The 215,651-nt window shown below is 50.4% G+C and overlaps 13 protein-coding genes and 1 long non-coding RNA gene across 81 annotated transcripts in view; 7 read left to right on the forward strand and 7 right to left on the reverse strand.

Annotated features, from left to right (window-relative positions):
• Kash5 (KASH domain containing 5) overlaps nucleotides 1-9,559 on the reverse strand; it is a 22,460-nt gene extending 12,901 nt beyond the window's left edge. For 3 of the 13 annotated variants that reach the window (NM_001432240.1, NM_001432239.1, NM_001432246.1), the window contains exons 1-4: nucleotides 9,306-9,553; nucleotides 5,410-5,550; nucleotides 877-981; nucleotides 354-540 (exon numbers count right to left, since the gene is read on the reverse strand). In NM_001432240.1, coding sequence (NP_001419169.1) covers nucleotides 354-540; nucleotides 877-981; nucleotides 5,410-5,550; nucleotides 9,306-9,327 — 455 coding nt within the window. In that variant the 5' untranslated portion in view covers nucleotides 9,328-9,553. Of the gene's footprint in view, nucleotides 1-353; nucleotides 541-876; nucleotides 1,501-3,404; nucleotides 3,660-5,409; nucleotides 5,551-9,105; nucleotides 9,172-9,305 lie in introns of those variants that run through there. The other 10 variants (NM_001432242.1, NM_001432241.1, NM_001432247.1 and 7 more) reach the window with 7 other exon arrangements.
• A 2,634-nt stretch (nucleotides 9,560-12,193) lies between these two features.
• On the reverse strand, nucleotides 12,194-20,523 carry Dkkl1 (dickkopf like acrosomal protein 1). Of its 2 annotated transcripts, XM_087582009.1 has the most exons (6): nucleotides 20,409-20,523; nucleotides 17,091-18,365; nucleotides 16,742-16,911; nucleotides 15,693-15,833; nucleotides 15,478-15,567; nucleotides 12,194-12,579 (listed from the first exon to the last, which is right to left on the reverse strand). In XM_087582009.1, the coding sequence occupies exons 3-6, from the start codon at nucleotides 16,892-16,894 to the stop codon at nucleotides 12,271-12,273; spliced, it is 693 nt and encodes a 230-aa protein (XP_087438135.1). In that variant the 5' UTR covers nucleotides 16,895-16,911; nucleotides 17,091-18,365; nucleotides 20,409-20,523; the 3' UTR covers nucleotides 12,194-12,270. The 2 variants fall into 2 exon arrangements, with proteins under 2 accessions (XP_087438135.1, NP_001102615.1); NM_001109145.1 differs by lacking the exon at nucleotides 20,409-20,523 and having other exon boundaries at nucleotides 12,195-12,579; nucleotides 17,091-17,444.
• Nucleotides 20,524-20,580: 57 nt separating this feature from the next.
• Tead2 (TEA domain transcription factor 2) lies at nucleotides 20,581-37,376 on the forward strand. Of its 6 annotated transcripts, none has more exons than NM_001437844.1 (12): nucleotides 20,581-20,621; nucleotides 22,055-22,292; nucleotides 22,890-22,954; nucleotides 24,048-24,110; nucleotides 25,421-25,528; nucleotides 25,627-25,685; nucleotides 28,482-28,546; nucleotides 30,242-30,384; nucleotides 33,113-33,286; nucleotides 35,079-35,240; nucleotides 35,899-36,051; nucleotides 36,576-37,376. In NM_001437844.1, the coding sequence occupies exons 2-12, from the start codon at nucleotides 22,061-22,063 to the stop codon at nucleotides 36,687-36,689; spliced, it is 1,338 nt and encodes a 445-aa protein (NP_001424773.1). In that variant the 5' UTR covers nucleotides 20,581-20,621; nucleotides 22,055-22,060; the 3' UTR covers nucleotides 36,690-37,376. The 6 variants fall into 6 exon arrangements, with proteins under 6 accessions (NP_001424773.1, NP_001424774.1, XP_087412180.1 ...); NM_001437845.1 differs by having other exon boundaries at nucleotides 35,903-36,051; XM_087556054.1 differs by having other exon boundaries at nucleotides 20,597-20,695.
• On the reverse strand, nucleotides 37,363-43,089 carry Cd37 (CD37 molecule). 4 transcript variants are annotated; one of them, XM_087646925.1, is made up of 9 exons: nucleotides 42,699-43,089; nucleotides 42,400-42,474; nucleotides 42,239-42,311; nucleotides 40,903-41,027; nucleotides 40,747-40,821; nucleotides 39,750-39,854; nucleotides 39,117-39,353; nucleotides 38,376-38,459; nucleotides 37,363-37,702 (listed from the first exon to the last, which is right to left on the reverse strand). In XM_087646925.1, the coding sequence occupies exons 1-9, from the start codon at nucleotides 42,759-42,761 to the stop codon at nucleotides 37,625-37,627; spliced, it is 915 nt and encodes a 304-aa protein (XP_087503051.1). In that variant the 5' UTR covers nucleotides 42,762-43,089; the 3' UTR covers nucleotides 37,363-37,624. The 4 variants fall into 4 exon arrangements, with proteins under 4 accessions (XP_087503051.1, XP_087503111.1, NP_058820.1 ...); XM_087647046.1 differs by lacking the exon at nucleotides 37,363-37,702 and adding an exon at nucleotides 37,835-38,209 and having other exon boundaries at nucleotides 42,699-43,037; XM_087646985.1 differs by lacking the exon at nucleotides 42,699-43,089 and having other exon boundaries at nucleotides 42,243-42,311; nucleotides 42,400-42,550.
• Nucleotides 39,994-68,489, forward strand: Slc6a16 (solute carrier family 6, member 16). Of its 3 annotated transcripts, none has more exons than XM_087655038.1 (13): nucleotides 39,994-40,732; nucleotides 54,890-54,990; nucleotides 56,339-56,856; nucleotides 57,224-57,381; nucleotides 57,561-57,687; nucleotides 57,842-58,017; nucleotides 58,201-58,314; nucleotides 58,453-58,694; nucleotides 63,738-63,921; nucleotides 64,159-64,360; nucleotides 64,487-64,646; nucleotides 67,604-67,766; nucleotides 67,929-68,489. In XM_087655038.1, the coding sequence occupies exons 1-13, from the start codon at nucleotides 40,550-40,552 to the stop codon at nucleotides 68,151-68,153; spliced, it is 2,553 nt and encodes an 850-aa protein (XP_087511164.1). In that variant the 5' UTR covers nucleotides 39,994-40,549; the 3' UTR covers nucleotides 68,154-68,489. The 3 variants fall into 3 exon arrangements, with proteins under 3 accessions (XP_087511164.1, XP_087511168.1, NP_001414541.1); XM_087655042.1 differs by lacking the exon at nucleotides 39,994-40,732 and adding an exon at nucleotides 40,811-41,088; NM_001427612.1 differs by lacking the exon at nucleotides 39,994-40,732 and adding an exon at nucleotides 44,344-44,542 and having other exon boundaries at nucleotides 67,929-68,487.
• A 2,915-nt stretch (nucleotides 68,490-71,404) lies between these two features.
• Nucleotides 71,405-84,068, forward strand: Slc6a21 (solute carrier family 6 member 21). 27 transcript variants are annotated; one of them, XM_087582028.1, is made up of 14 exons: nucleotides 71,405-71,606; nucleotides 72,228-72,728; nucleotides 74,946-75,233; nucleotides 75,353-75,510; nucleotides 75,593-75,719; nucleotides 75,817-75,995; nucleotides 77,663-77,773; nucleotides 77,919-78,030; nucleotides 78,133-78,160; nucleotides 81,566-81,752; nucleotides 82,033-82,234; nucleotides 82,352-82,511; nucleotides 82,819-82,984; nucleotides 83,195-84,068. In XM_087582028.1, the coding sequence occupies exons 3-14, from the start codon at nucleotides 74,981-74,983 to the stop codon at nucleotides 83,639-83,641; spliced, it is 2,130 nt and encodes a 709-aa protein (XP_087438154.1). In that variant the 5' UTR covers nucleotides 71,405-71,606; nucleotides 72,228-72,728; nucleotides 74,946-74,980; the 3' UTR covers nucleotides 83,642-84,068. The 27 variants fall into 27 exon arrangements, 22 of the variants coding, with proteins under 22 accessions (XP_087438154.1, NP_001430689.1, NP_001430700.1 ...); NM_001443760.1 differs by lacking the exon at nucleotides 71,405-71,606 and having other exon boundaries at nucleotides 72,455-72,642; NM_001443771.1 differs by lacking the exon at nucleotides 71,405-71,606 and having other exon boundaries at nucleotides 72,455-72,642; nucleotides 83,360-84,068.
• A 16,134-nt stretch (nucleotides 84,069-100,202) lies between these two features.
• Nucleotides 100,203-130,040, reverse strand: Trpm4 (transient receptor potential cation channel, subfamily M, member 4). Of its 14 annotated transcripts, none has more exons than XR_015650107.1 (26): nucleotides 129,912-130,040; nucleotides 129,608-129,678; nucleotides 124,170-124,344; nucleotides 123,720-123,900; nucleotides 123,427-123,590; nucleotides 123,023-123,206; nucleotides 118,989-119,050; nucleotides 118,669-118,860; nucleotides 118,457-118,556; nucleotides 116,453-116,565; nucleotides 115,480-115,821; nucleotides 115,192-115,320; nucleotides 114,364-114,493; nucleotides 114,141-114,286; nucleotides 112,260-112,372; nucleotides 111,873-111,950; nucleotides 107,408-107,830; nucleotides 106,238-106,370; nucleotides 105,747-105,872; nucleotides 105,448-105,625; nucleotides 102,342-102,538; nucleotides 102,020-102,152; nucleotides 101,866-101,938; nucleotides 101,670-101,775; nucleotides 101,019-101,202; nucleotides 100,413-100,737 (listed from the first exon to the last, which is right to left on the reverse strand). XR_015650107.1 is itself a non-coding variant. In NM_001136229.1 (25 exons), exons 1-25 carry the CDS (start codon nucleotides 129,933-129,935, stop codon nucleotides 100,733-100,735), a joined length of 3,627 nt encoding a protein of 1,208 aa, NP_001129701.1. In that variant the 5' UTR covers nucleotides 129,936-129,981; the 3' UTR covers nucleotides 100,203-100,732. The 14 variants fall into 14 exon arrangements, 3 of the variants coding, with proteins under 3 accessions (NP_001129701.1, XP_087462980.1, XP_087462957.1); XR_015649822.1 differs by having other exon boundaries at nucleotides 105,747-105,921; XR_015650232.1 differs by having other exon boundaries at nucleotides 105,747-105,921; nucleotides 111,873-112,069.
• Nucleotides 130,041-131,494: 1,454 nt separating this feature from the next.
• Hrc (histidine rich calcium binding protein) lies at nucleotides 131,495-135,217 on the forward strand. Its single transcript, NM_181369.3, is given in 6 exon segments — nucleotides 131,495-133,647; nucleotides 133,727-133,797; nucleotides 134,168-134,236; nucleotides 134,434-134,488; nucleotides 134,894-134,930; nucleotides 135,120-135,217. Coding segments are annotated over 6 exon segments (2,262 nt in total). The 5' UTR covers nucleotides 131,495-131,654; the 3' UTR covers nucleotides 135,157-135,217.
• A 122-nt stretch (nucleotides 135,218-135,339) lies between these two features.
• Ppfia3 (PPFI scaffold protein A3) lies at nucleotides 135,340-164,274 on the reverse strand. 3 transcript variants are annotated; one of them, XM_087595343.1, is made up of 30 exons: nucleotides 163,883-164,274; nucleotides 158,538-158,792; nucleotides 157,500-157,601; nucleotides 157,036-157,200; nucleotides 156,260-156,334; nucleotides 156,019-156,093; nucleotides 154,903-155,124; nucleotides 153,666-153,812; nucleotides 153,435-153,569; nucleotides 153,262-153,345; nucleotides 152,265-152,396; nucleotides 151,984-152,046; nucleotides 151,815-151,891; nucleotides 150,433-150,577; nucleotides 148,533-148,720; nucleotides 146,232-146,451; nucleotides 144,327-144,490; nucleotides 144,108-144,235; nucleotides 143,393-143,486; nucleotides 143,106-143,187; nucleotides 142,432-142,632; nucleotides 139,904-139,966; nucleotides 139,716-139,742; nucleotides 138,532-138,707; nucleotides 137,920-138,017; nucleotides 137,317-137,492; nucleotides 137,167-137,235; nucleotides 136,810-136,981; nucleotides 136,404-136,475; nucleotides 135,340-136,239 (listed from the first exon to the last, which is right to left on the reverse strand). In XM_087595343.1, exons 2-29 carry the CDS (start codon nucleotides 158,775-158,777, stop codon nucleotides 136,417-136,419), a joined length of 3,579 nt encoding a protein of 1,192 aa, XP_087451469.1. In that variant the 5' UTR covers nucleotides 158,778-158,792; nucleotides 163,883-164,274; the 3' UTR covers nucleotides 135,340-136,239; nucleotides 136,404-136,416. The 3 variants fall into 3 exon arrangements, with proteins under 3 accessions (XP_087451469.1, NP_001257914.1, XP_087451487.1); NM_001270985.2 differs by having other exon boundaries at nucleotides 163,887-164,022; XM_087595361.1 differs by lacking the exon at nucleotides 139,716-139,742 and having other exon boundaries at nucleotides 163,887-164,274.
• On the forward strand, nucleotides 163,385-165,170 carry LOC120097162 (uncharacterized). Its single transcript, XR_015651421.1, has 2 exons — nucleotides 163,385-163,502; nucleotides 164,240-165,170. It is a non-coding gene; the product is annotated as an uncharacterized LOC120097162 (long non-coding RNA).
• Lin7b (lin-7 cell polarity scaffold B) lies at nucleotides 165,112-167,822 on the reverse strand. Of its 2 annotated transcripts, none has more exons than XR_015638081.1 (6): nucleotides 167,734-167,822; nucleotides 167,339-167,457; nucleotides 167,126-167,197; nucleotides 166,336-166,545; nucleotides 165,520-165,709; nucleotides 165,112-165,216 (listed from the first exon to the last, which is right to left on the reverse strand). XR_015638081.1 is itself a non-coding variant. In NM_021758.2 (6 exons), exons 1-6 carry the CDS (start codon nucleotides 167,768-167,770, stop codon nucleotides 165,195-165,197), a joined length of 624 nt encoding a protein of 207 aa, NP_068526.1. In that variant the 5' UTR covers nucleotides 167,771-167,822; the 3' UTR covers nucleotides 165,112-165,194. The 2 variants fall into 2 exon arrangements, 1 of the variants encoding a protein (NP_068526.1); NM_021758.2 differs by having other exon boundaries at nucleotides 165,520-165,683.
• A 6,439-nt stretch (nucleotides 167,823-174,261) lies between these two features.
• Nucleotides 174,262-194,590, reverse strand: Snrnp70 (small nuclear ribonucleoprotein U1 subunit 70). Of its 2 annotated transcripts, XM_087569328.1 has the most exons (11): nucleotides 194,301-194,345; nucleotides 193,996-194,076; nucleotides 193,573-193,729; nucleotides 191,203-191,265; nucleotides 190,975-191,029; nucleotides 186,016-186,080; nucleotides 185,831-185,893; nucleotides 181,614-181,695; nucleotides 178,524-178,625; nucleotides 175,172-175,259; nucleotides 174,271-175,093 (listed from the first exon to the last, which is right to left on the reverse strand). In XM_087569328.1, exons 3-11 carry the CDS (start codon nucleotides 193,717-193,719, stop codon nucleotides 174,403-174,405), a joined length of 1,356 nt encoding a protein of 451 aa, XP_087425454.1. In that variant the 5' UTR covers nucleotides 193,720-193,729; nucleotides 193,996-194,076; nucleotides 194,301-194,345; the 3' UTR covers nucleotides 174,271-174,402. The 2 variants fall into 2 exon arrangements, with proteins under 2 accessions (NP_001386570.1, XP_087425454.1); NM_001399641.1 differs by lacking the exons at nucleotides 193,996-194,076; nucleotides 194,301-194,345 and adding an exon at nucleotides 194,407-194,590 and having other exon boundaries at nucleotides 174,262-175,093.
• Nucleotides 194,591-204,287: 9,697 nt separating this feature from the next.
• Nucleotides 204,288-209,780, forward strand: Kcna7 (potassium voltage-gated channel subfamily A member 7). Its single transcript, NM_001108914.1, has 2 exons — nucleotides 204,288-205,359; nucleotides 207,261-209,780. Exons 1-2 carry the CDS (start codon nucleotides 204,706-204,708, stop codon nucleotides 208,074-208,076), a joined length of 1,470 nt encoding a protein of 489 aa, NP_001102384.1. The 5' UTR covers nucleotides 204,288-204,705; the 3' UTR covers nucleotides 208,077-209,780.
• A 1,960-nt stretch (nucleotides 209,781-211,740) lies between these two features.
• Nucleotides 211,741-214,607, forward strand: Ntf4 (neurotrophin 4). 2 transcript variants are annotated; one of them, XM_087639089.1, is made up of 3 exons: nucleotides 211,741-212,377; nucleotides 212,766-212,886; nucleotides 213,476-214,370. In XM_087639089.1, the coding sequence occupies exon 3, from the start codon at nucleotides 213,488-213,490 to the stop codon at nucleotides 214,115-214,117; it is 630 nt and encodes a 209-aa protein (XP_087495215.1). In that variant the 5' UTR covers nucleotides 211,741-212,377; nucleotides 212,766-212,886; nucleotides 213,476-213,487; the 3' UTR covers nucleotides 214,118-214,370. The 2 variants fall into 2 exon arrangements, with proteins under 2 accessions (XP_087495215.1, NP_037316.3); NM_013184.4 differs by having other exon boundaries at nucleotides 211,776-211,848; nucleotides 213,476-214,607.
• Nucleotides 214,608-215,651: the final 1,044 nt, after the last annotated feature.

Raw genomic sequence — 215,651 nt, forward strand, 5'->3', positions numbered from 1 at the left:
TCAAAGGCAAGAGACTCAGGTCCCCTGCAGCCACCACAGCCATGAGCTGTGCCTGCAGGGGTGTGGGGTGGTGGAGGAAGGGAGGGCTGTAGGGTAAGAGAGGCTCTATGGGTAGGGGTGAGGCCAGATGGCCGGGCCTGGGCTATGAAGGGTAGCCCTTGCTATGGTCAGCCCTGCTACTTCTATCCGAACCCTTGCACCATTACCCCAGGCATCTGGTCCTCATCTTTTCACGTGTCTCTCCTTAGTCCCACCAACCACACGGGCTTCCTGGGCCTAACTATGTGGACTGCAGAGCAGACTTGAAGAAAGACTTCCTAGGTGGGAGGCTGGTGCTGCAGGGACCCACTCACCCCTGCAGCTGACAGGCAGCAATCCAGTCCCGCATGACCACCAGAAAGGTGTCCAATTCCACAGTGGCTCCAGCACCCTCCCCATAAGGGTCCAAGCTTCGGGCCAGTGTTTGGAGGCGTACATCCTGAGGTCCCTGTCCCGTCACAGCCTCCAGGTAGGCCAGGAGGTGGGCCACAGTCACAGTGCCTGAGACAGAGCATGGTGGAGAGGACTGGACAAGGGCCAGTGGGACAGGCCATGGCTTAAGAAGAGTGCCTGTCACCAGAGGGTTGATGACAGCCTGTCCTACAGCATGCACAGACACCCGGGGCAAGTCTGCCCCTCAGTCTAGTTTTCCAGTCCATCTCAGAGTAGAACAAAGAGGAGCAGCCAGGGAAGCACCCAGTGCTGTACCAGACCAGAGGCTAGCAGTATACCATGCTAGCCCTCCCGCTCATCCCCTTACCCATGATATATCCTGTTCCTGTAGGACCCCTGAGGAGGGCCCGAGCCCAGCCCTCCCTGTGGATTCCCAGCCCCCACCTGTCTTGTGAGGGTCACAGGCTTCAAATGTGGAGTTAAGGATTTGTTCCTCTAGGCTGAGCAGTGGTCCTGAATTTGCTTCCTCAGGCTGCTCCCAGAGGTACACTGTAGAGAAAAGAGGACACACCAGAGCTTGCTCCCAGACACCAGAGCTAGGCTCTGCCAGGTTTGGAGAAATTATTGAGAGCTCTGTGGTGGGGACTGGTAAAGGACAGCAGGAGGCTTCCAGTAAGGTGGCAACATGATGGTTTTTGTCACTGCTTTCAAGCGGGTCCCATCTCTCTGGCCAGGGAGTGCCCCCTGCTGTCTGCCTAAGGCTTTTCAGCCAATGGCCTCTGGAGCCATTAATGAACTCTGAGATGACCCTCACCCCTCCCTTCCCCAGCCTCCCAGGTTATGGGCAGGGGGAACAGGCTTGAGGAAAGCAGGGAGAAGCCAGGATGAAGGTGGCCGGGGAGCCAGGAACAATCCAATAAGGCGTGGGCAGCCTACATCGATCCCACCGCTGCAGCCCTTCTTCCAGTTGCCTCAGGGACCAAGTCTCTCCTCTCCACATCCTCAGCATGGCGTCATCAGAGCTGGAGGAGCTCAGGGCCAACACCAAGATAAAGAGGAGGGATGGGGCTGCATAAGCAAGGGGTGGCAGGGGACCGGTTAGGAGCTGAGCCTCCTGCCAGACTCCCCTGAGTCAGCAGCTCCGCAGCATGTCTGTGGCAAACCTCTTATTTGAGAGGTCTGAGTCTGTGCCAGTAAAATCCCCCCAAGAGGACGGAGAGGGGTGTTCCACCTGCATATGTAAAGATGTGAGTGCATGAGTGTGTGTGGAGGGTGTGAGTGTGGGGTGTGTGTGTGTAGTGTGTATGTGCAATATGTGTATGCATGTGTGTTTCTGTATGTGCAATATGTGTATATGTAAATGTGGCGTGTGTGTGTGGTGTGTGTGTATGTGTGTGTATGTGGTGTGTGTATGTGTGTGGTGTGTGTGTGGTGTGTATGTGTGTGGTGTGTGTGTGTGTGGTGTGTGTGTGTATGTGTGTATGTGTGTGGTGTGTGTGGTGTGTATGTGTGTGTATGTGGTGTGTGTATGTGTGTGGTGTGTGTGTGTGTGGTGTGTGTATGTGTGTGTATGTGTGGTGTGTGTGTGTGTGTGTGTGGTGTGTGTGTATGTGTGTATGTGTGTGGTGTGTGTGTGGTGTGTGTGTATGTGTGTGTATGTGGTGTGTGTGTGTGGTGTGTGTATGTGTGTGTATGTGTGGTGTGTGTGTATGTGTGGTGTGTGTATGTGTGTGGTGTGTGTGTGTGTGTGTGGTGTGTGGTGTGTGTGTGTATGTGTGGTGTGTGTGTGTGTGGTGTGTGGTGTGTGTGTATGTATGTGTGTGGTGTGTGTGTGTGGTGTGTGTGTATGTGGTGTGTGTATGTGTGTGGTGTGTGTGTGTGGTGTGTGTATGTGTGTGTATGTGTGGTGTGTGTATGTGTGGTGTGTGTATGTGTGTGGTGTGTGTGTGTGTGTGGTGTGTGTGTGTGTGGTGTGTGTGTGTATGTGTGTGGTGTGTGTGTGTGGTGTATGTGTGTGTATGTGTGTGGTGTGTGTGGTGTGTGTGTGTGTGTGTTTGTGTGTGGCCTGTGTGTCGGTGGGGCAGCTATCACCTGGCTCAGATCGACTGTGTGTCTGCCTATGTTGCTGTCTTCCAGGGTCTGTTGGCCTGCAGCCATATTTACATCGCATGTGTACAGCAGGCACTCAGGAAACAGAGCCTCTCCAAGCTGGAGTGGCTTCCATGCCTCTCATAGCCTGGTCTGCTTAGGTGTCACTGCACATGGCTGCAGGGTTAGAGCCTGCACTGGGACTAGAGTGAGACATGTGTCCTGTCCCCCCACCCCCTTCCAGCAAGCTCAGGACTCAGCTCTGAGCCTTAGCAGTATCCTCTAGGAAAGCTCCCTCCCTCCGGGGGAGAGAGGGATGGGTGTGGGTGGGCCTCTGCGCAGCATGTAAACTATAGGCATCGAACCACAGTTGCTGCTCTTCCTACAAATGAGGAGTCTCAGGCAGCAGAAGGGGCCAGTCACCTTCTAGCACAGAGTCCCCTTTCTCACCCTGACACTTCCAGGATGCTGTACCCCAGTTTAACTTGGACCCTTTCTGGCTCCCATGGGAGGGGATTAGGGCAGGTTAGCTAGGGAGGTAGACTTCAGTTGGTCTACTGCTCTCCATCCTCCCATGTTACAGAGCAGGACTCTATGCTGTGGCCCAGTAAGGCCACTAGTTCACAGTCCCTTCCCAAGGTCCTGAAGGAAGACACTATTCCTTTCCTCCCTTCCTCTCTCTCCCCCCTCCCTCCCTCCCTCCCTCCTTCCCCCTCTTTCCTTCCCCTCCTCCTCCTTTTTCTTCCTCCTTCCTCCCTTCTTCTCCTCCGATTCTTCCTCCTCCTCTTCTTCTTTGTAGTTTTCAAGACAGGGCTGTGTAGCCCCAGCTATTCTGTAACTCACCCTGTAGCCCAGGCTGGCCTTGAATTTAGAGATCCACCTACCTCTGCCTCTTAGTGCTGGGATTAGAAGCGTGCATGACCACCACACTCTCTACTTTTCTTTCTGGACTGTTGTTCCCGTTATCCCCAACTTCTCTCACATGTCCAGCCTCTGTCCTGTGTCCTTCAGTCCTTCTCCCCCGCCTCTATCTTAATCTTGTTACTGTGTTCCAAGTGCCTTCTCTCTTTTTTGCCATCCCTGTCTTTCAGCCTTGGTTTTCCCCTGTGGTGTGCTCTTCCTTTTCAGTCTGCAGTCTCAGAAGCTGACCTGGCCATGGTAATACTTCCTGGTGGCTGCTCGCCCTCTGCTGGTGCAGGCGAGGTTTAGATGCCAGTCATCTCCCAAGCCACCCAGCCTTATGGGCATGCTGGTGTCTCTGCCTGTAAAACCCTATTTGCAGAGGTTACTCCTGCGGTTGGGATGCAGATCTTAGCCTTGAGCAAAGCTGCAGGCCCACCTGTGGACACCCAGGAGCCTGGAAGACAGGGTGCTCCTGCATTAACTCTATATAGATAGAGGCTGGAGTTTCCTACCCAATCAGACTGGCCCTCTGTGTTAAGCAAATTCTCAGGAGATGGAGACAGAGAAACCAAGACCATAAAGGAAGGAGAGAGATGCTTGGGGAATGGAGTTGTTGAGATAGGGCAGAGACATAGGCAAGGAAGAAAACAGGAATGAGGGACATAGAGCTAGAGGCTGGGCCATAAGAATCAGTGAGCCAGCACCCTCCTCTGAATACTGATGTGTGCTGGCTCTCACACCCACTTGTCTGCTTCTGCCCACAGCAAAGCAGCCATTGCTCTGGGGTAGCAGTGGCAGTATGCAGAGGCTGACAGTATGGGCTTCTCCTGCACTTAAGCAGGCCAAGCCGGAACAGAGAGCTCTGTTAGTGTAAAGCACAACTAGTTCTCAAAGATGTCTATAAACACAGCAATAACTCAGCATGTTTTTATGAGGCTTAACACAGAAAACAGTTTACATATGTACAGAATCAGTAAAATGGTATACCATTTACATCACCTGCCTGGTATGGTCTCGAACTTTCCTATTGTCTCAGACCCTTCAGTTCCTATAGGTGTGACCCTTTGCCAGATATTCTCAGCCCCAACCACCCCCATCCCCTCTCCTCGCTCTAGTTTCTCTGTGTAGCCCTGGCTGTCCTAGAATTCGCTCTATAGATGAGGCTAGCTTCAAACCCCGAGATCTGCCTACTTCTGCCTCCTGAGTGCTGGGATTAAAGGTATGAACCACCACTGCCCAGCCAGTTTTTCTCTTCTAAAAAATTAAAAGTTACATATGTGATCTGAGCATGGTGGAACATGCATGTAATCTCAGCACTGGAAAGGCTGAGCTAGGATCAGTGAGAGTTCAAAGCCAGATCCCGTCTCAAAACATAAAACTAGCAGATGGGAACCCAATTCAGTAGTGATTGGTTGCCCAGCATACATAAAACCCTGGATTCCATCTCCTGCATTGCGTGTGCATGTGTACACGTACACACACACACACACACACACACACACACACACACACACACACACACACACAGAATGGAGCAGCGTCTGTGGAGCCATGCTCTGGGGAAAGTCTTAGACTAAGCAGGTGACAGACCTCAGTGTTGGGAAGGGAAGTGCAGGGGTTGGGGATTTAGCTCAGTGGTAGAGCACTTGCCTAGCAAGCGCAAGGCCCTGGGTTCGGTCCCCAGCTCCGGAAAAAAAAAAAAAAAAAAGAAAAGAAAAGAAAAGGAAGGGAAGTGCAGCAGGAGGGAGAGAGCCGACAGGGCATCTGTTTTACCCAAAGTAAGAGGTATGAAGTGTGGGTGTTACAGTGTGGGGAGCCTTCCCCAACAGCCCTCCAGAGAGATGCGGCAGACATGTGGCAGGCAGGCACACAGTTGACACTTATCCCAACATCCTTTGCTTCTGCCCACCTGCCTGGCCACCCAAGCATCTCTCTGCTCCCAGCCTAACCCACAGCTCCCTCTTCCTCCTCCTGGCCAACACCTACTTTGTGCAGTAGGACCACTAGCCTGGCCCTCTGGCAGGTCCATGGGCCACTCCTGATGTTCCTCTACTGCTGCTGTCGAAGCTCTCAGCTTCTCTCCACTGCGAAGAGGGTTGGGAAAGGGACAGGATGCCCAGATAGCTCCTAGAAGGACAAGCAGAGTGATGGCTTCCTCAGACTGGCCACACTCTCGTCTGACTAAACTGCTCCATCTCTGCCCCAGGCCCTCAGGGTTCTCAGAACCTGTTTGCCATCCCATCCCAACTCCAACCAGTTTTTATGGCTTTGAGGTGTGGGATGGCAACCTGAGGACTGAAGAGCAGGCAACAAGATCAAAGAGGGAGGCAAGAGGGTGGGGTCAACCGCTGCCCCTAGGGCTCCTGGCCACCTCTCTTTCCCCTAACTTATCAAGTCACCATTCCTGTCCTAGAGACCTTGTACTCTTCTGGGCTTCTTCACAGTCCCACCTCAGGTCCACCTTGTTCTCTGTGGCCCATGACCCAGCATCCTGCTAGATTCCAGTCCATTCTGATAGGCTGCAGATTTGACCTGTGTGGCTGTGGCTTCCTTGGGTCAGAGCCTGCTTGGGTGTAGCAGCAGAGGCAATGTGTGGCTGGGCCAGCAGTTTTCTCTCCCTAAATCACACTGTGTCTTCTAGCAATTCTAACCTGCATGCTATTTTGTAAAGTGGTTTGCTGCTCCTACTATGGTTTCTGCTTACGACTCTTCTTGCCTTCCTGCCTCCTGTTGTCTAGAAACATTTCACTCTACCTGGAGCTGATTGCGAATGAACAGGCTTCCATAGTGCCTGGAGGCAGACCGTGGGATCCTGTTTGGACTTCGGGCCTTTGAAGGCTCTCCCATACTTCGTCACTTTTATCACCGAACCACCTTCAATCTTCCACTGATAGATTCCAGGCAAGCGCTCTACTACCAAACCCTGGCCCAGCACTTACTAATGATGAATTCCACACTTGTATTCTACCGTTAAGCTACACCCTAGCCCTCTTTGTACTCGGAAACAAAGCCACCCTAAGATGCCCAGGCTGGGCTTGACTTTGTGATCTCTTTGCCTTGGCAAGAATGTGTAGCACCGTCACTAGGCCTGCTTCCTGTCTTTTTAAAAATGTGTTTTGTGTTTGTTTATGTCTGGTGTCTTTGGTAGCCAGAAGAGGGCATCAGCTCCCCTGGAACTGGAGTTAGAGAAGGTTGTAAGCTGCCATGTGCCATCTAAGAATCGAAACTGGGCCATTTGCAAGAGTAGTAACCGTTTCAGTAGCTTCTTTTTCTTTTCTTTTCCAAACAGGGTCTCTCTGTATATCTCTGACTGGCCTGGGCCATGAATACCAGCCAGGCCTTGAACTCAGAGATCCATCAGCTTCAGAGTGCTGGGATTAAAGGCATCAAGCAGACAAACAGCAAGTTCTCTTAACCACTGATCCTTCTCTCTAGGTTCACTGCCTCTTTTTGTTGTTTTCCCCTCCACCAGCCATCTCCATGTCCCTTACCCTCCGTGGCCATAAGAATTCAGCATCATTCACAGGCTTGCTGCTCCCCGCCTTTTTAAAGATTATAGGAGAGTACACTGTTGCTGTCTTCAGACACACCAAAACAGGGCACCAGATCCCATTACAGATGGTTGTGAGCCACCATGTGGTTGCTGGGATTTGAACTCAGGACCCCTGGAAGAACAGTCAGTGCTCTTAACCACTGAGCCATCCCTCCAGCCCCTCCTAGATCTAGGACTTGACTTTCACAGGCCTCTATGATCACAAGGACTCCCTCCTCTGCACCCTGACAGTGCTGTCCTGCCTCTATTACAGCCTGGCCAGTCAAAATAAGTCACCTTCAAGAGAAAAGGAGGCACTATCAGTAATTCCTTTAGATGTTTGGCAACAGAGCCCCTAACACTCAGAGGGCACCGGGGGCCAAGGGTAGAGAGGGTTTGGGTTTCCTCCTGTTTGCCACCCCTTTGATTCGGCTGGAACCCCCTGCTCCTCCCCTGCTCAAGCCAAGAAACCTCCTTTGCTCTTCTGCCCACAAGGAGGAAACTCCGGGCTAACATGTTCTCACCTCTCCTCTCCATTTTCTAGCCACCCACCCATAAGTGCCCGCCCAGGGGCTCAGCCTTTGACCATGTAAGGACAGAATCCCAGCTCCTAGCTGGCAGGCTATCACTCCTCACCTAAGCTTTATAAAACTCCCTTGCTAAGCTTAGCTGGGATGTGGGACTTCACTGACCTCCACGTGTGAGACGGTGGAGGTGGATGCCTCCTAATGAACCTGCCCTTATCTATTTTTAATCTGGTCTAATCCAGTCTGTATCTGTGTCACTGAGGGGAGAGAAAAAGGTTATCACCCTTTCCTCAGGGAATGCAACCAACACTCTGCTTTGCCTGGATTCCAGCAGCTGCATGTGTTCTGGAGACATTATTTGACTTTTGGAGACAGGGACTTAATAAATATATATTATGTAGCTGTAGCTTTGTGGGCTGTGTAAACTAGGCCAGTCTTCAGCTAGTGGTGATCCTCCTGCTGCCGATCCCAGAGGCCAAAGGGAAGGGAGAGGTTTTCAGAGACTCAGGAAGAAGGCGGGAGGAAAGGAACAAGGGGAAAATTCTTAAGGAACAAGGGAGATCAGGTTGCTGGTGAGTGTCTTGAGGGATTTTAGACCTGGACGAAGTCGAGAGTGATCCCTGGACTAGAATTCAAGGGCTGCATTTCTGGGGTGTCACTGGATTTCAGGGTCCCCAGTGGAACTTGTACGGGAACTCAGGACAAATTTCTAGAATATCAGATAGTTCTTGTGCAGGTCTTTAAGGGAGACTCTGATGAGCTAAGATCCTAGCTGCTGGCGTGGTAGGCTAAGGCTGCAGGATCCAAGTTTCTGAGTAGAGTCTGGGCAATTTAATGAAGCTCTAGAAGAGTCCCTAGAGAGGTGGCTTAGTGGTTAAGAGGACTAACAGTTTACTCTTCCAGATAGATATGGGTTAGATCCTCACTACACACATGGCAGCTCCTAATCATTTGTAATTTTAGATCAAAGGGATACTGTACCCTCTTCTGGTCTGCACAGGCATACACCTGGCACACATACACGCATGCTGGCAAAATACTCATAAAAAAAAATAAAAACCCCAATACAAAAGCCAGGCGGTGGTGGTGGACATTTTTAATCCCAGCACTTGGGAGGAAGAAGCAGGCAGGCTAGCCTGGTCTACAGAGCTAGTTCTAGGACAATCAAGCTACACAAAAGAAACCCTATCTCAAAACAAAACACCTGCTCTGCTCACAAAAACAAAACAGCTTAAGTATTAGGTTTCAAAAGCTCTGGAAGATTGTAGTTGGGAATATCTGGGAGAGCTGTGATCCTAAAACTGAGGCATGAGGATCCTAAGGTCGTTGAAAACAAGCAACAGAAAGCAACAGGAAGTTTCAAGATTCTGACAGGATTTCCGAAGTTGCCACTAGGATTTTCCAGAGGGAACCTTTAATTCCTGTACTCGGGAGGTAGGGGCAGGCGGATCTCTGAGTTTAAGGCCAGGGCTACACAGAGAAACCCTGCCTCAAAACAAAACTTCCCAGAGGGTTACTTCATGAACATCGGAGATTTCGTCAGAACTTGGGTCCTTTTTAAAGGAGCTGGCAGGAGATGTTACCGGGTAACCTGCCATCAAAGTCGCCACAGGCAGGGCGTACCTGGAGTCGGGACTCTCGGGACTCAGTTGAGGGCCACCCTCGACGAACGGCGGTTGCGACTGGCACAGAAGAAGCGTGTTCACACGCGCCTTTCCCGCCAGAAATGCAAATGAGCCAGCCTCCTCCAAGTCCCGCCCTCTCAGGCTCTTGAATTCACGCAAGCGCACTCCGGGTTGATGGGAGCCTGCGGTTCCCCTTACCTTGAACCCCGAGCTCGCGCATGCGTAGAACTTCCCGGGACGACCGCTTAGATCAGAGAAATGAGCGCATGCGCACTAGTGGTGGTGGAATAGCGGTGATGGTGCGATATTATCGACAGTTTTCTTCTGTGGTACTAAATCCTTCCCTTCTGCTTCGCAAAATAGGGCCGAGCAGGGGAGAGTTCAACCGAAGGACACCCTGTTCACCCCTTGTCAGTCTTTGAACCGAGTCCTTTCAATCTTCTTTTGGGTCTGGCTCGCCTGCCACCGTCACAATGGGGCGCACCCTCACTTCCGCTCCATTGTTCCCCGCCCCCGCTCTGTGGCATTAATACATACCCAAACTGTTTCCCAAACAATTTATTTTACTTTCCTATTTATTGCCTAGTTATGTAGCCCAGGCTGGCCTCGGACTTGAAGCAATCACCCTGCCTTAGCCCATCACGCTGGGCTATTCAAACGTTTTCATTTACGAGGAAGGAGGGACAGGTTTTTTTGTTTTTTTTGTTTGTTTGTTTGTTTGTTTGTTTTTTGTTTTTTTTGTTTTTTTGTTTTTGTTTTTTTTTTTCTTTTTTGCTTTTTAACGTCAGTAGAGAGGGAGCTCTGTCTCCCAAGGATATTTGGAACAGAAGACTCCAATCTCTCATCCACTTGTCACTCCAGAAAACCGATCCTTTTGTTGCACTTTCCTCTTTGTCTGTGGGTCTGCTTTCCCTCGTAAAGATCCAACAACTAAAGTCTGAGTGCTGGTCCCAGGCTTCATCCCCGTATGCTGTCTGCAGAATGGGTACTAAAAGCATGGCCAGCTGCTTAGCATTTTTGTTTGTTTGTTTGTTTGTTTAGTGGTGTTCGGTGAGCACTCAGGAGGCAGGGCCAGGAAGATGGAGGAACATGAGACTAGCTAGCCTGGTCTATACAGTCCTAGACCGGCCAGCATTACAAAGTGAGTAAAGACATTTGTTACCCATCCCGGAATCCCCAGGACCCATAGGATGGAAGGAGGGCTCCTGAATTCCACATGCATACCCTATCATTTGTTCGCTTTCTTCCCCTTGCTGTTTAAAAACACATACATGTAATAAGGACCTGGACATGTAGCTCAGGGTACAGGGTTTCACCAAGGTGCCCTCATTCAACCCCTATGACCTCATGAATTGGGCATGGTGGTGTACCAATACTCAGGAGGTAGAGGCAAAAAGGGCAAGGTCTTTCTCACCTTACTGACCATGAGACCCCATCCGTGTGCTGCTTAGTTTGACCAAAGCCAGAGTCACCTGAAAACCTTAACTGAAAAAATGCTGTCATATTGCCCTGTAGGCAAATCTGTGGGGGATATTTTCTTGGTTGATGAGTGATGTGGGAGGAGGGCCCAGCCCACTGTGGGCAAGACCACCCTTGGGAAGGTGCTTCTGGGTTGTATGGGAAAAAGGAAACTGGGCTTCAGTTCCTGCTTCCAACACCTACCTTGGCTTTTCTTGGTGATGGACTGTGATCTATCGCAAGATGAAATAAACCCGATACTCCCCAAGTTGTTTTGATTGTAGTGCTCACCATGGCAGTAGAAAGCAAACTAGGACACCTGGTCTAGATGAAAGAACTGCCAAACGCTTTCAGGACAGTTGTGGTGCATTCTGGTTCCTGTTGGCTTTTTCCCTCTAGATCACTGAGAGCAATGGATGGTTTCAAGAACACCTGGGATGGATTTCCAGAATCCACATTGTAGGCCTGTGTCTGCTCCACCACAGGCCAGGTCGCTTGGGACTGGTGCTGGGCTGAAGGGAAGCTGCTCTGGGGTGGGAAAGTGAGTTCTGAGATGTGAGAGCTCATTCTGGGGTCCCATCATGGGGATGATTATCCTTAGGTTGGCAGAGGCAGTCTTGGTGGTGGGTGTGGCTGGGAGCACAGAGAGGTCTTCTACTGGATATTGGGCTCTGTAGGCCAAGGCCTTCTTAATGGCTCCCCACAGCGTACCTTGATGAAAAGTCAGTCCATGGTTCTAAACAGTTTATTGCCATGGCAGAAAGCAGGTGCATAAAACTGTAGCCCACTTCTTAGGGTGAGCCTGAGGTTAAATACCTTTCGCAGGGAGGAGTGTCTGGGAAAGGAAGCTTATTGGCTAAGCCCTACAGCTTCTAGGTACCTCATTAGCATGGAGAACTGTTTTGAGGCTAGGTGACCATAGGACATGATTCTTTTGTGTGAGAAGCGTGACACTTGTTCCAGGCCAAGAATCTGGCAGGGAGCTGGGAGTCGCCTAAGCCTCAGGTGTGTGCCCACCGAGTCTCCGAGTCTCCGGGTCTCCACCTGCTCTACCTGACCAGACTTCATGGCTGGTGTTCCCCCCCCCCCCCCCCCCCCCCCCCCCCCCGGGGCTCGGGACCGAACCCAGGACCTTTCGATTCCTAGGTAAGCGCTCTACCACTGAGCCAAATCCCCAACCCCTGGTGTGGTTTTACATACACCACATGGCCGCTCACAAGGTCTGTAATTCCTCTCCCAGCAGATCTGATGCTCTCTTCTGGTCTCCAGGCACAAATATGGTGTGCAGAAATACATGCAGACAAAATTTTCATACATATAAATTTAAAACATTAATTTTTCAATATTTGCTCTTCCTTTTGTGAGGTCTTGGGTAATTTTGTAAAAAATCTAAAAAATTATATTTTGGTGACTGGGGTGGCTCAGCAGACTACTTTAAAAACTTGGGACTTGGGATGGCAGACAGGCTGGACCAAAGGCTTCAGTACCAGGTGTTTCATGGTGCTACAGGAGACCCAGTTCTCAATGAGATGTGAGCAAGAGCTGGCCATTGGCAGAGCTGAGTGTATTGTGGGATGGAGTAGTTATCCCTGGCCTGTTTGGGAAGAGATACCAAAAGGAGATTGTGCTAGATGTAAGAAAAAACTTTATTTCCATATGGTGTTGGGGTAGGGTGTAGGACATGCAGGGATACACGGTCCCCACCTTATAGCTGCTGGGATGGCCTGAAGATGTAGAGAAAGTGTGTCTTTCGGATGGGCACCTTGGCGTGTTGGGGCACATGGACCCCTTCCTCAAGGTTGTCCTCATGGGCGCCTCCTCGGAGCCCATCCCGGATGGCCTGCATGCGGTGCCGCTTTTCTGTGAGCCAGCGGTTTCCGTCCTGGACATCTGGCTGGGTCCTCCGTCTTGGCATCTTCATAATCCAGAAAGCCACCCGCCGGGGCTCTGGGTGCAAACTGTCGGTGGCCTTCTGCACGGGCACCAGGGCCTCTTTCGCCTCCACTTTGGGCACCTGGAAATGAGGCACAGGGAGGTCCTCAGATGCCACACAGCACATCCAGGATGTTTAGGCCATCCTCAGATGCCACACAGCACATCCAGGATGTTTAGGACATTCCATCTACATCTTGGCTCACTTAGTGCTTTTGGGTTAAAAATCCCCTTTTGGGTAGACAGTTCTGTTTTCTGTCTGGCCTGATGCATTCTTCGGTAATAAATTTATTATCTATTTAAGATTTTTTTATGTGCATTGGTGTTTTGCCTGCATGTAAGTTAATGTGAGGGTACCAGATCCCTGGAACTGGAGTTACAGACAGGTGCCATTTAGGTGCTGGGAACTGAACCTGGATCCTTTGGAAGAGCAGCCAGTGCTCTTAACTACTGAGCCATCTCTCCCGCACCCAGATTTGATTGTTTTTAAACTTCCGCCAATGCCTTAAAGATGATTTCATCATATGTTTCCCTGTGCGCGTCTGCGTGTTGGGTATGTGAGCCATTTGCATGCATTGGTGTCTGCAGAGGAACACCCCTGGCAAGTATCTCCCTGGCTCCAGTAATTCCAGTCTCGGGAAATCTGGTGCCCTCTTCTGGCCATTGTGTGCATCTGCACTCATGTGCTAACACATGTTTTAAAAATTAGAAAAAAAATTTTTTTTTAAAAGAAACCATTCACTGGGCAGTGGTGGTGCTTGCCTTTACTCCCAGCACTATGGAGCAGAGGCAGGAGGATCTCTGTGAGTTTGAGGCCAGCCAGAGTTAAACAGAAAAACCGCTATACTGGCTGGTTTTGTGTGTCAATTTGATACAAGCTGGAGTTACCACAGAGAAAGGAGCATCTCTTGAGGAAATGCCTCCATGAGATCCAGTTGTAAGCCATTTTCTCAATTAGTGATCAAGGGTGGGAGGGCCCCTTGTGGGTGGTACTATCCCTGGACTGGTGGTCTTGGGTTCTATAAGAAAGCAAGCTAAGCCAGAGGAAGCAAGCCAGTAACATCCCTCCATGGCCTCTGCATCAGCTCCTGCTTCCTGACCTGCTTGAGTTCCTGTCCTGACTTCCTTTGGTGATGAACAACAATGCGAAAGTGTAAGCTGAATAAACCCTTTCCTCCCCAACTTGCTTCTTGGTCATGAGGTTTTATGCAGGAATAGAAACCCTGACTAAGACATCTTGAAAAATAAAAACAAATGATAAATGTGTGTTGGTCCACATTTGGGATCCCTGCATTTGGGTGGTGGCACAGAAGTCTTGAGTCGCCCTAAGTCAAAAACCTTAAGTTATGCCAGGTATTGTGGCTCAGGCCTTTAAAGTCGGCACTCAGGAAGCAGAGGCAGGCAGATCTCAGAGTCGAAGGCCAGCATGGACTACAAAGCGAGCTCCAGGATAGCCAGGGCTACGTAGATAGATCCTGTCTCAAACCAAAGCAAACCAAAACACCCAAACCAAAGTAAGGCAAAACAAAAAACCTGATGTGTCACCAGGCTGCCTGGTGCCTATTCCATTAAATTCCTGGCTGCCTATGCCAAATTCCTGTTTTGAAATTACCCTGACCTCAGTTGGGCCTGATGGTTCAGGCCTGTTTTCCCAACTACCTGTGGGTTGAGGCGGGGCATTGAAGTTCAAAGCCAGTCTAAGCTACAGAGTGAGACCCTATCTCAAAAAGGGGTCTGCCAGTAAAGTACTTGTGCCCAACTATGAGAACTTGAGTCTGGTCACCAGCATTCAGGTAGTGGCCAGGAGATGTAGCACATGCTTGTAATGGCTACACTGGGGAGGCAGGGACTGGAGGATTCTGGGGGCTTGCTGGCCAGCCAGATTAACTGAAGATAAGCTTCAGATACAGTTTGAAACCCTGGCTCAAAAAATAAGCTAGAGGCCTGTAGACCTTCAATCTCAACACACAGGAGGCAGAGTCAGGGAGTTGGGGATCTCTGTGAGTCCAAGGTCAGCTAGGACTATATAGTAAGGTCCTGTTCTCAGAAAAAATAATGAATGGAGAGTTAATAAATAGGAGGATTTAGGAAGACAATACCTACTTGGCCATTCCTATGTGTACATGGGTTGTCACAGAAATCCCAAACAAAAACCAAACCCCCACTGAGATGGGACCCATACTTCTGAGATTGGTGGAGTTTTTGAATGCTAAGGTTTACAAAGCCATTAAGAGACCCAAAACTTTCTTGAATGACCAAAACACTTTCTGAAGTTTACAAGTAGACTGCTTATATTTGTTTTGACACAGGGTCCTCATAAGTCCTAGCTGGCCTGGCACTCGCTTTGTAGATCAGGTTGGTCTTGAACTCACAGAGATACTCTTGCCTTTTTTTTTTCTTTTTTCTTTTCTTTTTTTCGGAGCTGGGGACTGAACCCAGGGCCTTGCACTTGCTAGGCAAGCGCTCTACCACTGAACTAAACCCCCAACCCCTACTCTTGCCTTTTGCATAAAATCGTGGCAACCCTCAGCTTTTCAAGTACCCGTTGACCCATCCCTTTTGACACATCACACTGAGCCCCAGAATTTCAAGGATATACCATGTATGGAGTGTGAACTGGCTAATTCTAAATGCCAACTTGCCACAGCTTAGAATCACCTGAGAAGAAAGTCCGAATGTGGTATTAACTAGATCAAGATTGTTATGATGTAGGATGACCCAGCACATTGTGGGCAGAACCATCTAAGACAGGACAAAACAAGCAAATATGTTTTTTTTCTCTGTTTGCTCTTGAGAGTAGAAATGATGCCATGAGTTTCCCTAAGTGATGGGCTATAAACCTTTCCTTCCCTAAACGTTTTCGGCTAAAGTATTTTATTACAGAAGCAGAGAGGAAACTGGAACAGTATGGCACAGTGGACTTCCTCAGCTATAGAAAAATGCTGATTTCTTAACACCTGGGGGCAAGGGAGGTCCTTACCTTCCAGTCACCTTCTGGGTTCACTTCTGGCTCAATGGAAGCCACCACCTTCTCGGAGATGAGCACCTCCCCTGTCTGGTTGTCAGTCATCTGTGAGGGTTGCACAAGAGAGTCAGAACAAGCCCGCTTTCCTCCCTCACCTTCCCCTCTCCTATCGGGTAAAACAGCTTGATAGGTGGTGGGGAGAACTCAGGAAGGACTGCTCTGCGGATTACCTTGTCTATCTGTAGGTGGCTGGAGAGGGTATGGTTTCCCATTCTGTGCTCCTGGTTCTGTTCCTGATGGAAGTTCCTAGGAAGGTCTCGGAAGTCCATGGGGGAGGAGAAGAAGTTGTCCAGGTCTTGTAGCAGGTCATTCTAGGACCAGAGGGAAATGGTGTGCACACCTGCTGTCCTTCCACCATGATGCTGTCCATGCCAGTCCCATCCTTCTCCTTCAGTCCTCTGGTCCCCAGAGCCTCTAGTCACCAAATCCCCAGCTGTCTTTCTGTCCCAGTGCCTTTCTGTTCCTGCTCATCACCTGTCCTGGTTACCACCTCCCCTCCCCTTCCCTCTACCTCTCATCCCACACATACTAGGTAAGCCCTGAACCCCTTAACCATATCCTCAGCCTCCTGGTTTGGTGGCTTTACCTCTGAGCCACCCCAGCCACTATAACCCCAGCCCCTCTTTTTGATTTACTTTGCCTGGGTCTCACTATGTAGCTCTGCCTGACCTGGAACTCCATATGCAGAGCAAACTGGCCTCAAATTCAGACATTGCCCTGACTCTGCTCTCCCAAGTGCATGGGTTGCCAGACCTGCCTCTTGTTACATTTTGAAACAGGGTTTGAGGAAAGTTGCCTAGGCTGGCGTTGAACTTGTTTTTTTCTCCTGTTGGGATTTCATGTGAGCCTTGGCCACATCCAGGACCTTCTAGCTAGGGTGCCTGCCGGGCTTTCAGCCACAGACCCAGTTTCCCTTCCTATTTTGTGTTGTCATGTTCCCTGTCGGTCTGTTCAATCCACCACCTTATACTCCCAAATTCTCATGTATTCCTGGCTGGCCTCGAACTTCCTGTGTAGGGGAAGATGGCTTTGGACTCCTGTTCCTCCGTCCTCTACCTCCTGAGTGCCGGTTTAATTGTTGCAGGGCGTCAAGCTCAGGGCTTTGTACACGCTAGACTACCACTCTCCCATCTGAGACACATCTCCAGCTCTCTCTTTTCTGTTTGCTCCCTTTCTTACGTGTCTTCTGCCTGGTCCATCTCTCTGCCCCATCACTCACTTTTAGGAACAGTCGACTAAAGCTTTGAAGAAGACTCTGAAGGCCCAGAAATCCGGAGGAGTTCTGCTGAGAGTCGGCATCATGGATCGGTACAGCAGAGGCGCACACAAAGGCCAAGGGGAGCAGCAGCAACAGGACTCCCAGTCGACCCATTGCAGTTGTGTGGGAGGCTGTGACAAGGACAGTTTCAGATTCCACAATCACCTCTTGGCGGCCTCTTCCCAGGCTCCGCCCTCGATAAGGGTCCCGCCCCGCCCACCTGCCCCTCATCCCTAGGATTCTGTAGGCATTCTCTCCATTTTAGACTTCTCCTGTCCAGGTTTGGCCTCACTCAGATCCGGTTCCTCACCTTTGCCTACATTCGCGCCTTCTCCTGGACTGCAGCTCGGCCACCCGGCTCCGGACACCGCCGGATACGGGCAGTTAAAATCCAGTTCTGGTCTCGAGCCTGGGCAAATTACTGGAGCGTTCGTTCGTTGGGTGCCACCTCTCCGCGAGACTGGCCACGCCCCATTGTCTCACCACGCCCACCACCCACTGTCACCTAGAATCCTTACTACTCCACCATAATCCTCACTACTCCACCATCATGTTTCTGGCAAATCCACATCTGTATTGTTCATTAACCACGCCTCTTAAGCTAGACCTCCTCATGGAAGGCCACGCCCACATCTGGTGACCTTACTCACAAACCAGGCATTTATTTTACCTCATGCCTGAGAGTCACTCTTCTTTTTGGCAACAATGTCTTTTTTTTGGGGGGGGGGGGAGCTGAGGACCGAACCCAGGGCCTTGTGCTTGCTAGGCAAGCGCTCTACCACTGAGCTAAATCCCCAACCCCTCAACAATGTCTTTTAACACAGATTTTCCTCATTGGCCATGATCATCAAAGGGACACGCCCTCTTTCTTCCTGACCACACCTCCACCTGACCAATCTGAATTCTCCCTGATTTCTCTGGAACACAGAAGCTTGCCCCTTATGCCACAGCCACCTGTCTCCTTGCCTTTGCCCAGAGTTGATGACCTCATGGATAAACCTTCCCTTCATATCATGCCTCTACAACACCTCCATTTTTCACTTACTACTTCCCTTAAGTCAGACCACTAGGTCCTCTCTTGATCATGCTCCTATTCTATAACCTCGCTCCCACTTGATGATCTTAACCTCCAGCCTCTATTACCTAGACTTATCATTGGCCTCAGCCCCGGAACCTTCAGTCCTGCCTACTGTTCTCTGATTCCAACTCTCCCAAGGGAGTCAACCATCAATCACAGATGGCCACGCCCTTTAAACTAGAGCAATGCTCCACCCAGGTCACGCCTCTATTCCAGAACTACTCCGACCCCTGTTCACTCCATATCTGGGTCTAAGATCATTCATTTAATTTTATTTATTCAGGGTGCTTGCGCACAGGAGTGTCATGGCGCAGATGTGGAGGTCAGTGGTAACTTTCAAGAGCTGGTTCTCGCCGGCCACCGTGTGGGTCCTCAGGATCGAACTCAAGCTTGGCTGCCAGTGCCTTGAGCACTCCGCTATGTTGTTTACCCTCATTTATTGACTCTCCGAGCATTACTGTAGATGTTTCTCATTTTCCGGCTGATTTCATTTAAAAAGCCCAGTTACTTCCAAAAAAAAAAAAAAAAAAAAAAACCTAATTACAATCCTGTGATGTATTTTCCAAGAAATCCCAAATCCAAGCTTCCCCTTCTTTCAGACTCACTCACAGAGCCACTCTTGAACACAGCAGGTGCTTCTTTTTCCTCTTTTTCTCAGGTTTGTTTAAATTAGAAATAGGGTCTTAAGCATCATAGACTGGCCTTGAACTATGCACAGGAATATGACCTGTGTGTGTGTGTGTGCGTGCGTGTGCGCGCGCGCCCACATGCACGCACAGCAAGCAGGAGGTCAGATGGCAACTTTTAGGAGTCTGTTCTCCTTTCCACCGTGTGGGATCTGGACATTGAATTCAAGTTGTCAGGGTTGGCAGCAAGTACTTTTCTCTGAGCCATTTGTCCAGTCCATAGCTCTGTTTTCCTGCTTCCTTTCCTTCCTTTTTTGTTTTCTTTTTCTTGTTTTCTTTTTTTGAGATAAGATTACTCTGTGTAGCCCGGGCTGTCCTGGAACTCACTCTGTAGACGAGGCTGGCCTTGAACTCAGTGATCTGTCTGCCTCTGCTTCCTGAGCACTGAGATTAAAGGCCTGTGCGTGCCCCCGGCTGATTGTTTGGGGGCTTTTGTGTGTTTTCTCATAGAACGTTTGTATTTCAGTGTGCTGGTTAACTTTTTTTTTTTTTTTTTTGGTTATTGTTGTTTTTCTTGTTGTTAACGTGACACAGGCCAGAGTCATCTGGGAAGAGGGAAGCTCAATTTAGAAAATGTCCCTATCAGATTGGCCTCCAGGGCCTTGTGACCTAGGCAGCAAGAAACCTACTGGGCTGGACTCTCTGTGTTTCTGAAGGTCCATTGAAATGGCACCCATCCCGATAGAGACAGAGCCTGGGTGCCTGAGGGCAGAGTCTTGATTAATGATTGATGTCAGAGGACCCAGCTCCAGGTGGGTGGTTTCACCCCTGGGCCAGTGTTCTAGGTGTTGTAAGGCTGAACAAGCCCTGTGGAGCTAGCTTGTGAGCAGCACTTCTCCAAGGCCTTTCTCTGCTTCAGATCCCTCCTCCAGGTTCTTTGAGTTTCTGCTCTGACTTCCTTTCATGATGGATTACAATGGGAATCTTAAATTAACTCTTCCCTCCCCAAATGCTGTTGGTCATGGCGTTTATCACAGTAATGGAAAACAAACTGGAACACCCAGGTTAGCTTCAACTCTACAAGAGCTGGGAATATAAATTAGTGGTGTCACTCTTACTCAGACCTTCAGTTTTAAGAGAACAAGACCCAGGACCCTAACTCTCTGCCCTCATTCACCCAGGCCCTGTCTGTACTCCGAGACTGGTACCACTAGTGCCTAAGCATTGTGGAGTCTGCACTTCCGTGGATCTTCAGAAAAGTTGGGGGTCCAGCCTACAGGCTTCATTCTGGCCAGGTCTCAAGGAAGCTGTGTTCTCATCAGAAGCAAACCAACACCTGACTCATCAAACAGAAACTGGTTGGACTAGAGACAGCTCTGAGCTGGAACTCCTGCCTAGCTCTGGTGAGGTCCTGAGTTCTGACCTTCATTTTTACACACACACACACACACACACACACACACACACACACACACACACACACACACACGGCTGGAGAGAGGGCTCAGGGATTTAGTGTACTGGCTGCTCTTCTGGAAGATTTGGGTTTGATTTACAGCACCCACATGGTTGACCACAACCATCTGTAACCCCAGTTCCAGGGAATCCAGTGCCCAGTGCCCTCTTCTGGCCTCTGTAGGTATTAGACACACATGCAGACAAAACATACAGAAAAATTTAAACGTCTAAAAACAGTAAAATAAAAACATAAAATTGGTAAAGATTATGTTGTTCCTGTCAATTCCACATCCTCAGCAAACACACAGGGTGACCCAGGTCACGCCCCCTCCTCCATCTAGGAGTCTACTCCCCTCACCTTGTCCCTCAGACCCAGGCTCCAGATCCCAATATTCTTTTTTCAGACCCAGAGTTACAGACCCCAGCCTCCTCTGCCAAAGTCATGAATACAGGCCCCCATAACCACCTTCTCTCCTAGGGACTCCAGCATCCGCACCTAGTCCTTAGATGGACTCATCTCTCCCAAAGCAAGCACCTCGTCCCGAGTGTCCCCGTGAGATTCCGAGCCTACCGCCGGGCCCGCCCCCCCGGTCCCTCCCACTTTTCCCAAACAAAGCTCCCGGCAACTTTCTCCGGGTCTCGCCCCGCCCGCCCGCGGCTCCCCTGCCCAGGCCGGGAGGTAGGAAGGCGCCGGCGGGAATCGGGATCCTGCTTGGGGTTTGTGAGTTGGGGTGGGAAGTTCCGCGCGATGAGGTGAGGCGCGTGTTCCTGAGATCGCGTGGGAAATGCACTCCGTCCTTTTTCTGCCCCGGGGCCCGAGTTTGCGCCGGGGAGGTAACCGAAGTGTGGAGCTGGAACTTTCTCCGGAGTTAGGGGCCTGGGGATGGTCTGCGGCTGGGGGGAGCGCGCGGAGTGGCGGGGGGCTGCGGACGCAGGACGTGGGAGCGAAGGGGCAGCCGCGGATCTTCTGTTAGTTCGAGCGCGCCTCCTGGGCCATCCTTCCTGCAAGTGTCCGCCCTGTGGGCATGTGGCCCCCTCACGGAGCAGGGCAAGCGCAGGAGTGGCGGAGGAAGAGCCATGGGGCCCCTCGGACCTTCGTGCATTGGTCTTCCGAGGATTGGGGACTGGGGCAGGAGATTAGAGATGTCCATCTGTCTTGCCGGGCTCGTCTGACTCTTTGTCTGGCCACATGGGGGTGGGCTGGGTTGGGATTTCGGCCTACGGGGGTCCCGAACGTCGCCGCCACACTGCACTGAGCTTGGGATCTTTGTTCGCCTAACCTCTACCAGCTCAAGAGTCCAAAGTTGGAGGGATGGGACTCAGAACTTTGGGGTCCTGGGAAAGTTCTGGATCACATAAAACCTCCAGGGAGGAGGTATCGGACTGTATGGGGGGAAAGTTTTCCCTGTTCTTGGCCTCCGGAAAGTCGATGGGAACTTGGGTTTGGAGCCCAGCCCAGGGGGAGGGGCGGGGCCGGTGAGGCTGCTCTCGCACGCTTGCCCCGCCCACAGCAGGGGTTGTGGGGAACTGGGGGAGGGGATGCTTGGGCTCTTTGTTCTGTCCTCCAGATGGCTGGGCGACTGAGTCCCAAGGCCTGAAGTTTGATGGGCGCCCCAGCCCCGCCTCCACCTGGTTCTGTGGTTACTTTCTGGTTTCGGCCCTGACTATGCCCCCTTTTGCTGTGTCGATCTGGGCTTCTGTCCCTGGATCTCTCTGTCCCTTTCTCTCTGGATGTTGGTTTTGGACTTAGCCTCTGCTTTTCCAGCAGCTGCAGCTCTTCTCTTAGCACCTGTTCTTTCTTAGTGGGACAGGAGGGTCTCACTCCTGGCAATTAACCAGACTCTGATCTTCCATAAAATCGGTGATCCAAACACAGCCTCAGGAACTGTGGTCAGGTGACTTCAACCCCGTGCAGTCCCAGTGTTAGTTCCTTAGGGGAAGAACAGCCTCCCAAGATCCCAGGCTTAGATTCCTCTTCTCCCTCAGACCCAGGTGGTCAGGTCCCAGCCTCCTTCAACCTCGAGGTCCAGGCCTAGCTTCCTCTCTCAGTCAGGGCTCCTGCCCTGTTCCTGCAATGCCATATGATGTAGCTGCTGATTTTTGTCTCTGCAGGCCCAGATGGGGGATCCCCGGACTGGGGCCCCCCTGGATGATGGCGGGGGCTGGACAGGTAGTGAGGAAGGCAGCGAGGAGGGCACTGGAGGCAGTGAAGGTGTTGGAGGTGATGGGAGCCCCGATGCAGAAGGTGTGTGGAGCCCTGACATCGAGCAGAGTTTTCAGGAGGCCCTGGCAATCTACCCTCCCTGTGGCCGTCGCAAGATCATCTTGTCAGATGAGGGCAAGATGTATGGTGAGTCCCCTGGAGGGCTGTCCTGACCCCAGTGAGAAAAGTCACACTAACCAATCTGTTCAGTCTAGCCAACCCCTTACGAGTTCAATGCCTTCCTCAGCTATGTACTGACCTCTACGATAGCCTGACCTATGTGAGACCTTGTCCCAAAATTATAAAAATAAGGCAGGGTACGTTGGCGGCAGAGGCAGGTGGGTGGATCTCTGTGAATTCGAGGCCAGCCTGGTCTACATGGAGGGAGTTTAGCCAGGGCTATGTAGAGAGACCCTGTCTCAAAAAGCCGAAAATAAACAAAAGCAAAGGAATAAATATGAAAATAAATAAAATAGAAAACAAAGAAAAAAGATTGTATTCTTCCTATGACTTAGGCTCTAGCATTTTTCCCTACCCAGATGAGGGAAACTGAGGCACAGGAAGACTAAGTGGTTTGTCAGTGGCCACATAGTTAGTATGTGGCTAAGCTGGTGACCCTGTGGCCGAGGAGTCCCCCAGCGTGGCTTGGCTGTAGTTTGACCGGGATCATTGGCTTGCTGACGTGTCTTCTCTGGCAGGAAGTTCTGCTGAGAGTCTTACTCTTTTCCATTTTGACTCCTCCAGGCCGGAACGAACTCATCGCCCGTTACATCAAGCTGAGGACAGGGAAGACCAGAACTCGAAAGCAGGTCTGAAGACTGACGCTTTGGGGGCTTTGGTCTGGGGCTGGGCATTTCCTGAGGGCCATTTTCATGTGGGCTGATTTAGGTTCAAGGCAGAAGAGATTAATGTGGTTAAAAACAAGATTGTATGGGGTTGGGGATTTAGCTCAGTGGTAGAGCACTTGCCTAGGAAGCGCAAGGCCCTGGGTTCGGTCCTCAGCTCCGGAAAAAAAAAAAAAAAAAAAAAAAAACAAGATTGTGTGTGAGTGTGGGAGGTGCATGTGTGTGCACCGGCATGTGCAGGTCAGTGGAAAACCTCCGGCTTCATCTCAGCAGCTGCCCACTTCTTTGAGACTGCCTCTCTCGCTGGCCTGGGACTTGCGGATTTGACTAGACTGGGTAGTCGGCAACTGTCAGTCTGCACTGGTCTGTATCCCTGGTGCTGGGATTTAGTTCACGTGAACTGAACGAAAGTCCTCGTGCGGGGAGGGCACGATTTACTGACTGGACCATCTTTCTGCCCTCGGTTCATGTGGTTTTAAGTCGTGGGCATGCTGGGTATTTCTGTAAATTGTTTATATTTTGTGCCTGTGAAATGGCTTAGTGGGTAAAGGGCTTGTGCTAAGCCTGATAACCTTAGCTCAATTTCTGTGACCCGCATGGTGGGAAAACCAGCTCCCACAACTTTTCCTCTGACCTCTGCATGTGCACCAGGATGCGCTTAAACCCACAAATATAAAATATATCACACACAAAAATATTAAGTACTTTTTAAAAAGTGTGTGTGTGGCGTCCACGCACGTCCTTGTGCCATAGTATATGTGTAGAAATCAGAAGAGGACATTCAAGAGTTGTAGGTCTCAGGGGATGGAACTTTGGACATGAGGGTTGGTGCCCAGTGCTTTTACTGCTGAGCCGTCTTGTCAGTCCTGATATTTCTGCAGGAGGTTTATTACAAAGAAGGGCCTGGGTCTGGAGGACCGGCCGTAGGCTGTGCTCACACTCCCTTAGAAGCCTTTGTCTCAGACCGTATTGCTTGTGGAAGAGCGTCATGCGCAGTTGCAGGGAGCAAGGGAGGCTAGTGGACTAGGATGCCCAGACCCGCTTCTTGCCCCTCCAGGTCTCTAGTCACATCCAGGTTTTGGCTCGAAGGAAATCGAGAGAAATTCAGTCCAAGCTGAAGGTAAGGGTAAAGGCAGATGGGCAGGTATCGAGCGGGGGTTGGGGTGGAGGAGTGGGGATGCTTAGAGGGAAGGATGGGGTACAAGAGGGACAGAGACCCAGAAGAGAGACGGACTCAGAGAGATGGGGGCGCAGAGAGAGAGAGAGAGAGAGAGAGAGAGAGAGAGATTGATTCAGAGATAGAGAAGGGGACAGCCACCCAGAGAGAAAGACACATTCATGAGGTAGGGCCAGAATGAGACCCAGAGTCAGTGAAACCGACAGACAGACAGACAGACAGACAGACAGACAGACACACACACACACACACACACACACACAAAAGAAGGAAATGGGAGGACAGAGATCTAGAGAGAGAGAGAGGTCAGTGGGGGTCAGAGGCCCTGAGGGGAGCAGCCTGCTCATCAAGCAGAGGGTTGTGTGGCTACTTGAGCAGACAGGTTGCTTCTCTGTCTGCTACCGTCCTTCCCTCCCTGTGTCCCTGCTGGTCTCATCTCCTCCCTATCCCCTATTCCATCCTCTCCTCCCTTGGCCATAGCTTTCCTGGGCATGAGTGAGTAGTGTGCTCTCTTTGCTCCACCAGGAGTCCCCTGTGCCCTCAAGTCCTACCCTTAGTGCTGGCCCTCTGTGGCTGTCTTTCCTTTTAGCCTTAGGGATGAAGATTTCCTGTTCCTCTACCTGGAAATTGCCCCTTCCTTTTTTGTAGGCCCGAAACCCTTAGGTTCTGATCTTTTCTGTCCTTTCTCAGTCTGTCCTGTGTTCTGTCTGGAGTAAAATCACCCCCTTCCTGTTCCCAGGGGGCTCTGGAAAGTCTCACTTCCTGTAGCCTGGACATCGGGAAACACTGTGTCCAGCCCTTTCTTGACTTAGAAAACCGTTAGTATCTTACTGTGGACATGCAAACTGTGGACATGCAAACCTCTCCCTCTGAAGCCGAGGTTCGATCTGCTCCAAGGGCAGCCCCCATTCTCTCGCTGCCTCTCGCTGCCTCAGAGCAGTCGTCTGGAGCTGAGGGAGAGGAAGTACAGACTGCAGTTCCTAATTGTTTCTGTCTTCCCTCGGCCCCTTCCCCGACCCTGGGTCAGACTCTGAGTGTGGTCAGTCCCCTTGCCCATCTTCCCACGCCTGCACCTCACACACTGCCCTTCCAGAGGAGGCCAGCAGAGGCAGAGGTTTGGGTAGGGAGCCGACCCCTCCCTGACCCTGGGAACCAGCTCCCTTATCTCCATCTGTTATGCTAAACCTGGCATTATCCCCCCTGCCTATCTTAATCAGAACTTCCCACTAACCTGGACCTCAACCTTTCCCCAGGACCAAGTCTCCAAGGACAAGGCCTTCCAGACGATGGCCACCATGTCTTCGGCACAGCTCATCTCTGCACCTTCTCTCCAGGCCAAGCTGGGTCCTTCTGGCCCTCAGGTGACCTGGGTTTGGGGGCTGTGGAGATCTGGGATGGAAAGATGGGGTCATAATGACCAACAGGGGATGTCTGACCCTCATCCCTGTTTCTTCTCTAGGCCACCGAGCTTTTCCAGTTCTGGTCAGGGAGCTCTGGGCCAACATGGAATGTTCCAGAGTGAGTACTTTGTGTCCCTGGACTTCCCCCCCTTCCCTCCCACCTGCATTCATCTTGGACATAGATTCTGGAACCACACCATGTAGCTTTGAAGTCTAGGACTACTGCACTTTGCTGTTTAGGGTCTTCGTGGGCGTGGCCCCTTCTATGCTTAGGGCCCCCTTTACCTCATCTCTGAAAAGGTGTGCCAGGTACGTGGGAATAATGGCTCCTAAGTTTGAACATCAGTCCCAGAGACTCATGGGAAGATAGATATAAGGCCCAGAGGCTATTAGAAGGGCACGTGGGTCCAAAGCATCATGGGAAGGCCATTGTTTGGCCAAGAACTCTTGGGAGGGATGAATGGGCCCTCAAAGGATCACTTGGGAGGGATGTAGGGGACTCAGGGAATCATGGGAAGGCGGTTGCAGAACTAGAGGCTCCTTCAAGAGACAAAGGAAGCCATCTGGTTTTGTGGGAAGACAGCCATGGACATAGATGATTCTAGAAGGGACAAGAAGGGCTCAGAATATAAGGGGATGAAGTTTTAAGGTTCTTTGGAGAGAGAGGGGGGACTCTTCTAAGTATTTTGAGAAGGGAGGTTTAAGGCCCCTAGGTTCAGGGAAGATGAAGGACTCCCAAGAGGCTTATGGAAAGACAATAATAGACCTAGAGGCTTCTTGGAAGAGTGAGTGGGTCTCAGAGGGTCATGGGAGGGCAGATGTAGATCAAGACACTCTTGGGAGGGGCTACAGATGCCCTTACATGCCTGTAAAGGTTCATTTCCAGACCCCTAGGCTCTCTGTGGCTTCAGAGTGGAGAAGGGGTTACTTCATAGTTGGGAGGGGAAAATGAGTCTCAGGGATAATTGGAATGGCCTCAGCTTTGAGACCTGTGGCCACTGAGGGTAACCAGATGTGTCATAGAAAAAGGGACCCTGGTCAGGCCTAGCCAGGCGGTGTGAGGGCAACGTGGGAGTGTGTATTGTGAGAGAAGGAGAAGCTAGGCTGTGGGATCTACTCATCAGAGACTCAGGAAAGATCAGAGTAAGTCCCTAGGGACCGAGGGGACTGCAGGTGTGCACTGGCGAGCCCACAGGCAAATGGGGGGAGACCAGTGCTGATTAAGCCGTCACTTCAGAAGTACAAAATGGTAGTGGGTGCGTGTAGTGAGGAACCGCTGTGGGTTTAATGGCAAGGGAGAAAGCTTTGGGGTTTTCTCTGAGATTGGTTGTGATTAGCCAGGCAAAGGGTGGGGCTGGGGCTGGGAATATTCTAGGCTGATAAACAACATGTGTAATGCTCATGGGCAGGAAGCTGAGGTGAGGCGAACTTCTGCTGTGACTGGAGGGACACCAGATATTTACTGATACCTACTAAGTGTCTGGTGTGCGCTCTTGTTAAGGAACAAAGTAAAAGGCTGCAATCTTCCTGACCTGTGTATTTATAAAGTGTGTGTGTGAGTGTGTGTGTGTATGTGTAGTGTGCTAGTCAAGTCTCTCAGCTCTAAAGTCCAGACTAGATCCTCCTGCCTCAGCCCCTAACATCACAGACATTCTGTGATGGTGAGTATATGACACTGTACCCCCTAAGAACTCTGTTTTAGAAGGTCAGGTGGGCCTGTCTGGGGAGCTGACATTGGAGTGATGGCCAGCTGACCATGGCATTGTGGGAAATTCACTGAAGTACAAATTTGAGAGCTGAGGAGGGGAGGCCCCAGTACTCCAATTGGAAGGTCCCCGGGGTTTGTCTTCCTGCTGTCTGTCTGTGATCCTTCACCTCTGGCCTCTTAGTCTCCTGACCATTGTCTCCAGAGCCGACCTAGGCCTCTGGAGTGTGAATCTATGATTATTGTGAGTAGCCAGTTAAATTAGAATTGATTAAGTTTACAACTGAGCTTGGTGGAACACACCTTTAGTCCCTCCTCTTGGGAGGCTGAAGAGGGCGGGTCATTGTGAGTTCTAGGCTACATTGTGAGGCCCTGTTTAAAAAACAAAAGAATTAAATTTCCATAAAAAGTTCTAGGGTTGGGGATTTAGCTCAGTGGTAGAGCGCTTGCCTAGGAAGCGCAAGGCCGTGGGTTTGGTCCCCAGCTCCGAAAAAAAGAACCCCCCAAAAAAAAGTTCTTTCCTCAGGCCCATCTGCCCAACTCTTGCTAAGTGACAATGGCGGATGGCTTCTTTAGGCCAGTACCAAGGTGGAACGTATTATCACATTGAGCAGGTGTAGTGGCTAGTTCCTGTCCTTCTAGCACCCTAGAGGCCGATGCTGGAGGATCTTGATTCCAGCCTGGGCTACACAGCAAGATTCTGCAGCAAATGCAGGAACTGGTGGTGCAGCTCAGAGGTAGAGCTCCGTCTCTCAGCAGTGTGTGGGGTGGAGGGGACCTGGGGTGTGGCTTAGTGGTAGAGCCCCTGCCTAGAATCCTCCAGTGAGGGGCTGGGGGTATGGCCCAGTGATAGAGCCCCCGCCTAGAATCCTCCAATGAGGGGCTGGGGGTGTGGCCCAGTGGGAGATGTGAGTGTTGCTGTGGAGCCCGCGCTTAGCATACTTGAAGCACTAGGTTTGATTCTAGTGTTGTCAAAACAACAAAAATCCTTGTCCTCAGGGTAGAGTCTAACTGGGGTTGGAGACTAGGCTTCATGTCACCCTAGCTGTGTGGCTTTGGGCTGAGGTCGGCATCAAGAGGAGCCATCATTGCAGCCACCTCATCGCCATGCATGGAATGTTCTGGTGGGGGAGCCTGGTCACAGGTCAGTCCTGGCTGGCTCAGCCAGCCTCACTCCACTGTACTCATAGGGTTCCCTTTGCCCTGCAGCGTGAAGCCCTTCTCACAAGCACCGTTCTCCATGTCACTGACGCCCCCAGCCACTGACCTACCAGGTGAGAGCTCTGATCCCCCAATCCCCGCCGTTTTCTCCCCTCTCACTCTGTTCCTGACGCCAGCAGGAGGAATTCCTTCACCTTTTTGCCAGTTGGGCACAACCAAGTGGTCAAAAGCCAAATCAAAAGTCGTTGAAGCAAAAAGAGGAGGAAAGAAAGGTGAAGAGAGGAAAGGTGGCTTCAGGCCTGGCTGGATCCAGCAGCTCAGTGTCAACACTATTTCCATCTATCTGTTTTCCTCCATGTCCGCTTCCTGTCCGTGTAGACTCTGCCCGCACCGCGGAGGTCTACCCAGTGGACTGTGGAATCCCTACATGGACCGGTGAAACGATCCTAACGCCCTCGCGCTAATTGCTTACTTTTCTGTTGCTGTGACTAACACCATGGCGAAGGCCAAGTGTAGAGGAGTTTATTTGGGGTTCCAGAGGCTTACATTCTATCCGTGATAGCTGGGTGGAGGCATGGTGGCCGGAGCAGGAAGCTGAAGGTGCACATCGTTTTTTTTGTTTGTTTGTTTGTTAAGATTTATTTATTTATTATATATAAGTACACTGTAGCTGTCTTCAGACACACCAGAAGAGGGCATCGGATCCCATTACAGATGGTTGTGAGCCACCATGTGGTTGCTGGGATTTGAACTTGGGACCACTGGAAGAGCAGCCAGTGCTCTTAACCACTGAGTCATCTCTGCAGCCACTCCCCCTGCCACCCCCACTCCCCCTTTTAGAGCTTCTCTGTGTAACCCTGGCTGTCTTGAAATTTGCTCTGTAGACCCGGCTGGGCTAGAACTCAGAGATTCTCACTTGCCTCTGCATCCTGGGATTAAAGCCCAGGCTGAGGGCTCACATCTTGAACCATAGACTTGAAGCTGGGAGTACAAACTGGGCGTAGTGTAGTGGCATATTTCCTCTGGCAAGGCCGTACCGCCTAGAGCTACTCAGACAGCACTGTGAGAGACGGCTCACGCAAGCCATCACCCTCAGTTATTATAATTCATCAATTGTAAATAAAGTCTGGCTGCAAATAGCAGAAAATCCAAAATCATACAGAGAAGTAAGGGCTTTAAAGATTCCAGTTGATGCAAGGTCTAGAGATGGGCTTGCCTGCTTAGTCGTCTCAAACCCTGTGTCTCTTGAATTCCTTTCCGGTAGATTCCTTCTAGCACACTGGCAAGTACTGCCTTACGGCCTGTATGGGGGCCTGGAGGAAGTGTTTAGGTTTTTGTCTTTTTCTTTTGGAAATTTATTTATTTTATATGGATGAGTGATTTGCTTGTATATATGTAAGTGTGCTGTGTGTGCCCGGTGCCTCCGGAGGCCAGAGAGTGCATTAGATCCCCTGGAACTGGAGTTACAGACTGTTGTGAATCAAGGTCTTCTCAAGAAGACCCGGTGCTCGTAACAGCTAAACCAACCATCTCTCAGGGCCCTCCCACACCTTATTTTTCTTTTTTGAGACAGTCTCATATATCCCAGGTTGGCCCATGCTTTGTACTTGAGTGTGACCTTGAATTCATGCGCCTCCCTCCACTTCCCAAGTGTTCTAGGATGGTGTGCCTCTGTGCCGAGTAGATATGCTATTAGGGATGAGCCGCCTTTCCATCCCTCGCCCTTAAGCTCAAAGAGAAGTGGCTGAGAGAAAACAGTGTCAGCCTAGCCCATCATTTTGAGTAGTTTTTCTTTCTTCTCTTTCAAGGGTACGAGCCGCCCCCAGCCCTCTCACCCCTACCCCCACCCGCCCCATCTCCCCCAGCCTGGCAGGCTCGGGCCCTGGGCACTGCGCGCCTGCAGCTGGTAGAGTTCTCAGCGTTTGTGGAGCCGCCAGATGCAGTTGACTCGGTGAGTGAAACCTGGGGCAGATGCTGGATGATGGTGGAGTGCAAAGAGGGAAGGGAGAGTTCAGAGCTGCTGCGTCCCCACTGGCAGCCGCGAGGGGGCAGCAGCGAGGCCCTCACAGGTCGGTTCTCACAGGAAGCCCGCCCCCAGCAGCCCCCAGCAGTCAACTTGAGTTGTGACTACCTGGTTTTTTGAGATGGTCCGTCACTGAACTTGAGTTTATCCAGTAGTCCAGTAAGGCTTTGGGATACAGCTGTCTCATTCTCAATAACATTGAAATTACAGGTTCATGTTGCCGGTTCATCTAACATCAAAGTCCAGCAGGCTTTGCAGTAACACACAAGGGACCTGGGAAAGACCCGAAGTTCTACTTTTTTCTGTTTTATTAAGATATTGTTATGCGGGTCTAGCCTTGAGTGATTTTTCAGCCTTGTGAGGGCTGGGATAACAAGCCCCATAGTGCCCAGCTTTTCTTTCTTTCTTTTTTTTTTTTTTTGAAATATTTATTTACTTTATGTATGTGAGTACACTGTAGCTGTCCTCAGACACACCAGAAGAGGGCATCAGATCTCATTACAGATGGTTGTGAGCCACCATGTGGTTGCTGGGATTTGAACTCAAGACCTCTGGAAGAGCAGTCATTGCTCTTAACTGCTGAGCCAGCCCTCCAGTCCTGGTGCCCAAGTTTCCATGTGAGTTTTCAGCAGATATTCCAAGCAGATGTTTGGCCTTTCCATTTTGTGGCTCTACCATTTTGTAGGATTATAGGATCTTCTGGGTTCTCTGCGTCTGACCAGGAGATGGGGAAGCGAGAGGGTAGGGTTGTCTACGTGCCCCAGTGTTATGGGCTTGACTTGAATGAGGCAACTCATAGGTCTGTCCACATCCCAGCGGTTAGGTCTTAGTCTTGTGCTCACAGCTAACTTCAGAGGCCTGGGAAATGTAGATCTCTGCATGTGGTGTCTCCGAAGCTGAACTAATGCCATTGTTCCGGTTGTCAAGGTCACTAAAACGGTGATCCCGTAGAGACTCACTCTGGCAGTCTGGGGCAGTCTGGAATCCCAGCACCCTGGAGGCTGAAGCAGTGTTGGTTTTAGTTCAGAAGTCGGTCTGAGGGCTGGAATTTAGCTCAGCTGAGAGTACAAGCATGCGTGAAGCTCTGGGGTCCAGCCTCTGGGTTGCAGATACTGGGCGTGGTGGTGTAGGTGCACAATCTCAACACCCTGGGGGTGGAGGCAGGAGGATCAGAAGTTCATGGTTATCCTCTTTAACACTGGGAGTTTTGAGTCCAAGCAGGAATATACAAGATGCTATCTCGACAACACAAACCAGGCATGATGGAGCCCACCTTTAATCTCAGCACTTGGGAGGCAGAGGCAGGAGGATCTCGGGAGTTTGAGGACAGCCTGGTCCACAGAGAAAGAGAGAGTTCTGGGGCAGCCAGAGGGTACATAGAGAGACCCTGTCTCAAAAACAACAATAAAACAAACCAATTTGCGCTATAATAGTAAATTCAAAGCCAGCTACAGAAAGTTCCCCTGTCTCAGAAACCAGGAAGATCCGTGGCGGTATGTGTCTTTAATTAGTCCCAACACTAGGGAGGCCGAGGCAGGTGATCTGCAGAGTGTGACCCTGGTGTACAACAGCAAATGAGCAAACAGGACAGCAACAATAAAAACAAACCAGAAAGAAAAACAAACCTCTACCAAAAACTCCCCCAACAGAACCCCCAAAACCCCAACAAACTTACCTAAAACAAAACTAAAAGCCAAAAATGAGAAGACCAAGCTACACTCAAACAAAACGCCCACAACAAAGATGAAGAAGGGCCCTCCCAACTTACCTGGAGCGGAAGCCGAAGTCCTCTCCGCTGCTCACAAACTGCGCTGTCTGAATGCCGTTCCCACTGTGTCTTTTGCCCCTCCTGCCTCAGAGTTTCTGCTGGCCTTCCCCACAGTCTGCGAAATTCCTTCTTTCCCTGAGTCTGGCTGTGAGTGACTCTGACTTGTATAGGCTTACCAAGCCGCCAGCTAGAAAATACCATGTGCCACTGTTTTATTTTATTTTTTTAAGTGTGTGTCTGTCTGTCTGTGTGACAGCATCAGATCCCCTGGAGCTGGAGTTACAGGTGGTTGTGAACCACCTGGTGCACGTGCGTGTACCACCATTCCTGGTTCAGGGACTATCACTTTTGAGGCTTTTTCTATACTTGCAAGGATTTTTTTTCATGATATAAATTATTTCTGACATTTCTGTTATCTGTAATTTATTTTATGCTTCCCTGCTTTGTGGTAGACTGAATTCTGCAAGTTCAGGGAGGTTTTAGTGGTCTTTTAGCCCCAGGACTAAGATCAGTATCAGCACACAGCCAGCTTGTCTAGTTCTTGTATATACAGAAGATGACCTCCCTGGATAGCTAGTGAAGTTTTCCTGAAAGGGCTTGTGTGAGTTGGGCTTTGTGGGTCACATAGGAGTTTGCACTGTAAATTCTAGGCTTAGAAATGAAATTTTCAAGGACATTAATGACAAAATATGGTGGGGGCTGGTCAGGTTGCAGAGAGAAGGGCAGGCCCTGGATTCTGAGTACTGGGTCATCTCTAGAGCCATGTAAGAGATGAAAACAATGTTGGATAAGCTAGACCAGAAATTTGATGAGGATGAGAGCTGATCTTGTTGGATGTGGCTCAAGGCGTGGCCTTGTGCCAGCCCTTACCCTGTCCTGTCTCGGCAGTTCCAGAGGCATCTGTTTGTCCACATCAGTCAGCAGTGCCCCAGCCCTGGAGCCCCACCCCTGGAGAGTGTGGACGTGCGGCAGATCTACGACAAATTCCCTGAGAAAAAGGGCGGTCTCCGGGAGCTGTATGACCGGGGGCCACCACATGCCTTTTTCCTGGTCAAGTTCTGGGTGAGTGCTCCTGAGTAAATGACCAGGCCTGAGGAGGCTCTCGGGTCTGCCCGAGATACACTTGAAAACCAACAACTGTGTGGGAGAGTGTAGGTGGCCTGTCATAGCTTGCTAGGGCCTGCTCTATGACGGAGTTGAATGCAGATCTTGGGGACATGGAGGACCGTCTGTAACCACTTGTGGCTAGAGCATCTTTAGTTTTTCTCAGGGCCACCTGGTTTGGTGTCTAGTTGTGTGACTGTCACTGAAGATGTCAGGGTGGTGGAAGGGTGTGGGCCTCCAGAGGAAGTCCACATGGGATGTCAATCAGTTTGGTCTCCCCGGGTGTCTGGTTGAAAGCTTCCTGAGCCTTTATCGGGGTGCATGCCTGACTTCCCAATGCTCAGGAGTCTGAGGCAGGAGAATTCCAAGGTCAGGGACAGCTCTCCCTACTTAGGGTGATGTCAACTCAAACAAAACAAAATAAAGGGACTGGAGAGATGGTTCAGTGGTTAAGAGCTGCTCTTCCATAGGACCCAGGTTCAATTCCCAGGAGCATATGGTACCCCACAAGTGTCTTACTCTAGTCCCGAGGAACTCTCTGGCCTCTGAGAATACTTCACTCATATAGTGCAGAGACAGACAGACATGCAGGCAGAACACGCATGCATATAAAATAAAGATAAACAAATCTTGACAAAAGACCAAAACGACAAAATCCCCAAGCTTTCTGGGTGGAGGCATGAGATGGCTCTGAAACGGCTGTTACAGGCTGTTGAAGGCAGCACTTGAGGCCTTCCTACCTGTCCTGGAACTAGCTCTGTAGGCCCGGCTGGTCTCGAACTCGAGATTTGCCTTCCTCTGCCTCCAGGGACTGAGATAAAGGCTGAGCACTAACACACGAGGCCGTCCATTGTGAGACCGGTTTCCCTCTCACAAGGTACTCGAGGCTGGTCTCTTCTTGCTTCAGCCTCCCGACTGCTGGGGTTCCAGCGGTGAGCCACAGCCCTAGGTGTAGGGATTTACCCTGCATCGAAATGCTTATAGCTGGGGTGGTAGATAGAGTCCTGGCCAAAGAGCTGCAGCTGAAGCCGGGACAGAGGACAGGCAGTCTCCACTCTCAAGGCCACAGGCTTTGAGAGGCCTGTCCTGCCCGTCTGGGTGACAAGTACAGGTATATTCCTGATTGACAGACCAAGTGCTCTAGGGAAGAGGCTGGCCTTGCTGCTAGTGGGCGGTCACCACTCGCTTACACAGGCAGTCGGGGGAGGGTTGAGGGAGGATATGAAACCATAACCAGTTGCTAGGGGTAGCATGATTATTAGTAACTAGGCCCTTTGCAGGGCTAACATTCATCCGCGCCCCCCCCCCCCATTTTAGTCTTAAAACTCTCAACCCCATCTCCCCTCCCCCTTTTTTTCTTCTCATTTTGTGACACAGGCTTCTACTGTATGTAGAAGCTGGTCACAAACTCACAACCTCCTGCCTCGGCCTCTTAAGTACCGGCATTAAAAGTTTGCACTGTTATGTCTGGCTAGAGCTGAACTCTAGAGATGTAGTGGCTTCAGCCGAAACAGTTGGGTTCTATGGCTCCTAGAGAATGAGGGTCAGGGCTATTTTAGGGACCTTGTCTCTAGTCCTCATGGAACGGTAGGTAAGTCGTCTACAGAGCACAGTTTGTGCTGACACGAGGACTTTGGAAGCTGAGACAGGGTGTGGGCATGGGCAAGTGTATGCAGCTCAGGAGCCAGGCTCTAGGTCGGCATTCGCTGTGTTTCCGCCAGCTCACCTGTGCCCCTCCATCTCCTCTCAGGCGGACCTGAACTGGGGCCCAAGTGCCGAGGAGGCAGGGAACAGCGGAGGTGCTGGTGGCTTCTACGGAGTGAGCAGCCAGTACGAGAGCCGAGAGCTCATGACACTGACCTGCTCCTCCAAGGTCTGCTCCTTTGGCAAGCAAGTGGTGGAGAAGGTGGAGGTGAGGCCCAGGGGCAGGGGGTACTGCATGCATCAAGAGGAAGCAGTCACAAGCACGAGGGTGTGTGTGAGGCAGGGCCATCCCAGCCTCTCTGGCACTAGGAATATAGTATATGCACTAGGAATTAAGACTTCAAAGGCTGAGGCTAGAGTTCATATTGTGGAGTGCTTGCCCTGCACCATGGAAACCAAGCACCAAAAGTTTCAAGTCGATCCTCAGTTACATAAGAAGTTCCAGGCTGGCTTGGGCTACATGAGACCCTGTCTCAAACCAAACATAAAGAAACAACTAAGTCACGAGTAGGGCTTATTTCAAGGTATGGAGATTGAATCTGCAAGTTGGAAAAGGCTCTGGTATGGTGGGAGTTGTAGAATTAGGAAGTAGAGATGTTTACTTGAGGGTCTGTGAGGTCTTGAAGCTCAGTGTGGAGATGCTATTGAGGGTGTATGGAGGTCACCGGGATTTTCAGACCATGACAGAGGAGAAGGAGGGTGCCTTGTTTGCAGGTTCAGAGGCCCAGGGACTCTGGTCCTTAAAGTCGAGGTGGTTGGGGCACTGTGGCTGAGGGAGTTGACCGTGGCCTCTCAGAGGCTAAGGGTGAAGCTTCGGTCCTATGGTGGCCGAGGTCTCTCTCAGCCACTGTGTTTCCCACTCCCAGACAGAGCGGGCCCAGCTGGAGGGCGGGCGCTTTGTGTACCGCCTGCTGCGCTCTCCCATGTGTGAGTACCTGGTCAACTTCCTGCACAAGCTCCGTCAGCTGCCTGAGCGCTACATGATGAACAGCGTCCTGGAGAACTTCACCATCCTCCAGGTGATACGCTGGGGCAGGCAGACCCCTCAGCTCCTGGGGGCTCCGCCGCCCTCACTCAGCCTGGCGTGCAGGCCGTGGGGACTCTAAAGATGAGAGCCCTGCTTCCAGGCCATGGTGGGAGTGGGGGTGGGACAACAGTACTCAGCCATCCTGTGTGGGGAGCTCATCTTCCCTAGGGAGGCTGAGCTACCTCAGCTTCTGAGCATCTGGCTTACCTGAGAAGTCCAGAGCAGAAGGGGAGTTCCTTTTATTTGGGGGTTGAGCTAATACATTTTGCTGATCCTCTGCCTATGGCGTGGTGGGAACCCCGTTTTTTCGGGAATGTGATATGATGAGTAGGCCCCCTTCCTGCCATCTCTCAGCTTTAGGTGACCTCTTTGCCCAAAGAGCCTGACCTGCAGGGCATCCTTCCCTTTTCACTTGGGGTACCTTTCTTGATAACTGTGGTGGGCCGGGCAGTCCCATGTCCTGTACCCCCTCCCCTGCCCTCATCCCTGCCCTACAGTGTAAGCCTGTTCTGGCAGGTTGTGACAAATAGGGACACTCAGGAACTGCTGCTGTGTACTGCCTACGTCTTTGAAGTCTCCACCAGTGAACGCGGAGCCCAGCACCACATCTACCGCCTGGTCAGGGACTGATGGGGCCCCATTGCTGCTGTTTATCCGAACACCCCCTTCCTAGGAAGGGCCCTTCTGCTCTCCCTGTAAGAGAGATGTGGAGAGGGGCCCATGATTTTTAAAAAGGCCTCATCTCAGAAGCAATGGGGGCTGGCTTCTATTAGAAAGGCACCCGAAGCTTGGCAGCGAAGGGAGCTGGGTTTGAGTTTAGATCCCCAACACGAGGACCTCACAGAGAACCTTTGACAGGACACACCACTCCTGAGCATCAGGGATTGAGGATAGGAGTGCATGCGCACAGGTACGCGGCCTCTCCACTCTACAGGGGCCCCTCCTTGCTCTTCTGGAAAGGGGAGCTCAGCTATGTGGGGCCTCTTACTCATTGCCTTATACCCTTCCTGTTTTCCAGTGGTCTCATGTCTGCCCCTCCCCCACACCCTTTCTCTGGGATCTGTAATGTTACAAACCGAAGATAATGGTTTCCCAGCTTGAGGTAGAGTGAAGTGGGACCTGAAAAATTGTTTTAATATAAGGAGATATTTATACACAGTGTTAGGGATGTAATCTTATCTCAGCTAGGCAGTGGGGTGGGACTTCTTAATCTCCCCCCACCCCATTCAAGTGAGCCGTGGACCACCCTGCCACCTTCCCTTCCCCAAGAGTGATGGTTTATGTTTGAAGGAGAATAAAACTATTTTTACCAAAAAAGAAGGGGATTTATTTGAGGTGTCATGTGGGAGGTGGCAGACAGATGGTGTGGGGAGGAGGGAGCAGGGAAGGAAGCTGGGCTCGAAAGTCCCTGGCCCTGTGGGGGAAGTGAAGGCTGTCTTAGGGCAGACATCTGGGTCCCCAGAGAATGAGGCCTGAGGCACAGGGCTCCAAGCCTGTAACCAACCAGGAAGGAAACAGTTCCTGACTGCATGGAGGTGCGTGGGTGCCAACCGGTGGGTTGGGGCCTAGCGGTACCGGGCCAGCCGGTCATAGACGTGATCCAGATTTCTACACAGGAATATCGAGAGTGTCATGAAGCCGAGCTGGGGAAAAAGGAGATGGTTCAGGGTTGGAGAAGGGGTGGTACTCAAAGGGGGAGGCAAAGAACGGGTACGCATAAGAGCTGGGATTGGCAGCGTTGAGAACAGAAAGCTCAAGCAGCAGTCTGCAAAAGCTCAAGGCAAGCCTAGGGTCCTTTATTCTGGAGGCTCGGCAGCCTCCGGATGTGCCTCGACCTCCTCAGTTCCCGCACTTTCGGTCTCAGGTGGTTCCTCCTCTGAATCCCACAAGGGCCAGGGGCCCAGTGCCATGGGTAGCTTGCCTTGTGGAGCCTTGTCCCCCCATGTGGGGCAGGCACCCGCCATGCCCCAGCTGCCCCACGGGATGCTACTGCGTCCGCTGCAGCTGCTTAGCCCGCCCCAGCGCCCGCCGCTGCCTTCAGCGTTCAGCCCTGGCGTAGGGTTCGAACCCTCGGCTCCCGGCAGCGGCAGCGCAGGCTCTCCGCCCATAGCTCGGCGCTGTAGCTGCAGACACAGCGCCATCCCGCTCACCTGCAGGAGAGGGGAGGAGGCAGCACTGCGCGTACAGCCAATCAGAGTTTACAGAAGCCAGGCCTCCGCCCCATCCCCTGCTATTGCTGTGATAAATAACAACGCCTCCACTAAGTAGGCGCGTTTCCTCGGCAATGGGAAAACATCTACAATAGGGCTAAGTCACCTCAAGAAGACCGACTCCCAGACAAATTCCCACTATGGAGATGATATTGTTGTGCAGCCACTTCTGGAGGCTCCGCGCGCAGCCCTGGGGATGCAGAAGACGTGTAAAGGCCGCGTTGCGTCTGGAACTCATCCTCAAGCCAGGGGGCCCCTCCGATCCCTTCTTAGGTACCCAGTGCTTAGATAACCATCCACTTCTTATCCAAGCTTTGCCTTGGGCGGGGGTTCCAAGTTCCGCCCTTATTTAGACCACGCCTCTCACCTTCAGGGGGCTCCTCCCCTTTCGTAACTACCTTTCTAATAGCCCAATCCAGCTAAAGTTCTGCCGGCATATTACATCCCTGAGCAGGTCAGACTACTTATAAGGGAATGCCCTTTCTGTCTCGGTCTTTTCTTGTGGCCTCACCCTCCTGACGCTACGCCACGCGTAGACCTGGACAGCATCTGAGGTCCCCTGAACCCTCTCCGGCCCCGCCCACCTTTTGCTCTGGACTCCTGAAGCCTGTGCGGGCCACACTAACTTCCAGGGATCCCGCCCTTCCTGTCTTTTTTTCTACCCTTCGTCTCACCTCCTGAGACCACGCCTCTGATTATAGCGGCACCCTCCAAACCCTGCTTATTTACTCTCTTAGGATCCCGACCTTTAAAAGTCCCTCCCAACCGACGGCCGACTTCTCCTGTGCCCTGCCCTGCCCTGCCCCAAGCCCACAGATCCAGAGGTACCCGCTACCGCTAGTCCCACCTCACGGTATATATGGGCTTTTGCGGGGAGTGCACATATGTCAGCAGTCTGCCTCAGCTTCGCCCGCGGCCCCAGCCGGCTTAGCTGGGAGAGAAAGAGCTTATCAAAGCCGGAGGAGTCATTGGTCGCGGTGGAATTGTAGCAGGAGCAGGGCACAAAGAGCTCTTCGGACCCGTTTGCTTTCAGCATCTGGGCCTTGTTCCAGTCCCGCGGAGATTGCCAACCGCAGCAGCGCAGCTGATGGGGAGGGGGACAGAGTCAGGAACCCGGTGTCACAGGTGCAGGTGTGCAGCCAGGTCTGGGAGCAGGGTAGCGATGATGGGTGTGTAAGTGGCAATGGGCTGGGAGGTATGGTGGGGCTGAGGGACGAAGCAACATGGCTTAGGGTGAACCTGAGATTTTGGGCGGTGTGATTGTCTCAGGATAGGTGTCTAGGGCGGGGAGTCCCTAACACAGAAATTTTGGGACTGGGGACTTCGTCACATGAGGGCAGAAAATGCTGCCATTTGGGGGTGCTCAAGCAGTTTGGCAGGCATGGGGACAAGGGAATAGTTGACCTGCAGCCCAGCCCACACGCAGGCAAAGCCTCTTTTAAAAGCCTCTTTTAGAAGCTGAGATGTCAAGCTCACACACCTGAAACTGCGCATAGTCCCAGCTCTCCTCAGCAGCTGTCTCATCCGGATTCGTGCGGTAGCTCTGGATGGTCCGTAACACCAATTCCTGCACCCTTCGCTCCAGCTGAGAGGATGTAGATGAGGCTGGTCCCAGTCACACCCCCCCCCCCATGGCCTTCACCCCAGGAGCCTAACTTTGCCATTCAGGTTTCTTTCTGAGTGACTCTCTTCCTCACAATCTCAAAAGTGTTTCTAAGGGTCTTTAGGTCTCCATTGCATCTTCTTTTTAAAAATTATTATTTAAAAATAAATTTAAAATTAATTTTCTGTAGCTTACATTGGTCCAGCACTCCTGATCTTCCCGTTTCTATCTTGGATGCTGGGATTACAAGTACCAAGTGGGGATTGAACCAACAAACACTTGGCCAGCTGAATGAATGCTACTAAGTGGAAGTTAGTTTGTGTCTGACTCTGCCCTCCCCTCTCTCTCCAGGGTCTCTCTATATAAGCTCAGCTGTCCTGGGATTTATTGTATAGACCAAGCTGGCCTCACAGAGATCTGCCTGGCTCTTCGGTCAGAGTACTGGAATTAAGGGGGTGTACCATCACACATGGTCTCTTCTTTTATTTATTTATTTATTTATTTATTTTTTTCGGAGCTGGGGACCGAACCCAGGGCCTTGCGCTTGCTAGGCAAGCTCTCTACCACTGAGCTAAATCCCCAACCCCTTCTTTTTTTTTAATAGATGTGGCTTCCTTGGTCTCTAACGCTCACATGATTCTCTACCTCAGTCTGTGAGTAGGGAGGAGCTACAAGCAATGCCACACCAGCTTTCCTTTCAATCTCCACATGCCTCTGGACCTCTGTGTCCATCCAAATGTCTTTCTCTGTCTCTGCGTGTTGGTCTATGGCCCAGCTTCCTGGCTGACAGCAGTGCCCGCCTGCCTTTCTCTCTCTCTCTGCCCAAGACCCTTGACCTCCAAGCCTGGGGTAATAAAAACGTAAGTAAACTCACCCGGACTCGCTGAGTGGAAATGAGGATCCCCAAGGTAATCTGTGTGGCAAACAGGAGCAGCAGCATTCCGAAATACTGAGGGCAGAGTAGATAGGGGACTCAGCCTCTCAGGCCTTCCAGGGGCTGGCCCAGAATGGGGTAGGGAATGCCACTCACCAGGCCCAGAAGACAGCGCAGCTCCTTTAGAGCCCCCACACAGCCCAGGAGAGCCAGGGCCATGGTGAGGACACCCGAGACCGACAGGACCTTGGACCAGGTCTGCAGTGGCACGAAGGACAAGCCTGAGGTGGTGAAAGTCAGTGAGAGTGGCCTGGGGAGCAGCAGCTCCACTCGGCCACCCAGGTAGGGCCCTAGCTCTTGGATCCATGTGTCTCTTATTCTGAATCCACCTGGGTGGGCCACTGTTTCTGCTCCACACTGAGTTGTGTTTCTCCCCTCTGAGAGTCTCCTCCTGTTTCTGGTTCCCAAACTTGTGTTGTGACATTGAATCTTCCTCTCTCTCTCTCTTTCTCTCTCCTCTCTCTCTCTCTTTCGTTCTTTCTCTGATAGATGGTTTCTCTGGGTAACAGCCTTGGCCTTCCTGGAACTCTTTTTGTAGTCCAGGCTGGCCTAGAGCTCACAGAGATCTTCCCGCCTCTGCCTCCAGAGTGTTGGGACTAAAGGCATGTGCCACCAAGGAAGTAAAAGATCAATTTCCTAGATTTTTCATTTTTTTTTTTTCTGAGACAGAATCTCAGGTAACTCAGGCTGGCCTTGAACTCACTTTGTAGGCAGGGGTGCCTGGAACTTCTGATCTTCCCACCTACACCTCCCCTGTGCTGGGATGATGGGTTTGAGCCACCACAGATACCCTAGAATTGTTCTGAGGTTCGCACGAAAACGCTGTTCAACCCAGCGGTCAATGTGGTAAGTTTGAGTTGCTATGGTTTTGAGGCTCCCTCCTTAAGTGGTTTTCTTGTTATTATTGCTTTATTTCTTCTGCCCTTCCCCCTTCCTGGCTGTGCAACAAACACCCTGCAAGAGACTTCCCTTCTCTGAACCTCAACAAGGGAGAGTCTCTGAGCTCCAATCCAAAAATGAGACACAGGAAGTATTTGAGAAATATCTGTTATTTCTGTTATTACTCTTTGTAACCACGACCTTATTTTGCTGTGCTTGTCTTGGCGTCAGGACCTCAAGAGCCTGGTCTCCAACCCACTGTATAGTCTAGGATGGCCTTGAATTCCTGCTCTTCCACCTCCCGAGTGCTGGGGCGATAGGCAGGCACCACTGCATCTAGTTTACATTTCCTATTTGCCAGCAAAGACACAGTGTACTAGAGGCCTGGTGGCAGTGACCAGTGCAGGTGCCAGAACTTGAGCCCTATCTGGGTAGATGGTAACTATTGTGGGCTTCCTCCAGGCAAGGGAGATACCAGGAGATGCCTTGGGGTGGGGTTCTGGGTTTAAGTCCATCCCAGCAAGACCCTCCCCTACTGCCCAGCCCCCCTCACCCACAAAGGACACGAAGCTGGTCTTGTCAATGAGGATCCAGGTGCCAAAGCAGAAAATCAGGCCTCCTAGTACCTAGGGGAAGAGAAGAGGATGAGGCTAGGGCAGAGCCAAGGCCACCATGGCCCTGGGACCCCGGTTGGGTGGGCGTGAGGAGACTCACAAAGAAGAAGAGGTTGAAAACGAAGAGGAAGTACTTGATGAGGCTGAGGCAACTCTCTTGGGCGGACATCTTCGCCTAGATGGGGAGCGAGCAGCTTGAGGAACCCAGACAGAAGAGGTGTTGGCCACAGGGGGGAAGGGGGATAATGGACAGAGAAAGACTGAGACTGAGAGGCACAAAGGAAGAGGGCAGAGAAAGAGGAAGTTCCGGGGGTGGAGCTCCACCCAGCCCTGCTCATTTAGGGACTGCCAGCTAGGGCCCTATCTTCTTCAAGACTTCCACAGGGTGCACAGCAGTACCTGAGGGTCCTTAGAATATGCGGGGACCAGGGACACAATGGGGGGTTCCTTGTGGGTGTCCATGGCTCAGGCAGGACGCACAGGGGCTTCTGATGGACTTCCACTCACTTGGGTCCTGGGACCTCAGGGCCCTGTCTGTCTGCAGAGGCCAACCTCACAGACACTCTGACCTCACTGGCTACTGGCTCCGCCCCTTGCATCTTGTGGGCTTCTGCTTAGCACCCATTGCCCTTGAACTGGCATGCTCTCTCTGTCTCTCTGGGTCTCTTTCTCTGGGTCTCTCTCTCTCTCTCTCTCTCTCTCTCTCTCTCTCTCTCTCTCTCTCCCCCTCTCTTCTAGACCAGGTGCTCCGATGTGCTTGGGGGGTCAGGGTTGGACCCCTGGGGAAGTGAAAGTGCTACAGGGAGGTGCGACAGTCCCAGGGGTGAGGAGGGCAGCTAGGCAGTGCCAGAACGTCCGGTGAAGGAAGTGAACCTCAGATGACACATCCTGCCTCTGGAGAAACCTGAGGAGGCCTCAGAAGAGCCAGGCATTGGTAGTGGGGGTCGCTTGAATACACCTAGCATCTCTAAAGTTTCCTATGATGTTTCCAGAAGTTCCTGATACTTGTCAAGTATCCAGTTCCTCACAGATTAATAGTGTTTGCGGAAGTTCCCATACCTAGCTACCTGGGCTACCAAAGCCCAGCTCTCTGAGTTGGTAGCGGCTTCTGAGACGTGTTTCATCTGTTTTCTTTCTGTATGTGTATGTATATGTTCGTGCCTTTGGAGGCCAGAGGACACATCGGAAGCTGTGTAGTTTTAATTCTTAATGATGTGTGTGTGTGTGCCATATTGTGCTTGGGTCCACCATCGGTCTGGGCTTCAGTCTCAACCTGTAAGGTGGTCGACGAGCTCTTAGAACTGAAATCTTATTCGGGAGATGTTACTCCTTGGTTGGCATCTTCTCCTCTTCCCTTTATTTGGGGTTTGTTGTTCCAATAAGCTGACAGATAGGTTGAGACACTTAGCTTATCTTCCCTTCCTCCTTGTGGGATCTGGGATGGAACACCGTTTGGTGGCACATCTGGGCGTCTCATTTTCAATCCCTAATCGGCCTTTGTGGGGTGTATGTTTATTTTGCTCCTGAAAAGGGGGGGGGGACTTTGAGAAAATATCAATGGTTTGAAATCCACACGGAATAAATGTGAAGATCAAGTCTTTCCACCATTTCTGCCTGTGGAATTAAGGAAACAAAGCACTGGGTATTAGGCTCCACACAGAGGAAAAGGCACAGGGGCACACAGCGCAGTCAGAAGCTGTGAGCATGGGGCACGTGGGAAGCGCCACAGCAAACTCCTCAGCATTGGTAGAGGAGGCAAGCATGGCGGAAACGGCAAGGAAAGGCCGCGTGGGCTCACGATGTGGGAACTGCCTTTAAGGAGGCCGGAGGGCCTGGAGAGGTTGCTAGGCTTCTAAGCGGAGGCCTCCCGGACTTTTTCACCTAAACAGCCGCTGGAGAGCTTAGCAGGGGTCTCGAGGCCCGGTCGGTGAGACGGGGCAGCCATTGTGCTCTCCACAGGCGGCAAGGAGGGAGGGAGGGGGGAGTCACGAGGTCAGGGGTCACCGTGCTCCCTCTCCGTCAGAACCCGGAAAACTGCCTCCTGGCTCCTCTGCTGTGCCGGCCTGAGGCAAGGAGAGTCAACCTCCCACAGCCCTTGAGGGCTGCTCTTTTGTGAAGGCGCATAAGCGGCGGGAACCCGGCCCAGGTTCATTTCCAGCCCGGTAGGGACAGCCATTTCCTGTTTGGAGGAGTCAGGACACCAGCTTGCCCTCCTTTCTGAGGCCATAGTTCCAGGGACGGAGGTAAAGTGAGTGGAGGGGGGGTGTTTCTGAGGAGGCTCCCAGGGACCCATGACAGCGACCAGGCCAGCCTTGCCAGAGCTCAGCCCTGGAGTTAGGGCTGAAGCTCAGTAGGGGAGCACTTGTCCAGCAGGGCCAAGGCCCAAGAGCTGAACAGAGAAACGAATAAATAAATAAAATGAGGAATCAAATCTGATGCTTAGTTCTGCAACTGAAAGTTCAGGTTGACCGGATTTTCCAGAAAACGTGTTTTCAGTTCTGCTTGTTTTTAAAGATCTTCGAGAAAGGCAAATCGATCTCCTTTTCACACAACTTCCCTAATTATTAAATTGTGACTGTTATCTGATGGACTTCAGTCATGGACAACACTATGAATTTTGGGATTTTTGACTTTTTTGTATTTGGAGATATGTTTCATTTTTGATGTGGGCAAGATGTCTAGTCACAGTGAAATTTTGTGTGCCAGAGGTAAACCTCTACTTTCTCAATATGTCTAACTTTTAAAAATTACTGTGTATATTGATTGGCTGGTCCCGTGTGTGAGTCTGTGGCACACGTGCCCTGCCTGCATGTGTGGGGCTCAGGAGACAACCTGTTCTCTCATTTCTTCACGTGAAATACAAGGATTGATCTTGGATCGTCAGGATTGGCTGCAAGTGCATCTACCCACTGAGCCATCTTGTTGGCCACAACTTGATTAGCTTTAGAGACAGGGTCTCAACTAACCCAGGCTGGCCTCAAACCCGTTGTGTGGTCAAGGATAATGAAGGACTTTATTCAAGTCCTCTCATCTCTACTTCCCAAGTGCTGCGATTTCTGGCACAGGCCATCATCATACCTCCTCTAATGCAATCCTGGGGATGAAACCTAGGGCCCTGTGCATGCAGGGGACGCACTCTACCAAAGGAGCTACATTCCCCAGCCCTCAGCTTAGTCAATTCCCACATGCATTAAAAAAAAAACTTTTTCTTGGGATGGAGAGATGTATCAATGGTTAAGTAGCACTTGACTGCTCTTTCAGAGGTCCTGAGTTCAATTCCCAGCAGCCACATGGTGGTTCACAACCATCTGTAATGGGATCTGATGCCCTCTTCTGGTATGCATGAAGAGAGTGACTGTGAACTCACATAAAATACATGAATAAGTAAAACTAAAAAAAAAAAAAAGCTTTTCCTCTATTCACATCCACTCTTATCCCCAAAGAAAAAGTAAAGCCAAATTAAGAAGTAATGGTAGATAAATTTTTTAAAATTTATTCTTCTCTCATATAATTCATTCCGACCACAGTTTCTCCTCCTTCTCCTCCCTCCACTCCTCGAAGTTTTCCCCACCTCTCCTTGCCCCCAGCTGCATCCCCCATCCCCGCCCCATCCAGATTTGCCTTCAGAAAATAGCAGGCCTCCCAGGGACATCAACCAAACATGGTACAAGATAAAATAAGACCAGGCACTAAACCTTGAGCCTGGGCAAAGAAACAGGAAATGGGTCCCAAGAATGAGATGACAGAGTCAGAGACATCCCACTCTCACTGTCAGGAGTTCCCCCAAAACACCAAGCCAACAACCATAATATATATGCAGAGGACCTGACACAGACTGCTTCAGGGCCCCCATGAGCCCTGCTTAGTTGGTTCTGTGGGTGGTGCCCTCCTGGTGTCCTCAACCCCACAATTTCCCTCTCTTCTTCCACAGGGTTTCCTGAGCTCCAAGGGAGGGATGCTATGCAGACTACCAGCTTGGGCTCTCTCTGCTAAATGTTCAGCTGTGGGTCTCTGCACCCACTCCCATCAGCTGCTGGAGAAATCCTTTCTGATGACAACTGAGGGGTTGGGGATTCAGCTCAGTGGTAGAGCGCTTGCTAGCAAGTACAAGGCCCTGGGTTCGGTCCTCAGCTCTGAGCAAAACAAAACAAAACAAAAACAAAAACAACGTATCTGATGACAACAGAGCTAGGCATTGGCCTATGAGCATAGATAGCAGAACATCACTAGGTATCTTTTTTGTTATTGTTGGTTTGGTCTTGTTTGGTTTTGGTTTTTGGCCAGTCTGGTTTCATGCTAGGTCTTTGGGCTATCCAGCCTCTAGTTCCTGGTCATCAAGGCTGTGTCAGGCATGGGCTCCCTGTTGCAGCCTCAAATTAGACCAGTCATTAGTTAGCCACTTCTACAAGTTCTGCACCATTGCCCCAGCACATGGTTTAGGTATCAAGGTGACTGTGTCCTCATTAAGTAAATATGGCAGATTTCCTTCTGTTTCTATTTTGTGGAATAGTTTGAGGAGTATTGGCATTAGCTCTTTTTGAAAGTCTGGCAAATTCTGCAGTAAAACCATCTGCCCTGGGATATTTTTGGTTGGGAGACTTTTCTTTTTTTTTTCTTTTCTTTTCTTTTCTTTCTTTTTTTTTTTTTTTTTTTTCAGAGCTGGGGACCGAACCCAGGGCCTTGCACTTGCTAGGCAAGCGCTTTACCTCTACCACTGAGCTAAATCCCCAACCCTGGTTGGGAGACTTTTAATGACTGCTTCTATTTCCTTAAGGGTTATAGGACTGTTTAGATAGTTTACCTGACTTCCTTTAACGTTGGTATGTGGATCTGTTCAGAAAATTATCCATTTCCTTTTGATTATCCAATTTGGTGGTGTACAGGTTTTTAAAGTCCTTAGGATTCTCTGGATTTCCTCAGTGTCTGTTGTTATGTCTCTATGATTTTATTAATTTGGTTACTTTCTGCCTTTCAGCTAGTTTGGATAAGGATTGGTTATCTTGTTGATTTTCTCAAAGAACCAGCTCTTGGTTTCATTGTTTCTATTCTCTCTCTCTCTCTCTCTCTCTCTCTCTCTTTTAATTATTTCAGCCCTGAGTTTGATTATTTATTTCCTGTCATCTACTCCTTTTGTGTGCTTCCTTCTTTTTGTTCTAGAGTTTTCAGGTGTGCTGTTAAATTGCTACTATAAAAGCGTTTTTTTTTTAAAAAAAAAAAAGATTTATTTTATGTATGTGACTACACTGTCACTGTTTTCAGACACACCAGAAGAGGGCATCAGATCCCATTGCAGATGGTTGTGAGCCATCATGTGGTTGCAGGGATTTGAACTCAGGACCTCTGGAAGAGCAATCAGTGCTCTTAACCTCTGAGTCATCTCTCCAGCTCCAATCTGTGTCTTTTTATTGGGAATTGAATTCATTGATATTGAGAAATATCAATGACCAATGATTGTTAATTCCTTTTTTCATGTTGGTATTGGTGAGGTAGTAGTGTGTGTGTGTGTGTGTGTGTGTGTGTGTGTGTGTGTTTCTTTTTTGTTTTAGAGGTGTGAGGTCATTTCTTGTGTTTTTGTGGGTGTAGTTAACCTTTGGTTAGAGTTTTCCTTCTAGAACCTTCTGTAGGGCTGGATTTGTAGATAGATATTTTTTAAAGTTAACTTTGTTATGGAATGTCTTGTTTTCTCCATCTATGGTGACTGAGAGTTTTGTTGGGTATAGTAGTCTGGGCTGGCATCTGTGGTCTGCTGGACATCTCTCCTGGCCCTTCTGTCTTATGGAGTCTCCTCGGAGAAGTCGGTATAATTCTGACATGTCTGCCTATATATGTTACCTGCTCTTTTTCCTTTGCAGCTTTTAATATTCTCTCTTTGTTTTGTATGTTTAGTGTTTGATTATGATGTGCCAAGGGGACTTTCCTTTCTGATACTTTTGTAACCATGTGGGCTTGTTCCAAGCCCTCCACAGTTCCTGAATAATGACACAGAGACTTATGTGTGTAGGATGCCTATGGCCTTAGCTTAGGCTTGCTCCCCAACTGGCCCTTAACTTATGTCAGCCTGTTTATATTATTCTATGTCTGCCACATGGCTGGTTAGTAATCTCTCTCCAGTTTCATAAGTCCAACTTCCTCTGAGTCTGAGTGCCAATCCTTTCCATGCCTGACTCTTTCTCAGAGTCCCTCAACCTGCCAGATATCCCACCTTCTAGTCTACCTTCTGCTATAGGCCATAAAGCTTCTTATTTTGACCAGTCAGAAGGTGCCATAGGCAGGCAAGGAACAAAAGAGACACATCTTCACACAGTGTACAAAAATACCATTCCAACACAATCTGTATGGTGTTCTGCATGCTTCTTGAATCTTTATAGATATTGCTTTCCTTAGGAAAAATTTCCTCTATGATTTTGTTGAAAATATCTTCTGGGCCTTTGGGTTGGGATGATTTTTCTTCCCCTTCCCCGTTTTGGTTTTTTCATAGTGCCCCAGATTTCCTGGATGTTCTGTATAGTGAGAACTCTGGAATTTTGGTTCCTTTTAAAAAACCCAGAAATGTTATAAGAATACATTTTCATTTTAATTCCAGGTGTGAAGGTGCAGGGCTGCTTTGCCTCAGCCGACGATGATTTGCCTCAAGCTCTAGCAGAGCTATGTTTGCCAGCCGCAGACACAGCTTCTGTGATTGGTGGTGGAATTCTGGGAACTTTTCAGAGGGTTCATAACTGCCACGGTCCAGAGAGGTGGGGTGGGGTGGGTTGTGGATTGTGATTAGCTGTGCTCAAGAAACAAGAAAGAAATTAGCTTCACAGACCTCCATCTCTCTCTCCCCTACTCCCTTCTTTCTCTCCTACCCAGTGATAGGGGGCGAAACTGAGGGGATAAAGGATGGAAAAAGAAAGCCAAAAGAGAAGCTACAGTTCTGTGTCAGGGATTTTTTTAGATTTGCCATTTTCTTTGGCGAATGTATCCATTTCTCCTATTGTCAATACCCAAGGCTCTCGCTTCCATGTCGTAAATTCTGTTGGTGATGCTGGTCTGTCATTCCTGTTCTCTTCCCCAGATCTCTCACTTCCAGAGCTCCCTCAGTCTGTGCTTTCTGTATTGCTTTTATTTCCATGCTCATGTCTTGAACAGTTTTGTTTCCTTCAACCCTCTTATTTATCTTGGCTTGCTTGTTTTCATTTTTATTCATTTCCTCCATTTTTTGTTTGTCTTTTCCACGATTTTTTTTTTCCCAAGACAGGGTTTCTCTGCGTAGGCCTGGTTGTGCTGGAACTATCTCTGTAGACCAGGCTAGCCTTGAACTCAGAGATCTGCCTGCCTCTGCCTCCCATGTGCTGGGCTCAAAGGTGTGCGCCACTATACCGCCTGGCTTTCTTCAATTTCTTTTTTTTTTTCTTTCTTTTTTTTTTTTTTTTTTTTTTTCGGAGCTGGGGACCGAACCCAGGGCCTTGTGCTTGCTAGGCAAGCGCTCTACCACTGAGCTAAATCTCCAACCCCTTTCTTCAATTTCTTTTTTTTTTTTTTTTTTTTGGTTCTTTTTTTCGGAGCTGGGGACCGAACCCAGGGCCTTGTGCTTCCTAGGTAAGCGCTCTACCACTGAGCTAAATCCCCAGCCCCTTCAATTTCTTTAAGGGACATATTAATTTCCTTTTTAAAGACGTCTATATTCAGGGCTTGCCATAGTAGCATAGCTGGGCTCTGGGGATAGCCTTGCTACCGCTGATTGTGTTGTTATGCTGGTATCCAGGCATCTGGGTTTGGAGTGCTTGGAGGTCTAGGTACTGATTTCTGAGTTTATTTCGTCGCATGGGTGTTTTGTTCTTAGTTTTTGTTTTGTCTGGTCTTCTGGCTGGTGTGGCTTGTGGTTGATCAGGGAGTCACTTCCCAAGTTGGGGACTTGAACACAGTGATGAGGAGGGAGGAAGAATTGAGGATAGGGTGGGGGTGACACTGAGGAAGTGGGGGGAGGTTCTAGGGTGGGTGGCTTGTCTGAAGTTCTGATTGTTTGTTTGTTTGGTTTGGTTTTATTGTTTTTGGAGTCGGAGTTTCTCTGTGTACCATTCCTGGCTGTCCTGGAGCTGCTCTGTGGACCAGGCAGGACTTTTTGTTATATTTCAGCTATTTTAATGGATTCTTATAGCCTTCTCCTCCCCCTCCCCCTCTCCTTCTTCAGGACCCCACCCCCACACCTCCCTTGCATTGGGCTCTGGCATTTATCTCCTCTTCAGAGTCCCCAGAATTCCAAATGTCAAATTCCTGCAGCTGGCACAGACCACCCCTCCTAGAGCACGAGACAACCATAGCTAATGGCTGTGGACAGCTGAAGCAGCCCCATATCCCACACCTGGGATTAAAACACATTCACATAACTGGGCTTTTAAAGAAAGCAAAACTCTCACTGCAGGCCTTGAACTCAGAGACCTGCCTGCCTCTGCTTCCTGAGTGCTGGATTAAAAGCCTGTGCCACAATGCCAGGCCTATGGTGGATATTTTTAAAAAGAAATGTATGATGTTTATTTTTGTGTTGATAATCCCAGACTCAACTACTTTTTATGGTTTTAGTGGTTTTTGCTCATTTTTAAGCATATTTGTGTGTGTGTGTGTGTGTGTGTGTGTGTGTGTGTGTGTGTGTGTGTGTGTGTGTTTCTGGAGGCCAGGAGAGGGTGTGTGATCCTCTGGAACTGGAGTTACAGGCATAATGAGCCAGTCACTGTGGGCGCTGGGCACTGAGCTCAGGCCCTCTGCAAGAGCAGTAAGGAGACAATCTCCCCAGACCTTTTCCTATTTTTATTATTGAGGATGGGTCTCACTTTGGAGCTCACACTGGGCTGGAACTCACATCAACCCTCTCCTTCAGCTTCCTATGTGCTGGAATTCCAGCACTGACCCACTGTGCACAGCACCGTGCCCTTTCAGTCTTTTGACACCATTTTCTGTTTTCTTATGGATATTTATACCAACTATTTTATCTCATTTAAAAAGTATTTTATCTCTAATATTTTAAATTGTAAAAATATTTAAATTGTAAAAATAGAATATGTGCTCATAAGAACAGAACAGTTTTAAATGAATGCTTTAAACCACCCATCTCTGTACCTTAACCCATATTCTGTTACTGTAACAAAATATCCGAAGCCCTGGACTAAGTAAAGAAAAGAGGTTTACTGAGCCAATAGTATTGAGGCTCTAACAGCATGATGTCAACATCTCACTGCTCTGGTGAGGCTCATTTGGTCATGCCCCAGCAATCTGGACGGCATCATGATGGGGGCAGGAGGAAGAGGTCACGTGGTAGAACAAATCCAGAAGAACTCAGCAGTCAAGCTCACTCGTAGGGAGATGCTCACAGCTGTGGTGGGCAGATACATGTGGACAACACACAGGAAGTGCAGGCAGCACAGTCAGTTCAAAGTGATCCTTGGCTACAGAACTAGTTAGAGATTAGCCTGGTCCACGTGACGCCAGGATTAATTTTTTTCTGAAGGTAATGATTTCAGAGATCTAAAATCTGTCATTGCATATCTGGGAGTCAAGCCTGGGCCTTGGACTTGCAGGGGATGATTTCCTGTCCTGATCTACATCTCCAGCCCTGACCTAATTACTTTTTTGTTTTTGTTATTTTGTCTCCCCCTTCCCCCCCCCCCCCCCCGGAGCTGAGGACCAAACCCAGGGCCTTGCGCTTGCTAGTCAAGCACTTTACCACCGAGCTAAATCCCCAACCCCACTTTTTTGTTTTTAAAGATTCATTTATTTATTTTATGTACACTGTAGCTGTCTTCAGACATACCAGAAGAGGGCATCGGATTACAGATGGTTGTGAGCCACCATGTGGTTGCTGGGAATTGACTTCAGGGCCTCTGGAAGAGCAGTCAGTGCTCTTAACCTCTGAGCCATCTCTCCAGCCCCTTGACCTAATCACTTTGCACCAGCTGTCACCTCATAAAGGTTCTTCTACTTCTTAGAGTCTCCTCATTGGGGTCCAAGCTTCGGGGACAATCTGTAGTGCCAGGGAAGAGTTATACCCCCCAAAACAGACAGCACCCAATCTGATGTAAATCTCAGCAGGATCTTCTTTCTATTCAAACTAGCTGGGAGGTGCGGGTGGGGCAGCGCACTGCCATCACGCTGAAAGGTTCTAGTGGTGGGGGAGCCCAAATGTCTATGGGGCAAGGCTTTATAGTAAGTAGGAAGCAGGGAGTATGTGTGCAAGCATCTAATTGGAAAGCTACTGTGGCCTTTAACATAAATGGCTGGTGCTAGGAGTCCTATCATAAACCTAATTTCTGCTGCCCTCTGCATTGGTGGTCATTAGGCGGGGGTGGGCTTGTAACCGGGGGTTGCAGATTTGTTGAGGGTGTAACCTGGAGATGCTGCTCTTGTTGGGGAGTGGCCTAGAGACTGGAGTTAGGCTCAGATTTTGTTGGGGGGCAACTTGGCAACTGATGTTAGGTACCAGCCTGTTAGTTTACCTGAGTTCAAACTTAGATGAGGTTCTCTAAAATGGAGTCTGAACTTAAAAAAGATTTGGCCTCTCAAATCCACATTCAGACAGTAGTAGTGCAGGGTAACTCTAACCCAGCCAAGAAATAGAACATCATTAGTCAGGTGGCTCAGTCCTGTAGTCCCAGGCCTCAGGCGGCTGAGGCAATAGGCTTGCTACACGTGAGCAAGCTTTAGGGCAGCTTGCCACATGGTGAGCTCTGGGCAGGCCTGAGCTACAATGGGAAACCGGGTCTTAAAAAACCAAGTAAGACAGCTACAAAGAGAACATCATCAGGATTCTAGAGCACCCTCTTAGGGTACAGTCAGTGTTCCTCCCTTTCCTGAGATGACCTGCGTCTGCCTGAGATGAACACATCATGGCTTCTCTTTGTACTTTCCTATGTGTGCAGAGACTACTCAATGACATGACACGGTTTAACTTTGCTTCTTTTTAAACTTATGTACATACACTTGGTCTATCTGGAATGTTTCCCTCATGAGTGTCTGCGAGTATGCGTGACTCTGTGTTCAGGCTTATGTACGGGGAGGCCCAGGCTGATAGCAGGTGTCTTCTATCTTGTTCCACTTTATTTTTTTTTAGACAGGATTGTTCAACTAAACTTGAAACTCGTGGATTCAACTAGACTGGCTGCCCAGCGGACATCTCCTCACTGCTTCCCCTCCAGGTCTCTCTGTCTCTCCTCCCTGTTCTAGGATCATAGATTCCTACCATTCTGCCTAGCTCTTTCCTCTGGTGTTTTGTTTGTTTTTGCATGAGTTCTGGGATCTGAACTCAGGTTCCTATTGCGCTTGCACTAGGAGATTCCTCAGCTCTCAGGGCTGTGTTGTGTTGCTCCAAATCATGAAATTACTTTATATTGACAACACTATGGGATTGTTTTGGTTTGGGGTTTTGGGGTATTTTGTTGTTGTTGTTTGTTTGTTTGAAACAGGGTTTTGCTGTGTAGCCCTAGCTGTTCCGAAGACCTTTTTTTTTTTTCATTAAAAAAAAATGTGTTTCAAGCTGGGAAGTGGTGGTGCACGCCTTTAACTCTAGCACTTGGGACACAGAGGCAGGTGGAGCTCTGAGTTTGAGGCCAGCCTGGTCTACAGAGTGAGTTTATCCTACAGAGGGCTATGACGAATAAACAGTGTCTTGAAAAATAAAATGAAATTTGCATGATTTCACCTTAAAGTTGTGATTTGGATAGATAATACTTCTTTCTGTTCTTGCCTTCATCACTATGACACTTATAATTTTTAACATACATACATCATATATATATATATTATATATATATATATCACATACTACAGCAAAATATGGAGGTCAGGGGACGATTCATAGGAGTCAGTTCTTCCTCCCATCCTGTGAACCCCAGGGGTTGAACTCGGGTCGTCAGGGCTGGCAGCAGCCACCTTTGCCTACTGAGTCACCCCATCCACCCTGCTTTGTCATTTGAAACAGTTGTGTAAACTGTTGTATAAAGTCATTTTATCACATATCCATAAATTGGGGTTGATCTGATTTTCCTCATGGCCATACCCTGGCTTTTCATTTCTGGTGTTGTGTTCTTTGTGAGTATGTCAGGAGAGCACAGCATCACCGGATGCTTGTGTAGCAGAGGGCAGTGCTCTAGCTTGGGGATTATCCTGTAATGCTGTTGTCTAGTTATTCCAGCCTTGTGTCCTTCTTGTATTAGCAGTTGTAGATGATTTTGGGTGTGTGTGTGTGTGTGTGTGTGTGTGTGTGTGTGTGTGTGTATGTGTGTATGCATGTGTGTGTGTATGCATGTGTGTGTGTGTAGGCCTGAGGATCACCTCCTATGTGTTTCCTCGGTTGCCCACCCTGCCTCATGAGACAGTGTTCCCATTAGCATAGAGCTGACCAGTTAGGCTGGGCTGGCTTCTGTCTCCTTCTCCCTAGTGCGAGGATTACATGCATGCCACCATGGCCAGCCTTCATGTGCATCTGGGATTGGACTCATATCCTGGGCTTGAACAGCAAGCCCATTACCAGCTGAGCATCTCTGGCTCAGTAATTCCTGTTTGAGTCGATCGTTTTCTCCTTCTTCGTCCCTTTCACAGATCTTTCTTTTCCTTTTCAGTGCACTCCTTACCCGCTGTGCTGTGGAACATTTGAAAAACCAACAAAGGTCAAAGTGTCGGGACCACAGCGGACAAGGCCAAAAGTGGCCCCAGACATGAGGTGCTGGACCTTCCTCTGGCTGGGAAGTCAGGTGGGGGGTAGAGCAGGAGGGAGAGATGACAGAGAATCAGGAATCCAGAAGGCCATGAAGAAGAGCAAGATGGGTAGGGGAAAGGGGTGGGAAGCGGCTGCTGTGTGAAACAGGAGCAAGTCAGGCTCCTCTGAGACCTTTCTGAGCTGAGGTAGAGTGTTGACAAAGGGAGGCTTGTGAGGTAAAGTAGGGTTTTCTAAGCCTTTCTTTGAGAGGCAGAGGCTGGATTGTCCTGTGCTGCATGGTAAAATCCCTTCTCAGAGCAGCAAACAACAGCCCACTGCAAAGAGAGCCAGACTGATACTGAGATTCTCCTTCTGCCTCTCCCTCCCCCTCTCCCTCTCCCTCTCCCTCTCCCTCTCCCCCTCCCTCTCCCTCTCCCTCTCCCCCTCCCCCTCCCCCTCCCTCCCCCTCTCCCTCCCCCTCCCCCTCCCCCTCTCCCTCTCCCTCCCCCACACACACTTCTCACTCCTCCCCTGCCCTTGTTCCCCCACCTCCCTGCTTCTTATCCTGCCTCTCTCTGTACCCCAAGTTACAGCAGTCCTCCTGCCTTAGCAGCTTGACAACTGAGACTAGTATTGAAGCCTGTGAGCTTTGGAGGGCATCTATCTGTTTCTATAAATTCCTAGCGTGCTTCCCACCTTCCTGCCTGTTAATTGTAGCTACTCAGACCCCTGTGCCCTGTGCTAAAACATCCTGAAGAAGTAAAGACATCATGTAAAAAACGTGGGTGGTCTGAGTTCTCTGGGTCTTGAGTGTGGGTGGATGGGTATGGTGCATTTGTGTACCTGTGATGCATGTGTATGTATGGGTGTGCTAAGTCATTCATATGTATGGTATGTAGTGCTGTGTGTGTATATTTGTCAGTATGGTATGGGTGTGGTGTGTGGTATATGTGTTGGTATGTATTTGTGGTGCATGTGACGGTGATGATGTATGTCATGCCTCAGTTAGTGTATGGAACGTGTGTGTGTGTGTGTGTGTGTGTGTGTGTGTGTGTGTGTGTGTTTGATACATGTGATACCAGTGTGTAGTATATGTGAATGTGATGTGTGTGTGTGTGTGTGTGTGTGTGTGTGTGTGTGTTGCATGATATCTTTATGTGGTATACATGGAGCATACATGTGTGGTATAAGTACTTCCATGCATGGTATGTATGTGATATTTGTGGTGTATGTGTTTTGAATGTCAGCAAGCGGAGTGTATATGAATGATAGTCTCCTGTAAGACAGTTTGAAACTCAGTGAATCCTTAAGTAAGCCTGAGAATTATTTCCTCCTCAGAGTTCACCTAAAATCTGTGACTTCTGATTTTAAGGTCCTCTAAGGAAAGTGAAGATGCATTTTTCCTTGCCAAATCGAGAGCTTCCGCATCAGATAGGCCTGAGGAGTCTTCCTTGGTAAAGACTTCAGGCTCCTCCCTGGACAAAAATGTATCCATTGAGACAACAAAGCTTTCTGAGATGGATTCAAACCTTTTGGTATGGGAAGATGGGACCCTAGCGACCTGGTCTACATCAGCCTGGATTGCACAGGCTCAAGTTTCAGAGAGCCGGGTGGCAAAGGCTCAGGCCTGGGAGACCCTTGCTTTGGAGGCTCAGGCAAGAGGGGCCTTACAATTCAACAAGCCCAGCACCACAGAGTACTCAATGGAGACAACCCCGAAACAAGAATCCCCCATAGAGTTGAACAAGACGAGTAAGGAAAATAGCAACGTCTTCCCTCCCTGGCTCCTCTGGTCCAGCAAGGCTGAGTACATCCTGGCCCTCATGGGCTACTTGGTGATGCCATCTGGACTCTTGCGCTTTGTCACATGCTGGGTTCACAAAGGAAGCTGTAAGTCTGGGAACTAGGGCACGTGGGCCCAAAAGGGACAGCAGGAGTGAAGCTGGTCCTGGCTTCCCAACGTCTGAGATGCTACAGCAGGAGAGAAACTCGGTGTCTGAGCACCCAGGGCCAGAAGTGGAGGTTCAGGGTTTTGAGCAGAACTCAGTGGGTTGGCCAGGCAGGATGTTGGTGGGGAAAGGGTGATGGGCAGCCCTCTGAGACTCCTACAAGTAGGGAGGTTGGCCAGTGATGGATGCGGAGCAGTCAGGCCTCAAGCCTGTGGCCTGAGGGAGGTTGCGGTTGGTGAGCAGTCTTCCTAGTTCGTGAAGAGAACAGCATCACCCTGAGGCTCTCAGAACCTGTGCCCTCCCCGCAGGGAGCTTCTTCATTGCGTACCTCCTAATGCTGTTCGGCCTTGGGATTCCTCTCCTCTTCCTGGAGATGGCGGTTGGTCAGAGGGCACAGCAGAGCAGCATTGACCTGTGGAAGACCCTGAGCCCCTGGTTTGGTGGACTAGGATACAGCATGGTTATGGTGAGGAAGCCCAGGCTTCATAAGCCTGCCCCACAGTTGCTCCCCTCCCTCCTCTATGGAGAAAATGCCATGAGTGTCCCGGTGTGGGCCATGGTCCTTAAGCCCCGCCATCCTTTGTCAGTCCCTTCTCTCTCCCTGCCCCTGGTCCTCCTCCCAGACCCCCCTCCACTGGTCTGCAGGTGTGCCTCATCACTAACACCTACCTGAACGTGTTCAATTCCTGGATCCTCTTCTACATGAGCCACATATTCCACTTCGTTGTCCCATGGGACCGGTGTCCCTTACAAAAGAATTCCAGCGACTTTGGTGAGGAAGGAGAAATGGAGAAATGAAGGGACTCGGGAAGAGGAGGGCAGAGCAAGGAGGGGTATGAAGAGAAAGACAGGACGACAGCAGAGGGAGGCAGAGAAATGGGGGGTTGCCACATCTAGCAGGCCTGTCCAAAGCCATGTCCCCCCAGATCCTGAATGTGAACAGGCAACATCCTACACGTACTTTTGGTACCGGCAGACCTTGAAGGCCTCAGACAGTATTGAGGATGGAGGACAGCCGTCCTTCAACCTGGCCATGTTCCTCTTTCTGGCCTGGTGCCTCATTTGTGTCTTCATGGTCAACGGGATCAAGTCCCTTGGGAAGGTGAGCTGCACTTGGCCCTTGGCATTCTCAAGTGCTTGTTTCCACCTGGTTTCTCCCTCATGCCCACTTATTCCTGCAAGCCTCTTGCCTGGCTGATAACTCTTCTGAGTCCTCATCCAGTCCCTTAGCTCTACAAAGATGAGTCTCTTGACAAGCAGCCAATGTGCTGCACTCCCCCCACAGGTCCTGTGTGTCTTGTTGCAAGTTCCCTATTTCATCATCATCTGCTTCCTCGTCCGGACTCTGTCAATGGGCAATGGCATAGGATATGGCCTTAACTACCTGCTGATCCTGGAGGTGAGGTTCTTCCTCAGTCCTCTGAGCTCTGGGACCAGCACAGCTGCCTGCTGTGGTCTACTGTACCTCCTCCCTTCTCTCCCAGTTGTCCTGTCCCACATCTTGACATCCCTGTTGTACCTATCTTCTCTTTTTTAGGTGGCGAGAATCTCCGACTTAACTATGTGGTGCCAAGCAGGGATCCAGGTCTTGTTTGACATTGGCCTGGGCTTTGGCCCCGTTATCTCTTTATCCTCACACATGTCTGACTTCAACAACTGTCTGAAGGATGCCTTCCTTATGGGTCTGTTCAAGATAGTCACCTTGTTGATCACCACACCCTTCTTCCTCTCCATCCTGGGCTTCTGGGCCACTATAACCACACATCACTGCTGTAAGAAGTAAGGCCAGTCCCTGGTGGGTCCAGCCCGGCAGCTTCACCACCCACTTACACACCTTACCCTCAGGGAGGCTACAAGCTCTGCTTCCTCTTAGCTGAGAACAGAGCCCCTTTCTAACCTTAGAGAGCTCCAGAGGTTGTCAACTGGCACCTCAGAGCTGACTTGATGACAGATGCTAAGTGCGGCAGGCACGCAAGTCACCCCACCCCAGAGAACAGCATCTGAGGCTACCTCCCACAGACCCAGCATGCACAGTCCCTTAGCTGTGTGTCCCAAAACTTAGCAGTGTCCACCCTCTGGGAAACCTAAACTCTACAGGGCCAGAAACCTGAGGAGTCTCTCTCCCAGCTGGGGCTGTCTGTCCATCTGCTCTGCATCTTGTTTTGGCCTTATTGACACCATCTAACCCCATGTGCCCATGGGTATATAGTGAGATGTGTATGTTGTACGTTGGTAAAATCACTAGTCACACTCTCACCCTGAGGTTACTATTTCTTTGTGGTGAAGTCAAAGCTCCCTCAAGTTGTTTCGCTTTTTGAGACAGGGTCTCACTGTGTAGGCCTGGAATGCCCTGTGTAGCCCAGGCTGACATTGAACTTCTGATCCTCCTCCCCAAAGCTTGGTTTATAGCTGTGTGCCACCATTCCCAGCTCTTGTAGTTACTTTTGTTGCTTGAAGACTTATTTATTTATATGCATACGAGCATTCTGCCTGCATACCTGGTGCTTGTGGAGGTCAAGAGAGGGTGTCCCCCTGCCAGGTGTACAGGTGTGTGCCGTCATAGCCAGCCCTGTCGGCAATGGTCTGTGCTTGTTTAGTGTAGAATGTAGTCATTAGGAATCTAGTCACACAGACACATCAGTGATAGCATAGAGTTTGGAGTCCAAACATTCAGAGCCTATAGCCGTGCAGGGCAGACTAGGCCTTAGAAGGTGTTGTTGTGCAGGGCTTGCTCAGTTTTCCAGTGGTTTACTCAGAATCACCCTCCCAGAGGGCAGTGTAAGGTTTCCTTCTCCTTGTTTTGCACAACACTTTGTTAGCCATGGCTGGAACTCTTAATTTTGCAAGTCTGAGAAGCATATAATAAAATATTTGTGTTATTGGTTTAGCTGGTTGACTGTTGCTGTAGTATGTGCCTGGTGTGGGGGCGGGGTCATGGCTGAGGAGGGGACACAAGACAACTGTGTGGCGTCAGTTCTCCCCTTTCACCTTCAGGGCTCCAGAGAATGTCTCAAGGCTTGTGTAGCAAGTTCTTTATCCACAGAGCCAGCTAGTAATACAGACAGCCTTTCTATGTAGTCCTGGATGCCCCGGAAATCGTTTTGTAGACCAGGCTGGCCTCAAACTCAGAGAGATCTGCCTGCCATTGCTTCCCAAGTGCTGGGTGTGTGCCACCACTGCAGGCCCGTGTGTGTGTGTGTGTGTGTGTGTGTGTGTGTGTGTGTGTGTGTTAAAAAGCACCCATATGAAGAACCGTCCACTCAGAAAATGCTCTGTATAGTTTGCTTGCTTCTTTCTTCCTGCGAATGTGCATACCAGTGGAGGCCAAAAGAGGATGCCGACTAGCCGACCCGTCACTCTGCCTTAAGCCCTGAGACAAGCTCTCTTCCTAAACTAGAAGCTCTCCATTTTGGCTAGACTGGCTGTCTAGCAAGGTCTAGGGACCTAGCTGCCTGCCTCCCGGTGCTGGGATTACAGGCGTGTGTGGCTGAGCAGTGTGCCTGGGTGCTGAGGGTTGGGACTTGAGATCCTCCTGCTTACAGAGCAGGTGCTCCCACCCATAGGCCATCTCTCCAGCCACTCCCTGCATTTCCTCATTGAAACGTGTGCACTGGGCTTTCTGCCCTCTTTGCTGGGCCACTTTAGCCACAGCTTGTTTCTAATGTGTATGGTTTTGCCCTCATGGATGTCTATGTGCCATTTATGTTTCTGATGCCCTTGGAGGCCAGAAAGAGGGCAACGGGATCCTCTGGAACCATCTCTCCAGCCTCCACCGTCTTTATCTTTCCATCGACTTTTGACTGTTTCTCTCCTTTGTTTGCTAATTATGTTAATTGTTTGTTTGTCTCATTGGCTTTGGCTTTTGTTTTTCTTTGTTTTTTGTTTGTTTGTTTGTTTGTTTTTTTCGGAGCTGGGGACCGAACCCAGGGCCTTGCGCTCCCTAGGCAAGCGCTCTACCGCTGAGCTAAATCCCCAACCCCTTGGCTTTTGTTTTTAACATGTGCTACCACATGTGTAGAAGACCCAAGTTGGGTTCCCAACACCCACATCTGGCCACTCGAAAGTGCCTGTAACTCCAGCTCTAGGAGATCTGACAAGCTCTGGATTCTCTGGGTGCCTGGACTCACACACACATGGCTCTGACACTGACTTTAAAATAAGAAAAATAAATCTCTTTTTTGAGCCAAGTGGTCCTGCCTGGCCTGGGACTTGCTATATAGACATGGCTTGTCTCGAACTTATGAAAAATCTCCTGCCTCTGCCTCTGGCCACCCACACTGCAGTGGTTGGAGCTGAACCCAGGGTTTTGTGTGTGACAGGCAAGTACTCTACACTGAGATGCACCCCGGCCCCTTTCACCTTAAGGCTATATTTTTAGTTTTTAAGACGCTTTTATTTTATTTTACGTGCATGAGTGGTTTGCCTGCATGGAGAACTGTGCACACCTGGTGCCCATGGAGGCCAGAGAGGGTGTCAGAGTCTCAGGAACTGGAGTCCAGGTAGTTGAGAGCAGCCATGTGGGTCCTGGGACCTGAAATTGGCTCTTCTGGAAGAACAGCCAGTGCTCTTAACTACTAAGACATCTCTCTAGTCCCCTTTTGAAATATTGATTGGTTGGTTGGTTTTTTTTTTTTTTTTCTTTCTTTCTTTTCTTTTTTTTCGGAGCTGGGGACCGAACCCAGGGCCTTGCGCTTGCTAGGCAAGCGCTCTACCACTGAGCTAAATCCCCAACCCCGGTTGGTTGGTTTTTCTGAAACAGGGCCTCACCATGTACCCCTGGCTGTCCTGGAATTTACTATGTAGATCAGGCTGTGCTCAAACTCATAGAGATCCACTTGCCTTCTGCTGGGATTAAAGGAATACACCACTACCACCCATTTCCCCCTCCCCACTCTCTCCTCTCCCTCTTCCTCTCCCTCTCCCCTCTCTGGTCTCCCTGCTCCCCCCACCCCCCAGTCAAGGTTTTTCTGTGTTGCTCTGGCTACCTGGAACTTGCTCCGTAGTCCAGGCTAGCCTTGAACTCTGAGATCCACCTACTTCTGCCTCCTGAGTGCTGGGATTGCATGCGTGCAAGTCTTGTGCAGGCAGCCATATTGTTGAGAGTCCATAGGAGCCACATCCCTATCCTGACAAGAAGACCTTGTCACACAGAAGTCACTCTGGTCTGCTAGGCTCTCAAAATCTTTCCACCCTATCTTTCCTGAGCACTTAGGATAGCTGTGTTTCACTAAGTTTCCCTGGTCTTTAAATGGTGATCTTCCTCAGACTCTTCAAGATTTGAGATTATAGGCCTACAGCACTAGATTGGCTTAGTTATGAAGATCTTTAACAGCCTGGGATTGAGGTGAGGTCCTCTGGACAGGAGCTTTGGAAAGAGACTTCTTGGAACTAAAGTTTTGTTCTTGGGAATAATCACTGCAAGTCAAAACTTGGGCTGCAAGTTATAGCTGAGGCTACCTTGTGGATACAGCCCAATGGACACCTCAGATTTCCTCTTGTTTTGTTCATTTGTTAAACATCCTTGTGCTCATTCCTGGCTGCTCAGGAGGACTAGCAGCTTCCACCTCGCTGTGCTCCTGGAGGAGTGGCCCTCTCCCTTCAGGCGCTAAGTCTAAGATGGGCGTTTCTGTGAGGCAGGCCGGGCAGCACCCTTTTAATCCCAAGGGGCAGGGTGGGCTGGGGGTGGGGGTGGGGCAGGAGCAGAGGGGCAGAGGCAGGCCTCTGCCTCCGTGAGTTTGAGGCCAGTCTGGTCTACATAATGGGCTCTAGGAGAGTCAGGAAGAGACACCCTATCTTAAAAAACAAAACAAACAAAACAAAAAGCCCAAAACCAAAAAACAAAAGGGGGGTGATTTTGGCTTCTACACCACCCTTTATTTACATATTTTGTTTAATTAACTAATATTTTCACTTTCGTTTATTCAGTGTATAAGTAGAGGGAGAAGACAGAGGATGGCTGGAGCCATATGCAATTGTGAGCCGCCTCACATGGGTGCCGGGAATCAAACTTGTGTCCTCCGGAAGAGCAGCCTGTGTTCATGTTAGCAGCTGGACAATTTCTCCACCCCTTGTTAGCAGTTTTATTCTTTTAAAAAAATTTTTTAAATAATTATTTATTTTATGCATGAATACAGTGTTGCTGTCTTCAGACACACCAGAAGAGGGCATCAGATCCCATTACAGATGGTTGTGAGCCACCATGTGGTTGCTGGGATTTGAACTCAGGACCTCTGGAAGAGCAGTCAGTGCTCTTAACCATTGAGCCATCTCTCCGGCCCCACAGCTTATTTTCATAAGAAGATTAAAACTATCTTTCAGTTTAACTTATTCATGGTGAGAATATTAGTCCTGATGTGTAACTGGCTTGTCACCAGAATATCATCCTGTTATACACGTAGGATAAGGTCAACCTGTGCTTGCTTTCACAAAGCTTGCATAGCTCTCTGCGAGGGCTCTGCTCAGGACTGAGGTAGCAGTTCTTACACACGGCACAACTTGGGAGTGCCACACCCTTCAGAGTCCAGGAAGCTGCTCCAGCCCTCTGCAGTGTGGAGTTTGGAAGGTTGACTTTCCCTTCCAGTCTCAGAAAAGGTCATGGAGATCCAAGACCACAGAGTCCCAGGAAGCCCATAGAGAATCCCTACCCCAGATTCCCAGGGGCATACATTCTTGGTGGCCCTGAGAATGGCACACCTGAGGCTCCACTGTAGGCTTTCCTTTGCCCAGGTCAGTAATGCCAGGCTGGAGATAGCTCTCTTGGATAGGATGAACAAGGGAAGGTCAGTGCCAAAGCCTGACCATTCTGACTCACCTTGTCCTCAGGAACACAAATAAACTCCTAATGCTGATAGCCCAGGGGATCCTGCCTCCTGAGGTGGAGCCCCCTGACCTGAATGACGACCCCATCTCCATCTACAATTCCTGGCTCAACAGCCTCCCGCCACCCTTGAGGAGCGCCGTTCTCAGCATGGTGCCCGAATGCAACATCCAGAAGCAGTTTATGAGGGTCAGTGGAGATGACCTAGGGCAAAGAGATTCTGGAAAGCCTGCTCTGCACCACAGAGTTCAGCTTTCGTTAATTCCAGAAAGAAATATGATCCATAACCCTGGTGACTCAGGAAATGCCACTCACAGAAGACCTTCTGTAGACTGCAGGGGCGGGGTCCTGTCAGATCTGCTCTCCTCTTGGACTCAGGAGTTTCTAGAAAAGTGGAGAGAGCACTTTACTCTTCTGTACCTGCAGATTGAGGATAGCCCTCGCTTCCTGTTCCTGATCTTCACTGAGGTCATCTCACTATTACCCGGGTCTGCCTTCTGGACTGTCCTCTTCTTTCTGGCGCTGCTGGGTCTGGGGTTGTGTACCAACCTCATGTACATGCTGGGCAACATTTTGACACTCCAGGACACCTTCCCCTTCTGCAGGAGACAGCCAAGGTTGCTCACAGGTACTCCTGCCTCTGGGGTTTCCAGCTCCCCACGGCATTATCACCAGCCCTGACCTGTGATCTCCCCTTAGCCCCACCATCTGCCAGACCTCTAGGATCCTGACACAGACCTAATGCTTCCTCCAGTGGGTGTTTCCATGACGACGTTCCTGTGTGGCCTCATCTTCATCCAACCTTCAGGCATCTACTACTTTTCACTGCTGAGTGAATACTGGGTAGCAGTGCCCATCATCACCATCATCCTATGCGAAACCCTTGCCGTAGCCTGGGCCTATGGGGCCAAGAGGTGAAGGGCCAGGCCAGGCCCCTAGAGCATGGATCTCTGGGGAGGGTTGATGGTCTTCCTGCTGTTTCCAATCTCAAACTAGAGTAACACGAGGGCCCTTAACTACAAGGGCTCTGAGAAAGGTTTATTTATTGTACTTTGATGTGTTTCATATGCTTTAGGTCTTATGGCCTGCTAGTGCCTGGGGACACTGCATAAACCAAAGGTAGCTCCTGTGTTCAGGAGCCTACATGCTAGAGGTATAGACAGATAGCAGCAACACTGACGGACACGCAACCATAAGTCACAAGTGAGGAGTGGAGGAGACTCAGCTGGTAAAGTCCCTGCTGTGCAAGCATGTAGGTCTGAGCTCTACCCTCAGAACGCACACCATGGTAACCCCTCATCCTAGCAACCAGGACCATGCTCCTTCTGCAGGAGACAGCCGAGGATGCTCACAGGTACTTTCACCTACAGCCCTGCTCCCCCACTGCCTTAACAGCAGCCCCGGCCATGATCTCCCCTTAGCCACTTTGTCTGCCAGACCTCTGGGATCCTGACACATATATGCATGTGTGTGAGCTGTTCCTGCTTCTGTGAACATGAGAGGAGATGGGAGGTACAAACGAGGATCCCAGGCCCTGATAACCAGGGAGTACAGCTTCCAGGTCAGTGAGAGGCCTTGTCTGGGAAAAGAAGGAAGCCAGCTGTCATCAAACTCTAGCCTCCATGGACGTTCACATGCAGGCACACTGAACAGAAGACACAGAGAGACCAGCGGCCCCATTGGTTCAGTGTAGGCGTGTGTGGTTCAGGTCCAGTAGTGAGGAAGGACTCCTTGAGGGAGGAGCCATGCTTTATGTGTAAGCGAGGTGCATGTGTGTATGTGTATGTATGTGAGCAGCATGTGTGTATGTGTATGTATGTGAGCAGCATGTGTGTATGTGTATGTATGTGAGCGTGCCAGTGGAAGTGTTGCTGCCTCTGAGTACTGCAGAGGGAATGTCCTCTGATCTGGGAACTGGAGTGGAACGGAGCAGGCTCAGTGTCGTCCAGTCCAAGGCTCTTCTCTTGTGCCTCAGATCTGAAGTGTCAGCCACAAGCCTGTGTTTTGGACATTCCATGGTTCGCTTGTGGGGCTGTTTTGAAGGCCATGCAGTCTTTAGGTGGCTGGGCCTGGCTGGAGGGGGTGATATTCAGCCCAGACGCTGGCAGGCTTTCTCTGCTTCCTACTCCACTCCATGTTCTAGCCGCCATGGATGGAGCCATCTCTGCAGCCATTTCTTCCCCATAATAATGACCAAATTCCCTTGGAAATCAAGAGCCCAAGTAAACCTTGCCTTCCTTAAATTTCTTTCGGTCAGGTGTTTTGTTGCAGCAGTTCAAAAATTAATAGAGTGGGCATAATGGGGCAGGTTTTTCATCTCAGTACATCAGAGGCAGAGGTAGGGGAATCTCAGTGAGGTCTAGGCCAGTCAGACCTACATAGTCTCTGTCTCCAAAAAGAATAGGATACACAAGTGGTATAGGCCCAAGGCATAAGGTGCTGAGGTGCTGAGGACCTCAGAGTGCACACACACACACACACACACACACACACACACACACACACACACACACACACACACTGTAGCTATTCTCAGACACACCGGAGGGTATCAAGTCCCATTACTGATGGTTGTGAGCCACCATGTGGTTGCTGGGAATTGAACTCAGGACCTCTGGAAGAGCAGTCAATGCTCTTAACCACTGAGCCATCTCTCCAGCCCCTCACCTAACATTTTAATCATTATTACTTTATGTGTATGAATGCTTTGCCTGCCTGCATGTCTGTGCACCACATGTGTGCCTGGGGCTCATGGAGGCCAGAAGAGGGCATCAGATTCCCTAGGATTTGAGTTACCGATAGCTGTGGGCCACCATGTGGGTGCGGAGAATCAAACCTGGATCTTCAGCCACAGCAACAAGTGCTTGCTCTTGAGCCACCCCTCCTACCCCATATTTTCTTACATTTACGTCGTGTGGCTGCGTGCATGTGTATGGGCATGTGTGTGACACAGCATGTGTTGAGGTCTGAGGACAACTTGTGGGAGTTGGTTCTCTCTTCCTACCATGTTGGTCCCAGGGATTGAGCTCAGGCTTGGCAGCAAATGCTTTTCCCTCCTGAGCCATCTCAATGGCTGTCAGCAAACATATGAGGTTCACTTGTGTGCCGTGCATGCAGGGTCTCTCACTGAAGCTGTAGCTCACCAGCTAGACTGGTTGGCCTGCAAACCTCAGAGACCCTGCATCTCCACCTCCCCAGAGCTGGGGTACAGGTGCACACCTCTGTGCCTGGCTTGTTGTGTGTATTGAAGCCATCTTCCCAGTGCCAGGAAGCCCTTTGGTTCTGGATGAATCCACCATCATATAGACCCACTCTCAAAACACAGGGTCTATAGGAGAAGAGCCTGTGCAGACAGCCCAGTGGGTGTCCCAAGCCCACAGCGGAGGTAAGTGGAGACGCTGAGGGTGAGGATGGCAGTGTCAGACAGGTAGGAGTACCGAGGATGACATTCTGAAGCAAAGTCTGGACAGACAGAGATGGAGAAGAGAAGAGGACCTAGGAACCTGGCATCCTCGGTCAAAGGGTGTGTGTGTAAAAACTGAGACCATGTGACTGAAAGAATCCAAGATGGAGGTCCTGAGGGCCGAGCACTGTCTGGGTTATGTTTGCTTGGCTTATGTGGTTCACTGTTGGGTACCCAGCACCCAGAGGGGTCTTTGCCACCTCCCAGATGTCATGTTAGGATGGATGAGAGGGGTGTGGGACCCATGGAAGGTGTTGGTTAGCAGGAGAATGGATGGCAGACTAGACGAGGCAAGAGCAGGAGGGCTGGCATAAAGCAGGCCAGAACTACCATTGCCTAACCTCTGTCTAACCTCTCCTCTGAGGTGGGGAGGCCAGACTGGCTGCCACATTCTGTGTCCCTCAACAGGTTCCTTGCAGACATGATGGCTCTGCTGAGCCGCCCCATTTTCCCTGGCTGCAGCTGGCTGTGGCGCTATGTGTCTCCAGTGGTGCTGCTAGGCCTGTTACTGTTCATCTGCATTTACCTTGTCCAGGGGCCCCTCGTCTACATGGCCTGGGACTCAAGCACTGTGAGTGACCCTTCTCGGACCTGAGGCTCCTTCCAGTCCCCTGGGAACTGAGGACCTGACCATTGGCTCTGATCACGGAAAACTCACCAGTTTCTCCTCCTGTTCCCCACTGCACCTCTTCTTCCTTTGCTGTGTTAATCTGTGTTTCCTGTCTCTCCATAGTCAAAAGAAGTGGTCCGCTATTTCCCAATGTGGTCCTTGATGCTGATTGCTGGGCTGTCTGCCGTTGTCCTCATGCCCATCCCTGCATACTTTGCCTACTGCCTCAACCTGGGGATTCCCTTCAGGTCTGCGCCCTCCTGTAAGCTACCACTCGGAAGTGGCCAGCTATTGACTACAAAAGAGGCCTCAAAGGATATTCTACAAGGCTACAAACCAGAGTCCTAATGAGCCTGTCAGCAGAGCCCCCACTTCCCTCGTCAGGCCAGACATCTTGCATCTCTCACAGCAGACCAGAGAGGCAGCTCTGAACATCAGCTTAAAGCTGGCAGCAGCCCAGGTGCCCAGGACAGAGGAGCGGTGGGGCCTGCTGGCTCTGGAGCACGTTCCTGGCTGGGTTCTTCCACTGCCATGCAGTGCCTCCCCAGGTCCTGGCTCAGAGCATGCGAGCATTCAGTGCACCCAGGCTTGGCCTGCCAGCCCTGCTCCTGGTCTGTGGGTCTCCTGCAGGGTGAAGGGAAGCACGGGGCTGCTGGCCAATAAATCAGTCAGTGCAACTCCAGACTCTGAGTGAGGCTTTCTTCTGTAGATGTCTCAGGCCTTCACAGTGCTGCCGTTTGTTTATCTAGAGCCACATAACTAGCCCGTGTCCCCACCGCCCCGCCAGTTTAGATGCTCGGTCAATTCCCAAGCCTTGTCCAAAGCGTGCTCCTCAGCAAGAGAACCTGAAAATGACCTCAACAAAATGGGCTATTTTCTTGTCTTGTATTGTGCTTGCTGCCAAGAATAGAGATCCCATGTAGGCCAGAGTATCTTTTTTTTTTTTTTTTTTGGTTCTTTTTTTCAGAGCTGGGGACCGAACCCAGGGCCTTGCGCTTCCTAGGCAAGCGCTCTAACCACTGAGCTAAATCCCCAACCCCTAGGCCAGAGTATCTTAAAACTAACCTTGTGTTTGTATGGCGGTAAGAATGTGTGTGCATGTGTACACAGGCACACAACACCGCATGCATGTGGGGGACAGAGGACAACTTGCAGGATTTGGTTCTCTCCTACTATGTGAACCCCATAAATAAAACCCAGGTCATCAGGTACAGGCCAAGTCATTGTACCATCCCCAAAACTCACTTTCCAATACCATGGACTGTATGTCCATCTGCACATAACCAGGTTGAGGTCCAACAGAGTGGTGTGGCTGGAGTCCACCAAGGGTCCCCTGATGCTTGAAAGACATCGCTGGTTTCCTGGCGGGATTGACTGGCTAAGCTAGCATTACTTTCCAGGTGACCAGAGACCAGAGAGATTCTGGGTGTCAATGGCTGCATTCTCAGAGAACCAGAGAATGGATTTTCCCCACATGTGCCAAGCTCTGAAGACAGGGAGATGTGAAGGGCCTTTGTAGAGAGCTCAAGGGACCAAGTTGCTCCTCCCTGCCAGATGCAAATGAAGGCAGAGCCTTCTGCCTGCTCAGAGTCTCTTTCTTCACCATCTTCCTCCTGCCTCACCACGGTTCCAGCTCTGGGGTTGCAGCCACAGGCGTAGGGTAGCAAGGCAGAGCTTAAGGCTCTGGAGAAGTTGGTGAGAGCAGCAGGCCTTGCTGAGTCTCCTCACACTCAAGGTTTTTCCCCTGAAGCCACTTACTCAGGGTCCTTGGACGCCCATCTGCAAGTCTGCCTGGGAATATTCCAGGCTGCTGTCGTGTGTCTGGCTGAGGTTCCTGGATAACTCTGGATCCCTGCCGTCCAGAGGCTGTCTCCCAGCACTCCCTTTGCCTTCTCAGTGCTGTCACCTTCCCCTCCTGGTGGTGGGATAGTCACCATCATAAAGGACTCTGGGTTGGTTCAGTGAGGTGGCTAGAACTTGGCAAGGCCTGCAGCCGCTGGTTTCACTCACTCATTCTGATGTTACTGACCACTCTACAGGAGGGGCCCGAGGGGGCACCATGCGCTCAATACCTGGCCTGTCTCTCCCAGGAGACCAAGCTGCCTTCTGCACACCTCTCCACCATTTTGAAGCAGATACCAGCTTGATCATTTTAGCTGTTGGTATGCTTTGGTGCTCTCTTAAAATTTAACAAAGTAACATTATATACCAAATAAACCACACTTACTTAATGTCAGTAAATATCCACACAAGATTTTCCTACTGTGTGATTTTTTTTTCTGGTCATTTTGTCTTCATTTTTTTCTTTTTACATTTAAGTATATGACAGAAAGAGAAAGAGGGAGAGAGAGAGAGAGACAGAGAGAAAGAGAATGTGTGTATGTGTGTGTATTTGTGATAAGTGTGTATGTATGTATGTATGTGTGTATGTGTATGAGTGTGTATGTGTGTTTGAGTGTGTATGTATGTGTGTGAGCATGTGTATGTGTGTGCACATGTATGTATGTGCATGTGTGTATGTGTGTTTGTGTGTGTGTGTGTGTGTGTGTGTGTGTGTGTGTGTGTGTGTGTAGGAATGGATATACCACAGTGCCGTAGATTTGGACGACTACTCATGGGAAATGGTTTACCTTCCACCAGAGTAGACATGGCTCATTGGTATAGGGCTTGTCTGGTATATACAAGGCCTTGGATTGCATCCCCAGTACTGTCGAAAAAGGTAGAAGGGAGAGATAGAAAGAGAGAAGAAATTTGGGCCGGCAAGCTGTCTGTGTGGTTGAAAGTGTTTGACGCCAAGGCTAGCGATCTGAGTTCAGTTCCCAAGAGGCACATGCTCCTTTTGCTTTCTGAGACAGGCTCTCAGTAAGTTACTCCGGACAACCTCGAACTCACTCTGTTGCCCAGGCTGGCTTTTAGTTTGTACTGCTCTTGCCCAAACCTCCTAAGTAGCTGGAATGGCAGGCCTGCACCACCAGGCCGGGCGAAGTGCTGTACCTCTTATGAATTGGTAGTTAAATCCACAGACTGATTTTACATCCAATTTTTTAAAAAAGTTTATTAGCACACATCATTCATACATAACCCTGGGTCTCATGACGACATCTCCTCTCATGTATGCTGTGCACTGTGACCGTGCTCCCCCTCATTTCCCTCTCTTGTCCTCCTCGAGCTCCTCTGACCTCTTCCTCTCCCAGAGAGGCAGCCATTACTTTCATGTCCTTGTTTTTCCTGGAGACCTAAAGAGTCTAACTCTTCTAGGAGCGTGGGTGAGGGGCTAATTAAAGGCCCATAGGCACCCTGGGGTGGCTGCACCACTGAGGAAAAAGTCTCTCCCCTGCCAGCAACCACTGCCTGTGAAGAAGACCTCAGCTAGAGGCGGGCCTCGTGAGTTCCTCTCTCCTCCATGACTGGATGTTGGTGGGCCCAAGAGTGTGCAGCTGCTCACAGCTGCTCTGGGTTAGGAATGGGCAACTTGTCATGGTGACCTATGCTCTTCCCTATTCCCACAGTCAAATGGGACTTTCTAACTTAGCTGCTGCAGCAAATGTCCCGCCCCCAGCCTCCTCACTGTCACTCTCTTTCCTGCCCTTGCCTCCATCCCGCACACTCAGATCATACGCAGTCTTCACACACAAGCTGGAAAGAACTCACAGAAACCCCTTTCCCCAGCTTCAGGAGAGGCAGGACATAGCGAAGAAGATGAGTAAGAGGCCGGTGAGGTGGCTCACCGACCAGGTAACAGGGTGGCGGAAGCAGAGCTGATCCAGCAAGCTGTACTTTGACCTCAACGTCCTTGCTGTGGTATGTGCACAAATATACGTGTGCGTGTGTGCGTGTGTGCGTGTGTGCACGCGTGTGTGTGTGTGTGTGTGTGTGTGTATGCCCACGCACACACATGCACACACACATATACAGTTTTTAAAGATCACATCTTCAGTCCCACCCTGCAGTGATCCTGGCTGGCTTTATGCTCTGGACCTGGGTCTCAGGTTGGTGCGAGTGACCCTGAAGGTTCGTGGGCCTCACCTTGAGCAGCATGGATTAACTGAGTAAAGTTCCTCTCTTGGCCACAGGCCCCATGCTCCTCTCGAGGATGAATCCATAGTCATCTTCTGAATTCTAAGCCCGGATCCTCAGCTCACCTTAACAGCCCAATTGCCAGCACTGCTACTGTTTTGAGGGGTTTTAGGAATTGTTCATCTAGAATTTCATATAAGATGTTGTTACAATTCTAAATCGGAGACTGTCTCCTTTTTCATTTTTAATTTCTCTCACATTTCCTCAGTAGTTTCAAAAATAGCATTTGGACCTACACTTTCCTCTTACCATTTTTGGTTTGTTTCATTCTTCTTCTTTTCTGCTTTCTTGTCTTGTCTTCCTCTTCCTCTTATTATTTTTTAATCTATCTGTCTTGTTTCCAAGAGGGCCTGGAATTCACAGACGTCTACCTCTCAAGCTCTGGCATCATAGGTATGTGCCCCGACAGTTGGCATGTTTCCTGGCATCTTTTTTTCCTCCTTCATGTGTTCGCGTGAAGTCTACCTGGCAACAGGTGACCTCACTCAGCCCATTGAGCTATTGCTACCTGGCAACAGGTGACCTAAAGCCCCAGGGCAGAATCTCCTTCAGCTGACTCCAGGGAATCCTCTGGGCAACCGGTGATGTCACGGGTCAGCTCGTTGGGACAGAGAGGGAATAGCCGCTTCCCGCGCGGCTTCTCGGACCACGAGGCCGCGACGACGTGGGACTCTCCGCCCAGCGGTTCGCGCGCTGAGGCGGGTACGGACCACTGCGTCCGCCCGGCCGCCAGCCCTGCCCACTTGGAAGCTGGTCCTCGGTGAGGCTGCTGTTCCCTTCCGGGCCTCGGGGGGCGCCGTCGGGACGCTGCGGGCCGGGTTGTCTAGGTCTCCGGAACCACCAAAGGTACCAGCAGGTTTCTGTAGTGACTCTGGAGAGTGAGCAACTGATAACCTTGGTTTTAGGCTGCGCGTGACTGCGCACTCCTTTAATCATAACACTGCGGCTGCAGAGGCAGGAGGATTTCTGAAGTCAGCTTGATCTACATAGAGCTACACAGTGAGATCTTGTCTCAAGAGTAGGAGATTCCCTTTAATTTGTACACTTGGGAGGATTGCTGGGAGTCCGAGGCCTGCCTGGTCTATTAGCAAGTTCCTGGTCAGCCAGAGCTATGTAGAGAGACCCTGTCTCATGAAACAAAATAATAAATAAATATTGCACAGGAAAATACTTATGATATAATAGAGGTTATGAGAAATTCATATAGATATGTAGATATTAATACATAGGTTTGTATCCTGTGTATATCCACATATACTATAACAAAAGTTTCTTCAGTCCCAGTGTTATAAAGTAAAAGGTCACATGATATAATTTTTATTGTACTCTCAAGACAAAGTCTTTTCGTGTATCCCAACCTGGCCTTGAATTCTTGCTAGACCTGGGTGAGCCTCGGGAGTTCTGGGATGATGGGTGTGCCATCACACTCAGCTAGAGTCATGGTATCCTTTAACACCATACAGGCCTTGAACCTTGTTAAACTAAAACCTCAAATGCCAACCAGACAACTGGAGAGACAGAGAGCTTAGCAGCTAAGAGGACCTACCGCAGACATAGGCACTCAAACAACCTATAAAGTCAGTGCCAGGAGATCCAGCACCCTCTTGTGGTCCGTGTACACTTATACTCATGCCCCTCCCCAACACACACACACACAAACCTCCATTTAAAAAAATCAACCAGGAGGTACCTCACCTAGTACTCTTCCCTTCTCAAGCCACAAGTTCAAACCATGCTGGATGTCTGCTCTGTTCCCAAAGAAGATGCTGGCTGCACTCTGCCTGCAGGATGGGACCAAAGGCATTTTCTTTGGGGGTGTCCTAGTGAGGTAAAAGCCAGAGTCTACGATTCAGGGCCAGTGTAAGACACGTCCATATCTACAGTGTGTATGCATGTAAACTAGGACTGCTGACACGCTGGCACTTGAAGGCTGTTAATGTCTAAAGCGCTGTCTTAAAGCCGCCGGAGAGAGGGCTTATTATCAGCACACAAACACCTGAATTTCCTGCCCAGCACCCACACAAAGCTTGGTGTGTGGCACAGGTCAAGGGTCTGTAACCTCAGGTTGGGGCAGTGGAGACAGGTGTATCCCCAGAAGTCACTAACTAGCCAATTTAGCCTAAACACTAGGCTATGCTAGAATTGTCTGAAACAGTAAGATGGAGAATGATTGAGAGAGACATCTGGTGTTGAACTATGACCTTCACATGGACACATACACGAACATTCATTGTTGGAGATTTACTTTATATTAAATTGTGTGTGTGTGTATGTATGTATGTATGTATGTATGTATGTATGGGTATGTGCACACGAATGCAAGTGCCTGCAAAAGACAGAAGGGGGGTGTCAGATCCCCTGGAGCTGGAATTATAAATGGTTGTAAGCCACCCAAGGTGGGTTTCTTGGGGGCCACTGCAAGAGCTGTGTGTATTCTTAATGGCTGAGAATCTTCAGCCCCCAGGTAATGCTGACCACAGGAAAATGTGTGGTTTCTCTTTTGTGTATTTTCTGTCTCATAAAGGGCATGTGTTTTTAAAAGCACAAGGCCTTTTCCTGAGCAATGTGTGTAGAGCACCTCCTCTTCTTAAATTATAAAATGTAAAGCAGAGGCAGGAATGGAGGGCTACCCCTGTAACTCCAGGGCTCGGGAGGCAAAGGCAGGCGATGAGGAATTTCAAGCCATCCTCAGCTACATCAGGAGCTTAAAACCAGTCTGAGCCCAGGAGACCCTGTCTCTAACCAAATCTACATACTCCAAAGCCGTATGAAACCGAAGGATCCAGCGATGGGTGCTTTTTAAATCTCTTATTTGCTGTGCTGTGTGCGTAAGTGTGACACAGACATGCCCTGGGCCTATAGGGAGGTCAGAGGACAACTTTGATGCAGGGTTCCCTCCTTCCAGCCTGTGGGTCCTAGAAATTGAACTCAGGTTGTCGGGTTTGGCCGCAAGCACCTTTAATGCATTATCTATCCCCCGCAGCCAGGACGATTCATTATAAAGCAAACACTTTACGCCGCTCCATTTCCCTGGTGCTAACGTCCATTTTTGGTGATCTCAAGACCCTTTCAGGAGTTGAGCCAGTGCAGAGAACCCCATGGACCAATCCTTTGAAGAAGTTCCAGAACCTAAGAAGGAGGAACCCACGGAGGAGGAGCCCACAGCCAGCAAGAAGAGCACCGACCCAACATCCCTGTCCTGGGGCTTCAAGACCCGAGAGGTCCGTATCACCAAGATCTCAAGCCACTTCCAGGCTAAGAAGACAGAGAATATCCTGATCCTGGTGGCCTTCTCCATCGGACTTGGCAGCACGTGGCGCTTCCCGTACCTCTGCCACCAGAACGGCGGAGGTGAGGCCTCAGTCTGTGCTCTGAGGCTAAGGAAGGGGGTCGGGTGTCAAACTCCCCAGGAGGGATGTGAGGGGTGAGGGGTTCCCAGCAGCCTGAGCAAGCCTCCACTCTCTCCACAGGAAGCTTTCTGCTGATGTATCTCATCCTCCTCCTGTTGCTGGGGATCCCCCTCATGTACATGGAGATGGTCATAGGACAGTGGCTACGCGTGGACAACATCCGGGCCTGGAAACACCTGGTCCCCTGGCTTAGTGGTGTGGGCTACTCCAGCATGCTGGTAGGTGTGGGCCGGCAGAGCCACAGGTGCCCAGTGTCTTCTCTCCTCTGTGATCCCCTCAAACCCACCTTCTCCTCCCCAGGCCTGTGCCCTGGTGATCCTGTATAACAGTGCCCTGGTCTCCTGGAGCCTCTTCTACCTTGGCCAGTCCTTCGATTACCCTACACCCTGGGAAAACTGCCCCCTGGTGAAAAACTTCAGTACCTCTGGTGAGGAGAGGGACGGGGGTGGAGGATGCAAAAGCTAGGGGAGACACCCTGTGAGATGGCCGGTAAGTATCTGGATCTCGCCCCCCCCCCCCCCCAGACATCTCCTGCCTTCGGACAGAGCCCCATCAGTTTTTCTGGTATCACACCGTCCTTCGAGCCTCCGATCAAATAGAAGAAGGGATAGAAGTGCTGGTTCTGAACGTGACCCTGTGCCTCTTTGCCACATGGTTCTTCCTCTATATCACCATGGTCACCAGGATAAAGATTTCAGTGCTAGTAAGTGCCCCAGTGGCCACCTTCCTGCTGTGCCTTGGGGCCACCAGTGTCCCCAGCAAAAGTCCATACCCACTTCAAGAAAGCTGTGTGACCTGGCTTCCTAGTCACCATCACTGTGTAGAAATTTGATCTAGGGGGTTGGGGATTTAGCTCAGCGGTAGAGCGCTTGCCTAGCAAGCACAAGGCCCTGGGTTCGGTCCCCAGCTCCGACAAAGAGAAAAGAAAAAAAAAAGTTGATCTATCTCTCACCTCTCCAACTCACCCTGGGTCCCAGCCTTCCTGGGCTTTACCATGGGCACGTTAATATGCACAACTGTTCTCCTTTCTAGCATCTCATTTGTAGCGCGCGCGCGAGTGTGTGTGTGTGTGTGTGTGTGTGTGGCCACCTCCATGTCCTCCTCCTGGTTTCTGTGTCCATGTGAACATCTGGACTCCCTCACACATCCTTGGAGGCCACTTAATTCTTGATGTAATCCTGCAAATTACAGACTCCACTGGGACCAGTGAAACAGTGTGAAGGGACCTCTTTTCAGTACTCTTCCTATCTCCGTGGCCTGACAAGAAACAACTTCCGGGAGGAAGGATTTATTTTGATTCATGGCTTGAGGGTATACATGGAGGGGAAGGCATGGAAGCACGAGGTCCTGTGGCACTAGGAACATAGGGCTGGGACTTGACACATCCTCAGGTTGCCACAGAGCGGGAAGCAGAGTAGGCTGCTTGTTACTCCTCAGGTGCCTCGTTCCCTTGCCCTCTTTCATTCCGTCAAGCTCCAGACTCAAGGGATGTAGACAGGTACGTTCAAGGTTGGTCTTTCCGGATTGGTTAATCCTCTTCTAACACAGCTCACAGACACACCCAGAGGCATGTCTCAAACTCCTGGATAATTCTAAATCCAGTCAGGTTGACAAGGTTAGTCATCATGGGCTGGGGACATAGGTGACTTGACGCAGAAGCATGACCAGGTGGTGGTGTAGGCCTTTAATCCCTGCACCCAGGAGACAGAGGCAGGTGGATCTGAGTTGAGAGCCAGCCTGGGCTAGAGAATGAGTTCCAGAACAGCCAGGGCTACACAAAGAAACCCTGTCTCAAAAACAAAAACAAAAACAAATCAAAGAAACAGAAGGACATATTCCTGAGTTTAATCTCCAGCCCAGGTAATAAAGAAGGCATGGTGGCTTGCAATCCAAGAACTCTGGGGAGCAGGGATAGGAGGCCAGACCCCAGGAGCCCACTGGCCAGACAGTCTTGTCTAATCCATACCCTCCAGCGCTGTGAGACCCAGTCTCAAAACCCAAGGTGGACAGCAAGGAGGAAGGGAGTTAGCAGGGCCTGAGGCCGAGTGGAAGGATTTGTAGGCAAAGAAGAAAAGAAACAGGAGAGACTCTGGAGACAGGAGCATGGCTGCCATGTGGTTTGGGAGTTTGGCATTGGAGTGGGTGCTGGAAGGTTCCTGTCATAGACTTCTTTGTGTGTAGGTGGGTGCACAAGCTCGTGGAGGCCAGGGGTCAACCTTGGTGGCATTCCTCAGGCACTGCCCCAGTGCACACATTCACTCTCCCTGCCCCCTGCCCCCTGCCCCCTCCTCACACCATCCTGCTGCCCCTCTTGGCCCCTGCTAATGTGTTCTCTGTCTTCTCCCTGCTTCTCCTGATCCACCCGGCCAGATGATGATTTTCTCCATATTGTTCCCCAATGTCCTCCTCTTCTGCTTCTTCACCCACATTTTCTTCGTGAAAGGTGTGAGGGACAGCCTCAAGCGCTTGGTGACCACAGAGGTGAGGCTGGGGCTCCAGACTCCTTGTCGCCCTCCCCTCCGAGGCCCCCCACTTCATCCCTCACTACACCTTGTGTCCCTCTGCCTGGTCTCCCCTCTCTTCGCCTCACCAGAGAAACCACTCCAAATGCCTCTGTCTTCCACAGCTTTCTATCTTGGCATCACTGGACGCATGGCGTCAGGCTGGAGGCCATGTTCTCTACTCCCTCGGCCTTGGCATGGGCACCATCATAACTTTCTCCTCCTACCAGACCAGAGGTGAGAACTACATCAAGTGGGCATCCTTTGTGGCCATGGTCAACCTGATGACTTCGTTGCTAAGCTCATCTGTCATCTTCCTTATGCTGGGCTTCTGGATAGAAAACAGTGGCACTCCATGCGTTGAGAGGTGAGTGACAGTCGGGCAGCAGTGGTGGGAGGGACCACCTCCACTCTTCTCAGCCCCACCTTCCTGCTAAGCAAACCTCTCAATGCCACCCGCTTTACCTTATCTTTCTCCTCCTTCCTTTCTCTCCCTCTTCCTCCTCCTCTTTCTCTTCCTCCTCTTCCACCTCTTCATTTCTCTTTCTCTTCCTCCTCCTCTTCCTCTTTCTCGTCCTCCTCCTCTTCCTCTTCCTCCTCTTTTTTCTCTTCCTCCTTTTCTCTCTTCTTCATCATTTTTTTTTTTTTGGAGACAGTATCTCTGGGTATCCCTGTCTGTCCAGAACTCACTCTATGAACTTCAAACTCTCAAAGATCTACTGTTCTGTCTTCCAGGTGCTGAGATTTAAGGCATGTGCCAGCACCACAGGGCTGTTTTCTTTTGTTTTGTTTTTGAGAGTGGGTCTTACTGTCTGACCATGACTGGCCTGGGCTTCACTCTGTCTCCCAAGTGCTGGAATTAAAGGTGTGTGCCAGGACTAGAGAGATTTCTCAGTGCTTAAGAACACTGGCCTCGGGGTTGGGGATTTAGCTCAGTGGTAGAGCACTTGCCTAGGAAGCGCAAGGCCCTGGGTTCAGTTCCCAGCTCCGGAAAAAAAGAAAAAAAAAAAAAAAAAAAAAAAAAACACTGGCTACAGCCAGGCAGTAGTCGTGCCTGCCTTTAATCCCAGCACTGGCAAGGCAGAGGCAGGCAGATATGTGAAATTCCAGCCAGCCTGGTCTACAGAGCAATTCCAGGACAGCCATGGCTACACAGAGAAACCCTGTCTCACAAAAGCAAAAATAAAACAAGAACAATGGGTGCACTTGCGGAGGGCCTGGGTTCAATTGTAAGCACCCAATGCTGGTTCACAGCCATCTATAACTCTAGTCCCCGGACATCCAACACACTCTTCTGGTCCCTGACAGCACTGTTCACATGGGTTCACACACACACACCTGTACACACACACACACACACCTGTATACACACACACCTGTACACACACACACACCTGTACACACACACACACACACACACACACCTGTACACACAAACAATAAGGGCACGTGTGTGCCGCCACAGTGGGCACAGCACTGGAGTTGGTTTTACATACACCAAGGCTCTTACTTTTCATTTTTTGAGGCGTTGCATCATTTCCCCTTCCCTTTCTCCCTTCCAGCCTCTCCCACACACCTTTCCTTGCTCTTTTTCAAATCCGTGAGCCTGGGTGGGTTTTTTTTTCCTATGAATTGTTGTAACATTCATAGATTTTTTTTTAAAAAAGATTTTATGTAAGTGCACTGTAGCTGTCATCAGATACACCAGAAGAGGGCATCCGATCCCGTTATGAATGGCTGCCAGCCACCATGTGGCTGTTAGGAACTGAACTCAGGACCTCAGGAGGAGCAGTCAGTGCCCTTAACCACTGAGCCATCTCTCCAGTCCCACATTCACAGATGCTTAACAGCTCTGGGGAGCTTCCAATTAGGGTTTCAAGGATGGGAAAGTTGGGGTTAGCCCAAGCTTTTGTTTCTTGTTTGTTTGATGTTTGTACACACCTGCACGCCCACATCTGGACACAGCTCTGTGGAGTCTTTCTCTCTCCTGTGTGGTCCCAGAGCTCTGGTTCAGGTCTGGATGACAGGTGAGCTGTCCACAGAACTTTGAGTTTTTGTTTTAGAAAGGGCAGTGCGGGGCTGGAGAGATGGCTCAGCGGTTAAGAGCACTGACTGCTCTCCCAGAGTTCCTGAGTTCAATTCCCAGCAACCACATGGTGGCTCACAACCATCTGTAATGAGATCTGATGCCCTCTTCTGGTGTGTCTAAAGACAGCTGCAGTGTACTCATATAAATAAAAATAAATCTATTTAAAAAGGGGGGGAGCAGTGCCTGATACGGAACGCTGCCTTTGACCTCTCTAGGTAGCTGAGGAAGACCTTGAACTTCTGACCCCACTCTCCTGTCCTCCTGAGTCCCAGGCAATAGGCATGCACTGCAGTACCCAGCTTGTGTCTGAAAAACTGAGCCACAATGAAATCGCATGGCCACACCTGCCAGGGCCACTCATTGTGCAAGTAGACTGAAAAATTAAGACAGAAAACTGTGAGAGTTGGTGCGTGGGGAGCAACAGGAAGCTGCGGGCTTTGTTGGTAGGTGTGTAAAACAATTCCTTTGGAGACAAGTACTTCTCAAATCAAATCACATCTGCGCTGGGACTCCCAGCCCACTGCCATTGCTCACCAGCTGGCAGACATCTGTGTCACGGCTTTGTTCACAGTGACCCAAATGGTGACTGACCATTGTCTACCAAGAGACAACTGTGTGATTGCAAGCTGAAACCCTAGCACATCAGGTCTCATCAAAAACAAATTAGTTTAGCTTTCCAACTCAGAATACTAGTGCCAAGGACTTGACTACTGCTGTGTTTCTGTGGCCTCATGTATTACACGCTCACTTCATGTATTACACACTTCATTATTATACACTTATTCATGTATTAGATGGTTACTTCATGTATTACACACTTACTTCATGTACTCCACACTTCATTATTACACACTTACTTCACATATTACATGCTTCGTGTATTACACACTTCATGTATTACACACTTCATTAGTACATGCTTGCTTCATGTATTACATGATTATTTCATGTATTGCACACTTCATGTATTGCACACTTCATGTATTACATACTTGATGCATTACATACTTCATGTATTACATGCTTACTTCATGTATTACATGTTTACTTCATGTATTACACACTTACTTCATGTATTGCACACTTCATGTGTTACACACTTACTTCATGCATTACACTTACTCCCCAAAGTTGCACGTTGCTGTTATTGGGAGGCAGATGTCTGAAGAGTGTCCGTTACAATGAGACAAGATCACTAGGCGGGGACTCTCATGATACAGTTAATGGTTTTATAAGAAGAGGAAGCGATTGAGGCACTGGCACTACACACCTTTAATCCCAGCCCTTGGGAGGCAGAGGCAGGAGGATCTCTGAGTTCTAGGCCAGCCTGGTCTACAGAGTGAGTTTCTGGACAGCCAGAGCCACACGGAGAAATCCTGTCTCAAAAATGAACAAATAAAACCAAAACAAAACAAAATGCAAACAAATGAATGGAAAAGGAAGCCAGGAAGCTCACTCTATCTGACCATGCAGCTCCCCGTTGCCCTGTCAGGACCCTGCTGAGTCCTCACAATACAAAGAGGCTCTCACAAGACGGGGCCCCTTGACCATGGACTGCCAGAACCATGAGACCATGCCCCCTGGACAATCCCACCGTACCTGGTCCCCATTCTCCTTGGATGGTGATGGCTGATGAGCCAGTCCATTCTCTAAGTATCTTCTTTTCCCATCCAATCCTGTCAGCAATGTCTCCAATCTGCTCAGCCTGATAGCCAACGGTGTGCTACCCCAGGTCGCCTGGCCTCCTAAAGACATCATCCATCGATCCCCACTGGAATACCTAGACTGGATCAGCCAGCTCCCCAAGAACATACGGAACGAGGTCGCCCATTTCACCCTGCCCTGCAGCATCCTGGTGCAGAAGGAAAAGGTGTGTTTGTCAGGGGGGCCAGGGCTGGCAGCCTTCCAGCAGGCAACAGTACTGTTCATGACCTGGCCATATCTATATGCCACAGCTACACTGTGGCTCAAATCAGACAACCCAGGAAATGAATGTTACTCAGCCAAGGAAGGCTAACTGTCACCGCTTTTACCTCAAACTTCCGTGCTTGGTGTCATATTTCTGCCATGAAAGACATTACTAATCAAGTACTGCACCATCCCCATCCTATCCAGATACTGCACTGCCTCAGAACCCTTCTCCCCCACAGTTCATGGAGGGCCCTGGCCTGGCATATGTGGCCTTCTCTCAAGCCATCACACTGTTTCCCGGTTCCTCTTTCTGGGCCATCATCTTCTTCATGTCTCTGGTTATCATGGGTCTGGGCACCATGACAACACTCGTGGAGGGCATCGCTCTTTCTCTGCAGAAAAGTATCTCCACCCTGGAGAAGCATCCCAAGCTGGTACCAGGTAGAAAAACCCCGTCCGTACCCTATAACCTTCCCCATACTCACCCCAGGTATTGCAGCATTCACATGGACCCCCAACTCACAAACCCCAATGTAGCCTGATCCACTTTGACCTTAGTGATTATCTGCTTGGGAGGATTTCTGGGTAGCCTCGTCTTCTCCAGTCGCCCTGGCAGCTACGTGGTGTTCCTGTTCGATGACCACCTGGTCCCCATGGTCCTCATCATGATCGTGGCGTTCCAGAACCTCTCTCTGGCTTGGGTCTATGGAATCAAGAGGTGATTTCCAGTGTCGGGTAGGTGGGAGGGTTGGGAGGGATTCTTAGCTCTTAAGTCCATCCTAGGCCTTCCGGGAACACAGGCACCCCACGGGTCTGCAGACAGCAGACAGATCCTACAGGCAGATGCAGTCTCGAGTACACTGACGGCCAAGGGCTGTGGTGGTGCAGTCCAGTGAACTGAACAGCTCTCACGGGGTGACAGCACAGCTGGCCCAGAGCCAGGGAGAGCGTCTGAGCAAACGAGAGATGGAAGCTCTCCCTATGTCCAGGTTATAGATGTCCTGACAGTTATCTCCGTCACCCAGGTTCAGGGCTGAGATGTTCGGCCAGCTGGGCCGCCTGGTATGGGCACCCTTCACCTTCCTGTGGAGCTACGTGACATTGCCCACACTGCTGGTCCTGCTCACCATCTACTTCCTGAATCTCTACTTCAGCGAATCCCTCTCTTATGTCTCCTGGAATAATAGCATGGTACGGCCCCTGCCTGTGGGCACCTGGGGGCCCAGCAACCCACCCTGTATCTCCTACCCTCGGGGACCTGGAGACCCTCAAATCCCAAGCACATAGACACAGGCCCCCATCCTACATCTCCCACCCTACCCCAGGGACTTGGGGAACCCTCCACTCAGAAGACTCAGACTGAGCCCCTCCCCGCCTGTGGCCCACCATCCCTGTTCCCAGAGCCAGGAAGTGAAGCAGCCTTACCAGAGGATAGCCCTGGGCTGGGTCACCTTCCTCAGTGTCCTGGCACTGCTGCCGATCCCCATGTACCCGCTGCAGCACTGGTGGTACCTGGATGACCAAATCATCTGTGAAACCATAGAAAAACCTTTGTCCTCCAAAAAGACAGTGACCGTGCCCAAAAGAGTCACCCAGTGGCCTGTGCACCCCATGAGGAAACTCACCCTCAGGAACCAGGAGAAAAGCAAGGCTTTATTCCAAAGCAAGACTCCCCCAGAGGCCTTACTTAACCCCCAAATTCTGATAACAAAAAAGGGCAGTGAAAACTACTCCAGCTTCAGCTTCCCCAGCACCAGACTCGGCGGTGTCTCCATGGCCTTCCCTACCCCTGAGGCATCAAGGCACACTGGCCTCCCAGAAGGTAGTCTTGACTTCCACAGCAAGTGACAGACTTGAGACGTGTGAAGGGCAAGCTCGCAAGAGCCCTGCTTAGCAGCCGCCACCGGTATAACCAGCGATGTGCACCAAGCCCAGTACTGGCCGCACGGAAAGCAGAAGACGGGTGTGCAGACACCCAGCCCGGACTTTTTGTAGCCCCCATGGGCCCCAGACAGTCATGGATGGCTCAGAAATCCATCCTCTAGCACTGGACACTGTTCCCAGGGCCCCCTCCCTCTCTTTGATATGGACACAATTTGGGTGTGCACAGATGGGGCCTCTGGCACAGTCCCAGTTACCAAGAGACACGGTGGCCCCCTCTAACCCTGCCGTCATGCCTGTCAGGAGTGTGGCCAACCTCCCAGGGTCGGCCATCTCAGGTGGCACCAAGACAGCAATGTTGACTGTCAATAAATGAGGCAGTGGACGACACACACCAGTGGTTTGTAATGTTCTCTCTCATGGATATCCACTTCCCAGCGAGCTTCTCAGAGCTCATGTCCCCCCAGCAGAAGGGGCCCAGGTCCCTTCTGTATAAGTGTTTTATTCTTGTGTGTACCATATACATAAACCACATGTGCACTTGGTTCCCTGAAAAAGTGAGAAGTTGAGCCGAGGGCCTTGGTCCTCCTGAAACTGGAGTTGCAAGTGTTTCTGTGCTGGGGGCCAAATCTAGAAGAGCAGCCGGTGCTCCTAACCGCAGCACCATCACCCCAGCCTCTCGAGGTCTTGAGAGGCAACATGATTTTTACCTGACTTTGAAGTGCTTTTTACTCATTGGAAGTAGGGGTGTCTAAAATACTCTAATGACCCTCCAGCCAAAACGGTGACATTCAGCTAGATCCTGGAAGCACTCAGGGCTGCATTCTTGGTCCCTGAGGCCTGCTGGGGGTCAGAGGTCACCTGATCTTACCTGTGAGGAACCATCAAAAAGTCCAAAGAGAGCCAGGTGATTTGTATTTAATTTCAACACTCAGGAGGCAGAGGCAGAGGCAGAGGCAGGTGGATCTCTGAGTTGAAGGCCAGCCTGGTTCTAGGACAACCAGGGCTACACAGACCAACTCTGTCTCAAAAACCAAATCCAAAACCAAAAAAAGGCCAAACAGAAATTCCAAGGGAAAAGCAGTCTGACCTGTACAATGTCAGTCCCTGGGGGGACAGCGGAGAACAGACAGATCTGCCAGAGGTGGGGCTTCGATCGGGATATGAAGTGAATGAATGAATGGATAAATGGGGAAAAGTGGAAATTGAAGAAAAAGGGGGGAAAAGCTATTGCGGCACCTCAGAGAAATGAATGGGGTCTGGAAATTAGATGTAGATCAATACGAGTTGCTGGGCCTGGAGAGATAGATGCGAGCTCTAGGCGGCTTTTGCAGAGGCTGGAGTTTGGTTCCCCAGCACCCACCTGGAGCAGCTCACAATGGCCTGTAGCTGTGGCTGACGTTTCCTCATTTGCTTTTTGTTGCTGTGATAAACACCACGATCAAAGGCAACTTAAGCGGGAAAGGGTTTCCTTCAGCATACCAGTTAGAGTCCATCAAGGAGGGAAGCCAGGCAGGAGCCTGAAGCAGAGACCATGGAAGGCAGTACATGGCTTGCTCAGTGAGCTTTGTTATGTGTTCCAGACCCTCTTTCGAGGAATGGCAAAGGCCATGGTAGGTTGAACCTCTCATCAACCAAGAGAATTAATTAGTCAAGACAATGCTCCCACAGACTTGCCTACATGCCAATCCGATAAAGGCAAATTTTCAATTGAGGTTTCCTCTCCCCAGGTGAGTTAAGTTGTACCCAAATTGATAGTAAAAAGTTGTAGGGTTAATGGGTCCTGCGACTGCTCCACCACAGGGCTCCGGCTGCTCCCTTGGGGACGGTTACCCTGAGGTTGACCACGCTTACCCCATGCTGTCCCCATGCTGTCACCCCGGGGGTTAGGAAGTGTGGTCTGAGTGTGGGACACAGTGAGGTTGACTTGGAGTGGGGGTTCGGGTTGGGGGGTCCCCGGGCCTACAAGGAGACTGGAGCCGTCTGGTTCTCAGGCTCTTGGGCATCCAGGCGCCACTGGAAACCCTGGAAGAACTGAGAATGGAGTGGGGGCCTGTGGGGCTGGATCTAGCCAGGGCCCAAGGGGGAAGGAGAGAGAGCTCCGACTGGTCCCATGGGGTAGTCCTTGGCTTGATGGTGGCAGTCACCACTGGGAGCACAGGGAGGTTTTCTAAGGGAAATTAGACAGAGTCTCTGTAGGCGGAAGGCCTTCTCTGTGGCTCCCCATGGCGGATCCCGATGAAAAGAGTCAGTCCATGGTTTTAAGAAATTTATTGTCGGGCTGGAGAGATGGCTCAGCAGTTAAGAGCACCCGACTCCTCTTCCAGAGGTCATGAGTTCAATTCCCAGCAACCACATGGTGGCTCACAACCATCTGTAAAGAGATCCGATGCCCTCTTCTGGCGTATCTGAAGACAGCTACAGTGTACTTATATATATAATAAATAAATCTTTAAAAAAAAAAAAAAAAGAAATTTATTGTCATTGTGAGAAGTAAATGAGTAAAACCGTACCCCACTTCTCAGGGTGGGGCCTGAGATTAAATACCTTTTGCAGTGAAGAGGGAGTGTCCGAGAAGGAAAGGTTATTGGCTAAGCCTCCAGGCCTTAAAGTACTTCATTATAATGGAGATCTGTCTTGTCCTTTAACTTGTCCTCTAACTGTGGAGGGGCTTGGGGTACTGCCTTTATGGCCTTATGGCCACAAATCTATGGAGGGCTGTGGCTAGTGACAGGGCCTGGTTTGCTGAGAGTCAGGCGAAACGCCTACTGTCCCTTTCAGGGTCACCAGGGTTTCAGGCCTTAGCTGAAGCAGGAGCCAGGGTCTTTCACAGTCCCACAAAAAGTCACAGGATCTAATATCCTAATCAGGCCTCTGCTGGCATATCCACACATGCACACGTACACGCTCACGTGCATGTGCACTAACACAACACACACACACCACAAATCAGGAAGAGGAGAGATTGGGGTTGGGGATTTAGCTCAGTGGTAGAGCGCTTGCCTAGCAAGCGCAAGGCCCTGGGTTCGGTCCCCAGCTCAGGAAAAAAAAAAAAAAAGGAGAGATAAATGGGGATTTTGAAGGTGTTATTCCTGGACAGAAGGTGGGTCTCAGCCTGAGTCCAGACCTGGGTCCTCACCTCGGTAGTCTTTTGAACGGATATGTGGAGTTGAGGTGGAAGGGGTGACTCAGGAGAGACAGAGTGGGGTGCTTAATTCCAGCAGAGATTGCATATGTTAAGGAGGCTGTGCTAGTTAGATTGATTCAAATTGGATCACCTTCATGAGTGTGGCCTGTGGTCTGTGACCTTTTCTTGATTGTTAATTGATGATGGAGGGCCAAGCTCACCACGGTCACTCACTGTGGACAGTGCCATCCCTGGGCAGGTGGCTCTGGCTTGGGACCAAGCCCGTAAACATCATCCTTCCTGAGTCATGGTCTCTACTTAAGCTCCTCTCTCCAGGTTCTGTCCTCATACTCCTGCTCTGATGTCCCTAGATGATAGACTAGAAACTGTGAGCTAAAACAAACCTTTTCCTCTCCAGGTTGCTTTTGGTCATGGCATTTATTACAGCACAGAAAGCATACTTAGAGATAAAATTGTCTCATTGACCGAGGTGAACAAAATAGCTTCCTCCTTTAAATTCATGTAACGTGTATGTACACAGGAGTGCAGTGCCCATGGTGATCAGAGGCCCTGTGCTAACAGCAGTTGTGAGCCTTCCAACAGAGGCCCCAAGAACTGGCCTTGGGTCCCCTCAGGACTCTAAAGCACTGGGCACAACACCCCCATGGGACAGCTTTAGAAGGTAGAATTTGGGCAGCAAGGAGGTCAGAACCACTTCGTAAGAGCCAAGAGGACATGCGGAGGCCATTGCTATCTTTTTAGTAACAGACTTCAGGAGAGTGAGTCTCTTGGTATGTTCAGCAATCATGAAGTTTTCAGGCAGGTAAGAGAGAATCCATCAAGCCTCACACTAAGAGGACAATGTCAGAAATATTAGTCAAGGACACAGACGACACGTGTTTACCTAAATGTGGACGGATGATTCTTTAGGGATAGTTTTGTTTTGTTATTTTCCCCTTGTTTGTGTGATTGCTTGTTAGAGAGCATCTCACTATGTAGCCCTGACAGGCCTAGAAGCTCCCCCTGCATCTGCCTTCCAAGTGCTAACATTAAGGGTGTGTCCCACCATGGGTAATTTAAATGAGAATGACTCTCACAGGCTCCATTATTTGAACACTTGGTTTTCAGCTAGTGGAACTGTTTGGGAAGGACTAGGAGGTGTGTCCTCACTGTAAGAGGTGTGTCACACAGGATAGGCTTGAGGTTTCAAAAGCCTATGCCATTCCCAATTAGTCTCTCTCTCTCTCTCTCTCTCTCTCTCTCTCTCTCTCTCTCCCTCTCCCTCTCCCTCTCCCTCTCCCCCTCCCCCTCCCCCTTGCTTGAAGATAATGATGTGAGCTCTCAGCTGCTACTCCAGTGCCTGCCTGCCTGCCTGCCTGCCTGCCTCCCATTATTCTCCCTACTATGACGGTCATGGACTCACCCCATGAAACTGTAGGCTCCAATAAACTTTCTTGTACAAGTTGCCTTGGTTGTGACATCTCTTCAGAGCAATAGAGAAGAAAGACACCTACCATGCCTGGCTGTTTGTTTACTGTTCGAGACAGGGTCTTTCATAGCTCAGTCTAGCTTCTAATTCTCAAGGTAGCCCAGGATAACTTTGAACTCCTGATCCTCCTCCCTCTAACCCTTGAGTGCCGATGTCACAGGCATGCACCACCACTCTCAACTCTTTGGGGATAGAAGAATAATCTGAGGCAGCTCAAGCTCCAGGGTCCACTGAGACGTGGTAGGAGCTTGTCACCTGGGGACCTTTGAGTTGAGGAGACAGACAAAATACAGACCTATGGGTGCAGGTGTCCAGCTAGCTTTCTAGTCTTTAGTCAGTACAGGACCCCAGCCCACAGTTAGTGTATATGTTCACACATCAATAAACCTAATAAGGGTAGTTCCTTGGGATTTTTGGTTGGCAGTTCTAACTCCTGACTAGTTGACAGCATTACCCGTCGTAGTTGGCATATTTCCTGAGCTTGTTGGATTGACCTGCACCCAAGATCAGGACCAGAAGCAAGAAAGGCCTGCCACAGAGAACTTCCAAGAGACTAGGCTGAGTTCAAACTTCAGTGCGTTTCTCATGTCCTGGAGAGCAGTGTAGAGTGAGCCTAAGCCAAGGCTGGCTGCTCCATTCCACCTCCCCAGAAGACCCAGGGCTCTGAGGTTTGTGAATATGATGAGTGGTCACACAAGTTTCAGGTGTAATTTGGGTCATCTATGAGGTGAGCTCAGGGCTATTGTCAGTCTAGTGCAATATCATCATGGCGGGAAGCATGGTGGCACACAGGCAGACGTGGTGATGGAGAGGTAGCAAAGAGTTCTAGATCTTGATCTGCAGACAGCAGGAAGGGAGAGAGACACTAGCCTGTGTAGGATGATGTCCTTATGCAGTAAGGCAGGTCCAGGATAAGGCATAGCCTATCACTGGATGAGAAGGAAGGGTAGGCGGGAAAAAGTCTAAGGGAGAGAGAGGAGGAGGAGAAGCAAAAAATCAAAATGAAGTCTAGGGAGGAGGATGGCTCAGATTTAAGTGAACTAGATCAATTGTATCTTGTATACGTGGGCGGTTTATATCTTTATCAATTGGCAGTGGATTTACTGTGTGGATGAATTATGGATTGAGAATTTAACATGTAAATCTAATTGCTAAATTGCAAGTTTCTGGAACTTTGATTTTACTGGGCTAAAGAGGACAATGCGTGAAGGAAATGGCTGAGAGGTGTTTGGAGCTCGCAGATCTGGTTCTGTTTCCCAAGCACAGAGTGCAAACTCTCAGGGCTTGCAGAATGAGATATGTGTGAGTGTGTGTCTGTGTCTGTGTGTATGTGAGTGTGTGTGTATGTATCTGTGTGTATGTCTGTATGTATGAGTGTGTGTGTGTCTGTGTATGTGTCTGTATGTGTGAGTATGTGTGTTTGTGTGTGTGCATCTGTATGTGTGAGTGTGTGTGTCTGTGTGTGTGTCTGTGTGTGTGTGTCTGTGTGTGTGTCTGTGTGTATGTGAGTGTGTGTGTATCTGTGTGTGTCTGTATGTATGAGTGTGTGTCTGTGTGTGTATCTGTGTGTATGTGAGTGTGTGTGTATCTGTGTGTGTGTCTGTATGTATGAGTGTGTGTGTGTCTGTGTATGTGCATCTGTATGTGTGAGTGTGTGTGTGTCTCTTTGTGTGTCTGTGTGTGTGAGTGTGTGTGTCTCTATGTGTGTGTGTGAGAGAGAGTGTGTGTGTGTCTGTATATCGTGTGTGTGTGTGTATGTGTATGTGTACATGAGGGCAAGTACCTATGCAGGTCAGAAGCATTAGCTCTCCTGGAATTCTAGTTTTGAGCCACCTGACATGCTCTTAACCTCTGAGCCGTCTCTCCAGCTCAGTGTTCCTTGTATATTGAGACAGGGTCTCTCACTGGCCTTATGAGGCTGGCTATCAGCCCCAGGGATCTTGTCCCCTGCCCTGGGATTACAGTTTCACCCTATTATACCAGGTCCTCATGCTTGCGAGCACAGCACCAATGGAGCTACCTCCAGCCTACGGGGAGGTTACTGCTCTTGTCCAAGTTAGATGCAGGTATCTTGGTTGCTCTTAGCTTCTTGGGCTTTTCCTGTTCTTTCCTACTGTAGGTGGGGCAGGAGGCTCCTGACACACTCCTGTCAGTCTGCCAATGAGACACATCACTCTGTGGTGCTTTCAACACAGCTTTGATGCCTTTGCTATTCGCTTCCAACATTCATATCACTTCTGTCTCTGACCTAGAAGTCACTCAAATCTCTTTCAAGGAAATCATGCCAGGTTTGGGCTCCCTCATACCCTCTGTGGTGGTTTGAAAGAAAACAGCCCCCATATACTCACTGAGATTGGCACTATTAGGAGGTGTGGCCATGCTGGAGGAGTGCATCACTAGAGGTGGGCTTTGAGGTCTCATATACTCAAGCCAGGCTTGTTGCAGTAAAAATTAAAAAAGGAACATTTTCTGTCAGTTCCCATGAGTCGGATCCCCTTGCTCCAGCTGCTACCCTGTCACATGGTCCACAAGCTGCCCACTCCCAACTGTTTTCCTTTTAGCTGCCCTCTTCTCACTCCCCTAGGCAGTAATTACCATCTCTCTCTCTCTCTCTCTCTCTCTCTCTCTCTCTCTCTCTCTCTCTCTCTGTTACACACATACACACACACACACACACACACACACACACACACACACACACACACACGCCTAAAAGTAAAATTGCTTGGACTGTAACTTTTCTGCTACTTTGTGGGTTCTCCTCATGGGTTCTCTTGGCTCAGCTCAGCTTCTCCTGGCTCAATGGTCTCCTATTTCTACAAACAGTAACCAGTTCTCTTAACTTCCTGCCATCCCTCCTCCCAGTTTCCAGCTCAGCCCCTTCAAATATTTCTCCCAGCAGTTCCTCCCTCAGTTCTGCAACAGTCTGCTTAAACAGCCCCTTCTCCCAGTTTTCCCAATACTAACAGCTCCAAGCTATAACAACTGTTCTAATTATCTATTATACCAATGACCTTACCCTTAAAATGGTTGATGAACAAGTCTGTGTGGATAGATCGGTGACCCTTATCTAAAGAAAAATTACAGGCCTTGAGCAGCTACTATGAGAGCAGTCGGAGGCTCAACATATGGAAGAATCTATCAGCCCATGGGATTCCCCTGTATTTGTTATAAAAAAGAAGTCGTGAAAATGGAGTACGATAACGGATTTGAGAGTGATGAATAGACTAGTCCAACCAATGGGTCTGTCACAGCCTGAATGTCTTTACTTTCTTTATTCCTAAGGCATGGCCTATGATAGTAATTCATGTAAAAGGCTGTTACAGGTGCCTATGTGTAATAATGCTCAGCCTGTAAAAAGGTATCAGTGGAAAACTCCTCCACAGGGAATATTAAACAGTCCAACTCTATGTCAGTAGTTTGTGCAACGACCACAAGAAACAGTTTGTGGATACTGGATTCCTTCAATCCAGTATTTATCAATACATGGATGATATTTTGCTGGCCAATTCTGATGCAGATACTTTAGAGAAAATGTTTGATGGAACAAAAATAATTTTTTCTTGATGGGGTTTGCAGATTGCTTCTGAATAAAAATTCAGAGAGGAGATTCTATTAACTATGTGGGTTATAAAATTAGTCAACAAAAAATTCCACCACAGAAGGTACAGATCAGAAGAGATCAGTGGCGACTCTTAACGATTTTCAAAAATTAATGGGAGCTATTAATTGGCTATGGCCCACCATTGGATTAACTACTCAAGAGTTAAACTTTTTTTTCAATTGTTACAAGGAAATTTGTACTTAAACAGTCCAACAAGATGGTTATCAATTGAAGGAGAGAGAGAGAGAGAGAGAGAGAGAGAGAGAGAGAGAGAGAAAGAGAGAGAGAGAGAGCGCTAACTGTGGTAGAACAGAAACTGTGTTTGGTTAATTTGCCTTCAACTCCTCACTTCCCTACTGGGCTCATTATGCAAAGAGAAGATAGTATTTTTAGAATGAGCCTCCATAGCACATAAACTAAAAAATTAAATATTTACATAGAAATGGTTTTTTATTTAATTTTAAAAGGAAGAATAAGAGTATGCCATTTACTAGGAACAGACCCAGCAGAAATCATAGGACCTCATACTAATGCTGAGACTATGTCATTATAGATGAGCAAAGATGACTGGCAAAGAACTCATAGCAACTATTTGGGATAAATTAATGAAAAATATCCTAAAATTAACCATCTGCAGTCTATGAAATGAACTAATTGGATTCTCTCACATACATCAGAAAAATAATCAAAGTACTTCAAAGCCCATATACTTCAGCTCAAAAATCAGAGTTGTATGCAATTCTTATGGTATTATTAGATTTTACCGAACCTCTTAATACAATTTCTGACTTTCAATATGCAGAAAGAGTTGTTTTGCATATAGAGACTGCTGATTGTAGTCCCTAAGTGGCATGCTGCAAAAGTCATCAAAATGGAGGCTCCTGCCAAAATGTCCCTATCTCTGGAACACTGTCCCACCTCAGCATTGTGTAGTTCGAGGACACCCTCCCATCCAAGCTGAAACCCGGGACACGGAGAAGGATGTGTTAGCATCAGAATGGAAGTCAGTGAATGTTCTGCCTTGCAGATGCAGATTTGTTTATATTTCCATAGGCGACGGAAAGTTGTAGATGCCATCAAAACTAATGACGCTCAGAGTTGAGCAGGGGAGATCTTCTGAAAACCTTGGCCACTGACTCAGAAGGAGACAAGAGAGCCTCACCAGTCACTGCCTTCCCTGTCAGGCAGAAAAGTGTGGGCAAGAAACAGTCCAGGAGCCTAAAAGGTTCAGGAAGCAACACTCAAGTACCTGGAAGGGAAGCATCGCTGTTAGGTTCTTACCTCAGTTGTGGATGTGTGTCTGAAAGACCAACAGAAAGATCGCATCCGATGCGAGAGAACCCTGGAAAAGACATGGAGAAGCAAAAATCACAACAGTAGTGTGGCTACAGGGAGCACCCAGGGCAGCTTCAAAACTGCATAATTGGTTGCTAAAACAAATGGGGGTGGAATGTAGGGTGATTTATTTTGTGTGCCTGGCCCTTTAAAGGATCCCTGGTTGCTAGTCAACTGGCCTTTCTGAAAGCTTAGCTGGTCTAACTGCTTGACCCTGTGACCTTCAGTGTTGGCTGCCTCTTGGACTACTGGGAAAGCAGAAGCTATAAACAAGCCAGCTGAGGCTGAGAGGAGGGGGTAGGGTTCAGCTCTCAGCTGGTGTCAGGGTGTTAGAGAAGATGGTTGGTGCTGGAAGGAAGAAGATTGAGTAGGGCAAAGAAGAGATTGAGCAGAGAGAAACACGGAGACAGCAATCCTCACTCAGGAGAAGCTGAGCTGAGCCAGAGAAGATATGGTTCGGAGACAGAAGAACGGTTCAGAGAACCTACTAGGCAGCGGGCGATGGGGGTGGGGGAGACAGAAAGCTACACTGTTGTAGCGGCGGACACCTTTAATCTCACCACTTGGAGGAGAGGCAGGCAGATCGCTATGAGTTTGAGCACAACTTGCTCTACATAGTGAGTTCCCGAATAGCCAGGCCTACAGAGTGAGACCCTGTTCCAAAACAAAACAACGCAACAAATGGGCAAAAGAATGGAAAGACAGCTCAGTGGCAAACATGATGAAGTAGCAGTTCCAGCACTCCGTGTATAAACTGACAACATGACAGAGTGTGGTATGTTTAAGGGGAAGGTTTTTATTGTAGATACGAGAGAACAGCCAGAGGCATCTGGAAGAGTGACGGAGGGAGGGGGAGCATGGGCTGGGGTAGCTGGGGGGGGCGAGGGGGACGTGGAGGGGGGTCGAAGTGTCAGAAACACAGGCCAGGCCTAGTGTCACGCTCTCTTCCTGCTGCCTGTAGGCCCAGATGTAAACCTCTTGGCTACCTCTCCAGCACCCTGCCTACCTGCAGCCGCCAAGCTTCCAACCCTATAATAATGGATGAACCTCTGAAACCATAAGCCAGCCACAGTTAAATGTTTTCCTTTGTAAGACTTTCCTTGATCATAGTGTTTCTTCGCAGCAATAGAATCCCTAAGAGACAGGGGATAGAGAATAGAGAAAAGAAAGAAAGAAAGAAAAGGAAAGAAAGAAAGGAAGAAAGAAAGAAAGAAAGAAAGAAAGAAAGAAAGAAAGAAAGAAAGTGGCCTAGCAGAGAGAGAGGGTGTGGTGGTTTGAGTGAAAATGGCCCCATTGACCCATAGGGACTGGCACTATTAGGAGGTGTGGCCTTATTGGAGGGGGTGTGGTCTTTTGGAGGGGTGTGGCCTTATTGGAGGGGGTGTGGTCTTGTTGGAGGGGTGTGGCCTTATTGGAGGAGGAGGAGTGGCCTTGTTGGAGGAGGTGTGGTCTTGTTAGAGGGGGTGTGGCCTTATTGGAGGAGGTGTGGTCTTGTTGGAGGGGTGTGGCCTTATTGGAGGAGGTGTGGTCTTGTTGGAGGAGGTGTGGTCTTGTTGGAGGAGGTATGGTCTTGTTGGAGGGGGTGTAGCTTTGTTGAGGGAGTGTGACTTTGAGGTCTCAGAAGCTCAAGCCAGTTCCCTCCCTACCTATCGAGATGGAGAACTCTCAGCTCCTTCTCTAGCACCATGTCTGCCTGCACACTGCCACCCTTCCTGTATGACAATAATAATTAAGTCTCATAAAGTGTAAGGTAGCCCCAGTTAAATGTTTTCCTTATAGGAATTGCTGTAGTCATGGTGTCTCCTCATAGACATAGCAACCCTAAGTAAGACAGAGTATAGCCCCAAAATAGCAGGGTTATAAGGAGGATGACAAACTTGGGCAAAGGAAGCCTGTGAGTTTGAGGGAGTCTAGGGTAGGGAGGAGGTGAGAAGAATTAACCTGGACTCTGAAATGTGTAACAGGCACTGTGATACTGAGGGGGCTGCAGCCAGCATGTGTATGGTAATAGGCACCACAGACAGCCATTTGTCCCTTCTGAAAGAGGTAAGGGAAATGACACTTTTTGTTAGAGGGACCTGGCTCCACAGGTTCCTGAAGAACTTTGCTCCTCCACCTGAAATCCTCCCGTGGTCCAAGGTTGAGCCCATTTCTGGACATCTGGACTGCTTTGAGGGGGTTGAAGTCTCCTTTGCACCTAACAAGGATGGGAAAGCAGGAGAAGCAGCATGAGACTGAGGTCAGCCGTCTGAGGTATATAAAAGTCGCAGACTGGGCAACAGACTAAGGAACTGTCTTTAACATTCCTGATCAACCTCTTCCTGTGACCTGTGGGCAAAAAGACCTTTGTGCCCCAGCCCTTAACAGCACAGCTGGGGTTGTTCAGAGAGAGAAACAGGCCCCTTCTTTCTTCTCCTCCCTTCTGCAATTTTTCACACAGGGGGTATTTCCCCAAAGGAGGGGATGTCTGTTTTCCTGCCCAGAAAGCTGAGCGTGGATATCATTTACGAGCCGGGGACCTTTTTGCTATCTGTGGAGTCAGACCTCATCTAAATCCCCCAGAATGATTGTGGCTGACTCTCCCTCCCTGACCACTATCTTTAGCTCCCAGTTACTAGAGCCCATCTTAGGGGCATGTCACAGGTGCTGCTGACCTCTGTGCTACCCATCAGAGACCACTGGGGTGACTCCAGGAAGCAGTAGGTCTAAAGAGACTCCATCAGCTACTGTGAGCCTTGTGCTCACCTTTGACATCGCCACCTTCCACTCAGCACACGCATACAACACATAGTCACTACACAGCCCCGGCTGTCCTGGAACTCACTCAAAGTCACAGAGATCCTCCGCCTCTGCCTCCTTAGTGCTGGGATTAACGGCTTGCACCAGTTCTGCCCACCTACTCACTCCACTTTTGTTTTTAGAGACTTAAACTGTCAGCATCCTCAACAAGCACTATGGGCTAAGACCTAAAGGCCAAATAATAATTTGAGTTTTGCAAGACATATGGCGTCTACCATATAGTCACATTAGGTACAAATAAATTTTAGCTTGTGTGCCAGGTCACTGGCCAAATTGTGTGTGTGTGTGTTTTGTTGTTGTTGACTGAACTGAATGTCTAGCTCATGCAAAGCAATGTCTCAGCCCCTAAACCACACCCCCAGCCCCTCACTGGGCGACTCTAGGCAGGGGCTCTACTCATGAGCCACGCCCCCAGACCCTCATGGGGGCGACTCTAGGCAGGAAATCTCCAGAGTTACCTCCCCTGCCTTATTTGTTGTCTTGTTGTTGTTATTTTAACTTTGAAACAGTTTCACTAAGTTGCCCAGGCCAACCTTGAATTCATTCTATAGCCCAGAATAATTAGCCTCAGCCCCTGAGGACTGTGATCACAGTAGACTGAACCAACTTCTCTGTTAGGCTGCTCGGTGGATAACGGCACATCAGCCCCAAGAGACCATCCATCGGCAGCAGGACCTGAAATTTTCAAAACAGTTTGTATAATCCTCCCTCTGCATTGGTCTGTTATTATTCAAGGCACAACCAAGAAGATACGAAGTTTCCTAGGGATGGCCACTCGCACTAACAAATGGCATAAGCTGCGTGAGCCCAGAGTTGAGGCAAGTGGGACTCCGGTCCTTCTGAGCTGAATTTTTACCACTTTATTCCTGTTGCTGGTGATGTTCAGCTAGCGTAGAGAAACCTTCAATGGAGACTGTAGTGACTGCTGCCACCTAGCGGACACATCAGCCCTTACCACAGTCCCAACCAGTCATTCAAGGGTTGGGGTGTCTGTGAATTGAGGTACCTACCATTATACACTTCTAGTAATGTGGGGGGACGGGGAGGGAGCTGAGATTTTATTCAAAGGGGCAAAGGGACAGTTGCTACTTTAAAAAAAGATTTATTTATTTTTATGTATATGAGTACACTGCAACTGTCTTCAGACACACTAGAAGAAGCATCAGATCCCATAAAAGATGGTTGTGAGCCACCATGTGGTTGCTGGGAATTGAACTCAGGACTTCGGGAAGAGCAGTCAATGATCTTAACTGCTGAGCCATCTCTCCAGCACCACTTTCTCATGCAAAACCGAGAGGACCTAACTGTGGGAGTGTGGTGACGGTGTATGCCTATAATCTCAGATTTTGGGAGGCTGAAGATGAAGAATGATGACTTAGAGGCCAGCTTTGCCTACATAGCAAGACCTTGCCTCATAAAGAAATAAAAATAAACAAACGTCCTGAAATAGTCTGAGGACGGGACAAGGTGAGTTCTTGAGCACAGAATTTACATTCAGCAGTTCCCGGCCGTTTGGTAGTCGGTTTTCCGCTAACCAACCCTGAAGTGGGGGTGTGAGATGGGGAAATCAAAGTCTCTGGGCTCCAGCCTGTTCCTGCAAGGATCTCTTGAGAGTGATTGAGAGGCAGTTCTTCCATGCATGGGCTCGCAGCTCCGTCCGGCAGGTGGCGCTGTCGTAATGGAAAGCGGCATCTGAGGATTCCAAAGGCAAAGTCACCAAAGCTGCTTTTTCCTTCCTCCCTGTGGAGTTGCAGATTTTTCAGGTAGCCTGGGGACGAAGAGCAGCTCCGGATCTGGAGGATCCTCTGGTACCCAGGAAATAGAAGCCTCTGCGATAGCCGCTCACACCACGCTTCTTGGCAATGGAAGGCCCGGAGGCTCCTGGCAGTCCTTTCCCACTTTGAGTCTCATCAATTGGATTTGGGGGTTTTCCTTGCTATAGGCAAACCTATGGGCAGTAACTATAGCTTTATCCACCAACCAGAAGCATGGATGGGGCTAGCATGATAAAACAGTGAAGATTGTGAAGAACTTTCTTCTTTGGGCCCCAGTCAGGATGCCAGGGCGGGCCCCCGGGACCGCCTGCACTAGGGAAAAGGATCCCGCTTCACACCACAGGCCACGCCCATCATCAGCCTCCAGCCTCTTTTCTTTTTTTTTTTTTTTTTTTTTTTTTTTTTTTTTTTTTTTTTTGAGCTGGGGACCGAACCCAGGGCCTTGCGCTTGCTAGGCAAGCACTCTACCACTGAGCTAAATCCCCAACTAAAGATAGGTTGTTTCTTTCAAAGAAACTTTTTTTTTTTGGTTCTTTTTTCTTTTTGGAGCTGAGGACCGAACCCAGGGCCTTGCGCTTCCTAGGCAAGCGCTCTACCACTGAGCTAAATCCCCAAGCCCAGCCTCCATCCTCAAAGTCAGGTCCACCCTGTGACTAACTCGGCTCAAGGAGGTATCATGAGCACGTTTCTGGGAGCACTGTGCACTCTTGTCGCTCTTCTCTCCTGAGCTCCTTGTGTTTCGATGTCAAATGTGTTCACGTGATGGAACATTTGTTTTCCAACAGGTGGCATCCTTTGGAGAAAATGTGGGACTTTTGGTGATGAAAAGCTGAAGACCGGAAGTAGGTCGTTGGAGGCGAGACTTTGAGCGGATCCCGGTTTCCAGTAAATCTCTGTTTCCTAGTAAGCCGTGCCATGAACTGGCTAACACCACAGATTCAGTGTGACCATGCCACCCCCACCACAGTGGACCATATTCCTTAAAATCGTGAGCCAAAATAAATCTCTCTGTTGCTTCTGTCTGTACTTTTGTAACCAAGACAGCCCCTTGCTCCTCCTGGTCACCCCCTCCACTTGCTAGATGGTGGGCGGTCTCCTCTCACCCTGACCTATAGAGCTCCTGTCCTTCCCATAGCAGTCACTCCTCACTAGACTTACACACTCCTCATCAACATTGACAGGTCTGGACTTGACTTTGCCTTGCTTATGAGTTAGTCTAGTGTCGGTTTGTAGATGCAGCCGAAAGGCACAAGACTCCAAGGCCAGACAGAGATGGGGAGGGGGCTCACCTATTCACCGTTCAGGAGGTGGTGCTAACACTTTAGCATTGGTTTCCCGGGGCTCCAAAGTTCCAAGAGGTGTAGACATTGAGGCTCCATGGGGTCCTAAAATGAACTCCTGGACTGATTTTAAAGGATTTCTTGCAAAAAGACCCAGCCAAATTTAACCATCTGGAGTGAAATTTCTGCTGGCGAGACATGCTGGTTCCTAGATCAAAAAAGGCTCAAGGGGGTCTGGGGATATAGTTAGAGTAACTTCCTAGAGTCCAGAGAGAGATGAGGGAGGAGCCCAGTGGTAGAGAGCTCCTGTTTAGAATACCCCAGTGAAGGGCTGGGCTGCCATTACTCAGTGCTGGAATGTACTTGCTGTAACCTGAGTTTGATCTCTGGGACACACGTGGTGGGAGGAAAAAAATTGCCCCCTAACTTGTCACTCTGATCTTTATCTATACATTGTAGCATCAATGTATCCCACATACACAGGAATACACACACACACACACACACACACACACACACACACACAAAGTGGAATTTTTAAAAATCTCAATTCCTAGCACCAAAGGAAAATGGACCTGCCCTTCCTTAATACATGCCAGGAAAAGTCAGTATCCTTAAACCAGTCAACAACACAAGGCCAGCCTCACAGAAAGGGACATGTGTCAGTGGACACTAGCACTAGCCCCTTATTGCCACCACCGTGACTATTTGGGTTGGTGGAAAGGACGTAGCCTTTCCAGGGAGAGTCTGGTGGTTGTACATTTGGCCGTGTTCCAGCACGACTCCATACCCAGAGAGGCAGAGAGCTGGAACCCCTCCAATTTGGAGGATGTTTTGGTTTTGATTTTTGGATGTGTCGGCTGTTGGTGACTTTCTCGCTATTTAACTAATAATCGTTGTCAGTTCAGCCTTGTCATTACCGGCTTAGTTTGTTATGGGTTATTTAGTTAAATTGCAGTGTACAACGATGTGGATTTGCCGACACCCCCGTGTGAGCGTGGCCTGCAATTTCCCACTAATTAGACTTTTTAAAGACACATATGCATTTACCTACTCAAATCTGCATCATCTGTTTGCATGTTGCCGGAGCAAATGACAGCGGCGCCCACCCTCTCTCCAGGACCGGCTCTCTTATTACCACCCTGTTAGATTCCCACAGGAAAGCAGAAAGCAGCAGGGGCTCAGACGGCCCCTGTCTCCTGCAGGGAAAGCCACCCAGACAGAGGTCTGCACAGGAGGCTCTGGGTCTAAGTCCACAGCTGCAGTGGTGGTAGAGGGTCAGACTCCCAGCTTCTTCCCCAGCCAGTTCCACATGAGTCAAGCCTCTGCTGTAATTCTCATCAAATGGCTTTATTTCCCCATTGTGGGGAAGCTGTGCATAGGGTCTGTGGTTCCTGCACCCCAGGACCTTCTGGCCTCCTCTGCTTGTGGCTGGGCCCACAAAGGGGCCAACATTGCCAGCTCAGAGCTTGATCTGCCCAAGGTCAGGCTGCTCCTGGAAGGCAGTCCCTCTGGCGAGACAGCAACCCCTGAACATGGGGTCTACGGTGAGGACAAGGCCACCAGTTGTGTAGCTTGAGGCAGACTGGGCGCAGCTCTCGGAATGAACCCTCTCAGGATGCAAACACCTAGATGTCCACCAGGGACACTCAGTCTGGAAGAGACAGAGAGGACAGAAGGTGGTGAGTACCGGGAGATGAGAGAGTGACACAAAGGTGCAGCACTGGGGGCACATTCAGTGGGTAAGGTGCCTATCATGAAAGCATGAGGCCTGAGCTCAGATTCTGCTCTGGTTAACACTGTCAACCTGCTGCAGCCTACAGTCTCTCAGGAGGAAGAGCCTCAGCTGTTTAGATCAAATTGACCTGTGGGCATGTCTGTGGGGGGTTATCTTGATTGCCCATGGATATAGGGAAGGCCCAGCCCACTACGGACAATGCTATCTCCTCGGGTGAGGAGTCTCGAACTGGATGCTGAAGCTGGCTGAGTGGAAGGCGCTGTGGTCCAGTGGACAGCGTTGTTCTGTGGCTTCTGGTGCATTTCTTTAGCTGCGAGCTTTCTGGTTATAGGTGAGAACGTCCAAGTTCTCGCCCTGCTTCCCTCACTGACGGACTGTAACCTAGGAGCATAAGTCAAATAAATCCTTCACCCCCTAAGTTGCTTGTGGGACTAGCAAGAGATATGAAACTAGAAACTAGAAAAGTACACAGCACTTATGTTAAAGGGGGTGAGGGAGTGGCACCTATGTTAACAAAAAAATGGGGGAAGGTGCACTGGCACCCTAGGGTGAACATGGGACCCACTTCAAATGCCAGGGGAGCCGGGCAGATACAGATGGATTTCCCAGAGTTCCCAGGCCAACTGGAGGACCTCCGGGCCCAGGGATAAATCCCGTTTCAAAGATTAAGGTGGAGAGGGAGAGACAGAGAGGAAGGCGGCAGACATCAACCCTGGCCTCCACGTGCACATACACGCACCCCAGCTACGCACATCCCCTTCAGCAGACCAAGCAAGGGACCCCAAGAACAATGGGAAGGCGCACGGGGGTTGGGACGATGTCTTGCAGAAGCCCAGGACCACACTGACCTTTGGACCCAGTGGGGCTTGGAGGGGGTGGCCCCCCTGGAGGCAGTAAGGCAGAGTGGCTAAGGGCCTCAGCCATCCAAGTCAGGACTCGAGAACAGTGTTGGACCTAGGAAGGCAGGGGTAAGACAAGGCAGGAGCAGGGAACCAGGTGGTCCCAGCCCTGCCAGCCCACGCCTCGCCATGCCCAAATCCTCACCTCTCTCTCCAGCCCCCTCAGACGCCGGTCATACTCTCTGATCTGTCCCAGCTGCTTCAGTGCAGTGTCCACCCTAAAAAAGAGAGAGCATTCTCCCAGCTGAAGTGACAACATCCCACCTGCAGATCCTGTCCATACCAGGTCCCCGCCTCACTTCTGGGACGTGCGTTTCAGACGCTCCGAGTCGCTGTCTCGCTTGTCACGAGCTTGTGCCAATAGGAAGTTCTCTTTGTGCACAGACTCCCAAGTCAGCAGCGTCCTCTCTGCTTCCTTAGAGAGACAGACACCTGCAGGGCCAAGTCCCAGGAATCAAAGAGCAGGCGAACTTGAGAACTTGTCCCCTCCCCAAAGCCATCAAATTCCTCATGCTCCATCTCCAGATGGCTACAGACCCTGACCCCCCGCCCCCACCTGCCCTTCTTTCCCCTCGCCTCCACCCCCGTCCCGCTCCCTTGCAGACCAAGCTCCATTCTCACGGAAGTGCTCGAAGACTGGGGAGGCGGGCAAGTTAGTCCTATGACACCTGCGCAGCCACTTGAAGAGGAGACGCAGGTGAGAGATGATGATGAGGGGTGGGGCCAGGGCAGGCCGCGAATGGAATTCCCGGATGAGGCTGTAGCGCTGCGCCTTCCAGTAGAGGTCGCTGTTGCCATGCACTTTGTTGAAGGTGTAGCTGTAGAGGCCAAAGGTCAAGAGTCACTGGAAGCCAATAAAGGACCTTGGTCATAGGATTGGATTAGGAGTTGAGATAAAGTAGTCAGAGACAGCTCTGTGGTCAAGAGCACTTGGCACCCGCAGAGGACCCACATCGGTTCTCAGCACTCATATGGAAACTCCCATTCCAAAAGATCCAGTGGAGCCTTCTGGTCTCTGCCAGCACTATCCTCATGTGGTGTACATACAGACAGACAGACATGCAGACATACTGGCAAATACTCATACACATGATAGAAATCAAAGTTTTATATGCAAGTTTCCCCTGGAAACAGACCTCCAGTCAATTAGTGAGTCCTGCTATGTGGGTTCTAGGGTCTCTGGTCCTCATGATCGAGCTACAAATGCTCTCAGCTGCCGAGCCATCTCTACAATACAAGTGCTTGTTTATTTAATGCTTGTCGGCGCACACGTTTGTGTATGTACAGATGCATGCGTGTGTGCGCATGGAGCCTGAAGGATAACCTTGCTGAGCTCCTCAGGATGCTGCCCACCTTGGAAGCATGGTCTCTCACTGGCTCACTGGTTAGAATAGACCAGTACCCCTCAGAGATCCTCCAGTCGCTGTCTTCCCAGCACTGGGATTACAATTATTCAACAATGGATGAAAAACGTGCCTGGATTCTGGGCATCAGGCTCAGGTCCTTGTACTTGCAAGACAAATGCGTTACTGACTGAGTCATGCCCACCCCACGGCACCCCACCATCTTGGCTTTGATGTTTTCAAAATTATAACAATGGGTACTTGATGTTGTTGTCGTTTGTTGTTTGTTTTTTGAGACAGGTTTCTCTGTGTAGCCCTGGCTATCCTAAAACTCACTCTGTAGACCAGGCTGGCCTTGAACTCAGAGATTTACTAGCTGCTGCCTCCCTAGTGCTAGGATCAAAGGCATGAGCCACCATTACCTGGCTTTTTTACAAAGGTTCATTTATTTTTTTTACATGTATAGCTATTTTTGCCTGCATGTATGCCTATGCACATTACCCACAGAGGCCGGAAGAGGATGTCAGATCTCCTGGAACTAGGATTACAGGCACTCTCGAGCTTTCATGCGAGTGCCGGGAATCAACTCCACGTCCTCTATGAAAGCAGTCAGCGGTCTTAACCACTGAGCCACCTCTCCCTGTTTGATTTAGGGTTTCATGTAGCCCAGGCTTCTGACCCTTCTACCTTGACCTTCCAAGTGCTGGGACAACAAGCTTGTCCACCTCACCCGCCTGAGCTCAGCTGGTTTCAAACAAGAACTTTAAGCCCTTAATGTTTTTAATGAACTCTCCTGAACGGACACAAAGACTGAAGTAGGGCCTAAACTCACACTGCAAACCAAATTAACTCCAAATGGGCCAATGATCTACAGATAAAAGCTAAAACCCAGGGGCTTGGGGATTTAGCTCAGTGGTAGAGCGCTTGCCTAGCAGGCGTAAGGCCCTGGGTTCGGTCCCCAGCTCCGAAAAAAAGAAAAAGAGAGGAAAAAAAAAAAAAAAAGCTAAAACCCAAAACCAACTCTTAGAAAGCCTGGAAGTAAGTCTCCAGACTCTGGACTTTTACTGACCCTCTGTCTGGGACTGTAAAATGTGTGTGTATGTGTGAATGTGTGTCTGAGTGTGTGAGTGTGTGTATGTGTGTGTGTGTGTTTTAATTTTTTTTTTTTTTTGGTTTTTTTCGGAGCTGGGGACCGAACCCAGGGCCTTGCGCTTCCTAGGCAAGCGCTCTACCACTGAGCTAAATCCCCAACCCCGTGTTTTAATTTTTTTCTCTTAATGTTTCCTCTTCTTACAGATAATAACCAGTTCTCCTAACTCCCTGCCAGCCCTCCTCCCAGGTTCCAGCCCAGCCCCTCCAGCCCCTTCAAACGTTTCTCCCCTCAGTTTCTCAAGAGTGTGTTTAAACAGACTCTTCTCCCAGATTTCCCAATACCAGCAGCTCCAGACTAAATCAACCGTTCCAGCCTCTCTGCTCAGCTCACTTCCCTCCAACTGTCTTCTCTTCTCACTTTGCTAGCCCAATCCCGGTCCCTTTCTCAGCCTCAGCTGGCCTTTTTATATCCTTTCCCTTTCCCAGAAATCCAAGAGGCAATCAACACTGGAGGCCATGGCACCAGGCAATTCTAACAGCCAAGAATTCTTTTTTTCTAGTCAGTGTTTCTCTGCATAGCCCTGTTTGTCCTGGAACTCACTCTATAGACCAGGCTGAACTGGAACTCAGAGATCTGCCCACCTCTGCCTCCCAAGTGCTAGGATTAAAGGCTCGGCTCAGCTAAAATTCTTAAAGAACCAGTTAACCGGCAACTGGGGATCCTTTGAAGGACCAGACATACAAAATAAATCACGTTACATGGGACAAAAACAAGAGTATAAGCAACAAAAAACAGGACTGGAGAGATGGCTCCGCTCAGGTTAAGAGCACTGGCTGCTCTTGCAAAGCATCCAGGCTCAGTTCCCAGCACCTACTTGGCGGCTCACAATCGCCTGTAACTCCAGTTCCACAGGCTCCAATGCCCTTCTTCTGACCCCTGCCGGCACTGCACACGCATATGGTACATGCATGCAAAACATTCACACACATACATAAAACAAACTGCAGACAACAAAACAGGTCACTAAAGTGGACTTCATCAAAAGAAGAAGCATTTAGCACCCTGGAGGCCCACGCATGTGATCCCAGTGCTAGGAGGCAGAGGCAAGGTTACCCTACATTCCAAGGTCAGCCTAGGCTACCGTGCCTCAGTGAGGCCAAAACAGTAGCAACAAAGTCTCAACGTCCAAGTCAGGCACAGGACCGTCCCGCACTGGCTGAAAGTTAGGACATGGCGCCTACTGAGCAGGCTCAGGTCTGGGAGAAGCCCCAGATGGCAAGGTCAGGCACACCTGAACATGGCGATGAGCAGATTGAGCAGCAGGATATTGGCCACCAGCAAGAAGACGATGAGGAGCAACACCACCAGCCAGTTGGCATACTGGGACACACAGGAGCCTGCGACCGGCCCCTCCGGGTGAGCCCAGGAGCCCCGCTCGGCAGAGCAGTTACTGGGATTCATGAGGGCCACTGCAAAGGGAACAGCGGATGTGAGCAGAGGGGTGCAGGGAGAGGGGAGGAGACGGGAGACAGAGACACAGTCAGAGACCACTGAGAGAGACCTAGACTCGGCTGGAGAGCCCTCTCCTACCATCCATTTCCTCCTGGGGAATTTGTCCGAAGATCTGCAGATACGGACGGTAGAAGACCCTGCGCAGGATGCTCGGTAGACTGCGGTCCTGGGGCCTCAGGATCCCCTCTGTGGCCACCCCATAAGCTACAAGCCACACGCAGAGGAAGAAGAGGAAAAAGAATACATCCTTCATCTGGAAGCAGAGGAAGATGTGGGTGAAATGACCAGGTCCTTTCCTCCCTGGCTCCACTCCTTCGCAGAGCAACCCCTACCCCAGACCTAGCTACTCTCCTTACCTTAGACACAGCATCCTCAAAGGCCTGTCCCTTCCTGTCCTGCCCTGCCCACCTCAGAAGTCTCACCCCCACCCCCAATTCTATCCTCAGGTCCACATCCAGTCACGGAAAGGCAAGGCCCTCCCTCCCGTTCAGACTCCACCCCCATCCCCTCCGTTGCCACTCTAGGTTCTGCCCTGCATCCCTGCCTCCACCCCTGCACGCCAGACTCACCATCTTGCTCACGATGACAATCTTGGGCCCCAGCTGCTTGTTCACCGTGAAGATGTGCAGCAGGCGCAGTGTGAAGATCATGAAGTCAAGACAGAGGACTGTGCGTCCCAAGTCAAACAGGCCAGGAGTCAGCCTGAGGAGTGGGGAGAGACGGCACAGCTCAGATCGGGGTGTCTCCTGAGACGAAGTGGGGGCCTCACAGGGCAGGAGCAGGGCCCCTCTGACCAGCTTTCTCTGGTCTCAGTGTGGGTGGATGGACTTCTAAGAATCCCGTTTGGAATTTGCCGTGCCACACGCCTGTCATCCAAGTGCTGGAGAGGCCAGGGAGGAAGGATCTCTGGGAATTCCAGACAGGCCTGCCTGGGCTACAGAGTGAGACCCTGTCCTCCCAGAAAAGGGGAGAGAGACCCTAAAATATGGAGTGGTCAGAAGTGAATAAATGAAAACATTTGTAGGCTGCAAACTGACAAAGGTGGTAAGTCTGATTTGATTGACAGCTTCAGGTTACAGAGCACCAGGTAGTGCCTAGCATGTCCTCATGGGGGCGCTCACAGCTACTGCTGCCAGACAGGCAGGCAATGGGGCGAGCTATTTAGACGGAAATCTACGGATGTAACCGATCCACCTGCCCTGTGACCCACTCACTTTACACCAAGGATGTAAATATATTTTTGCAACAACAAAAATTAGAAATAATAAAAAACCTAAGTGTCTCTCTGGAGGGCACTGGCTTAAAGGATGACAAGACCCGGGGTGAGGATATTTCTTCCTCCGAAGATGCAATGCTTTGTCAGCCCTTGGAAAGGGTGCTTAATAAAATGTATCAAATGTACCCTGGACAACGGCTTTCCTGCACTTGGCTGGGCGGGGTGTGGCCCTGTCTTCTCAGACGATACATTACACTAAATAAAGCCTGGGACATGCAGAAATATTAGTTTGCTAAGCCCACTTCTCTCCTTTCTGTTTGGATAAATTATTCATACCAGGTTACTCTGTTTCAAACTCACGTGGACTGGAGAAAACCTACTTCTTGGTATGTCAGCTGAGGGATGCTACAGGAAAGGGGGAGGTAGGTGACTGTCCACCCCCCAGGACACTCCACCACTCACTGGGGGATTCTGGGCAGCGGCTCTGCCAGTCCCTTACTCACAGCTAGGGCTGCTCACTTACCTGCAGCCAACGCCCAGCAGGAAGCAGGTGAGTGCCAGCAAGTCGCACTGGTTCCAAGTATCCAAGAGGTAGAGGTGCAGACGATGGCGCAGGGGAGCTTTGCCAGGACCAGGTCCCCCGTTGGCCAGGGTACCCCAGCCACCGCCCAGGCCCTGGCGCAGCTCCTCGCATAGCAGCGTGAAGGCCCAGAAGTACAGCAGCAGCTCGAAGACGCCCGGCTTTGTAGGCTGGAAATCCACCAGCAACACGTGTGCAAACAGCAGCAGGAACAGCAGGTAACTGACCACGTTACCCAGGAAGGCGGTCACTGGGGCGCCCCAAAAGTACGACCAGCGCTTGGAGCACCCGCCACAGCAGAGGGTATGTCCTGGCCGCCGCCGCCGCCGCCTCTCAAGGGCCACCTTTGCTGAGGGCTCCGCAGGCCTGCAAGACAGCGAGCCTCAGGGACCACAGAGCCTGGACTGGCTGCCCACCTTGCATTCTAACCTCCATATTGTATCGCTTCGGACTCTGGGGACCGGAAGACACAGTCAATCCCAGCACATTTGAGATTGGGGCAGGAGTATTGTCTCGAGTTCCAGACCAGCCTGATATATAGAGTGTGGGAGGAAGGAACATAAAACATGGGTTCATTACACTTGGGAGACTGAGGCAGGCGGATTGCCATGTGTTTGATGCTAGCCTGAGCTTTGTGAAGGAACAAAAAACGTCAAAGAAAACAAAAAACAAACAAACAAAAAAAACCAAACCAAAACTGAGTACAAGCCCCCCCATCAACCCAGCCCCCCCCCTCAAGTAACTTTAATGGCAGCACAGGCAGGAGGATCTCTGTGAGTCAGTATGGTCTACCTAGTCAGCTCCAAGCCATCCAAGAACATATTCAGAGAAACGTTGTGTAAAACGAACAAACAAAAACAAGCCACACAACAACAAACCACTGAGCACAATATTTGTCTTTAAAACTGACCAGAAGGGCTGGAGAGATGACTCAGTGGTTAAGAGCACTGACTGCTCTTCCAGAGGTCCTGAGTTCAAATCCCAGCAACCACACGGTGGCTCACAACCATCTGTAATGAGATCTGATGCCCTCTTCTGGTGTGTCTGAAGACAGTGACAGTGTGCTCATATATAGATAAAATAAATAAATCTTAAAAAAAAAAAAAGAAAAAGAAAAAAAGACCAGAAGCACACAGTATGTTTCAGGAGCCTCAGAGGCAAAATGGGGGGAGGAGGGGAGCTTTGTTGAGGTCCATCTACTTCCTCCTGGCCAAGACTAGAATCTGAGCTGTACTGAGGGGGACCCTCGAACTGACGAGAATGAAATGTCAGTGTGGATTGATTGCTTCTTCCAAGAGTCTGATGTCAGGTCCACTGTCAGGATATTTAAAGCATAGTACATCTGGGAAAAGGTTTCCAAGCTACGATCAGTTCCTCAGTTCAATTCCAGGTGCATAATAAAGCTTAAAGCTTACTGTGTGACTGCGTAGAAATGTTTTTATAAAATACATATGACCAGGAAGATAGATTCTATAGCTAAAAGGCCTAGAATGTAGTGTGGTGAAGTGCATGTGACATCTCCCCAAAGAATGGGCAATGGTCTAGGAAGAGAGTCTGGGATTTGGGTGAGGTCTGCAGAAAGGTCAGCAGGTTGTTAACAAAATCCATTCCCAGACGTCTGAGCAGGAAAACAAGAATTTTCTCTCCTCCACTGAGAAGAAGCCCCTGTGTGTATAACATTCCTCCTGGTTTCCCTATGATCTGTGGGTGCAAGGTCCCTTGTGCTCCCAACACTACATCTGGCCTTGTGTGGAGACAGGACATTCTAAACCACGCCATACATCCCATAGCATTGTTGCCTCCTCTTATGAGCAAGGAAGAGACTCAGCAAATACAAGTGTCTGTCACATGACCTCAATCCCCAAGGTGGAAGGAGAGAACTGGCTTCTACAAGTTGTCTGTCTGTCCTCTGGATTCCACACCCTTACAGGTGGCAGGCCCACCCTCAAAAACAAAAAAATATGTACAAATAACAAAATAAAATCTGATTTAGAAAAAAAATGTACAGGGCTGAAGAACTGGTTCAGTAGTTCCGAGCACTGGCTGTTCTTCCGGAGAACGGGGTTTGACTCTAGTCACTGGGAATTCCTAGAAAGTCACTGTCTGCAGAGGCCGATTGACTGATAAAGACTTCAGAGACTGCGCAGTGCCTGGATGTTACTATCAGATAGTCTAATTCCTTTTGGGCTGTCTTTAACTCTTGTCTAGCTCAGTCTCAGATCTAACACCTTGATAAACAGATACAAATTTTGTCATGTGTTAACTTCACAAAACTCTGTACTCTGACAATAGACACTTAAGAGTGCTGTAAGATAGGACGTGAGCCCAAGGCTGGGATTCTTCTGTCTGCCCTCTCTGCACACTTAATATTTCTACCACTGTATTTTTAAACGCTGTGATTTATAACTTTCTTTGTCCTGTTACTATGAAACTGTTTCCATGTTGAAACCTAGCGCTAACTTAGCTCCATGTTTCCCGGCTTAGGTCATTCATATCTGACTCAGGAATAAGCTGCCTCTTAGTCTGTTTGAAGTGGGGGTTGGTTGGTTGGTTTGTCATGGTGTGTGTGTGTGTGTGTGTGTGTGTGTGTGTGTGTGTGTGTGTGAATTAACAGTCCTGGTCTCAGAGGGCAAACGCATGCACATACCCCACAACACACAAATCCACACATAGTTAAAAATAAAATCTTTGAAAGTATCTAAGGGGTTAATCCAGCAGAGCCTGCCAGTCACTAGTCCTAGAGTCTTCCTCTGCCCCAGGGAGTCTGAGTCATTTGAAGGAGCGGGAAAGATTAATTATCTCCTAAATGATACAATACGATACAGTTTACTTTTGGTTCCCTGGAGATGGCAATTGTAATCCTCCACACACAACCTGCGAGATCTTCTGACTCCAAGCTCAGAAAAACATAATCTTTGCTTCCCTTTTCTATATCTCTGTTTGTTAGTTTTGGATACTTCCCAAAGCCTGGGTTTGATTTCCTTGGAGCTCCGGGCTACCCATCCCTTCTCTCCAGCAAGCTACTGCTTGCTAACCTCCACCGCAATGGGAGCGGCTTCCTCTCCTCCTTTTCACAGTCTCCTGCTCTATTGCTTTTCTCTCAGCATCTAATAAAAGTGTTCCATGCTTCCTTCTGAGTCCATTTCTAAGTTATTTTATTAACCAGACTAAAAACCCTGGGCAGGTGAGAGGCCAGGGTTTGACGTCTCCCTCAGTCGATTTCCATCCTATCTTTAACACAGGACTTGCTGACTCAGCTACACAGACTGGCCCACAAAGCCCCAGGGATCCTTCCTCCTCCGCTCCATCACGCAGCACTAGAGCAGGCGTGCGTTGCCACGCCTGGATTTTATTACAGATGCTTGGAATTTGAACTCCGCTCCTCACGTTTGTGCACTGGGCACCTCCCTGGCTGACCTTCGATGCTTTTGTTTTCCTGTAGGGTTTGTGTTGTTTGTTTGGCCTGGGATGGAAGCCAGGCCTCGAGGAGCTTAGACAAGAACTTAGCAACGACACATATTGAGCCTGGTCCTTAATACATCTTCATGGGGATTGCAACATAGTGACAGAGCAAGGGCCCAGAGGGCAGGAACATAATAGAAAAGTGGGTAAATACTCCCTAACGACAACAGGAGAGCACAGGCAGCCAAAGTCAAACTGATTTCTTGGGACGACAACATCCTCGTAGGCAGAGATGATTTTTAAAGTTTTAACTGTGTGTGTGTGTGTGTGTGTGTGTGTGTGTGTGTGTGTCTGCCCTACATGTGAGTGGGTGAACTAAGAAAGGTGGAGGTCAAAAGAAGCACTTAAAAATCGTTTCTCGGGGCTGGGGATTTAGCTCAGTGGTAGAGCGCTTACCTAGGAAGCACAAGGCCCTGGGTTCGGTCCCCAGCTCCGAAAAAAAGAACCAAAAAAAAAAAAAATCGTTTCTCTGGGGCCGAAGAAATGGTTCAGCGGTTAAAAACACTGACTGCTCTTCCAGAGATCCTGAGTTCAAATCCCAGCAACCACATGGTGACTCACAACCATCTGTAATGGGATCCGATGCCCTCTTCTGGTGTGTCTGAAGACAGCTACAGTGTACTCACATACATAAAATAATTCTAGAAAAAGGATTGTTTCCCTCCTTGAATTCAGGTTTTTTGCTTGAGTAGAAAGCACCTTGACCGGCAGAGCCATCTCCTTGGTGCCAAGGACCAAATTTCAAGTCAGTCCTTAGGCGTGGCCTTTTAGAAAGTACCTCAGCATCCTCAGTGACTCACTGAAGTCATCAACTCCTAAAAGCCCAGTCCTCCCCTCACTTCAGGACCTGCTCCAGTCCCTGACAGGAAGTGGGAGTTGGCGAGATCCTGAAACTGCCCACGGTGGCACCCTCCCCCTCACCCCACAGTGCTGGCCTGTCACTCACCCAAGAGGACCTGCTCCATTCATGCTGCTGTCCATATCGAAGTCAAGATCCTTCTGTGTGGGCTCCTCCTCTGACTTCCTGCCGTGAGGGGCAGGACACAGAGTAAGAAATAGAGGGGTTCTTGAGAAAGACCCAAACTTAGTTTACCACAAACAGTGCAGAGAGATAAGGGAGTTGCCCTCCTCCAGAGCCATGGCCTAAAAAGTAGAGAAATTGCATAGAGAGATAATGCACAGGCAATTCAACAACCCCCACCTTCCAGAACATTCCCTCCAGAGAAGGAAAAGAGTGCCCTTTTTAGGAAAGAGAGATACGAGGTGGCCAAGTAAGAGGGCAGAGAGAAATAAGCCAGAGTAAGGGACTGAGCCCGGAGCCTACAGCACTAACCTGAAGAGGATGAGGTTGGTGTAGATGAGAGGCGGGCAGAAGAAGGTGAGAAGCAGGGCCCAGATAGGGTTCGTGCTGTCCATCTCCCCCCACCACTTCTGTGTCAGCAGAGACTGTGGAAGGTGGGAATATTAGAGTCCCAACCCCAACCCCCAGCTCCCAACCCGAGACCAGGACAAGAGCTGGAGTCCACCACCAGGGCACAGAGCAAGCAAGCGTCCATATGGAGTCTCAACTGTTAGAGCATGGGGCACAGTCGTCAGAGGCGGCCTCCTCAGGTTTAGCCAGGAAAATGGAACAGCCAAATTTTCTTTTAATGTGTGTGGGCGTTTCGCCTGCCTGCATGTCTGTGCACCATTGTGGGGGCTAAGATTATGTTTTAAGTTTAAATTACTGTGCTTAAGAGATCTATAGAACAAAAGTGTTCCAAATTCAACTCAAAAAACTGTGGTAGTAGTTCTCAGCCAGTGAGATTAACACCATGGCATGCCTGGTGCCCAGATAGGTAAGAAGAGGTCAGCAGAGCCCATAGAATTGGAGTTACGTGTGGCTGTGAGCCGCCTATGGGCGGTCGGAATCAAATCTTTCTCTGCAGGAGCAACCTGTGCCCTTAACCAGTGAACCATTCCTCCAGGCCCAGAGCTGCCAATTTTTATTGAGATTAAAGGGCAGACGCTGTGCCAAGCACTTTGCATGGACCAAATCACACTTGTATGTGAGTATTTTTCTCCTCACACACAAGATTGGCTAGAAACAGACAGAAATCAGCAGAGCTGGAATCCAGGAGCTCCACAGTGCTGAAAACAGGGGACTCAGGGTTATCATTTGAAATGCCAGCTGAAGTGGGGAAGGCAGCCAGACCTCTTGTTGGGACAAACCAGACTTCCTGTTAGAGTAGACAGGACTTCCTGTTGTGAGTGTGGGAATGTTTGAGCTCCTGTCAGATTTCAATTCATGATACTGGTAGTTCTCAAAATGTGAATGTCACGAATGGAGAGACCATGGGGAGTGACAGAGCTTTCCTCAGGGGAAGATTTCTGAAACCGAAGCTTGTGTTTATGTAAAACACGAGATGACGTTCCCTAGGTGCAGAGCTACAAACACCTTAAAGAAGTGGGACGGTGGACTGCAGAGATGGCTCAGTGGTTCAGAGCACTGGCTGTTCTTCCAGAGGACCGGGGTTCAATTCCTAGTACCCACACGGCAGCTCACAAGTATCTGCAACTCCAGTCCCAGGTGACCTCACACCCTCACATGGACATACATGCAGGCAGAACACCAATGCACATTAAAAAAAAAGTGGAAAGAGCTTCCTGCTGAGGAAGTGGCCCTTTCTTTAGGAGGAGAGGAAGTCCCCAGTAAGAATGAGGACTTCCCTTCCTGTGTGAGAAATTGTACTTCCTGGTAGCAACAGCACTGCCTTGGGAGCCAATAGTTATAGATGACGGGTCTTCTTGTGACGCAACATTGTCTAAGGCAGTGGTTCTCAGTGTTCTTAATGCTGTGACCCTTTAATACAGCTCTTCCTGTTGTGGTGACCCTATAACATTTCTATTGCTACTTTATAACTGTAATTTTGCTACTGTTACAAAAGGAAACTTTTTTTTTCTTTTTTGAGACATGGTTTTTCTGTGTAACCCTGGCTGTCCTGGAATTTACTCTATAGACCAGGCTGGCCTCAAACTCAGAGATTCACCTGCCTTTCTGCCTGTGAGTGCTAGGATTAAAGGCATATGCCACCACCACCAGATTTGCTGTTATGAATCTTTGTGTAAATATATGATATTCGACCTCTGTGAAAGGGTCGTTCGACCCTCAAAGGTTAATAGGGACAAGTGGACTCCAGGGTGGGGCTCATGGTTGTCTGAGTCACACGCTCACCTGTACTCCATCCTGGGCAAAGAACGCACGGGCGTCAGCCTGCATGGCAAGCTGGAGACAGGTGGCCTCTCCCCAGAGGGGACAGCGACGCAGAAGAAGGCGGGCTGCTCGATATTCACTGTTGTGGTAACACTCTCCAAAGAGGTCTGGGGACAAGAATTCAGATGAGGTCCGAAGGAGCAAGGAGGTGCCTGTGCAAACCCCAGCACTCGGCCCCACGCACCCACGCTCATGCTTTCAAACTTGGCAGCAAGGTCCTTCCGCCGTGCAGCTTCCTCAGCCTCCCACTCAAGGCGAGCCATCACTCGGAGTAAGAGACAAGCCCCGAGAGCAGAGGCCACTGAGTTGGAGCCCTGAAGAGACAGAAAGAGAACATGGTGAAGTTAGACCTTGCAGTGAAGCTTGGGGAAAGAAAGAACAGAGAGAAATCTTGTGGTTGTGGAAGGTCAAAAGTTAATGGAGTCAAGGCCAAGGGATTCACCTAAAGAAACGCACACGGCCAATAGACAGGGTCACTATCATCACATCAAAGATGGGAGGAAGGTAGCCGAGTGGTGGCCCGGAGCACTGAGGTGCTTTTTTCCTGGGCACTGAGTTCAGTCTGAGAAGATAATGTCACCATTGTATACATTTAAAAAATTCAGAGTGTGTGTGCGGGACAGAGGGGGGAGAGCATGGGTGGGGGCAGGGGGTAACAGGCAGCATTCATGAAAGGTTAAGGCAGAAGAATCACAGGGTCCTGGCCAGTCTGGGTTACACAGGAAGACCCTGTCTCAGCCCTGGGCAGAGTGCCTGCCTAGAGGGCACAGAGCCTTGGGTTCGATTCTCAGCACCGCATGAACCAAGGATAGTAGCACATGTCCAGGGCCAGCCTGGGCTATATGTGACCCTGCCTCAAAACAAACCACAAAAGAAAGAAAGACAGGGATTTGAGTGCAAGTTATCTGAGGCCAGAGGTCAGAGGTCAGAGCAGTCGACGAGCCTTGGTGTCTCTATGCACAGAGGGCAGAGGTGAGATCCACAGGAGGTCAGAACGAGGAGGAGGATTTACCTTCTCCCAGAAATAAATGGCCATCTGGGCTCGGTTCAACAACAGAGCCCAGATAAGCAGGTCACTCCAGGGGGCTTGTTCAAAGCTTGCATCCTGTTGCATGTTGGCCCAGTCCATGAGCAGAGAGTCCTGAAAGCACAAAGTCTAGCAAGAACCAGCCCCACCCCGGGCTTACCATACCCTCTCTCAAACACTACCTTTCCCCATCTTTCTACCCCCTCTTCCCAAAGCCCTGTCCCCTTCCCAGATGCATTCCCACCATGCACCCTCAGCCTTGATGGGCCTTACATTCTCTCTGTGGTCCTGGCCCAGCAGGGAGTGTCGGGTGTTCCTGGCGGGGTACCGCGGTGCACACGTTTCTCCCAACAGAGTCCTCAGAACTTGCCCCACATTAGGAGGCCGGAGCTCTGCAGCTCCATTTGCAGGTGGAGATTTGCTGCTACTAGCGTGGGACGCCTGGTCCAGAAGATTGCGGATCAGCGAGTTGGGGGACACTGCGCTGTACAGCTGGGCCAGGCGCACGGGGGTCAGGAAGTGTCCCAGACTAAGGCCATGGGAGATGAGCAAGCGCACAAACTCAGGCCGGTCATTCAGCAGAGCGTCCATGAGAGAGGCCTCCAGGTGGAAGGACTGTGTGAGGGCCGGGATGAGACAGCGATGAGCTGAGGCAGAAATGCCGGGGAAACTCAGAAATGGAGGACGAGAGACAGAGGCCACAAGTGAAGCATGATAGACAGGCAGACCGACTGACCGACTGACTGACTGATTGATTGATAGTGGATGGACAGATAAATAAGTGGGTGGATGGGTTGATGGGTGGATAGATGAAAGGATCCATGGGCAGATGGATATATGGAGTAAGCTGGTAGGTGAAAGGAGGGTGAGAATAGTTCAGTAAGTAAATATTGGTGCGTGCATGGCTAGAGAGATAGAAGGGTAAGTGGATGGATGGATAGGTGGATGGATGGATAGGTGGATGGATGGATGGATGGATGGATGGATGGATAGATGGGTGGGTGGATGGATGGATGGATGGATAGATAGCTAGAGAGATGGATGGATGAATGGATGGATGGGCGGATGGATGGACGGACAGCATGTTGATAGTAGACAGGGAGACAAGGAACAAGTCAGGGACAGAGGAACAATCAGAGATGAGTGGTCAATTAAGGGAAGGCGGGACAGATCATGATGGAAGGCAGGACGAGGTGTCCAAGAGGTCAGCCAGGAAGAGAAGTGAACCTGTGTCCCGACTCCTCACCCGCCACTGGATGTCCCCACGGAAAAGTTCACTTTGGGCGATGTCCACGCGGTTCCAAGCCACAGCCAAACGCAGTTCATCCAGGTAAGCCGAGGCCTCGGAGCTCCCACAGGCTGGAGGGATGAAAGGGAGAAGTGGGGCTCAGGGGAAGAATGGGGAGAAAGGGCGATGTCCATTTTGGTGTTCCCTCATCTAGGGAACTCGAGTCAGAGTGACGATATGACAATGACAAGTGATTCCAAACGGTGACCATCTTCAGCTGGCCCAGCAGTCTCTAAGGTTGACGTCTGGGACAGCAGAGGTCCAAAGGGTAATGAAGATACACAGGATCAAACCACTTCCCACTCAATTTTGAAAAGCAAACAGAGATGGAGAGTGAGACATATTGTCATTCTGTAATTTTTCTCGTATTCTTCCAAAGTGTCAAGAGAAAGAAAGCAAGCAGTCGATAAGATCCTGCTTGTCCGTGGATAGATGGATGAAGGGTTTGATGCATGAGTGGGCTGCTGAACGTAGATTGATCAGTCTATGGTGGCGTGGGTAGGTTGGAAGAAGGGATTGCTGAGTGGATGAATGAAGAATTTGGACATATGTCCCCTCAAAACTCCCTGTGCCCAAACTTGGCATCGTTTATCTCAAGAGCCTCCTGCCCTTAACCTTCCTGCTCCCCTTGTCCCACACCCAAAGTCAGTTTACTCAGCAAGGCAAAATCCCAGGATCCACCCCTCATGCCCCACAGCCCACAGTCCCCTGAGCCACTGTGTCATCCATGCCTCACGTCCAGTCCCAGTGGCCGCAGCACACCTCACGTGCCACATCTGAGCTCGGCGTCACTTCAGTCCCTTCTTCTGCTCATGGTCTCCTCTCTCCTAAACAGGCCACCCTGCCTGCTCCATGAGGGCCTCCCAAACACAGACTGGACTTGGTTCCCTCCAACCCTGCCTCTCAAGGGAAGTCCTGGCCTCCAATTCCTCAGCTGGTAAGGCCTGTGTCCCTTGCTGCTCTTGACTCCAGCACTCTGCCAAGTACATACTCCAGGCCTCTTTTGTCTCCTCAAAAATATCCCATGCTAGAGACCACATCGCACAAACCTAAATCCTCAGCCACACCAAGTGGCTACCTGGGGGAACTAGTGCAAAGTCTCTTTTCTTCCCTCCGAGCCTCAGGTGGTGGCAGTGGTCACATGCGCCTCTTCATCCAAGCTTACAACCCACCATTCACAGAATGCTGAGACGTAAGGTGAAAGGGAAGATGAATAAGTGGACTGAATTGTTAATGGATGTGTGTCAATGGGTAGTTAAAGAACTGTTGGGTGGTTAACAATTAAAGGTGGATAAATGGATAGGTGGGCATATGAGTGAGTGTATGGATGGGCAAGTGAGTGGGTGGCTAGGTGAATGATTGAATGCGTGGCTAGATGGTTGTATGGATGGGTAGATGGATAGGTAGGTGGATGGATGAATGGATACGTAAGTGGATGGATGGCCAAGTGGATGGGTGGGTGGATGGGTGGTTGGGTGGATGGGTGGGTGGATGGATGGATGGATGGATGGATGGATGGATGGATGGATGGGTGGATGGATGGATGGGTGGATGGGTGGGTGGATGGATGGATAGATGGATAGATAGATGGATGGATGGGTGGATGGGTGGATTACAGAGAATCAATACATGGAAACATGGATAGAAGAATGCATGGATAAGTGGGTGGTAGATGGGTGGGAGGCTGGATGAAAAGACAGAAAACGAATGGAAGAATGAAGGACAAATGGAGCGGTGGGTAGATGAAAATTGGAAGGGATTAATGGACATATGAATGGGTGGGTCCAACAGGGAAGTAAGTGGTTGAGAACAATGAAAGTGTCTAGGGAAAACTGTCCAACAGCATCTAGCAGAAACCTAGGAAGCAGGAAAGACATAGGAGACACAAAGAAGGGTGTGGCCTTAGGCTTAGAGGATCGAGGGTGGGGAGTCAGCCACAGCTGCACTGAAGCTCCATCCTACCTTTCACAAGAGCCCTCAAAACGATAGTCTCAAACTCCTCGGAGCCGTCCTCTGATGAATAGACTGTCAGCAGCTCCTTTCGGGTCATGATCCTCTCTACCTGCAGAACACACAACTCTAGACCCCCAGCACAGCCCCGTGGTTCCACCTATCCTTAGGACCTGCTAGCCAGGGTGCCCAGACCTTCCCGCCATGGTTCCACAATGCCATACCTGGGCCTGCAGGACCTCGGGGTCTCCTTTAGGGAAGTAACGTCTAATTCGATCCCGGGCTTCACCTCGCCTGAGTCCCCCACTCCCTGGGGCCAGAGTATCTTCCAGGGTCTCCACCAGGCAGTCTGCAGCACCCCCAGAGCCAGCCACCAAGAGGCAGGGGAGCTGAGCCTGGGTGGCATCCTCTATCCGCTTTAGAACAAGGAGAGAGCCAGTCAGGGTTCCGCCCTGCGGTCCCCTTATCCCTAAGACTCTCGCCTGCCAAGTCTGGGCCCTCAGCTCTCCTCCCACCTCAAAAACAAGGATGCAGCCCCAGATACCTTTAACATCTTCTCATCGCCTTCGATGAGAAGAAGGAGTACAGGGATGTCAATTCCAGTCCCTGAGAGAAAAAGGGAGAAGGAAACATGGTCGCATTCTATCAGCCTTTGCTGGGGATGGGAAAGAACTACATTTCCCCGGAGTCCCTTGGGGCAGACATTGACCTTGTCCCAAACTCTGTGGCCAAACATCATGGGAATTGTCATTTTTCTTTGAAAATTTGTATCATTCATTTATATAGTGTCGGGAGGGTGGTGCTCACGAATGTGTGAAGGTCAGAGAACAATTTGTGGGAGTCCATCCTCGCTTTCGGCTTTGTGGGCCCTGAGGATAGAACTCGTGTGATCAGGCTTGGCAGCAGGTGCTGTTAATTGCTGAAGACTGTCTGGGTTTTACTACTAATATGTGAGTGTTGTATGGTGTGTGTGTGTGTGTGTGTGTGTGTGTGTGTGTGTGTGTGTGTGTGATCGTGCACATGAACATAGGTGTGCACGTGCCATATGTGCTCGAGGAGGTCAGGGGACAAGCTCAGGTGTCGCTCCTCACCTCCCACCTTGATTTGAGGTGATTGTTATACACCACCGCATACACCAAGCTAGCAGTCTCTGTCGCCCACCTCACCATAGGAGAGCTGGGATTGCAGATTTGAGCTGCTGCAGCCAACATGGCTAGTGTCAACTCTAAGGTCCTCATTCTTGCCCAGCAAGCACATATCTGTCAAGTCATGCCCCAGCACCTTCAGCTCCCATATTTTTTAAGGCTAAGTCTCATGCATTATGGCCTCTGACACATTGTGCAGCCCAGGATGACCCTGAACATCGGATCCTCTTACGGAGTGCTGGGGGTGACAGCACCAGGTCCAGAAGTCCAGGGCAGTCACCTTAACTTCAGATGGGAGCAGAGCTTGGGACTGGGACTCTTGGCTCCCAAGTCAGTCTTATGATTGGCTAAGCCTTCTAAAGGCCAGTGAGGTGAGAGTTCAAGCGGAAAAGGAAGAAGATACAAATAGACGGGCAATCTTAGCACCATAAAACCATTCACAAAGTTCACTAGTCAAGGCACACGAAGGTATTGCAGTCTAATTCCACCCCAGTAAAATAATCAAGTAGATTGCACCAGGCTGGGCAGCATCATGGCATCCTGGAGCGCTGGGCTGAGGAAATAACAGACGCCAACAAGACGGTTACATTTAAGTGTGTGTTTTTAGAGGACAGTGGCTCACTCTGTAGCCCAGCCTGCTGCTCCAGCCTTCCTCCTCCAGCCTCCCAAGTGTCACTACATCCAGCTAAAACTATTTCTTCTCTCTCTTAGATTAATTTATTTCATGTGTGTATATGTGTGTGTATGTGTTCATGTGCATGTGTGTTTAAATCAGAGGCACATCTTGCAGAAATCGATTCCTTCTTTGCACCACGTGGGTTTCAGGGATTTGATCATTGGACTTAACAGCAAACGCCTTCCACCTGCTGAACCATCTCGCTGGCCCCGCAATCATGGACTCCGGATAAAAGTGAAAACTGTTGTAAAGAACTAAAAAGTTACTGTTCTGGTATGAGGAAGGGTGATCCCACTGGCTCATATATTTGAATACTTAGTCACCAGGGAGTGGCACTATTTAAGAAAGATAGGAGGTGCGGTCTTCTTGGAGTAAGTGTGTCACTGGGATGGGCTGCCAGGTTTCAAATGCTCAAGTCAAGCCCGGTGTCACCCTCTCTCCTCCTGCACCCTGTGAATCCAGATGTAGAACTGGTATCCACTTCTACAACACCGTGCCTGCCTGTGTCCCTCCATGCCTTCCTCCATGGACTACAGCTCTGAACCTGTGAGCCAGTCCCCAGTTAAATGTTTGTGAGTGTTGCCTTGGACAAGGTGCCTCATCACAGGATAGGACAGTGACTATGGAGGCCTGGCTTCGAGTCAGGCCATTCGAGATGTAAAACCCACATATCTACACATGAAAACACACAAGCACACGCATTCACCATGGTGACTCGTGCCAGGTGACTCAAACGTAAGATTCCCTAGCATCTGTCACCTGGGGAAATTCCACACGTGAGCTGTCATCTATAGTACGAGAGCTGGGAATGCTGGGGGTGTAGCTCACATGTCCAGCGCTTGCTTGGGGTGCACGCGGCCCTGGTTCAGTTGCCAGCATGGCAGGAAGAGGTAAAGAAGCTTGGGCGTAAAGATCACACACAAGGAAGATGTGATGGATCACGTCTAACACCATGAGAGAAGGAGAAACAAATGCCACTGGGAGGCTGAGGCAGTAGGATTGCCCAGAGGAAGGGATGGAGGGAGAAAAGAAGAGAGAAAAAGAATACATGTGCATAGAACTGTCAAACACCCAGGACTCCAGTGGGGGAAGGGGGATGAGGAAAATAATTCACTTCTCTTCAACTTTTTTTGTTTTTGAGGCAGGGTCTCATTATTCATAGCTCTGCCTGTCCTAGAACTCCCTGTATAGACCTGGAACTCACTGGGCTGTTCCCACTTCTGCCTGTAGATCACTGAGATTAAAAGTGTGCCCCACCACACCTGGAACCTTTTTTTTAATGTCCTTTCTTCTTCCTTTTTAAATAGCATTTTCTCTTTTAAAAAAATTATCGGGGTTGGGGATTTAGCTCAGTGGTAGAGCGCTTGCCTAGGAAGCGCAAGGCCCTGGGTTCAGTCCCCAGCTCTGAAAAAAAGAACCAAAAAAAAGGGGTTGGGGATTTAGCTCAGTGGTAGAGCGCTTGCCTAGGAAGCGCAAGGCCCTGGGTTCGGTCCCCAGCTCCGAAAAAAGAACCCAAAAAAAAAAAAAAAGAACCAAAAAAAAAAAAAATTATCTCTTCATGTACACCTGCAGGCCAGAAGAGGGCGCTGGATCCCAGTACAGGTGGTTGTGAGCCACCACGTGGTTGCTGGGAATTGAACTCAGGTCCTCAGGAAGAGCCTAATAGTGCTCTTAATCACTGAGCCGTCTCTCCAGCCCTTTATGTCCCTTCTTATGATTCAATTTGTTAAGTTGAGTTCACAGCAAGGGTGATGTGATACTGAAAGGAAGTCATGGTCCAAGGTCACATGTTAATTTGCAATGACCCCATCTGAAATTATTTGTAAGTGTTCACATGATGCCCAAATAAAGATCTGGGGGGAACATCTTTGATTTCTGACTTTTTTTTATGCTTAGGAATGCTCAACAGGTAAAATATATACAGCATGCCTGAAATAGAAAACATTTCTGGTCCTAGGTGAATAAGGAGCTTCATCCTATGTTCACATAGACAGGAGAGGCGGGCAAGCAGCTTTGGACACAGAGGGAAAGTCAAAGCTTCTGGGCCTCTCCTATTCTGTTTTTGAAAGCTGTTGCATAAGTGGATCCAGAGGTAAAAGTCCTTCACTTTATTGCTTTCAGTATTCTGTATCTAGAACTATTTCAAGAGTATCTTTCACCTTTGACACAGGGTTTCTCTGGGTAGCCCTGGCTGCCCTGGAACTCACTCTGTAGACCAGGCTGGCTTCAAACTCAGAGATTCACCTGCTTCTGACTCCCAAATGCTGAGATTAAAGGCATGTGCCACCACATGGCAAGATCAATTTTTAAAAAAATCTTCTGTGTGCGTGTGTACTTGTAGGTGTCTCTGTGTGTATGTGCCTGTGAGTGCCATGCCTAAGGAGGCCAGCAGAGGGAGCCTGGATTCCCTGGAGCTAGAGTTACAGGCAGTTGTGAGCTGCCCAAAGTGGGTGCTGGAGATGGACCTCAGGTCCTTTGTAAGAGCAGCAGTTTTTAACTACTGAGCCATCTATTCATACCCCCTTCATTTTATTTTACTTTTGAGAAATGGTCTTTTTACATAACTCTAGCTATCCTGTGTAGACTGGGCTGTCCTCAAATTCACAGCGATCTGCCTACCTCTGCCTCCAAGTGCTGAGATTAAAGGTCTGTGCCACCATCCCTAGCATGGATAAGACTCCTAACAGAGGAACTTTGCCTAATCTTGACCACACCTGGCCCATGGAGTGCTGGCTTCAGAACAGTAATCCCACTCACCTCCCACTCCGGTCTTCTGCTGAGCCACATAGGACTCAAACCGAAGGCGGAAGCGGTTCTCACCACCCATGCGGCCATAGGTACCATCATCCACCAAGAAGAAAGCAGAATAGTTATAGTCCAGGGGGAACTCAACTCCGTCCTCAGGGTCACCACGCCACCGGTATCTTGCAGGGAATGAGCCCTGCCAGAAAGAGAAGTCTTTTAGAAGGGACAGAACACTCCCCCACAGACCCGAGGACCAGACCTTGACCTCCTCCACCAGATCCAAGGATCTCTTCCAGATTTACTTAGACCCAGGAGTCCTTACCAGCCTCCTCCGTCAGATTTCAGGATTACTCCCTGCCCTCCTCCCTCAGACCAGCACTTCACACCAGGTCCTCTTCTCTGAACCCCATTCCCACCTTGGGGTTGATCAGCATGTCTCTGTTCCGGACCACTCCCCAGGGGGCCACACCCATGGCCACCACCTTGCTGCCCCCGGTGCTGGCCGTCTGGTGGTCCCTCACAGCCACACCCACATGCCGACCAATGCCTGTGTGCAGTCCCCCAGTGACGATCCAGGCCCCTATGTAGGACAGAGCAAGGGACAGAGTGGAAAACGGTGAGCAAAGACATGGAAAGGGGAACAATGTACTCCAACCAGGGCAGCAGTGGGGACGAGGCCCAGGAGACAGTTTCCGACCCCCGTGGTCACCTGTGCTCTGGGCTGCTCGCACCAGCCCACGACGCAGAAGGTCCTGCAGCCAGGTCTGTAGCACGGGGCCCTCCGACCCCCCCAGCACTGACACCACCAAGTTTGGAGCACGAAAGCCCCAAGAGCGGGTGACGAGACTGTACACAGTGGCCGGATCCGTGCGATCAGACAGCCGGAGGAACTGTGGACACAGGAGGAAGAGACACGTGGGGGACAGAGAGACAGAGACAGCAGGAGACAGACCCAGACAAATGCAGATGGAGTCTAGAGAGGGGACAGAAACCTAGAGAGAAGCAGACAGACAGACCGGGAGGCTGCAAGGACCAAGAGAGAGAGGGGGGACAGACTCTTAAGACAGAGGCACGCAAAGACAAGGCAGACCAGTGGGGAGACACATTCAGCGTTGCCCCAGCCCCACCCAGCCTGGCGCCCCGGACATGCAGGCCTCACGTTGCTGGACTTTCGGCCAGAGTATGTGAAGTCCAGGTCCCCGTAGGCATCTGTGGGCTTCTCCGTGGTGTGCTCATCACTGTTCCACTCGGTAACTACGGCTGCCCCAAAGGCATCCTCCACAGCCACAGAAGGGTGGGCATCCCGAGGTTGCCCACACTGGCACAAGGTCCCTCTGGGGGCATGAGGGTAGAGTATGAACCCTGGGTGTCCCCATTGAATCCATTCTATACAAATGTCTATATCCTGCCCCTAGAGACAGAGTCTGCCATAAACCCAGCACTGGCTCTGACTGTCTGGAGAAGAAACTGAGGTAAGGAGCCCTTATTTCCAAGCTCATCTCAAATAAGCCAGGACAGGGAGAGTGGCCTGCAGGAGAAGAAGGAAAAATAGGAGGCAGCCAATGGCAAGTGCCCTTGCTGCCCCAAGCCCCAAAGAAGGACATATGCTATGAAAAAGAAAGTTTAAAGAATGATTCAACCAAAAATGATAATGGCAAAGAAGAAGAAAAAGAAAGAAAGGAAGGAAGGAAGGAAGGAAGGAAGAAAGAAAGAAAGAAAGAAAGAAAGAAAGAAAGAAAGAAAGAAAGAAAACGAAAGGAAAGAGAAGGCCAGGTGTGGTGGCACATGCCTGTAACCCCACACTGAGGCCAGCTTGGTCTACAGAGAAATCCTGTCTCAAAAAGCAAAATTGAAAATTAAAAAAAAAATAATAATTAAAAATAAAAATAAATAAAAAGAATGATTCAAAGGGAGTTTGGATACCGGAAGTTGAAACAGCTATGGGAGTTTGGGTACCGGAAGTTGAGACCGCTGTGCAATTCGGGGCAAGTCTCTTCACCTCTCTGAAACTAAATTTCCTCCTCCAAAGGTACAAAGATAGTAAAAGCCCCACGGAACTCAGAGGAGCCAAGAAAGTCAGTGTTTCCTGAAGCAAGGATAGCAACCAGCCCCAGCTGCATGAACTCCAAACAAAGCTTTAAATAACTCAGAATTTCACAGTAGAAAAGCCGAGCCTTTTTCAGAGCTCCCTGACTGTAAGGAGGGCGCTTGGCCATGCGCTGGCCTGTCAGCCAGCCTCTGCCCAGCCCCAGGTTTGCCTTCTCAGGCAGAAAGGCAGGAGTGAGTGGCTGGACCCGGGTGGAAGCTAGAAGGTAAAATCATGTTCTTCGCTGTTCACTGTACCCCAGTACAATCCTTCCCCAGCTCCATTCCTTCTCATCCTGAGAAACAGACAACAGATGACGGTTTCCACTTCTTGTCTCCTTAGATAGAAGGTTTTCCTCTCTAAATAGGACACAGTGGGCTGGAGAGATGGCTCCGTGTTAAAAGTGCATACAGAAAGCCCGAAATAAATTCCCAGCACCCACATGGTGGCTCACAACCATCTGTAACCCCAGACCCAGGGAATCCAATGTTCACTCCTGGCCTTCTTGGACACCATGCATGCACGCACGTGGTGTACAAACACAATGCAGGCGAAATTCATATACATGTAAAATAAAAATAAATTTTAAAAATAACAAAAGGAATATTTAAAAGTCATAAATGTACAGTTGTCCCTTGGACTCAGGTTGACTCTCTGTCACCTTAGTTTCCGAGAGTAAGGAGCAGGGACTTGGGGAAAACACATTCTCCTTGGCCCTGATTCTAGAAGGAATTCAAATAGCGGGGCTCACCTGTGGCTTCAGAAGTTAGCAGAGCCACTGATAGAGGAGTGGGGGTTTGGGTGGTGGGTGGTCTTTTGACTAGGCTCTCAGTAGCCAAGGCTGGCCTCAAGCTTACAATAGCCAAAGCTGATCACAAATTATTTCTTCTTATTTACTTATTTTTGGCTTCAAATTTCTGATTCGCAGGCCTCAGCCTCAAGAGTTCTGGAATTGCAGGCATGCACTGGAACTGCAGGTGCTGGGGACACAGCCCTGGGTTGAGTGCGTGCTAAACCAGCATTCTAGTAACTGAGCCAGAGGCCCAAGCCCTGGGGGGGGTGGGTCCGTTTTCTTACATATTTTTATATTTTATATGTATGAATATTTGGCTTCCTGTATGTCAGCACACTGCATATGTGTGTGCACGGTTCCTGTGGAGGCTGCAAGAGAGTGTTGGGTTCCCCAGAACTGGAGTTAAAGGTGGTTGTGAGGCCTCACATGGGTGCTAGGAACTGGACTCAGCTCCTGTGCCTCTGACCACTGAGCCACCACCGAGGCCCTCCACCCCCTGTCTTCTGAGAGCCCGAGCTGGTCTAAAACTAACTTTGTAGCTCAGGCTGACCTTGAACTCCTGCTCCACCCCCTGAGTGCTGGGATGATGGCAAGTGCACACCAGCGCACACCAGCGCACACCAGCACACACCAGTGCACACCAGCACACACCAGCGCACACCAGCGCACACCTGGCATAAGGTGACGCTGTGAGGCAGGCTGTGGTACTGGTCATCCGCAGGACACACATCAGGTTCACACAGATGACCCATTGTCCCTCCAAAGCTACAATAAAGGACGCGACCTCCTCCTCCAGTGCCAGGGGACCCTGTGATGCTTCAGTTTCACCCGACTTGATCCTCTTACCCATCAGGACCTCATTCTCAGGACCCCCTCGTATCCTCTATTCTTTTAGTCAAAACTTCTGCATGGAACGTTGTGGAGCCTCTGGCCTCCGAAGCGTCTGGCCCCAGGAGCCTGTTATCCACGCAGGCTCCTTAACTAAACGTAAGTCTTAAACTAAAGACTTAAAGGAGCTCAGGGGAGAAAGTGCCTGCCTTGAGACAGGAGGACTTGAGTTTATCCTGAGGATCCATAAACAAGTTGTCATCTCAGTGCCGGGGAGGGGGAGACAGAGGTTCCCTGGGGCTAGCCAGGTCACACCGAGCTAGTGAGAGACACTGTCCTACAAAACAAGGTGCACGGTGTGTGAGGAACACTACCTGAGGTCGTCCTCTGGCCTCTATATGCATGATCTATACACATTTGCACCTGCGCTCAGGAGCACACACAAAATTAAATCAAAGGAAAACTCAGTTTCTTGACACACAGTTCCCAGCGCAGGGCCTCGTCACCTCTGTTAGTCACTGCACTCCACATGGACAGTGAGCACCACCATCACAGAGGAAAGTAGGTTCTGGTCACATGGTGCTGGCAACATCTCCTGGGCCTGCCTGCCTCCTATCACCTTTGCTCTGTGTGGGTGTGAGGCACAATGGCTCCATTCAAGTGTCATCTCACTGTCAGAAGGTGACTGGCCTCCATGGAATGCACTCCTTCTGGAAACGTCCTTCTAGTCGGTCCTCTCCTCAAAACTGTAATGCAACCCTCATAGTGGCTTTCTTTTCCCTTTGCTACCCTCAGAGCACCCAAGATCCATGCGAGCCCAACGACCCCAACGACCCCAGGGGCCAAGAAAGACAGTTAAGAAGCTTCCGGAAAGGAGGTGGAAAAGCAGCGGCCAGCACTTGTCTTAAAAGCGTTTAGAGATATGAGGGTGGGTGGGTGAATGTTTTGGCTTTTTGTTTTGTGGGGATTTGTTTGTTTTGTGAGGATTTGTCTGCATGTGTGTCTGTGTACCACATGTGTGCAGTGCCTGTGGAGGCCAGAAGAGGGCGGCAGATCCCCCAGAATGGGAGTTAAGGTGTTTGTGAGCTGCCATGTATGTGTTGGGAACTAAGCACTTGTCCTCTGCAAGAGCAGCCTGGGTTCTTAACCACTGAGCCACCACTGCAGCCCCTGGTTGCTTTTTAGTGCTGTTATTTTTTGGCTGGTTTTTTTTTGGCGGCAGAGGGGGTGGGGTCTGCATCTCTAGCCCAGATGGTCTCAGAACTACAGGAATCCCCTGCCTCAGTCTCCTGAGTGCTAGAACGAATGACAGTCATGTACCACCATGGCTGGCAGGGTTCTTTCTCGGGTTTGGGTTTTCGGTCCTAGGAATGGAACCCAACACATGCTAAGTATGTGTGCTACCACTGAATTACAGCCTAAGCCCAGAGGTGTAAGGAGGAAAGAAGAGGGGGAGAGAGAAAGGGAAGGGGTTTGTATTTCCCTCACCTATTTCCATGGTTTTGATTTCCATCCATAACTAGGACCTCTCAGACCCCAGTATGAACCTTGATCTTCTGCTAAGTACCAACTAGGCCCCAGTCCTCCCCATATCCCTGTCCAAGGCCCCTCACATACGCAGAAGGGCTGGCATTCAGTATCCCTGTCCAAACCTGCTTCTTCTGGGCTCCTCATCTTGGTTGATGGGCCCCACTCTCTTCTCACCTTTCTGACCTCCTACCCATTCTCACGCAGCTTACACACACACAGAGCCTACCCAGCCCCAGAAACCACACGCAAAGTGGCCTCTCATGAGGTCTGGCACCAGCCGTCTCACTCACATTCTACACAGCCTGAACTCTGCTCTGTTTTCAAACCACGCCGGGCTGCCCTTAGGGAGGACTTCAACCGAGCAGTTCAAGGCCCAGAGCCACCTTCAGAGCACCACACTGCACCATCTTTCCAACAACACCTGTATCCCACCAGCTCCCATCCCTTCCCCCTGACTTCAGTGTCACCCCATCTGTGTTTATTTACACAGCATTTTCCTGTCCCACAGTGGTGGAACAACAGGATCCTGATAAAGTCACACTAAGGAAAGCAGATGACGCTGTCCCAGGCCAAGAGTCCACCCTGAGAACTGATTTAAAGCTGGACCTAGCTAGGGAGACCAAGAATGCAGTCAAGAAGCCTATAGGGCTTGCTCCTGTCCCCTGCCACCCACAGAACAGCACTGAGCACGCAATGGTAATTGCCCTCTTCTCGTGGGAGTTGCAGACATTTCCGGGTGTTTATTAGGTGGAGGGCAGAGTTCCAGAAACATCCCAGAGTGACCTTGTTTAGTTTGCACAGCAGCCCCAGAAGGGAGGAGCTGTTCAGTGCCCAGGTGACAAGCGCAGCTCAAGAAGGGAATTGCTATCCCAAAGCTGCAGAGCTATGTAAGGCTGGCCCGGCTGTGGGCTGTGTGGCTATGCTCGCTGAGCCAGGATGACACAGAAAGCCAAAGCAGAGACAAAGTGATACAAAGAGACACATGGACCAGACACAAAGACACAGAATGGATCCCTGAAGCGTTTCCATGACTCCCATCCCCACCTAGAGGGGAATGCAGGATTGGGGTGTGCCCTAAGTACCGTGGCCCAAAACAAGGGCAGGGGAGGGGTCTGTCTGAAATGAAGGCGGGAATGTCCTTGGTGGGCGGGGCCTGAGTGTGCTGAGCGGGGGCCTTCTGTGGTGGGTGGGGTGTATCTGTGCACCAAGACCTCCTGCGGTGGGCAGTGAAGGGGATGTATGTGGTGGGCAGCCTTGTCTGCGTTGAGAGGGGCGAGTCCGGTCTATGGGGCGGAGCCTGTCTGCAGTGGGCAGGGCCCGCGAACCTAAGCTGCCAGGTCAGCAGCCGCGAACTGCTCACCCCGCATCATCGTGGAGGTCCACTATGAACGTCGTGCACACCTTCTTCCTGAAGATCTTAGGGATCCAACTCTGAGAACCGGAACAAGAAGGGCAGGGCGGGCACCCGGGTAAGACCCACGGGATTCGAAGACAGCCCCGCGCGCCCCCGGGACACATTGGGAACTCCTCCCTCCGGCTCAGCCAGGAACCCACGCCGCTCGGTCTGGGAACTCCTGGTTCAGCCCCTGCTACATCTGACCAGGATCCGCAGAGGTGCCGCTGCCTATGGACCCCACTCCTCCCAGTCCCGCGCTGTGCGATACCTGCTCTTTCTCCTGCCCCACCATGCTGCCGTCGCAGCCCCTGGGGCTCCGTGTATTTCTCTCAGCCGCCGACCCGCCCGACCGAACCGGATCCGCAACTTCGCAGCCCAGCCCGGGGCGGGGAGTCCCGGGACACGTCACGGGAGGCGGGGAGAGGGCGGCTGCGAGCAGGGACAGACTCTGCTGCCAAACCACGGATCGGGTCGGCTTGGGGGACACGAAAGACCCAGACTTGGAAGGCAGAGAAACGAAGGAAGCAGAGTAGGGCACACGATAGATATCAGCCATGGGACAAACATAGATTCTGAGAGGCGGAGACTGAGAGAAAGACCCAAAAAGAGGCAGAGACAGAAACTAAGAGAGGGACCCAGCCCAGAGAAAGAAAAAAGAGGGCAGAGACCGAGAGAGAGAGAGAGAGAGAGAGAGAGAGAGAGAGAGAGAGAGAGAGAGAGAGAGAGAGAGAGAGAGAGAGAGAGAGGACAGAGAGAGAGACAGCTAGAAATGCAAAGTGATAGAGCGACAGAGTCCCAGAATCAGAGAGAAGAGACAGAAAAACAGAATCACACACGGAGACAGAGACACACACGCAGAGAGAGAAAGAGACAGAGACACTCGCACACACACAACATACACCGAGAGGCAGAGAGAGAGACACACAGAGAGAGAGACACACACAGAGAGAAAGAGACAGAGAGACAGAGACTCATACACACACACAATACACACAAAGAGAGAGGCAGACAGAAAGACAGGCACACACGAATCACCCACAACACACACACACACAGACACACACACAGAGAAAGGGGGAGAGAGAGAGAGAGAGACCAGTAGAGAGAGATTAGGGAAGACACAGTAGGAGAGAAGGGTAGAACCCTGAGGAGAAGAAGGGACCCTCAGAACAATGACTATAATGGGGGGAGGGGCTTGTCTCATAAAGGACAAAAACCCAAAGAGTGTGGATATACTGACAAGTGTGGGGTGGGTGACACTGGGCCTCCAAGAAGGCATTGACACCTGTCTCCAGCCAAGTCCCTCTGGTGGGGACAGCTGGGGCCTAGTAACCTGAGCCCCCAGCACCTCCCCCTGTTGTATTTATAGCCCTGGTCTGGTCCCCTGCCCCCAGATCTGAGTGCCAGGGAGAGGAGGTCATGGGGTGTTGGGGACAGGATTCTTTCACTGTCTTCCACAGTTTCTGCATGACACCACTGCCACACCGAATGTCTCATTCTGCCCGCTTTCTTCCCAGTGTTTACCGTGCAGCAGGCTCTGCTTCTGCACACCCCTCCTTTCCCAGCACCCCAGACTTTTCCAGCAAGACACTCTAAAAGTCTAGCCTTTGTGCCAAAGATGCCAAACTTGAGCTTGCCATGTCCCTGCCCCCCTCCTGGACATGAAGACCCCTCCACCACCCAGTCCTGAGCCAGAGGAACAGGAGGGGAGGGGCAGGCAGGGAGTGACCAGAATAACTTAGACTCTGGATAAATTTAGCCACAAGAAGGGGAGGGGACAGACCCCATTGGCCCAGCAGTGGGGAAGGGAGGTCCTGGAACCAGGGTCACAGCTCCAAAGGGGACATCCTCAGAGGGTCATCCAAGACCTAAGGAAGATAGAGAAGCAGAGTGGAAGCCGTACCACAAAAAAGAGACAATCTGAAAGTCAAAGCCAAAAAAGGCACAAGGACCCATCAGAGGCAGCTGAAGCCAGCCTGGTTAGACGCTCAGCTGCTAAACGAACGTCCCCATGGGCTTCCAGGAGCCATGGTTGTACAGTTGTCTCCTTTGGGCCACAGTGGCCATCCTGCTGGTCCCTCCAGTGGTGACCCAGGAGCTGAGAGGGACTGGGCTGGGCCTCGGCAACTGGAACAACAACGCAGGTATCCCTGGGTCCTCAGAGGACCTATCAACTGAGTATGGTCACCACATCCACAGCCACGGGGCCTATCAAGGTGAGAAGGACAGACACCACAGAGAAGAAGATGAAGACTTCTCCAGGGAATATGGCCACCAAGTCCAAGACCACAGGTACCCTGGCCATGAAGTTGGGGAGGAGAATGTCTCAGAAGAGGTCTTCAGAGGGCATGTTAGACAGCTCCATGGGCACCACAAACCTAACAGTGAAGATTTAGGGGACTCAGCAGAGAGCCACTTCCCCAGACAGCAGAGCCACAACCGTGAAGAAGAGGACGGCGTTGTCTCCGGTGAGGATCACCGTCACATCCCCAGGCATGACCACCATGGCAACGAAGAGGAGGATGATGATGGAGAGGAGGAGGAGAGGGTGGGAGTGATGGAGAACTCTGATGATAAGCACCAGGCCCACGGCCACCACAGCCACTCAAAAGAAAGAGATGGACTCCATCATGCCCACAGCCACAGGCACCAAGGGCACCATGATGAAGATGATGATGATGAAGATGGTGTCTCCACTGAGGGTGAACACCAAGCTCACAGATATCAAGACCATGATGAGGAAGACGATGATGACTCAGATGAAGAGAGTCATGCCCACAGACTTCAAGGCCAAGAAGATGAAAATGATGATGAAGATGGTGACTCCAGTGAAAATGGACACCAGACCCAGGACCACCAAGGCCATAAAGAACAAGATGATGATGACGATGAAGAAGAAGAAGAAGAAGAAGAAGAAGAAGAAGAAGAAGAAGAAGAAGAAGAAGAAGAAGAAGACGATGACGACGACTCCACTGAGCACAGGCACAGGCACCAGACCCAAGGCCACAGGAAGGGAAAAGATGAGGATGAGTCAGATGAAGATGATCATGTCACCCGGCATGGCCGCCGAGGCCATGAAGATGAAGATGATGACGATGACGATGACGATGACGATGATGACGACAATGATGGTGGCTCTACTGAGAATGTGCACCAAGCCCACAGACACAGAGGCCATGAGCACGAAGACGATGGGGATGACTCAGAAGAAGACTACCATCATGTCCCCAGCCATGGTCACCAAAGCCATCAAAATGAGGAAGAGGAAGATGAGGCTGTCTCCACTGAACACTGGCACCAGTCTCCTAGACATGCTCACCATGATCTTGGACGTGAGAATCAAGAAGAGGCAACAGTCAAGTACAGCCGCCATGTTGCAAGCCATCGACCCCAAGGCCACAGTGCGGAGGAGGACTCTCTAGAAGACTCTACCAATGAAGTCCCTGGACATCACCACCACAGAGTCTCCAGGGATGGCGACGAAGACATTTCTACTGAGTTTGGCCACAAGGCCCCCAGACACAGGCTACAAGATCAAGATGAATGGACCAGGCAGGGTCACGGAAAATCTGTCCAGGAAGACATTGGTCATCAGCCCCTGCAGCCCACAGGTCCTGGTTCTGGAGAATCAAGGAAGGAAGATGACCACAGCTCTCAAGAGGGAGATGAGGACTTAAAGCAGAGACAAGAAGCCCACAGTGAGGAGGAGGAGGAGGAAGAGGAGGGCCATGGCCTCCCCATGAGCCTGGAAGATGAAGAGGAGGAAGAAAAAGATAAGAAAGAGAGCAAGGGAGACAGGGCTGCAGTTTCGGCTCCACTGAGTCATCACAGGAAGCATGATGATGATGATGACGGCGACGGTGATGATGATGATGACGACAATGACGACGATGATGAGATCCTGGAGGAAAACCTGCTACCTTTCACCATTATCCCAAACCCACTGGCTGGGAGGGAGGTGGCCAGAGAAGGTTCCAGTGAGGAGGAGAGCCGCGAGGTCACAGGTAAGTGACCTGGCTCCACAGGGTATGGGGAAGGCCGAGCTCGCCAACTGGAGTCACTGTTACCCTCCTGTCCCCACAGGTCAGCAGGATGCCCAGGAGTATGAGAACTACCAGCCAGGGTCCCTGTGTGGCTACTGTTCTTTCTGCAACGTAGGTCCTGAGGCCAGATCTACTCCACAAGCCCTGGGGTGCTGTGGGAGGCCTGTGAGCCTGGGAGTGGGGGGAGCTAAAACAAATGCTTCCAGAACAAACCAGGGGCAGGGCAATAAGAAGTTAAGGTCCCAGGGTAGGGTCACAGAGTGTGTGACTGACAGGTGTCAGTGAGCACTCACAGGTCCCACCCTCCAGTGAATGGGTCACATGAGGTTGAGGTTGTCTTGAGATGGAAAACCAGGGTGGAGGGTGTCCCCAGAGAAGAGGAGCACCCTGAGCTCAGATGTGGAAGTCAACAGCTGAAATGATCATCTCCTGAGGGATTTGGGGCTAGGGGCTCCTCTGACCGGTCTCCTCCTATTCCCAGCGATGTAGTGAATGTGAAAGCTGCCACTGTGATGAGGAGAACATGGGGGAACACTGTGACCAGTGTCAGGTGAGACCTTCCCAGAGCCTCCAAGCTCAGACACCGAGCTGACTGGGACCACGGGAGTGCCCGAGGCCTGATGCTGGCCTTACATCACTTCATGTCTCCCTCCGGTGGACCCTCCACCTAGCCTCAAACCCTGGGTGGCCCTTCCTCATCTTTGTGCCTGACTCAGTCCCCTGACCAGGTTCTCTCCCTGTCCTCAGCACTGCCAATTCTGCTACCTCTGCCCGCTGGTCTGTGACACACTCTGCACTCCAGGTGAGCAGCAAAGAGGGAGAGTCAGACACCCACAGAGGGGGAAGGGCCCAGCAAAGTGAATCCTAGTGGGGTTGGAGCCAGCCTGAGCTGTGAACCAAGGCTGTGGTCTGCGGTTAAATGGGTAGGGTAGGGGTGTGGCCATGGCAAAGGTCCTGTGGGCAGAATCTGATATGGCTTAGATTGAGGTAATGTTGATGGGTAGTCCTAGAAGTGAGTGGGTGGGACCAAAGTAAATAGATACTAAGGGGTGGGGCAACCCGGAGGGTCCAAAGCAAGAAGGGTGTGATTCAGTTGAGGTGGGAATTAGAAGGGGGCTGGGCACATTTCTGCACTTGCCCTGAGTGTTCCCCGACCATGCCCCTCCTGGAGGCCCCTCAAACCTCTCCTCTCTCTGCTCCCTCACAGGAAGCTACGTTGACTATTTCTCCTCCTCTGTGTATCAGTAAGTGTGTGGGGCTGGGCTGGGAGATGATGCAGTTCAAGGGACCCGTTTAGAGGAGGGTTGGCCCACTGTGAGCTAAAGATCCACCCTGGACTCCATGTTCTCTTCTTATGTTCATGATGAGGGTCATGATGGTCAAGTGGCTTCTGCACACTGGCTAACTAACCTTCTTCCTGTTCTCCTGTCCAGAGCTGTGGCTGACATGCTGGAGACGCAAGAGCCCTGATCTGGCCACCTGGCAAGAGCCGCATTTATTTCTCTGAATAAATGTGCTCCTAGAAACATCAGTGTCCAGCGTGGGGTGTGTCCTGTTGGTAGGACAAGGCAACGGCCTCTCCTAGAGGGCCCAAGACGGACAGTCTCGACTCCTTGCTCTGGAGGTTAACATCTTAAGAACAAAAACTGGGACTGGTGGCACACACCTTTAATCTCAGTGCAGAGGCAGAGGCAGGCGGATCTCTGTGAGTTCGAGGCTAGCCTAGTCTACACAGTGAGTTCCAGGCCAGCCAGGACTACAAAGTGAGACCCTGTCTCAAAAAAAGGCTGGTCAACACCAGAGCTTTTGGAAACACTAGGTCTTTACCCGTGATCACTGAGTAACGCCTGGAGCCAGGAGGCCGAGTCGGGGTGGGGGCTCCCCATTGTCCGTCCTCTCCCCAGCCACATCGCCAGCGGCATAGTTGACAGAGGGATTTTCCCATGCAAACCCCGGAGTCAGAGGGGAAATAGGAACGCTGTGCTGCGTCCCTGGTCCCTGACCCTTGGGCACAGACACCGCCATAGCACGGGGGCGGGGAGGCCTCGGAGAACACGAGACAGGGAGGAGGGTCAGGGAACCCCGCTTGCAGATGACCCCGAGGACTGGCGACAAGACGCAGCGGGGCAGGGCTGAGTGGCATGGGGGGAGGGGCTGGGGGCGAGGCTTGTAGCAGCGAGTCTCCCCTCCCCTCCTAGCGGACGGAAAAGGAAGACTTGGGCCCCGCGACTGGGCAATAGAAAGGGGAGGGGTGGCATCTCCCCGCATGCGGCCCGAGAGGGAAGCCCCGCCCCCTTTCCACAGGTGCAGGGCGCCTGGCTCCCATTCGAAACGGATTAATAAATTACAAAGTAGAGAAAAGGGAGGCGGAAGTTTGGGGTGGGATTTCTTCCTGTCCTCTTCTTCGGCTGCCCCCTTTAAGTCCATTTCTTGTGGTTTGGTCCAGGCCCAGTCCATTTGGGAGGCGGGAACACGCACACCCGGCTGGTATGTGTAGGTGGTGCAGTCCGCAGGGGCGAGCTCCCTCACGGCGGTCTCTGGCTAGACAATACTCTGGAAAGGAGGGAAAACGGCCCAGCCTTCGGAAGGGTCTTCTTCGGAGTGAAGTCACTTGCATTGAGGTCAGACAGTTCACAGAGTGGGAACCATCTGGTACGCCATCCCGCGTTCCCGTGGCACCACCCTGAACCCTAAAAATCACCTGGCCGAGTCCTCACCTGGAGGTGCACACTAGCAGGAGTAAGTCCGGACCGAAACACCGTCTGCTCGTGAACTCCCAGAAGTCTGGCCTAGAGAGAGCAACGGCGCTTCAATCTGGAACTACCCTAGTGTACCCTAGGAAACACCCACTCCCCCCTAATACTGGAGATTGAAGGCGGGACCACGGAATTGCCAGTCAAAAGCCCTCCGCTGAACCACACCCCCAGCTCCTCAAAGTGGAATTCTAGGCGGTTCCTTCACCAGTGAGCTACTTGTTCAGCTCTCTTTTTACTTTTTGAAACAATCTTACTAAGCAGCCGGACTGTCTTGACTGCCTGTAGCCCAGGCAGGTAGGCTAGACCAGATGGAGGTTGTCTTAACACATGAATAGGGTCTGGACTGTCACTTTTAAGAGTCCCCTACCTTCAGGCTGCAGTTTGCGGAGTGGGAGTCCCGGTGAGCCTAGGGCTCCTGCTGCAGCTGAACGAAAGTTGGGGGGTAACATCTCGGCTGAATCGGGGGTTACACCCCGGAGGTCCTTCTCACGGAACATCTTCCTCCAGGATGGGGAGCGGCTGAAGGACTTGGCACTGTCCTAATTGTTTGATAGGAACCCAAGGTGAGGGAGGAGGGCACAAGTTCTGACTCTACCCCTCTGCATTAATAGTGACCCTCACTAAGCTCAACATCCAGCCACATTTGGTTGGCAACACCAAGCCCCACCCCTTCATCTCGGATTTGTAAGTGCAATTGGAAACAAGACCTCATTGCCACGCCCACCTCATCCAGCCGTCTGTCTGTTCCTAGGGAGATGAGGTTACTGAATTCTTTCTCCAGCAGTTGCCGAGCCTGGAAAGAAAAGGGGGAAGAGGTTAGTTGGAGCATACAGGTGGGGATACCCGGCATGTTTGCTGACCAGCCAAATCTCACTTGTGCATTCTGTGTAGGTATTTGTAGAAGCAAGGCCAGGTCGGAGTAGTCGAAGGTTTCATCCAGAGCCAACAGGGCTCCGTGCACCCCACTCTCGGTGAGATTCGTAGCAAACTCCTTCAGGCCAAGACCAGACACCCAACCCATGACCCGTTCGTTGGACCACACCATCACATCTGGGGAAGAAAGGGACTCTTAACTGTGCACCTCCCAGTGGCCAGCCCTGCCAAATTAACCTAACTTATTTCCTTTCCTAGCTAGGTCTCTATGCCGCTGCATCCGTCATCTATGAAACTGGACAGCTAGGCCCGTACTCCCATTACCCTCCCTAGCCACGCCCCACACTGGTTCTACTCATTATTTCTGGGAACAGCGCCTCCTAGAGAACAGGTTCATAGTCTCTCTTGGCCCAGCCCCTATTTCCGGCTCCACCCCTTGTGTGATAGCGCGCCCCAGTGGCCATGTCCAGCCACACATAACTCCACACTCATTTTATTGTCTGGCCACGCCCCCATAGTGGTTCCCCGGTTTCTAGTAGCTCTTGGTTTCTCTGGCTTTCCGCCGTTCAGTCTGCCCCTCCACATATCTCCCACAGGACCTCACCTCTGATTTGGGTCTGGCTTTCTTCCCTCCTTCGCTCCAGATCCTTCCGGTCATAGTTGAGCCGTTTCAAGCACATGATACCATAGTGCAGACTAACCCTGAGCAGTTGGAGAAACTGAGTCACCTAGAAGCCTTCCCGAGGCCACTGTTGTTGCCCTTACAGAACTAACTCTCTCCCTCCCTCCCTTCTCCCCCTCCCTCCCTTCCTCTGTCCCGTGTGTGTGTGTGTGTGTGTGTGTGTGTGTGTGTGTGAGCGTGCATGCGTGCGTGCACATGTGTGACCTATACTAGGCAGAAGCACGAAGTCCCAGTGCCGTACTGGTTACTTGTGTTCTCTTGCTTGTGTTTCTCTCTCTGTCTCCCTTTCTCTCTCCAAGATCTTTTAACACTTCCTGGGCTTGAACTCACTCTGTAGCCAGGCTAACATCAAACTTGTAGTCCTCCAGCCTCCCCAGTAGCAGGTCACCAGTTATCAATTTTTCTATGGACCATCATCTTTGGTTCAAGGAACACCAAGCGAAAATTTAATGGAACTTCCCATTAGCCAAAGTTTCTCTAAAGGGCTATGACTTCTTCCCCTTGGGCTGTTCCCATTGGCCAGGCAGCCCCCACCTGTGGAAGCTGTCCACCATCTTGAGTTGGCCTCGCAGTTCTTTCTTGTTCAGATGGTCCAACATCCGAGCATCAACTAGCGACTCCATGAAGTAGCTTCGGTACTGGGGCAGCCCAAGGCTGGGCAGCCAGTCGTTGCCCACCCACTCGTGGTTCATGTCGCCATATGCCAGGATCTGGGGCCATGGGCAGGTGAGGGAGGGGGTCAGACCTTCTTGTCCCTTCCCATATGCATAGGGAAAGGATAAAGTCCAGCCACCCCCCATCCCAAACTAGTTCTCTTCCCACCACAGAACAGTTTGGCTCTACAACTGGGACCACTGGACCAGCTGAGGGTCTCATGTAGCCCAGGCTAGCTTCAAACTTTTGGTGAAGCTGAGGATGACACTAGAGTCCCCTACCTCCACCCTTTTGAGTGCTGGGTTACAGATGTGTACCCCATACTCCAGCTTGGTGCTGGAACTCACTAGGCAAGGGCTCCATCAACTGGCCCCCAGCCCTGCAGGTCTGCATCCATTCAGCCCAAACATGACTAGACCCGGAAAGTCAGGACTTCAGCGTGGCTCTCCTGCCACCCACAGACATCACTGTTGCAATACCCGGAAAATACTAGTTCAAGCAATTCAGTTTAGGATAAGGCTATGAGACAAGCCCAAAGTCTTTTGCAGCTTTAGGGCAAGGAAACAGATCAGAGTTCAACCGGGTGTCTCCACCCCTGGCAAGTTCCAGCTGGGCACCTTGTGTCTCTCTTCTCCAGGCCACGATGTACTGTGTTCTCCCCGCCTCTCACTTGCTTGGCCCACCTCAAGGCCACCATAACTAGCACAGCTAACCCTTGTGCAGAGCTCCTGAACAGTGAGGGCAGCCCTCTTCCCCATCCCCTCAATGCAAACCCCTCCCATACCGGGCAGTTCCTTCCAGCTGCAGCAATCCCACAAACCCCAGCTTCCGAGCAACCCACAACCATGGAATAGCCAGGCTGGAGGCAGACACTGAGGGGCCCACTTTGTCCCCCATCGAGCCACTATGAACACAAGAACTATGAACAGCTGAGCTCCACGCTGCAGCCTTCCCCTCAGGGCAGGGACTTAGAATGTTCAGACGAGGGGTGGGGCGCAGAGAAACAGAAAGACCATGCAGCGTGCACAACCTGCTCATGCGTCCAACCCGCCCTGCACCCCTACCTGCTCCCAGCTGATCTCCTTGGTCTCCTGACCCGTTAGTGGGAAGAGGGGGAGAGAAGGGGTGGGTTAAGGGGACAGGCAGAGGAGAACAGAAGGGACAGACGATGCACTAACAGACAGACTCCTCCCAGCCCCCACACCCAGTAGGAATAGTGCCACCCCCAGGGCTACCAGCAGGAGGCACTCACGGGTTTTGTAGCTGCAGTCAGAGACTCCATCTCCTCGTGTGTCATCCACACGTTTCCTGTGGGCTGAAGGGCGCAGGGTGTTAAGGAATGGGTGATGACACAGAATACAGATGGTCTCCTAATCGCCCCACTCTAGCTCATCGGCTTATGCTCATTCTGTTTGGGGTTCCAGAGGAAACCCTTTGAAACCATCCAGCAAGATGACTCAGCAGGTAAAGGTGCTTGCCCCTAAGCCTAATGACCCGAGTTCTATCCTTCATGGTGAAAGTAGACTGCTAGTCTTCACTCATGCTCTGTGCTGGACACCAACACACACACACACACACACACACACACACACACACACACACACAGAGAGAGAGAGAGAGAGAGAGAGAGAGATGAGAGAGAGATCATTTATTTCATAAATATATAAATGTATAAATATAAATGTATTCATAAAAGTTAAATTTAAAGATTTCAGGGATGGAGAGAAGACTCAGTAGTTAAGAACATGTGTGGCACAAGCCTTTAATCCCAGCACTTGGGAGGCAGAGGCAGGAGGGTCAGCCTGGTCTATACAGTGGGTTCCAGAACAGCCTGGTCTACTCAGAGAAATTGTCTCAGGGAAACCAGGCACTCTCCCATTCACTCATGCAGGTAAAACATCCATACACATAATAAATCTAAAAAGGAGTTTGGGGTTTTTTTTGGGGGGGGGCTGGGCCTTTGATGTCACCTCCCTGGTGTCATACACAGTGAGGACTGAGAAGGTGACAGCAGACATGGCAAAGGGAGAGGTATACCAGCAGGAAGAGGTTTGCCACTTGTGCTGGGCAAACCTGGGAGCCTGGCATGGTGGAGCAGGCCTGTAATCCCAGCACTGGGGAGGCAGAGGCAGGACTGCACAAGCAAGTCAGTCAGAGCTACACAGGGAGAGTGTCTCGAAGTAAAGAGACTGTGGATTCACTGGGCATTGGCATTGCCTAGAGTTCTCCAGGAGCTAAGGGTCTGCATTCACAAGGCTTAGGGGGAATCCCTAGGACACACACAATGACAATGACATTGTGACCCCCCCATTCTTGTGGTCTGTGGTAAGAGCTCACAATAGGTTCCAGGCCAGCCTGGGTGAACCTCAAAGTCAGACCTTATATCAATAACATTTTGGAACATTTGCCTATGGATAGACTAGCAGATGAAATTAACAATAACCGTAACACTTGTGTGACCTAAGGTTGTGGAGACTCAAAGGAGGAAAAGAGATCTGCTGACGGCATTTCAAGGGATAACCTTTTGTCTTGTCCTTAAATTACACTCACGAACCCAAGAGAAGAGAGCACTTGGGAGGCAGAGGCAGGTGAGTTCAAGGTCAGCTTGGTCAGCAGAGCAAGTTCCAGGACAGAGAGAAAACCAAAACCAAAACAAAAACAAAAACAAAAAGGACCCAAGAGGCAAACAGGCCAATGGGAGCATGGAAGAGAAGATTTACTGTAAAATTAGACATAACCGTGGAATTCTCTTCTGTCTTTTCAGAATCCATGTCCAGACTGGACCCCCAACCCAAGCTTGCTAACAGTGCCGTAGCACTGAGCACCCTTCATGTTAGAATGCATGTTTAAAATAACGTGTTTATCTTATGTGTGTGTGACACGGCACTCTGTGACGGTAAGAGGACAATTATAGGAGTTGATTTTCTTTTCTTTTCTTTTTTTCGGAGCTGGGGACCGAACCCAGGGCCTCTACCCTCTACCCTCTACCACTGAACTAAATCCCCAACCCCAGAAGTTGATATTCTTATTCCCCCATGCCGGTTCCAGGAATTGACTTCGGGTGGCAGGCTGAGTGGCAGGCTGGGTGGCAAGCTGGGTGGCAGGCTGGGTGGCAGGCTTGGTGGCCAGCACCTTCACCCACTGAGCCATCTTGCAGGACCCCTCTCTTTTTTCAATATGAAGCAAAGTCTCACCAAATAGCCCAGTAGCCCAGGCTGGCTGCCATCCTACTGCCTCTGACACAGGTACCAACACTTGTTTGTGTGTTTAAGACTTCTCAAGAAAAAACTGGGTCTGGGTATGGCGGGGCTGGCTGGGGAAGCAGAGGAAGGCAGATCTCTGAGTTCTAAGCCCAGCCTGGTTCACATAGCTCCAGGCCAGCCAGCCCTCCATGAGCGAGAGCTTGTCTCAAAAGAAATGAAAATGAGAAACTGGTGGATCTGGACAGTCTCTTAGAAATGGTGAAATCGAGGTTGGGGATTTAGCTCAATGGTAGAGCTCTTGCCTAGCAAGCACAAGGCCCTGGGTTCAGTCCTTAGCTCTGGGGGTTGGGGGGGAAAAATGGTGAAATCTCCAGGAAGGGAGTCTTGGAGGGTGGGGGATAAAGAACTATGTAACCCACTCATGACACATGGTGGCAGGGTGCACGGGGGGGGGGGGAATGGAGCCCAGGATGGGGGGCTGGGTGCAGAGCCACTCAGCGGGGTGTGGGCCCAGGATAGGCGGTCTGCCAGTGAGGGGCAGAGCCAGGCAGAGGGGTGAGGATTGGCAGGCACTCACCGTGCGTGAGGAGGCAGGAGCAGAGGGTGATGTGAGTGATACCATCTCCTGAATGGCAAGGCGCAGTTTGAGCCTGTGCAGTGGATTGCTGATGCCGATTTCCCGCTGGATCTCCGTGTCTGACAGGTTGGCCATGATGGCGCCGCTCTTGACATTGGCCCGGCAGGCGGCCACGTACCATGCAGGCATGCCCACCCAGAGCTGAGGTCATGGGAAGGTGAGAATGTGGAGGAGTCCGTGGAGAGAGAGACAGATGGAGAAAGCTCTCAGGCAAAGAAACAGATGCGGCAAGACAGAGGCACGTGGGAGAAGGTGAGGGATGAGTACGGACCGGACAGATGGAAAGACAGACACAAGTCAGCAGAGACGGGGAGAGACCAGAAGAGACAGATGGAGTGGGCAGGGGTGGGAGAAAGAGGAAGTGGTTTCCCTCAGAGCCTTGGGTCCTGACCTCCCCACACACCCCACTTGTAGACTTGGGTTAGGGAGAGCCGTGGATAAAACCCTGGCACATGGCTCAGGTTTGTAATCCCAGCATTCAAGAGGCTGAGGTAAGAAAGAGGATTGCCATGCGCTTGAGGCTAGCCTGGGCTACAGAGTGAGACCCTGAGTTAATTACAAAACAAAAACATAAGTGGGGCTTAGACTAAAGGGTCCTTTCAAAGTTGGAGTACCTCCAGCCAGGAGACCACGGTGGGGCCGTCCCAGGCAGCAAAAGGCAGGCCTTGTCGACAGGCCTCTTCTAGAAGTTCATGCCTAGCAGAAAAGGTAGACAGGACCTCTCACACAGGTGCACAACAGCCAAGCATCTCTGAAGAGTGCAGTAAGACGTGATACTATGTAGACCCACCTTCCCACCCAGGCAGCAAAGCAATAAAGAAAGGTGTTCCCAGAGTCCCTGGAGAGCAAAGGGTCACGGCCGCCCACTGATAATCTTGCCCCAAACCCTGCAGACACTCACTTTCTCTTGTTCCTCCTGTCCTTATCTCCTGGACCAGTCAGCTTGGCTAGTCCCAGAGGGTCAGTGGCCAGTGTTTCATCAGACGGTGTCCCAGCTGGTGGCAAGGAAGCATCAAAGTTAGTAAAGTCTTAGATTAGCGGAACGCCGTGTCAGGGGAACTCGGTGGCTCACATCTGACATTTCCCAAGCACTGGAGAGGCAGGGGTAACAGGAACATTGCCAGCTTGAAGCCATTATCTGCTACAAGGCAAATGCCAGGCTATCCAGATTTACACAGCAAGACCCAAAAACAGGGCCTGCTGCACACCTCTTGGGAGTCAAAGAGAAGAGCAGCTTTGTGGGCTTGAGGCTAGCCTGGTCTACAAAGAGACAGCCAGAGCTATGTAAGCAAAGTGGAAGGAGAAAACCAACTTCGTGATGTTGTCCTCTGAACTCTAACACATGCACTGAGAACACACAGAGAATTATGATATATACTTTTAATTTTAAAAAGCAGGGGCTGGGAACACTGCTGAATGGTAGAATATTTGCTGAAAATTCGTGAGGCCCTGGGTTCAGTTCCCAGCCCCACAAGAAAGAAAAACAGTATTACCTAGTGAAGACAGAAATCAATTTCTAGCCAATGAGGAGGTAGGGAAAGACGGAGAAAGGCAGGGAGGGAGGAGGGAGGGGAGGAGGGGCGGGAGGAGGGGAGGGTTGACATTATAGTACTTACCCAGAGAAACACTTTCCCGGCCTGGGGGTCCCATCCGGCCCTTCTCTTTCTTGCCGAAGAGCCGACCGATGGATGACTTGATGCTCTTCCTCTTGGGGGCTTTGTGGAGGGAATCTGGGGTGCTCTCACTAGAGACACAGGGCAGAGCCTGCATGGATACTGTCCCCCACCACTCAAGCCTTTGTCCCTTTCCCAACCTCAACCCAAATTCCTGCTGACCTTCCCCGGGGAGGTGCCCCATCTTCCAGTGACCCCGCTTGCAGTGCCAAAGCCTGGGTCATCCTCTCAAGACGGGCAGAGCGGGGAGTGGGTGGTGGGGTGTCTCCTGGAATGGCTGGACCCTCCCCTCGTGGAACACCGGCTTCGTCCTTGGGGACATGATTCTGGGGACAGAGACAGATGGGATGTTAGTTGTGGGGTATGAATGAGAGGATGTGTGAGCTGGCTCTCGCTCCTCTTGTTCTGGCACTAACTGAAGGGAGGTAGCCTAGAGCAAATGGGGTGAATGCCTATACAGGAAGTAGCTTCACAACAGATGGCAGATGTGGAAGAGGTTTAGCGTCAAAGAAAGGGAAAGGGGGTCATGTACTCAGAACTGGAAAGGAAGATTTATAGAAACAAAACAACAACAAAACAAACAAACAAACAATTGCATATGATTTCGACTTCCTCCAAGGTGAATTCTCCTACTCTTCCTCTTCCTCTTTTGTTTCCTCTCCCTCTTCCTTTTGAAAGAGGGTTCCACTATATAGTCCAAGTTGGCCTCAAACTCACAGCAATCCTCCTGCCTCAGCCACACAAGCACTGGGATGACAGGTGTTGAGTTTCCATACACAAGTTCTCAAAGGTCATTTAAAGTTTATAGATCTCAAGTGTATGTGCATTTAAAAAAGTTTGTGTCAGGCGTTGTGGTGACATCCTGCACTTGGTAGGCAGAGACAGGCATAGCTCTGTGAGTTCGAGGCCAGCCTGGTTTCCACACTAAATTCCAGGGCAGCCAGGGCTACAGAATGAGAGCTTGTCTCAAAAATAAAACAAAAAAAATCCTCAAAAAATTAGTTTAATCATATTTTATTTCTGTGTATCTGTGACCTATACCCTTGTGGTAGGTCAGAGAACAATTATCAGAAATAAGTTCTTTCCTGCTACCATGTGGCTCCCTGGGATCATCTTGTTTGGGAGCAAGTGTCTTTACGAGCCGAGCTATCAGCCCCAGGAATATGTGGAGTCCATGGAGCTGGGCGTGGTGCATGTCCTGTAGACCAGGTAAGATGCTTGGGAAGCTATGGGAGGAAGAAAGATAGCTTGACCTCGCAAGTTTCACAGCAGCCTAAGGAACACACCAAGACTATGTGTTTAAAAAAAAATTGGGGCTGGAGAGATGGCTCAGAGATTAAGAGCACCGACTTCTCTTCCAGAGGTCCTGAGTTCAATTCCCAGCAACCACATGGTGGCTCACAAACATCTGTAACGGAATCCGATGCCCTCTTCTGGTGTGTCTGAAGACAGCTACAGTGTACTTATATACATTAAATAAATAATATTCAAAAAATTAAAAAATAAACATAAAAAATAAATTACAGAAACATAACACATGAGAACAAATCACATAGGCTTGCCAAGATGGCTCGGTGGGTAAAGGACTGCCTACCACATTTGATAGCCTGAGTTCAGACACCAGGGTATACATGTTAGGAGAAAACCAACTGCTGGAAATTGTTCTCTGACCTCCATAAGGGATGCTATAGCATGCTCAAGAATCACATACACCGGGGCTGGAGAGATGGCTCAGTCGTTAAGAGCACTGACTGCTCTTCCAGAGGTCCTAAGTTCAAATCCCAGCAACCACATGGTGGCTCACAACCATCTGTAATGGGATCTGATGCCCTCTTCTGGTGTGTCTGAAGACAGCTATAGCATACTCACATACAAAAAATAAATTAATTAATGAGACTACAGCTGACTAAGTTTCCAGAAACCAGCCTCTTTGTCCTTTCAAACTTTTCAAGAAAAACCGAGGCCACTGCAGTCCATTGTGTCAAGGCCCCGGCAGCCATCTGTGGGAAGTTCTGTCTCTGACCTCCCCCACCTACATGGGCTGGGTGACAGACAGAGGGTACTCACGGTCTTGTCGGTCTCCCGGGCAGGACTGGGAGGTGCCAGACGAGGGGTGGAGTGTCCGGAGCTGGGAGGTGAGGGGCTGGCGAGGGTGGAGGTGGTGAGGGAGGGCGGTAGTGAACAGCTGCTGCGGTACCGGCCCAGAGAGTCGAGGCCAGAACTGGACACCCGGCTCTCCAGCTCCTCTGCACGCTGCTCTGTCGTTTCTTTCTCTTCTTGAATTAGCCTGGAGGAGGAGAAGGAAGACAAAGGTGAGGTGGAGGGTGGAGGGGACTCACAAAGGATGGGGAGGGGAGTGGCTTGGAGAGTGAAGCGACTTAAGGGTGTTTTGGTGGACCCCAAGTCCATAGCTTCAGCAGCGGCTCAAAGGGAGCCAGGAAATACTGAGAGACTCAGGAAATCACTGAAGGCTTTGGCTGAGTGGTTGGGATTCCTGTCAGTTAGAAGGTGTTAACCAAATGGCTACACTAAGCCCTAGGGGTGTACCTCAGTGGTAGAGCACCTGCCTAAGGTCCCCTGGTGAGGGGCTGGGGTGACACAGCAGCAGAGGCCTCACTTGGCATACACGAGGCCCTGGGTTCAACCCCCCAAAACAACAAATTATAATTCTAAAGATAATAAAATTACTACAGGAACAGACAGTGTTCCAAGAGCCGAAAGGGTGAAAGACTAAGATCAGGGTGAAATCAAGGCTAATCAAAGTGGTTGAGAAGGTCCTGACTTCATTCAGTACAGGAGGGTGGATAGACAAAGTATGAATTAGAATGTGATTGTGTTTCCAGGGGCCCAGAAAGAATTCATGAGACCAGAAATACCAAAGCAGGCGGTTTCTGGAGGACAGGTGTCAGCGGCTGGAAAACTGTGCTGTTAGCTAAAAACGCTTGGTAGGTGCAGTTAAGTCTTTCTTTCATGCCTCCTTTTGGTTCTTTTTTTTTTTTTTTTTTGGAGCTGGGGACCGAACCCAGGGCCTTGTGCTTCCTAGGCAAGCGCTCTACCACTGAGCTAAATCCCCAACCCCCATGCCTCCTTTTGCGCACGCGCGCGCGTGTGTGTGTATACACCTGTGTGTGCGTGTGTGATTATGTCTGTTATGTGTGGGTTTTGTGTGTGTGTGTGGGGGGGGTTATAACTGTGTGTGCATGTGTTTTTGCCTGTGTGTGTGTTTATGCCTGTGTTATATGTGCTTTTGCATGTGTGTGTTATGTGTGTTTGTGTGTGTGTGTGTGTGTGTTATGTGTTTGCGTGAGTGAGGGGTGGTCGTGCCTGTGTTATGTGTGTTTTTGCATGTGTGAGGGTAGTGTGTGGATTTGAATGCACATAGAGGCCTGAGGTTTACTGAATCACCATCAGCCCTATTTACTGAGCTGGTGTTTCTCAGCCAGACCTGTCAGCCAGCTTCCTCCAGCAGTCTATCCTGTCTTCAGAGGCTGTCATTTCAGGTGAGCCATCTAGCCCACCTGACACTCATACGGGCTCCGGAGGATCTGAACTCCAGTCTCCGACTGTGCACGGCAATTATTTAATTGCCCAGCCAATTCTGAAATCCCTTCCTTCCTTTCTGTCTTCCTTTTCTTTGCTTTTTCTTCTTCTTTTCTTTATTTGAAAGATTTATTTATTTAATGTATATGAGCCCACTGTAGCTGTCTTCATACACACCAGAAAAGGGCTTCCTATTACATGGTTGTGAGCCACCATGTGGTTGCTGGGAATTGAACTCAGGACCTGTGGAAGAGCAGTCAGTGCTCTTAACCGCTGAGCCATCTCTCCAGCCCTCTTGCTTTATCTTTTATTTCCTAGCTTTTTTTTTCTTCCTTCCTTTCTTTCTCTTTCTTCCCCTATCTTCTTTGCTTTTCCACCTTAGGGACGGAATCCAGGGCTTCCCCGATGCTAACTAAATAAATGCTCTACCAAGTAAACTATATTCCCAGCCCGAGCCAAGGCTTCTTGATTTCTGTGTGAGGGTAAGATGTGCGGGCTTTTTGTTGCTGTTGGGACCTTGTGTTGGGATTCCTGCAGTATCAGGAGGCTCTAGGACATAGTTAAAGAGAGCGGTGATTTTCTCGAAAGTTCTCCTGTGGAGCTGAGGAGGAGTACTGTGGAACACACTCTTCGGTTTAGGCGCTGGCTTAGGGACACTGACACAGATAACAGAAGTGGTCTGTGGCTGGGGATTGTGGTCTGGGAGAATTGCTTGAGGGCGATGGGGAAGTAGTCAGGCTTAGAGAAAGGACTGGGATGGCTTTTAGGAGCTTCAGGGGCTGTGGAGACAGTTTGGGCGAGGCATAGCAGGCTTAGGCTGGCACTCACTTGATTTCCTTGTTGATGGCTTCCAATTGCTCCTGGAGCATGATGGCCAGTGTCTGCACATCAGCTTGCCCACTGGGGGACAGCAGTTCAGCCCCGAACATCCCCTCGGTCTCCTCCTCATCTGAGCCATCTAGCTCTCCAGGGAAAGGGGGTGGAATGGATCCAGCAGGGGTAGACCGGTCCCAGTCCTGTCCCTGGGAGTGAGGATTAAGGTTGGTACCTGGCTTCGCCCACACTCCTCACCTCCTGCATCCCATGATGCTCCTCCAGTCTACACCCTTCCTTTATCTTTGCATTGTAGTGGTAGAGTCAGGGTGTCACCTATGCCCAGGTTTAGATGAGCTGTATCCCTAGTGCCCTTCTTAGCAGGAATCTTCCTTGGACCAAAGAGCTAGCTCACTGGGTAAAATTTCTGTTGCACAGCCTGGTAACTCAGGCTCAATCCTCAGAGCACATTAAAGGTAGAAAGAAAGAACCAAGTCCACGGAGTCGTCTCTGACCTCCACAGGTGTTTTGTGGCTGGTACACCCCCAATAATAAGTTTTTAAAGGCTCATTCTTTAAAAAAAAAAAAATCATTGGCTGGACAGTGGTGGCACGTGCCAATAATCCCAGCACTTGGGAGGCAGGGGCAGGTGGATCTCAGAGTTCGAGGCCAGCCTGGTCTACGGAGTAAATTCCAGGATAGTCAGGGCTACTGATTGAGACATTCGCACCACCACGCCCTGCCCTGTTTTGTTTTTTTTAAATGTGTGCGTATGTAGAAGCCGTAGCTCTCTGTCCTCATTCGCTGTTCACACTATTCTTTTGAACTTTTTCTTTTTAACATTACTTCTTTTTGACGTGTGGTGGGGCCACGTGCATGTACTACGTTGTGTATACAGAGGTCAGAGGACAATCTTTCAGAGTCAGTTCTGTCCTTCCACCATGTTGGGCCTGGGCATTGAACTCAGATCCTCAAGATAAGCTTCAAATGCCACGACCTACTAACCCATCTCCCTGGCCCCACCCCCATCTCCCTGGCCCCACCCCCATCTCCCTGGCCCCACCCCCATCTCCCTGGCCCTACCCCCATATCCCTGGCCCCACCCCCATATCCCTGGCCCCACCCCCATATCCCTGGCCCCACCCCCATATCCCTGGCCCCACTCCCATATCCCTGGCCCCACCCCCATATCCCTGGCCCCACCCCCATATCCCTGGCCCCACCCCCATATCCCTGGCCCCACCCCCATATCCCTGGCCCCACCCCCATATCCCTGGCCCCACCTTTTGTTCTTTTCTATTGGTTGGTTGTTTCAGACAGGGTCTCACTGTATTGACCTTCCTGCCAGGAACTCTCAATGACCTACCTGCCTAGGACTCCCAAGTGCTGGGTTTAAAGGCATTTGCTAACAGGTCCCGCCCCACCGTATTTTCTGAGATAGTCTTTCACTGAACCTGGAGCTCACTGTCTAGGCTGGTTGACCACAGGCTTTAAAGACCCTCCTGCCTGCACCTCCCCAGAGCTGAGCCCAGAGGTACACACCATACATCTGGCTTATTACATGTGTGCCAGGGGATTTTACTAACCATGCTTTCTCTACAGCATCAGTCTTTCCTTACTGGCTCCTCCTAATTGTCCCTAAGCCACGCCCACACCCGCCATTCCTCTCTTCTTCCAGTTCCCCAGAGCCAACCAGCGAATTCTCCACTCTTCCTCCATCTTCAGTACTCACCATGTACATAATAGGAGGAGATCAGACGCGCAGGCAGGTGGATGGTGGTGGTGGTCAAGAGAGAAGACAGGGAGTCAGAGAGACGTGGCTTTTTCATCCCAGGATCCTCCCTAAGCTGCGCAGACCCAGCTGTCCTCCCCTCCCCATCACTGCCCCTCTCTAGGCCTAGAGGGGGATGCTGACCTTGGAAGACTCGTCCTTGGCCCCCGACCAGCGGCCCCTCTTGCCTGCCCGGCCACTGCCTGCCCCATAAGGATCCAGAGGGGCACCAGAAGGTAAGGTTGGTGCCTGGGAGTACCGGAGCTCCAGGGCACTGCCAGGGAGGGACCTGTGGACACAGGAAGGGCCAGAGAAAGGATAGAGATTAGGAGTCACAGGGATAGGCCTGCCTGTTCTGGGAGGAGGGGTGGCAACAGTTGAACTCAGTGGCTTATTTTAAAAAGGAAACTGTGACTGGACAGTGGTGGCTCACTTCTTTAATCCCAGTACTAGAGAGGCAGAGGCAGGCAGATCTCTGTGAGTTCAAGACCAGCCTGGTCTACAGACCAAGTTCCAGGACAGCCAGTATACACAGAGAATCCCTGTCTCTAGAAGAGGAAGAGGAAGAAGGGAAAGAAAAGAAAGCAATTAGGAATGAGATGTTTTATGGGGAAGAGTTGGGAGTGGATATGATCAAGATACATGTATGAATTAGTCCATTTGAGACAGTTTCTCTGGGTACTCTTGGCTGTCCTAGAACTTGCTCTGTAGACCAGGCTAGCCTCAAACTCAGAGATCCACCTACTTCTGCCTTCCAAGTGCTGGAATTAAAGCTGTGTGCCACCACCACCTGACTAAAATATTCTTAAATATAAATAAATGGAATTAATAAAACTGGACCTGGTGATGTAACCTTGTAGTCTCAGCTACTTGGGAGGCTGTGGCAGAAGGATCACAAGTTTAAAGCCACCGTAAGCAACTTAGTGAGCTTCTGTCTCAAAAGGAAAATCAAAAGGAGTCTGGAGATTTACAGGGTAGAGCTTAGAATTTCCCAGTGTGGAGCTGAAGATGTGGCTGGGAAGCAGAGTCCCTGCCTAGAATCCCCTAGTGAAGGGCTAGGACGTGTGACTTGGTGATAGCATGAGTCCCTGGTATTTGATTCCCCAGTACTGTAAAAATTAAAAATAAGGGGTTGGGGATTTAGCTCAGCGGTAGAGCACTTGCCTAGCAAGCGCAAGGCCCTGGGTTCGGTCCCCAGCTCCGAAAAAAAAAAAGAAAAAAATTAAAAATAAGGGATGAGGGCACTGGAGACATGGCTCAGCCATTAAGAGGACCAGCTGCCCTTTCAGAGGTCCTGAGTTCAATTCCCAGCAACCACATGGCGGCTCACAACCATCTTTAATGGGATCTGGTGCCCTCTCCTGGCATGCAGGTGTACATGTAGACAAAGCACTCCTACATAAAATAAATAAATAAATCTTAGAAGAAAAAAAAAGCATTAAGAAGGGATGAGCAGTTGAGGAGAAGGAGTGGGAAGGAAAGGATGGACTTGACCTAGACAGAAAGGACAGGAGGGCTTCTGTCACCTGGAATAGGAGGGCGGCCTCCCCCGTAGCTGGTCGATCTCCATCTGCATCCGTTCCATCTCAGCCAAGAGCTGCTCCTGTGGAGAGGAGGCAGAGGTATCAGGTGCAGTGTTGCTGCTGTGAGGAACAGGCCACTCCATACCTCCCCTGTCGAGTTCCAGGCCCTCACCTTATTCAGGAGCAGCTCATCTTGAAGCTTCTTCATGTTAGCAATCTCCTCACTCAGTGAGTTCTGTGGGGACAGGGGTGACATGGAAGGGCAAAGGGGTTGTGGTCTAGGAAAATAATGCTCTTGGGTCAAGCAAAATGGTGCTTTCAGTCACAGAGCAGAGTTCATGGGTACAGAGGTCTCAAATGACAGATCTGAGGAAGGTGTATGGGCCCTAGGATGGCAGTTAGAGGCAACCCCTGGTTGTCAAAGGCCTGGAATAGGGGTGAGAGGGGACGCACCTTCTCCTCCAGTGCCCCCATACGTTCCTTGAGGTGAAGCTGTAACCGTTCATTGGATTCACTTAGCAGCTTGTCCACCGTTTCTGATAGTCGTTTATTGTGGTCATCGTTCATCTTCTCCCTCTGCCGGGCCTGAGCAAAAGGAGACAGGGCACAGACTGTCAAACGAGTCCTTCCGAGATCGTTCCCCTTGCTCTAAATCATGCCCCTCACATGAGCCTTGCCGTGATTCCCACTCAGCCTGTCTCCTCTCTAAGCCCCTCCTAAACCCACCCCTCATACCATCCAAACCAGACTCTTCATCTAAGTCCCACCCACTACTCTGATCCTCAGTTAAGCCTCACCCTTTGTGTCTCACCCAACCCTGCCCCTCGTCTAAGCTCCACCCCCTCGATTTAGCCCCTCCCTAGAGATATCCTCACTGTGCCTAAGATCCCGTGTAAAGTCAGTCCACTTAACCAAGGACTCAGCTAAGCCCAACACCAGCTTGCAGCCTCATCTAAGCCCCATCTATCAACCCCAGTCCCTTCATCTAAGCGCTGTCCTTACTCTCAGGCTCTCTCTTTTAAGCCCTGCTGTCTTGTAAGCCCCACCTAACCTATCCCCTCAGTTAAGTTCCACCCAGTCCCACCCTTCATCTAAGCCTCATACATCCACCTAGTTCCTTCACGTAAGCTCCAGAAGCTCCACCCTTCATCTAAGTTCTGCCATTCGTATGAGTCCCATCTAGCTCACCCCTTCAGCTAAGCCTTGACCCTTCATTTAAACAGCGTGCAGGCGCGCGCGCGCGCGCGCGCACACACACACACACACACACACACACACACACACACACACACAAGTGTGTGGGTTTCCAAGCCCTGCCCCTCATGCAACCCCTCTCCTGATATAAACCTCGCCTTTCCTATAAACCACACCCCTAACCACTACCAAGCCCCGCCCTCGGGTTACCCCTGCCTCCACCTCACAGTTCCTTTGGCTCCCTTGGCCTCCTCACCCTCTGCAGCTCCTGGTTCTTCTCCTCCAGCTGTGCCTCCAGCTGCCGAAGCCTCTCCTCAAAGTTCCCATGGCGTTCCTCAGCCTAGTAGACAGGACGCGTGGAGTATGACTTGAACTCCACCAAGATCCCCGCCCCTGCACCTCCGGCCCAGCCCCTTGCCAGGCTATCACCTTGTTCAGAGCAGCCACTCTCTGTGCCAGCTGAGCCTCAATCTCAGGCAAGGTCTCTGCCTTCTGCAGGGTCTGCTGCAGCTTCTGCTTGGCGTCATCCAGCCACTCGGCCAGCTGACGGCTCTTCTCTTCACTCTGGGAGAGAAAGAGGCAGAAGAGCCGAGGGACTCAGTTATCCAACCACAGCATCCTCCCATGGTCTCTTGGATCTCTTGCTGGGTGGCCTCTCACCTGTCTGTACAGGGACTCTTTGCTGGCCAGCTCATTCTCCAGCTTATCGTTGGCATCATGTAGAGATGTGGCCTCACGCTGGGCACTCAGATAGCGCTTTTCCAGTGTGGTGATGCGTTCTTCCATATCTTCCCGCTGAGCCAGGGCCTGCAGAGGTTGTAATGGGATGTGTGGACTACAATCCCCAGAAAGCCTTGTGGCAGTAGAGGCCAAAAACTCTGGACAAGAAGTTCCAGGATCCATAGAAAATAGGCCCCCTTACGCCATTCTGTGTCACAACTTTTAAAGCAATTCTGACTTAGAGCCTCGCATAAAGATGATGGAAGGCTCGGGGCATGATAATGCCACATTCCAGTTATCCTGGCAAGTGGGAGGCTAAAGCAAGAGGACTTTGAAGGCCAGCCAAATTTACGACCCACCTGGGATACATAGGGAGACCGGATAAACAAATAAAAAAACCAAAGACCTATGGGATACAGCCTTCACTCAAGCCACACCAGCATAACACTGTCTTAGAATCACAGAGTCATTGCTGACGTTTCTCTGGAAGGTTCACACCATCTTTCATAAAGCTACCAGGCTAGCCCAAGCTTAGAAGCCCAGAAAAGATATGCCAGAATCAGGTGGGAGATAGGCCTGCCTGGGGCTGCCATGAGAAGCCTTGTGACAAGGCAAGCAACTCCTGCCATCTGCCCAGCTAATGAGGAACAAACATTCACTTGTTTAAATTCACTTTCTTCAAGTGTCAGACCAGCAGGGCCTAGTACTCATGTGGCTGAGGGAAGAGGCTGTGGTTCCACAGACAAACTGGACAAATTATACTGTCTCAAAATAATGAATAAAACAGCTAAAGGGATATAGCTCGGTGGGAGATGTCTACACTCCCCCAGTGAGGGGCTGAGAGAGTGACTCAGAAATAAAGTGCCTGCCAGTGAGAAACTAGGGCCATGGCTCAGAGGTAGATAGACCAATGAGCCTAGGGTATGTAAAGTCCTAGATTCTATCGCCATGGTAACACAAGAACCAGGTGCCAAGGGTCACTCTGCCATACACAAACACTCAGATTAGTCCCACTGGACAGATAAGGAAACTGAGGAGGGATTCCACATAACTGGGGACTGTGGGGACTGAGACCGGGTCTAGTCATTCTTGAACTCAGTTACTCTTGAAGGGCTGGGAGAAGGCTGGGGTGGGCGTTGGGGGGACCGAGAGCGGCTCTCCAGGGGCTCCGCCTCACCTCCTTGAGGTCGCGCTGCAGCTTGGAGTTAGCTTCCTCCGCCTTACCCAGCTCGCGGTGAGCAGTGCCCAGCTCCTCCTCCAGCTGGCTCATCTGACGGCACAGCACCGCCAGGCGCTCCCTCAGCTGGCACACCTCTGCACGCTGCCGCTCCAGTGCCTCCTCCAGCTCTGCCGTGCGCCGGCTGGATTCTCCAACGGGACCCAGGCCATTGGCAAGGGTCTGGAGAAAGAGAAAAGCAAATCGAACCCAGAGTGCAGAGCTGGGCTGGTCGGCCACCCTGAAGGCAGCCGCATATGGTGAGGGGAAATCAAAGACCAGTAAGGATCTTGTAGACCAAAGTCCAATGGGGTCTGTCACTGAGGGTCACAGTGACCAGTAAGGATCTTAGGGGATCAGATTGCATTGGGTCAGCGAGGGTTATAACCAACATTAAAGTGACCATTGGAGGCCAATCAACTGACTCAGCCACCAAGCCTGATGACCTGGGTTCAATCTCCACGACTCACATTATGAAAGGGAAGAACTACTCCCTCAAGTTGTCCTACGACCTCCACGTGCACATAAGTGTCACCTCCCACATTACCTATGCACAGTTGATTATAATTAAAACCTTAAAAGGGGCCCTGGCATGGTAGCACATGCCTTTAATCCCAGCACTAAAGAGGCAAGTGGAATTCTGTGAGTTCAAGGTCAGCCTGGTCTACAGCGAGAGTTCCAGGATAGCCAGGGCTCCACGGGGAAACCCTGTCTTCAAAACCAAACCAAACAGACAAAACAGTAAAGCGCTCATCAGAAAGTCAGGAGGTTACTGAGCAGAGCCGCAGCGTAGACTTGTACTTTCAATGACTTGGGAGGCTGAGGCAGAAGGATCTTGGGTTGGAGTCAACATGAGCTACAGAGTGTGACCCAGACTCACAAAAAGTAAAAAGAGGCCTAAGGATGTGGTCTGAAGTGAAGTAACTGCCTAGAATACCCTAGTGATGGGCTGGAAATGTTGTTTGGTGGTAGAAGCCTTGCAGAGAATATAAGATGCCTTAAATCCCACCCTCAGCACAATCAATCAATCAATCATCGCTGAGAGAAGGTCACATGAAGGGAACTAAGACTTCTCACCTGTCCATCCCCATCCTTGCCCGGCTCCTCCAGTCCTGACCGCCTTCTAGATAGCTGGTCTCGAAGGTTCAGGGCCTACAAGAGTCAAAACACCAGAGCACACTGAGTTCCTCCTTTGGGGCCCTGAGGATTTTTCTGGGATCCAATCCCATTGGCCCGCTTCCTTTAGAATACAACCAATCAGTTTCTTAGTCCTCCACCCAGACATGGCCCTCCCCTTCTCTACTGACCCCGCCCCTACCTCCTGATTGCTCAGTTCCAGCTCCTCCTCGAGCACTGCTACCCTCTCCAGTGCCATCCGCAATCTTTCCCGGACCTGCAGATGGGTGTGAGATAAGATCAGACCTTGTAGGGCTTGGTACTGAAGGCCTGTCGTCCCAGCTACTCAGAAGGCTGAGGCAGAAGGATCCCAAACTCACTGTCTACATGTGCTGCAGAGATAAGACCCAGTGTGGGTCAGGCGATCCTGTCCCAGAACACCCCAAAGAGACTTTCCCCCATTATACACTATTCTATTTCTGTTTTTACTTTTTTTGCCAAAGTCTTAAAACATAGCATTGTATGGCCTGGAACTCTGTGTAGACAAGACCTCGAACTCATAGAAATCTACTTTCCTCTGCCTCTTAAGTGCTGGGATTAAATAGTTCATATATATATATATATATATATATATTAAGATTTATTTATTTATTTCATGTATAAGTACACTATAGCTATCTTCAGACACACCAGAAGAGGACATCAGATACCATTACAGATAGATGGTTGTGAGCAACCATGTGATTGCTGGAAACTGAACTCAGGAACCCTGGAAGAGTAATCCATGCTCTTAACCACTGAGCCATCTCTCCAGTCCCCTCCTACATCTTTTTATCAAGTCATGTTCAAATCCACCATGGTAACATTTTCTCCCATGTCAAATACCTCCAGCCAATCATAGCCAGCTTTTCTCATTCCCACTTAGTTCAGTTGAGGTCAATCACGTGTTTTCTCCTCTTCATCCTCTGACTCTCCTACCTTCTCATCCAGGGCCTTGTGGTGCTCAAAGAGGGATTTTAGAGCCTTGAGCACTTCCACCTCAGAGGAGACTCCTCCAGGAGATTGGGCTTGGCGTTTCACCACAGTCATTCGTAGGGAACGCTCGTGCCTGGACACTAGGCACTCGAGGTGTTCCAGAAGTAGCTGGAAGGATAAGGCACCGAGTCATGGGGAAGAAGCAAGGGGAAGAAGAAAGGGGTGACACGTTGGGAGTGCACAGGGAAGAAAGATAAGGACCACAGAGAGGTGAGGAGGAGAGACAGGGAGGGACAACCGAGGTAGAGCTGACCAGGGTAAAGGGAATGGGAGCAGGGGAAGGCAATGATACAGGAGATTGGGAGCAAGGAAAAAGAGAAGACGGAAACTAGATGTTGGAAAAAGATATGTTGGCCGGCATCACCCAATGCCCCATCCTGTTTAAGCTCCATCCCCACAGCCCTCACCCGGGTGTTGTTTCGCTCCGCCTTCAGCTCTGCGATTTCTTCTTCCCTCTCCAGAAGCTGTTCCCGACATAAGTTAAGCTCCTTCGTCAGAGCCGCAAACTCCTGTCCAGGCGTGGGTAGAATCAGATGGCTGACTCAATTATTTCTGTATTTCTCTCTTTGTGAGAATTTGAAGGCTCTGACCCTCCTGGCTAGGTCCTGCCTCCTCCAGCCACTCAAAACTGACCCTTACTAAGTTGTGGTGGTCTCACAGCTCAAATCTTGCCCCTCTGGGCAAACTCTCCCTTTTGTTGTTGTGGAACTATATGGGTTCTGATAGCAGAATCTCCTCTTGCTGCTTAGGCCCCTCCTCTCCTCCTAAGGCTCAACTTTCTTGCTGCTCAGACCCCGCCCTTTCATATAAACCACGCCCATCTCCATGGTAAGACCCGCCCTCCGGTGTTAAGGTAATTCCCTACTCCCGGCCATACTCTGGAACTACCCATCTTAGGCCACTCTCTTTTTCCAAACTGAGCCCTCTACAGGTTCTGTCCTCCTAGTAAACCCTACCCATTTTGTTGTTGTTGTTTTTGTTTTTTGTTTCTTGGTGTTTCCAAACAGTGTTTTTCTCCGTAGCCCTATCCATCCTGGAACTCACTCTGTAGACCAGGCTGGCCTCGAACTCAGAGATCTGCTTGCCCCTGCCTCACGAGCTAAAGGCGCGTGCCATTCCAGGCTTACTTCCCAGACCCTGACTCCTACCAAGCCCCCATGGCAGCCCATACTCCTCAACGAGCTCTGATTCTCCAACTTCTCAGGCCCCGCCCCTTATTTATAGTCCCGACCTCGCCCAACTTGCTTTCTCCAGGCTCCGCCTCTCTCAAGCTCCGCCTTCTCACCAACTACTCAGGCCCCGCCCTTTCTATATAAGCCCTGCCCCTTTCGCAGCTAAGGCCCGCCCACCGAACGCAATCCAATCCCATACTCTCTTCAGCCTGGCCCCGCCCATTCAGAACAGCCCTCGCCTTTAGGCTCCGCCTCCCTAAGACCCCGCCCAACCTGAGGCAGAGCAATGCTGAGCTGCCGCTGCAGCGAGTCCTTCTCGTGGCCGAGCTCGCGCAGTCGTAGCTGCGCTGTCGCCAACCCGTCCTGCGCCTCTCGCAGCGTCTCCAGCAGGCGCTCGCGCTCCGTGAGCATCGTGACCATGAGGCGCTCCAGCTCGCCGCCGGCCTCGTCCGGGCCCAGCGCCGAGCCCCGCCGGCCATCCTCGCTGATGGTAGGCATCACCTCGCACATCATGGCGGCGGTGCCGGCCTGCGGGTACGCAGAGGGGACTGACTAACCTTGTCAAGGCTCAGGCACATAACTGAGGCAAGGCCAGTGAAATACTCCCTGGGGCCCCAATCTAGGTATTGCACAGGGGGCAACTGAGGTCAGCCGAGCCGATCGTGACACGGGGAAACTGAGGTACAGCCAAGTGTGTGGGGGGGTAACTAAGTGCTGGCCTCCAAGAGCTGGAAACTGGGGTCTGTCCTTTGTCATCATGGCACAGATAAACTGAAAATCATTGCTGTTAGAAAAACAGCGAGGGCTTCTTGGTGGTAAAAGCACTTTGGGACACTGAGACTTGGCTCCACCAGACACTGGCAGCAAGCCAAAGTCTGGCCACTGAGGAACTGAGAAAAGCTGGTGGACCAGTTATTGGCAACGTGAGTTAACAGTAACCTTTACCTATTGTGGCTGGACTTGCAATCCTCAACCCACTCTATAAATGAGGAAAGTGAGTCCCAAGCCAGAATCATACCTTGAAAAAGTCATAGGGCTTCGGATACTGAAATGGGTCACTGAACTGATTTGCCCATCTCTATGATTAAAGACCAACACTCCATTTGAAAGAATAAGAGTAAAACGCATAGCAAGAAGGCTGGAGTCGTAAGTCAGTGGCACAGCACATGCTTGGTACAAAATGAAGCTCTGGACTGAATTCTGTACCACTAAAATAAAATATTCATTTATTAAGCCAGGCAAGGTGGTGTATGCCTATAATCCCAGTACTTGGGAAGTGGAGATGGAAGGATCAGGAGTTCAAGGCCATCCTCAGGTATTTTAAGGAATTTCAGGTCAACCCGGTTTACATTAGAGCCTTTCTTTAAAAAAAAAAAAAAAAAAAAAAAAAAAAAAAAGGTGCATAACAGGGAGTAGTGCTGAATCATTTAACTTCGATCACAGGAGCCTGAGCCCCCACAGCTAGCTAGTAGCCCCCCTACAGCTAGGGATCTGAGCCTTCAACAGTCTCTTTTCGGACCCTTTTTACTTCCAGTGGCTCTAGATCTAAATCTAGATAAATCCCATAAATCTAAGCTGTTGGACCCTTCTCCCCTCCCACTCAGGTTCTAGCCACCCTAGGATGCTCCTCCTGCCCCGCCCTCATGAGGTGTTAACCAAGAGTGTGGGAGGAGGAGAGGCAGGATTTATAAGGCCAAAAGGCAGGACTTGGGTTCCCCTGGCCAGGGGCGGGGCGGAGATGTAAAGAGGCCTAGTGAGCCTCTCCCTGGAACACTTCAGGTCCAACAAGTCCATCTGGCCAGACCGAAAGCAGAAGGGACTTTCACTCCTTTCCTTCCCCTCAATACATGCAGTGGCCTAACCGGTTTGAGATTGGATACTTCCCAACTCCACCCAAGTGAGAACTGTGACCAAAGCCATTAGGTCCTTGGGATCCTATGAGACAAGAAGGGCTCTGGAATACAGGAAAGAATGCAACTGGGTCCCTAAATTCCCTTTGACTTTAAATTGTCCAGAACTCTACACTTCCCAGAAACTGGGACCAGCAAAAAGTTTAGAAGGCAGGAGGGCAGTTTTAGGCTTGAACACAACACAGAAGCTCAATCCCACGATTGGTCAGAATTTACAGCCCAGGATTACTGTAGAACCTCAGATTCTCTGAGAAAGAATGGACGGTCCATGTCACCAAGATGCTACAGAACACAGAAAGATTAAGAGCTTCTACATTGAGTGTGGGACTGAGGGCAAGAGCTGCCTTTTTGGCTAACTAGAGGTCCCTATGCTACAGCTGGGGACTGGAAGGTAAAATCAGCCCAAAGCCACCTGGTAACATCACTAGGTTCCTGGAACACTTCAGAACACAAAACACAGAGGTGAGCCAAATGACAGAGGGGCAGCCCTAATGCAGTGTATAGTAGATCTGGTCAAAGACAGAAGCTAGACCTCAGAGCTTGCTTAGCATGAATGCATGGGCCCAGGGCATCCGCTGAGCCCACAGCTGGGCCCAGGTGAGGCGGGAGGAGTGCAAGTTCAAAACTACCATGATGATATCCTGTTCCAAATACACACACACACACACACACACACACACACACACACACACACACACGGCCAGGAAGATGGCTTAGTGGGCAAAGCTTGCTACTAAGACTGAAGACCTGAGTTTGAGACTCTGGGACACATATGGTGTATGAGGAAGAGAACTCCTGCAACTTGTCCTTTGACCTCCACATGCACACTGTCACATGCACGCACATGTACAGTAAAACAAAATACACTAAATATCAAAGGGGGGGAGATCCTCTAACTGATGGGGGTGGTCTGTTTAGGAACCAAGAACATTTTCCAGAGGCTGAAGACTCTAGAAAAAGCGAGAGTCTAGAACAGGCTCAGAATGCCAAGACAGCAGATGGAGCTGACGCCTATGATCCAGCAGGGAACAGGACAGACACCAAAGCTAAGGCCATAGAAAGGAAAAGACAGAAGCTGTGACAGGGACCTAGAACCTGAGGCTCAAAAGATACTGGAACCTTCCAGGCTTAAGATTGTGCAAGCTATGGGGGATGGAGAGATGACACAGCCATTAATAGCACTGACTACTCTTCCACAGGACCCAGGTTCAATTCCCAACACCCACATGACAGCTCACAATGGTCTAACTCCAGTTCCAGAGGATCTGGCACCCTTGTACAAACATATATGCAGGCAAAACACTAATGCACATAAAACAAAAATAAATCATCAATTAAAAAATAAGATTGTGCATGCTAGAGTTCCAAAGACTACTAGACTATTTCATTGAAAACAACACATTCTGCAAGTTAGAATATCCATGGGAGGAAGGAAATCTAGAACAACAGCAGATGTGGCCAGAACATAAAACACATCTAAAATGCAAACCCAGGAGATATTAGTCTCTAAGAGTGGGAGTAGAGTGAGACCTTTCTGTTATTGGTCTAGTGCTAGTAATCGAACCCTGGACTTTGTGTGTGTGAGGTAAGTGCTCTACCCCAGCAACAACCCCAGCTTCAATAGCTAGAAATATAGGACATATCCAAGGAGAGGACTGAGAACAGAAAGTAGCTTAGGTATGTTATCTAGATATTTGTAAAGACCAGAGTAGGAAGAAGAAGAAGAAGGAGGAGGAGGAGGAGGAGGAGGAGGAGGAGGAGGAGGAGGAGGAGGAGGAGGAGAAGAAGAAGAAGAAGAAGAAGAAGAAGAAGAAGAAGAAGAAGAAGAAGAAGAAGAAGAAGAAGAAGAAGAAATAGAAGAAAAAAGGAGGAGGAGGAAGAAAAAAATATACACAACATAGTGAACATAGTGAGTTCTAATGCAGCCCAGGATGCATGGCAAAATCCTGACACTGGGATGTGAAGGGAGCAAGTGAAAAAAGACATGCCTAGAATTTAGTTCGTGGCATTAAATGTAGATCACACGCCTTGATGAGGACAGGACAGTGTATCATCTGGAAATGTTCTGGAACTTAGACTCTTGAACACAGCACAAGGAAAGGACTCATTATTAACTAGAAATGCAGAAAAAATGGCTGGCAAGTCCCAGATCACCTGATGAACCCTGATCACAGAACACACCTAGAAGAAAGGACAGCTGTTTGGTACTTGGAGTATGAGACATCAGATATTACCAGATGGGTCTCTAGAGGCAATGAGATGGCAGAAATATCCAGCTTTGGGGGGAGAGGAGACTCTGGAAGTCTAGCACCTCAGACGATAGGACAGATGAGTGTTTGTTAAAGCCATAGAAGATGTGGGGCTGGGGATTTAGCTCAGTGGTAGAGCGCTTACCTAGGAAGCGCAAGGCCCTGGGTTCGGTCCCCAGCTCCGAAAAAAAGAACCAAAAAAAAAAAAAAAAAAAAAAAAGAAGATGTAAAGTTCATAGAACACTGAGGCCACCAAGACCTGAAGATGGGAGAGGATGCAAAGCCAGGGTCCAGACCTTTGAATCCACCTGGGGGTGAAGAAACTTAGAGCCTGGATGTTTGATGGGAGTGTAGGCCTGGGTGGGTGGTCTGTTGGACAGGACACTCACCACAGTGAGATTCTGGGTTCCTGAGATGTGTGTTTGTTCTGGTGGAGGTTACAAGATGGGGGTGAGACACCTAGATCTTCAAGGGGGAGTGAGGATAGAATGTATTCCAGGTCTTTGAAAGGAAGCCATGGCGCCTGAGTCCATAAGGCAGCAAGCAGGTGCTGGTGTACCAAGAGGCTGGACATATTTGTCTTTGGGGGGTTGGGGGAGCTGTTAAAGTAAGTGCTAAGTGGGGAGGGGGTGGGCAAAGGCTAGGGAACTGGATCCCCCAGGTGCTGAATAAGATGACAGTGATTAGTCAGGGCCAGCAGATATATGGGCACTAACAGTTTTTTAGATCCAGGTGGGAGCGGGAGGCTCCATGCCAAGGTTTCTAAGTGGACTGGGCAGGGACATTCACAAGCTCTATGTAAGTGAAGCGGCTAGAGTCCCAGAAAGCTAGAGTGCCTAAAGATGGGCCTGAGAACCCCGCGACCCAGCTGGGAGGGGGCGGCGGGGATCCCCAGGTCAAAGGCGCGGTGAGGGGGAGGGATTCCCACACCACCTGCACCCCCCTCCCTGGCGGCCCTGGCAGGAGATGGGGGAGGCGAGGCTACCGAGAGAGCTGACCATGGACAGCTCCGGCGCGGGCCTGTGTCCAGGGCGAGCCGGCCTGGACCGAGGAACGTCGCCGGCTGTTCCAACCAGAAGGTGGGGGACGCAAATGGGGGAACGATTTGGACGCAATGGGGAGAGTCCCACAGTGGTGACCAGTGTCTGGAGCTCCCAGGACTGGGCCCAGAGGAGAGATCTAGACTGAGGGGTCCCCTGAGCTGAACTGAGGGATCCAGGCTTCTGGGCCCTGGAAGAGGCACAAGGAGACAGCCCGCTTGAGATACTAGGGTTCAGCGGAGCACTCTGAGCTCCGGGAAGGGACACGCCTGGGTCTCTTGGGGTGCCTTGTGAAATCTGGACTCTGGGTTCCCTTGGGATGGAGATGGGAATGTAGGATTTCGGGCCAGCGGGTCGGAGACGTTAGCCCAGGGGTCCCCAGGGTGGGCGCTGCCGGGCAAGCTGGGCCGGGCTCTTACCTACCTGGTCCGCGACGACTGCGGGAGGAGCTGGGCTGCAGGAGGGACGCGGGGTGGGGTAGGGGCACCGGGCGGGGCCCCTGGCGACGGCCGGGGCCCGGATCTGGAGATCTGGAGCCCTGTCTACGCCGCTAGCGCGGGCTCAGCGTCTCTTGCTCCGGCTCCAGCGCTGGGGACCCCCTCCCCCTCACGGTCTCACAGCCTTCTTACTCCCTAAAATAGCCCCCTGCCCTTGTCACCGTACAGCCTCCCCCCGCGAGGCCGCAATCGCCAGATCCAGGGGTGCCCACCAGCGCCCCCCCAAATCCCACCTTCTCCCCCCCAAAAAATTCTCCTCCCTCCCCCTCCCCCCCACAGATCCCGGGCGGTCGTGGCCCCTTTAACAGAAGACTGACGGACGGCGCTGAATGGCCAATGAGAATTGTCGTCCGTGCCGGCCGGCGACCAGACCCCGCCTCCTCATCGGGAGGGAGGGGCCGCGCGGGCGGAGAGCTGGGGGCGGGACTCGTGGTGCAGCGACCAATAGGCATGCAGCGTGCGGCGGCCTGGGAGGGAGGCGGAGTCCGGCAGAGGATGATGTCACCTGAATCTAGTAGCGCGCAGCGTGGAGCGCGAGTCGCGACCCCGGGTCCCCGCGGCGGCGCGCGTCTCACGGGACACGAGGGCTGGGCGGCGGGATGGGAATTCAACATTCAAGGTGGGATTTTTTTTTTTAAGACAAGGGCGGCTCCCGGAAGGATGTGCTCGGTTGGAAGGTGAGGCGAGTGGATGATGGGTGGCGAGTGCGTGTTACTCTGCACCCCTGCGCCCGTCTAGGGAACTGCATGCGCCCCACCAACCCCCGACTCCCACGCAGACGGTGGCACGGCCCGCAGGGTTCCCCCAGCGGATGGTTCGCTCCGCCCCGCCTACAGAGGCAATGATCAGGCTTCTGCTGCGTTTCAAGACTCCCGCGTCCGACTCACAGCAGGGGACCTGCCAGGCCTTGGCCTTCCAAACCTCTTAAGGGTTGGGGACAGTGGTCCTTGGTGTTGCGCCCTGGCACTCACATCGACGCAGCCTTGGGTCTAGTCTCTGGGACACCGGCCAGCCTCCGCCTTCAGAGCTGCTCGAGCGGTGTCTATCATGGTACACACACTGGAAAGAGCTTGTTCTTAACCTCAGCTTCACTGTCCTCCTCCCCCACAGAGACTATTCCAGGATGCGCGATAGACACACAAGACACTCGGTGAGGGTTAAAGATCTTTAAATAAGGAGCCAGTGACAATAAATAATACTGTACAGGGGAGGAGGCGGGTCCTGCTCTGTGATTTCAGCCTCGAGACTCCAAGGACCTGTGAGGGTGTGGAGAGGGAGTTTTAGGCAAAGGGGAGGCTTAGTGGTGGTGGTGGGGGGACGCATAAGATGTTCAAGGGTGGGGTTCTGGAGACAACAGTTCAGAAAAACAGGCACAGGGATTCTGGGATTGGAGAGCCAGAGGGTCCCAGGGCCTTGGCTACCATGACAGGGGTCAAAGGTCTGGAAGCCTCTGGTGAAGAGCCAGGGATAAATGTTGAAGGCGGCTGAGATCGCTGGCCTGGTTTGGGTATCTGAGGTTGGGGTAGGCAGCAGGGATAGGGTGGTGACTGGAGGCTCACGAGTAGCTGTGGTGCTGCTGGCGCCGACGGGCAGATCGCATCTTCTCGAAGCGGGCTTCCATCTCCTCCAGCACCCGAGGGGTGTAGCGCACCACCAGTTTCACTGAGCCCTGGGCGGCCTTCAGGAGTTCCACTGCCTTTTCATGGTGTTCGCCTTCCACACTCTGCAGGGCAGGCCTCGCACAGACTCCTGGCCCAAACCGCTGCCCTTACCACCCTACCCAGGACATGGGACCAGTGGGTAGTGACATGGCTGCTGGGGTCAAGTCTCCGAGGCCTTATATCCCTCTAGTGGATCACCAACTTTAGACACAGCAGCCACTACCTAAAAACTGCATGTCAGTATAGCTTACAGTCCCAGTGTCCTCAATGAACCAGGCCACTGAACCTGTCCCACCTGTCTACAGCCCCTAAGCCTATTGCTCTCCTACCCTCAAGCCCAGGGACAGAAGCCTAGCTTTTCTGGCGGACCAACCTCCTCGGTGTCTTTCCTTGGGTTCTAATCACTGCGGTTTCAACCCAGACTTCGATCAGAGCCAGTCTTTCTCCTCATCTCAGAGATGCTCTCCGCTCTCAGCCAGAACCACCCCTCCACATCTTAGTCCAGCAAATTACCTATCCTTCAACCTCCAAGCCAAATGTTCCTCCTGACAAAAACTCCCATCTACACTGGTCTGGTGGGTCCTAGCTAGGCTCTCTGAAGTCCTAGAGAGTCAGCAGTGCAACCCACAGAGCTGTCTACAAAGGCTGTGCTCCCTGTGTGGTAGGAACAGGACCATCCAGTGCTCCCTTACAGTCACTACCAACCCCACTCACCACACCATTCACAGACAGCAGCTGGTCTCCCCTCTTGAGGCCACCATGGCGATCAGCCACACCTCCGGGGATGACTCGAGAGATATAGATGGGCGAGTTCTGCTCTTTGCCGCCCATGATGTTGAAGCCCAAACCCTCATCAGTCTTCGGTAGTTCCACGACCCTGGGATGGGCATGGCCCTCACTGGCTGTGAAAGCAGCCACTGTAGCCTGGAAGAGAGAAGGTGCCTCCATGAGAGAGATCCTTGTTGAGATACGGGCACTCCAGCCAGGGTAGCCACAAAGGTCAAACAGGGGAATCCTGACACAGCTCAACAGAAAGCTATCCTGTAGTGACTCAAACCTGAGAACATTTGCATTCTTCCCCAAGCCAGGTAGAAGTAAGACCTCAGTACTTAGCACGTGCCAATCTTGTTCTCAGACAAATAGAAACAAGCGCCCCCCTCCGGGGGTGGGTTGATAGGGATCAGGTGGGAACAGTCCTGAGTCTGCAGGCAGTAAGGAGCATGGCACTGCAGTTTGGAAAGGTGTCCCTGTTCACAACATCCAACCGGATTGCCTTTTAGGGTCATCTTACCGGCAGGAAAGTGAGACCAGTTTCCAAGCCTGTTGCTAGAGAGAATCTCGTGTGCATTCAAGTTAAAAATGTGCAGTTATTTAAAGGGCATTATAAATAAATCTTCATAGGGTGGAAGAGAGATGCGCAAATGTGAAGGAGGGCGCAGAAACAGCCAGCCTGGAGGGCACTGTGTTTTCGTGGTCACCCAGAGCTGCGGGGACAGGAGCTTACCTTGGCTGTGGCATGAGCCCGCACCTCGGCGCTGCCAGTGATGTCCAGCGTGTCATAGAGCTGTTCATACACCTGGGGGAGTTGGAGACATGGCAACGTCAGGTAGCTGCCAGTCAATAACCCTGGACACCGGTGTCCTCGTCTGCTCGCCCGTCGCCGCCCCCGCCGCGGAGTGCAAGGAAACTACAACTTATACAGTACCGAGGTGCTCACCTCGCGGATGGCGGAGCAGAAGCGGCTCTGCAGGACCCGCTGCAGGGCCTGCAGCTTCTGCGGGGGCAGTTCTCCGCTACGCTGCAGCCGCTCTAGCAGCTCCACAGCCCGGGACACGTCTGCAGAAAGCGGCAGGGACCGCGAGAACACACGCCAGCAGCAAGAAGGGCAACCGAGGTCATTCTGGAAGCGATCCACGCGCCCCGCGGGTCCCCGGGACCCCAACCTCGGGCGAGGTGTTGGTGGGGCGCTCCGCCCCAGACCCTCCCACGCCCTCAGACTGCAGGCCGCGCCCCGCCCACCCTAACTAGATCCGCCCCCCAACCCTCGCATCTGCAAGGCCTGTCGCGGCCCAATGGAGCCCAGAGCTGGGACTGGACCCTCGGAGCGCTTACCCCGCTCCAGCCCCAGCGGCTCCACCAGCGCAGCCATATCTCCTCTAATGCAAGCCACCCGCCCCGGCGTCCGCGAGGAGGTGCAATGCGAGGCCCCGCCCACCAGGTGCCGGCGAGGAGGTGGTGCAGCATGAGGCCCTGCCCCCTCGGCAACCAACAGTTTCACAGGCCCTGCCCTCACACTGACAGGAGGCGGTGCTGTGCAGGGTTCCTCCCACTCCAGAACTTTATAAGAGTCTACCTTAGTCCTCTGGGTGCCTGGCTCCCAGTGCCCCTACATCACTACCAGCTGCCCATCATGGGTCAGTTCTGGTCAAGATCTTGTTACTCCGTTGATGTGTCCTTACAGCACGTCTGTGCCTTTTCTGGTACTTTCCCCTCATTTCTACAACCACAAGTCCAGAGGGATGTGGTGTCTCAGGATTCTAGGGGGCCTGTGGAAGAGGATCAGTGTGACTTGGAAGACAGGAACACATACCAAGAGGTTATTTCAAGAAAGCAGAAAAAAAAATAAAAGCTGCAGAGTGCTAACCTAGCAGGTGTCCTGTTCCCTGCAGAGCATAAATCACGGGTAGTGCACACCTGTAATCCCAGTACTTAGAAGTTCAGCAGTGGAGGCAAGGAGATCAGAACAGTGTTCAAGGTCACCCTCTGTTACACTGAAACCTCGCGGCTAGCCTGGACTACTTGAGACTTTGCCAAAACATACACAGAGCCTGGTGGCCTATGCAGAGGCAGGCAGATCTCTTATGAGTTTGAGGCCAGTCTGTTCTACATAGTGACTTCCAGGTCTCATAGTGAGACCCTGTCTACACACATACACGACACACATACACATACAGAGAGAGAGAGAGAGAGAGAGAGAGAGAGAGAGAGAGAGAGAGAGAGATATCTTCACAGTTCACAGAGATGCTTGAAAGATAAGGTCAACAAGTCATAAGACCTGTCACTCCAGTAGCCACACAAAGAGTAGCCGAGAGGTTGAGCAGTCATGATGGCAGAACAGTGACCTTGTGATGTCATTTGCATTTGGATTTGTGTCTCTATATAAATCCCTGAGAGCATATAGGATGGTCAAATATGGATCTGAAGATCTCTGGGAATATCCAGGGAGACTGGACTGCAGAAGGGGCAGGAGGGAAGATGACGTCACAGCAAGATGAGGCCTAGGAGACTGGTCAACTAATGTGGAGTGTCGCCTGTTTGGGTTGAGAGGTAGAGTGGGGAGCACTGAGGTAGACAGGTTACCATCTGTTCTGATGGCAGATAGTTTCTTTTTTTTAAAAAATTTATTCATTTATTATATATAAGTACACTGTAGCTGTCCTCAGACACACCAGAAGAGGGCATCAGATCCCATTACAGATGGTTGTGAGCCACCATGTGGTTGCTGGGAATTGAACTCAGGACCTCTGGAAGAGCAGACGGTGCTCTAACCACCGAGCCATCTCTCCAGCCCAGCAGATAGTTTCAATGTGTGGAGCCGGTAGTTAGGCTGGCGGTGTGGCTCAGCAGACAGAGCACTTGCCTAACAAGCGGAATGCCCTGGGTTCCATCTGCATCCGTGTATAGCCCTGGTGCTCTGCTGCACCCCTACACTGTGGAAGCAGGAAGATCATCGGCTGGGGGTGTGCTTAAGTTCCAAAAGGTGCTTTATAGGGGGAAAAAACCACAAGCAAACAAAACAGATGAACGCGTAAGCCTGTGATGTCTGAGCCCTGGGAACTAGAAGATGCTGCCGGCTGTCTCAGCATTTTGGGGACAGGTGGTGCACTTCAGGGGACAGATGTGCGGGAGCAAGAAAACAAAGAGGGTGGTCAGTGACAAGGGATGCCGTTGGGTTGTTGTCACAGGACTCTGGTTTAGTTGAATGGGATGTGGTGTTGCAAAAGGACACGTTCAAGGCCAAAGAGAGAGCAGGTTTCTCTGGCTTCTCAACTATAGTCCTCACACTGGTAGCTGTGTCAATAACAAAAAGCACCAGTCAGTGTGCCTTCCATAACTACCCATTTCACCCAAGATGGCCTTGACCTTGGAGTGATCTTCCTCCACAGCCTTCCAAGAGCTGGGATTTAAGGCTTCAACCACCATGCTCAGCTTCAAAACAGCAACCCAAACCACTCAGGCACTTGCTTCAGAAGCCTTTGTCAAGAAATGACTCCTGGCTTGGATCCACAAGGTGAGGACAGCAGGATGCAAGCTTGGTTTCTGCCTTCGGTCTTTGGCTGAGGTAGCAATTATCATCCTTAACCTTTTAAGCTAAGTTGAGTCCCAGGAAGACCAAAACCTCACCGGACAGGCACCCCAATATAGGGAAAAGATCCCTATTGCAGGTTCCATTCTCAACAATGGACTTACCAGGATGCCTGTCTGGGGGTGTGACACTTCCTACTACAGGGAATGTAGATGAACAAGTGTCCAATCGGAGATAGACTGCACTCAACCCTATCTCGAAGGAACAACTGAGGCCAAGAAATGATGGGCTATTAGGGGCCAGACCACGCCTTGGCCAGGGCTGTTTAATCATGAAGCTCTTACTCTGTAACCATAAACCTCTGTCAGTGCCTCAGAAGACAGACAAGAGTCCCTGGACCCCTTGTCTCTCTTCCCAGTGTGCTCTCAAAAATCCCTCTGCTCTTCACCTGGCTGGAGTCTAGCCTGTCCAGGCTTTTGACTTAATCTGGCAAGGGGCAGGTACTGCCTTTGCTGAGGACCCTTGAGTTCCCACATCAGGTGATTCACAGTCACCTCTACCTCAAGCTCCAGGGGATCTTATACCTCTGGTCCCCTAGGGCATCTGCACACAGATACGAAAGGATGCACATAATTAAAGATACTTTCTTTAAACTCTGCTCACTGGGGCTGCAGGTGTAGCTCAGTTGGTAGAGAAATTGCAAAGAATGCACAGAGCCCTGGACTGCATCCCAACTGGACCTGTGATCTCAGCACTAAGATGGCCAATCTGGGCTATGTACTAAGTTCCAAGCTAAGTCTTGAAAAGGGGTTGGGATATAAACATCCTTTTGGCCCTTCTGGAAGCGAGCCCCAAGATACTGCGAGTTGGTCCTGCATCAAACTTCAGGTCTGCTTGCTGGCCTAGATATTATATGTACATTTACTCAACATTCCCAGCTGTGAACTTTAAACGATTTACTTTACAGCTGTATATATGGCACAATACAGTGCACACATGGAGGTCAGCATCCTCTTCTGAATTTCTAGTGGTTAACAGCTCTTGGTCTGCCTGACATTCTCATGTGGGACACAGCTGTGTTCCGGGAAGGTATTTCACCAGGTCCTTGCTTTCTTGTTTTTACAAGCTTCTATTCTTTCCCCTACATTCTCTTCTTTCCAAGTCTCAAATACAAGAGCAATTTATTTTTTATTGGACATTTTATTGTACATTTCAAATGTTATTCCCTTTCCCAGTTTCCCCTCCAAAGATCCCCTATCCCATCCCTGCTCCCTCTGCTTCTAGGAGGGTACTCCCCTACCTACCCACCCACTCCGACCTCACCACCCCAGCATTCTGCTATGCTGGGGCATTGAGCCTTCACAGGACCAAGGGCCTCTTCTCCCATTGATGCCAGATAAGGCCACCCTCTGCTACATATGAGGCTGGTGTCATGGACACCTCCCTCCATGGGTACTCTTTGCTTGGTGGATCAGTCCACGAGAGCTGAGGGCGGGGGGTGTTTGGTTGATATTGTTGGTCTATGGGTCCCCTTCAGCTCCTTCAGTCCTTCCCCTAACTCCTCCTTTGGGGTCCCTGTATTTTTTTAAGCAGTGACTTGATTGTTCCAGCTAGCTTTGAATTAATGATCTTTCCCCCTTACACCACAACTGGCTTTAATGTCCTCTTTAATTCCCAAGGTTGGAAATTTAAGTCGTCTTGGCTAGTCTTGACTCTAGAACCACCATCCTGGTGCTCCTCCACTTTCACTTTAGTCAGGTCCTAAGTCAAGAAGTTCCCGGGGTTGGGGATTTAGCTCAGTGGTAGAGCACTTGCCTAGCAAGCACAAGGCCCTGGGTTCGGTCCCCAGCTCCGAAAAAAAAGAAAAAAAAAAAAAAGTTCCCTTCAGTTTGTCTGAGTCCGTCTTTCCTAGCATTCCCAGTGTTTATGACAAGAAACTTGGGTATTTCTATATTCTGGTTTCAAAGAAAATGGCCCCCATAGGCCTATAGGGAGTGGTTCTATTAGGAGGTGTGGCCTTGTCGGAGGGCTGAGTTTTGAGCTCTCCAATGCTCAAGCTCTGTCTTGTGGCTCTCTTCCTGTTGCCTTCAAATGTGGAACTCTCAGCTACCTCCAGCACCATGTCCTCCTGCACACTGCCATGCTTCCAACCATGACAATGAAGGAAACCTCTAAAACTTTAACCCAACCCCAATTAAATGTTTTTTTTGTTTGTTTGTTTGTTTTTGCCTTTTGGTAGAGAATTGCTGTGGTAATTGTGTCTCTTCATAGCAATAAAACCCTCCTAAATCCATCTACTGAATTATCTGAGATAGGGTTTCTCTGTGTAGCTCTAGATGTCTTAGAAGTCACTCCAAAGATCAGGCTGGCCTAGAACTTATATCTGCCTGCCTCTGTCACCATGCCACTCACCTACAGTTATTCCCCCTCAGAGTGGGGTGTGGTGGCATAACTTTAATCCCAGTACTCAGGAGGTGGCTATGAGGCCAGACTGGTCTACATAACAAGTCCTAGACAGCCAGGCCTACATAGAAATGGTCACAAAAACAAGAACATAAATTGCCAATCTCAGACTTGATAATTCTTATTCTTCCTGTCCTTCTGTTTTAGCTTTACCTCAATGCCCTGAATCTTCTATCCACCGTTGTCCTGGTATCCCACAAGTCATCTTCCTAGCATGCCGAGTAATTTCTGAGTAGATGCTGAATACTGATGGCCTAAATCCTGGTTTTGTCTTCCTAGCCTTGCCTGTCTCCTAGTGGCCGCAGGTGGGCCCCTCCCCCACAATGGTGTGGTTGCTTACATCTCACCACTCTTCAGCCTGATGTGCTTCTAGGTGCTCTCAGGACCACACCAAGCAGCTGGGGGGGTGGGGAGGGAACACAGGCCTCAACACTTATGTGACTTCCTCCAGGATGTGGATGTAGTGGCTACTTCCCACTATTAAGAATGGTAAGCGGGCTGGAGAGATAATTTGACAGTTAAAGAGCACTGACTGTTCTTCCAGAGGTCCTGAGGTCAAGTCCCAGCAACCACATGGTGGCTCACAACCATCTGTAATGAGATCTGATGCCCTCTTCTGGTGTATCTGAAGAATGACAGTGTATTCACATATATAAATTTAAAAAAAAACACCCATCTTGAAGGCAAACAGCATGATGGTTCTAGTTGGGAGGGGAAGGAACACAGTATGGATTAACATTCCTTCCCCAAAGGCGGGATGGGAGGTCACTTAATCTTTAACTGAGAGAGCCACCACCTACCTGCACAAAATCAAGGCCAGCCTGTCTAGTGAGATCCAGGACAGCCAGGGCTACAGAGAAACTGTCACTAAAAAACAACCAACCAAATAAACAAACGACCAAATAAAAACAGTTCCTCAAACCCCTAAGGAAATAAATCCCAATGAATCTTTTTACTAAGCAGGACATGGCCAATTAGCCTGTTTCCAGTCTGTATTCAACAGACATTTTAAAATTATCCCCCCAGAAAAGACCATATACTTGGCATACATTTGACAACTTAAGGCCAGCTCCATCCTCATCCATAATTTCCGAGGGTTAAGTCCATAGTTCTTTGGCCCCATGCACTTAGCAGGAGCCTGTGTGTGGCATTGGCTCTCATCGTATGAGAGCCCTCCGCCCAAACCTTCCCTCCTAAGCTATTTCCTCCCAGTCCTACCTCTTAAATCCCACAAAATCCATCCAAATGGCCCTAGCAGTTGGAGACAGATGTTGAATGTGACATGTGAAGGCAATATTAAACTAATCAACTCCTGAGTAAAGGTGGCTCTGTCTCCATTAGTCTCCAATGGCTTTCTCAAGTTTTCATTGCTCCAAGCTTTCTGCAGTAAGATGCTCTTAGCAAAACCATAAGCCTACCTGAAAATGTGGGAAACACAGCAACGAGTGAAAGTCACTTTCAGGACCAGCTATCCGTGGTAGATGTTCCTCAGCTCTCTGGTGGTATCTATCCTTGGTTAAATGTAAAGACTGGGCCTTAAGCAGCAGATTGAAGTACTATCAGACAGCTCTCAATGGGACTGCCTTCAGCCTTTCTTCAGGGTTATGCCAGGCTAGCCACTGCTTCCTCAGGGCTCGCCACACTCAAAACTCTCCCAGCTGTCTTCCATCCCTCCAGAAATGTCAATGGCTGGCACCCTGCCTCTTTGCCTACTGTTCTCTCAGAAAGATGCAGCCAGGGCTTCCCTATCTCACTTGTAAAGCAGCTATGGTGGCCGGGAGAACAGCCTCTAATTCAGGTTATAACACACGCACTAGGAACAGTATACCAAGTGGAGCTGAACAGTATGAAGTGTAGTAAGACACCAAGTGCCCACTATCAACAGGAAATTAATTTTATTCTTAAATCCAAGGGATCAGAACAAAAAACCTCTGCCCTCAGAGGGCAAGCCAAGGTGGAAAGGCTAGGAAGGCAGACAGCAAGGCAGGAGCATGTCCACAACAGAGGCCTCTTCATTCAGGCGCTGCCTCCATCAGATATCCGTTCTCTGGGGCCATGTACCCATCCCCACCCTCGGCCTCCATGTACATGTCTCGACCATCACTACCTAGCCCTTCCAGCCCATTGTCCTGACCGCTGCCACCCCCACCCCGGGCCTCATCCCTGCCCCGCTCACTGCCCCGCTCCCCACGCTTGTGCTCTCTATCCCGGTCACGGTCTCGGTCCCGACGGCGTTCCCTCTCACTTCGGTGACTTCGACGCCTCTCCCGGTCTCGATCCCGACCCTTCTCCTCAGGGCCATCAGGGCCTTCAGGGCCAAGCTCTCCAGGAGGCCCATCATCAGGAGCTCCATCACCAGCTTCAGAGGGTTCAGCCATGTCGCCTCCACCGCCTCCGCCGCCGCCACCACCACCACCACCACCACCTCCTCCTCCGCCTCGAAGCTCCTCTTTTCGCTCCCGCTCCCTGCGTGCTCGCTCCCGGCTCCGACTACTTCGACGCTTTCGATCTCTGTCTTTGTCCTTGCTTCGCTCTCTGGATCGGCGCCGCTCATCCTTGTCTCGACTCCGAGAGCGCCTCCTCCGGTCCCGAGAGCGGGAGCGTCTCCTTTCTCTCTCCTTGTCTCGCTCTCGGCTTCTTTCTCTGCGCTCCCGCTCGCGGTCCCGGTCCCGGTCTCTGTGTGGAAGCGGGGAGGGGCCCGGCCTATATGAGGTTAGCACTGCATGGAAGGGTACCCCCTTGTGACTGCCCTGTCCCAAGAAACCAGGTGCCCAACCTTACCTCTCATCATATCGGGAAGTGTCATCTCGGCCTGAATGCCTGATATTCACATCTGCCCCACCTCTTCTGGTACCACCAAGGCCACCTCCTGTGGGCCAAGTAAAGGAACATGGCAGCGTTAGTGGACACAGTTTAAAAGGGAGTATCTTTTTTTGGTTCTTTTTTTCGGAGCTGGGGACCGAACCCAGGGCCTTGCGCTTCCTAGGCAAGTGCTCTACCACTGAGCTAAATCCCCAACCCCAAAAGGGAGTATCTTAAAGGGGCCTACACAGCTGACAAAAAACAAGCGCCTCTACTCACTGCCACAGGGTATATATAATCTCATGCCAATCATCTCCATGTCCGCTGGTTGTAGGACAGCCATGTTATCCAGCAAGGTTTTGCACAAAACGCTAGAGCTGGGGACACCTGAACAAGAACCTTCTTGCCTCCCAAGCTTGTCAACCTAGTCCACTACCAATTTGTACTTTGAGCACAAAGTCCAAAGTATGAACTTATAGAAAAGCTGAAAGTAACTAGGTTTGGTATTGCACCCCTTTAACCCATACTTCAGAGGCAGAGGGAGCCTGGCCGACAGTGAGCTTCAGGCCAGCCAAACAAAAACAAAAAACAACAAATACCAGAAAAGCTGGAAGACCTGTCATACCTAGGTTCCCAGGGAATCCTAAATTTCCAGCCTTCTCAGCTGCCTCTTGCTCGCATCAGTCAGCCATGTAACATTTACCTTGCTTTCCTTGTCTCTGTACCTTCTACTTCCCTGTCAGTCTCGAGATCCCTGCCCTGCTCATCACACTACACCATGCTGCACTGAACTGTTAGAGGCCATCAGCAACTCCACAACTGTTCAAGGAAAGCACTCCCACACCTCCCCAGATTCTGACAAGCCACAAAAAGACTTTAAACTTGCACAGATTTAACACCTGGTCTAGAAGGTGTTGGGTACACAACACTAGCACTAGGGAGCAGGTGGCAGTCTCATCTTCAGATGGGGTGGACTAATGAGCCACTGGGCCCCAGTAACTTGGCAAGGAAGGAGTGAGGTGGACCTGTGTTTCACATAGGAGCACAGGCAAAGAGAAGTCAGCCACATGCTAGGCTGTTAAAGTAGGTATAGATTACAGGTTAGACTACTGCAAAGCAGGACACAGACTTTAGCTGCTGGATCACAGCCTAACAATAGGTTAGGCCATTAATTATCAATAAAAAAAGTCTATAGCGAGAATTCTGTAATTTGGGTTACTTTAAAAAACACCGAGGCTTGGTTGGAGATGGCTCAGTGGTTAAGAGCACTGACTGCTTTTCCAGAGGTCCTGAGTTCAAATCCCAGCAACCACATGGTGGCTCACAACCATCTGTAATGGGATCTGATACCCTCTTCTGGTGTGTCTGAAGACAGCTACAATGCACTCACATATATAAAATAAAGAGATCTTTAAACACACACACACACACACACACACACACACACACACACACACACACACACACACAGAGAAATATTCTAAGAACATATTTTCATTTTTAATCCCAGATGCAAGGATGTAGGGCTGCTTTGAAGCAGCGGATTTGCTTCATGCTTTGTAAGAGGCATGGTTTTGCCAGCTGCAGATAAGCTTCTGTGATTGTATGACATTTGGAATTCTGGGAACTTTTCAGAGGGTATTTGAATTCTTGAGGTCAGGTTAGGGTAGGTTGTTGGATTGTTAGGCACAAAAAGAAAAGAGAAGAAGAAATGATATATCCTAATGGTGAAGATCAAACTTGCCCCAAGGAACTCAATGCCCCTAATCAGCAAGCAGGTAAGTGTCCTTTTCAACCCCTGATTTTATTCAGGGATCTCTTTTTACTCCTCTGTATCCCCCCCCCCCCAACTTATGTAGTTTTAGGGAGTTGAAAGGGTGGAAGGATAAGGGTTGAAAAAAGAGCAGGGGCTGGGGATTTAGCTCAGTGGTAGAGCGCTTGCTTAGGAAGTGCAAGGCCCTGGGTTCGGTCCCCAGCTCCGAGAAAAAAAAGAAAGAAAGAAAAAAGAACCCACAAAGTAGCCAAACATAGCTACAATGTCTACAGCATCTTTCAAAATAAAACACTTTCTGCACAGGAGGTAAACTCCTTCCCTCCACCACTCTTCATATCTGACTGTCACAAGTCCAAAAGCAACAGGGCTAGTCAAACCATAGCCTGAAACCTCAGAAACTGAGTTAAAACAAACAGCTTGTTCACTAAAGGCTAAGGCAGGAGAAATCACCATGAGCTTGAGGCTACCCTGGGCTTCACAGTTGAGACCATGTCTCAGAACCTCATACAAATAATAACAAATACCACTATGCACTACATGTGGGAAAATTCTGCACAAAGTTTCACATAGGCTAAAATGTCTCTCCATCTGAGTGAAGAAGGCTCATAGTTTATTATTTATATTAGTATCAACAAATCCATACACCAGAACAACTGACTTGTTTCTGAGACTTCATTCAGCACAGCACAAAGTCTCAAGAATTCACCCTTTTTAAAAGAGAACTGTGGGCCCCTGTGGTTGGGGTGGGAGGTTAGCACTGGCGCACAGGTGCAAGCAAAGCCAGGTGATGCTGCCTGAGACAGAGTGAAGCACCAGGACAAAGACCTAACCCAGCTCGGGCCTAATCTGAGGCATCAGCAAAGAGACTGACATCTGTCTACAGAGTGAGCAGCAAACTCTCAAAGTCCAGCCTCAAGGTCTTAATGAGGATCTACTGACATCACAACCCTTGGGACTGAGACAAGAGCCTCAGTGGTTAAAGCTCTTCCAGAAGTCCTGAGCAACAGTGTCCACACAGACATAAAATAAATAAATTAAAAAATTAAAAAGACCCTCAGATGCATTTCAAGACTTGCCACAACAACCCCCATGGAGATAGCCCATAACCACCACAAAGAAAGTGAGGGGACAGATGCAAGATCAGAGCACAGGCTGCTGCTGCTCTCTTGCTTCAGGTATGAAGCCAGGAGCTGGGCTGGTGACTCAGCTAGAGAGTGAAGAAGCGAAGCCATTCAGTGAGAGCAAGAGCAAAGCTAGAGCCAGTGATTCTCTCCAACCCACCCCATGATACCAAGTACACTGGGCATAAGGTGGCTGAGGTCAGTGTGGAAGTTTCCAACACTGCACAAAAGCTGCTGCTGGTCAATCACTCATGCAGGGAAGACCAGGGCATGCTTGGGTGCTCATGTGTAGGTGTCTGTGTGCACCAGCGTCCAAAGCCATGAAGATGATAAGAAGACAAGCTGGAAATGGAGGAACAGGCAGATGGGTTGGGGAGACTGAAGAATAATAATCTATATTCACAGGCCCAGGTGCCCCGAGGGCAAATGCACTCACCTAGCCGCCGGGGCCTCCAGCCCTTCACAGTCCGGCCCCTCTCCACATCCACGAGGACCCTCCTGCCATCTATCTTCTTGCCATCTGCGTGCTTGTAAGCGGCTGCAACAGATGTGGGGGAGGGGGAATCCCCAGAAGGTCCTCTAGTCAGACAAGGCTCCATACAACAGCATCCCTGCCCCTCAAACCACATCTGCACACACACACTCACACTCCCACCAGTCAGCCAGGCAACCAACAGCCAGACAGCCCTCTCCCCACCCTGAAGGGCCTGCTCCATCCAGTGCCTGATTCCTTTCGGGCACCCCCAAGTGCTATTGGGGGGCAAACCATTCACCCTGGCCTCCCCCAGCTTTCACATGATGGAGCAGCCCCCTCCTGCCAGGGTGGCCAAAGTTGCTGCAAAGAAACTGGAGGTTAGCTGAATGCTGGCCTCTGCTGTGGGGAGGGCTCCTCCACACCCAGGCATGCACCCTAGACACCATGCTGGGCAGGAGGCTGGCTAGGCCCCTCCACACCCAGGCATGCACCCTAGACACCATGCTTAGGCAGGAGGCCCACTGGGCCCCTCCACATCCAGACCACACCAGGTTTTTTTTTGTTTTTCATTTTTGGTTTTTCTGTGTGTTTTTATAGGGGAGGTCAGTGTGAGGAAACAGACATCAGAACAGAAATGAACAGGAGTGGAAAGACCTTTAGGAATTGGCAGGGATACAGGTGGGTGCTGAGCTCCCCAGGGGCCTCCAAGGACCCTGGCTGGACCCAGAGGGACATGTGCCGTGCTACTCAAAATCCCTGCCTTACCTGAGCCGACTGACCCTGCCACCACCTACCCTGGCCAGCTCTGTCCTCCAAGTCGAGGTCAATGGCCAGCAGGGCCTGCAGCCCAGCCTGAACCCTCAGGGAAGTTGAGGAACATAAGACATAGTGGGATGGCCCAGAGTCCAGGCCTGTGATCAGGCAGGGCTGTTAAGAAGGCCAAAAAGTCCCTGTCCAGGTCCCAGTCCTGGCCTAAGGGGCTGTGCTCACCAACCACAATACCCTGCCCCACCCCTGCCCACTCCCCCCCAATAACAACCAGAGGAAGAGAAAAAGGTGCCATTTACCGATGCCGGCCTTGCGGGTGTCCAAACCGAGCGGGATGGGGGGGGCCGGCAACTCCTGGGGGCCTGGCGAGGAGGCGGGCTTCCCGGGGGTGGGGTAGGGGTTGGGACACGGGACTGCTTACCTGGAGACCCCAAGCTTACCTGAGTACTCATACAGACCCCACACCCACCACCATTAGGGCAACTAAAGCTACAGGGAACCCTGAGAGGGAAAGACTACATTTCCCACATCATCTAGAAACACATGGATGAAGGAAAAAAGGGAGCCTCAGAATCTGAGGGATGATTTGCACCTGGGCTGGGAGACCTGGGTCTATCTATCCTGCCCAACCTAAACAGTGGGCCTCAAGGCCTCAAAAACACCTACTGCTCACCACTGCCTCAATCACCTTCACTAGGTACAGGCCCAGCACTCAATACTAGGGTCAGGTTCTCCATCTCGATTCCATGTGCCCTCCCACTAGTGGCAACAGCTCTGAGGCTAGCACACAGGGGACACACCTGGGATCCAAGAAAATGCTTCCCATGCTCCAGGAGGGGCCAATCGGCCCCTAACCCCAGAACAGAGTGAGAGGGGAGGGAACTTAAAAGACTTCAGTCAAATACAGGAACCCTGCTTAGGTTCCCCATCCCAAACCCCAGATGTCCAACCCAGAAAACAGCAAGAAGACCGTGTAATTGTGTCAGTCTAGGCTTCTCTCTCTTTCCCTCTCTTCCGCCTCTGTACAGATTTAGTAAAAAACTACCACACCTTCAATTGTTTTAAGGCCTGCTCCACCCCTCCCATACCCTGAACCCCAATCCATGCACTTTGGGGAGCTCAGGCACTGGACATCACAGCTGCCTTCTCAGGAGGCTCCCACCACACCAAGGAAGACAGGAGGGACACAATACCCCAAACTAGAAATCAGACTTTCCTAGACCACTATGGTGACAACTCCACAGAAGTCACAGGGCAGGGAGGGTTGGGCTGAAGGGCTCCACATAGAGCCCTGGTCCCAGGACACCCCAGCTTTAGGATTACCAATATGACCCAGATGTCAGAGGCTGGGTGGAGCCCGACTATGGAGGCAAATGCCTCTCCCATCGAGGTCCACCCTTCCCCTTGGGATCAGTGAGATTACCAGAGAGAATGTGGATGGGGGCAAGAGGGGTGGAGGGCACCCAAATGAGGAAAGGGCTGTGGGTAAAGGGAGACTGAAAGGTGACTAGGGTGGGAGGGGAAGCCTCGCTGTTCCTAAGCTGCCTGGCTAAGCTGGGCTGGTGTGCGGTGCTGTGATCTTACCCATGATACAAACCCTTATACCAACCATACACTGAGGTGTTGTAAGGGGAGCGTAAGCATCAGCTGCAAGCCAGCTGCGTGGTGGCTGCAGTGACAATAAGAACAGTCAATTAATACGGCGGCCCCTGGACACGCCGCAGCCCTGCCCACCCCCACCCACCCAGCCCTACCCGAATGGACGCCGCATAGCCTCAATGGGGCTTTGTAGCTGTGGGAGTGGGTACTAAACATGCCCACCAGATCACTGCTTGATGAGGACTAGGTGGGGGTTGGAGTGGGGAGGTGGAGGGTCGGGTGGCCCAGCCCAGTTATACTGGGGGGAAAGAGGGCTGGTTCAAAGGCCAGCTCGCTCCAACCTAGTGGCCCCCAACTCTAGTGGGGGCCTAATGGGGAGAAGCTCCCCAAACCCGACCCCTCCCCCACCTCCACTGGCCCCATACCCCACCCAGTGCCCTCCTGGCCCCTGAGGTTCAACGTGTGACACTTACCTCCCTGGGCTCACACACACGTTGTGGGGGGTTTGGTTTTTGATTTTTAAAAAACACGTATATAAATATATAAAAAAAAGATATATCAGAAACAGAGGGAGAAGAGACAATGCTAAAGTCAGGTATGGCAGGGGAGGGAACAGACGACGGGGGGAGAGGCTGGGCAGCAGAGGTAGAGGGTCAGAAGGAAGGGCAGAGGCACAGTACTCACAGTGCATGTCTCGTTCATGCTCATACTCGATGAAGGCATAACCACGGGGTTTCCCAGAGCGTTTACTGTAGACCATGTGGATCTGCAGGGTAGGCAGAAGGCATCAGCCACACAAGTTACAGGGCTGCCCCACCCACCCCATAACACAGGCCTTGGGCTGGGGACACACTAGTAACAGATTTATCCTTCAAACATCCCAAGGGACTCTCACTCTAGTAAAAGCCAGAGTCCAGTGGAAACAAGCAACACATAGGAGGCATGGCATCCTGCAAAGCAGGATGGAGCAGGCTGTGGCTACAGATCTATGGAAACTGAGCATTCTGATGGTGGATATCAAGTGAGGCCACAAGGCAGACAGGCATTGAGTCAAATGCACCCAAAGCAAGCCAGGGATGAAAAATGAACAGTGTGCATAGGATAAAGGGCCACTGTGGATGGTCCATGTTGAACAAGGCAAACAGAAGTCTGCCTGCCATGTGCATGCAGAGCCCAATATATGGGAAGGTAAGGAGAATGGAGGACCCAGAGCATTTAAGACCCTCTGTAAGACAGAACAGGGATGAGGGAGCACAGGGCCAACTAGGCCATGTAAGGTCAGGATGAAGCTTCTAAGCCCTCTCTCCATATATCAGGGACACAGAGGCTTAAGCACAGAGATACAGGATTCATAAAGGAATGCTGGGACCCAGGAGGTAGGGCAATAGAGTAAGATTTCTGGGAGATAACACCATTTAATTGGGCTACCGAGGAAGGACTGGCCTTTTTTGCACTTTACTACCTGCCCAAACCTGGATGGATATGGTCTTAAGCTTGCTCAGGAACCCTAGGACTTTTAACTCTACAACCTGAAATCTTCAAAAGCCAACTGAGATTCCAAGCTGACATGACAGAACCAGGTTCCACTGGGCTTTGGAGAGTGGGAAGGCACCATTTCCTGTCACCCAGGAACCAGGGAAAGGCCAGACAGCCCATCCAATGCCTTGCCCTGGGCTAAGCAGCTTGTGTCCGTCATGAGCGCCAGGTCTTACTTTGTCTCCCAGCAGAGGAAAACAAGACACAGAGCAGTTAAGTTTTACTTCAAGGCTTTGCACAGCATCTATGTTTTTTCTATTTTTTGTATAGACCTCAGTCTGTAGCCCAGGCTAGTCATTTTTTTTTAATTCATTATATATAAGTACACTGTTGCTGTCTTCAGACACACAAGAGGGCATCAGATCTTATTACAGATGGTTGTAAGCCACCATGTGGTTGCTGGGATTTGAACTCTGGACCTCTGGAAGAGCAGTCAGTGCTCTTTACTACTGAGCCATCTCTCCAGCCCCCACCAAGGGCAGTCTTAACATTATAAAAGTTTTACTGACTTAAGTCTTTCTAGGGCTAGAATTACAGGTATAAGTCACCATATTTAAATTTAGCATGTTTTCTTTCATCTTCTGTCCAGTATTTTCTATTTAAATGATTTCTTGAGGTTATAGTTACTTTATTTCCTCCCACCAAACCCTCCCATTCAAATTTTTATTATTATTTATTTATGAGTACACTGTTGCTGTCTTCAATACACAAGGAGAGGATTCCATTACAGATGGTTGTGAGCCACCATGTGGTTGCTGGGATTTGAACTCAGGATCTCTGGAAGAGCAGTCAGTGCCCTTAACCACTGAGCCATCTCTCCAGCCCCCTCCCATTCAAACTAAATGCTTCTTTTTAACTTTTTTCAAAAGATTTATTTTATTTTTTTTTTAAAGATTTATTTATTTATTATATATAAGTACACTGTAGCTGTCTTCAGACACACCAGAAGAGGGCATCAGGTCCCATTACAGATGGTTGTGAGCCACCATGTGGTTGCTGGGAATTGAACTCATGACCTCTGGAAGAGCAGTCGGGTGCTCTTAACCTCTGAGCCATCTCTCCAGCCCCAAAAGATTTATTTTATTTGTATGAGTATACTGTAGCTGTCCTCAGACACACCAGAAGAGGGCATCAGGTCCCATTACAGATGGTTGTGAGCCACCATGCGGTTGCTGGGAATTGAACTCAGGACCTCAGAAAGAACAGTCAGTGCTCTTAACAGCTGAGCCATCTCTCCAACCCCCTTTTTAAAAATTTTAATTGTTGTTACACATAGGTGTTTGTCTATCTCTAAATACAATCTGCTCAGTCCATGCATACCTGCGTGTGTGTTTTCAGGACTGACCTTTTGGTACTGGATAACCAATTAGTGTGGTTCCCTTCTAGTTCCCTTCTGACTGTTTCTCCTGTGCTTGCTTGCTCTGCTGGAGAAAGGTTTTTACTAACCTTGGCTATCCTGAACTAGGTATGTAGACCAGGCTGGCCTAGAACTCAAAAGAGATGCACCTGCCTCTACCCTCCTGATTGCTGGGATTAAAGGAATGTAGCCTAGCAGTATGTTTCTAACAAAGGGGCAGAAGCAGACACTTCACACTCAGGGCCACATGAAACATCCTGTCATGGGTACCCCTCTCTCTCTCTCTCTCTCTCTCTCTCTCTCTCTCTCTCTCTCTTTCCCGGAGCTGAGGACCGAACCCAGGGCCTTTTGCTTGCTAGGCAAGCGCTCTACCACTGAGCTAAATCCCCAACCTCTCTTATCTACAGCAATAACTTCTGCAGATTATACGACAATTAGTAATCCCTTAACTACACAGTAAGTTCAAGGGCAGTTTGGATAACTTAGCAACACATTTCAAAGTAAAACTGGGAAAGGCTAGATAAATAGTTACTGAGGCTAAGAGCACTTGTGGCTCTTGCTGAAATCCAAGCTCCATTCCTACCTTCCACAGGACAGCTAACAACAGTATGTATGTATAACTCTGGTTCCAGACTGAGGTCACTGTGCGCACTTGTTATACACACATGCAAGAAAACCTTAACAACAACAACAACAACAACAACAACAACAACAACAACAACAAAAACAAAAAAAACAAAAAAAAAAGAAGAGAGGCCTATTTGGAATAGTTAGTCCCTGTCTTAACAAACAAATAAAAAAAGTCTGTGAAGGGGTTGAGGATTTAGCTCAGTGGTAGAGCCCTTGCCTAGGAAGCGCAAGGCCCTGGGTTCGGTCCCCAGCTCCGAAAAAAAGAACCAAAAAAAAAAGAAAAAAAAGTCTGTGATCTGTAGCTTAGTTGGTAGTAATAACCTAAAAATGCATGAAGCCCTGTATTCAACCCCTAAAACATCAAAATTGAAGGTCATGAAGGTCATCTTCTCTATATAATGAACTCAAGGCCAGCCTAGACTCTGTGGGACAATCTTAAGAGCCAGGGAGAGGGCTGAGTTTGATCTCCAGGATTCATACCAAGGAAGAAAACCCATCTGAAGTGGCTCCACACATGCCAATCCTCTCCTCCTTCCCACTGCAATAAGGCAGTGCAGAGAACCCAAGATGTCCCCTCACATCTACATGGCAGCTCAGTCATAGGAATTCTAGATCCAATGCCTTCTGGCCTTCACGGGCACTGCACTCATGTGAATACGAATACATACAGGCAGTCAGGAATACGAAGAAATGGGTCAGTGGTTAAGAGCACTTGATGGTCTTGCAGCGGACACGGCTTGCTTCCCACCACTCACATGGTGGCTTATGACCCTGTGTAACCCGTTCCAGAAAACTTAGCAACCTATTCTGGACTTCTTGTGCACCAGTCACCAGTGTAGTAATACACTCAGATACAAGCAGGCAAAGGACACCCATATACGTAAAACAAAGAATTCTTAAGTCTATAACGCAGCAATTATACAGGGACTAGGGATATAGTTTCAGGTACAATGCTTGCTTAGCATATACACCTCTGCCCTGGGCTTAAGCCCTAGTCCTGGGGGCAGAAGAGAACAAATAACTAATTTAAGAGGTCTTGGGCAATAATTTGCATTAAGTTTTAGGCAAGTACAAACTGTAAAATTCCAACCAACTTACCACCCAAACACAGCCTAACCCCATAATGGGCTGACTTAACCTTAATCGACTGACTGCACATACACCAACTTACAGCAGGCTGAACACTGCAGAGCTGGTCTTCAAATCCACAAGGCCTCACCATTTCCAATGTTACTTGACATTAAAGCTATACTAAAGGAAATAAACCCAGGCCCAGAATGATGTTCCTAGGCAGGGAACCCAGCCGCCTTCTTCTCTTCAGGCCACTGCTCCCTCCTCCAAGTACCCCCACCTCAACCCTCTACCTGGACACACTTACTCTTTTGATGGGTCCGTACACCTCAAACTCTCTTCGCAGCTTAGATTCTGTTGTGTCATAGTTCTACAAGACATAAAGCTAAGTTAAGTGGAAGAAGCACATTGTTCCAAAGCCCTTGAACCACTCAGAACTAGACCCAAATTCTCAGTAGCCTAGGATACCCAGGACAGGAACTGGGTACTTACCACTCTAGCCACGAACAGAGTCTTGAAGGCATCGCCCTGAGCATTGGGATCATTGTGAGGGTCCCCTGTACAAAGAGAAGATCATTTTGAAGTAGACAGTGCCCACAGTTTTGGATAGAGGAGCAATGGATGGGAAGAGGCCGAGTACATGAAGATGGAACCTAGGCACCCCCGACCCCGAGAGAAAAGCTGAGTGTGATTTAGTAAGCTCGAGTACACCCCGTTTCAGGACTGGTTTCACTAAAGTTCAATGGTCTTTTTCTAGAGTGATTGACAGATGATGATAACAGTCTCCTGGGATAGCAAAAACATCAAACAGGATGTGGAAGACCTAAAAGTCACTTCACAACTATATACTTTGGCTAGCCATTCCCAGTGCAAGGTGAACTGAGCATTACCCAAGGCTGTGGGATCTCACTGGAGGAATGGCTTGAGCTAGCTTGTGACAGACTGCAACCACAGCAAAGGAGCAAACCTGGTACCAAACAGTCTCAGACCTCAGACTACAGAACCAGAGTCCAGGATAGGTGGGGTCAGTCTGGGCTACGAAATGAGACCCTGTCTCAAAAAGGAAGATAGTTAAGGATAGGTTTTCTCCTCCATTCCCTAGCCCTGAGGCAGGGACCCTGGGCTAGTGCTAAAAGCAAATGACCAGGAACTTCCAAGACACTGTTCCATTTGGACAAGAATTAAGTCTCCAGAAAAAAACCAAGAATCTATTAACCAATCTTTATGGGGTGTGGGGTGCTAGAAGCTGCACCCCTGTGCTGAACATTCTGTGCCCATCTTATCAGCCACCCTGGCTCTCTCATTCTTACAATCCTTAGAATGTAGCTAGAACTGCTAAATAAAGAGGTCATAGAAGAGATAAAAACACAGTTTGGGGAAAAGGTGAATGCTAAGAATTTGAGGCCAGTCTGAGCTACAGAAAGCAATGCTCTTTAAAAAAAAAAATCAAAATAAAGGGGGTTGGGGGTTGGAGAGATGGCTCAGCAGCTAGCTGTCATTCCAAAGATCTTCCTGAGTTCAATTTCCAGCAACCACATGGTGGGTCACAACCATCTGTAATGGGATCTTCTAGTGTATATAAATAAATCTTAAAAAACTTAAAGATCTTCGTCCTTCTCAGGATCATAGCAATTTGGAAGAACACAAGGCATGTCTAGGGCCTTTAAGCAGGAAAGCAGGGCTATTTCTTCTGCCTGCCTATGCTTAAGCAGTCCAGACAAATGGTCTTTGTTACAAATTGTGTTTCTCATATTGACAGATCACAGGCATTAATATTTTGCAAGCTTCTTCAGTTATCAGTTGTGACTTTCCCACCAACAGGCAAACTAGATCCAAAGAATCAGCCATGGTGGTAGTCCTTTTGATCATTAAGGGCATGGTCATGGGCTGGAGAGATGGCTCGGCGGTTAAGAGCACGCGACTACTCTTCCAGAGGTCCTGAGTTCAATTCCCAGCAACCACATGGTGGCTCACAACCATCTGTAAAGAGATCCGATGCACTCTTCTGGTGTGTCTGAGGACAGCTACAGTGTACTTATATATAATAAATGAATAAAAAAAAAAAGGGCATGGTCATAACAAAAGAGGGCTCTTCAAAACTTAAGGCTTTCAACTGCACCTCCACTCAAGAGATGCCCCTCAACATTGCTGACCTCATCCCACTACCTGTCCCTAGGCAGGGTTAATCCTAGGGTGCTGAAAATTGGGAGGAGTAAAGAAAAAAGGAGTCAGGTTGGTGAGATGGCTCAGTGGTTAAGAGCACTGACTGCTCTTCCAGAGGTCCTGAGTTCAATTCCCAGCAACCACATGGTGGCTTACAACCACCTGTAATGAGACCTGATGCCCTCTTCTGGTGAGTCTGAAGACAGCTACAGTGCACTCATACATAAAGCAAATCTTTAAAAAAGTTTTATTTTTAAAAAAGAAAAGGAATCAGTGATGATTCTTGTCCCCTTTTCCTTTCTCTTTGACAGCCAGTGCCTAAATGTGCATATGTGTCAAGGTTGAACTTCTTAGGACTCCCTTGTCAGGACCCTAACACAGAACTAGACTACAGGAAGCCTTACAGCTAGAAAACTTCACTAGGCTTTCCATTAGTTGCTGTGAAACCTGAAACGCCCCCTCTTTATAAGATACTCTACAACTCCACAACATACTACTTGTTTTTCATCTTGCAATGGGAATAATCATTCCTCCTGCACGTACAAGTCACCATGAGTTCATAACATGAAGGACATCAAGTGCTCAGCAAAGGGACAGAGTCTCCTTTAATAGAAGCTTCTATAGTTACTGGGCATAGATAGATACCCTACCGTACCTGATCCATCCTCTGCTCTATTTTAGACAGTACAATGAACCTGCTTCAATTACCACCACAGGGCCTAACTTAATTGATCTCTACATTCCCCAACCCAACTTTGGAATTTCAGTCACATCTCAGAGCACACTATGTTGATCATCAATGCAATTGAAATAAATACATTTCAATAAACTGAAACCACAGTATCATTGTTAATGACTAATTTCTAACTTCATTTTCAATCCCTCGACTGGGGCTATATCAGAATGAAACCTGTATACACCACATTTAAACCCCAATCCAGTCAAGCTCAATGTCTTGCTTAGTTGATCTCCCCCCCCTTTTTTGGTTTTTACTCTGGAAACCAACCTCAGATGATGAGTCTTTTGACCTCTTATTCCATGGTCCCCCTATTCCCTGCCCCCAACTTCTCCTTGTCGGTTTTTTTTTTTTTTTTTTTTTTTTAGATTTCTGGTCATGGGTCTATTCTACATAATCTCCCACATTCTTCAACTGATGCAAGGCAAACATGGATTACAGGAAGAGATTGGCATTATGCTGAGGGCAGGAGGAAGAATTGAGTACTTATCTTTGGAAAGCTCCTTTAAGAGAATTTGGGCTGGGGAGACAAGTGAACAAGACACACTAATAAAGCACTGTCTAAGCCAAGAGGACCCTGGACATGGAATGTCTCACTTTGTGACATTTAGCAAGTAACAAAGGCAGATCTTTATGACAAGCTAGGGAAGTTATAAATGGTGTTGGGATGGCTCATCTTAGTTGACAACTTTCATGACTCTGGAGTCAACTAAAACCCAGGCAGCTGGGCACGCCTTTGAGGGCTTCTGGATTCAGTCATCTGAGGTAAGAAAAGCCAACTGAGATCTGGGTCATACCTTTTGTTGGCAGCCTACATAAAACCATGAATGAAGAAAGTTTTCTGCCTGCCTGCCCTGACTCCCTGCCAGGGTCATCCCTCCTGCTGCTAAAGCATTCTCTCACTGGTATCAGAGCTACTTCTTCAGGATTCCAACACAGACTTTCCAGTGAACAAACTCTTAGCCTTTCTGTTGAAAAAAGTCATTGTTTGACTAGCCAGACCACAGCCTGTAAGACACAGACACACACATTTCTATCAGTGCTGTTCCTTTAGAGAACCGTAACATGGGTGCTAAAGGCAAACTGAGTAGCAACATCTGGAAACAACTTATATAGCTAAAAATCCATTTATTAGGGAAGGCAAAAATCCATAGGAATTAGGAGGTGCTTCTGTGGCTTGAACATGAAGTATGAGGTGTCTGAGAAAATACATAGAACCAGGTACACAAGAGCTAGAGCTCTGTGCACTAACTTACTCATCATGTGTACTAACTACCTACAAGTTCTAAAATATAGTTTAGAAAAGAATGATTCAACAAGGCTGCAGACAACAGATGGAGATAAACCTCATCCTGTGGTGAGTCTTTACCTACTGAATACCAAGATCACTTTTGTGAGTCTGATTACCAAGTACTACTTAATCCCTCCTTATCTGGGTGTAGTATCTCCAATTCCAAGCTCAGGGAGCTGGAGATATGGTCAGGATCAAATGGCCAGATCACCCCATGCCTTACCTGAAGACACAATGGCATACGCCATGGTTCCTTTAAAAGAAAGCAAATAGGGCTGGAGAGATGGCTCAGTGGTTAGAGCACTGACTGCTCTTCCAGAGGTCATGAGTTCAATTCCCAGCAACCACATGGTGGCTCACAACCATCTGTAATGAGATCTGGTGCCCTCTTCTGGCCTGCAGTCACATATGCAGGCAGAATGCTGTACATAAAATAAATAAATAAATCTTAAAAAAAAAAAAAAGAGAAAGAAAGAAAGCAAATGACTGAGGTCTCCCTACATGTCAAAAGCATAAACCGACTGGAGATGGAGAGATGTCTCAGTAGTTAAGAGCACTGGTTGCTCTTTCCAGAAGGCTGGAGTTTGATCACCAGCAGCCACATAGTAACTCCTAACTATCCAACTACAGTTCCAGGAAATCCTATGCCCTCTTCTAATCTTCCACATGCAGGTAGGCAGAAAATCCATGCTTATAAAAAATAAAATAAAACATACAAGTAATGTAAGAAGAAAAGCCTGTTGGAATTTTCAACCCCAATAAGCCTATATAAAAACACACAATCCAGTTACAATAAATAATTATAAGCTATAAGCCTAGATTGAGCAGACCTAACACCTCACTAATTTATTCCCCAATGAGACTCTTTGCAACTTTCGGCATGTGGTTCTGCTCCATCATGGCTTCTTCCTCTTCTTCAGTCCTCTCTCTTCCCTTCTCCTCTCTACTAAGACCTCCCATCCCACCTTTCCCTTCCACTGTCTTTAGTGGTGACTAATTAAAATGGGGAGAAAGTTCACGAGATCACCTGAGTGATCAACTGCTTGTGGGGGACGGGACACCCCTCTTGAGGAAACTGAATTAACATCAAAATCATCAGGACAACCCACAACAGCCTTATACAAGTGCAGTGCCTGGCAAGTGGTTGCTAGGAAGGTGAGCCAACTCTGCTTCTCAAGCTCCCAGAAGAGACACACATGTGACCTGGGAAGAGGAGCAAAATGAGAATGGAGGGGAACACTGCTAGGAAGGAGAACCTTACACATTTTCAGCTCTGTCTCCACTTCCTGCTGTCGCCGTTCAATTTTTTCCCGTCTCTGCCAGTAGAAAAAAGAAGCAAAGTGAGTGTACCCAGAAGTACCTCGATGTCAGGAACCATTTGGAAAAAAGTAGCTAAAAAAATACAACACAAAACCAAACAAACAAACAAAAAACCCACACAAAAACAAAAAAACAAAACAACAAACACTAAGAGGTAAAAACAACATACCTTTCTCTCCATGCGTTCTTCCCGGGTTTCTGCCCTTGTTGGAGGAGGGGCATCTCGAGGGTCCTAGGAACAAGAAAGGTGACAGAGAATGGTGATGGAAAAATAGCAAGGAGTAGAAGGAAGACTCTCAGTATCTTCCATACACAAACGCCACACGTTCCCTGTATACTGACAGAAGACAAGAGGTGAGGGCCCAGATGAGGTATACCACAGACCAATGCTGACCAGACTGTTGCACACCTTTGGCGAGGTCAACATAGAAACCTCCTGCGTTCAGAAACTTCTGCCTAGTCCAACTAACTATGTCTGCTAGACATAAAAAAAATTAAGTCTTTTTAAAGGTCCTTTTTAAAAAACAAACATAGAAACAATCTTTGGTATTTACCCAAAGCATCAATTGCTGGGCATGGTGGCACACACCTTTATCCCTGCACTGAGAGGCAGTGGCAAACTGATCTCTGAGTTGGGAGTCCAGTCAGGCCTACAGAAAAAGCTCAGGACAAAAGAACATCAATCTAAATGCCTGTAGACATTTGACATTTGTCATGATATAGGTAACATGGTTGTAAGGTACAGTACCAAAGCTACCTAGTTCCTTCCCATAGCCAAGAACCCTGTCACAGAGGGCCAAATGTTAGAAATATGTCTGAAAGGATGGTGGGCAGGGCAGACCTCCAAAGCAAGACGATCTGTAACACCATGGCAAGTCATAAAATCCTCTCCAGGCTCTCATTAAATGCTAATTGGCACATGATCTGCAAAAAGGGTGCCACTGAGCTGTACCCATTAAAGTAAATGTTTATTGGATAATAACATTTCTCAAGTGGCATGTAGACAAATATTACTGAAGAATCACCTTTCTGTTATCTAGTAAATTCTACTTTTCCTACTTAATGTCAGAATGTTCTTCCTGAGACATCTGGCTATATGGCAGTGTTTCTTAGGTCTGCTCTGAAGGTGGGCATGACAAACTTTCTGCATAAGAGAACTGACTCCAAGGAGCTCAAGTGACTCATATGTACTCAGCAAGTACAGAGCCAACCCCTAGCTCCTAGCCTCAAGCACTGCAGGACGCACTGCTCAGCCCCAGCAAACACTATCCTCTTTAAAAACCACTTTATTTTTACATTTGTTTATTTAGATGAGGATGTATATGTATCACTGTGCATGTAGAGATCAGAGGACAACATGCTAAAGCATATCCTCTCCTTCATTGTGGATTCTAGGACCAGAACTCAGATTTCTTGGCAACAATCACTTTTCACTGCTAAGTCATGTCGTGTATGCAACCCTGTCCTCTTAATGACAAACACAGACATTTACTGCCTTATCCCAAATCCTTTAACAGACATTCTGTGACTCAGCTCTCCACTGGTTTCATCTTACTGCTACCTCTTGCTAAAGCTAAAGCTAACCTAATGCATTACATATGATGTTTTCTGGGTTAGTGGTAGAGACCTAGAACTCTGGCTCTTTGAGCAGAGTAAGCGTAAGTTCAAGGCTGGCCTTAGTGACAAAGGGAAATCTACAAGACCAGCCAAGACTCCACGAAAGACTGTAACCACTCCCCCACCCCACCCCCAACTCCCCTCCCGCAGGACAAAACAACAACCCAGACAGGGTGGAGATACACTTGCCAATGTAACCAATCTAGCCAATAAACTTGGGCAAGGGACTACCATATCCATACAAAAGATATTAACTCTGTGAGGAAATGAACCACTCCTGGAAGCAATACCTGCAGCATTTACAAGACTGAGGAAGAGGACTGCTATAAGGTCAAGGCCACACTGAGCTCTACACACACACACACACACACACACACACACACACACACACACACACAGCAAAATCCTGTCTCAAAACTCAACCAAAAGATGATAGTTCTTCAGGTTAAAGCTCTTGCCATCAAGTCTGAAAACCTCAGCTCCTGGACACACAAGGTGGAGAGAATGGGCTCTTGCAAGTTGTCCTCTGATGTTCACCGGTTTGCACATACACACCCACACATATACAAAAGTGTAATAAAAAAATTAAAACGCGGGCTGGAGAGATGGCTCAGCAGTTAAGAGCACTGACTGCTCTTCCAGAGGTCCTGAGTTAAAATCCCAGCAACCACATGGTGGCTCACAATCATCTGTAATGGGATCTGATGCCCTCTTCTGGTGTATCTGAAGACAGTGACAATGTACTCATATACACAAAATTAATAAATCTTTAAAAAAAATTAAAACGCACACAAAAGCACGAAACAATATAAGAAACAGTACAAGTCACACGCACGCACCACACAACTAAAAAGGTTTTGAAGCTGAATGCCTCAAGGTAGCCCGCCCCCACCCAGAAGCCGAACACTCCCAATGTGCTCACCTCAAACTCTCGGATATATGGTGCAATGCCACAGTAAGGTTGGTTATGGTGTTTTTCATGTGGCAGCTTTTCCAGGGGTGGCAGGTATGGGATGGGGTCTCGGGGTGCAAAAAGGGCCAGAAGGTTGGGAGGCAGAAACTGTGTCATCTTCCCAAATCTAAGACCAGAAACGTTATGTTAGCAATCTTTATTTAGAACAGGTTTCTTCTAGGACCCCTCCACTCAAAAAACAAAACAAAACAAAACAAACAAAACAGGCGTGAGATTTCCTGGATGCTGCTATCCCCTGCCTGAAAAAAGGCCTTGGCAGGAGCTAAAAAAAGGAAAGGCTAATAACACAGAAAACAAAGAGGAAAAGGAGTCAGGAGGTGTGGGGCCCAGGGATCCTGAAGCCTCGAGCTCTAGAGGTTGCTCGCTTCATACCTTCAAGATTACGAAGTAGGGGTTTCAAGGTAGGCCATAAGGATAATATCCCGTAAGCCAGGGGGCCTCTGCGTAAAATATCTAGGATGCCAGAGACGAAAGGAATTATGGGTAGAGGTCCAGGATGCGACCAAAAAAAAAAAAAAAGGCGAGGAAAAAAAGCAACACACAAACCGCAAGGGCCTGTGGGTAGGGGACCGCAGGAGATTGGGGGAGGGGGGACTCTGAGGGAAAGAGAGCCTGAGTGCCCAGAGAACTCTGGGTAAAGGATGGGGAACGCAGGGGGTAAAGTCTAAGGCACTGACCCGGGAAGCGGGCCACAGCCCCGGGGAAAGGGTTCGGGGCCCCGCAAGGGTTTGTGGGTAGCGGCCCCACACCCCGTTAAGGCCACTCATTCACCCACTCACTCACCGCGCGGCGCTCTTCTCGGCCTGACGTTAGTCTCAGGCCTCGCGGCCGCCGTTCACAAACAAAAACTCCCGCTCTGGCTTCCACTTCGGCGGTGCCCGCGTCAGGTATCCACTGTGGTCCGCGCAGCGCGCGCAAACCAGGCCTCTCCTCGCAACCCGCGCGGCCTCAGCTCGCGATCAGAACCGGGAGTGAATGCGACTCGAATCCCTCCGCCTTTCTCACTGCGCATGTGTTATAGGAACCGAAAGAAACCCTCACACAAGTCCGGCCACACCGCGGGCACTGCGCACGCGCAAAAGCTATAGGCCGCCTTAAATGCCTAAGCTTCCGCGGCCCAGCGACCTTATTACGCATGCGTTATCGGACCTAAGTCAGTCTCAACCTCGCGCTCTAGCTAACCGCCTATGACCGCGAGACACTTACAGATGTTCCACCCTTTTTCCTTACACTTCCCGGACCTTCGACGCATGCGTCTAGGTAATGCACGTGCACATATCCTTCCGCAGTCTGTCAAAGAGTGCGTACCTGAACAGGGTCTTTGCAGTTATGTTATTTAAGAGAGAACTCTTTCCCAAATTTCTCGTATGTGCTAGCCACTATTTGGTCTGGGGGACGCAGATCATGACAAAATACTCTTCTCCTTCCTGGAGTTCACATTGTTGAGAGAAAAGATCCATCCGTTTGGTATTTTTTTTCCTTTTTAATGTGTTCTGTTTTTTTTTTTCAGACAAGGTTTCACCATATAACCCAAGATGATTTTGCATTTTGTATCAGTGTGTGTTATTTATCTATATATGTTTATATATACATACATACGCGATAATATGTGTATATATATTTTCTTGATGGGTGTTCTTGTGTTTGTTTTTGGTTTTTGTTTTTCGACACAGGGTTTCTCCGTGTAGCCCTGGCTGCCCTGGAACTCACTGTGTAGACTAGGCTGGCCTCAAACTCACCCACCTACCTCTTGCCTCCTCAGTGCTGGGACCAAGGCACAAAACACACAATTCCAGGTTTTTTCTTCTACATCTTCTCCTTCTCCATTTTCTTCTTTCTTTCTTCCCTCCTTCCTTCTTCTGTTTCTTTCTTCATTTGAGGCAATGACGGATCTGGAGCGATGACTCAGCAGTTAAACACAACTGACTGCTCCATCCAGAGGTCCTGAATTCAATTCTCTGCAGTCACCCTGACCTTCAGCTCTTGGCAATCCCCCTGACTCAGCTGTCTATGTGCTGGGTTTACAGCTTGCAACTACCCAGGGTTTGTAGTTTAAAGGCTAGCCTGTGCTACAGAGAAGCCGCTCTCAAGAAAACAAGGAAAAGAGCTGGGGAGATAGCTTATTTAGGTGCTTGCTGCACAGGCATGAAGACCCGAGTTCCACACCCACACACCTCTGCACCCAGGAAAAAGCCCCAGCACTGAGGTGGAGAGGGGAGGATTCCAGGGCTCAGTTGCCAATTCCAGGTGTAGTGAAAGGTACTGTCTGGATAATTACGGTGAACAGTGACTGAGGAAAACCAAAAACCTGGTGGGGTTGACCTCTGGCCTCCACCCACTCCAACATGCAGTGCTTGGCTGTACACAACTTTAGTCCCAGCATTTTGGAGGCAGAAGCAGGTGGATCTCTGGAATTTGAGGCCAGCCTGGGCTACATATGGAGTTCCAGGTCTAGATGTAGATCTTTATCTACATGATAGAGAGACCAAATTCAAACACACACACACAGTTACAAGGGTAACCCAGCAACCCAAGATGGTATTGAACACCTTATGCAGTGAAAGATGTGTTGGCATTTTGTCTAGGCTCTGCCCCACAGTTACCTGGCAACAGCAGGTGTGCCTGACTCACTGTAAAAGGGGCTGCTTGCCCCCTCCTCACTCTTTCTTGTCTTCTTGCTCCTGCTGTCTTCTCCCTCCTGTTCTCTCCCCCGTCCCCCTTCCCCCTTCTCTGCACGTGCTCATGGTGGCCTCTACTCCATTCCTCCCTCTCCCTCTCTCTCTCTCCCTCTCTCTCTCTCTCTCTCTCTCTCTCTCTCTCCCCCCCCTTTCTCTGCCTTTCTCTCCCACTCCCTCAACTCCCCTCCCCTGGCTGGTCCCCCCAGGGGTAAGGGATGCCTCAGCATGGGTGCCCAGAGGCGCCCACTTACCCCACACCTAATGACACATCCACCAAACGTATCCCTTCTTTCTTTTTACAAAACACAACAGAATGACCTTGAACTTCTGGCCCAACTATTTCCATCCCCTCCCCCCACCCCGTGTTGAGGTTACTAACATACACTCCATTCTCAGGTCATACAGGTGGTAAGGATTTAAACTCAGGACCTTTTGTTTATTTTGGGGTTTTTTTTGGTTTGTTTGGTTGGTTGGTTTTTGTTGGGGGGTGTTGTTTTGTTTTTTGCTTTTTTGAGACAGGATTTCTCTGCCTCTACCTGCCAAGTGCTGGGGTTAAACGCATGTGCCAACATGATAGGTTCTTTTATTACTCTCTCGTATATCAATGGCATCCTGGCCGAAGTTTCCCCTCCCTCCTCTCTCCCTCCTCTGTTTCTCTTCAGAAAAGGTAGATCTCCCAGGGTCAACCAAACATGGCCTATCAAGTTGAAATAAGATTAGGCACTGAGAGCCCAAATCTTAAAAGTTCAGACTCCATTTTAGAAAACCTGATCTAAGTTTGAACTCAGGTAAACTAACAGGCTGGTACCGAACATTAGTTTGCAAGTTGCCCCCCAACAAAATCTGAGCCTAACTCCAGTCTCTAGGTTAATCCCCAACAAGACCAGCATCTCCAGGTTACACCCTCAACAAATCTGCAACCCCCGGTTACAAGCCCACCCCCGCCTAATGACCACCAATGCAGAGGGCAGCAGGTTTATGATAGGACTCCCAGCACCAGTTATGTTAAAGGCCACAGTAGCTTTCCAATTAGATGCTTGCACACATACTCCCTGCTTGCTGCTTACTATAAAGCCTTGCCCCATAGACATTCAGGGCTCCCCCAGCACCAAAACCATCCTGTGTGACAGGGGTACAGTTGAAGGGGAGGGTTGTCAGGGTGGGGGGTGAGCTAGCTTGGATAAAATAAAGACCCTGTTGTGAGTTACATCAGATCAGCTCCTGTCTGTGTCTTGGGGGATCACTAACATTTCCCTGGCACTACAGCAACTCTTGGGCTGGAGAGATGGCTCAGCAGTTAAGAGCACAAACTGCTCTTCCAGAGAGGTCCTGAGTTCAACTCCCAGCAACCACATCTGTAATGGAGTCTGAAGTCCTCTTCTGGTGTGTCTGAATACAGCTACAGTGTACTCATATACATAAAGTAAATAATTAAAAAAATAAGTACCTCTTCTTATATTAAGGCTGGACGGGGCAACCCAGTAGGAGGACAAGGGTCCCAGGCAGCAACTGATTTTGACCACCCTCCAGCCTGATATAAGTTTTTCTTGAATATCTGAGAGTAAACTGCACAGGCGGTTTCTCCTTCAATACTGTAACACGGAGCCTCTAAGAAACAAGGACACGCCTATAGAACGACACACTTTCACCACCAAGAGAAAAGCCCACGGTGGCCCTCTCCCGTAACCCCAGCACTTGGGAGGTAGAGGTAGGATGCTCAGAGGTTTGAGCTATACAAAAGTCAGTCTGGAGACCAGAGACATGATTTAGTGGTTAAAGCATGTACCCTTCTTACAAAAGTCAAGAGTTTGCTTTCGGGGCTGGAGAGATGGCTCGGTGGTTAAGAACACTGGCTGCTTTTCCAGAGGACCTGAGTTCACTTCTCAGCACACATGTGGCAGCTCACAACCGTCTGTAACTCCAGTTCCAGGGGACCCGACACCCTCACGCCTATGCACATGAGTTAAAAATAAATTATTAAAAAAAAAAAAAGTAGGAGTTTGCTTTTCAGAACCCACATCTGGCGGCTCACAAACTCCAAGCCTGTGTTTGGAGTTGGAGAGAGGAGGATCCCTGGAACTCTTCGACTAGTAAAGGATCTTCTGCCCTCTTCTGGGCTGCATCAGCATCTGCACTCGAGTACCCCCCATGCACCAATATACATAATTAAAAAAAAAAATAAAACCACGTCTCAAAACATGAACAGTAAACATTAAGAAGAGGTCTTGGTGGTGCATGCCTTTAATCCTAGTGCTCTCAAGGCAGAGGCAGGCAGCTATGTGAGTTCAAGGGCAGCCTAGTCTCCATACCTAGTTGCTGGACAGCCAGTTAAATGGTGAGACCTTGTCTAAAAACATAAATAGAAAGTGGGGAAAAAGAACTGATCATTTGACAAATGATCGAGGAATGTTGGAATCAAATAGGTTTGTAAGGCCTTGCCTTCAAACAAAAGGGCGAGGGGGTGGCCAGCAGGGTGTGGACAGTGTGGATCACTGATAGAGCACTTGGGTATCATGCTGGAAGCCCCAAGTTCCGTCCCTAAGTCTTAAAAAGCCCTTATTCTGGACATAGTGTCCCACACATGTACCCCTAGAAATAGCGACACTGAGGCTGGAGGATTCAATTCCAGGCTGATCTAGCCTGTCCTTTTTTTTTTTTTTTTTTAAGATTTAACTTTTTTGGGGGTTGGGGATTTAGCTCAGTGGTATAGCGCTTGCCTAGGAAGCGCAAGGCCCTGCCTGGGTTCGGTCCCCAGCTCCGAAAAAAAGAACCAAAAAAAAAATTTAACTTTTTTTTTTAAAGATTTATTATGGGGTTGGAGAGATGGCTCAGCAGTTAAGCGCACCAACTGCTCTTGCAGAGGTCCTGAGTTCAATTCCCAGCAACCACATGGTGGCTCACAACCATCTGTAATGGGGTCTGGTGTGTCTGAAGACAGCCACAGTGTGCTCATATACATAAAATAAATCTAAAACTATAAAAAGATTTATTATGTATACAGTGTTCCACCTGCATGTACACCTGCAGTTCAGAAAAGGACATCAGATATCATTACCGACAGTTGTGAGCCACCATATGGTTGCTGGGAATTGAACTCAGGACCTCTGGAAGAGCAGTGTTCTTAACCTCTGAGGCATCTCTCCAACCCATATGCTGTCTTAAAAGCAAAATGAAACAAACAAACAAACAAACAAACAACCCTCCAAGAATAGAACAAGGAGCTGGAAAGATTGGTCAGCAGTTAAGCTCTCTGGCTGCTCTTACAGAAGTCCTGGCTTTGATTTCCAGAAAACAATGGGGGGTTTACAGCTATGTGTTACAATAGTTTCAGGGGTATCAATGAGTACCAGACATGCATGTTGTACACAGACAGACATGCAAAACACCTGCGCACAGGAAGTAATACAAATAAATTTCAACTTAAAAAACCATTTTAAAATAAGTTTAAATATTTTTAAATGATATATTTATTTGTTTTGTGTATATGAGTACAGTTTGGCTGTTTTTAGACACACACCAGAAGAGGCATCGGATCCAATTACAAATGGTTGTGAGCCACCATGTGGTTGCTGGGAATTGAACTCAGGAACTCTGGAAGAGCAGTAAGTGCTCCTAACTGCTGAGCCATCTCTCCAGTCCAAGTTTAAACATTGTTTTAATGTAACTCACCTTCCCTTTGTAATAAGCTCAACTCCTACTTCTATAACTGGAGTCACTGGGTGATTGGCAGAGCCCTTGATGTAGACAGGAAACACTTGGAGAAAGGAGCTGGGTATTAGAAGGGGTTCTAGATTTTAACATGTTAAGACACCTGTTAAACTGTGTAGGCCATGCATGTAATCCCAGGACTGAGAAGATGGAGGCAGGAGGATTAAAAGTCTGCCAACAGCTTCAGCCGAGACAACCCCAACGAGCTTTTGTTCGAGTGTACAAAATGACTCAGTGTTTAAAGTATCCACACCCAGCAAACATCAGGAGTTGAGTTTTGATCCCCAGCCACCATGAAAAAGCAGGGTGTAGCAGAATTTGTTTGTAATCCTAATGCTGGGGACGGGAGAAGAGGCAGGCAGACCTGGACTCAGGCAGTAACATGGGCGAGCTGAGCATCTAGACTGTACTAACGTCAGGTGTGTGTTTCCATGGAAGCACAGCATACCCAGGTGTGAACGTCTGTGGAACCGTATGGAGGGTGGCCAAGAGCTGGGCTTCTGGTTCTTTGAGATTTACGTTGAGTGAATGTGTTGTGTGAGTGCGTGCGCATATGTAAGCATGCTCCTGTGGTGTGTGTGTGTGTGTGTGTGTTTGTGTGTGTGTGTAAGTCTGGGTGCTGGCAGAGGCCCCAAGAGGGTGTTGAGCCCCTAGAGCTGGAGTCCTAAGTGGTTGTGAATTGCCCACAGTGAGCTCTGGGAACAGAACCCTAGCCCTTGGGAAGAGCAGCAAGTGCCTTACCTGCCAAGCCACCCCTCCAACCCATTTCAGTTTTTTTCCAAACAGAATCTCTCTGTTTTAGGGTTTAAATCTTGGCCTGTGCCCGGACAGAAAACACCAAGCCAACATGGTTCCACGTGGAGAGGTTTAGTGAAAGAAGAAGAAGAGAGGAAAGGCCAGCTATAAGCTGGTTAAGACCACTGACTGCTCTTCCAGAGGTCCTGAGTTCAAATCCCAGCAACCACATGGTGGTTCACGACCATCTGCAATGGGATCTGATGCCCTCTTCTGGCGTGTCTGAGGACAGCTACAGTGTGTGTACCATAAAACAAACCTAAAAAAAAAAGGCCAAAAGGCCAGCCATGAGCACGTGGAAGGAAGAGGGGTGATGGGGAGAGAAGGATCAGGGACAGAGGGGACGAGAGCAGAGACGAGAAGAACATAAAAAAAAAAAGCAAGAGAGGAGGGGGCAAGCAGTCCCCTTTATAGTCAGGCACAGCTGGTTGTTGCCAGGCAACTGTGGGGCGGAGCATACCTGACTGTTCCCAGGTAGCTGTGGGGGTGGATCTTAAACAGAACACAAACATTCCGTATAACACAAACCTTCTTCCGGATAGATTATTAATATCACCCTACTTGGCTCTTAAAACAATTTAGGGGGAGGGGGGTTGGGAGGGTTTCTCTGTGTAGCCCAGGCTGTCCTAGAACCTGCTTTGTAGACAAGGCTGGCCTCGAACTCACAGAATTTGACCTACCTAGGTCTCTCAAAGCTGGGATTAAAAACATGCATACTATACCAGGCTACGATTTTTCATTTTACCTATTTATCGTCCATTTTGAGTACTGCAGATGAAATCTTAGGATCTCACAAATGCTAAACAACATTATAAAAAAATCACACCACCAACCCCTCACTGGGGATCAGGTGACCATACAGCCACATAGATATTCAGCTTCCTGCTGCTCTCTTGTAAACATCATTAACTATCCAGATAACCAGGGACAATATTTCCCAACTCAGAAGCCTTCACTTAAGCCTTTCACAGTCTGTTTGCCATATGAAGCAATAGTCTAAGGTCCCGGTGTTATGGACACCTTGATATCTTCTGTTTCCACACTGTAGACACAGAAGTGAGGCAAGGATCCCAGCTGTCTTAGCGTTTTATGGCCATCAAGAGATACCATGGCCACGGCAACTCTTACAAAGGCAAACATGTAACTGGGGCTGGCTTACAGGGTCTGAGGTTTCCTGCATTATCATCATGGTGGGATGCAGGGCAGTGTGCAGGTAGACATGGTGCTGGAGAGGTAGCCAAGAGTACTACATCTGGATCCACAGGCAGCCGGAAGAGACAGTAAGCCACTAGGTCTGGCTTGAGCTTCTGAAACCCCAAAGTGTCCCCCACCCCAGTGACACACTTCCTCTAACAAGGTCACATCTCTGGTAATGCCACTCCCTATGAGTCTATGGGAGCCATTTTCATTCAGACCTGTATACTGGCCATGTGTGAGTGTAACAGGAAGGTGGGATGGCACACGCTGGGCAGAATAAGATCTAACTTTGGAGAGGAAGAGTGTCACGACAAGTGGTAACATGGCTTCAGTCCAATGAAGTGTTTTAACAACATTTCAGCCTCCCCTACCCCCAAGGTACATATAGAGAATTCCCTAGGGTGGGGTTTAACACATGGCACCTTCAATTGGTGGCAAATAAGGAGCAGGGGAGGGGGCCAGAGCGATGGCTACGTAGTTAAAAACTTTGCCTTCTGGGGTTGGAGAGACAACTCACAGGTTAAGGGGAGTGGCTACTCTTCCAGAGGTCTTGAGTCCAATTCCCAGCAACCACGTAATGGCTATAACCACTATGAGATCTGGCGCCCTCTTCTGGCCTGCAAGCATAATGAATAAGTCTTTCGGAAAACAAAAACAGAAAACATTGGCTTTTCCAGAGGATCCAGGGTCCAATTCCCAACATTCGTCTGGCAGCTCACACCTGTCTGTAACTCCAGTTCCAGGGATCCAACACAGAAATCCATGCACGCAGAACACCCATCAATGCTTATTTAAAAAAAAAAAAAAGACACATGAGGAAAAAGATAAGCCCTGAGATGCAGGGCTATTATCCCAGTCACTCTTTAAGTTGAAACAAGGGGATTGTCAGTTCAAAGCCTACTAGGGCTACAAAATTAATTCAAAATCATCCTGGGTGGGGTTGGGGATTTAGCTCAGTGCTAGAGCGCTTGCCTAGTAAGCGCAAGGCCCTGGGTTCGGTTCTCTGCTCCGAAAAAAAGAGAAAAAAAATCATCCTGGGCAATTTAGCAAAACTTTGTCTCAAAATAAAAATTAGAAACAAACAAAAAGGCCTGGAGAAGTAGCTGGACAGCAGGGCTCTCCCATAGTCATTGAATGTACTTTTCTGTCTAATGTTAATTTTGAAGACTGGTTGGCCAGTAAGTCCAGGGATCCTCCTACGGGGGTCTCCATGGCCAGACTTTTTAAAGACATGATCTCATCAGCCAGAGCTACACAGAGAAACCCTTTCTCAAAAAACAAAAGCAACAGAACGAAAAGACAAGATTCCACCTATGTAGCCCTGCCCGGTCTGGAAATTTATGTTTGGACCAAGCTGGCCTCAAACCCACACAGGTCGGCTTGGTAATTAAAGGCGTGTGACAGCACACATGGTCTCATAGATGACTTTGCCGGGTGGGAGGGTGGAGAGGGCAGAGGCAGGAGGATCTCTCTGACTCCCAGATAGAAAGCTGGGAAGAGAAAGGCAAGGTTTAGCTGGGAGACCTCTTTGTGCAGGTCTCCGTCCGGCCAGCAGAGGGCGCGCGGGATCCCTTTCCCCGAAAGTGACTAGCTATCAATGCCCTTTACTAACACCCTACCCCATCAGAAGGAACTATTTTTTACCCGGTGTCATTAGACACCGGTGACTGGAAGGCCATCTTCTGTCTGCCCTTCGGCTCCCGACAGTGACCCTGCGCATCTCCCAGGCCGACTCTAGACCCTTCCAGGCAAGTCCCGCCTCCTTTGGCGCCATTCTTGGCTTCAGCTCAGACTTTTATTAATCTCAAAATCCGTACAGAAATTCTAAGTTCAAACTCCGGGGCTCAGTGGCCAGGGAGTAAAAGAGGCCCCAAGAATTCGGCAAGCACCAGGGCCGCCGCAGAGCTCCTTAGGAGTGTTTAATTAGAGACACAGAGGAATAAACACATGACGCCAGACACACAAAAAGATGTTCACTGAAAGATACCAGGCGAGAAAGATATGGTGGTACACATCTGTCATCCCAGAAGTTGGGAGGCAGAGGCAAAAGAACTGCAATATTGAGCCAGTCTGAGACGCATATCCAAAACCAGTGTCAGCAAAAAATATAATAATAACAACAACAACAACAACAACAACAACAACAACAACAACAGGCAGGGAACAGGCTCCCAGCAGAGAGACAGATGTGGACGACAACTGGTGGGAGGATACATTCCCCCCACCCCCTAACACAGGAGGACGTACTAGAGGCAGAGAGATGGAAAGGTAAGAGGGAAATAGATGCTGCAGACAGACCCGGTGGCTCATGACTGTCACCTAAGCAATCCGAAGGACGAGGAAGAGGATCGCCACAGGTTCGGGGTCAGCTTAAATGAGAGGCCGAGAAGACTGTCTAAATAACAAACAAATAAATTAATAGCCGTGATGCCACACGCCTGCAATCCCAGCATTAGGGAGGTGGAGGCAGGAAGATCATAAATTCAAGGTCATTTTAGATATACAGAGTTCTAGGCCACTTTGGGCTACATAAGACCCTGTGTCATAAAAGCCAAAGCCAAACAAATAAAATAGATGACTACAAGAGACCCACGGAAGAGCGCCCGGGTGGCAGTGGAGAAGGGCAAATGTGGGAACAGCAGAGGGCGCCCCGCGCCCCGCGGGGTAACACCGCCCCCTCCCCCGCGCCCTGGCCGGACTTTCCATGCTATTTTTACGCGCGGACACCGGACACCCGGCTGGGGTGGCTGCGGCGTCGGGGCCACACGTCCGTTCACCGGTCGCCCGGGCTGTGCGCGCCATGGAGCCACGGTGCCCGCCGCCCTGCGGCTGCTGCGAGCGGCTGGTGCTCAACGTGGCCGGGTTGCGCTTCGAGACCCGCGCGCGCACGCTCGGCCGCTTCCCGGACACGCTGCTGGGGGACCCGGTGCGCCGCAGCCGCTTCTACGACGGCGCGCGCCGCGAGTATTTCTTCGACCGACACCGGCCCAGCTTCGATGCGGTGCTCTACTACTACCAGTCAGGCGGCCGGCTGAGACGGCCGGCGCACGTGCCCCTCGACGTCTTCCTGGAGGAGGTGTCCTTCTACGGGCTGGGTGCGGCGGCGCTGGCGCGGCTGCGAGAGGATGAGGGCTGCGCCGTGCCGCCCGAGCGGCCGCTGCCCCGCCGCGCCTTTGCGCGCCAGCTCTGGCTGCTCTTCGAATTCCCCGAGAGCTCGCAGGCTGCGCGCGTGCTCGCCGTGGTCTCCGTGCTCGTCATCCTGGTCTCCATCGTGGTCTTTTGCCTGGAGACGCTGCCAGACTTCCGCGACGACCGCGATGACCCGGGGCTCGCGCCGGTAGCGGCTGCTACTGGCTCGGTGAGGGGCGGGGATTTGGGGAGGGCCGGGGCGGGGCCTTGGAAGACCTGGCCAGTCAGAAGGTGCGGCAAGGGGCAGGAGGATGGAAGCCCTAAAAAAATCAAAGATGTAAGCAGGGTATGGTGCTTCCTACATGAATCCCAGCAAGGAGATCCAGACAGGACGGGTTGAAGGCCAGTCTGGGTTATTGTGTGAGAGAGTCTGCCTCAGCCAGTGACTGAGGATTTGCCTCAGAGGCAGACAACCTGCCTAGAACTCCCCAGCGAGGGACTGGTGCCTGGCTCAGTGGTAGAGCATCTGCATTGAATCACAAAGGGACTTAGGGGTTATGTGCCTCAGTGGTAGAACTCTTACCTACCACTCTACAGTGAGGGGCCTGGAGAGATGGCTAAGCGATAAAGAGACTGTTCTTCAAGCGGACCTAGGTTCAATTCCCAGCACCCACATTATGGTTCACAACCATCTGCATGTAACTCCAGTTCCAGGGTGTCCGATGCCCTCTTCTGGCCTCCTTGAACACCAAGGCATACATATATATCTGTAGGCAAAGCATCCATTCACATAAAATAAATAATTTTTAAAAAGAAGAATCCCCCAGTGAGGCATGTGGCTCCTGCCTAAAATCCCTCAGTGAGGGGGCTTGGGACGTGGATCAATGGAGAGCAACTTGCCAAGCATGTGCAAGGCCCTGGATTCTGTCCCTAGCCCTGCAAAATGAACGCGTGAGGCCAAAGACACGGACAGACCGCAGTGTCTGTGCATCTGGCAGAGAAATAGGAAAGATAGATGGTCAGGTGGGGATGACTGCCAGGAAACCGGAGCATGGAGGTTGAAGTTTAGGACAGGGAGATGAGGCGGTAGGAATTTGCACAGAATCGAACCAGAACATGGAGCTGGGGGCCATACAGCAAGCATTTTAAGCATTCTGAACCATGATCTACTGTCTGGTCTAGGCTGAAGGCAACAGGAAAGAGGAGGCATGAAGAAGGCAGAAGCAGAGCAGGACCCTGCCCTTGGAGATCAGCACTGGGCAGGCAGGGCAAGATCCTGGAATGAAAAGGAATCTCCCCAACCAACCATAAGATCAGGGGTTCCTGGCAGCAAAAGAGTGGGACTGTGTTTTGGTTACATCTTTTTTTTTTTAATTATACACAGGTGAAAAGATAAACAGGTCTAACTGCGTAGTCCAGTGTGGCTCGGAATTTGCTATGTAGACTGCTATATAGACCAAGATTGGTAGACTTAAACTCACAGGGATCCAGCTGTTCTGAGTGCTGGGGTTGAAGGTGTCTACCACAACAATTGACCATGTTTTAATCTTTGATATGCTGTGGTACAACCCAAGGCATTAGGCAAACGCTTTACTACTAATCCAAGTCTGCAGATCCTCCCTGGGGGAGGCTAGACAGGAGTGCTACCTTTGAACCACACCACCCCCCTCTCTGGGGAGTCTAGTGAGGAACTGCTATCACTGAGTCATACCCTGAGCCTCTTCTCTGGGACGTGTAGAACAGGGCTCCACCATCCAGCCACACCACAAACCGGAGGGCTTCTAAGCAGGATTTGTGCCAATGAACTCCACCTCCAACCTTCATTTCGCTTTCTATTTTGAGAGGGTCTCATTAGTTGTCCAGATCTGCCTTGAAATTACCTGTCCTCCCTCAGGCTCCTGAGTGTGGAACGACAGGCTTGTGTCACTAGGCCCAGGAGGCACCACCTTTTCTGCCCATGGGTCTGAAGAACGTTCAGCTACCCTAAGGCAGTCAGTCACTCGCTGGGGTCTTGAGTTGTGTAGGACAGTGAAGTCACCCCTCAGGAACAGTGGTACTGTTACTTTCACATTGAAACGGTGACTAGAGGTGTTGACCCAGCTCTCTGACTCCTTTCTGTCCCCTCCACAGTTCCTCGCTCGGCTCAATGGCTCCAGTCCCATGCCCGGAGCTCCTTCCCGACAGCCCTTCAACGATCCATTCTTTGTGGTGGAGACCCTGTGTATCTGCTGGTTCTCCTTTGAGCTGCTGGTGCGTCTGGCGGCGTGTCCAAGCAAAGCTGTATTTTTCAAGAATGTGATGAACCTTATTGACTTCGTGGCCATCCTGCCTTACTTTGTGGCCCTGGGCACAGAGTTAGCCCGTCAGCGGGGCGTGGGCCAGCCAGCTATGTCCCTGGCCATCCTAAGGGTCATCAGATTGGTGCGTGTTTTCCGCATCTTCAAGCTATCCAGGCATTCGAAGGGCCTGCAGATCTTGGGGCAGACACTGCGGGCTTCCATGCGAGAGCTAGGTCTCCTCATCTTCTTCCTCTTCATCGGCGTGGTCCTCTTTTCCAGCGCAGTCTACTTTGCTGAAGTGGACCGGGCGGACACCCATTTCACCAGCATCCCAGAGTCCTTTTGGTGGGCAGTGGTCACCATGACCACGGTCGGCTACGGGGACATGGCACCTGTCACCGTGGGTGGCAAGATCGTGGGCTCTCTGTGTGCCATTGCAGGCGTGCTCACCATCTCTCTGCCGGTGCCTGTCATCGTCTCCAACTTCAGCTACTTTTACCACCGGGAGACAGAGGGCGAAGAGGCAGGGATGTACAGCCATGTGGACACACAGCCCTGCGGTACACTGGAGGGCAAGGCCAATGGGGGTCTGGTGGACTCTGAGGTGCCTGAACTCCTTCCACCACTCTGGGCCCCTTCTGGGAAACACATGGTGACCGAGGTGTGAGGGACAGCTGGGGTCTCCAGGAAGCAGTGGGGTGGGAGGGAGGCGGGAAGGCAGGGTCAGGTGCTGGGTTAAGGACTAAGGTGGTGACGAGAGGGCACAGAATCTGAATTTGAAGGCATGTCACATGGTAGCTTCTAGGGGGACCTTATGTGACACCTTGGCCAGGATTTGGATTTCGTCCAGGGCTTCCTCATTGGTTGTGCAATGTTGCAGAGCTGTCCAGATCTCCAGGGACTTGGTCATATATTGTGAGTTTTCTAGGTGTGTATGGGGTCCCACTGGGGGCAAGTGTGGCCTCAGTCAAGTGGATGCTAAGTAGTTACGGAGCTTTGAGTCCTCTGGGGCCAAGTTGGCCCTGCAGGTCTCTATTCGCACTGTCAAGAGGGAGCATACGGCTCCACGGCCACACACACGGAGGTTATGTGGAAATACGCAGCAGATTGTATGGACTCGCGTTTCTTCTAGGACTCAAGTTATTTAAGATTCTGTAAGCTCTGGAGTCTTGAAGGCAGAGCGTGATCACCCTGGGTCCTGATGGAAAGGGTTAGGGTATAAAGGAGAGAAAGAAGCAGAGAGAGCAGCAGAGACTCGGAGAAAGAGACAGAGACACCCCCCCCCCAAAACTACAGTTCTCTGTGTTGTGCAGGGCTATAGGGCTGGAACCCGTTCAGGGCTATGCAGAGCTGAGATGTGTGACCGACTACATAAGTCTCCTAACAGTTGAGTCTGATGACTTCTTTGGTCTTGTGTGACCATGCTGACTCATGTCACCCTGAGTCCTGCGGAAATATTGGTTGCATTTGACTGTATGTGAGGGCCATAGGGACATGGGGGCCATTTTAAGTGGTAGCATCAGGATCCAAGGGTCACAGCACAGATAAAGCTAACTGCATGGGAGCAAGCGTGGGCATGCGGATGGGTGTGGCCCATGGAACGGCTTGCTCAGGGATATGCACTGTACAGCTGGTAGTTTCTGTCTCCCTGAGTCCCCCTGCCCCAATCACCTGGAAAGACTGGGGACTAGCAGTCTGCTTACCTCACTCACAGGGGACCCATTTCTATGTTGTCCCATGCTGTAGTACAGAGATTCAGAGACTGGAGCCCCAAGGAAAGAAAACGCAGTAGGGGAAGAGTAGGTATCTGGAAAAGATGTGGCAGGAGACAGAGATCTAGAAGGAGAGAGAATGATGGAGAGAAGGAAGAGGAGAGGGGGAGGGAAGGGAAGGGAAGAAAGGATGGAGGGAGGGAGGGAGAGACAGAGAGGGGGAAGAAATCAATCATGAGAGATGGACACCCAGTGACAGATATCAGACATGCAGAAGAGGGAGGTGTGCGTGAGAGGTGGGTGTTTCGAGAGAAACCTGGAGCCCAAGGGTCTCCCTCTCTGCTCTCTGAGTCATAACAGACTCTAAGCCATGGTGTCAGCATCCCTTCCAGCCAAGGAAGGTCACCATAATCCTGGAGGTGCCCTGTGTTTCCTAGGACAGAAACCCAAGGCTGTAAAGTGCTGTGGCTTCCCCCAAGGTTACCCAGCACGTCATAGGGCCAGGGCTGGTGGCAGGTGGCCTACCTGTGACACCCCCACAACTTCTGGTATTCAGGTATTGCCCAAGGCCACTGGTCCTGTGTCTTTTGTTTTGTTTTAATCCTTTGAAACAGGGTCCCTCTATGTAGCCCTGGCTGTCCTGGAACTCACTATGTAGACCAGGCTGGCCTTGAATTCACAGAGCTCCTCCTGTCTCTGCCTCCCAAGTGATAAGATTAAAGCTGTGGGAAGGTCACCATGTCTGGCAAGACCCTGCCTCTTCTAGGAGGAAGCTGATATTGGAGGGAACAGAATTACCCTAAGCTCCAGGGAAACATTTTTGGAGTCTCCTGGGACTGAGACACATTCTGGGGAGCAGGAGAGGTCACAATCACTAACAAGAGTTCAAGGTATTTGACTGGCATTAACTTATTAAAACCTGTTCACCGGTGCCTAGTGTTGAGTTATTTTTGATAACGATGTCACCTGCTGTAGTCATATGAACTCTTGCTTAAGACCTGAAGGTGAGGCATCTTAGAGGGGCTGTCAGGAGGATTTGGCTCCTCTGAGCCATCTGAGCCATGAGCCATCAGGGAAAGGATGTGGGGAGCCATCTTCACCACCCATATTACCATATGAGAGAGAGGAAGGAGGGACAGTGGCAAGGGTGTGATGTAAAGGACATGACAGAATCTCAAGGTGGGCACAGCACTCCAACAGACCCACTGTCGCAGAAATGGAGATGGATCTGCACACAGGGACCAAAGACAGATGTAGGACACGGACACCATCACAGAATACAGGGAAGAGGTGCTGGGGGCAGAGGGGGAAGCAGGCCCTGGAGAGAAAACAGATGCCAGGCAGAAGGGAAAACAGCTCAGAGAACAGGAGAGGGAAGGGAGGGGAGGAGAGAAGGAGAGGGAGGGAGAGAGGGGGAGAGTCAGAGAGAGAAACGGAGACAGAGAAACAGACAGACAGACCGACAGACAGAGGGAGAGAGAGAACCAAGACAAAAGACAGACTTTCTCCCTCTTTATAGCCTTCTCCCTTGATGCCCAGAGACTGGAGTTGGGGCCCCTTGGGAGGGATGGACAGTGTCAGGAAAGAATGAAAGGTCAGAGAGGTGACCCAAATGGACACCCAGACTAGGAAGTGTCCCATCCCACTGCCAGTAAACAACTGGAGTGGGGTCTGAGTCACCCTGGCTGGGATGGCACCTTGAGGGGAACACCCTAATCCGGGGACACCCTTCCTGCCACTTTGCCATGCTATATTTAGGTTGGGGGGATGGGTGCTGGGTGACCCCCCCAAAGGCGAGTGTCAGCTTTCCTCCTAAATATAGCTCGGGGGTAGGGGAACTGGAGTCCTAGAGTGGGGGCATGGCAGAGGAAAGGGCCCTGCCACCCTGGGGCCCTTCTGTTGCAGGCACACTCTGCTTGAGGTCTCTTCAGCATCCCGCCTTTCGTTCTGAGGTCCACCCGTTGGGGTGTTTTCCTCCTCCTAGGGCTGTCTCTCTGGCTGGGTTCCCCCCCCCCCCCCCCGTCTTCCTTGTGGTCACAGCTGTTTCGCTAGGGAGGTCACAGTTCTGAAAACCCATCATGGTCTCCTCGCTCTAATTACCTTTAAGTTTTCTTATCCACCCCAAGACTTCCTGGTCCCCGGCCAAGAAATTCCAGGATAGAAGACTATGTGGGGGAGCCCGGACAGTCACTGTCTCCAAGAATTGAGCCTTATCACTGCACAAGCCCAGCTGGCTAATGTCTGGCTGGGAGACCCAGAAGGGGAGACAGGAGCGGAGGGTGGGAACCTGCACTAGACACCATAGCAATTCCAGGCCTGAATCCAGGTCTGAAGGGAAGGGTTGGGGTTCTGAACACTGAGTCCAAGGGAGGAGGACTGGGGTCTGGACCCCTGTGTCTGAAGGAGGGCTGAAGCCTGGACCTTCGGGTCTAACGTAGGAGGGGTTGGGTGTGAACCCCAGTGTCTGATGGAGGAGGGTTACAGCCTAGACTTCTAGAACTGAAGTGGCCAAGGCCGGGCTTCCGAGGTGCCGGCCCGCGCGTGCTAGGCGGGATCCGCCGCCCCTCCTCCGCCGTCGGGCGCCGCCCCGCCTCCTCCCAGACCCAGGCCCTCCCAAGCGCAAACGGCGAGCAGCCGGCGAGCAGCGGGCGTCCGAGCTGCTAGCGAGCCGGAGGAGGAGCCGCAGCGGCGCCAGGGGCAGCCGGGGAGCAGAGAAGGGCGCCCCAGGTAAGAGCTCCGCGCCTCCTCTGGCAGATTCGGTCCAGGTCGCCCGGCCCCCGGGTAGGGAGGGACGGGGGCGGGGCCGACGGGGGCGGGGTTTGGCGAAGGAAACTGAGGCAGGACGGAAGTCTCCCAGAGTTGGAGCGGGTCCCCCTCCAACCGACTCAAGAGCAGGGACCCCCAGCCCAATTTTCTTGGATGTGAAAGCAGGGAATCTCCATTTATGAGTATCTTGGAGGAGGGGCCGCAACCCTAGAACCTGTGGGTCTGAGGGAGGAGGCGTCTGAAGTCCAAGAAACTTAGTCTGCAGGAGGAGGCATCTGGGGAACCAGGTCACCCTCGCTGAGGGAGGATGGTTCAGGGGCCTTGGGCCCCTGGGTCTGAGGAAGGAGACAGCTGTGGGCCTGCACACAGTCTGACGGAGGAGGCAGCGGGCACCCTCACTCCCTGTAGTGGTGTGGTAAACCTCTGCCCCTGATCACACTCAACACTTCCCATTCCCCCACCTCGGAGCCTGGCCAGCCAGACACTCCAGGTATGCGCAGTCGGAGTCTTGGGCGGGCCCTGGCCTGTCCTGCGAGGAGCGAACATTCCAGGAAGCAGCCTCAGGGACCCAGAGCGTGGGTCGGCGGGGACCCGGGTGTCCAGGCCAGCTCCACCCCCGCCGCGTTTAGTAGAGGAACGGGAGGAGGGGATGTAATCTCTTCCAGTTGCCTCACCTGCCCCTCCTCTCTGCCCCCATCTGCTTCCCATCCCTCCAAAGCTGTCACCTGCACGGGGGAGGGGGGGCGTCCTCTGGAGGTGGGCGGAGCCTCTACTCCAGGGTACCCTAGGCTTTCAAAGACTCTGGAAAGATATCTTTTTATGGAGCGGTTGCACCCTTCCCCCTACCGCCTATGTAACTGGTTTCCTTCCTCCCACAGGTGGTTGCCCCCTCCTTCTCCTGAGATGTCAGGGAGGAGACTACCTGTATCCTACACAGGGGCCCCACACAGCCTGGGGGCCCCCAGCCCCAGAGTGAGGAGGTGGAGGTGCTGTTGACAGGTCTGGTATTCATTCACCTGCTGCTTTCCAGTCCTGGCCCAGCTTCTAGAATGTTCTAGTCTCTCCATCTCCCTCCCAGCATCTCCCAGCAGCCGAGTCAGTCTCATACTCAGGGAAATTAAAGCCTTGAAAACCGCAGGATTCGAGGGCTCCTTCAGGTTATAGGACCACGAAGGCCAAGTGGCATTGCACAGAGTTCAAATCTGACCCACGCCACTTCCCCCGGCTGCGTGACCCGGTGGAAAGCATTTCTCCTTGTGTTTGACTGTACTGCCTTAGCTGACGTGGAACTCATGTAAACGGGACAGGCTTCAAACTTGTGGCCACCTTCTGCCTGTGCCTCCTGGTTGCTAAGGCTACAGGTGTGCATCACCACACCCAATTTTGTCTATTTATTTACATTAACTGAATACTTATCATTAACCTAAAAGCTAAGCATTCCACCAGTTCTAGAGCATAAGGTACCCCTAAGGTCCTCCCATAGTCTACCAAGCTGATATCTGCCCACGGGTGGGGCAGGAGGAGGGGTCCCTGACTTCTGTCACTAGTGTTGTCCTTCTCTAACAACAACCTCTTTCTCCATCTTCAGGTGTGCAAAGCCATGCTCCCTCGCCACTCCTGCTCTCTCCTCCTTTTCCTTCTCCTCCTCCCCAGCGTCCCCATGGAGCCCCAACCCCCCTCCTCCACCCTGCCCCCTTTTCTGGCTCCTGAGTGGGACCTCTTGTCTCCCCGAGTGGCCCTGTCAAGGGGCACCCCTGCCGGGCCCCCTCTCCTCTTCCTGCTGGAGGCCGGGGCCTATGGGGAGCCGGCAGGGGCCCCAGCCAACCGCAGCCGGCGCGGGGTGAGTGAGACGGCACCGGCAAGCCGCCGGGGTGAGCTGGCAGTGTGCGATGCAGTGAGTGGCTGGGTGACCGACCGGCGGACAGCTGTGGACTTGCGTGGGCGCGAGGTGGAGGTGCTGGGCGAGGTGCCTGCGGCAGGTGGCAGTCCCCTGCGTCAGTACTTCTTCGAGACGCGCTGCAAGGCCGAAAGCGCTGGGGAAGGTGGCCCAGGTGTGGGCGGAGGGGGCTGTCGCGGCGTGGATCGGAGGCACTGGCTCTCAGAATGCAAGGCTAAACAGTCCTATGTGCGGGCGTTGACTGCAGACTCTCAGGGCCGCGTGGGCTGGCGCTGGATTCGGATCGACACCGCTTGCGTCTGCACGCTCCTCAGCCGAACAGGCCGTGCCTGACGTCCAGGCTTGGGAACCGCTCAGGTTGAGGAGGAAAAAAAAAACCCTGGATGCTGAAAGGACCACAGGGATGGCTCGACTGCTCTACCGTGCCTTCTGACTGTGAACTGAAATAACCACAGAATCAAATCTCTCTCATTTTGAGAGCTCAGTCTGTGTGGAATGTATGAGGAAACCAAATGGGGTTTCAACTGATGAATAGGAGTTCTCCCGAAGGAACTTGACATTAATAATAGCCAATGTTTACTATCTACTGTGTATCAGACCTAATGTGTGACTCTGCTAACCATTTTAACATCAGAGGACCCTGACTTACCCTGGCAAGAGAGACGAGGAAAGACTACGTGAAAAATCAATGTATGAGCTGGGGCTAGGCCTCGATCAGTAGGCTGTTTCTGGTTGCCTAGCATGCACACAGTCCTGGGCTCTATCCTGAGCACCGTATCATAAACCATGCACGGTGGTACTCATCTGCAGTGCCAGTTCTTGGGAGGAAAAGACAGGTGGATGAGGAGTTTGTGGCCATCCTCAGCTACATAGGGAGTTTGAAGCCAGTCTTGTCTATATGAGGGTCTATCTTAATAAACTAAAAAGACCTGGGACTGGGTGTTATGACATGTACCTGTAGTCCTAATACTTGAGAGGCTGCAGACAGAAGAGTGCCTGGAGGTCCAGGGCAGCTTGGGTTACATACTTTTAAACTGACCTGTCTGGGGCAAGGGCAAATGGGTCATATGGGAAAACAAAAGAAGCGACTAGCCCTGGAACAGTGAGGATGTGATCAGGGAAAGGCAGTGAATTCCCCAGGAGCCTAGGTTTACCGGGGAAGTCTGACCTGACTAAGGTGTGCAAGCGTTCTGTGGAATACATCCATCCATCCTGCCCTAAGTAGTGAGCCCAACCCCACGAGGAGTGCAAGCACAGACACCTCACATCTGGAACGGCCCTTAGTCTTTTTGTTCAGCTCTGATGTGGAGACAGTCTCCTCATGCAGCTCAGTGGAGGGCAGACCTTGAACTCCCCCCACCCCACCCAAGACAGGGTTCTCTGTGTAGCCCTGGCTGTCCTGAAACTCGATCTGTAGACCGGGTTGGCTTCAAACTCAAAGAGCTGCCTGTCTTTTTCTCCCTAACACTGCCGTTAAAGGCTTATATCACCACTGTGTGGCTCGACTTTGAATTTATCTTCTGCTTCTGCCTCCCAAGTGCTTTCATTAAAATGTATGTGGTGCTGAGGATGCAATTGATCCAGGACTTCCTGCGTGCTAGGCAAGCCCTCCATCATCTGACCCCCCCCCCCCTTTAATGCTGTGGAACACATCCTCATGAAACTCAGGCTGGCCTAAAACTGGAATGTTACTGAGGATGACCTTAGTTTTTTTTCTCTTTTTAAAAAATGTCCTTAAGTTTATGTGTATTGAGTGTTTTGCCTGCATGTATGGATATCTGCACGCATGGGTGTCTGCAGCAACCACAAAAATATTGAATCCCCTTGGGATTAAACTTAGAGATGGTGGTGAGGCACCAAGTAGGTA

Source organism: Rattus norvegicus, chromosome 1, assembly GCF_021556685.1.
Source record: "Rattus norvegicus strain SHRSP/BbbUtx chromosome 1, alternate assembly SHRSP_T2T, whole genome shotgun sequence".
Classification (NCBI taxonomy): Eukaryota; Metazoa; Chordata; class Mammalia; order Rodentia; family Muridae; genus Rattus; species Rattus norvegicus.

Excerpts from the sequence above, each read along its gene's own strand:
- Dkkl1 (XM_087582009.1), bottom strand. The coding sequence starts at position 16,894 with ATGGGTCGACTGGGAGTCCTGTTGCTGCTGCTCCCCTTGGCCTTTGTG. Across the intron at positions 15,834-16,741 it reads TTAGTCGACTGTTCCTAAAA|AATGACCTGCTACAAGACCT; the intron begins GTGAGTGATGGG and ends CTCTGGTCCTAG. Across the intron at positions 15,568-15,692 it reads GCCACCTACAGATAGACAAG|ATGACTGACAACCAGACAGG; the intron begins GTAATCCGCAGA and ends CAACCCTCACAG.
- Tead2 (NM_001437844.1), top strand. The coding sequence starts at position 22,061 with ATGGGGGATCCCCGGACTGGGGCCCCCCTGGATGATGGCGGGGGCTGG. Across the intron at positions 24,111-25,420 it reads AAATTCAGTCCAAGCTGAAG|GACCAAGTCTCCAAGGACAA; the intron begins GTAAGGGTAAAG and ends ACCTTTCCCCAG. Across the intron at positions 25,529-25,626 it reads TGGGTCCTTCTGGCCCTCAG|GCCACCGAGCTTTTCCAGTT; the intron begins GTGACCTGGGTT and ends TTTCTTCTCTAG.
- Slc6a16 (XM_087655038.1), top strand. The coding sequence starts at position 40,550 with ATGCCACACCAGCTTTCCTTTCAATCTCCACATGCCTCTGGACCTCTG. Across the intron at positions 58,018-58,200 it reads GGATCAAGTCCCTTGGGAAG|GTCCTGTGTGTCTTGTTGCA; the intron begins GTGAGCTGCACT and ends CTCCCCCCACAG. Across the intron at positions 64,647-67,603 it reads TGGGCCTATGGGGCCAAGAG|GTTCCTTGCAGACATGATGG; the intron begins GTGAAGGGCCAG and ends GTCCCTCAACAG.
- Cd37 (XM_087647046.1), bottom strand. The coding sequence starts at position 42,761 with ATGGACACCCACAAGGAACCCCCCATTGTGTCCCTGGTCCCCGCATAT. Across the intron at positions 39,354-39,749 it reads GGGACTATGCGCAGTTTCAG|CTGCGCTGCTGCGGTTGGCA; the intron begins GTGTGTGAGCTT and ends CCTCCCCATCAG. Across the intron at positions 38,210-38,375 it reads TGGGAGTCGGTCTTCTTGAG|GTGAGCGGGATGGCGCTGTG; the intron begins GTGACTTAGCCC and ends CCTCTCCTGCAG.
- Slc6a21 (NM_001109146.2), top strand. The coding sequence starts at position 74,981 with ATGGACCAATCCTTTGAAGAAGTTCCAGAACCTAAGAAGGAGGAACCC. Across the intron at positions 77,774-77,918 it reads AGCGCTTGGTGACCACAGAG|CTTTCTATCTTGGCATCACT; the intron begins GTGAGGCTGGGG and ends TGTCTTCCACAG. Across the intron at positions 82,235-82,351 it reads GCATCCCAAGCTGGTACCAG|TGATTATCTGCTTGGGAGGA; the intron begins GTAGAAAAACCC and ends CTTTGACCTTAG.
- Trpm4 (NM_001136229.1), bottom strand. The coding sequence starts at position 129,935 with ATGGTGGGGCAGGAGAAAGAGCAG. Across the intron at positions 114,494-115,191 it reads CCATTTATTTCTGGGAGAAG|GGCTCCAACTCAGTGGCCTC; the intron begins GTAAATCCTCCT and ends CTGTCTCTTCAG. Across the intron at positions 102,539-105,447 it reads CTGCTCATCGCCATGTTCAG|CTACACCTTCAACAAAGTGC; the intron begins GTGTGCCTGACC and ends TGGCCTCTACAG.
- Ppfia3 (XM_087595343.1), bottom strand. The coding sequence starts at position 158,777 with ATGATGTGCGAGGTGATGCCTACCATCAGCGAGGATGGCCGGCGGGGC. Across the intron at positions 157,602-158,537 it reads TCAGCATTGCTCTGCCTCAG|GAGTTTGCGGCTCTGACGAA; the intron begins GTTGGGCGGGGT and ends ACGCCTGGACAG. Across the intron at positions 139,743-139,903 it reads TGACTGCAGCTACAAAACCC|GAGACCAAGGAGATCAGCTG; the intron begins GTGAGTGCCTCC and ends CTAACGGGTCAG.
- Lin7b (NM_021758.2), bottom strand. The coding sequence starts at position 167,770 with ATGGCTGCGCTGGTGGAGCCGCTGGGGCTGGAGCGGG. Across the intron at positions 167,198-167,338 it reads TCTGCTCCGCCATCCGCGAG|GTGTATGAACAGCTCTATGA; the intron begins GTGAGCACCTCG and ends CAACTCCCCCAG. Across the intron at positions 165,684-166,335 it reads TGCTGTCTGTGAATGGTGTG|AGTGTGGAAGGCGAACACCA; the intron begins GTGAGTGGGGTT and ends CCTGCCCTGCAG.
- Snrnp70 (NM_001399641.1), bottom strand. The coding sequence starts at position 193,719 with ATGACACAGTTTCTGCCTCCCAACCTTCTGGCCCTTTTTGCACCCCGA. Across the intron at positions 191,030-191,202 it reads AAGAACGCATGGAGAGAAAG|AGACGGGAAAAAATTGAACG; the intron begins GTATGTTGTTTT and ends TTCTACTGGCAG. Across the intron at positions 181,696-185,830 it reads TGTACGGACCCATCAAAAGA|ATCCACATGGTCTACAGTAA; the intron begins GTAAGTGTGTCC and ends CCTACCCTGCAG.
- Kcna7 (NM_001108914.1), top strand. The coding sequence starts at position 204,706 with ATGCTATTTTTACGCGCGGACACCGGACACCCGGCTGGGGTGGCTGCG. Across the intron at positions 205,360-207,260 it reads TAGCGGCTGCTACTGGCTCG|TTCCTCGCTCGGCTCAATGG; the intron begins GTGAGGGGCGGG and ends TCCCCTCCACAG.
- Ntf4 (XM_087639089.1), top strand. The coding sequence starts at position 213,488 with ATGCTCCCTCGCCACTCCTGCTCTCTCCTCCTTTTCCTTCTCCTCCTC.